The 263,898-nt window shown below is 45.6% G+C and overlaps 2 protein-coding genes, 1 non-coding gene and 5 pseudogenes across 4 annotated transcripts; 7 read left to right on the top strand and 1 right to left on the bottom strand.

The window, feature by feature from the left end:
- Positions 1 to 23,368: 23,368 nt before the first annotated feature.
- On the bottom strand, positions 23,369 to 25,608 carry LOC132830272 (protein arginine N-methyltransferase 6-like). The gene has a single exon (XM_060847815.1). It carries the CDS (start codon positions 25,606 to 25,608, stop codon positions 23,701 to 23,703), a length of 1,908 nt encoding a protein of 635 aa, XP_060703798.1. The 3' UTR covers positions 23,369 to 23,700.
- Positions 25,609 to 40,847: 15,239 nt separating this feature from the next.
- LOC132830323 (protein spinster homolog 3-like) lies at positions 40,848 to 183,263 on the top strand. 2 transcript variants are annotated; one of them, XM_060847931.1, is made up of 12 exons: positions 40,848 to 41,089; positions 67,148 to 67,213; positions 69,468 to 69,604; positions 76,161 to 76,312; positions 81,162 to 81,228; positions 83,666 to 83,808; positions 111,849 to 111,992; positions 119,400 to 119,589; positions 126,405 to 126,470; positions 132,205 to 132,303; positions 133,924 to 134,095; positions 179,452 to 183,263. In XM_060847931.1, exons 1-12 carry the CDS (start codon positions 40,900 to 40,902, stop codon positions 179,484 to 179,486), a joined length of 1,461 nt encoding a protein of 486 aa, XP_060703914.1. In that variant the 5' UTR covers positions 40,848 to 40,899; the 3' UTR covers positions 179,487 to 183,263. The 2 variants fall into 2 exon arrangements, with proteins under 2 accessions (XP_060703914.1, XP_060703915.1); XM_060847932.1 differs by lacking the exon at positions 40,848 to 41,089 and adding an exon at positions 63,246 to 63,329.
- Positions 86,959 to 87,067, top strand: LOC132830676 (5S ribosomal RNA; annotated as a pseudogene).
- Positions 94,968 to 95,076, top strand: LOC132830668 (5S ribosomal RNA; annotated as a pseudogene).
- On the top strand, positions 99,038 to 99,156 carry LOC132830610 (5S ribosomal RNA). The gene has a single exon (XR_009646393.1). It is a non-coding gene; the product is annotated as a 5S ribosomal RNA (ribosomal RNA).
- On the top strand, positions 104,562 to 104,670 carry LOC132830670 (5S ribosomal RNA; annotated as a pseudogene).
- LOC132830677 (5S ribosomal RNA) lies at positions 107,605 to 107,713 on the top strand (annotated as a pseudogene).
- On the top strand, positions 121,338 to 121,429 carry LOC132830620 (U6 spliceosomal RNA; annotated as a pseudogene).
- Positions 183,264 to 263,898: the final 80,635 nt, after the last annotated feature.

The following is a 263,898-nucleotide window of genomic DNA, read 5'->3' as shown; positions in this document are numbered from 1 at the left end:
TCAATGTTTCCCGGGGTCAACAGCTTTGTGTTCAGCTTCCATGTTCCCTTACCAGCCTGCTGCTCGTCCTGTAGGTGACAGTCGGCCAGCAGGAGGCAGTGGTCAGAGAAGAACACCGGCTTGACGTTGGTGGATGTGACTGAGAGCGTTCGGGACACAAACAGGTAATCTATCCTTGAGAAGCCCATGTACAACACGTCAAGTGCTGTACTCCGCAAAAACTCAATCATATTAGAGGAAATGATTTGTCCTTAATCCGTGGTGGCTGACCTCCAATAGACCATATTTGTCCAAGTGACCCCCAATTTTATCACAGTGTAATATCTCTCAAAGCTTTCCCACCACTGAGGTTAAATTCACTGCTGGTTAATCCTCACACTTTACCTTGAAAAACAACATAACAGCTGCTTTTCTCCAGTCATAGAGTCATACAGCATGGAAACAGACCCTTTCGTCCAACTAGTCTGTGCCGAACATAATCCCAAACTAAACTAGTCCCATCTGCCTGCTCCTGGCCCATATCCGTCCAAACCTTTCCTCTTCACGTACTTCCCTAAAAGTCTTTGAAACATTGTAACTGTACCCACATCCACCACTTTCTCTGAAAGTTCATTCCACACAAGAAACACACTATGTGTAAAAAAGTTGCCTCTCGTGTCTTTTTAAAATCTTTCTGTTCTCACCTTAAAAATATGCCCCCTTCTCTTGAAATCCCCTACCATAGGGAAAAGACACCTGCCATTCACCTTATCTAGACCCTTCATTATTTGCTAAACTCTTATAAGGTCATCTCTCAACCTCCCAGTTAAAAAAGTCCCAGCTTATCCAGCCTCTCCATGTAACTCAAACTGTCCATTTCCGGCAACATCCTGGTAAATCTCTTTTGAACCCTCTCCAGCTGAATAATATTCTTTCGATAGCAGGGCGACCAGAACTGGACACAATCCTCCAAAGGAGGCCTCACCAACAACCTCAATATGACATCTGGCACCACTCTTGTATCTAAAGTGGAATGGAGAAAGTGAGGACTGCAGATGCTGGAGATCAGAGCTGAAAATGTGTTGTTGGCAAGGCGCAGCAGGTCAGGCAGCATCCAAGGAACAGGAGAATCGACATTTCGGGCATGAGCCCTTCTTCAGGAAATTGCATGAAAATTGTATTTTTCTCCTTTATCCATACTACTATAATTAATGTACCGATGTGTACAGAGGAACTAGGGAGAAAGAACAGCTTTTTAAAACCTCTGGGACTGCCCACTACCACCCACTCAGCCCTGCTAGTGCTTGTAGCAGTGTCCAGGAAATGGTGTTTTCAATTTTGGGAAATCCATGCGAGTTGACAACTCAAAGTCATTATGATGAGAGATGGGTTAATGTTGGGGAGAGTGCTGTTGGAATCTTCTTCATTCCTGAAGGGCTCATGCCCGATATGTCGATTCTCCTGCTCCTTGGATGCTGCCTGACCTGCTGCTCCTTTCCAGCAACACATTTTCAGCTCTAAGGTGGAATGGACAGTTAGGGACTGTGGAAATCTCATTTTAGACAGAAAGCTGACAATGACAATGTCACATACTGAAACCTGCCTGGGACATCATGATTCAGTTACTGATTCATTAAATTACTTGAGCTGCTAGGAAACAGTAGAGTTTTGTTTAAGGCAGACATTAGAATTAGTTAATTAGTAAATCAAACATCAGCTACTTGTGCTTGAACCGGTAGGACATGTGAGAATGTTGCTCCTTTTTTGAGTCATGGTGTCACTTGCTTCTGATCCAGCAATTTTCAAACTTCTTCCTCACCATTACATTCCGTTCAACATTGGCAAGATTTCAACAGCACTCTTCCCAACATTAACCCATCTCTCATCATAATGGATTTGAGTTGTCAATTCGCCTGGATTTCCCAGAATTGAAAACGCCATTTCCTGGACACTGCTACAAGCACTAGCCAGGGCTGAGTGGGTGGTAGTGGGCAGTGCCAGAGGTTTTAAAAAAGCTGTTCTTTCTCCCTGGTTCCTCTGTACACATTGGTACATTATTTGTTGTAGTATGGATAAAGGAGAAGAATACAATTTTCATGCCTTTTAAAAAGTATTTTGCTCTTCTGTTTGACTCCGTGTGAATCCTTTGTTCTGGTCAGTGGCAGCAAGACCCTTGAATGGTAATATTATCTGTATTGTCCTCCTGCTAACTATATATTTAAGGTGTCAGTCATGATTTAGTTGATAATTCACTTGCCTCAGAGTCATTTGCCTGTGGTTTGAAGCTCCCCAATAGAGATACAAGAATAAATTCAGGTTAGGATGACATTTCAATGCTTCACTACTTGAAGGAAGACAGAATTATCTCAGGTATCCTGGTCATTATTCATCCCAAACACCACGACTAAGACAGATTAGCTGGTCACTAAGATGCTGTTTTTTGTGGGTGCTTACAGTGTGCAAAATGGACACCACATTGCTAATATTACAACAATGCTTATATTTCAAAAGTACTACAGTGACTGTGAAGTTCTTTGGAACATTGTGAAGTTGCAAAAGGGTGCTTAATAAATGCAAAATCTCTCACATTCTTTATGCGACATGTGTTACTATTGCAATGACACTAGAGAGCTTGACACTGCTGGAGGGACAAGTCACTGTGGTTTAAGTTCTCGCTCTATATCGATGTAAGATTATAATATAGAGAAGTGCCTACACAGAAATCTTATAATTATTTCTGTCAGCTTGCACTGCAGCCCAGCATTAGTTAAAGAAGAAAGTATAACTCTTCCAAAAACTGTTTAAAATCTGACAGCAACAGAATATCGAATTGCCCTAACTTCACGAAATTAGATTAGATTACTTACAGTGTGGAAACAGGCCCTTCGGCCCAACAAGTCCACACTGACTCGCGGAAGTGCAACCCACCCATACCCCTACACTTACCCCTTCACCTAACACTATGGGCAATTTAGCATGGCCAATTCACCTGACCCGCACATCTTTGTGACTGTGGGAGGAAACCGGAGCACCCGCAGGAAACCCACACAGACACGGGGAGAATGTACAAACTCCACACAGTCAGTCGCCTGAAGCAGGAATTGAACCCGGGTCTCTGGTGCTGTGAAGCAGCAATGCTAACCACTGTGCCACCGTGCCGCCCACTAATGTAGATTCTTACTTTGACAGAAGCAATTAATGCCGTTCTCACCCAGCATCTGTCTGCTGTAATAATGCCAGGTTACACAAACAGTTTCAGTCATGCCAACTTTTTTCAACTTTCTTTTCATTGTTCCCATTGCTATGCACTTAATGTCAGCTAAGATCATCGGCTTCTGGACATCTATTGATAATTTGTTTGTGGAAGCAATTTTTTTCACAGCTTTTCTGAAAACGTTGACTGTTGCTGGGTAATAGTTCCACCATGGATCCAGATCCCTCTGGTCCCCTGGCATGTAGTCATAAACCACAGATATAATGTGGGAAAATGCAGACTCGTCGGCCTTAGCAGGAGGAATAGAAAGGCAGCATACGCTTAAAAAAAAAGAGGTAGAGAGATATCAGGGAGTTGTGGACCATTAGCTCAACATCAGTAGTAAGAAAAATATTCAAGTCCATTATAAAAGATTTAATAACAGAGCACTTGGAAAACAGTGACAGGATTGGACAAAGTCGGTATGGATAAACACAAAGGAAATCATGCTTGACAGAACTATTGGAATCTTTCAAGGATGTAACAAGTAGAGTTAATAAAGGGGAACCAGTGGACGTGGTTTCTCTGGAATTTCAGAAGACTTTCGACAAGTTTCCACAGAAGAAATTAGCATGTAAAATGAAAGCTCATGAGATTGGAGGCAGTGTATTGAGGTGGATATAGAAATGGCTGGCAGACAGGAAACAAAGCATAGCAATAAACAGGACTTTTTCTGAGTATAGGCATTGACCAGTAGAGTATCGCAAGGAACAAGTACATGGACCCCAGCTCTACACAATATATATTCATGATTTAACAAGGAAAACAAATCTCCATGTTTGCAAAAAACAAAGTTTGGTGGGAGGGTGAGCTGTGAGGAGAATGCAGAGATGCTTCAGTGTGATTTGGACAATTTGAATGAGTGGACAAAGCCACAGTAGATGCAGTATAAAAGAGATAAAATGAGTTTATCTACTCTGTTAGCAAAAACAGGAAGACAGATTATTATCTGAATAGTAATAGGTTGGGGGAAGAGTGAGATGCAATGAGACCTAGGTGTCCTTGTACACCAGTTGTTCAAAGTAAGCATTGCAGGTTCAGCAGACAATGAAGAAGGCAAATATGTGTTGGCCTTCATAGCAAGAGGATTTGAATACAGGAGCAGGGATGTCTTGCTGCAAGTTTACAGGGCTTTGGAGAGACTGCACTGGAGTATTGTGTGCAGTTTTGGTCTCCTTATCTGGGGAGAGATGTCTGGCTATGGAGGGAGATAAACAAGGTTTACCCAACTGATGCCTAGGATGGGCAGGACTGACTTAAAGAAAAAAAGAGACTGGATCGATTAGGACTATATTCACTTGAGTTGAGATGAATGAGGGTGCAACTCATAGAAAAACACATAAAAATCAGGACTAGACAGTATAAATGCAGAAAGCATGTTCCCAATGACCAGGAATTTGAGAATGAGGGATCACAGTTGAAAGGCATAGGGTAAGTTTTTTTAGGACTAAAAGAGGTGATACTTCTTCACCCAGAGTATGGTCAGACTGTGGAATTCTCTGCCACAAAAAGTGATTGAGGCCAAAACACTAAATGTTTTCAAGAAGGGGATAGATATGGTTTAGAGTTAAAAGGATCAGAAATATGAGGAGAAAATGTGAACAGGGTACTGGATAGCATGATGAGCCACGATTATACTGAATGACAAGAGCAGGCATGAAGGGTTCGAACGGCCTACTCCTGCTCCTATTTTCTGTATTATTTAAATGGAAAAAAGACTGTGAAACTCTGAGGTATAAAAGAATCTGGGTGTCCTGGTACATGAAACACAGGAATTTAACCTGCTGGCACAACAAATAATTAGGAAGACAAACAGATTGTTATTTATTGCAAGAGGAATGGAATATAAATGAAGAGAAATATTTTCTCCAAAATTTCATGTCTTTAAAATATCCCCCCATCACTGGGTTTTTGCTGCTTAGCTTGAGGTTTTTTCTGTCTTGCTTTGGTGACTGAGCAATAACGTAACATGTGCAACAATCAGACAGTGTAGCAGCAGAAGTAGGCCATTCATCCTATCAAATTTACTCTACCATTCAATGAGAACATGGCTGCTCTGGTAATCCTGACCTCCATTTTCCTGCCATTTAACCATAATCGTTGTCTCCCTTCCTGATTATCTATCTCATCCTGGAATGTACTTAATGACCTAGCCACTGTAGCCCTTTGCAATAAAGAAGTCCACCGATTCACAATCTTCTAAGAAATTCCTCATCTTAGTTTTAAATGTGCAACTCCTTATTTTGAAACTATGCCCTCTGGTCCAGGACACTCCCACAAGGGGAAAACAACCACCAACTCTGTCAGGTCGTCTAAGAATCTTATATGTTTCAATAAGGTCGCCCCTCATTCTTTTATACTTCAATGAGTACACACTTAACCTACTCAATCTTTCCTCATAATACAGTCCCTCCATACCAAGGATCAAACTAATGAATTTTAGCTGGACTGCTTCCAATACTAATTTCTCTCTCCTTAGATAAAGGGGCTAAAACTGTTCACATATTTTAACTGTGATCTAACTAGCATCTTGTATAATGGGAGCAAAACCTCCCTATTTTTGTACTCCATTCCCATTGAAACAAAAGCCAACATTCTATTTGCCTTCTGTAGTACCTGCAGGACCTCGATGCCAACCTTTTGTGATTAATGCACAAAGACTCTTAAATCCTTCTGTGCTGTGACTTTCTGTAGTCTTTCTCTGTTTAAATATTTAAAGGTTTGTCTGTACCACTCCATGACTTTTTGTGTTGTCCTCGTGTTACAGCCCTCGCTGATTTCTCATTATTTTTATTTTATTCATTTGTCAAAGTGGTGTGTGTATCATTAGAGTCACAGGGTCATATGGCATGGAAACAGGCCCGTCAATTCAACTTGTCCATGCCAACGAGTTATCCTAAATAATCTAGTCCCATTTACCAGCACATGGTTCATATACCCACCCAAATGCCTTTTAAATGTTGTAATTGTACCAGCCTCCACCACATCCTCAGGCATCTCATACATGTTGCAGCCTTCACAACAGGGAAATCTGCAATCTCACTGAAGGTATATACTCACTCCCTGATGCGAGTAAAAATGAAATATTGTCAGCTCTCATTGAGGAGAGAGAGTCATTGATTTCATAAATTCCCTACAGTACAGATAGGGCCATTTGGCCTATTGTGTTGGCATCGATCTTCCGAAGAGCATCCCATGCAGACCCAAACTCCCCCCACATTTTCTATGTCTAATCCACCTAGCCTGCACATTCCTGGGCACTACTGGGCAATTTAGCATGGCGTGTCCATTGAACCAGCACGGAGGAAACTGGAGCACCTAAAGGAAACCCACATAGATACAGGGAGAATGTGCAATCTCCACACAGTCGCCCAAGGCTGCAATTGAACCCAGGTCCCTGGCGCTGAGAGGCAGCGGTGCTAACCACTGAGCCACCGTGCCAACCTATCAACCAACCAACCATAGAGCAACAGATAACAACTTGTGAGATGTTACAAACATCTTCAATACCAACTTGAAAGGAGCTAAATCATCAAAGTTAAGAATCACACAACACCAGGTTATAATCCAATAAGTTCATTTGGAAACACTAACTTTCAGAGCGATGTTCCTTCATCAGGTGATTGTGGAGTATAAGATTGTAGGACCCAGAACTTATAACAAAAGTTTACAATATGATGTAACTGAAATTATATCTTGAAAAAGACCTTGTTTGTTAAATCTCTCATCTTTTAGATTGACCATGTTGGTTTCAGTTCTTTCATATGTAAATTCTTGAAGTTACATTCTCAAATGAACTTTAACAATAGGTGCCATGTTGGACCAGATAGTGCATTGAAGGTGTGAGGTGCCCTGTGTGAGGCTGTCTGTGCCCCAATGTTCAGACTGATTCTAATCTAAAAAAGGGATTTACAGAATCTTACATGGATTCATACAGTTTTGGAGCAAAATAAAATGTAATTCTGCAAGTACAAATTCACCCCAAAAACTTGTGTGTGTGCCGGGAGGTATGAGTGTCTGTGAGAGTGTGTATGTGTATGAGTGAATGTAAAGGGCTATAAGTCTGTGAGAGGGTGTGTGTGTCAGTGTACATGTGAGTGGATGAGAGACAACTTGTGTATGAGAGAGGGTCTGCAGGAGTGTGTGTGTGTGTGTGTGTGTGTGTAAGTAGTACAGTGGGGACACCTGTAGTGTGACATGAACCCAAAGGGTGGCAGATTCCTCTGAAGATGTGCTTATTCAAGCACTGAAATCATACTTTGTCCCTCCCCGAGGTGCAGTAGGGAAAATTGCTACTTGAGGTCATAGGAAGACTCCAGCTCCAGCAGTAAGTCCTGCTTTGTGTGCTCTCTATTCCTTCTTTCAGTCATGCTGTATTCCAAGGGGAAATGCTTACAAGTGCAACTGTTGGCAACAGCTTTATGCAAAATCCCCGTGGTCAGCAAAACATCTTTGAGTACTTGCCAACCACTCCCTGCCCACTGGTGAGCGAATCCTTCTTCCTGTTGATCGCATGTTTAACTGTGCAGGGTTAAGGCAGGGTAATCGTGTGAGTATTAGAATGGCAACGTACCAGTCTTGCAGACTGCTCACGGTCCAGTGTGTGTGCTTACACATGATGCGATGTCTGGCCCAACTGTTCCCAAACTGTGCAACCACACTGCAAATTAGGGCTCTAATGGTGCCAAAAGCCTTGAAAAGATGTGCATAAACCATCACGATTTCTCACCGTGCATCTCTAGCTGTCCCTCAGGCTAGCCCAAAGAGGATGGGTCAATTGTAACACTCCCTGAACAATTCCGACTAAGATTCAATGTTCACCGTCAGCTGGATTCAGCTTCCCTCTGTTTATCCCCTCATCCACTGTATGTGTAACCAGTAGCCCCCAACCTGCGGTCCAGTACCACCCCACCACTCAAAAGCAAAGTGCTTGACTGAAACACCAGTCCATTTGAAAAATGGAAAAAGACATCTTTGTTCTGCATAAGGCAAAGTGGCTAATGCCAGGCATAACAAAGATGTGTTCTAGCAATCAGTGTTACTACAAGCAGGCATCAATCATATAACTCCAGTGTGCCTCACTGTGATGACAGCATACAATATATAATTATTTGAAGATGCAGATTCTGAAATAGAGGTAAATGTGTTTTGGCTCTTAATTCTGTGAAGATGACTTGTGTTTGTAAGAGCCAGAAGCTCATTTTATAAAAGCATTGGGGCAAAACAGCATTTACAAATTTAATTCTTTTGAGTATCCCTAACCTAAAAAACTCAGGAACCAAACAATTCCACTCCCATTATCATCAGCATTTCCCTACACCCTGGCAGTACACTCAAGTCTGGGGTCACAGCTAATTCCAAGCATCTAAATCGGAAAGTGCTTGGGAAGCAAGCATTAAAAAAAATCCTACCGCACTATTTGAAGGGCAAGGGAGTCCCTCCTAGTATCCTGGCCATGATTTATCCCCCAGTCATCATTAAGACAGGTTTAGTTATTACCTTGTTGTTATTTTTGAGAGAATGCTGTATATAAATTGACTACTGCATTTCCATATTACAACATTTTAAAAAGGCTTCATTAAAATGGTGAAGAACTTTGAAATGTTGTGGGATTGTGAAAGGTGCTACAGACTCAAGTTATTTTTTAAAACTCACTTCTAGTTATCTGTTATCTAGAAGTGCTAACCACTTGCTTTCCAGATTCTAATTTGGTATTGACATCGATGATTCAGCCACAAATAACCTCCAAGAGAGATCACAGGAAGTACAGCAAAATGATAATCTGTGTGAATGAAAAGTGCAAATTTTACACAAAAATGCCTGCTTGTCCCATGAAGTCCATTTTATCAATGTTTCACATGGACAGTTGTTTTAAAACCTATGTTCCCATATCCTTTTGTACCCCATTCCTGTGATCTCCCATCTAATGTATTCTTAAAGACTGGCACTATTAAAACCATGAAAATTTACAACACTGGATCCAGTTAATCCCACATTTTTGTGCTAGGGCATAGTACTTGAAGAGTAGATACTCAACTCATCAAGTAGATATCCAAGTATATTTTAAGGTAGTCAATATTTTTTGCCTACCACCCTTTCAGGCAGTGAGTTTTGGGTCCTTACCACACACTGGCTAACAAAATGTATCCTCATCCCTGACCAAATCTTTCTACTAATTAATTTGAATCTATGATCCCTGGTATTTGACGCCTCTATTTCCCTCAAATTTACATACTACCATAAGTCATCCTTCAATCTCCTGTGTTCAAAGGAAAACAACCCCAGCTTATCCAATTGTTTCTCATTGTTAACATCCTGGCAATGTTTTCTCTTCATTCAGGGGATGTGGGCGTTGCTGGCCTGGTCAGCATTTATTTCTCACTCCTTACTGCACTTGAGAAGGTGGTTGTCAGTTGCCTTCTTGAACTGCTGCAGTCTTTAGTGTAGGGACACATCCACAGTGCAATTAGGGATTTTGACTCGGAAACAGTATTATGTATTTCCAAGTCAGGATGGTGAGTGGCTTGAAGGGGAACTTGCAGGGGGGTCATTCCCATATGCAGGCTGCCCTTCCTCTAGATAAGAGTGATCATGGGTAAGTTCAAAGGAGCCTTATACAAAGATATGAATCAGGAGCAAGAGTAGGCCAATTAGCCCATCAAACCTGCTCTGTCATTCAATAAGATCACAGCTAACCAGTTTGTGTTTTGAATTCTACTTGATTCCCTTGCCTAATAATGTAGAAAATAGGAGCAGGAGTATGCCATTCATCTCTTCAAGCATGCTCTACCATTCAGTATGATCAGAGTCAAATAGTCTATCCGTATCCCCCTGAAGAATATTTAATGACTTTGCAGCCACTGCCTTCTGAGGCGGAAGGTTCCAAAATCACAAAATCCACAAGAGAAAAAAATTTCCCTTATCTCTCTCCTGAAACGGCAACCCATAATTTTAAAACAGATCCCCCTAGTTCTGGACTCACCCACATCCTTTCAACATCCTTCAATGTGAATCTTTTCCAGAATATACAGTCATACAGGTGTACAGCACGGAAACAGACTCCTCAGTCCAACCTGTCCATGCCGACCAGATATCCCAACCAAATCTAGTCCCACCTGCCAGCACCTGGCCCTTCCTGGTCACCCCTCAGCATCTGACGTTCCAGGGTAAACAGCCCCAGCCTGTTCAGACTCTCCCTGTAGCTCAAATCCTCCAACCCTGGCAACATCCTTGTAAATCTTTTCTGAACCCTTTCAAGTTTCACAACATCCTTCCGATAGGAAGGAGACCAGAATTGCATGCAATATTCCAAAAGTTGCCTGATCAATGTCCTGTACAACCGCAACATGACCTCCCAACTACTGTACTCAATACTCTGACCAATAAAGGAAACGCCTTCTTCACTATCCTATCCACCTGCGACTCCACTTTCAAGGAACAATGAACCTGCACTCCAAGGTCTCTTTGTTCAGCAACACTCTCGAGGACCTGACCATTAAGTGTATAAGTCCTGCTAAGATTTGCTTTCCCAAAATGCAGCACCTCGCATTTATCTGAATTAAACTCCATCTGGCACTTCTCAGCCCATTGTCCCATCTGGTCAAGATCCTATTTTAATCGGAGGTAACCTTCATTGCTGTCCACTACACCTTCAATTTTGGTGTCATCTGCAAACTTACTAACTGTACCTCTTATACTCACATCCAAATCATGTAAATTATGTAAATGACAAAAAGTAGAGGACCCAGTACCGATCCTTGTGGCACTCCACTGGTCACAGGCCTCCAGTCTGAAAAACAACCCTCCACCATCACCCTCTTTCTTCTACCTTTGAGCCAGATCTGTATCCAAATGGCGAGTTCTCCCTCTACCCCATGAGATCTAACCTTGCTCACCAGTCTCCCATGGGGAACGTTGTTGAACGCCTTACTGAAGTTCATATAGGTCACATCGACCGCTCTGCCTTCATCAATCCTCATTGTTATTTGTTCAAAAAACTTAATCAAGTTTGTGAGACATAATTTCCCCCTAATCAGTCCTTGCCTTTCCAAATATATGCACATCCTGTCCCTCAGGATTCCCTCCAACAACTTGCCCACCACTGATGTCAGGTTCCCTGGCTTGTCTTTACCACCCTTTTTAAACAGTGGAACCACATTAGCCAACCTCCAGTCTTCTGGCAACTCAGTTGTGACTATCGATGATACAAATATCTCAGCAAGAGGCCCAGCAATCACTTCTCCAGCTTCCCACAGAATTCTAGGGTCCTGGGATTTATCCATCTTTATATGTTTCAAGACATCCAGCATTTCCTCCTCTGTAATATGGACATTTTGCAAGGTGTCACCATCCATTTCCGTACATTCTATATCTTCCATATCCTTTTCCACAGTAAACACAGATGTCTCAGCATCTTAAACATTTCAATACTTTCGGAACTCTAGTCAGAGTTGTACAGCGCAGAAACAGACCCTTTGGTCTAACTTGTCTGCCCTGACCAGATATCCCAATCTAACCAAGCCCCACATCTTTCTAAACCCTTCCTATTCATATATCCATCCAGGCACCTTTTAAATTGTATCATTTTCCCCATCTCCACCAGCAGATCATTCCATACACACACACACACCCTCTGCGAGAAAATGTTGCCCCTCAGCTCCCTTTTAAATCTTCCCCTTATCATACTCTCTAGTTTTGGACTTCACTGTCCTGGGGAAATTTTCCTTGGCTACTTACCTTATTCATCCCCCTCAGGATTTTATAAACCTTGAAAATGTCAACCCTCAGTCTCTGACACTCCAGGGAAAAAAGCCCCAGCCTATTCAGCCTTCTTAACATTATCAGTAGTATTCAGAAAAATACATTTTGTACTTAGCGCCTCTAGCCTTTTTTAGAAGCTAAGCATTGTCTTGCCAAGTGGGGAGTAGTGCAACGAAAACAAACCCAGCCTGTCCAATCTTCCCTTACAAGAAAACCTGTTCATCCCTGTATCAGTTTACTAAACATCCTCTGAATCACCTCCAATGCATTTACATCATTCCTTAGATAAGGAGGCTAAACCTGCACACAGTTTGAGATGTGGTCTCACCAATGCCCTACTGAAGCCTAACATCCTGCTTTTTATTCAATTCCTCTCATAATAAAGAACCGAAATATTCTTGATTTCATACTGCACTTGCACACTAACGTTTTTGTGACTCACACACTCAAAATACCTAGCTCCCTCTGCACCTCAGAGTTCTCCAACTTCACTCTTTAAGTGATCATTTTTTTAATCTTCTTGCCAAAGTGAATAACTTCACATTTTCTCACATTATACTCCATCCGCCAGAGTTTTGCCCACTCATTCATCCTATGTATGTTGTTCAGCCTCCTTGTTATGCCATCTTCATCATGTACTTTCCCACCTATTTTGTTACATCTGAAAATGTATCCAGCATGCCTTCAATCCCCTCATCTATGCCATGCAAGGCCTCACATCCTGCCAACCTCAAAAAGACCTATTTGTACATGTTTTTATTTTTCCTGCCAACCATCTATCTTCTATCCACAGAAGCATAGAAAATACAAACAGGAGTAGGTCATTCAGCCTTCCAATCTGCTCCACAATTCAATATGCTGACAGCTGATCATCCAAGCCAGTACCCTGTTCCCATATTGTTCCCCATATCTTTTGATCCTTTTAGACCAAAGAATTAAATCTATTCCCTTCTTGAAAACATTCAACGTAGACCACTGTCTATACCAGAGAACTCCACAAGCTCACCCTGCTCATCCAGCCTTAGGAGTCATACAGCATGGAGACAGGCCCTTTGGATCAACTTGTCTGTGCTGACCAGGTTCCCTAAACTGAACAAGTCCCAGATGCCTGTGTTTGACCCATATCTCTCTAAACCGTTCCTATCCATGTACCTCTCCAAATATCTTTTAAAATGTTGTAATTTTAGCTGCCCCAACACTTCATTATACCAGCTCCAACCCTTCCTCTGGCAGCTCATTCCATACATGCACCACCCTTTGTGTGCAAAACTTGCCCCTCAGGTCCCCTCTCACCTTAAGCCTATGCCTTCCAGTTTTGGATTCTCCCATCCCGGGGAAAAGACCTTGGCTATACACTATATCTATGCCCCTCAGTATTTTACACACTTCTAAAAGGTCACCCCTCAGCCTCCTACAAGCCAGGGAAAGACATCCCAGCCTATCCATATAATTCAAACCTTCTAGTTTCTATAACTCCTTACAAATCTATTTTTGCACTCTTTCCAGTTTAATTTTAGATTACCTACAGTGTGGAGACAGGCCATTCGGCCCAACAAGTCCACACTGACCCTCCAAAGAGTAACCCACCCCCTTCTGGCTAATGCACCTAACACTATGGACAATTTAGCATGGCCAATTCACCTAACCTGCACATCTTTGGATTATGGGAGGAAACCGAAGCAAACCCACACAGACACAGGGAGAATGTGCAAACTCCACACAGACTGTTGCTCGAGCCTAGAATCGAATTGAGACTCCCGCGCTGTGAGGCAGCAGTGCTAACCACTGAGCTACCGTGCCACCCTTCCTATAGAACAGATAATGCATGCCTTGCTGGGAATCTTCTAAAAGTCTTTAGAAAGGTCCCAGCTAATGCTCTGTGTATATGGGTTCAAATCCCTGAGTAAAAGTTTCTCGCCTCATCTCAGTACTAAATGGCCTACCCTGATCCATAAACTGGGATTCCTCATGCTGGTTTCCTGGTCATCAGGAACATCCTTCCTGCATTTATCCTGTCTAGTCCTGCATTTTATAGGTTTCTATGAGATACTCCCACATTTGTCGAAACTTCAGTAAATATAGTAAACCTTTGTTACACTCCCTGCATAGCCACTACATCCTTCCACAGTTAAGGAGACACAATACTCCAAGGTGTGGTCTCTGTAAGGCTCTGTCCAATTGCAGCTGAAAATGTGTTGCTGGTTAAAGCACAGCAGGCTAGGCAGCATCCAAGGAACAGGAAATTCGACGTTTCGGGCCAGAGCCCTTCATCAGGAATGAGGAGAGGGTGCCAGGCAGGCAGCAAGACATCTCTGCTGCTGTACTCGAATCCTCTTGCCATGAAGGTCAACAAACCATTTGCCTTCTTCACTGTCTGCTGTACCTGTATGCTTAGTTTCGGCGACTGGTGTACGATGACACCCAGACCTCATTGCACCTCCTCCTTTTCCAATCTATCACCAGTCAGATAATAATCTCCCTTCCTACTTTTGCTACCAAATTCCATAATTCATATTTGTCCACATTATACTTTGTCTGCCATTCCTTAGTCCATTTGGTCTTTCTGGTACGTTATTCCCAAAACTATTTTGCTCAATAATTTTTATGTGGAACCTTGTCAAATTTATTGTAGCAATCTAAGTGCAGTAGATCAATGTACGCCCTGTTATTCACACTGCATGTCATTCCTTCAAAAAATTCCAATAAATTGGTTAAACATTATCACCCTTTCAAAAAAAAATGCCAAGTTTTCCTGGTTACTTTGTATTTTCCATGAGCCCAATTAAAACTTCCTAAATGATCAATTCTAACACCTTATTTACCTGGACATACAGCCAACTGGCTTTTAGTTTCCCGCTTTTGCCCCCTTCCTTTCTTGAATACATGGGATATATTTACTCCTTTCCAGTACTAATGGAAACTTTCCAGAACTTAATGAATTTTGGAAAGTTAAAAATCACACAACACCAGGTTATAGTCCAACAAGTTTAAATGGAAGCATATTAGCTTTCGGAGCGACGCTCCTTCATCTGGTGATAGTGGAGGGCTCGATCGTAACACAGAATTTATAGCAAAAAAATTACAGTGTGGTATAACTGAAATTATATATTGAAAAATTGATTGTCTGTTAAGCCTTTCATCTGTTAGAATACAGTGATCGTTTCACTTCTTTCATGTGTAAATCACAGGGGGCCAACTCCTTCAACATATTGTCTAGCTATCACCATTGTTAACAGCTAACCCGAGAATGCAACTTTTTAAAAAAAGGTTTTTTGATTTACACATGAAAGAAGTGAAACTATCACTGTATTCTAACAGATGAAAGGCTTAACAATCAATTTTTCAATGTATAATTTCAGTTACATCACACTGTAAATTTTTGCTATAAATTCTGTGTGTTACGATCGAGCCCTCCACTATCACGTGAAGGAGCGTCGCTCCGAAAGCTAGTGTGCTTCCAATTAAACCTGTTGGACTATAACCTGTTGTGTTACTTTTAACTTTGTACACCCCAGTCCAACACCGGCATCTCCAAATCATGAATTTTGGAAAACTGTGACTAAATGATCTACTACTTCATTATCTGACTATTTTAATACTCCAGGGTGAAGTCCTCTGGGCCTGAAGACTTAGCTACTCACAACTCCATCAGTTTATTCAGTTCCCTTCTCTGTCAATTATAATTTCACCAATTTCCTCTTTTCCTTTAATCTCCAGATTTTAAGGATTACTGGGATGCTTTTCGCATTGTCCATGGTCTGTTAGCTCCGTTGGCTGGACAGCTGGTTTGCAATGCCACTAGCGTGTGTTCAGTTCACTGGCTGAAGTAATCAAGAAGGACGGTCCCCTCATTTGGGGTGTAGTGATCTTTAGGTTAAACCATCACCAGTCTCTGATGAAAGAACAGCTTTATATCCAGTAGGACTACGCTGCCTTTACCCTCCACAGGACAACCTCGATTATCCGAAAGAGATAGGCTGGGAGTATTTTGATCTTATAACTGATTGTTTAGATAATGGATAACATTTTTACGGAACCTTGAGATCTTGTTCAGACAATCCGAAATTCGGATAGTTATATTTGAATAGCTGAGGTTGTTCTGTAGTGAAGAAAGATGCAAGAATTTTTATTCATTTCATTATATCTACAACTGGCTTCTCATTTTCACCCTCTGAAGGACCAACATTCACTTTACATGTTTTCTTTATAAGATGCCGACATCTGTCTGTTCTTATATTTCTTGCTAGCTTCCTCTCATGTTCTAATTTATTTGCCCTGATTAACCTTTTTGACGTTCTCTGCCATGCTTTGTATTCTGATCAATCGTATGATCTGCCATTCATCTTTGTACAATCATATAGTTTCCCATAGAGTCATAAAGTCACACAGCACGGAAATAGACCCTTTAGTCTAACCAGTCCAGGCCGAACATCAACTCAAACTAAACTCGGCCCACCTGCCTGCTCCTGGTCCATATCCCTCCAAACCTCTCCTACTCGTGAACTTATCCAAATGTCTTTTAGATGTGGTAAGTTCATGCCACACACAAACCACCTTTGGTGTTAAAAATTTGCTCATTTAAAAAAAATCTTTCTCCTCTCTCCTTAAAAATGTGCCCCCTAGACTTGATATTCTCCATTCTAGAGAAAAGATAACGACTATTAACTCTATTTATACTCCTTATTATTTTATAAACTTCTATAAGGTCACCTCTCAAACTCCTAAGCTCCAATTTAAAAAGTTCCAACCTCTTCAGCCTATCTTTATAACTCAAACTTTCTGCACCCGGCAACATCCCAGTAAATCTCTTCTGAACTCTCTCCAGTTTAGTATACTTCCTGTAACAGGGTGACCAAACATGGACATAGTATTCCAGAAGAGGCCTCACCAATGTCCTGTACAACCGCAGCATGACATCCCAACTCCTATACTGAGCAGCACGTAACACCTTTTTAACCACCCTGTCTGTATGTGACACAAACTTCAAAGAATTATGTACCTGGACACCTAGGTCCGTCTGTTCTACAGCATTACCCAAGGCCATACATTAGGTGTATAATCCCTACTCTTGTTTTTGTACCAAAATACAATATCTTATGTTTATCCAAATTGAACTCAATCTGCCATTTTTCAGCCATTGACCCATTTGATCAAGATCCCTTTGTAATCTTAGAAAATTATCTTCACTGCCTACAATGCCACCTACTTTGTTGTCATCCACAAACTTACTAACTGTGCCCTGTATATTCACATCCAGTGGTCAGCACTGCTGCCTCACAGCACCAGGGTCCCAGGTTCAATTCCAGCCTCAGGTGACTGTCTGTGTGGAGTTTGCACATTCTCCCTGCATCTGCGTGGGTTTCCTCTGGGTGCTCTGGTTTCCTCCCACAGTCCAAAGATGTGGTCAGGTGAGCTGGCCATGCTAAATTGCCCGTAGTGTTAGGTGTATCATTCAAAGGGAAATAGGTCTGGATGGGTTACTCATCGGAGGGTTGGTGTGGACTTGTTGGTCTGAAGGGCTTGTTTCCACACTTTTATAAATGACAGACAAAAGAGGACCAGTGGAGGCGGGTACAATTGCAACATTTAAGAGGCATTAAGAGGCAGATGACAAGCAACTTGAGTTCGACTGGGACAACATTACTATCATAGGACAAGCCAAACAGAGAACAGCCAGGGAATTCCTGGCATGGCAGGAATTCACAGATTCTATCAACAAACACATCGACCTGGACCCAATATACCAATATATACCGGCCACTTCAGCGGACAGCTGGAACTGACAACCAGAAGCGGCAGGTACAAATCACTATAAATGCCGGAGGAAATAACACAGAAGTGCTTCACAGAAGGTTCCCAAGCATCGAGGATGTCACCTAGACAGGGAATGAAACATCTGCAACACAAATTTCCAGCTCGGCAAACAGAACTACAACAGGCATTTGGATGGGTATATGAATAGGAAGGGTTTGGAGGGATATGGGCCAGGTGCTGGCAGGTGGGACTAGATTGGGTTGCGATATCTGGTCGGCTTGGACAGTTTGGACCGAAGAGTCTGTTTCCGTGCTGTACATCTCGATGACAATGACCCAGCACCGATCTCCTTTTCCTTCAGTTCAATGCTGCTCTTTAAGTGAACCACAGAGGTTGGGTCCTCAAGTTGGATTTTATCTTGACTGTAGGAATATATTTATTCCAGGTATTCCGAAACACCCCATTAATTGTCTGCCACTACTTTTCTAGCAATCTATTCCCTAACCTAATATACCCAGTCACTTCAGCTAACTCAGCTTTCATGCTCTCATAGTAGCTTTTTCTTTTGAGTTTACAACATTAGTCTTAGACACATGCTTCTTCCTTTCGAACTGGATGTCAAATTCAATCACGTTATAATTGCTGCTACCTACAGGTGTGTTTACTTTGACATTATTTGTCAATCTCGTCAGAAAACACAATGTCATGCCCCCTTGTTTGTTAAAGTATGTATCGCTCTAAGAAATTATTTTGAAAGCATTCTTTGAACTTCTCATCCAGGCTACAACTGTCAATCTGATTTTTCCGGCATATATGTACATTAAAGTCACACATTGCTGTCCCCTTATTGCAGGCTATCAATATTTCTTGCAGATTTTCTCCCACATTGCACCATAAGAGGGTCTGTAGACCACTCTCATATTTGTGTAGGCATCAAGCTACCTGGCCTGTCGTTTCCTGTTTCCTGCCTCTAACCCCAATGTGAAATGAGGTGACCTTATTTCCTTACCATTCCTCATCTTCTCCAAATTAACTACATCCTGATCTCCTGAACCAATGTCATCTCTATTACACCATCCTTGATTAACAATGTTATTCATCCACAGCCCTCAGCCTTTACCTAGGTTCCTATCCTTGTTGAAATCATATCTGTCAATATTGAGAGCCCAAGCCTAGTTATTTTCATAATGGCTATCAGATCATCCTTATTTAATTCAACGTGTGCAATCAATTCATTTACTTTGTTTTGAGTGCTATGTAAAGTAAGAGATTTTAAAAAAACGGCAGATACTGGAAATCAAGGTAGACAAGCAGCAGGCTGGAAGAACGCAGCAAGCCAGGCAGCATCAGGAGCTAGAGAAGGTGGTTCGGGTGAAGAAGGGTTATACCCGAAACATTGACTTTCCACCTACTAATGACGTGAGCATTTAGTTTTTTTTTTAATTTAATCTTGTCTACTGCTATATTCTTGTTGTTTTTCTCTCTTCTTCCTGTCATTCTCCAATTACCAAAGCTTGACCTGATTTAGTTTAAAGCCCTCCCTAGCTATGTGGCTTATGGAAATACAAGTCCCAGCATGGTACAGGCAGAGACCATAGCAATGGTACAAATCCCACTTTCCCCAGACTGTTGCATGCCCCATGAGTTGGAAGTTATTTCTGCCACACCAGCCTTGAGCCAAGCTCAGTTGGTAATCCAGAGATTACGACCTTTGAAGTTTTGTTCTTTAGTTTAGCACCTAAACCATCACATGCCCTCAGCAGTTTTACCTATGTTTTTGATACTGATATGGATCATGATCACTGGATCCTGGCTTTCCAATTGCACGTTCTTCAGCTTGTGCAGATATCCTGGATTCTGGTACGGAGCACACAACACAGCCACTTTGACACTTGTTCTTTGCTGCACAGAAGTATCAATCCCTCTCATCATACTGTCCCCTTCAACCATTCCATACTTTGCCTTGGCCAATTATCTCATCCACCCTGCAGTCCCCCAACTCAACCAAACAGGCTGAGAAAATCTCAAACCTGTTGGGACAATTGTAAAGGTTGAAGCTCCTGCTTTCCGGGTCCCATTTCTTTTTCACTTGCAGTCATTCCCTGAGGACTGTTCCAACCATAAGTCCCCATCCTATGAGATGTGACTGCCGCCAGGTAAATTTTCCTCTCCCTAACTTGCCATAGTGTCCACAGCTTAATAATTTAGAACCAAGTTATTGCAGCCTCCAGCACCTACTGCAAGTGTCTGTACCCTGGTATACACTAGCAGCCAGAAGTTCCCAAATTTTGCAATGGTAGTACATCAGCTGTATCCTTGTAAATCACCACTGCATTGTCTCCAGTGCAATCTACAGTACACTCCTTCCTGTAATGTGGTAAGCAGAATTGTACGCAATTCATAGCATTTTACAACCCTGAAACAAAGTCACTGCTGTAACATAGGAAACTGCAGCAACCAATGTATAGTAATGTCCCACAAACAGCTTTAAAAAAAAACAGATCAGCTGTATTCAGTAATAATGTTTAAAGAATAGTGGGCTGTACAGCATTTAAGTATCAGTCAACATCATTTGTCTGAAATAGGGCTAAACTGACAACTGTCTGACTGAGCAGCAAGAGTGCTACCACTGAGCTATGTGAACAATTACTTTAGAAGTGGAATCACTTACTTAGGAACCATATTCATGTGCAGTAATTCTCACAGAGTGAGGTGATTTTTTTTCTTAGTACTGTTTCAAGGATGAACACTGGACAGTTGTAGAAAATTGCTTGTTTTTGAATAATACACTGGATTTTTTCATATGATATACATGTATTTATAATCATGCACACTGCAATACAATGAACTGTATACCGTAATGTACACAGTAATACACACACACTGACAGCTATATACTCTAATACACAACCTGTATGCTGTAAGCCAACTATATACCGTAAATATACATGCATAGAGATGTACAGCATGGAAACAGAAGCTTCGATCCAACCCGTCCATGCCGACCAGCTATCCCAACCCAATCTAGTCCCACCTACCAGCATTTGGCCCATATCCCTCCAAATTCTTCCTATTCATATACCCATCCAAATGCCTCTTAAATGTTGCAATTGTACCAGCCTCCACCACTTCCTCTGGCAGCTCATTCCATACACGTACCACACTCTGTGTGAAAAAGTTGCCTCTTAGGTCTCTTTTACAACTTTCCTCTCTCACCCTAAAGCTATGCCCTGTAGTTCTGGACTCCCCAACCCCAGAGAAAAGACTTTGTCTATTTATCCTATCCACGTCCCCTCATAATTTTGTAAACCACTATAAGGTCACCCCTCAGCCTCTGACGCTCCAGGGAAAACAGCCCCAGCCTGTTCAGCCTCTCCCTGTAGCTCAGATCCTCCAACTCTGACAACATCCTTGTAAATCTTTTCTGAACCCTTTCAAGTTTCACTACATCTTTCCAATAGGAAGGATACCAGAAATGCATGCAATATTCCAACAATGGCCTAACCAATGCCCTTTACAGCCGCAACATGATCTCCCAATGCCTGACCAATAAAAGAAAACATTTTGTAATCTACATACAGATAGTCAACTATATAAAGTACAATGAACTATAAACTGTAATATGCACACAAACTAATATACACAGCCAACCGTATATAAGAACAGAAACAACTGTATACTATAATACATACAGCTACATGTATTCTGTAACCTACACAAGATAGCTAACTATACTGTAATGCACACATTTAACCAGCATATGCTGTAATCTGCACAGCCAACTATAATAAAGCCAACCATATACTATACTCACAGCCATGAGTATAGCATAATATACACACACACAGCCAAGTGTAAGCGTGATGCATATGGACAGGCAACTGTGTCACAAAGCTGGTCTCTTTTTTTCTAAAAACTGTTCCTTTTCTCAAGGATAGTGTCCTTGGTTTTTTCAGAGGCATTGTCAGCTCCCAGTTCCGGTTAGACTGGTTTGGTACAGAGGTGAAAAGGATTTTCAGAGGCCTTTTGTTTATATGTTAACAGATGGGACTTCAGGCCAAAGTGGTCATGTTTTAGAAGTGACCTGTATAATGAGGGGGGTGTGGTCAGCTCTCCAGCTGAGCAGTTCATTTCAGAACTAGTTAGGAGTTCAGCTGTGTGGTAACAGGCTCTCTCTCGCCTTCTGCCCTTCTAACCTCAACCTGTAAGCATTTGATCCATTTTTACTGTTTTTTAAGGGGGTTTGCTTATTGGGACTGCTGTGTATATTCGGAACAGCATAATTAAGTCTAGTTTAGCTTGATTAAGTTGTGTAGGAGTTCTTTATTCTGTTCTTAGTGTTTCATTGTGTAATTTTGTGAATACATATTTGTCTGTTTTAAAACCTGGTAGTCAACCGAGCTAACTTACTCCAGGTAATTTTCACTGTACACTTACCAAAACAGATTGCAAAGTTACGGTCTGGGCTGCCTGCTTAAGAATGTTTTGAGTGGTCTGCCCTAGTCCATAACAACTGTACACTGTAATGTACACTGTAAAACATAATTATATACAATACTGTACACAGCTAACTATACACTGCAATAGACAGCCGACTATACAGTAATACATACACAGCCTACTATATATTGTGATACATACACACACACACACATATATGTAATCAAATGGTGGAACAAACCTGATGGGTTGAATGGTTTAATTCTGCTCCTATATCTTATTGTCTTATGTACTGTAATATATTTATGTACAGCCAACTGTATACTGTGAAACAAACACAATCCACTGTATAATGCAACATCCACTCACATAGCCAAAGAATCGTGTATGCATGAAGAAAAATAAACAGCAATTTGTTATGTTTTATAATAAATAGTGTTCATTTAGAGAGTTTAACAAAATATCAAATTTGGTACAATAGAAAATACCAGCAGTGAGACATACTTCTTTGACCTGCTTGATATGACAGATATTACATGTCCATTTGGATATGGTAAATGTTCTGTAACAACACAGCTGTGGGGGTTTAAATCTCTCCCATCATAGCACTTTCACAGCATGTAAGAGAGAAGAGGTTTTCTATTATTTTTATCTCATTGTACATACAGTGTTCACAGCTCTATAAAACAATCTTAGAAATGAATTAGTTACAGAAAGCTTGAACTGTAGGTGACTGAAAATTGATTAATCTATTAATATTTTCAAGTACAATGTCGCAATGGTACTTTGGAAATGAACCAATAAAGAAGCTGCAAATGCACAAGTTAGTCAGTATTCGAAACAAAAGCTGATGCTTCAAGTAAAATCCCTGTGTCACAACTAACATGGGATCTTCTGAAACAGTCACATGTGTCTCTTTTTTTTTCCAAACAGAACATGGCCCTTTTCCCCTTCACAAGGATACTGAGGCTAACACTGACATCAATCAGCTAAAGCAACACTAAACAGGAGTCAGTTTAGTTCCTACTTGAGCTGTGTGAATCTGTTTCAAGTGAGAATCAATTTACTTCGCATGAACACTAAGTCAGAGCAGGCAGCCAGCAATTTACTGTGAAAAGCTCCAGTGCAATAATTCTCAGAGTTCAAACTACATGTTACATTGGAGTGACAAACCAAACTAAGTTTGTTCATTAAGTTATTAAAATGTTTAAAAAGGATACATGCATGAACAGCAACTCATTCAAAAGCAGCAATCATTTTGATTAATTTGTTTTTGTCCCACAATCATCAATCCAGCAAATCAACGTCTCTTTAGGATTGAATTTATTTTCCCTGGCTTGCCCATTCCTTCCTTTGGCTCTCCGCATGGGTTCATGGAGTTAAGGCAACTTTTTCACAATGAGTCATTCAACTGAATCAGTTCGGAAATCAACTGGAGAGCAAACAGCAAAAAATATCAAGTGTAACAGTCCAGGCACGGATGGGGCCATTTGGGCCCAAAAACCAATAAAGCGTCACTCAAACGAAGAGAAATCCTCCCCCATTTTGAATACTTTCGTTTTTTTTCCACTATCTCCAATCTCATAAACCAAAGATACCCGCAGATGTCGTGGGTTATCTACAGCTGGAGTTAAAGTTATTTGCCCCTTTATCACAGTGTCCTGGAACACTTGGACAGGTTCATCCAGATAAAGCAAGGTCTGTTTCCAATGTGTTTCCTCTGCGAAAGGCGAGGTTGACAGGACAACTGGCTCACATTCATCAGTGTTGGGATCAAATGTAACGGGGTTAGTATCATTATTGAAATTAAATTCACAGAGATTGTCACCATTGGCTGAGACTGCACATTGGCTCTCAACAGTGCCATTGCTGATGTGTGTACTGGTTACATGGGAAGCATGGGCTTTGGCACTGGACGCATCATTGCTGGCATTAGCTGTACACACACTATCGGCAGGGGGACTGGTAGCTTGATAGCCATCGTCATGGCCACTGGTCGCACGTTGACCATCATCAAGGCCACTGGTTGCACGCTGACCATTGTCATGGCTTCTGGTCACATGTTGACCACCGTAAGGGCCACTAGTTGCACGTTGACCATCGTCAGGGCCCCTGGTTGCATGTTGACCATCGTCAGGGCTACTAGTCATACAATGATCATTGTTATGGCTCCTGGTCACACGTTGACCACCATAAGTACTAGTCGCACTTTGACCATCGTGAGGGTCCCTGGTCGTATACTGACCATCGTCATGGCTCTTGATTGCACGTTGACCATCGTCATGGCTCCTGGTCGAACACTGACCATCGTCATGGCCACTGGTCACATGTTGACCATCGTCATGGCTCCTGGTCAAACGCTGACCTTCGTCATGGCTCCTGGTCGAACGTTGACCGTCGTCATGGCTCCTGGTCGAACGTTGACCGTCGTCATGGCCCCCATCGCCTGTGCGGTCTGTGGGGGCGGACGTCGGGAAGGTAACAGAAAACCAGATGGCGAAGGCGTGCATGGTGGCGATGCCAAAGGCTGAGACGGAGAAGGGGCCTCCCAGCTCCTCGAGCTGGCGCTCGGTGACCGTGTAGAGGTTGACGGCGGCGAACATGGCGGGCCGAGTGAGGACATCCTCGCCGTGCAGGGGGGTCACCACCATCTCGTCGTTCATGAGGCAGCGGCGGGCGAAGGCGGCCATGCAGGCCATGTCGACGCCGTGCTGCTCCTTGACTCCGGCCCAGAAGGAGAGGCGTTCGTGCAGGGCCGGGTCACTGACCGGGGCGATGTAGAGCTCGGCCCGGCACGGGAAGAGCAGGCCGCCCGGTTTGAGCCAGCGGTCCCGGGCGTGCAGCACGCTGCGGAGCATCGACTCGTACATCAGGCCGTAGCCCATCCACTCGCTGACGATGGCATCCACCCTCTCGGGCAGCTCGGCCTCCTCCACGCGGCCCCTCAGCACCAGCACGCGGCCGCTCAGCCCGTTCGCCTCGACTACCTCCCGGGCGCGCTCCGCCATCACCGCGCTCGCCTCCGCCGCGTACACGCGCGCCGCCCCCGCCTGCGCGCAGAAGACGCTCAGGATGCCCGTGCCCGCGCCCACATCCAGCACCGTGCGGCCCCGCAGCGGGCTCACTCGAGCCCGGGGCTCGGGCCCGGACGCAGGCCGCAGGCCTCCCAGCAGGGCCCGGCGGTAACAGCCGGTCCGGGCCGAGTCCGCGATCATCTCCTCGTGGATCGACACGTCCGAGTACGAGTGGAAATAGGCGCCGTCCTGCCGGGCCCGGGCCTCGGCGCCCGGCCCCCCGCTCCCCCGGGCCTCGGCGCCCGGCCCCCCGCTCCCCCGGGTCTCGGAGCCCGGCCCCCCGCTCCCCCGGGCCTCGAGCTCGGACTCCAGCCGCGGCCTCTTCACCTGACGCGGACCCGGCTCCATTTAGTTTCCGCTGGGCTGGGGCCTCATGGTGTCTCCAGGCCTGAGCCTGGGCCTGGGCGTGTCCTGTGCTGCCTGCTCCGGGGGTTAGAGTCTGTCTCCCCGAGCGGAAAGCCCGATCCCGGGGCCGCCCCCTCGGTAGCAGTCAGCCCCACCCCCTTCTCCTTCACAGGCAGCCGCTGCTCTGTCACCCTGACGACAGGGGATTGTCTGTCACACTGTGGGCTGGGGTCTGTCTGTCACACTGTGGGCTGGGGTCTGTCTGTCACCCTGACGACAGGGGTTTGTCTGTCACACTGTGGGCTGGGGTCTGTCTGTCACACTGTGGGCTGGGGTTTGTCTGTCACCCTGACGACAGGGGATTGTCTGTCACCCTGTGGGCTGGGGTTTGTCTGTCACCCTGACGACTGGGGTCTATCTGTCACCCTGAGGGCAGGGGTCTGTCTGTCACCCTGTGGGCTGGGGTTTATCTGTCACCCTGACGACTGGGTCTGTCTGTCACCCTGAGGGCAGGGGTCTGACTGTCACCCTGACGACAGGGTTCTGACTGTCACCCTGAGGGCAGGGGTCTGTCTTACACCCTGAGGGCAGCGGACTGTCTGTCACCCAGATGACAGGGGTCTGTCTGTCACCCTCTGGGCAGCGGTCTGTCTGTCACCCTGAGGGCAGGAGTCTGACTGTCACCATGTGGGCAGGTGTCTGACTATCACCAAGAAGACAGAGTCTAACTGTCGCCAAGAGAACAGGGGTCTGTGTCACTGGGAGGGCAGGGTTCTGATTTCACCGAGAGGGCAGGGGTACAGCTGTCACCAAATGTACAGTGATCTAATTGTCACCAACTGTACAGGTGTCCCTGCTGAATGGGCAGTGGTCCTGTTTTCACCCAGTTGGTGGGTGTGGCAGTAGTGAGGATGTCCAGCTTTCACTGAGTTGGCAGGGGGTCATATATTATGAATCTGACATGACATTAGAACTGCAATGCAAAAGGGAACTTGATCTATTTAATCGACCTATCATCCTGGTGTTAGAGAAACAATGGAACAATTGATTAATGATAAATCAGCATACAACATTCAAACATAACATAAAGAAAATCACAGTCTTAGAGTGTGGGGACCGTACATACACATCATAGAATAGAAAAACCATAGAATCCTTACTGTGTGGAAACTGGGTCTTCAGCCCAAACTGACCCTCCAAAGAGTAACTCACCCAGATCCATTCCCCTACATTTACCTCTGACTAATGCACCTAACCTACACATCCCTCAACACTATGGGACAATTTAGCGTGGCCAATTCACCTAACCTGCACATCTTTGGACTGTGGGAAGAAACTGGACCACCCAGAGGAAACCCACACAGACATGGGGAGAATGTGCAAGCTCCACATAGACAGTCACCCAAGGATGGAATCGAACCCGGGTCCCTGGTGCTGTGAGGCAGCAGTGTTTGCCTCCGTGCCGTCCCATATGTGCTCCTCTTGACACTAAACCTATCACATGTCTCAAATTACTTATACCTCGTTTTTTTGTCTAATCAGTCTGTTCAGAGACATGATGATGCACCTCTGGAGCAGATGGGACTTGAGTGTGGGCCTGCTGGTTCGGGGGTAGGGATATATTGCCCCCCCCCAACAAAACACATCTTCCTTTCCAACAGTTCACCTTTTCATTCAGATGTTGCAGCTGTACGCAATTACAGGCCCAATGACCAAAAGATGTCGATCAGAAGGAACACTCACTTCTGAGTTTGAATGTGTGTTTCAGAGACTTTAGTACAAAATCTAGGCTAATGCTAAGATAGTACTGAGGGTAGGTTGGCACTAACCAGGTAAGAATTTAAACTGAGGGCCCACTCTCTTATCAGCTGGATGCAAAAGATCCCTTTGTAATATTTGGGTGAAACTTAAGGGAGTGTTCTGCTATGCACTAGACAATATTTATCCCTCAGGAGAAAGTGAGGACTGCAGATGCTGGAGATCAGAGCTGAGAAATGTGTTGGTGGAAAGGCGCAGCAGGTCAGGCAGCATCCAAGGAGTGGGAGAATCAACGTTTCAGGCATTAGCCCTTCTTCAGGAATGAGGAAGGTGTGCCAAGCAGGCTAAGATAAAAGGTAAGGGGGAGGGGCGTTGGGAATGCGATAGGTGGAAGGAGGTTAAGGTGAGGAAGATAGGCCGGAGAAGGGGTGGGGGTGAAGAGGTCGGGAAGAAGATTGCAGGTCAAGAAGGCGGTGCTGAGTCCAAGGGTTGGAACTGAGATAAGGTGGGGGGAGGGGACTTGAAGAAGCTGGAGAAATCTGCATTCATCCCTTGTGGTTGGAGGGTTCCTAGGCGGAAGATGAGGTGCTCTTCCTCCAGGCGTCATGTTGCCATGGTCTGGCGATGGAGGAGGCCAAGGACCTGCATGTCCTTGGTGGAGTGGGAGGGGGAGTTCAAATTTTCAGCCACGGAGTGGTTGGGTTGGTTGGTGCCGGTGTCCCAGAGGTGTTTTCTGAAATGTTCCACAAGTAGATGGCCTGTCTCCCCAATGTAGAGGAGGCCACATCGGGTGCAGCAGATGCAGTGTTTGGAGGTGCAGGTGAATTTGTGACGGATATGGAAGGATCCCTTGGGGCCTTGGAGGGAAGTGAGGGAGGAGGTGCGGACGCAAGTTTTGCATTTCTTGCAGTTGCAGTGGAAGGTGCCAGGAGTGGAGGTTGAGTTGGTGGGGGGTGTGGACCTGACGAGGGAGTTGCGGAGGGAGTGGTCTTTCCGGAACGCTGATAGGGGAGGGGAGGGAAATATATCCCTGGTGGTGGGATCTGTTTGCAGATCTGCTCCCAGGAGGATCAATTCCAATAACGAACAACCCTCCTTCTTCAAAGACCGCAATTTCCCCTCAGACGTGGTTGACAATGCTCTCCGCCGCATGTCCTCCACTTCCTGCTCCTCCGCCCTTGAACTCCGCCTCTCCAATCACCACCAGGACAGAATCACACTGGTCCTCACCTACCACCCCACCAACCTCCAGATACATCATATCATCCTTTGTCATTTCCGCCACCTCCAAACGGACCCCACCACCAGGGATATATTTCCCTCCCCTTCCCTATCAGCATTCCGGAAAGACCACTCCCTCTGCGACTCCCTCGTAAAGTCCACACCCCCCCACCAACCCAACCCAACCTCCACTCCCGGCACCTTCCCCTGCAACAGCAAGAAATGCAAAACTTGCACCCACACCTCCCCCTCACTGCCCTCCAAGGCCCCAAGGGATCCTTCCATATCTGTCACAAATTCACCTGCACCTCCAAACACATCATTAACTGCGTCTGCTGCACCCGATGTGGCGTTGTCTACATTGGGGAGGCAGGCCATCTACTTGCGGAACATTTCAGAGAACACCTCTGGGACACCCGCACCAACCAACCCAACCGCCCCATGGCTGGACACTTTAACTCCCTCTCCCACTCCGCCAAGGACATGCAGGTGCTTGGCCTCCTCCATCGCCAGACAATGGCAATACGGCGCTGGAAGCTGGAGGAAGAGTGCCTCATCTTCCGCCTAGGAACCCTCCAACCACAAGAGATGAATGCAGATTTCTCCAGCTTCCTCATTTCCCCTCCCCCCACCTTATCTCAGTCCCAAGTCTTGGACTCAGCACCACCTTCTTGACCTGCAATCTTCTTCCCGACCTCTCAGCCCCCACCCCCGCTCCAGCCTATCACCCTCACCTTAACCTCCTTCTACCTATCGCATTCCGAACACCCCTCCCCCAAGTCCCTCCGCCCTAACTTTTATCTTAGCCTGCTGGACACACTTTCCTCATTCCTGAAGAAGGGGTCATGACCGAAACGTCGATTCTCCTGCTCCTTGGATGCTGCCTGACCTGCTGCGCTTTTCCAGCAACACATTTCTCAACATTTACCCCTCAATCAATGTTACTAAAACACAGGTTGCTAATGTTTCAAGCATTTGGTCAACCTGTGTATGCAAAAGGCAAGTAGGAAGACAAAAGGTATGTTGCCTTTATTGCAAGAGGATTTAGAGTCATCGAGATGTACAGCATGGAAACAGACCCTTAGGTCCAACTTGTCCATGCGGACCAGATATCCCAACCCAATCTAATCCCACCTGCCAGCACCCGGCCCATATCCCTCCAAATCCTTTGTATTCATATACCCATCCAGATGCCTTTTAAATGCTGTAATTGTACCAACCTCCACCACTTCATTCCATACACGTACCACCCTCTGAGTGAAAAAGTTGCCCCTCAGGTCTGTTTTATATCTATCCCCTTCCACCCTAAACCTATGACCTCTAATTCTAGACTCCCCCACCCCAGGGAAAAGACCTTGTCTATTTACCCTATCCATGCCCCTCATGAATTTATAAACCTCTATAAGGTCCCCCCTCTGCCTCTGATACTCCAGGGAAAATGACCCCAGCCCACTCAACCTCTCCCTATAGCTCAAATCCTTCAACTCTGGCAACATTGTTGTAAATCTTTTCTGAACCCTTTTAAGTTTCACAACATTCTTCCAATAGGATGGAGACCAGAATTGCACACAATATTCTAACAGTGGCCTAACCAATATCCTGTACAACCGCAACATGACCTCCCAACTCCTGTACTCAATACTTTGACCAATAAAGGAAAGCATACCAAACGCCTTCTTCACGATCCTATCTACCTGTAACTCCACTTTTAAGGAGCTATGAACCTGCACTCCAAGCTCTCTTTGTTCAGCAACACTCCCTTGGACCTTATCATTAAATGTATAAGTCCAGCTAAGATTTTTTTTCCCAAAATGCAGCTACTTGCATTTATCTGAATTAATCTCCATCTGCCACTCCCCAGCCCATTGGCCCATCTGATCAAGATCCCAATGTAATCTGAGATAACCTTCTTCACTGTCCACTACACTTCCAATTTTAGTGTCATCTGCAAACGTACTAACTATACATCTTATGCTCACATCCAAATCATTTATATAAATGATGAAAAGTAGTGGACCCAGCACCGATCCTTGTGGACTCCACTAGTCACAGGCCTCCAGTCTGAAAAATAACCCTCCACCACCACCCTCTGTCTTCTCCTATTGAGCCAGTTCTGTATCCAAATGGCTAGTTCTCCCTGTATTCAATGAGATCTAACCTTGCTAATCAGTCTTCCATGGGGAACCTTGTTGAATGCCTTACTGAAGTCCATATAGATCACATTTACTGCTCTGCCCTCATCAACCCTCTTAGTTACTTATTCAAAAAACTCAATCAAGTTTGTCAGACATGATTTCCCGTGCACAAAGCCATGTTGACTATCCCTAATCAGTCCTTGCCTTTCCAAATACATGTACATCCTGTCCCTCAGGATTCCCTCCAAAGACTTGCCCACCATCGAGGACAGGCTCACTGCTCATAGTTCCCTGGCTTGTCCTTACCACCCTTCTTAAGCAGTGGCACAACGTTAGCCAACCTCTAGTCTTCCAGCACCTCACCTGCGACTATTGATGCTACTAATGTCTCAGTCAATGGTTCAGTAATCACTTCCCTAACTTCCCACAGAGTTCTCGGGTACACCTGATCAGGTCCTGGAGATTTATCCACTTTTATGCATCTCAAGACATCCAGCACTTCCTCCTTTGTAATATGGACAATTTTCAAGCTGTCACCATCTATTTTCCTACATTCTATATCTTTCATGTCCTTTTCCACAGTAAACACTGATGCAGTATTAGAAGAAATACTCCTGTGGCTCCACGCAAAGGCCGCCTTGCTGTTCTTTGAGGGGCCTTATTCTCACACAGTTACCCTTTTGAGTACATGATTAAAAATGTTTTATTTCAATTGTACAGGACATAGGTGAGATTGCACCTGGAGTATTGTAATTCAGTTTTGGTTCGTTTATCTAAGAATGGACGTATTTGCCATAGAAGGACCCTAAGATGTTGCAGAATTGTGCCATTAGATCTGTCAAGTCTGGTCTGGTATTCGGTGAGATCCCATAATCGTCAAATTCATTTTCTGATCTTTTTCCCATGACCCTTGATTTCATTCTTTTTAACTTTGTTTCTTATTTTCTAATATATATATAAGGAATCACTAAGATAATGTAACTTTTTTTTCTTTATTTCTCTATTTTATGTCTAAATTTGTACCTAGGTACAGTACTTTATACCGGCGACATTGCAAGCCTTTCACTGTACTCCTGTACTTGAGGACATAAGACAATAAACCTAATTCTAATTTGTCTACCTCAGCCTCTATTTAATGACCCAGCCTCCACAGCCCTCTCGCTTAAAGAATTCCACAGAATCACTACCCTCTGAGGAAAGAAATTCGTCCTCTATCTCTCTCTTAAATAGGTGTTTGTTTTCTCGGAGATTATGCCATCTGGTCCTATTCTCTCCCACAAGGAAAAACAATCTCTCAGCATCTACCTTCTCAAGCACACTAAGACTCTTGTATGTTTCAACAAGGCAGCCTCTCATTCTTCTAAACGCGAATGAATACAAGCCCAATCTATCCATAAACTGTGTTTTCTAATTCCAGTCTGTCTCACAAGGGGAAACATCCTCTCAGCATCCACTGAGATGCGGCACGGTGGCACAGTGGTTAGCACTGCTGCCTCACAGCGCCAGGGACCTGGGTTCAATTCCCGCCTCAGGCGACTGACTGTGTGGAGTTTGCACGTTCTCCCCGTGTCTGCGTGGGTTTCCTCTGGGTGCTCCGGTTTCCTCCCACAGTCCAAAGATGTGCGGATCAGGTGAATTGGCCATGCTAAATTGCCCGTAGTGTTAGGTTAGGGGTATGGGTGGGTTGCGCTTCGGCGGGTCGGTGTGGACTTGTTGGGCCGAAGGGCCTGTTTCCACACTGTAAGTAAGTAATCACTCTGTCATTTCCCCTTAGGATAAGGTGGCTCAGCGGTTAACATTGCTGCCTCATAGTGCCAGAGATCAATTACACCCGCAGGTGACTGAATTTGAGAAGTTTGCATGATCTCCCTGTGTCTGCATGGGTTTCCTCCCACTGTCAAAAGATGTGCAGGCTGGGTAGATTAGCCATGGGAAATGCTAATCTACCCTATCTCTGTAGGGTTAGAGAGATAGGGTAGAGGGGTGGGTCTGCGTGGGATGCTGTTCATAGGGTTGGTAGAGCTGAATGGCCTGTAGAGATTCTAAGATCTTGGGTTGACACTTGGGCACTTATGTGCACGTCTTGGTGCATCAGATGGAATGAGGCAACCCTTTGGTTGCCATAGAGGGACCCTAAGCCAAAGGCTTACATCTCCCTTTCATCGCAGCCAGAGTTCTTGTGCACTGTAATCTTTGCACTCTGACCCCAAAAGTCAATATATGTTCAATACTGTTCCACTGTGATCACAATAAAGCTCCATCGCATAACCAAATACATAAAGTGCTCGTACACACTCAGTCCATCAGGCAGCACTGTAGAGAGAAAACAAACATAGGGTTGATGTTCATGGAGAAAGGTCACCAACCTGAAATGTTAACTGCACATTTCCCTCTCTCCACAAACCCACACAATGACCCGCTCTGTGCTTTTCACAATTTTCAATTGTGTTGGACAAAAAGTATGATTTATTCAATTTTTAATGCTTCATTACTAGTCGGGACTAATCCTTCAGCGTGAGTAGGCTTCATTAAAATTACAAGAAAGAGAGTGTAGTAGTTTGCAGTCACCAGGAAATTGTGCTGTAGATTGAAGTGCTAGCCACAGTTCAATGATAACACTCATATTTCTGAGTCATAATCCATTTCAGAGTATTGAGCATACAATCTGGACTGATATTGGTAAAGTTCTGAATGACTGCAACACCATTAGAGTGCTGTCTTTTAGCTGAGGCTCAATCTTCTCAGCTGGATATAACCGATTCCATGGCTCTTCCAAAAAATGGAGGGGAGACCTGACCAATATTTACTCCTCAACTGATATCACTTGATGTTGAGATGCCAGTATTGGATTGGGGTGGACAAGGTCAAAAATCAAACAAGATCAAGTTATAGTCCAACAGGTTTATTTGAAATTAGTCATAGAGTCATAGAGATGTACAGCATGGAAACAGACCCTTTGGTCCAATCCATCAATGCCGACCACATATCCCAACCCAATCTAGTCCCACCTGCCAGCACCCGGCCCATATCCCTCCAAACCCTTCCTATTCATATACCCATCCAAATGCCTGTTAAATGTTACAATTGTACCAGCCTCCACCACTTCCTCTGGCAGTTCATTCCATACCCGTACCACCCTCTTTGTGAAAAAGTTGCCCCGTAGGTCTCTTTCCCCTCTCACCCTAAATCTATGCCTTCTAGTTCTGGACTCCCCGACGCCAGGGAAAAGACTTTGCCTATTTACCCTATCCATGCCCCTCATAATTTTGTCAACCTCTATAAGGTCACCCCTCAGTCTCTGACGTTCCAGGGAAAACAGTCCCAGCCTGTTCAGCCTCTCCCTGTAGCTCAAATCCTCCAACCCCGGCAATATGCTTGTAAATCTTTTCTGAACCCTTTCAAGTTTCACAACATCTTTCCAATAGGAGGGATTCCAGAATTGCAAGATTTCAGTGCCCTGCTCCTTCCTCAGGTGTGGTATGATACTATAAGGTGTACATATAGTCTTATACTTCCCTAACATGCCTGAGCTCCAAAAACTTGAATTTCAAATAAACCTGTTGGACTATAGCCTGGTCTTGTTTGATTTTTATTACCTGATATCATTTGGACAGATTGCTCATTTTTCTTCATTACTACTTGTCATTTCGAACAAGTTGATTCCTGCATTTCCCAGCAGCACATGTAATTATGAAGTACTTTTGAACATCCTGAATAAGTTGCAATCATTTCACCTTTCTCTGAGGAGCTTCAGAAACTAGTTGCTACAACTGTACAGGGCTTTGGTGAGAGCGCGCCTACAGAACTAGGTACTGTTCCATCTCTCTTATTCAAAGAGGAACATATTTGCACTTCCAGAAATTCAAAGAAGTTTCACTTGACAGATTGCTTAGATGAAAGTGTTGTCTTATGATAAAAGATTTGGAAGATTCTCCAAAGAAAATTGGAGGTAATCTTATTGAAACATAAAGGATTCTGACAGGGGGCTGACAAGATATTTCCCTCAGAGTATCTAGAATTTGGGGGAACACTTTCAAAATACAGAACAACCTTGATTATCCAAACGAGACGGGTGGGAAGTATTTTCTTCGGATTACTAAGAGTTCGGATAATTAATTGTTCAGATAATGGATAGTGTTTTTACAGGACCTTGAGATCCTGTTTAGGTAAACCAAAATTTGGATAATTGATGTTCGGATACTCGACGTTGTTCTGTAAGAGTTTTCTCATTTGAGATTGCGATGAAAAGGAATTTCTTCTCGAGAGAGTTGTTAATCTTTGGAATTCCTTATTCCATTGCAGGACTGCAAAGCTGAAATCTGATTTGTTAGTTGTGGGATTGCTCAGTCCTGTCTATTGCATGCTGCTTCCACTGTTTGACACTCAAGTAATCCAATATAGTCGTATCATCAGGTGTCAAGAGCTGAAAATGTATTGCAGGTCAGGCAGCATCCAAAGAGCAGGAGAATCGACGTTTCGGGCATGAGCCCTTCTTCAGGAATCAGGTGTCAACACCTGTTTTAGATATGCCTAGTTCTTGATGCTGCTCCTGGCATCCTTTCCTGCACTTTTCATTGCAGGATTAGTGTGTTATCAGTGTTATCACTGTTTTTACAATGCATCACCTGCTGCATTCCTAACAACCTACCATCATTTGAAGTATGAACTTTGTAATATTACAGCCAAAAGCTTAACTTCTTGTCTATGCCTATGTGACACAGTCAAATATCTGAATTTTCTGATTAAAGATTAAATGTTAAATGCATATTAATGGCACGAGTGAGTGGTAGAGGTAGGTTCAGTTGAGGCATCCAAAATCTATTATCTGAAAAGGAAGAATGTGCAATGTTCCAGGGAGAAGGTGGGGAAATTACCTGAAGTGAATTGCTTATTCGGATAGCTGGTGCAGACATTTTGGGTTGGATGGCCTCTTTCTGAGCTGTGCGACCTTTGTGATTCAGCAAAGGGATGACATGAGAGGCGGTGACAGATCCGAGAGTATCTCCTACCTCCCTGAACAACGGTCTTGCTTTCAATTTCAGTTAAAGGTCCAGTCCATCAGCTCCTCTTGACTAATGCTCACAGTTTACATTCATAATTAGTAGCTCAACGGACCAAGATGGATAAACCACCACCTCAAAATAGAACTAAATTACCTTTTTCTTTATATATTAAATACTAAAATAAAAATATATATTTTATAAATATATGAGATTAGAAATTCTGTGGTTTAATTCGGAACTTAATATAAAATAGAACTTAAATAAGTGATTCTGTTGTATAAAATGTGGTTCTTAACTATTTCTCAATCTTAGTTTCAAACACTATCTGCACATTGGTTTGGTTACGTGGTTCTTTTTTCTTACACTGGAAAGGAAGTGGGAGCATTGCATTTGTACATTGAGGCTGCGACACTGACCTGCAGCTTACCCCGATCCTACTGAGCTTTGGCCTATTTCACCAGGCAGGAACTGACACAACTGTCCCTTTTGGGAACTGTAAGGCAACCTGATGTACCAATTAAACATCCACACAGTGTTACAGTGCAGTAGGAAGCCATTCAGCCCTTTGAATTAACACCAGATTTCACTTTAGATTAGGTTAGGTCAGATTCCCTACAGTTTGGAAACAGGCCCTTCGACCCAATAAGTCCACAACAACCCTCTGAAGAGTAACCCACCCAGACCCATTCCCCTACCCTATATTTACCCCTGACTAATGCACCTAACACAATGGGCACTTTAGCTTAGTCAATTCACCTGACCTTAAAACAGAAAAGGACAAATCGAGGAGCAAAAATCAGGAAGTGTCTATGTGGTTTTTATCTGTGAAATGATTTTCTCATACTAACATCTAACTGGCAAGACTCCACAGCAGGAGCTGAGAATCTGTTCCCAGAGAGGAACAGACCTTGAATCTGAACCTCTATTCAACTAGGTTACTACTGATCTGTGTCTTAACTGAATTCATTGGCTTAAAGAAGTCTTGACTAGCAAAGAAAATCTCAATTTTGATTTGAAATGTTCAGATGACTCAGCGTCATCAGCATTTTGGGGACGATTGCACATTCTGTGTTCAAACTCTGTGTGAAAACGTGACTTCTGAATCCTCTTTGATGAAGCACCCTCTTGTTTTAAGGTGGTGCCCTCTTCTCTGCATTTTCTAACCAGAGGAAACAATTTTCTTGTCCCTGCCCTTTAATGATGTTAATTAAAAATACCATATAATCTTCTATTTATATATATTCATAAAGTGGCTTTATAAAATCAAACATAAGCCAGTCTCATCTCCACTACTATAAAAGAAAATACTGTGAATGTTGTGGTCCTGCAACAAACGAAGAATCCCGGAGAAATTCCAGTCTGAAGGGTAATACCAGACTCGAAACCTTAACATTATTTTTCTGTCTCCGTGTATGCTGCCAGACCTGCTGAGTTACATTAGTATTTTTCATGTTTGTCCCATCTTTACTGCTGACCCATAACAAACAAATAGATTTACACTGTCTATTAGGCACTGCTAATGAAGGAGTCTTATCTAAATAAGGAATTGGATTCTAGACCCAGGGAGTCTTTGCAGAGTGGGTTTAAAGGTGAGTGGAACCCAGGTTTCACAGAAAGCATAGAAGAATGGGAGCTCTGATGAAGAGTAATCCAGGTTTGAAATGTTAGCTTGCTTTCTTTCCATAGATGTTGCCTGACCCAATGTGACCTCCAGTATTTTTTGTTTTCAGAGCATAGAAGAGTGTCACTTTACTGGTTAGTGCATGCATATACATAAAATATGACAAACTGAATTAAGTTATTGTTAAACCATCACCTACAACTGAACAGGAGTTTGTCAGCAGCAAGGGCATGTATGCAGCCTTTTAATAGCAAAAGAACATTTCCCAGAAGCAATGTGAAGTACTTCATGACATTATAGAGGTTTATAAAATCATGAGGACATGGATGGGGTGAAAGCCAGGGTCTCTTTTCCCAGGGTAGGGGAGTCCAAAACCACAGGGCATAGGTTGAAGGTGAGAGGGGAAAGATTTAAAACGGCCCAAGGGGCATCTTTTTCACACAGAGGGTGATGTGTGTATGGAATGAGCTGCCAGAGGAACTGGTGGAGGCTGGTAGAATTACACCATTTAAAAGGCATCTGGATGGGTATATGAATAAGAAAGGTTTAGAGAGAGGCATATGGGCCAAATGCTGGCAAATGGGACTAGATTAGGATATCTGGACGGCATGGACAAGTTGGACCAAAGGGTCTGTTTCCATGTTTTACATGTCTATGACTGTACATAAAACCTTTACCTTAAAAGTGAAAATTTTGCTGTAAAATATGCATCGCAAGATATAGCATGCAAAAACACGATCAGTGGCTGATGAATTAGGTTGTGTTATTATTTGTGCACAAGAGAGCTACAGATGAGAAAATTCATCAACTGATCTTAATTCACCCATCAATAAAGATCCCTAACGTTTCAGTGCAGCATCCTTCCCTTAAATAATTCCAAATGTTTCCTCTCCCAACTGAAAATTTACACAGTTCTGAAAAAGAATCATTCGACCTGAAATATTAACTCTGATTTCTCTCCACAGTTTTTCTCCAGTAATTTCTATCTTTGTTTCTGAAAATTGACACTATAGTTTGATCATTCTCTGTATGAAGATCTTTTTGCTCTTAGTATAAAATTGCCATTTCCGAGCGTGAACCTGTGCCCTTTTAACACATGATTAGCAATGCAACAGTTTAAGTCACATTTAATTATATCTTCAACAGCCTCATATGGCTGCATTTATTGCCAATGGCACTGTTAGTTGGCACAGCAATTGTACACGTGTGTAAGGTCAAGTTCTTGAGTATTGACTTACCGAGATCAAGGCGACATTACAGACTGACAGGATTGACTTTTTAGTGTGTGGTTATATATTAAACTTGCAGCACTGTATGGCTAAAACATCCATACAAGAAGTGCACCTGAAATGGATGGGCAAACTGCTGAGGCAGAGGAAGGTTGAGAAACAAAATAAATTATATCAGCCTTATCTCACAGAATCTGAGAACTGATATGGAACAGGAGGCCATTCGGCATACTGTGCCTGCATCGGCTCTTCAAGTGAGCAATCATTACTGTGTCGAGAGTGTGGTGCTGGAAAAGCACAGCATCCCAGGAGCAGGAGAATCTATGTTTTAGGCATAAGCCCTTCATCAGGAATCAGGCCCGAAACGTCGATTCTCCTGCTCCTCGGATGCTGCCTGACCTGCTGTGCTTTTCCAGCACCACTCTCGACTCTGACCTCCAGTATCTGCAGTCCTCACTTTCCCCCCATCACTCTCTGTGTGCCAATCTCCTGCTTTCCCCCCCCCCCCCCATTATCCCAGCACACCATTTGTTTTATTTTTATTGCACAAAAGGACAGGAGTACATACAAAAGTGTATGATGTTGCCACCACAGGTATAAGTATCCAGGTACAGAACCTGAGAAACAATGTAGAAAGAAGTAACAAAATTAAAAGTTAAACATTGCAGTAATTACAGTATAATGTAAAACATTATTGGGTTAAAGCTTACACATTACAGACCTTCTTAAGTGGAAAATAAAGAAATAAAGCTGAAGTTTCTTTCCAAATAAAAAGCCAGTGCCCTCATGAATACCTTCAGGCAGCCCATTCCCAGAGCCTAACAACTCCCTGTGTGAAACGTTTCCTTTCTCTACATCACCCTTGCTTCATTTGCAGGTCACCTGAAATCTTCCAAATAAACCTGTTGGACTATAACCTGGTGTTGTGTGATTTTTAACTTTGTCCACCCCAGTCCAACACCAGCATCTCCAAATTTAGATTAGACTTACAGTGTGGAAACAGGCCCTTCGGCCCAACAAGTCCACACCGACCCGCCGAAGCGAAACCCACCCATACCCTTACGTTTACCCCTTACCTAACACTACGGGCAATTTAGCATGGCCAATTCACCTGACCCGCACATCTTTGGACTGTGGGAGGAAACCGGAGCACCCGGAGGAAACCCACGCTGACACGGGGAGAACGTGCAAACTCCACACAGTCAGTCGCCCGAGGTGGGAATTGAACCCAGGTCTCAGGCGCTGTGAGGCAGCAGTGCTAACCACTGTGCCACCGGCCTGGGTGACCTCGCTCTTGCCCCTTTGATGTGCCACTGTCTGCAGTTGAGAGCTGGGTGGGGGTGCGGTTGAGAGCTGGGTGGGTGGGGGTGCGGTTGAGAGCTGGGTGGGGGGTGCGGTTGAGAGCTGGGTGGGGGGTGCAGTTGAGAGCTGGGTGGTGGGTGCGGTTGAGAGCTGGGTGGGGGGTGCGGTTGAGAGCTGGGTGGTGGGTGTGGTTGAGAGCTGGGTGGGGGTGCGGTTGAGAGCTGGGTGGGGGGTGCGGTTGAGAGCTGGGTGGGGGGTGCGGATGAGAGCTGGGTGGGGGGTGCAGTTGAGAGCTGAGTGGGCGGGGGTGCGGTTGAGAGCTGGGTGGGGGGTGCGGTTGAGAGCTGAGTGGGGGTGCGGTTGAGAGCTGGGTGGTGGGTGGGGGTGCGGTTGAGAGCTGGGTGGGCGGGGGTGCGGTTGAGAGCTGGGTGGGGGGTGCGGTTGAGAGCTGAGTGGGGGTGCGGTTGAGAGCTGGGTGGTGGGTGGGGGTGCGGTTGAGAGCTGGGTGGGTGGGGGGTGCAGTTGAGAGCTGGGTGGGTGGGGGTGCGGTTGAGAGCTGGGTGGGGGTGCGGTTGAGCAGGAGGTCACACAGCAAGCCAGCGCTGTTGACCCAAACCCTCCAGCAACCTGTGGAGTGGACGGCATCTTTTCCCCATCAAACTGCTCGGGGCAAACGCGAGGGGGTTGGCAGCGATTGCGTTAAAGTGGTCATTACTTTCCCAGAGTGAACACGGATGGCTGTTCTGGTTTCTCTGTCGATTATTTTTTGGCTGAGATTTGCAGAAGCTGCAAGGTCTCCCTCAGTTCTATAAAGGCGCTCTCCCTCTCTGGGGGATAGTATGTGCAAGTGGAGTAGTCCCCAGAACGGCCTGCGCTGGGGAAGACAGTACAACTCTCGAGTAAACTCGGAAGGGGGAGTGTTAGATTTGTCTCTGAGGGCGTTCCTTCCGTTAGTTTAGCAGAAGTAGAAGAACTTTCGCAGAGGGAGCTGACTTCATTCTCAGCAGCAGTCACTCCTCTCTCTCATGATGGACGGTGACAGCGGCTCTCTGGCCCGGGAGAACCCTCCCGGGGTCCGCTACAGCTCCATGAGCAGCCCGGGCTCCGAGACAGCCACTGCCAACTTTCACATCAGCCGTGGCAGGTCTTATCTGGTCGTGGCCATTCTGTTCCTCATTAACCTCTTGAACTACATGGATCGCTCCATCATTGCAGGTGAGAGTTTGCCCTTCGCTAACAGAACGCCATCTCCATCCTTCAATCCCACTCCCCCATCCTTCTTCTCAGCCCCTCTCCCCATCCCTCAACCCCTCTTCCTATCCCTCCATCCCACTCTCCATCCCTCAGCCCCTCTCCCCATCCCTCCGCCCCTCTCCCCATCCCTCAGCCCCTCTCCCCATCCCTCAACACCTCTCCCCATCCCTCAACAACTCTCCCCATCCCTCAAACCCTCTCCCCATCCCTCAACACCTCTCCCCATCCCTCAGCCCCTCTCCCCATCCCTCAAACTCTCTCCCCATCCCTCAAGCCCTATCTCCATCCCTCAAGCCCTCTCCCCATCCCTTTCTCTTCCCCTCATCCCTCAACCCCACCCCCTCAACCCTTAAACCCTCTTCCCATCCCTTCCCCTCTCCCCATCCCTCACCCTCCTCTCTCCCCAATCTCCCCCTCTCCCCCTCTCCCTTCCCCCTCTCTCCCATCCCTTCCCCCTCTCCCAACCCTCTCCAGAGGACTGCCCCTTATGTCTCCTGGAACCAAAGTCCATCTCTTTTTGTTGCTTCTTTCAGATTTTTGGTGCTTTTAGTTTTATTCTGGTACAGGATGTGGGCATCGCAAACCAGGCTAGCACTTCTAATAGTTCTGTTTCCACGCTGTATAACCCTGGCCAGAGTAGGCAGCGCTGTGCCAAAGCTCCAGTGCAGTGTTTGTGCTCTGCCCCAGTGATAATGAAGTACTGCTAGAGTGGAGTGTACCTACAGGGAGATGGTAGATTGTGCAGGCAATGCTCTTCCCATGTGGCTGCTGCAAGAGAGTGGGTTAAGTGTACTTTGAAATGTTCAATAGAGTTAACCAGAGGTGGTATTAAACAAGGTTTTACTAATAAGGATTTAATAATGCAGTCATATTGTTTCCGAATGATTCAGATTATCAGCTACCTGGATTTTGAAGGTAATATTATTTAAAAATGAACTGTCACTCCTTGATTACAGGGAAAGAGGTTTGACTGAAAGCATTTAGCAGATATTGTTTGGGGATAGAGAAAGTCAGTTGCCGTATTAATTCAATTTCACAAGGTAACAGTGAATTGTGGCGTTGTTTCTATCATTCCATTGTGTGTCTGAAAGATTGTTACAGACGACTGTTTTCATGAAGATTGTGGTTTTCCTGAGGTCCTAACCTGTGCCGCCTGTTAGTGCACTCATTAATCACAACAACAGCCTGGCAGTAACTGGGCTGGCAGACCAGCAGAGGCAAGGGGAGTGGCAGTGCCTGGCAGAGTGAGGGGACTGTGTGATTGGCAGTCTGTAATGTCCATCCCTTTGTTAGGTGCTGATGGAAACGTGTGAAACCACTGAACTACCAGAAAGGGCAGGGTGACACAGTGGCTCAGTGGTTAGCACTATTGCCTCACAGTGCTGGGACCTGGATTCGATTCCAGCCTTGGGTGACTGTCTGTGTGGAGCTAGCACATTCTCCCTGTGTCTGTGTGGGTTTCCTCCTACAGTCCAACAATGTGCAGGTCAGGTGAATTGGTCATTCTGGATTGACCATAGTGTCCAGAGATATGTGGGTTAGGTGAATTAGTCAGTGGCAAGTGTAGAGTGATAGGGGAATGGGTCTAGATGGGTTACTCTTTGATGGGTCGGTGTGGACTTGTTGGGCCAAATGGCCTGTTTCCACACCGTAGGGATTCTATGAAAGACTTCCATTTATGTGGCACCTTTTACAAGCTCAGGATGTGAAAGCACTATTGAAGTATAATCACAATTAGAGGATCACTGAATGGTTAAAGTTTAGATGGAAAGCTGTGGCAGCTCTCTGAAAAAGCAATTCATTAAGACCCACGACTTCGCTTTTTCTCCTAGCCCTGAAATTTCTTTGCTTTTCAGGTAATTGTCCAGTTCCCTTTTAAACTCCACAACTGACTGAACCTCCAGTACACTCTCAGGCTCTGTGTTTCAGATCACCCTAACCCCTCACTGCAGGGAAAAATGTTTCTCCACTTATATCTTTGCACCCTTTGCCAATCACTGTGAATTGGTGTTGTCAGCTTCTCAATATTCCTGCCAATGGGAACAATTACTGTTCCATCCACTAAGTCTCAAACAGTCAGGATATTGAATGTCCCTCTCAAATCTCTCAAGTTTCACCTCTCTAAGGAGGGACCCAGCCTCCTCAATCTATCTTAGTCACTGAACTTCCTCAGTCCTTGGACTCAGTGTTGTGAATCTTCTCTGCACTCCCTCCAATGGCTTCACGTCCCTTCTGAAGTGTGGTGCCTGATATGGGATGCAGTGCTGCACCTGAGGCCGAACCAGTATTTTTCATGGATTCATACAGCATAGAAACGACCCTTTGGCCCATCAAATCCGCACTGACGTAACTACCACTAAAGGTGACCTAATCCCAATTTCCTGCATTTGTCCCATATCCTGGAACTTGTGATAATCCAAATATTTTTTTAAATGTTGAAAGGTTTCCGGCCTCCACTTCCTTCCCAGGCAGCACATTCCAGATTCCCACCACCCGCTCACTAGAAGGTTTTTCTTTTCCCCAAATCCCCTCTGACGCTCCTGCCCCTTTCCCTAAAACTGTGCCCTCTCGTGATTGACCCCACAACCAAGGGAACAGTTGCTCTCTATTCACCCTGTCTGTACTCCTCATAATCTTATATACGTCAAACCGCCTCAGTTTCCTCTGCTGTAAACAAAATAATTCAAGTCTATCTGGTCTCTCAGTATAGCTCAATCGTAACTTCCTTGCTCTTATAACACTTTGCCCTTGTTTATAAACCCAGGATTCTGCAAACTTGATTAACAGCGCTTTCAGTCTGCCATTACTGTCAGTGATTTGTAAACATTCCCCCCGCCCCCCCCCACCAACCCACCCACCATGTCCTTCTGTTCCTGCATGTCAGAAGGAATGTGTATAATGTAGGAAACGTTGCAACCAATCAAGGCACAGCCGGATCTTGTGAACAGCAATAAGATCAATGTGCAGTGCTGTTGGTTGAGAGATACAAGTCAGCCAGGAGAAATTCCCTGACATTCTTTAGATAGTCCAGTGGGGCTCACCAGAAAGGTTTCAGTTTGATGTTTAATCTGAAAAAGAGCATTCAGCGCTGCACTGGCTGTGTCACAGCCTACATTCTGAGCTCATATTTCTGCAGTGGGGCTTTAACACATAAACTTCTGACTCATGCTCTCGCTGAACTGTGGTTTGATCTGCCCTCCCAAAATGGAAAGGGTATTTGGAAATGGGTATCTGGGGCACACCTCTGACTTCTTGGAATTGGCATCTTCCAATTGGCAAGGCTAAGACCAGACTCTGCTCCTGGCGAGACCCAATGCTGTTTTAGGATTAGGACAGAGCTCTGGTCACTGAGGAAGAGAAATAACAAACAAACTTCTCAAATAGCACCATCCAAATCCATGAGCACTTCATCTGGAAGGACAAGGGCTGCAGATACATGAGAGTACCACCCTTGCAAGTTCTCCAAGTCACTTACCATCCTGACTTGGAAAGATATCACCAATTCTTCAGTGTCACTGGGTCAGATTCCTGAAATTCCGTCCCTAAGGACATTGTGGGTCTACACAAGAAATGCAGCGATTCTAGGTGGCCTATTGTATGAATCGCAAAGGCTTTGAATGCAGGACCAGCAAGTATTTAGGAAAACTAACAGAATGTTATGATTTATCGCAAGAGGAATTGAATGTAAAAATAAGGCGAGGGCTGTTGTGGTGACACGAGTGGTAGTGTCTCTATCTCTGAGCCAGAATACCTTGGTTCAACGTGTACCTGTTTCAGAGATATTTCATAACATTGCCGGGGATGGAGGGCTTGAGTTATAAAGAGAGGTTGGATAGGCTGGGAATTTTCTCACTGGAGTATAGGAGGGTGAGAGGTGACCTTCAAGAGGTTTATAAATTCATGAGGAGTATGGCAGGCTATTTTTCCCTAGTGTGAGGGATTTCAAGACTAGGGGGCATATTTTTAAAGTGAGAGAAGAAAGATTGAGGTGTAGTGGACAGCGAAGGTTACCTCAGATTACGACAGGATCTTGATCAGATAGGCCAATGAAAAGTGGCAGATGGAGTTTAATTTAAATAAATGCGAGGTGCTGCATTTTGGGAAAGCAAATCTTAGCAGGACTTATACACTTAATTGTAAGGTCCTAGGGAGTTTTGCTGAACAAAGAGACCTTGGAGTGCAGGTTCATAGCTTCTTGAAAGTGGAGTCGCAGGTAGATAGGATAGTGAAGAAGGCATTTGATATGCTTTCCTTTATTGGTTAGAGTATTGGGTACAGGAGTTGGGAGGTCATGTTGCAGCTGTACAGGACATTGGTTAGGCCACTGTTGGAATATTGCATGCAATTCTGGTCTCCTTCCTATCGGAAAGGTGTTGTGAAACTTGAAAGGTTTCAGAAAAGATTTACAAGGATGTTGCCGGGGTTGGAGGATCTGAGCTGGAGGGAGAGGCTAAACAGGTTGGGGCTGTTTTCCCTGGAGTGTCGGAGGATGAGGGATGACCTTATAGAAGTTTTTAAAGTCATGAGGGTCATGGATAGGGTAAATAGACAAGGTCTTTTCCCTGAGGTGGGGGAGTCCAGAACTAGAGGGCATAGGTTTAGGGTGAGAAGGGAAAGATATAAAAGAGACCTAAGGGGCAACTTTTTCACGCAGAGGGTGGTACGTGTATGGAATGAGCTGCCAGAGGAAGTGGTGGAGGCTGGTACAATTTTAACATTTAAGAGGCATTTGGATGGGTATATGAATAGGAAGGGTTTGAAAGGATATGGGTCGGGTGCTGGCAGGTAGGACTAGATTAGGGTGGGATATCTGGTCGGCATGGACAAGTTGGACCGAAGTGTCTGTTTCCGTGCTGTACATCTCTATGAGTCTATGATTCTATTTAAAGAAGACACGAGAGGCAATTTTGTTTTACAGAGAGTGGAACAAAGTTGCAGAGGAAGTGGTGGATGCGGGTACATTGCAACATTTAAAAGGCATTTGGATAAGTACATGAGTAAGAAATGTTTGGAGGGATATGGGCAAAGTGCAGGCAGGTGGGACTAGTTTAGTTTGAGATTATGGTCATCATGGACTGGTTGAACCAAAGGGTCTGTTTCTGTGCTGTATGACTCTACAACGCTATAACTCATTGATTAAAATGTTTACAAAAGTGGGGAGTCTATGCTTCAATTATACAGTGGACACGAGTGTGACCACTGCTAGAGTGCTGTGTATGCATCGGAAGCAATTTGGGAAATGTTTACTTCAGAATGTGGATGTACCTACTAGAGAAGGTGCAAAACCTGACCTACACTTAGGAAATAAGGCAGGGCAAGTGACTGAGGTGTCATTGATGGAGCAGTTTGGGACCAGAGACCATAATTCTATTAGTTTTAAAACAGTGATGGAAAAGGATAGACCAGATCTAAAAGCTGAAGTTCTAAATTTGAGGAAGGCTAATTTTGACAGTACGAGTACCATATCCTTTATCCAAAATCCTTGGGGCCAGTTGTTTCTCAGAATTCAAAATTTTTCAGATTTTGGAATAAATGACATTTTCACAGAGAAATAAAAAGAGATTGCCTAACAGCAGACACACAGGTGAATAATACAAGCGCTGAGACACAATTAACGCCTGCTAGTGCTAGGCCACGCCGCCACATCAAGTTTAAGTGGGTTCAAGTGGGTGTGGAGTTGGGTCACCAGGTCGCGTGCCAAAATGATGCTCCACACTCCATGAAAAATTTTGGATTTTGGAGCTTTTCGGATTTTGGAATTTTGGATAAAGGATTGTGTACCCATATTAGGCAAGGACTTGCAAAAGTTGATTGGGGGCAGACGTTCGCAGGTGGAGGAACGGCCTTCACAAATGGGAGGTCTTCACAAATGAGATAACGAGAGTCCAGAGACTATTAGGGTGAAAGGAAAGGCTGGTAGGTATAGGGAATGTTGGATGACTAAAAAAATTGAGGGTTTGTTTAAGAAAAAGAAGGAAGCATATGTCACGTATAGGCAGGAGAGATCAAGAGAATTCTTAGAGTATAGAGGGAGTAGGAGTATACTTCAGAAGGAAATCAGGAGGGCAAGAAGGGGACATGAGATAGCTTTGGCAAATAGAGTTAAGGAGAATCCAAAGGGTTTTTACAAATACATTAAGTAAAAAACCGTAACCAGGGAGAGAATAGGGCCCCTCAAAGATCAGCAAGGCAGCCTATGTGTGGAGCTGCAGGGGATGGGGGAGATATCAGACAAGTATTTTGCATCAATGTTTACAATGGAGAAGGACATGGAAGATATGGAGTGTAGGGAAATAGATGGTGACATCTTGAAAAAAGTCCATGTTACAGAGGAGGAAGTGCTGGATGTCTTAAAACACATAAAAATGAATGAATCCCTGGGACCTGATCAGGTGTACCCTAGACCTCTGTGGGAAGTTAGGGAAGTGATTGCTGTGCCCCTTGCTGAGATATTTGTATCATTGATAGTCACAGGTGAGGTGCCGGAAGACTGGAGATTGGCAAACGTGGTGCCACTATTTAAGAAAGATGATAAGGACAAGCCAGGGAACTATAGACCAGTGAGCCTGATGTCAGTGGTGGGCAAGTTGTTGGAGGGAATCCTGAGGGACAGGTTGTATATGTATTTGGAAAGGCAAAGACTGATTAGGGATAGTCAACATGGCTTTGTGTGTGGGAAATCATGTCTCACTACCTTGATTGAGTGTTTTGAAGAAGTAACAAAGAGGATTGATGAGGGCAGAGCGGTAGACATGATTATATGGACTTCAGTAAGGCCTTCGACAGGGTTCCCCATGGTAGACTGGTTAGTTAGGTTAGACCTCACGGAATACAGGAAGAACTAGCCATTTGGATACAGAACTGGCTTGAAGGTAGAAGGCAGAAGGTGGTGGTGGAAGGTTGCTTTTCAGACTGGGGTCCTGTGACCAGTGGTGTGCCACAAGGATCGGTGCTAGGTCTTCTACTTTTCGTCATTTGGATGTAAACATGGAAGGTATTGTTAGGAAGTTTGCAGATGACACCAAAATTGGAGGTGTGAAGAGTTGGACAGCGAAGAAGGTTACCTCAGAGTGCATCGGGATCTTGGTCAGATGGGTCAATGGGCCAAGGAGTGGCAGATGGAGTTTAATTTAGATAAATGCGACGTGCTGCACTTTGGGAAAGCAAATCTTAGCAGGACTTATACACTTAATGGTCAGGTCCTAGGCATAATGCTGAACAAAGGGTTCAGAAAAGATTTACAAGAATGTTGCCAGGGATGGAGGATTTGAACTATAGGGAGAGACTGAATAGGCTGGGGTTGTTTTCCCTGGGGCATTGGTGTATAAGGGGTGACCTTATAGAGGTTTATAAAATCATGAGGGGCATGGATAGGATAAATAGACAAATTCGTTTCTCTGGGAGTCCAGAATTAAAGGGCATAGGTTTAAGGTGAGAGGGGAAAGATATAAAAGGGGCCTAAGGGGCAACTTTTTCACGCAGAGGGTGATATGTGTATGGGATGAGCTGCCAGAGGAAGTGTTGGAGGCTGGTACAATCACAACGTTTAAAAGACATTTGGATGGGTACATGAACAGGAAGGGTATAGAGGGATATAGCCCAAGTGCTGGCAAATGGGACTAGATTAGGTTGGGATATCTGGTCGGCATGGACAAGTTGGACCGAAAGGTCTGTTTCTGTGTTGTACGCCTCTATGACTCTGTGACTAATACTGGGAATGGATGGTTGTCTTATGGGGAGATGTTGCTCAGGCTGGGCTTGGAGTTCAGAACAGTAAGAGATGGCTTGATTGAAACAGATTAGATTCCAAGGGCTCTTCCCAGGGTCAATGTAGAGGGGACATTTCCTCTTGTCGGAGAGTCTAGAACATGGGGTTACTGTTTAAAAATAAAAGATTATCTATTTAAGACAGGGAGATATTTATTTTCTCACCAGGTCATGAGTCTTTGAAACTCTATTTCTCAACAGGCAGTGGAAGCAGAGCTGTTGAATATTTGAAAGATCGGGATAGATAGACTTTTGATAAGGTTATTAGGAATGATTGGCAATGCGGAGTAATGATCTGTAGAATCGGACAGCAAGCCGAGAGGCTAAATGGCATACTCTGGCTTCGAATTCATCAGCACTTTCTCTGAATGGCTTCTAACATTTATACACAGTACTACTTCTACAGCTGCAGTTTAAATGTCCCTAATTTTAAATTGCATTCTCCTTAGAATAAATGCTTGAGACGACCTGGACACAATGGGTCAAATAGCCTCAGTTTGGATTCAAGTTGCTTGTTCAGTTTGAGAAGCTCTCTGTACGCATGGCTGGAGTGAGCTGTTTTGGGTGAAGTTTACAGGGAAAAGCACATTTGAGACTTCTGACACCCGATGACAACGGAACAGAGATTAAATTACAGAAGTATCTCTTCCTGCTCTCTCACTCTCGATGTTGCAAACTCCTTCATGGAAAGTTTGTATTGGTTTACTTGGTCTGCAGCAAAAATGTCCAGCGGGCACTCTTCACCATTCAAAGTAAAATAAAATCATTTCATTATTTACCTCCAAATCTTACAAGATGATTAGGGGTTTAGATAGGGTTGACCATGAGAACCTTTTTCCACGTATGGAGTCAGCTGTTACGAGGGGGCATAGCTTTAAATTAAGGGGTGGTAGGTATAGGACAGATGTTAGGGGTAGATTCTTTACTCAGCGAGTCGTGAGTTCAAGGAATGCCCTGCCAGTAGCAGTGGTGGACTCTCCCTCTTTATGGGCATTTAAATGGGCATTGGATAGGCATATGGAGGATAGTGGGCTAGTGTAGGTTAGGTGGGCTTGGATCGGCGCAACATCGAGGGCCAAAGGGCCTGTACTGCGCTTATTTTTCTATGTTCTATGTTCTATCTCTCTGTTATCTGCTTAGTTCATCCTGTTATTCGTTAATTGATTTGTGTCTTCGTTGTTTTGAACTTTACAGAAGATTTTCAACAAATATAGAAGCGTAGAATGTCACAGCTCAGAGTCAGGGCCATTGCAATTCCTTTATCAACCCAGAAATCTCTGTTAAACTGATCAAACTGTGCACACCCTTAAAAGCCTGTTAACTTTAAAAAAAAACTCGACGAATTTTAACTGGCCAATCAGCTGCTTGGGGTAACTCATCGCTCCTTTTAACATAGTCGAGTGTGATGTTTTTCTCTTATTTTTGGTGACATCTAGGAGGATGGACTTTGCCACCTTCATTGTAGATCAGTCAGAATTTGAAGTTTTTTTCTGGGGTCTTAAATGCTTCAGTCCCTATCAAGTGAACCGTTTTGACACTGGCTTGGTAGAAGGATAGAGCTAGGAACACTCATTTTAAACTTTCACCCAGGAAGAGATCCCATGCCAGGCTAGGGTTGATGCTGGTCCCCTTCCTGAATGAGTCTCACTTGCAGGTTGTAAATGCTGTCTCTTAGGCAGGCACACACCCATTTTTGAAGTCAGGCGAGATTCAGCATAAATCTAGGCTGAGATTACCATGCAGTACCGAGTGAGTGCTATTTCATTGGGGATATTGTCTTTCAGGTGAGACATTAAACAGAGAACGTAAAGAATCCCATCGCCCTATTAGTTTAGGGTTGCAAAGTTCTCCTGGGTTGTTTCTGACCAAAATGTACTCTTCAACTCACTGCCTCAATAGGTTAAAAGCAAAATGTTGCAGATTCTGGAAATCTGAAATAAACACAGCAATTGCTGGAAAAACTCAGTGGATCTGGCATCACCTTAGGGGAAAGAAACTGTTTACGTTTTAAGTCCAATATGACTTCTTCAGAAGTGGTTCTGGTTCAAAGACAAGTCTGAAGAAGAGTCATGCTAGACTTCAAACATCAACTCTGTTTCTCTCTCCAGAGATGCTGCCTGACCCCACAGAGTCATTCCAATCTGACCTGGTCCCACCTACCAACATTTGGCCCATATCCCTCTAAACCCTTCCTATCCATGTAGCCATCCAGATGCCTTTTAAATGTTGTAATTGTACCAGCCTCCACCACTTCCTCTGGCAGCTTGTTTCACATGTGCAACAACCTTGTGAGAACAAGTTACCGCTCAGGTCCATTTTATATCTTCCTCCTCACCTTAAACGAACGCTCTCTGGTTTTGGACTTGCTGCTCCGGGATAAATAAACTTTGGCTATTCACGCTGTCCTTGCCTGTCATGATTTTATAAACCTTTAAAGTCACCCCTCAGCCTCCAACACTCCAGGGGAAAAAGCCCCAGCCTATTCAGCCTCTCCCTGTAGCTCAAACCCTGCAATCCCAGAAACATTCTTGTAAGTCTTTTCTGAACCTTTTCAAGTTTAATAACATCTTTCCTTCAGCAGGGACACTAGAGCTGAACACAGTATTCTAAAAGTGGCTTTACCAATGTTCTCTACATGACGTCCCAACTCCGATGCTCAATACACTGACCAATGAAGGCAAGTGTACGAAATGCCTTCTTCACCACCCTATCTCCCTGTGACTCTATGTTCAAGGAAACTGTGCACCTGCACCCTCAGGTCTCTTTGTTTCACAACACTCCCCAGGTCCCACCATTAGGTGTATAAGTCCTGCCCCCATTTGCCTTTCCAAAATGCAACACCTCACATTTATCCAAATTAAACTCTATTTACCACTCAAACCCTGCTAAGTTTCTCCATGGGTCATTGGGTCATTCATCTCTTGTTGCTTGTGAGAGTTTTCTTTCCAAATTTAGTGACATCAATCACTATACTTCAAAATGCTTCATTATTGTAATGTATGATAAGTATTTTATGAGAGATGGGTGACACTGCCATCCCTTAACTACTGATGAGACCAGTTAAGTGTGAACCACATTGATCTAGATCTGGAGTCAGATACGAGGCAGAGTGGGTAAGAACATTGACAGACCAGATGGATATTTATAATTGAAGCTGAGTTCCTTTCAGTTCCAGATTTATTAATTAAACATAAAAGATGCTGTTTTGAATGGAAATCTCTCATTCACCACTTCAGTATTGGTGAATCTCTGTGTGAGTAAAGTAAATAATTGCTCTTGATTGGGTCATTAATCTGGGGGCTAGCTGAATGTGAGTACTCTTCTGTACAGAGATGAGTATCCTACTGGATATCTACCTGGTGTTAACAGAGCCCAAAATTCTTTTATCTTTTCATCTGGGGTGGGACTCAAATCCATTAATCTTTCCAGTCAACGAGGTGGCAACTAGTGGTTAGCACTGCTGCCACAGCACCAGGGACCCAGATTCAATTCCAGTCTTGGGTGATTGTTTTGTCTGGAGTTTGCACATTCTCCCTGTGTCTGTGTGGGTTTCCTCTCACACTCCAAAGATGTGCAGGTTAGGTGAATCAACCATGGGAAATTGACCATGGTGTTCAGGGATGTGAAGGTTAGGTGCGTTAGTCAGGGGTAAATATTGGATAATAGGGTAGGGGAATAGGTCTGGGTGAGGTCTGGGTGGGTTACTCTTTGGAGGGTTGGTGTGGACTTAGAGTCATAGAGATGTACAGCTGCTTCGGTCCAACCCGTCCATGCCGACCAGATATCCTAACCCAATCTAGTCCCACCTGCCAGCACCCGGCCCATATCCCTCCAAACCCTTCTTATTCATATATCCACCCAAATGCCCCTTAAATGTTGCAGTTGTACCAGCCTCCACCACTTCCTCTGGCAGCTCATTCCATACACGTACCACCCTCTGTGTGAAAAAGTTGCCCCTTAGGTCTCTTTGATACCTTTCCCCGCTCACCCTAAAATTATGCCCTCCAGTTCTGGACTCCCCCACTTCAGGAAAAAGACTTTGTCTATTTATTCTATCCATGTCCCTCATAATTTTGTAAACCTCTGTAAGGTCATCCTCAGCCTCCGACGCTCCAGGGAAAACAGCCCCAGCCTGTTCAACCTCTCCCCATAGCTCAGATCCTCCAACCCTGGCAACATTGTTGTAAATCTTTTCTGAACCCTTTCAAGTTTCATAACATCTTTCCGATAGGAAGGAGACCAGAATTGCACTCAATATTCCAGCAGTGGTCTAACCAATGTCCTGTACAACCACAACATGACCTCCCAACTCCTGTACTCAATATTCTGACCAATAAAAGAAAGCAAACCAAACACTTTCTTCACTATCCTATCTACCTGAGACTCCATTTTCAAGGAGCGATGAACCTACACTCCAAGGTCTCTTTGGTCAGCAACACTCCCGAGGACCTTACCATTAAGTGTATAAGTCCTGCTAAGATTTGCAGCACCTCGCATTTATCTGAATTAAACTCCATCTGCCAGTTCTCGGTCCATTGGCCCATCTGATCAAGATCCTGTTGTAATCTGAGGTAACCTTCTTCGTTGTCCACTACACCTCCAATTTTGGTGTCATCTGCAAACTTACTAACTGTACCTCTTACGCTCGCATCCAAACCATTTATGTAAATGACAAAAAGTTAGGCCAAACGGCCTGTTTCCACTACCGCAAAGTGAAGGCTCACACCCCTCTCAGTGTACCTTAATGAAAAAAATCTTGTACTTTTTGAAAATATAAGCTATACTGCCAAACAAACAAACTCGGAATGATTGATTGCAATCAATTAGATACTCAAGTATGTCTTTATCTGTTTAGGCTTGTTGTGTCATTGATCAATCATTCAGGGATGTTACATGATTTAAAATAGGATATTTCATCAGACATTTCAAGAGACAAAAAGCTCCACTCTGTCTCTTCCTGTGGTGCTGATTAATCATGGTGCGTGTCACTGACAACACCAACATTTGTTTAATGTCTCCAAAATAAGTGTTTAATTTATAAAATTTATACACTTATAAAATGAAATTACAGAAGCATTTCAGCTTGAAACTTACAGAATTTGAAATAATATTCAACTCACAGCTATTCCACTCAATATGATCATGGAGAACAATTGCAACATTTGGATTCCCTACAGTGTGGAAACAGGCCCTTCAGCCCAACAAGTTCACACTGACCCTCCCAAGAGTAACCCACCCAGACCTATTTCCCTCTGACTAATGCACCTAACACAATGGGTAATTTAGCCTGGCCAATCCACCTAATCTGCACATTTTTGGATTGTGGGAGGAAACCGGAGCAAACCCATGCAGACACAGGGAGAACATGCAACCTCCACACTCAGAGTCACCTGAGGCTGGAATTGGACCCAGGTCCCTGGTGCTGTGAGGCAGCAGTGCTAACCACTGAGTCACCATGCCACCCAGTAATGATAGGTACACGGATAGGAAAACTTTCAAGAGATATGGGCCAAATGCAGGCAAACGGGACTTGTTCAGTTTGGGATACCTGGTGGGCACGGAAAAGGTGGGCACGGAAAAGGTGGACCAAAGGGTCTGTTTCCATGCTGTACATCTCTTTGATTCTAAGAATTGAAGTAGCTTGTGGTCAGATTAATTAAAATGCTCACAAGCAAAGAGAGTAGCCAGAGACTTGATCTGAGCTTGATGTTATGCAGTTTGCATTAACATCCTGGTTGTTTTAGCTGCAGAAGTGTTTCTCCAGTCCCCATCTCCCAGGCAGCACCCCCCAAGGTGACATCATCATTGACATCATCACATTCCAGCTCTCGTGTTGTCATCACTTGTTTGGTTCTGGTGAAAAGGTTGTTCTTGTTCTGTGTCCCAGTGCCACTGCATGTCCTTAACACTGACCTGGAGCACAGGTTCCCACACTCCGGTGACAAATTCAACAAGAATCTCAGTAAACTGCTCAGGAAATCAGCAAATTGTTTTCATGTCTGCATCCCTGCTACAGCTCTCACTCTGTCAGGATCCAAGTAAAGTCCCTTTCTTGGTCTACATGATCTACGTACTTTGGGCATTTTCAGTCTTTTCCTGCCCCAAATCAGGCTCATCAGGTGAGCTTTCTCTTACAAACATACCGGATTCTGAATGTAATCCGTAATAACTTTTTCCATTGTTTCTCTATTCCCAAAGAGAGACAGATTATCCATAAAAACTTCCATTCTGGGAAGATTATCCTGTGCTGTCCGTGTTGATTTTCTTCTGGGGCAAGTGGATATGCCAAACAGTCACGCGTACCTCCTGAATGACATACAGCATGTAGCTGGGATTCTGCTGCTTTTATCAAGTGTCCCGTGCCCTTAATCATCCTTTACATCCAGGATAGTAAAGACCTTGGCCGTGACAAGATGTGGCTAAGTGTCTTCAGTTGTTAGCAGGGAGTATCAAGATGTCTTCAAGGATTCTTTGAAATTTGCATCCCAGGTAGGCAGGGTGCTTAAGAAGGCATTTGGTATACTTGCCTTCATTGCTGACACCTTTTGAGTATAGGAGTTGGGACATCCCATTAAGGTTGTACAGGATGTTAGTGAGGCCTCTTCTGGAGTACTGTGTCCAGTTCTGGTCGCCCTGTTATTGGAAGGATATCATTAAACTGGAGAGGGTTCAGAAAAGAATTACCAGGATTTTGCCATGAATGGAGGGTTTGCATTATAAGGAGAGGCTGGATAGGCTGAGACGTCTTTCACTGGAGCATTGAAAGTTGATTCTGTAGAGATTTTTAAAGTCATGAGGGACATAGATAAGGTGAATGGCAAGTGTCTTTCCCCTCGAGTAGGGGATTCCAATCATGATTAGATTAGATTAGATTCCCTGCAGTGTGGAAACAGGCCCTTCGGCCCAACAAGTCCACACCTACCCTCCGAAGAATAACCCACCCAGACCCATTTCCCTCTGACTAATGCACCTAAAACTAGGGGCAATTTAGCATGGCCAATTCACCCTGACCTGCACATCTTTGGACACAAACTGGATTAGCAGCACGGTAGCAGTGAAAATCTCTGGAAAGCTGAGAAGGTACAGAGAAACAAAGGAAATAAAGGTGGCATATTTTTAAGGTGAGAGGAGGAGGATTTTATAAAAAGACATGAGGGGCAAGAATGGTTCATGTGTGGAATGAACTACCAGAGAAAATGGTTGGTGCAGGTACAGTTACAATGGTTAAAAGACATTTGGATAAGTACACGAATAAGAAATGTTTGGATGAATGTGAGCCAAGCTCAGGCAGGTAGAATTAGTTTGGTTTGGGATTATGGTCGGATTGGACTGGTTGGACCGAAAGGTCTGTTTTTCTGCAGTATGACTCTATTTACTGAGACCTTCAGCTACCTTTTCCCCCAGCCCCCCCCCCCCCCCCATTTCTCTCTCCATCCCCGAGACCCCAGCCTCATTCCTGATGAAGGCCTTTTGGCCGAAACGTTGATTTTCCTGCTTCTCAGATGCTGCCTGACTTGCTGTGCTTTTCCAGCACGCTCTAATCTTGACTCTATTTCCTTTGTTTCTCTGTACCTTCTCAGCTTTCCAGAGATTTTCACTGCTACCGTGCTGCTAATTCAGTTTGTGGTTTTGTCCGCGGAGCTGGGAATTTGTGTTGCAGATGTTTCATCCCCTGTCTAGGTGACATCCTCAGTACTTGGGAGCCTCCTGTGAAGCAATTCTGTGATGTTTCCTCCGGCATTTGTAGTGGTTTGTCTCTGCCACTTCCGGTTGTCAGTTCCAGCTGTCCGCTGCAGTGGCCGGTATATTGGGTCCAGGTCGATGTGCTTATTGAATCTGTGGTTGAGTGCCATGCCTCTAGGAATTCCCTGGCTGTTCTCTGTTAGGCTTGTCCTATAATAGTAGTGTTGTCCCAGTCGAACTCATGTTGCATGTCATCTGTGTGTGTGGCTACTAAGGATAGCTGGTCGTGTCGTTTCGTGGCTAGTTGGTGTTCATGGATGCGGATCGTTAGCTACCTTCAAGTTTGTCCTATGTAGTGTTTTGTGCAGTCCTTGCATGGGATTTTGTATACTCCATTGGTTTTGCTCATGCTGGGTATCGGGTCCTTCGTTCTGGTGAGTTGTTGTCTGAGAATGTTGTGTGCTGTTATGAGTCCTAGTGGGGTCGCAGTAGTCTGGCTGTCAGTTCATACCAGAACTGCAAAAAGAGGAAGGAGAACACTATGTATTCGCCAAAAAACGGATACCCGTGCAATTTCATCAACAGATGCCTAAGGGAAAGACAATGGAACGAGGACATGCCACAACCCAAAGGACTAGCCACACTACCATACATCAAGAACATTTCTGAACTGACAGCCAGACTACTACCACCACTAGGACTCATAACAGCACACAAACCAACAGCCACTCTCAGACAACAACTCACCAGGACGAAGGACCCGATACCCAGCATGAGCAAAACCAATGGAGTATACAAAATCCCATGCAAGGACTGCACAAAACACTACATAGGACAAACAGGAAGACAGTTAACGATATGTATCCATGAACACCAACTAGCCACGAAACGACATGACCAGCTATCCTTAGTAGCCACACATGCAGATGACATGCAACATGAGTTCGACTGGGACAACACTACTATTATAGGACAAGTCTAACAGAGAACAGCCAGGGAATTCCTAGAGGCATGGCACTCATCCACAGATTCTATCAACAAGCACATCGACCTGGACCCAATATACTGGCCACTGCAGCGGACAGCTGGAACTGACAACCGGAAGCGGCAGATTCAAACCACTATAAATGCCGGAGGAAAGATCACTGAAGCGCTTCACAGGAGGCTCCCAAGCACTGAGGATGTCACCTAGACAGGGGACGAAACGTCTGCAACACAAATTCATAGCTCGGCAAACAGAACCGCAACAATGAGCACCCGAGCTACAAATCTTCGCACAAACTTTGAATAAAAAAAACTGCAGATGTTGGAATCCAAGGTAGACAGACAGGAGGCTGGAGGAACAGGCAGGAGGCTGGAAGAACACAGCAAGCCAGGCAGCATCAGGAGGGACAGGCAGGGGGCTGGAGGAACACAGCAAGGCAGGCAGCATCAGGAGGAACAGGCAGGAGGCTGGAAGAACACCGCAAGCCAGGCAGCTTCAGGAGGGACAGGCAGGAGGCTGGAGGAACACAGCAAGCCAGGACTGAAGAAGAGTTAAACCCAAAACATTCACTTTTTCACCTCCTGATGCTGCCTGGCTTGCTGTGTTCCCCCAGCCTCCTGCCTGTCCCTTCCGAAGCTGCCTGGCTTGCTGTGTTCCTTCAGCCTCCTGCTTGACTACCGATAATCCAATTTGTAGCAGCTGTCCTGTCCCTTGATTACTCCCTTTATATCCAACTCCTTGCCTTTCAGCCTGGAGTTCGGAGCACTCCCTAGCAGTTGCTGAGATAGTCTCTTTTCTTTGGCTTTGTGACGATCTTCACAAGGAAGACACCCAAAACCTGTTAGAACATTTGGTAGTCATTTAGGATCCGTTCAGCAGTTAATGGCTTGTGAAACTCTGTAAAAACCTCATCTGGTATCTTCAGAATGTTTTTATTTTATGGGGAGGCAGTGGCCTAGTGGTATTATCTCTAGACTCTTAATTCATAGACCCAGGTTAATGTTTTTTTTAGATTAGATTAGATTAGATTACTTACAGTGTGGAAACAGGCCCTTCGGCCCAACAAGTCCACACCGACCCGCCGAAGCACAACCCACCCATACCCCTACATTTACCTCTTACCTAACACTACGGCAATTTAGCATGGCCAATTCACCTGACCCGCACATCTTTGGACTGTGGGAGGATTGTTCCAGGCACCTGGGTTAGAATCTCACCATGGCAGATGGTAGATTTGAATTCAGTAAATGTCTGGAATGAAGAGTCTACTGAGGACCATGAATCTATTGTCGATTGTTAGAAAAACCCATCTGGTTCACGAATGTCCTTTAGGGAAGGAAACTGCCAACATTAGTCTGGTCTTCATGTGACTTCAGACCCACAGCAATGTGGTTGACCCTCTGGACAATAAATGCTGGTGTAGTCAGTGACGCCGACCTCCTGAGAATGAATTAAAAAAATTTACTTCTTCAAAACTGAGACTAGCTTCAGCTGAGATGAGTGGGTTTTGCTGCAAATTCACAACTTCATACTTCCTGTTAAACTGAGCTCTCAGTTTCATTAGGTCTTGTGACATCATAGCCTCAACCTTCCTGACTAGGATTTAATATTTGGGTCACCATCTTTAGCTACTTCCCATCGGTGTGTGAAACACATGATTGGATGAAGCACTGGTTTCTGGCTGACTCTTCATGTTCAATTGCTGTTGTCCTTCTGCAGTCATTATTCTAAGAGTCCCAAACCATTTGTCCTCTTCAGACTTGACAGCACCAGCCTGCGTTGTATGGTAAAATGATTCATCAGAATCATCATCTGACATGGTGGCTCAGTGGTTAGCACTACTGCCTCCTAGTGCCAGGGACCTGGGTTCAATTCCACCTTGGGTGACTATCTGTGTTTGCGTATCCTTCCCCTTGTCTGTGTGGGTTTCTTCGGGTGCTCTGGTTTTCCCCACAGTCCAAAGATGGGCGGGTTAGGTGGATTGGTTAAGCTAAATTGCACATAGCATTCAGGGATGTGCAGGTTGCGTAGGTTAGCAGGGTTACTGGGATAGAGAAGGGGGTGATGGATCTGGGTGGGGAGCTGTTCAGAGGTTGGTGTGGACTCGATGGGCCAAATGACCTGCTCCCACACTGTCGGGATTCTATGACATCTCTCCAGCAGTCATCCTTCCAGGCTTGATTGATGCATGTTTGTGTCTAAAGTGAATCAGCTTCTTGTCTTTAGAGCAGTCCAACCCATCCCCCACCACCAATGCTGGGGAGGCTTATATCTCTACTAAATGATCTCGTTTGCAATATTTATATCCTTCTCCATAGCCTCGATCTTTCTGCTGCCTTTTCTGCAAATATTGCTTCCTTTCTTCCCCAATAGGTTGTTGGGATGTGGGTAACCTGGAACCAGGGTGAGGAACATTTTTGTAAGGATGGGAGAGCAAACCTGTGACAAACCCTCCATAGACAGAGCAGCAGCCGGAGAGGATAGTGAGGTGTGTGAGGCGAAGCTGCGGTGATATCATTGGTACATGTGCAGGCACTTCCTGTGGCCAACTGATGTCATGAGTCATGTCTGTCCAGCATTGGGGGCCTTTTTGGGAGTTGAGATAATTGCTTGATTTACTGTTTTTTGTTTTGATTATTTGAATTGTTCATCAGAAATCCACTTGTTCCTAATGTTGTCATCTTGCCTCGACTTTCTAATCTGGTCCCAATCTGACATCTCTCAATAATAACTAAGTCATAGTTATTAAAAGGTCATTATAACTGCTGTACCTTTAAATATTGTTCAAGTCAGAATACATACTGACTTTGTTTTAAAGCAGGAACTGACTGATTTCAGGAACTGTGTTGAGGAAGGGCTATTTTAAAAAAAATTGTCTTTACTTTAGGACTATCATTAGCAAAGCCAGAATTCACTGCCTATGTCTGGCTACTCTTGAGACCACTGCAGTCCTTATGATTGTAGGTACTCTAACACTGCTCTTAGGGAGGAAATTCTAGCACCATGCCCCAGAAACACTGAAGGAACAATGATGTTTGTTCTAAGTCAGGATGGTGGGTGGCTTTGGAGGGGAACTTGCAGGTGGTGATGTTCCTATGTATCTGCTGCTGAAAATGTGTTGCTGGAAAAGCGCAGCAGGTCTGGCAGCATCCAAGGAGCAGGAGAATCGACGTTTCGGGCATGAGCCCTTCTTCAGGAATCCTGAAGAAGGGCTCATGCCCGAAGCGTCGACTCTCCTGCTCCTTGGATGCTGCCAGACCTGCTGCGCTTTTCCAGCAACACATTTTCAGCTCTGATCTCCAGCATCTGCAGTCCTCACTTTCTCCTGGGTATCCACTGCCCTTGTCTTTCTGGATGGTAGATGTCATGGGTTTGGAAGGTGCTTTGGGAGGAGTCAATAGTGAGTTGATGCAGTGCAACCTTTTTACTATTCCTTCAAGCGATGTAGACATTACTGACAAAGCCTATGATTATTGTCCATTCATAACTGCTTGAATTGAGTAGCGTGCTGGACCATTTCAGAGGATGGTCAAGAGCCCACTACATTGTTATGGGTCTGGACTCACATATTGGCCAGGCCAGGTAAGGATGGCAATTTCTTTTCTGAAAGGAACATGAACAATGATAGATTTTAGGACAATTGATAGTCTCACAGTCACTTGGAGATGATACACATTGCTGTCACTGATTGTTGGTAATGGAGGGAGCGAATGGCCCTGAGAATCATAATTAGTGTAATTCCCCTCATCTTAAGCAATACTTTCACAGGAGGCTCACTGGTGATGTTACCTAGTATGATGACAAAATGTCTGAAAAACCTTCCAGCTCAGCGAGTAAACCTACATCCAGAACCTCAACTTGAGCTGCAAATCTTCTCAAAACTTGCTAAAACCTAATATCTGTTCAGTAGCTAATTTCCAATGTTCGAAACAATTGCTTGGATTTTACACACTCACACACTCTCTTACACACTGAAATGCAATTCTTTCCTTCTTAAATAAGGGGACCTTATTAAATACCTGAATCCAAGGCTTCAAACAAAATCTGTGAAACTAGGCCGGAGAGAGAGCTTGGGTGGGAGGGAGAGTGCATTTTTTCATTTGAACCACGAACATATGAAGGTAATCGTCGACTCCTGCTTTTGTCTCTGAGTCCCCGGGAACAGACGGCAGCTGTGACGAGCTCAGGTCAAAAATCGTCGTGACGTTAAAATCAGCTTTTGATTAGATTAGATTCCCTACAGTGTGGAAACAGGCCCAACCAGTCCACACCGACCTTCCGAAGAGTAACCCACCCAAAGCCTATATTTATCCTGACTAATACACCTAACATTATGGGCAGTTTAGCATGGCCAATTCACCCGACCTGCACATCTTTGGACTGTGGGAGGAAACTGGAGCAAACCCATGCAGACACAGGGAGAATGTGTAAACTCCACACAGACAGTCACCTGAGGCTGGAATCGAACCTGGAACCCTGGTGCTGTGATGCATCAGCACTAACCACTGAGCCACTGTGCCGCCAAAAGCTTGCGTCTTTTCTAATTTTCTTCAAACCCTCTTTTATATTATTTTATTTTATTGATTAAAAAATGTACTGGGGAGGGGAGAAAGGGTTATTTGGAAGTTGAGATGATCTTGAGATGAAAATCTGAAGAGTGCACTTGTCTGTGCTTGTTTGGCTAGAGGCCTGAAAGGCCTGTCTTCTGAGGGGATCTCGAGCAATTAAGCTCTACATTGTCTGGAGTTTAGAAGACTGCGAGGTGTTCTAGTTGAGCTATATAAAATACTAAAGGGTATTGACAGAGTAGGAGGAGAGAGGATGTTCCCCTTTCTGGGGCAATTTAGAATGAAAAGTTCTAGTCTTAGGATAAAGGAGAGCAGTTTTAAACCCGAGATGGGAGAAATTTCTTCTCTCAAAGGATTGTGAATCTGTGGATCACACTGTTCCAGAGTGTGGTGGACACCGGGATACAGTAAGTTTAAGGAGGAAATGGTCAGATTTTTAATGAGTAATGGGTTGAAGAGTTATGAAGAGTGGGTAGGGAAGTGGGGTTGAGGCCAAGTTGAGATCAGCCATGTTGAAGTTTAATGTCAGAGCTAGTTCGAGGGGCTGACTAGCCCTGCTCCTGCTCACCGTTCTTGTGTTCTTAGAGTCTAGATCATTTTTGAGGTTTTTGACAGAGTTTGACAATAACTGGTAATCTGTGAAAAAGCTGTGGTTTTCTGGATCTCTGAAACATAGCCTGTTGTGAAAAACTAGCATGACGAGAAAAAGATAGCCTTGCAAAAGTGATGTGAGGCTATCATGCTTGAGCACTCTGTGTACTGTGGCCTGGCAGCCAGTGTTGGAGGGTGGTGGTGTTTAGCAGCAATCTGTGCTTATGGTGATAGATCTGATCTCAAGTTAAAGCCTGTTGTCTTGCTGAAGTAACCTGAAACAAACCAAACACGTCCTTCTGGTTTCACAGGGAAAACTACAGGAATGTGAGAAACATTCTGAGGGCAGCAGGAATGTTGCCATTTGCAAACAATTTTCTGAGGTTGCCTACGGCAAATTGATTTCAGAAAAGTGAAACTTTGGGAAAAATTGCAGTTCCAGCGTCTGATATCATTGCCTTCACGCTATGAGTCACTAACAAAACATTTGCTCGTTGGTGTGCCATCTATTGCAATAACAGGGGGAAAGGTCTTCAACCTAGAGCTTGCTCAGAGACATTATAACGTACCTCTGGAGCAGATGAAACTGGCACCTTTTGGATCAGAGGTAGGGACATTACCACTGCACAACAAGTGCACAGACTGAGTGTGAAGGGGGAATGTCGTGGAGGTGATAGTGGCTATTGTTTGGATTATGATGGTGTGGTGCAGTTCGCTCAGGAACTTCCGGTCACATTTACATACATATCATACTCAGGAGCTGTGCATGGTGTTGTGTTCCTGTCGATTCCAGATAATTTCATGAGATAAGACCTTCTGATGTAAAGATACTGTTACGACAGTGGGTAAAACCCTCTGCTAAGTTAAACCAGCAACACAGAAAAACTTCACCCCCTGCTGTAATCTGTTAAAATCCGAGAGGCAAAGAACTATCCCACAGGTGACTATTTAAAGTAAAAATTAACAACTTTGTTCTTTAATCCAACAGAGAATATTAAAACCAACAACTGTTTACAACTCCTTTCTCTTAAACCTATCTTTTACCTCCCACTCTATAATACTAGTCCGATTTTAAAAATCCAAATTAAGACTTATAAACAAAATTCAACTTTCAAAACCAGTCAGCTGTTGAGTCTTCTCTTTGTATCTCCCTCTGCAGATTTTCCTCTGTTGTCTTTTCAATGTTCTGGTGCGCAGACTTCTTTTAGACAGGTCCCTTTCAGAGAGCTGTTCTGCTGGCAGTCTGTACTTGTTGGCAGCTTGGCAGTTCTTTCCCTAACTGTTCAAAATGTCTGGTTTTATACCCCAAAACATCAGATTGTTTCATTGGTTTTATTATGATCAAAATACTAAATTCAAATTTGATTGCATTTTGGTATCTTGGGGCATAATTTAAACTGATTGGCTGAATTTGAATTTGGTTTTGTATCATGGCAACTCTCACTGCTGCTAGCTGTTTCAACTAAGTGTTATATTGTTCCGGACTTTAACCTTTGTCCTTGCTAGCTTTTCAACTCTCTTAAAGGTACAGTACCTCTCCACCTTCATAACCATATTCACCTCAGCTATAGGAGCCACTATTATTACTGTAACGTTATTGTTATAGCAGCAGCAATAATCAAAGTAACCGTCAGTAACCCCAGAAACCAGCTTATGTAAATCTGAGATCTCATAATGTTGTTAATAAACTTTGAGTTAGCTGTCTCAATCAGAGACCAGTCTTTGTGGTTTAGGTTACAAGGGGCTAAGATATAGAAACACTCAGATCATGTTATACTGGCAGTGGTGTGTGAACCAAGAAACCATTTCAGGTGGCACTCCTGTGCTGGGTAGGGAGTTTGCCAGGTTGGAAGCACAGGCATACCCTAGCTCCCTAGGATTCATTCAAATGCTCTCAATGTCCTATTAAGTAACCCAGCATTGGGTCGTTGGGTGGGGTTGAGTTAAGACTGGAAGAGATCCATGCAGACTGACAGCAGCCTGGTTGGATAAAGGGATGCGAGTGCATTTGTGTCAACTGGCCCCATGGCAGTGCATTGACTCAACAAAGGGAGGATTGCAGGTGAAACATTGAAATGTAGGAAATAGGAGCAGGGGTAGGCCATTCGGCCCTTTGGGCCTGCTTTGCCATTTAACATGACCATGGCTAATCATCCAACTCTGTACCCTGTTCCCACTTCCTTCCCATACCCTTTGGTCCCTTTAGCCATAAGAACTATATCTAACTTTATCTTGAAAATATTCTTTGTTTTGGCCTCAACCGCTTTATACTGCAGAGAATTCCAGACTCACCACTCTCTGGGTGAAGACATTTCTCCTTATCTCAGTTCAAAATGGCCTACGCTGTACCTTTTAGACTGTGATCCCTGGTTCTGGACTCTTTGGTTATCAGAAAACACCCTTCCTGTGTTTATTATGCCTTGTCCTACAGAAACATTTTAAGATTTCTATGAGATTCCTCCCCTCATTCTTCTAACCTCTGGTGAATATGGTCGTAACCAATCCAGTTTCCCTTCATATGTCAGTCCTGCCATCCTAGGAATCTTCCCTCCATAGCATGAACATCCTTCCTCAGATAAACAGATCAATCCTACACATAGTATTCCAGTTATGGTCTCACCAAGCCTTTGTACAATTGCAGCAAGATATCTGTTATGGACTAGGTCAGACCCCTTAAAACATTCTTAAGCAAGCTTCCCAGACCATGACTTTGCAATTTGTTTCAGTAAGTGTACAGGGAAAATTACCCGGAGTAAGCTAGCTAGGTTGACTACCAGGTTTTAAAACAGATAAAAACTTATTCACAAAATTTATACAATGAAACACAAAGAACAGAATAAGGAACCTCTACAGGACTCAGTCTATCCAAACTAGACTTAATTATGCTGTTTCGAATATACACAACAATCCCAATAAGCAAACGCCCTTTAAAACCTAGTACAAAGGGAACAAATGATTACAGGTTGAAGTTAGAAGGGCAAAAGGAGAGAGAGAGAGAGAGAGAGAGCTTGTTTCCACACAGCTTACTGTTGAACTCCCAACTAGTTCTGGACTGAACTGCTCAGCTGGAGAGCTGACCACTCCCCTTTAATTATACAGGTCACTTCTAAAACATGACCACTTTGGCCTGAAGTCTCATTTGTTTACATATGAACAAAAGGCTTCTCAATACCCTTTAATCTCTGTACTAAACTAGTCTAATCAGAGCCTGGCCCGTTTACCACCATTATAAAAAAAGTCAAGGTCACAGTGTCCTGGAGAAAAGGAACAGCTTTTAGAAAGAAGGGACCAGCTTTGTGACACATCCCTGCTCCTGTACTCGAATCCTCTCGCTATAAAGGCCCTGCAGAAGTGAACTTGTGTGTGTTTGGTGATGATACAATGGCTTTAAGAGGCCCAGTTTGTCATTATTTTGAAAGAAATGTTTTAAAGACAGAGGCACTGAGCTGTCTGTTGAAAACTCATAAACAGCTTGTGAGGCCTTGGGGTTTTAAAGAAAAGTTGAAAGAATAGAAACAGCCTTAATGGTTGTTGTCCGACAGCCACATGAGGAGGAGTTTTAGTTTTTTTGGTTTTCAGAAGCAGCAGTTGTTGCTGGCATCTTAGCAGGGTTGGAAGCTACAGTACATCTCTCCTGGCTGCTACACTCAGTCTCCGAGTTTTCTCTGGATGTTTTTCCTCTGGGGCTGCTGGATTTGCATGCAGGGCAATTCTGTTTCCCTGAATTTGCCTTTTGCCAAGGGTGTGTTTATGGCACGTTACTATATTGGAACAGTTAACTGTGCAGTAGTTAAACACATTGTTATTCTGTTAAGTTTTCCAGCAAGCCAATTCTTTTTGTTATTCTTCCTTTTCTTGTATTTGAACTAGTACAGGTGTATAAAGTGTGTTTTGCTTCAAATCTGGTAGTTTGACCAATCATGTTGCATCTGGAATGCTGTACCTTACACTTGTAAAATAAGAAAAAGTTAGAGTCTAGACAACCATCTTAATATATTTTGAGAGGGTCAGGTCTGGTCCGGTCCATAACAGTGTGCATGTAGACAGTGCATATATGTGGATAGAGCTGGGTATATACAGTGGGGGGAATCTGTTAAGGTAACGGTGTGGGTGTGGCTGAGACTTGAACTAAACACAAGTCTCCATGACCTTGCTCCTGACCAATAGTGTGGTTCTGTAGGATGTTATGATGTGGAGGTGCCAGTGTTGGCCTGGGGTGGACAAAGTTTAAAAATCACACACCAGTTTATAGTCAAGTAGGTTTATTTGGGAGTACTAGCTTTCAGAGGGCTGCTCCTTCATCAGCTAGCTGTGGAGCAGGACCATAAGACACAGAATTTATAGCAAAAGATCTGTGTCATGCAACTGAAACAATACATTGAACAAACCTAGATCACTCACTGAATTAGTGTTTGTCTCTCACAGGTGTCTTGGATGGCATTCAGGACTACTTTAAAATAAGCGACTCCTCTGCTGGTCTATTACAGACAGGTAAGTCTGAGGAACACAATTTTCCGGTATTCCTTCTAAGCTATACAGTTTCCCTTTCTTCTAGTCCCGTGTTTTATAACCATTTCTAGAACTTCCTGAGACCAATAAGACTGGAAGGTCAGAAATTCCATGACAATTGCAGACAGTGTTGAGCTGTTCCCGACTAACCCTTGAAACGACAGGGCAATCCCATGTTAAAATAATTAAACAACATCCTCTTCAGACTAGGAGGCTTGGGACCAAGCCGTTTTTGGAATTTTGACATTTTCTGGATTTTAGAATATCATTCGAATGCAAATGAATACTGTATATTCACCTAGGCTTAGGGCTCTTGTGAGCAGTGTTAGTTCCCCTATCTCTGCACCAACAGGCCCAGGGTCAGACCCTCTACTCCAGAGACATTTACTAAACATTTCTGAACTAGTTGATTAGAAAATATCTCAGATATTTACCTTGAATATAAAATATTCGTTCTTAGTCCTTGGCCCAGGTCCAAGAAAGAAACAGGTTTGGAATAACTGTAGTTAGAGCAGGGATCTTATCACCAACCATGCTCAACATCCGATCAGTCACACCCAAGGAGGTCTTTCCGTTGCTATGAAACACGCTTACACTCGAGTGAAGGATAGCAACAGGACAGGGCCCAATTTGCCATCACAAGACTGACCAGGAATCTCACCGACTGTGATGGCCTGCTGTTGGTGTGTGGGCAGGATTTACAGGTCAATACTGGACCTCTTTGGTCATGTGACAAACACCACTCTCTTGGCTCTCGAGTGGACTCAGACTCGGAGTACTGGCTTTAAGACGGACCCTTTGCCCCCCAATAGCTTGATAAATAGAAGGGCTATGGAGATAGGGCTGGAGAATAGGTAGCTCTTTCAAGAGTCAGTACTGACACAACGGGTCAAATGGCCTCCTTCTGTATTGTAAAATTCTATGATTCAGTATCTTTGTGTTTTCTAGGAAAAAGTTGGATAAGTGGAGGAAAATATGCAGCTAAGAGAAGAATGTGGGACAATGATAAGTGGGATTAGTTCTGAAATGGTCTCCTTCTGTTGGTCAACTGTTATCTATTGAATAAAAGGAAACAAAACTTTCATTTATAAAGCGCCTGAGAGAGCCTCAGGTTTTCGTATAGTCAGCTTTACAATGAAGGCAGTTAATTTCCATTCTGTAATCTCTCTCACACACACACACCACACACACACACACACACACACACACACATATACACACAGGCACACACACAGACACACACACACACACACACATACACACAGGCACACACACACACACACACACATATACACACAGGCACACACACAGACACACACACACACACACACAGGCACACACACACACACACACACACACACATACACACAGGCACACACACAGACACACACACACAGACACATACACACCACACACACACCATACATATACACACAGGCACACATACACACACACACAGACACAGACACAGACACACACACACACACAGACACACACAGACACACACAGACACACACACACACATACACCACACATACACACACATATACACACAGGCACACACACAGACACACACACACACACACACACACACATACACACCACACACACACCATACATATACACACAGGCACACATACACACACACACAGACACAGACACAGACACACACACACACACAGACACACACAGACACACACACACATACACCACACATACACACACACACACACCGGACATCACTGCTTCACTCATGTTTGAGAGAGGATTCCCTGCTTTTCCCCAAAGTAGAGGCCAGGGAATGTTTTGATATCAGGCAGGACCTCAATCCATTGTTTTAAAAAAACAGCTGGAGAAACTCAGCAGGTCTGGTCATATCTGTGTCCAGGGAAACATCTCAATTTCAGTACAACTCTTCAGTGCTCTAACACCCGCAGTATTCTGTTTCAATGAAGCACTGAATCTGAAAGGTAGTACTCCCTCAGTTCTCCATCAGTGCAACACCCTCTTAGTTCTGCACAGCTTAGATAACATGCTTGACTCCCTAGAGTGGAAGTTGAACCCAGATCCTTTTTGTTCAGGGGTCAGAGTTCTATATCTGAGCCACAGCCTTATCCCTGAAGGTGGCAAGATATCTGGACATGTTGTGTACAGATGCTGTGCCGTCGCTGATCTGGAATTTGTTGGCGAGATGTTGAGATGACTGTTTTATCATTGACTTGCTTGTTATGTTCAGTCTTCATCTGCAGCTACATGATATTGGCTCCTTTGTTTGGTTACCTGGGTGATCGGTACAACAGGAAGGTCCTCATGTTTGTTGGAATACTCATTTGGTGCGGCGTGACACTGGCAGGATCCTTCGTCACTAAGTCTGTATGCCAACTTACTTTTATTTTAATGAATTACTCGTTAAGGTTTGAGACAGTGAATTAAATCCTTTGTATTAATGTTTTCAATATTCCTATGTGCACTTGCCTACCATTACTGTCAACCAGTTTTTGCTTTAAAAAACTGGCTGCTATAAATTTGATTTGCTTTATTATTGCCACATGTACCAAAATACAGTGAAAAATATTGTTTTGGGCCTGTTCAGGCAAATCATAAGTACATCAGGCTAACAGAACTGAATGCAGAATATAACGTTACAGGCAAAGAGAAGGTGCAGAGAACGATCAACTGTAACATATGAGAGGTCTGTTCATATGTCTGATAACTTACGGGGAAGAAGCTGTTCTTGAATCTGTTAGTACGTGTTTTCAAACTTCTGTATTTCCTGCCTGATGGAAGAGAATATAACCAGGGTGGGAGGGGTTTGATTATATTGGTTGCTTTACCAAGGCAGTAGGAAGTATAAACTGAGTCAGTGAAAGGACGGCTAGTTTGTATGATAGACTGGACTGCTTTCACTACTCTGTAATTTCTTCTGGCCTTGGGCAGAGTAGTTGGAAATAAAAAAAAATGTATAGACTGATAAAGAGTGACCAAAAGGGAAAATGTAGAATAGGAGGGTGTAATCTGGCCAAACAAATCACAAATGATAGGAAGAATTTTAATTGGTAAATAAGAAGGAGGAGAGTAGCTGAAGTAAATATTGGACCTTTGGAAGTGAAAACAGGAAAAAGTATCCTGGCGAAGGAGGAAATGATAGAGATGGCGGACGAATATTTTGTCTGTCTTCATAATGGAAGAGACAAATTAAACAAGGTGTTTCAATGTGATTTTTATAGCTAGGGACTTAGTTAATATCTAAAATAATTAATATCAGCAAACAATCAGGAAATCTAAGAGACCAAAACCATTCCGAAACCTCAGGATTTGATAAATTCCCTTAATTGATGGATTTTTAACCTTTCTGGGGAACACAAGAAATATGGGAATGGGAGAGAAAGGTGGAACTAAGTCAATAATCAGATTGGCACAGGAGATGAGAGGGTCCACACAACCTACTACGATTCCTGTGCCATAGAACATAGAACATTACAGCACAGTACAGGCCCTTTGGTCCATGATGCTGTGCCGAGCATTTATCTTACTCTAAGATCAACCCAGCCTACACACCCCTCAACTTACTGCCGTCCATGTGTTTGTCCAGCAGTCGCTTAAATGTCTCTAATGTCTCTGACTCTACTACCACCGCTGGCAGTGCATTCCACGCACCCACTCTTTGCTTTAGGTCCTTAAGCGAGATTTTTAAAAAACTGTCTCCGATTTAAGTATGTTCACTAATGGAGTATCCACAACACTCTAGGGTAAAGAGTTGTAAAGAATCACAACTTCAGAAATTTCTCTCCATCTCAGATCTATATGATCTCCTCCTTAGCTGTGCCTTGTGTTCAAGATTCCCCTGCAGAGAAGATTGTGTCTCAGGATCTACCTTGTCAGCCTGAACAGAATCTTACATGGTACCACCCCTGCTTTTCTGAACTGCAGAAATTGTTGGCCCAACTTACTCAGCCTCCATCATTGGAACAACCAGGATAAACCCTGGTTAACCTAGTTCTACCATCTCTAAACCAAGTATATTGCTTTGAAATGTTGCTGGGAATGGAGAGTTTGAGATATAAAAATAGACTGGAAAGGCCAGGACTTCTTTCACTAGAGCATAGAATGTTGAGGGGTGATCTCATTGAGGTTTATAAAATCATGAAAGGCATTAATAAGGTTGAATGAAATGGGTCTTCTCCCTAGGGTGAGGGAGTTCAGAACTAGGGCACATACTTTTAAGGTGAGAGGAGAAAGATTTAAAAAGAACATGCGGGGCAACTTTTTTTTAAAACAGGGTGGTTCGTGTGTGGAATGAACTGCCAGAGAAAGTGATAGATATAGGTACAGTAACAACATTTAAAAGACCTTTGGATAAATACATGAATAGGAAAGGTTTGGAGGGATTTGGGCCAGGGCAGGCAGGTGGGACTAGTTTAGTTTGGGAATGTGGTCGCCATGGACTGGTTGCACCGAAGGTTCAGTTTCCATGCTGTATAACTTTTATGACGAGCAAAACTATGCAACGTACTCCAGCTGTGGTCTCACTGAATTCCTGCACAACTTTAGCAAGACTTCCTTCCTCTTGTACTGTACGTCCTTGATATGAAACACAACTTGCCATTTGACTTCCTAACTCCTTGTGCTACGTGCTGATTTTCCGTGACCGGTACAGAAGAATTGCTTTGGTCCCCAGTGTTTAAAAAGTTTCCACTGTTTAAAAATGTTAGATTTACTGTACTTCAAAGTGATTAAGCTCACCTTCCCTACATTTTATATTCCATCTCCTACCATTTTGCCCACTTCCTTAACCCACCTTTGTGGACTGTTATGTACTCTTCACTGTTCACTATCCTATCTAACTTTTTATCATTGGCAAATGTGGCTACATTAAGTCATTAATGCAGATTGGAAGTAGCTGGTGCTCAGCATTTGCTAATCGGCAACCATCTGTTAACTATTTGTTGGTTGTGACTCGTAAGAACATAAGAATTAAAGCAATAGTAGACCATTCAGCCCCTCAAGCCTTACCTACTGCTTAGCAAAATCCTGGCTGATCTATCCCAGTCCTCAACTCCTCTTGTGTATCAGCTCACCATAGCCCTCAACGGCCCAAGATTTCAAAAATACATCTAGCTCCTCTTTAAACACTGATTTAAACTTCACAACTCTTTGCGGTAGAGAATTCCAGAAAATAACTTCCTTTGCATCTCAATTTTGAGTGTTCGCTTATTCTGTAATTACATTGGTAGTTCGAAATTCCCTCACTAGTGGAAACATCTTCTCACCATCTAACCACTCAGAATCTTGTTTTTTACAATAAGATTAACGCTTATTCTTCTAAGTTCTAATGAATAAAAGCCTAACCCTTTGAGCCATTCTTGATAAGTCAGTTGCTTCATCCCAGGAATTATTATATTGAATCACTTTGGAACAGCCTCCAGTACGAGCTTCTTAAACGTGGGATCAAAACTGTGCACGGTGACCTCTTCCTGTCTGGAACAAGACTTCCCTATTTTTAATCTCCAAGCTCCTTGCAATACAGGCTGAAAGTCCATTTGATTTCTCAATTATTTGCTGCACTTGCGTGCTAACTGTTAGCATTTCATGCACCAGAACGCTCAGGTCCCACTGCGCTGCACTTTTTTGGTATCTCACGCCATTTATTAGATTAGATTACTTACAGTGTGGAAACAGGCCCTTCGGCCCAACAAGTCCACACCGACCCGCCGAAGCGCAACCCACCCATACCCCTATATTTACCCCTTACCTAATACTACGGGCAATTTAGCATGGCCAATTCACCTGACCCGCACATCTTTGGACTGTGGGAGGAAACTGGAGCACCCAGAGGAAACCCACGCAGACACGGGGAGAACGTGCAAACTCCACACAGTCAGTCGCCTGAGTTGGGAATTGAACCCGGGTCTCAGGCGCTGTAAGACAGCAGTGCTAACCACTGTGCCACCGTGCCGCCCACACTTTCCTACACTAAACTCCATCAGCACTGTTTTTGCCCAATCGATCTATATCCCCTTGTGGATTCCTGATGCTGTCACAACATTTGTTCCTGCCTGTATTTATATCAGCAGCAAATTTGGGTACACTACACTCTGTTCCCTCCTTCTAGTCTTTCATGTAAACAGTAAATAATTGAGTCAAGATTAGAGTGGTGCTGGAAAAGCGCAGCAGGTCAGGCAGCATCCGAGGAGCAGGAAAATTGATGTTTCAGGCAAAAGCCCTTCATCAGGAATAGGGCTGGCAACCTCAGGGGTGGAGAGATAAATGGGGGGGATGGAGTGTGGCTGGGAGGTAGCTGAGAGTGCAATAGGTGGATGGAGGTGGGGGTAAAGGTGATAGGTCAGAGAGGAGGGTGGAGCAGATAGGTGGGAAGGAAGATAGACAACTGAGACAGGTCCTGAGGACGGTGCTGAGCTGGAAGATCGGAACTGGGATAAGATGGGGAGAGGGGAAATGAGGAAACTGGTGAAGTCCACATTGATGCCCTGGGGTTGAAGGGTTCTGAGGCAGAAGATGAGGCGTTCTTCTTCTTCCAGTTGTCGGTGGTGAAGGAGCGGCGATGGAGGAGACGCATGACCTGCATATCCTCGGAAGAGTGGGAGGAGGAATTGATATGTTCGGCCATGGGGCAGTGGGGTTGATTGGTGCGGGTGTCCCGGAGATGTTCTCTGAAGCGCTCTGTGAGTAGGCGGCCGGTCTCCCCAATAATTGAGGCCTTAGGACTGATCCTTGTACCAGTCCACTAGTTAAGTCTCTCAAACCTGAAAAAGACATATTAATCTCAACTCCCTTCCTTCCGTATGTTAACTAATCCTCAATCGATGCTGATACGTTCCCCTCAACACTACGAGCTCCCACCTTGTGCAACAAAGATTGACCAAAAGATCAAAATGACCTTTTGTTTGGCACCTTATTGAATGTCTTTTGAAAATCCAAATAAACTACATCTATTGATTCCCCCTGAATAACTCTGCTTCTTAAAAGGTCAAAGATCTCTTAGCAAATTTCCATCTCACAAAATCTTGATGCTGTTTGATTGTGTTAAGCTTTTTGAAATGTCCTGCTATTTCTTTCTTATTAATGGGCCCAGTGTTTTCCCCAATGATCATACAGTGTGGAAGCAGGCCATTCAGCCCATTGAGTCCACACCGATCCTCCGAAGAGCATCCCTAATAACCTTGCATTTCCCATGGCTAGTCCACCTAGCCTGCACGTCCCCGGACACGATGGGGCAATGTAGCATGACCAATTCACCTGACCTGCACATCTTTGGACTGTGGGAGGAAGATGATGCACCCAGAGGGAACCCACACAGACACGAGGAGAATGTGTAAACTTCACACAGACCTGGGTCCCTGAAGCTGTGAGGCAGCAGTGTTAACCACTGAGCTGCATCATAGATGTTAGGCACAGAGGCTGATAGTTTGCTATAAACGGGGCTGTCACATTGGTAGTTTGCCTATCAGCTGGAACATACCCAGAATGCAGTGCGTTCTGGAACATTTTCCCCAATCTCTGCAGCCATTTCCTTTAAAACACTTGGATACAGGGCATCAGGTCTGAGGGACGTTTTGTCTCATTAGTTTATCAAATACTTTGTCTCTCATAGCAGAAACTATTAAAAGATCTTTCCTCCCGTTTACATGTTACTTATCTCTTATCTTGAGATAGAGTGAGATATATATTTATAGTGTTGCTAGATCAAAAATAATCCATGCAGGTTTTGCAATATACAGTTTTGAGAAACCCGTTTCTGATGCGCCGTACAAATTTATCTTCCATGTCACCCTCACCCATCTGATTTGTCCAGTCAATATTTGCATTATTATCACCCACAGCAATTGTAATGCCCTTTGGTCACCCCTCCATTAATTAATAGTAATTAATTCCCTTTCTTACAGCAAGATATCTATTTGGGGTCTATAGAACTACTTCTTTCCCTTGCTATTCCTTACTTCACCCAAATTGATTCCACATCAAGCTCTATTGCATCTACATTATTATTCACACTCTTTAATTAAAAAGCTACCTCACCTTCTTTACTTTTTTTTTAGCCTACCATTGAATGTACCATTGAATGCTGTTGAATACTGAGTTCCCAGTCTCAGACACCTTGCTCCAATGTCTTTGCAACAACTGTCAAGTTGTATTCATTGATGTCTATTTGTGCCTTTAATTGGTTTGTCTTGTAACAAATGGTGAGGTCATTGCAGGAGAGAGAGAGAACCTGCACAGTTATGGGTATATGAACAGGAAGGGTTTGGAGGGATATGGGCCGGGTGCTGGCAGGTGGGACTAGATTGCGTTGGGATATCTGAAGGGCATGGACAGGTTGGACCGAAGGGTCTGTTTCCGTGCTGTACATCTCTATGACTCTAAATGCTGTATGCTTTCAGATAAAAAGCCTTAAGCTTTGACTTTTTAAACCACTTATTACTTACTTGGGGTCAGTTCACTCTTTTCTGATACCAACAGTTTAGTTTCGATCCCCACACCAACTGAGGTTACTGTGAAAGACTCTCCTTCTCAACCTCTCCCTTTGCCTGAGGTGTGGTGACCCTCAGGTTAAACCACCACCAGTCATCTCTCTCCAAAAAGACAGCAGTCCTATGGTCTGGTAAGACTATAGTGACTTTATTACTTGTAGTTTCAGCTGCACTATTCTTCTTCCATTCTCTTCCTCCATCCTGTCACACATTTTGCCCACCCAGATTAATATCAGTTTGCATGTAGTTTGATTGTGCGTTGCTGCCTGTTGGGACTGCCGGATTCATTTCCCGTCAGTGTGTGGATTGAGCTGTGGGAGTTCAGAGGAGGAAGAGGCATTCTGTTCACTCACCACAACTGACCATGCTGAGCAAAGTCTGCTAATATGTCTTTAACTTCCACCTACCCACCATCACCTCTCAATGATTTTTCTCTTTAGTATTTCTGGGTGCTGGTCTTGTGCCGAGCGCTGGTTGGTGTTGGAGAAGCCAGTTACTCCACCATTGCCCCCACCATCATTGCTGACCTCTTTGTGGATGATGCAAGGACCTTGATGATCTCCATCTTCTACATTGCCATCCCAGTGGGAAGGTATGTGTGTTCATGATGCATTGTCCCATCTCTGTAATACTGAGTGTATGACAACAATCATTTTCATGATTTCAAGGCATGTCGGTCAAAACCTATAAAACTCTAACAGGACTAGATAGAAGGATGTTCCCAGGAATCCAGAACCAGGGATCACCAGACCTCAGTTTTCACTCTGAGGATGGTGAGCGTGTGGAATTCACTTCTACAGAAAACAGTTCAGGCTAAAACAGTGAATACTCTTAAGAAGGAGTTAGATATAAATCATAGGGCTAGTAGGTATGGGGGAGAAAGCAGTGACAGGGTACTGAGATGGCTGATCGGCCATGATCTTAATGGAGAAGGCCTGAGGGGCTGAGTGGCCTTCTCTTATTTTCTGTGTTTCTAACATCTCTTTGGGATTAAAGATGACAAATTGGCTTGGACTCCAACAGCTGGAGCCACCGAACCTTCCAGAAGATTCTCACAGCATAGCTGCATTCCTCAATTCAGCAGAATAACCAGAGGTGGTGGGGAATTCTTTTAACCAATGTGACTTTTGCTGATGGGTGCCCACCAGGACAGATGGGAAAGGGTAACCTGGCACCAGCCTGGCTCACCACTCAAACACTTGGAGGCAACCACCCACTGCTTCACAGGACAATGGTAACACCATGATTTTAAATGGGAGGTGTGTCTAGACCTGCACCCAGACTGAGCTCACCCCCTTCCCACAGACTCACTCATACTCCACTACAGAGCTACAAATTCAAAATGGTGGACGATTGCTGGCTGCTTCTGATACACCTTCTAAAGTGACGAGAGAAAGCATCAGAAGGGTGGCACACTGGCTCAGTGATTAATGCTGCTGCCTCACAGTACCAGGCCCTGGCTTTGATTCCACCCTCAGGTGACTGTCTGTGTGCAGTTTGCACATTCTCCCTGAGTCTGCATGAGTTTCCTCCGGGTGCTCTGGTTTCCTCCCACATTCCAAAGCTGTGCAGGTTAGAGTATTGGCCATGTCAAATTGCCCATAATTCTGGATTAGTGGTGCTGGAAGAGCACAGCAGTTCAGGCAGCATCCAACGAGCAGTGAAATCGACGTTTCGGGCAAAAGCCCTTCATCATTGCCCATTATGTCCAGGAATGTGCAGGTTAGGTGGACTGGCCATGAGAAATGCAGGGTTACATGAATTGGGTAGGGGAGTGGTTCTAGGTAGGTTGCTCCTTGGAAAGTCGGTGTGGACTCGATGGGCTGAATGGCCTGCTTCCACACTGTAGGGATTCTACATTTGTAAGGTTATTACCAAGGAGGGCCAAAAATTGGTCAGAACGTTGAACTCTCTACCTCAGTGAGTGGTTGAAATTAACAGCACAGATCTATTTAAGACTAAAGTAGAGCAGCACATGAGGGAGAAAAGAGTCATAATGGCAAACTTAAAAGATGGAATGAGACTTGATTGGAGCATTCAGTATGAGCTAGTGGGCTGAATGGCCTGTTTCTGTGCTGCCTGTCCAATGTAATCACCTTCAATCCTTCAAAGTTCCATGATCAAGTGAGAATGAATTTTGATGGGACGCAACCTGTATTTACTTTGTAGTGCTTCTCCATGATCTTAGAGAGGTCAACTCTAGAACAATAACGTATTGTGTTTTCTATGGTATAACACTCAACTCCTTAGAAAAACAATTTATAATCAACAATGCCTGTGGAAGTGGCAGAATCAGCATCATTGGTGACCTTTAAGCGGCAATTGGATAGGTACATGGACAGGTGCCTAAGCTAGGACAAATGTTCGGCACAACATCGTGGGCTGAAGGGCCTGTTCTGGGCTGTATTGTTCTATGTTCTATGTTGTATAACAACATGGAAACGTACTGCTCTGTCAGTCAGTGCTGACTGTGTCCTGTGCTCTGTGTCCTGCTTGAGGGCAGGTCCTAACTCAAATCCCAAATCAGTGGGCAAGAGAGCTGAGTTAGTTTCTTGTTATATTCTTCATAGTTTTTAATCTTTTGGTGAAGAGTTTCTCATGGAGCTGTCTCCAAGGTGACAATCTCTTTGACAATGGGGACATTCCCAACCAGTGAGTATCCCCGATAGATATCAGCTCAGTATTGAGACACAGCCAAATAGAAAATCGCCTCGTAATTCAAGCACTTGTCTTCATTTCAAACGTATTACAGACTTAAACAAAATAAGCAGATGGAAGATTTACATACAAATGTAAAATAAAGAACTGCAGACTCTGGAGATCTGAAACAATTTCTGGTTTTATCATAGTTTTCGTAGAGTTTAATTTTCAACAAAACTATGATTCATTCCATAAAATTATGTCAATGAAAAATAGTCATACAGGATAGAACCAGGTCCTTCAGCCCAACCCGCCCATGCTGCCTGCGTTTCTTGAACTGAATTAGTCCCATTTCCCTGCGTTTGGCCCATATGTCTATAAAGAGAGAGTGAGGATTGCAGATGCAGTCCTGGAAAAGCACAGCAGGTCAGGCAGCATCTGAGGAGCAGGAGAATTGATGTTTCGGCCAAGAGCTCTTCAGGAATGCTTTGGGGGTAGGGGGATGAGAGATAAATTGGATGGTGGGGCTAATGGTGGGGGAAAGTAGCTGGGAAGGCAATAAGTAGATGCAGGTGGGGGGGTGATAGTGATAGGTTGGAAGGGAGGGCAGAGTGGGTAGGTGCGAAGGAAAATGGACAGGTAGGACAGGTCAGGAGGGCAGTGCTGAGTTGGAGGGTTGGATCTGGGATAAGGTGGGAGGGAGGGAAGATTTGGAAATTAGTGAAGTCAATGTTGATACTGTACGGTTGAAGGGTCCCAATGCGGGAGCTGAGGCATTCTTCCTCTAGTCGTCTTCCATTCCGTCAAGAACTTGCAAGTCTTGGGATTCCTCCACTGCCAAATCCAAGCCACCTGATGACTGGAGGAAGAACCCCACATTCCTGACGGAGGGCTTATGCCCAATACGTTGACTCTCCTACTCCTCAGATGCTGCCTGACCTGCTGTGCTTTTCCAGACCCCCACGTTTTGACTCATATCCCTCTTAACCTTGCCTATGCGTGCACCTGTCCAAACACCTTTTAAATGTTGCAATGTACTCGTCTCTATTACTTCCTCAGGCAACTCGTCCCTTATATGCACCACCCTGGGTGAAAAGGTTGCCCCTGGGGCTCCTATTAAATTTTCCCCCTTTGACCTTAAACCTATACTCTCTCGTTTTGGACTCCCCAATCCTGGGGAAAAGACCTTGGCTATTCACCTTATCTTTGCCCCTTATGATTTTATAAACCTCTGTAAGACCACTCCATAGATAAAATGTAGGCATCACTGGTCTACTGTTGAAGTCCTGGGATCTTGGTGGATATGTAGGACTGTGAATCTATTTCCAACAAGCAGTGAGATATGTTTAAGTCCTTTAATTAGAATTAGCTGCATTGGTTGATGAAGTTTAATTAGAATCCCTACAGTCAGGAAACAGGCCCTACTGCCCAACAAGTCCACACCGACCCTCTGAAGAGTAACCCACCCAGACCCATTCCCCCTGACTAATGCACCTAACCTAGACATCCATGAGCCCTATAGGCAATTTAGCATGACCAATTTCCCCTAACCTGCACATTTTTTGGACTGTGGGAGGAAACTGGAGCAAACCCGCACAGACACAGGGAGAATGTGCAAACTCCATACAGACGTTCACCCATGGCTGGAATCGAACCTGGGACCCTGATACTGTGAGGCACCAGTGATAGCCACTGAGCCACTGTGCCGCCCTAATCAATGCTGTCCCCAATCAGTGACTTTAAGAGACTGAGGGTAACGGTGATGGTTATCATGGCTGGCCTCATTGACCAAGAGGCTATATTTGTGAGCTTCATAAACATTCAAAGAAAAAAAAACATATTTGTTAATGAGCTCAGATTCAGCTGGAGTCCAGCGCTTTGCCATTGAAACAACTGATGTAAGCTGGGAGGGGTCATGTGGCAGAATTAGATTAGATTAGGTTACTTACAGTGTGGAAACAGGCCCTTCAGCCCAACAAGTCCACACCGACCCGCTGAAGTGCAACCCACCCATACCCCTACATTTGCCCCTTTTACCTAACACTACGGGCAATTTAGCATGGCCAATTCACCTGACCCGCACATCTTTGGACTGTGGGAGGAAACTGGAGCACCCCCACGCAGACACGGGGAGAACGTGCAAACTCCACACAGTAAGTAGCCTGAGGCAGGAATTGAACCCGGGTCTCTGGCGCTGTGAGGCAGCAGTGCTAACCACAAAGGTCTGAAATCACTTTACGAAGTCCTGTCACCAAGACACCCTTTACCTACATGTGCAAAATACATGCCGCTGACCCCGCCCGCTTGGAGAGTGAACAAAACCCCCGACACACCATTTGGTTTCTCCTTTTCTTTTTCCTTAGAGCCAGCCCCGGGAGTGAGGACCCTCTCTGACACTCCTGTGTGTTTTTAAAAAATATTTTCCCCAAATCACCAGTGGCTGTGTGTGTATGTGTAGTCACACAGTAAAAAGAGCCACCGTTGTGCGAATACTTTCTCTGCAACCAGGAAACCACCCATGGGGCTAGCGAGACATTAAGAGACAAAGCCTCAAAGGCATTGCTTATGTGAAAAAGTGAAGGTGGGCTGGTGGGAGGGGAGAGTGGGTGTTGGGTGGGGAATACTCCTGTTTCTCTCTGTCAGCCAGGGCTCCCTGATTGGACCAGGGAACACATTCTATGAGACTGACCTAGCTGACCTTGTTACAATCACTACATGTCAGTAGTACTGAATGAACTTTGCTGAGTTGAAATATTGAGATAATACAGAGTGAAACTGTGCTTTATTTGTTCTGTTTGCAGTGGTCTGGGTTATATACTTGGATCTGGTGTCATGAAACTCTCCGGGGACTGGCACTGGTCAATGAGGGTAAGACCAAATTTGTAATCAATGGTTACTGACATGGTATAATCCTTACAGGACTTCCGTCTTTACTCACAGTAAAATCAACAAATTGCCTCCAAGAGAGTGGAATCCTGAATCCGATCCATCGCCCAGGTGCAGAGACCCTTCAGGGAGCACAGGAATATTGAAGTGGAAACTCAATGGGATTAAAGTTGATTTTGTCCATACGGCTAAAATGGGAATGTAGGAGCGGGAGGAGACCATTCAGACCATCCGCCTGCTCCACCATTCTCGCTATCGAGGGCCTTGGCAAGACCACATCTGGAGTATCGTGGTCTCCGTACCCAAAGAAGGATATACTGGCCGTAGAGGGAGTGCAATGGAGATTCACTAGGTTGATGCCGGGGATGGCAGGACTGGCAGGAGAGATTGGTTGGACTAGGCCTGCATTCATTGGAGATTAGAAGGAGGAGTGTCTGAATGAAACACGTAAAATTCTAACAGGGCTAGGTAGACTTAAGTGCAGGGAGGGTATTTTCCCTGGTTGAGGTGTTGAGAACCAGGGTCACAGTCTCAGGTTATGGGGTAGACCAGGGATAGCCCGGTGGCTCGGTGGCTAGCACTGTTGCCTTGCAGCGCCAGGAACTTGGGTTTGATTCCAGTCTCAGGTAAATGTTTGTGTGGAGTTTGTACATTCTCCCTCGGTCTGTGTGGGTTTCCTCCCACAGTTCAACGATGTGTAGGTTAGGTGGATTAGCCATGATAAATTGCTCATAGTGTCTAGAGATAAGCAGGCTATGGGACTGGCTATGGGAAATGCAGGGAAGAGGATGGGGAGGTGTGTCTGGGTGGGATGCTCTTCACAGCATCAGTGTGGAATTGATGGGCCAAATGGCCTGCTCCAACATTGAAGGGATTCTATGATTCGGGGCTGAGATGAGAAAACATTTCTTCACAGAGAGGATAGTGGAGGCCAAGCCACTGAGTATATTCAAAAAGGAGATTAACGTTTAGATTTTAAAAGGCATCAAGGACTGAGGGGAGGAAGCTGGAATATGGCATTGCAGCAGGTGATTGTCCACGATAGTAAGGAATAGCAGAGCAGGCTTGAAGGGCTGAATGGTCTGTTCCCAGTTTCTGTTTCTATCAGCTACCTCAATGTTTCCCCCTTACCTTAAACCTATGCTCTCTAGTTTTGGACTTCTCTGCCCTGGGGAAAAGACTTTGTCTATTCACCCTATTCATATCCCTCATGATTTTATAAACCTCTATAATGCCACCTCTCAGCCTATTCAGCCTCTCCTCATAACTCAAACCTTCCAGTCTCAGTGACATCCTTGTAAACCTTTTTGCTCCCTTTCCAGTTTAATAACACTGTATAGCAGGAGGACCAGAATTGTACACATTATTCCAAACGTGGCCTTACCTTGTTCAGCTGAAACATGGCATCCCCAATCCCTGTACTTGCCGATGTGAATTGGCAGGCTTTATCCTCTCTCCCCTCAATTATCAATTCCACTAATATCAAATGTAGAAATTGAGAGAGATATAACATCTTGTATAAAGTTATAATTCAGTCTGTGATATGCTAATAAAGTCATGTACAGGAAATGATGCAATGTCACATGATCTTGCCCTCTCTCTCCCATAGTCTGGTGGTCAGATTAAGCCACAATGAAAAGTTTCACAGATAACATTAGTGCTTCCCTTCTCTCTGTAAATATTCTCTGCAGCAGAATTACACCAAGAATATAAGCTGCTGGTTTGCTGTTGGCCATTTTGTTTTATTGTCAGCACAATCTTGAGGAAGTGGACCCTTTATTCCCTCTAATTGGGAGTGCCCAACTGTGTGATGAAGGTTGTACTAAATAACAAAACCATTCCTTATGTGAATTATTGGCTGCAAGGACACCCCAACATTGAGGGAGAGGGTAGACATTGTGTCAGACTTCGACAATATACAGTGCTTCCAAGTCTCACAACAAGCTGATTAACATGGAGCTGGGGCCTGACTTGGTGCAGACACAGTCGGCATATGTCAAAGGGAACAGGTACCTATGAATATGTTCATGTGAAAGCATTCTATATGTTGTCTGTATGTAGCCTCGTACACTGTCTTCTCCTCAGTGAGACTAGCAAAACAGGAATGAGGAACACCGAATGATTCAGGTGTTTGATTCTGTTTTAGATTTGTAGGAGCAACAGCATGTTACCCAAACAACAATGCTGATCCTGCTCCATCTCTAGTCTGGGCCGAGCTGAGCCAGAAATGTGAGACAAAATTCTTGGGCATACATTCTGGGATAGTTGTCCACTAAGCATCACTCTAGGTTCAAATCATCCTCACAGAAATTGTAGATATGAAAAAAACAACCATTGTAGATATGAAAACAAACACTGATTTCTGAAATGGTTTGAAATATTTAAATGGGCAATACATTCTATTGGCTCCCTTCCCCAGGTGACCCCGTGTGTAGGAGTGGTGGTTCTCATCTTACTCATTCTCTTTGTTCCGAACCCTCCGCGAGGAGCCTCCGAACAGCGCACAGACTCACCCGAATCCAGGACCTCCTGGCTGCAAGATGTCAAATACCTGTTCACAAAGTAGGTTCTTCGTGTATTCTGTGAAACAGTGGTGTGGTGGGGGGAGGGGGGGGCAGCATTTTATTTTTAAACATTGCAAGAGGCACTACACCAATGCAGATTGCTGGTGTGGCTGGGAATCTGCCTGTGCCAAGCATGAAATCATAGAATGTTCCAGCACATTCTGGCCATTCCACACCTTCCAGCTTTAGCTTGTATTTCTTTCCGCATCAATCACTTAACCCAATGCCCAGTCCTGCTCGCCACTGACTTCTCAAAACTCCTCTACTTTTAACCTCCTCTCCTTTAATGTTCTTTTGAATCCCACTCACCATCTCTCTCCCAGACCCTTTCATTCTTAAGCATCTAATATTCTTTGAACAAATGCACATTCACTCTGTGTCATCAGCTTTCAGCAAAGAATTCAACAGCTTGGCCAATTTCTATGGAAAAAAAACCCTTTGTAGCCAGCGAGGTGTTGGGAGAATCGGTGCTGGGTCCACTGCTTTTTCTCGTTTGTAGAAATGATTTGGATGTGAACATACGAGGAACGGTTAGTAAGTTTGCAGATGATATCAGAATTGGAGGTGCAGTGGACGGTGAAGAGTATAACTGAACCTTGATCAGACAGGCCGCGGGGCTGAGGAATGGCAGATGAAGTTTAATTTAGATAAATGTGAGGTGCTGCATTTTGGAAAGGCAAATCAGGGCAGGGCTAATACACTTAACAGTAAAGTTCAAAGTTTGTGAGAAGATTTGTAGCTCAGGTGCGTGTTGTTGTGGTTCTGTTCGCCGAGCTGGGAATTTGTGTTGCAGACGTTTCGTCCCCTGTCTAGGTGACATCCTCAGTGCTTGGGAGCCTCCTGTGAAGTGCTTCTGTGATGTTTCCACCGGCATTTGTAGTGGTTTGTCTCTGTCGCTTCCGGTTGTCAGTTCCAGCTGTCCGCTACAGTGGCCGGTATATTGGGTCCAGGTCGATGTGCTTATTGATAGAATCTGTGATCAATCAATAAGCACATCGACCTGGACCCAATATACCGACCACTGCAACAGACAGCTGGAACCGATAACCGGAAGCGGCAGATTCAAACCACTATAAATGCTGGAGGAAAGATCACAGAAGCGCTTCACAGGAGGCACCCAAGCACTGAGGATGTCACCTAGACAGGGGACAAAACGTCTGCAACACAAATTCCCAGCTCGGCGAACAGAAACACAACAATTAACAGTGAAGTCATAGGGAGTGTTGCTGAACAAAGAGACCTTCGAGTGCAGGTTCATAGTTCCTTGAAAGTAGAGGTGCAGGTAGATAGAATAGTGAAGAAGGCGTTTGGTATGCTTTTCTTTATTGGTCAGAGTATTGAGTACAGGAGTTGGGAGGTCATGTTGCAGCTGTACAGGACATTGGTTAGGCCACTGTTGGAATATTGCATGCAATTCTGGTCTCCTTCCTATCGGAAAGATGTTGTGAAACTTGAAAGGGTTCAGAAATGATTTACAAGGATGTCGCCAGGGTTGGAGGATCTGAGCTACAGGGAGAGACTGAACAGGCTGGGGCTGTTTTCCCTGGACCGTTGGAGGCTGAGGGGAGACCTTAGAGAGGTTTACAAAATTATGAGGGGGCATCGATAGGATAAATAGACAAAGTCTTTTTCCTGGAGTCGGGGAGTCCAGAACTAGAAGGCATAGATTTAGGGTGAGAGGGGAAAGATATAAAAGAGACCAAAGGGGCAACTTTTTCACGCAGAGGGTGGTATGTGTATGGAATGAGCTGCCAGAGGATGTGATGGAGGGCGGTACAATTGCAACATTTAAGAGGCATTTGGATGGGTTTATGAATAGGAAGGGTTTGGAGGGATATGGGCTGGGTGCTGGCAGGTGGGAATAGATTGGGTTGAGATAGCTGGTCAGCATGGACGGGTTGGACCGAAGGGTCTGTTTCCATCCTGTACATCTCTTAGACTGTATGACTCCTGTTAAAATTGTTAACTGATAGATACTGCCGGACAAGCAATTGCTTTGTATTAACTGTAATCAAAACTGCATTGTCTTCTAATTAACATTACGCTGCTGTACCCGTATAAAACTGACTGGACATACTGCTCGGGCAGGAGAATCCTTGACTTAACTGGGCAAAGTGTCTGTTTTGTATCAGTCCAGTCAATTTCTCCTCCCCACCATATCGTGAGAAATAAACCAGTGTTCGTCAATTTCACAAGATTAGTGTGTGGCCTTCATTCGTAATTGGATAATTCTCCAACAGCAAGAGTTTTCAATTTTATGTCTGTATCAGTGGGTCAGCTTCCCGCTGCCTCAGCTCATCTGCTGCTCAGCCTTTATTAATAAACCCTTTTATTAATAATTACCGAGACAGGATTCAGGGTGACCTGACAGAGGTGATCAGGATTATGAAGCATTCTAACAAAGTGGATTGTGCAAGGTTGTTTCCATTAAGCCAATATTGTACGTGCTCAGATTTAAGACAATTGTAAAAACTAGACAGGAGAATAATGTCATACAGCACAGAAACAAACCCTTCAGCCCAATTTGTCCATGCCAGCCAGATATCCTAAATTAATTTTGTCCCATTGCCAGCAATTGACCTATATTACTCTAAATCCTTCCTATTCATGTATCCATCTAGATCCCTTTTAAATATTGTTATTGTACCAGCCTCCAACACTTCCTCTGCCAACTCATTCCATACATGCACCACCCTCTGCACGAAAACGCTGCCCAATACATACCTTTTAAATCTTTTCCCCCTCACCTTAACCCTATGCCTTTAGGTTTTGAACTTCCGCCACTCTCAGGGTAAAGACATTGTCTATTCATCCTATCCATGCCACTCATGATTTTATAAACCTCTATAAGGTCACCCTTCAGCTCCTGATGGTACAGGGAAACCAACGCAGCCGATTCAGCCTCTCCCTATAGCCCAAACCCTCTAAACCTGGCAACATCTTTGTCTGTTTCTTGAAAGATTTTGTAAACTGCATCAAGAGTGAACATTAATGTCAGTGGGTCCTGATCAGGTTCAAGTGGGGAGTAATTTCAAACTCTGTTAAAGCTCAGCACTTGACTGTTCATCAAAGTGAAAGAAAGTGAATGTAATATAAATGGGTAGCTATACTGTGTGCCTTTAAGGAACCATAAATGCAGGGTGTAAGTGCCTACGGCCATACTAGTCTGAAAACGTCTGATCTCGGAAGCTAAGCAGACTCAGGCCTGGTTAGTACTTGGATGGGAGACTGCCTGGAAATACCAGGTGCAGTAGGCTTTTGCAGCCACTAGAGGCTGCTCACAGCTTTGCACTCTCACCCTCCCATTCATCAAGCAACGTCCTTTTAACTCCTCACTCCCTCTCTCTATCTCACTTTTGCACTCAGTCGGCAATTTCTTTCTGCGTTCTCCTGCTGTACAGAATGAAACTGACAGGGTGAAAGAAGAGAAATTAAGAATAGGTTCGACTAGATGTAGACTTTCTCCAGCTGAGCTGAGTGTGTTTGTGAGCTGCCATTGGTCTGGAACCCTAGCTCCATGTTTGCTCTTGTCTGATTCTGCTCTCTCAGAATGGGTCTGGTGCCCATCAATACAGCCTTAACCTTCCTCTCACCGACTTCATCTTTGGGTCACCATGTTGTGCCAATTCACACCGGTCTGTGAAGGTCATTATGTTGAATGACACACCCATGTCTCTCTGATGTTCTCCATCTGCTGTCATCATTCGAACAGATGCCACCTATCGACCTGACCGAAGTAATCTGCTGTATGGAGTAGGTTAATTCATCAGAATCTTTAGCTCAATTCTCTCCGTTGGTTATCGGTGTTTCCTTGAAGCCATGTCCGTGTGTAAAATGCAGTGAGAGCTCTGCTGTCCCTGCACTGGAGGGACCTTGTGCTCCTTTGCATGATGTCCTTCATTGTATTGCATTCTGTCCTCCTCTTCACGATTGTTATGGCCTTTGGTCGAGAACTATCTCTCATGATTCCTCACATACTGAAGCAATGCATACTCAAATACATGAGGATCTGGGCGGTATCCAGACTTGGGCTGACAAGTGGCAAATAACATTGGCACCACATGAATGCCAGGAAGTGATCATCTCCAATAAGAGACAACCTAACCACCCAATCCCTGACATTCAGTGGTGTTACCAGCAGTAACTGGTAGGTATTCATGTCAGAACGGACCGGGCCTTACACTGTGATGTAATCTCTGGTGGGACATCACTGGCTGGACCAGCATGTATTGCCTGTCCCGAGTTGCCCTTAAGAAGGTGGTGTTGGTGAACTGCCTTCTTGAACTGCTGCAGTCCACCTGCTGTAGGTAGTCCCACAATGCCATTAGGGAAAACAAAATCCCAGGATTTTGAACCAATGACATTGAGGAAATGGTGATATATTTCCAAGCTTGGAGGGGAGGTTGCAGGCAGTGGCGGTCTCATGTATCTGTAGCCCTTGTCCTTCTCGATGGAAGTGGTCGTGGGTTTGGAAGGCACTGTTTGAGAATCTTTTGTGAATTTCTGCAATGCATCTTATAGATAGTACACACTGCTGCTACTGAGTGTTGGTGGTGCAGGGTGTGGTTGATTGTGGATGTGGTGCTAATCAAGTGGGGACTGCTTTGTCCTGGATGGTGTCAAGCTTCTTGAGTGTTGTTGGAGCTGTACTCATCCAGGCAAGTGGGGAGTATTCCATCACACATCTGACTTGTGCATTCTAGATGGTGGACAGGCTCTGGGGAGTCATGAGATAAGCTCCTCACTGTGGTATTCCTCGTCTCTGACCTGCTTTCGTCAACACAATATTAATATGGCTAGTCCAGTTCTGTTTCCGGTCAATGGCAACACCCCAGGATGTTGATAGGAGGGAACTACGCGTCCTACGTCTTTAATAAAAACATCTTTTAATTCCACAAATTGATAGGATTGTGCAGTCTTAGTTGTGGTGGTCATATAATGGTCAGTAGACTCTTTCCCACCCTATATTGAACTTGAATCTGTTGCTGTATTCCTCAAAGTCCCTTTTAACTTGCTCCTGACTCAAATGGAACCAGCCCCTTCTCCAGTGCTGAGCCACCCTCTCACTTTGCTCACCATCGTCTTTTCAGTTTCCATAAGGTGGTGCCCATCTTCACCTGCCCATAAACAGCATCTCGAAGGAGCAGCAAGGTACAGCTGCCCATTGTATGTAAGTTGGTGAGTGTGTACATGGGTGTGTGTTAGTGTGAGCTGTGCTAAGAGAGGGCGGATGGGTTACAGGTGCAAGTTGCTGGGTAACGTTATGATCTTGAGGCTGAAATGGTGACCTGGCTGGAAGGTGGGGAGGAATGGCAGCACATGGAAACAAGGTTGTGGTGTTTGTAAAAGTTGTTTGTAAACAGACAGGGAATCACATGTTCAGAAACCATGTGTTCCCGAGAGTGGGCAATGTTAGTGATCAGATATTGGTGTGAGGGAGGGAGGGATGGAGTTAACATCTGGTACAACAAAGGTAGTTTGGAAGTTGTATGTGAGACAGTGACAAATGCTGAAACCCGTGGCCCCTTCTTTGTGATTTATCCCCTGACCTATTTGGAGAAATTGTTCATTGACAGGGGTGAAGGATCTTTGGGAATGTGGGGCTGGCAGGAAAATGGAGTTAAGACCAGATTGGGATGAACATTGATTGTGTTGAGAGGCCTCCTCCTGTCTGACTTGTGATGTTGTGTGATCTTGTGGGGAAGGTAAGAGTTGCAGGGTGTGTCTGTCAGAGCAGAAGGAAGGAGAAAAAGTTGGTGGGCAAGAGGAAAGAAATACTGCGATATCAATGTGCACCTTCAGTTAAATGCTATACAGCACAGAGGAGAATGAGGACCAGAACCATGTGTCTGTATGGAGCCAGCACTGTAGGTTATAAGTACCTATGGCCATACTAGTCTGAAAATGCCTGATCTTATCTGATCTTAGAAGCTAAACAGACTCAGGCCTGGTTAGTACTTGGATGGGATTCTGCCTCCTCACAGCTTTGCACTGTCACATGCCCATTCATCAAGCAACGTCCTTTTAACTCCTCACTCCGTCTCTCTGTCTCACTTTTTCTTGCCCTATTTCATTGTTCACCTTCTTCCCCCAATACACAAACACACCATTACTGCTTGAGATTGGAGCAAACGCACCAGGAACACCAGAGCAGCAGGTGTTTTATTGAAGAGCACAAACGGTGGTTTTTGTCAATTGATGCCTCACTTTCGATGATCCCACTTCCCTGATCGATGTCAGTGTTACCCTGTTTTCTAACAATCGTCTAACTAGTGGTGTGGATAGGGCCTAAAAGCAACAAAGGTGTGGTGAGGGCTTGTCAGGTGAAGGGAGTTTGACAGTATCTGCACTCACCAGTCGAGTTCATACCACGGTGTATCGATATGGTTAAGGCAGGAAGAATGGGTCAGCAAACACAGCAAGTTCAATCCTTGTAATGATGATTATTACACATCAGCGACAAATAATAAGATAAGTGCAAAGAGAATTTGCCAGGTACAAATATCAAGGCTTATTATCTGAACAGGCGAAGTCTTCACAAAAAGATGGGCGTAATAATGGCACAAATGGTTCGATCTAATTGACATCACCGTGCCTTGGTTACAAGTTGTCCAAGGCAGAGAAATAAAATTTCTAGAGTGCAGACTATGAACAATAGTAAGGTGGAATTTGGAGAGGGGAGTAGCCCCTGACATTTAAGGATGACAGGAGGACATTAGTGAGTAAGGATATTATTTTTGGAAATCTTATCTGTGTTGCTGTAGACAGGCGGGTCTTACTGCCCGTCCTTCAGAGGTAAGTAGCATCAGAGAGTGAGCTAGGCTTGAGGATCTCTGAATTCAGGAGGTCTCACTCCACTTGGACCCACAAGCAGACTGGCAAACCCAGTCAGTGTGCATGCTGGGACACGTGCTGAGTAGGACACAGATTGGCCTGGGGTATATGGGTGACCTTGAGGGACATAGAGTCATAGAGGTGTAGAGCATGGAAACAGATCTTTTGGTCCAACCTGTCCATGCCGACCAGTTATCTTGACCCAATCTAGTCCCACCTGCCAGCACCCGGCCCATATTCCTCCAAACCCTTCCTATTCATATCCCATCCAAATGCCTCTTAAATGTTGTAATCGTACCACCCTCCACCAGCTCATTGCATACAACTACCACCCTCTGTGTGAAAAAGTTGCCCCTTAGGTCTCTTTTATATCTTTCCTATCTCACTCTAAACCTATGTCCTCTAGTTCTGGACTCCCCGACCCCAGGGAAAAGACTTTGTCTATTTATCCTATCCACGCTCCTCATAATTTTGTAAACCTCCATAAGGTCACCCCTCAGCCTCCGACGCTCCAGGGAAAACAGCCCCAGCCTGTTCAGTCTCTCCCTGTAGCTCAGATCCTCCAACCCTGGCAACATCCTTGTAAATCTTTTCTGAACCCTTTCAAGTTTCACAACATCTTTCCGATAGGAAGGAGACCAGAATTGCACGCAATATTCCAAAAGTGGCCTAACCAATGTCCTGTACAGCCGTAACATGACCTCCCAAGTCCTGTACTCAATACTCTGACCAATAAAGGAAAGCATACCAAACACCATCTTCACTATCCTATCGACCTGCGACTCCACTTTCAAGGAACTATGAACCTGCACTCGAAGGTCTCTTTATTCAGCAACACTCCCTAGGACCTTACCATTAAGTGTGTTAGCTCTGCTAAGATTTGCTTTCCCAAAATGCAGCACCTCAGGAATGATTGATCTAAGTTGGGCCATTTATAGTAGCTCATTTTTCTGCCATTCTTTTATGATTGCACTGTTCATCAACACAAACTGGACAATTGAACTATTCCCTTACTTCCTGTTTATTACAGGAAATAAGTTGTCCTTTGGCGTGCAATAGTGAATTGGCTTTATTTTTCAATTAATTTGAATACTAATTGGTGTAAGGGCCCACATTTCCTGGAGTGTAAACTGGAAAATGGAAGTTGCTACATTACTGTATGTACTAGAAAGTTTGATTCCAACTTGAAGGTCAAGTGAAGTTGTGTGGCAGACAGGTTAGCTATCTACGTTCGTTACCGTTCAGAGGAGTGAAGTGGATACTTTGAATATGGCAGCAGAACTCTGAATAAAAACACCCTCTTACTACAGCCTTTTGGATTTGCTTTTAAAGTGCAGTTTCACAGACTTGCGAGGCAGTGCACTCAGATCCCTCTGCACTCTGTCTGTCACCCTCCCCTCTCTTCCGAGTGAAATCCAGGCTAAGAAAGCTAGAGATTTGATAGAAAAGATTCCAATACAACACCGAGGTACACCCAAACAGCTGCTGGATCATAGATCAAATCATTACTGCATGGACAATATTGGGACATCATTGCTAAACTGTGAGAAACACATCCCCTACCCCCATGCGGTCTGAAATTTGATTTACAGAATTGGTTTCTCCTTGACTATATTTTCCCCAAACAACTAATCTGCAGAAACGAGTGCTAATGGCTGGCACGTTGGCTTCAGTAGTTGCCGAGGGTAGTGTTCATTCTTGTCAGGGAGCTTGGTGCCACCTAGTCTGTGTGGGCTTTGTGGGGATTGAGTACCTGGGGAGACAGGGAATGTCCTCAGAGCTTCAGGAGCGATGATAGTATTGTGAGGTGTTCTCCAGTTTCCTCATTTCCCCTCCCCCCACCTTGTCTCAGTCGATTCCCTCAAACTCAGCACCGCCCTTCTAACCTGCAATCTTCTACCTGACCTCTCCGCCCCCACCCCACTCCAGCCTATCACCCTCACCTTGACCTCCTTCCACCTATCACATCTCCATCGCCCCTCCCCCAAGTCCCGCCTCCCTACCTTTTATCTTAGCCTGCCTGGCACACTCTCCTCATTCCTGATGAAGGGCTCTGGCCCGAAACGTCGAATTTCCTGTTCCTTGGATGCTGCCTGACCTGCTGTGCTTTAACCAGCAACACGTTTTCAGCTCTGATCTCCAGCATCTGCAGACCTCACTTTTACTCTTGTGAGGTAGAAAACCAGTTAGCAGATCATCTAGGTAGTGTATTCCTTCAGTTGGGAAACTGCTACGGTAATGTCTCATTTTACTGTTAGTTCCTGAGCTGAGTGTGGTCAAGTTGAGGTGCAGTGGCATTATGGGTAGGCTGTCTTTGACTAAAAACAGACATGGTTTCTGTGAGCAAGTAGTGGGTAGGCAAAGTGGTTTGCTTTTCTCCCACACTTACTAATGGGTCAAATCTGAGGTCATACTCTCAATTTAGGGTCAAATTTCAAACGAAGCCTCAAAGCAACTTGGCCTAATCTGAAGCCATTGCTAGGGAGAGGGATAGAGTTGGCAGTTAGGCCGCGCTGTTTAAGATGGTGAATGCAAATTTAAGTCTTCACAGTGATTATTAAGAAGTAATTTCTGCCCATATAGTTATTGGACATCAGACAAACCACCTACTGGTTTTGTGACAGTAGAAGTAAGGGAGATGCTGGTGAGTTGTCCAGGAAAAAGATGAATTGAAATGGAAAAAAGGAGTGTACAGAGTTGCTGCAGGATTCTGTGTTCCCTCGCTCCACCTCAGGTGAAAAACTGGCCCATTTCAAAAACTGTCTGCCCTGCCATTGTACTCTTCCAGATGTTGGGGTGGGAGAAGGGAATGGGATGGTGGGAGTACAGTATGACTGGCTCAGGATGAGACTTTTGCCTCCATCTGGGGAGGATGCCCCATCTCTGAGAGCTGCAGGCCAATCTGATTGGTCAGAGGCTCTGTCGTCACAGCAGCGCCGGCGATGAGCAGTGGCCACTCCTGGGACTGCAGCTAGTGCCCGAGGAAGAGGGCATCTTGGTGGTTGGACTAAAGCTGTGTCCAAGGTGTTTGGGCATGGGCCACTGTGGGCAAGGAGGGTGGCAGGCTAGGGTTAGCGGCAGATGAATACAGCAGGGCACCTCGAAAGGAGATGTAGCCCCGGATCCCTTTTCCCTGTGCCTGAAACCAATCCACCTCGTAAATGCTGCCAGGCTTGACCTGCTGTGTGCCAGTAGCGGTAGGGCATGGGATGGGATAGATCTGCGGCCATTTTTTTGCCAACAATAGGTCCAAAAGTGAGAGAGACTTTGAATGCAACATGTTTCCTTCCTATCGGAAAGATGTTGTGAAACTTGAAAGGGTTCAGAAAAGATTTCCAAGAATGTTGCCAGAGTTGGAGGGTTTGAGCTACAGGGAGAGGCTGAGTAGACTGGGGCTATTTTCCCTGGAGTGTCAGAGGCTGAGGGGGTGACCTTATAGAGGTTTACAAAATCATGAGGGACATAGATAGGGTAAGTAGACAAAGTCTTTTCTCTGGGGTGGGCGTTGGTTTAGGGTGAGAGGGAAAAGGTATAAAAGAGACCTGAGGGGCAATGTTTTCATGCAGAGAGTGGTACGTGTATAGAATGAGCTGCCAGAGGAAGTGGTGGAGGCTGGTACAATTGCAACATTTAAAAGGCATGTGGATGGGTATTTGAATAGGAAGGGTTTGGAGGAATATGGGCCGGGTGCTGGCAGGTAGGACTAGATTGGGTTGGGATATCTGGTCGGCTTGGACGAGTTGGACTGAAGGGTCTGTTTTTGTGCTGTACATCTCTATGACTCGATGTTGCTTTCATCCCAGCTCCTTAACATGGCAGACAGGTCAGAGGGTCTGCAATGGGTGAGGCATAGACTTCATTTTACCATGTTACCCCAAAACGACAGTGGAGAGTGGGAGGGGGAGGATGGAGGGAAAGCAGGAGGGGTATCATGGAATCTTGAGTGTCATCGTACAGCAAATCCTGCTGATGTCAGGGCAGCCATCTTTTATTGGTGTGCCTTTCACTCCATCCACGTGACCATGTATGACCTTTGGCATGTGACCTGTGGGGCACCTTTCCAAATGATTGTTGACATTGTTCCAAACTGCATTCATGACATTTCCATTGCTCAATTTTGTCTGTTTCTTGAAAGATTTTGTAAACTGCATCAAGAGTGAACATTAATGTCAGTGGGCCCTGATCAGGTTCAAGTGTGGAGTAATTTCAAGCTCTGTTAAAGCTGAGCACTTGACTGTTTATCAAAGTGAAAGAAAATGAGTGTAATATAAATGGGTATCTGTACTGTGTGCCTTTAAGGAATCATAAATGCAGGGTGTAAGTGCCTACGGCCATACTAGTCTGAAAACGCCTGATCTCGGGAGCTAAGCAGACTCAGGCCTGGTTAGTACTTGGATGGGAGACCGCCTGGGAATACCAGGTGCAGTAGGCTTTTTGCAGCCACCAGAGGCTGCTCACAGCTACGCACTCTCACCCTCCCATTCATCAAGCAACGTCCTTTTAACTCCTCACTCCCTCTGTCCGTCTCTCTGTCTCACTTTTTCTTGCCCAATTTCATTGTTCAACTTCTTCCCCCAATACACAAACACACCATTACTGCTTGAGATTGGAGCAAACGCACCAGGAACACCAGAGCAGCAAGTTTTTTATTGAAGAGCACAAACGGTGGTTTTTGTTAAGTGATGCCTCACTTTCGATGATCACATTTCCCTGATCGATGTCAGCGTTCCCCTGTTTTCTAACAACCGTCTAACTAGTGGTGTGGATAGGGCCTGAAAGCAACAACGTTGTGGTGAGGGCTTGTCAGGTGAAGGGAGTTTGACAATATCTGCACTCACCAGTCGAGTTCATACAACGGTGTATCGATATGGTTAAGGCAGGAAGAATGGGTCAGCAAACACAGCAAGTTCAATCCTTGTAATGATGATTATTACACATCAGCGACAAATAATAAGATAAGTGCAAAGAGAATTTGCCAGGTACAAAAATCAAGGCTTATTATCTGAACAGGCGAAGCCTTCACAAAAAGATGGGCGTAATAATGGCACAAATGGTTCGATCTAATTGACATCACCGTGCCTTGGTTACAAGTTGTCCAAGGCAGAGAAATAAAATTTCTAGAGTGCAGACTATTAACAATAGTAAGGTGGAATTTGGAGAGGGGAGTAGCCCCTGACATTTAAGGATGACAGGGGGACATTAGTGAGTAAGGATATTATTTTTGGAAGTCTTATCTGTGTTGCTGTAGACAGGCGGGTCTTACTGCCCGTCCTTCAGAGGTAAGTGGCATCAGAGAGTGAGCTAGTCTTGAGGATCTCTGAATTCAGGAGGTCTCACTCCACTTGGACCCTCTTACTACAGCCTTTTGGATTTGCTTTTAAAGTGCAGTTTCACAGACTAGCAAGGCAGTGCACTCAGATCCCTCTGCACTCTGTCTGTCACCCTCCCCTCTCTTCCAAGTGAAATCCAGGCTCAGAAAGCTAGAGATTTGATCGAAAGGATTCCAATACAACACCGAGGTACACTGAAACAGCTGCTGGATCATAGATCAAATCATTACTGCATGGACAATATTGGGACATCATTGCTAAACTGTGAGAAACACATCCCCTACCCCCATGCGGTCTGAAATTTGATTTACAGAATTGGTTTCTCCTTGACTATATTTTCCCCAAACAACTAATCTGCAGAAACGAGTGCTAATGGCTGGCACGTTGGCTTCAGTAGTTGCCGAGGGTAGTGTTCATTCTTGTCAGGGAGCTTGTTGCCACCTAGTCTGTGTGGGCTTTGTGGGGATTGAGTACCTGGGGAGACAGGGAATGTCCTCAGAGCTTCAGGAGCGATGATAGTATTGTGAGGTGTTCTCCAGTTTCCTCATTTCCCCTCCCCCCACCTTGTCTCAGTCGTTTCCCTCAAACTCAGCACCGCCCTTCTAACCTGCAATCTTCTACCTGACCTCTCCGCCCCCACCCCACTCCAGCCTATCACCCTCACCTTGACCTCCTTCCACCTATCACATCTCCATCGCCCCTCCCCCAAGTCCCGCCTCCCTACCTTTTATCTTAGCCTGCCTGGCACACTCTCCTCATTCCTGATGAAGGGCTCTGGCCCGAAACGTCGAATTTCCTGTTCCTTGGATGCTGCCTGACCTGCTGTGCTTTAACCAGCAACACGTTTTCAGCTCTGATCTCCAGCATCTGCAGACCTCACTTTTACTCTTGTGAGGTAGAAAACCAGTTAGCAGATCATCTAGGTAGTGTATTCCTTCAGTTGGGAAACTGCTACGGTAATGTCTCATTTTACTGTTAGTTCCTGAGCTGAGTGTGGTCAAGTTGAGGTGCAGTGGCATTATGGGTAGGCTGTCTTTGACTAAAAACAGACATGGTTTCTGTGAGCAAGTAGTGGGTAGGCAAAGTGGTTTGCTTTTCTCCCACACTTACTAATGGGTCAAATCTGAGGTCATACTCTCAATTTAGGGTCAAATTTCAAACGAAGCCTCAAAGCAGCTTGGCCTAATCTGAAGCCATTGCTAGGGAGAGGGATAGAGTTGGCAGTTAGGCCGCGCTGTTTAAGATGGTGAATGCAAATTTAAGTCTTCACAGTGATTATTAAGAAGTAATTTCTGCCCATATAGTTATTGGACATCAGACAAACCACCTACTGGTTTTGTGACAGTAGAAGTAAGGGAGGTGCTGGTGAGTTGTCCAGGAAAAAGATGAATTGAAATGGAAAAAAGGAGTGTACAGAGTTGCTGCAGGATTCTGTGTTCCCTCGCTCCACCTCAGGTGAAAAACTGGCCCATTTCAAAAACTGTCTGCCCTGCCATTGTACTCTTCCAGATGTTGGGGTGGGAGAAGGGAATGGGATGGTGGGAGTACAGTATGACTGGCTCAGGATGAGACTTTTGCCTCCATCTGGGGAGGATGCCCCATCTCTGAGAGCTGCAGGCCAATCTGATTGGTCAGAGGCTCTGTCGTCACAGCAGCGCCGGCGATGAGCAGTGGCCACTCCTGGGACTGCAGCTAGTGCCCGAGGAAGAGGGCATCTTGGTGGTTGGACTAAAGCTCTGTCCAAGGTGTTTGGGCATGGGCCACTGTGGGCAAGGAGGGTGGCAGGCTAGGGTTAGCGGCAGATGAATACAGCAGGGCACCTCGAAAGGAGATGTAGCCCCGGATCCCTTTTCCCTGTGCCTGAAACCAATCCACCTCGTAAATGCTGCCAGGCTTGACCTGCTGTGTGCCAGTAGCGGTAGGGCATGGGATGGGATAGATCTGCGGCCATTTTTTTGCCAACAATAGGTCCAAAAGTGAGAGAGACTTTGAATGCAACATGTTTCCTTCCTATCGGAAAGATGTTGTGAAACTTGAAAGGGTTCAGAAAAGATTTCCAAGAATGTTGCCAGAGTTGGAGGGTTTGAGCTACAGGGAGAGGCTGAGTAGACTGGGGCTATTTTCCCTGGAGTGTCAGAGGCTGAGGGGGTGACCTTATAGAGGTTTACAAAATCATGAGGGACATAGATAGGGTAAATAGACAAAGTCTTTTCTCTGGGGTGGGGGAGTCCAGAGCTAGAGGGCATTGGTTTAGGGTGAGAGGGAAAAGATATAAAAGAGACCTGAGGGGCAATGTTTTCATGCAGAGAGTGGTACGTGTATAGAATGAGCAGCCTGAGGAAGTGGTGGAGGCTGGTACAATTGCAACATTTAAAAGGCATTAGGATGGGTATTTGAATAGGAAGAGTTTGGAGGGATATGGGCCGTGTGCTGGCAGGTAGGACTAGATTGGGTTGGGATATCTGGTCGGCTTGGACGAGTTGGACTGAAGGGTCTGTTTTTGTGCTGTACATCTCTATGACTCGATGTTGCTTTCATCCCAGCTCCTTAACATGGCAGACAGGTCAGAGGGTCTGCAATGGGTGAGGCATAGACTTCATTTTACCATGTTACCCCAAAACGACAGTGGAGAGTGGGAGGGGGAGGATGGAGGGAAAGCAGGAGGGGTATCATGGAATCTTGAGTGTCATCGTACGGCAAATCCTGCTGATGTCAGGGCAGCCATCTTTTATTGGTGTGCCTTTCACTCCATCCACGTGACCATGTATGACCTTTGGCATGTGACCTGTGGGGCACCTTTCCAAATGATTGTTGACATTGTTCCAAACTGCATTCATGACATTTCCATTGCTCAATTTTGTCTGTTTCGTGAAAGATTTTGTAAACTGCATCAAGAGTGAACATTAATGTCAGTGGGCCCTGATCAGGTTCAAGTGGGGAGTAATTTCAAGCTCTGTTAAAGCTGAGCACTTGACTGCTCATCAAAGTGAAAGAAAATGAGTGTAATATAAATGGGTATCTGTACTGTGTGCCTTTAAGGAATCATAACTGCAGGGCATATGTGCCTACGGCCATACTAGTCTGAAAACGCCCGATCTCGTCTGATCTCGGAAGCTAAGCAGACTCAGGCCTGGTTAGTACTTGGATGGGAGACCGCCTGGGAATACCAGGTGCAGTAGGCTTTTGCAGCCACCAGGGGCTGCTCACAGCTTCGCACTCTCACACTCCCATTCATCAAGCAACGTCCTTTTAACTCCTCACTCCCTCTCTCTGTCTCTCTGTCTCACTTTTTCTTGCCCTATTTCATTGTTCACCTTCTTCCCCCAATACACAAACACACCATTACTGCTTGAGATTGGAGCAAACGCACCAGGAACACCAAAGCAGCAAGTTTTTTATTGAAGAGCACAAACGGTGGTTTTTGTCAATTGATGCCTCACTTTCGATGATTACACTTCCTTGATCGATGTCAGTGTTACCCTGTTTTCTAACAACCGTCTAACTAGTGGTGTGGATAGGCCCTGAAAGCAACAACGTTGTGGTGAGGGCTTGTCAGGTGAAGGGAGTTTGACAATATCTGCACTCACCAGTCGAGTTCATACCACGGTGTATCGATATGGTTAAGGCAGGAAGAATGGGTCAGCAAACACAGCAAGTTCAATCCTTGTAATGATGATTATTACACATCAGCGGCAAATAATACGGTAAGTGCAAAGAGAATTTGCCAGGTACAAAAACCAAGGCTTATTATCTGAACAGGCGAAATCTTCACAAAAAGATGGGCGTAATAATGGCACAAATGGTTCGATCTAATTGACATCACCGTGCCTTGGTTACAAGATGACCAAGGCAGAGAAATAACATTTCTAGAGTGCAGACTATTAACAATAGTAAGGTGGAATTTGGAGAGGGGAGTAGCCCCTGACATGTAAGGATGACAGAAGGACATTAGTGAGTAAGGATATTATTTTTGGAAGTCTTATCTGTGTTGCTGTAGACAGGCGGGTCTTACTGCCCGTCCTTCAGAGGTAAGTGGCATCAGAGAGTGAGCTAGGCTTGAGGATCTCTGAATTCAGGAGGTCTCACTCCACTTGGACCCACAAGCAGACTGGCAAACCCAGTCAGTGTGAATGCTGGGACACGTGCTGAGTAAGTATACAGATTGGCCTGGGGTATATGGGTGACCTCGAGGGACATAGAATCATATAGAGATGTACAGCATGGAAACAGACCTTTCGGTCCAACCCGTCCATGCCGACCAGATATCTCAACCCAATCTATTCCCACCTACCAGCACCCGGCCCATATCCCTCCAAACCCTTCCTATTCATATACCCATCCAAATGCCTCTTAAATGTTGCAATTGTACCAGCCTCCAGTTCCTCTGGCTGCTCATTCCATACACGTACCACCCTCTGCGTGAAAACGTTGCCCCTTAGGGCTCTTTTCTATCTTTCCCCTCTCACCCTAAACCTATGTCCTCTAGTTCTGGACTCCCCGACCCCAGGGAAAAGACTTTGTCAATTTATCCTATCCATGTCCCTCATAATTTTGTAAACCTCCCCACAGCCTTTAACACTCCAGGGAAAACAGCCCCAGCCTGTTCAGTCTCTCCCTGTAGCTCAGATCCTCCAGCCCTGGCACCATCCTTGTAAATCTTTTCTGAACTCTTTCAAGTTTCACAACATCTTTCCGATAGGAAGGAGACCAGAATTGCATGCAATATTCCAAAAGTGGCCTAACCAAAGTCCTGTACAGCCGCAACATGACCTCCCAACTCCTCTACTCAATACTCTGACCAATAAAGGAAAGCATACCAAATGCCTTCTTCACTATCCTATCTACCTGCGACTCTGCATTCAAGGAGCTATGAACCTGCACTCCAAGGTCTCTTTATTCAGCAACACTCCCTAGGACCTTACCATTAAGTGTGTAAGTCCTGCTAAGATTTGCTTTCCCAAAATGCAGCACCTCAGGAATGATTGATATAAGTTGGGCCATTTATAGTAGCTCATTTTTCTGCCATTCTTTTATGATTGCACTGTTCATCAACACAAACTGGACAATTGAACTATTCCCTTACTTCCTGTTTATTACAGTAAATCAGTTGTCCTTTGGCGTGCAATAGTGAATTGGCTTTACTTTTTCAATTGGTTTGAATGCTAATTGGTGTAAGGGCCCACATTTCCTGGAGTGTAAATTGGAAAATGGAAGTTGCTACATTACTGTATGTACTAGAAAGTTTGAATCCAACTTGAAGGTCAAGTGAAGTTGTGTGGCAGACAGGTTAGCTATCTACGTTCGTTACCGTTCAGAGGAGTGAAGTGGATACTTTGAATATGACAGCAGAACTCTGAATCAAAAAAAAACGCTTACTACAGCCTTTTGGGTTTGCTTTTAAAGTGCAGTTTCACAGACTTGCGAGGCAGTGCACTCTGATACCTCTGCACTCTGTCTGTCACCCTCCCCTCTCTTCCGAGTGAAAACCAGGCTAAGAAAGCTAGAGATTTGATCGAAAGGATTCCAATACAACACCAAGGTACACCCAAACAGCTGCTGGATCATAGATCAAATCATTACTGCATGGACAATATTGGGACATCATTGCTAAACTGTGAGAGACACATCCCCTACCCCCATGCGGTCTGAAATTTGATTTACAGAATTGGTTTCTCCTTGGCTATATTTTCCCCAAACAACTAATCTGCAGAAATGAGTGCTAATGGCTGGCACGTTGGCTTCAGTAGCTGTCTAGGGTAGTGTTCATTCTTGTCAGGTGTCTTGGTGCCACCTAGTCTGTGTGGGCTTTGTGGGGATTGAGTACCTGGGGAGACAGGGTTAACAATCACACAGCACCAGGTTATAGTCCAACAAGTTTAATTAGAAGCACTAGCTATCGGAGCGCAACTCCTTCATCAACAACCCGTTGCTTCCATTAAACCTGTTGGACTATAACCTGGTGTTGTGTGATTTTTTTACCTTTGTCCACCCCAGTCCAACACCGGCATCTCCCAGTCATGGGGAGACAGGGAATGTCCTCAGGGCTTCAGGAGCGATGATAGTATTGTGAGGTGTTCTCCAGTTTCCTCATTTCTCCTCCCCCCACCTTGTCTCAGTCGTTTCCCTCAAACTCAGCACCGCCCTTCTAACCTGCAATCTTCTACCTGACCTCTCCGTCCCCACCCCACTCCAGCCTATCACCCTCACCTTGACCTCCTTCCACCTATCACATCTCCATCGCCCCTCCCCCAAGTCCCACCTCCCTACCTTTTATCTTAGCCTGCCTGGCACACTCTCCTCATTCCTGATGAAGGGCTCTAGCCCGAAACGTCGAATTTCCTGTTCCTTGGATGCTGCCTGACCTGCTGTGCTTTAACCAGCAACACGTTTTCAGCTCTGATCTCCAGCATCTGCAGACCTCACTTTTACTCTTGTGAGGTAGAAAACCAGTTAGCAGATCATCTAGGTAGTGTATTCCTTCAGTTGGGAAACTGCTACGGTAATGTCTCATTTTACTGTTAGTTCCTGAGCTGAGTGTGGTCAAGTTGAGGTGCAGTGGCATTATGGGTAGGCTGTCTTTGACTAAAAACAGACATGGTTTCTGTGAGCAAGTAGTGGGTAGGCAAAGTGGTTTGCTTTTCTCCCACACTTACTAATGGGTCAAATCTGAGGTCATACTCTCAATTTAGGGTCAAATTTCAAACAAAGCCTCAAAGCAACTTGGCCTAATCTGAAGCCATTGCTAGGGAGAGGGATAGAGTTGGCAGTTAGGCCGCGCTGTTTAAGATGGTGAATGCAAATTTAAGTCTTCACAGTGATTATTAAGAAGTAATTTCTGCCCATATAGTTATTGGACATCAGACAAACCACCTACTGGTTTTGTGACAGTAGAAGTAAGGGAGGTGCTGGTGAGTTGTCCAGGAAAAAGATGAATTGAAATGGAAAAAAGGAGTGTACAGAGTTGCTGCAGGATTCTGTGTTCCCTCGCTCCACCTCAGGTGAAAAACTGGCCCATTTCAAAAACTGTCTGCCCTGCCATTGTACTCTTCCAGATGTTGGGGTGGGAGAAGGGAATGGGATGGTGGGAGTACAGTATGACTGGCTCAGGATGAGACTTTTGCCTCCATCTGGGGAGGATGCCCCATCCCTGAGAGCTGCAGGCCAATCTGATTGGTCAGAGGCTCTGTCGTCACAGCAGCGCCGGCGATGAGCAGTGGCCACTCCTGGGACTGCAGCTAGTGCCCGAGGAAGAGGGCATCTTGGTGGTTGGACTAAAGCTGTGTCCAAGGTGTTTGGGCATGGGCCACTGTGGGCAAGGAGGGTGGCAGGCTAGGGTTAGCGGCAGATGAATACAGCAGGGCACCTCGAAAGGAGATGTAGCCCCGGATCCCTTTTCCCTGTGCCTGAAACCAGTCCACCTCGTAAATGCTGCCAGGCTTGACCTGCTGTGTGCCAGTAGCGGTAGGACATGGGATGGGATAGATCTGCGGCCATTTTTTTGCCAACAATAGGTCCAAAAGTGAGAGAGACTTTGAATGCAACATGTTTCCTTCCTATCGGAAAGATGTTGTGGAACTTGAAAGGGTTCAGAAAAGATTTACAAGAATGTTGCCAGAGTTGGAGGGTTTGAGCTACAGGGAGAGGCTGAATAGACTGGGGCTATTTTCCCTGGAGTGTCAGAGGCAGAGGGGGTGACCTTATAGAGGTTTATAAAATCATGAGGGACATAGATAGGGTAAGTAGACAAAGTCTTTTCTCTGGGGTGGGCGTTGGTTTAGGGTGAGAGGGAAAAGGTATAAAAGAGACCTGAGGGGCAATGTTTTCATGCAGAGAGTGGTACGTGTATAGAATGAGCAGCCAGAGGAAGTGGTGGAGGCTGGTACAATTGCAACATTTATAAGGCATTAGGATGGGTATTTGAATAGGAAGGGTTTGGAGGAATATGGTCCGGGTGCTGGCAGGTAGGACTAGATTGGGTTGGGATATCTGGTCGGCTTGGACGAGTTGGACTGAAGGGTCTGTTTTTGTGCTGTACATCTCTATGACTCGATGTTGCTTTCATCCCAGCTCCTTAACATGGCAGACAGGTCAGAGGGTCTGCAATGGGTGAGGCATATACTTCATTTTACCATGTTACCCCAAAACGACAGTGGAGAGTGGGAGGGGGAGGATGGAGGGAAAGCAGGAGGGGTATCATGGAATCTTGAGTGTCATCGTACGGCAAATCCTGCTGATATCGGGGCAGCCATCTTTTATTGGTGTGCCTTTCACTGCATCCACGTGACCATGTATGACCTTTGGCATGTGACCTGTGGGGCACTTTTCCAACTGATTGTTGACATTGTTCCAAACTGCATTCATGACATTTCCATTGCTCAATTTTGTTTGTTTCTTGAAAGATTTTGTAAACTGCATCTAGAGTGAACATTAATGTCAGTGGGTCCTGATCAGGTTCAAGTGGGGAGTAATTTCAAGCTCTGTTTAAGCTGAGCACTTGACTGCTCCTCAAAGTGAAAGAAAGTGAGTGTAATATAAATGGGTATCTGTACTGTGTGCCTTTAAGGAACCATAAATGCAGGGTGTAAGTGCCTACGGCCATACTAGTCTGAAAACGTCTGATCTCGGAAGCTAAGCAGACTCAGGCCTGGTTAGTACTTGGATGGGAGACCGCCTGGGAATACCAGGTGCAGTAGGCTTTTGCAGCCACCAGGGGCTGCTCACAGCTGCGCACTCTCACACTCCCATTCATCAAGCAACGTCCTTTTAACTCCTCACTCCCTCTCTCCCTCTCTCTGTCTCACTTTTGCACTCAGTTGGCAATTTCTTTCTGCATTCTCCTGCTGTACAGGATGAGATTGAGATGGAGAGAGCAGGAGAGAAATTAAGGAAGTGTTCAACTGACACAAAGAGATGGGCACAGCAGCACAGTCATAGAAATTTACAGCACGGAAACAGACCCTTCGGTCCAACCCGTCCATGCCGACCAGATATCCCAACCCAATCTAGTCCCACCTGGCAGCACCCTGCCCATAAATCTCCAAACCCTTCCTATTCATATCCCCATCCAAATGCCGTTTAATTGTTACAATTGTACCAGCCTCCATCATTTCCTCTGGCAGCTCATTCCATACACGTACCACCCTCTGCATGAAAACGTTGCCCCTTAGATCACTTTTATATCTTTCCCCTCTCACCCTAAACCTATGCCCTCTAGTTCTGGACTCCTCCACCCCAGGGAAAAATGTCCCCTTTTTGCCCTCCTGAATTCCCTCTTAAGTATACTTCTACTGCCTTTATACTCTCTCAGGATTCACTCGATCTATCCTGTCTATACCTGACATATGCTTCCTTCTTTTCCTTAACCAAACCCTCAATTTCTTTAGTCATCCAGCATTCCCTATCCTGCCAGCCTTCCCTTTCACTCTGACAGGAATACACTTTCTCTGGACTCTCATTATCTCATTTCTGAAGGCTTCCTATTTTCCAGCCGTCCCTTTACCTGTGAACATTTGCCCTCAGTCAGCTTTTGCAAGTTCTTGCCTAATACTGACAACATTGGCCTTTCTCCAATTCCGAACTTCAACTTTTAGATCTGGTCTATCCTTTTTCATTGCTCTTTTAAAACTAATAGAATTATGGTCGCTGGCCCCAAAGTGCTCCCCCACTGACACTTCAGTCACCTGCCCTGCCTTATTTCCCAAGAGTAGGTCAAGCTTTGCACCTTCTCTCATAGGTACATCCACATACTGAATCAGAAAATTGTCTTGTACACACTTAACAAATTCCTCTCTACTAAAACCCTTAACACTATGGCTGTCCCAGTCAATGTTTGGAAAGTTAAAATCCCCTACCATAACCACCCGATTATTCATACAGATAACTGAGATCTCCTTGCAAATTTGTTTCTCAATTTCCCTTTGACTATTAGGGGGTCTATCCCAATAAGGCGATCATCCCTTTCTTATTTCTCAGTTCCACCCAAATAATTTCCCTAGATGTATATCCTCCCTCAGTACAGCTGTATTGCTATCCCTTATCAAAAACACCACTCCCCCTCCTCTCTTGCCTTCCTTTCGATCCTTCCTGTAGCATTTGTATCCTGGAATATTAAGCTGCCAGTCCTGCCCATCCCTGAGCCACGTCTCTGTAATTGGTATGATATCTCAGTCCCATATTCCTAACCATGCCTTGAGTTCATCTGCTTTCCCTGTTAGGCCCCTTGCATTAAAATAAATGCCGTTTAATTTCTCAGGCCTACCTTGTTCCCTGCTTTATCTCTGCCTGCCCTGACTGTTTGACTTGCTTCTGTTCTCTACTGTACCAATCTCAGACTGAGAGGAGGCACAAGTGGGTAAAACCAGGAAAGACCAGCAATTGACTAAAGAATACTCCCAGGATCCTTACAGGACAGACTGAGGCCATTCAGCCCACCAACTCTGTTAGCGAGTTTTGAGAAGATTTGTAGCTCAGGTTGATGTTTTGGATGTGGGTTTGCTCGCTGAGCTGGAAGGTTCATTTCCAGATGTTTCATCACCATACTAGGCAACATCTTCAGTGGGCCTCAGGCAAAGCACTGCTGATAATTCCTGCTTTCTGTTTATATGTTTGGGTTTCTTTGGGTTGCTGATGTCACTTCCTGTGCTGAAGTCACTTTCTGTTCTTTTTCTCAGGGGGTGGTAGATGGAGTCTAACTCAATGTGTTTGTTGATAGTGTTCCGGTTGGAATGTCATGCTTCTAGGAATTCTCGTGCGTGTCTTTGTTTGGCTTGTCCTAGGATGGATGTGTTGTCCCAATCGAAGTGGTGTCCTTCCTTATCTATCTGTAAGGATACTCATGAGAGAGGGTCATGTCTTTCTTGTGGCTAGTTGATGTTCATGTATCCTGGTGGCTAGTGTTCTGCCTGTTTGTCCAATGTTGTGTTTGCTACAGTCCAGCACCAACTCTGTGCTGACTCACGCCCCCCCGCAATATTCCAGCCAGTGTCTGGCAACTTCGTTTCCTCCACATTTGTGTCCAATTTCCTTTTGAAATCATTGCAGCAGCCTCCAGTCCATGCCCACTCACTGAGAAAAACTTTATTCCAGACATTCCCCGTGTCTCTGGTCCCAAACCTTAAACCTGTGTCCCTCAGTCCTTGCACCATCAGTGAATGGGAAAAAAATATTTTCTTTATTGACTTGATCTAAACCTTAGACCCATTTAACAAATCTGCCCTCAATCCTTTTTTGCTCAAAGAATAACACCAACTTCTCCAAACTATGCTTCCCGTTAGGATATCCAATCCCTGGAACCGTTCTGGGTAAATCTCCTATTTTACCTCTCAAAAGACACTCACACACCCTCCCGAGAGACTGTGGTGACCAGATCTGGACTCTAACCAAAGCTTCAGCGTACAAGGTCACATTGCAAATCGCCTTTGGCACATTGAGGGCTCCCAATCCAAGACGTAGGCTTGCTGCATCCACCCGTTGTGTCTGTCAGAGCTGAAAGAAGGAGGATAAGGTGATGAGCAAGAGGAAATAATTACTGCAATATAAATGTGCACCTTCAGTTATATACTGGAAACTACAGAAAATAATGAGGACCAGGACCATGTGTACATGAGGAGCCATCAATGCAAACAACAAGTGCCTACAGCCATACTAGTCTGAGAATGTTTGATTTTAGAAACTAAGCAGACTCAGGCCTGGTTAGTACTTGGATGGGAGACCGCCTGGGAATACCAGGTGCAGTAGGCTTTTGCAGCCACCAGGGGCTGCTCACAGCTTCACACTCTCACACTCCCATTCATCAAGCAAAGTCCTTTTAACTCCTCACTCCCTGTCTCCGTCTCTCTGTCTCACTTTTTCTTGCCCAATTTCATTGTTCAACTTCTTCCTCAATACACAAACACACCATTACTGCTTGAGATTGGAGCAAACGCACCAGGAACACCAGAGCAGCAAGTGTTTTATTGAAGAGCACAAACAGTGGTTTTTGTTAAGTGATGCCTCACTTACGAGGATCACACTTCCCTGATCGATGTCAGTGTTCCCCTGTTTTCTAACAACCGTCTAACTAGTGGTGTGGATAGGGCCTGAAAGCAACAACGTTGTGGTGAGGGCTTGTCAGGTGAAGGGAGTTTGACAGTATCTGCACTCACCAGTCGAGTTCATACAACGGTGTATCGATATGGTTAAGGCAGGAAGAATGGGTCAGCAAACACAGCAAGTTCAATCCTTGTAATGATGATTATTACACATCAGCGACAAATAAAAAGATAAGTGCAAAGAGAATTTGCCAGGTACAAAAACCAAGGCTTATTATCTGAACAGGCGAAGTCTTCACAAAAAGATGGGCGTAATAATGGCACAAATGGTTCGATCTAATTGACATCACCGTGCCTTGGTTACAAGTTGTCCAAGGCAGAGAAATAAAATTTCCAGAGTGCAGACTATTAACAATAGTAAGGTGGAATTTGGAGAGGGGAGTAGCCCCTGACATTTAAGGATGACAGGAGGACATTAGTGAGTAAGGATATTATTTTTGGAAGTCTTATCTGTGTTGCTGTAGACAGGCGGCTCTTACTGCCCGTCCTTCAGAGGTAAGTGGCATTAGAGAGTGAGCTAGGCTTGAGGATCTCTGAAGTCAGGAGGTCTCACTCCACTTGGACCCACAAGCAGACTGGCAAACCCAGTCAGTGTGCATGCTGGGACACGTGCTGAGTAGGACACAGATTGGCCTGGGGTATATGGGTGACCTTGAGGGACATAGAGTCATAGAGATGTAGAGCATGGAAACAAACTTTTCGGTCCAACCCGTCCATGCCGACCAGCTATCTCAACCCAATCTAGTCCCACCTGCCAGCACCCGGCCCATATTCCTCCAAACCCTTCCTATTCATATACCCATCCAAATGCCTCTTAACTGTTGCAATTGTGCCAGCCTCCACCACTTCCTCTGGCAGCTCATTCCATACATGTACCACACTCTGCATGAAAACGTTGCCCCTTAGGTCTCTTTTATATCTTTCCCCTCTCACCCTAAACCTATGCCCTCTAGTTCTGGACTCCCCCACCCCAGGGAAAAGACTTTGTCTATTTATCCTATCCATGTCCCTCATAATTTTGTAAACCTCTATATGGTCTCCCCTCAGCCTCTGATGCTCCAGGGAAAACAGCCCCAGCCTGTTCAGCCTCTCCCTGTAGCTCAGATCCTCCAACCCTGGCAACATCCTTGTAAATCTTTTCTGAACCCTTTCAAGTTTCACAACATCTTTCCGATAGGAAGGAGACTAGAATTACACGCAATATTCCAAAAGTGGCCTAACCAATGTCCTGTACAGCCGCAACATGACCTCCCAACTCCTGTACTCAATACTCTGACAAATAAAGGAAAGCATACCAAACGCCTTCTTCACTATCCTATCTACCTGCGACTCCACTTTCAAGGAGCTATGAACCTGCACTCCAAGGTCTCTTTGTTCAGCAACACTCCCTAGGACCTTACCATTAAGTGTATAAGTCCTGCTAAGATTTGCTTTCCCAAAATGCAGTACCTCGCATTTATCTGAATTAATCTCCATCTGCCACTTCTCAGCCCATTGGCCCATCTGGTCAAGATCCTGTTGTCATCTGAGGTAACCTTCTTTGCTGTCCAGTACACCTCCAATTTTGGTGTCATGTGCAAACTTACTAACTGTACCTCTTATGCTTGCATCCAAATCTTTTATGTAAATGACAAAAAGTAGAGGGCCCAGCACCGATCCTTGTGGCACTCCACTGGTCACAGGCCTCCAGTCTGAAAAACAACCCTCCACCACCACCCTCTGTCTTCTAATTCTGAGCCAGTTCTGTATCCAAATGGCTAGTCCTTTCTGTATTCCATGAGATCTAACCTTGCTCACCAGTCTCCCATGGGGAACCTTGTCGCACGCCTTACTGAAGTCCGTATAAATCACATCTACTGCTCTGCGCTCATCAATCCTCTTTGTTACTTGTTCAAAAACCTCAATCAAGTTTGTGAGACATGATATCCCACGCACAAAGCCATCAAACTCCATGTTGTTGAAATTAGATCCTTTAGACAATGGGAGGTAGGTAGTGGTGCCCAGAGGGATCTGGTGAGGAGACTATTGATTCTGAACGATTCCCAGATGGGAAAATCTTTGATTTTCAGAAATTTTGAATATAGGAGCAGAAGTAGGCCATTCTGCCCTTTGAGCCTGTCTGCTATCCAATATGATCATGGCTGATCATCCAATTCCGTCCCATTTTCACTTTCTCCTTTGATCCCTTTTGCTCTAAGACCTTCTTTTTGGAAACATTCAATGATTTGCTTGTAAATTGATTCCACCAGTAACTAATAGGAACTCACTGACATTGCACTACTAATTTACAATAAGTGGTAACTTTCCCTTTATCACCAACAGTGACTCACTGATAGTCTGAATATTAGTGATAATATTTGGTGGAACACTCTAACACCCTCCATGGGAACTACTAATGATTCTATTAGATTAGATTCCCTACTGTGTGGAAACAGGCCCTTCAGCCCACCAAGTCCACACCGACCCTTCGAAGAGTAACCCACCCAGACTCATTTCCCTCTGACCAACACAGTTAACCTACGGGCAATTTAGCATGGCCAATTCACCTGACCTGCACATCTTTGGACTCTGGGAGGAAACCGGAGCACCCGGAGGAAACCCACACTGAGAATGTGCAAACTCCACACAGACAGTCAGGAATCAAACCAGGGTCCCTGGCACTGTGAGGCAGCAGTGCTAACCAATACCATGCCCCCCCCCCCCCGCCCTCCCACTTTACTTATTGACATTTTCCCAGATTGAGAAATGTCCCCTCCGCTCCCAACCCCACACTTGAAAAAGTGAGGTCAGACCCTTTCTCAATGATTCCTTGAACAGGCCCACTCTCCAGACCTCCTCAGATTCTCCTGTGACCTCTGACTCCATGTGAAGGTGACAAAGGCTCTGTGCTGGGAGCCTCAATGTGATCTGATTTCAAACTTTTCATGTCAACAAGGCTGCAAGGTTACCTGAGTTAAAAATCCTCTCCTCAAGTGAATGGGGAATGTTAGAATTTTGGGCTAAATAGGACAAAAGGCCCAGTTCAACTTGAGCAGGAGAGGTGCCCTTTGGTTAGGCCACACTTAGAGTATTGCATTCAGTTGTGGTCACTGCAATACAGGAAGGATGTGGGAGCTTTGGAGAGGGTGCCGAAGAGATATACCAGGATGCTGCCTGGATTAGAGAGTGTGAGCTATCAGGAGAGACTAGAAAACATCAGGTTGTTTTCTCTGGAGCAGCAGTGGCTGAGCGGAGACTTGATGGAAGTCTCTAAAAGTATGAGATGCATAGATAGGATTGATGGTCAGAATCTTTTTAACAGAGCTGAAATGTCTAATACTAGGGGGCACGCATTTAAGGTGAGAGGGGGAACATTCAAATGAGATGTGAGGGGCAAGTTTTTTTTACATAGAGAGTGGTACGAGTCTGGAACACACTGCCAAGGCTGATGGTGAAGGCAGGTATGACAGGGGTGTTTAAGGGACTTTTAGATCAACACATAAATATGCAAGGAATGGAAAGATATGGACCAAGGGCAGGCAGAAGGCATTAGTTTAATTTGGCGTAATGTTTGGCACAACATTGTGGGCCGAAGGGCCTGTTCCTGTGCTGTACAGATCTTTGTTCTCTGCTGTAAGACCAGAGGAAGACTGGATGGTGGACTGTGGAGGTTCTGTACTGATCGTGCCTCCCTTCGGCCAAGGAGATGTTGAGGTGTCTGCTGTTTGCAACAAAGCTCAGTGAGTGGGAGGAGACCCTGTCCCTCTCAGAAAAGCCCAATAAATCCTCTCCTTCTCTGTTTCCAGCTGGAGTTTTGTACTGTCGTCCTTTGGCACTGCCGCAGTCACGTTCACAACGGGTGCGCTGGGATTCTGGGCACCCATCTTCCTGCTGCGAGCACAGGGCACCAATGCCAACCCTCAGAACACGGCCAGCAAGTCACAGGACAGGTAAGTGTGGCCAGAACTTGTCTCTCATTGAACCATAATCATTCAGGGGCTGTTGGTATGCAGAGGAGTTCTGAGGCCTGGACGAGAAAACTAATTTATACTGAATGCCTGTAAGGAACCAAGGCACAATATGTTTTTTTTAATTTTCAAGAGCTACTTTTAGATTTTCCTGGGCTAATTTTGTTTTTCAGAGTCTCCTTTTTCATTCATTTATTGGGTGATGTCAGTCATGTCATAATAATACCTCAGTGCTTGTGGTGTCGTGTGAGCAATTTGGCTGCGTGTGAAAGCAGAATTAGAATAATTCATCAATATCCTCAACAATTACCAATTTTCCAATTCATTTAAAGTCACAGTACATAAGAAAATCATTACTTTCTTATAATGAATTAGTTACTAATTCATTTCTTATAAACCACTGTAATTTAATGGGTATAAAACAGGCATATATTATTCTCTCTCATTCAGTCACGCACACATTCACTCACTTAATTAATCACTCACACACACTCTTTGTCTCTCACTCACTCACTCACTCTCACACACACCCCCCCCCCACCCACTGACTCACCCACTCATTTTCCATCTAACTTCCCTCCACCTATCACACACTGTTTCTTCCCATGTTCATTGCTGATAGGTTCTTTCTGAGCCTCTCAGCAACTAATATGAGAGAGAAGTGGCCTGTGATTGGAGGAACACAGCTCCTCCCCATTTCCGCCCACTCTAGTTCATGATGGGAGTGACCTTTCCCTGATTAGTGATTCTCCCCCAATTGAATTTTTATGGCCATTTTGGTGGCTTTTGTGGGGTTTGGGGTTGGGTTGGCTTGGGGGGGGGTGAAGTGGGGTAAATGTTCCTGCCACCCTCCTGTGTTTACGTCCCGTAAGGAAGGAAAACCAAGTGGCCTCCTTTGCCTAGTCTGGCCTATACATGACTGCATTCCTAAGCCAATATGCTTGAGTCTTAGTGGCCTGTAAAATGGATGTCAACCCTGCTGGATGTCAAACTTGCGAATCAGCCTTGCTTCAAGAAGTGCTGAGTAAGAATTCAAGAAATGGCAGGTCTAGATCATTCCAGAACAATGAGTCGATTCCTCCATTCCAAACGATCATGGCTGAAACTGGGCTTCACGTTTATTTTCCCATCTGCTTCCTGTAGGGTGGAATTTCCGAAGCTCTGTCTATTCCCAGTCTCAAACATACTTAAGGATAGAACACCCATAAGCCTGAAGGATAGATATTTCCATCACCATCTCTTAGAGTCAAGTAAGTTCTCTACATCTCAGTCCTAAACAATCTGACCCTTACCCTGGAAGTGTACCCCACCCTGTGTTTTCTATTCCCCACCTGGAAGACGAAACAATCCCTCAGCATTGATTCTGTGCAAACAGCTTCCGAGTCCTCTCTCTCTCTCTCTCTCTCTCTCTCTCTCTCTCTCTCTCTCAATGCAATCACCTTTCATTCTTTACATCACCAGACAATATTGACCCAACTTACACAGTCTCTCATTATAGGACAGACCCCACATCCCAGAACTCGGTCTAGCGAGCTGTCACGGTGCAAGCACATTTTTCTTTAATTGCGGATGAAAATCAACACAGAAAATGGGCAATAAATGCCAGCCTTTCCATGGTGCCTCTCCCTAAGTGGAAGTCTTTTGAAAACTCAATTCCTTGTCCCGCTCCTTCAAACAACACTTACAATTAGGACCATTAAATGGCAGCACATTGGGAGGCTGATAGGGACAGAGGGAGACTTCTCTGCTTGCTCCTCTTTTCACTTTAATCTCAGCCTGTGGTTACCTTGACTCTGCATGGATCTGACAGATTTTTCTAGGCTGGAGGACAGAGAGGAGTCATAGAGTCAATACAGCACAGATACAAACCCTTCGATCCAACTTGTCATTATAGATTAGATTAGATTCTCCACAGTGTGGAAACAGGCCCTTCGGCCCAACAAGTCCACACCGCCCCTCCATAGAGAAACCCACCCAAACCCATTCCCCAACTCTATATTTACCCCTGGGAGAAAGTGAGGACTGCAGATACTGGAGACCAGAATTGAAAAATGTGGTGCTGGAAAAACGCAGCAGGCCAGGCAGTATCCGAGGAGCAACAGAATCGACGTTTCGGGCATAAGCCCTTCTTCAGCAATGAGGCTGGTGTGCCAAACAGACTGAGATTAAGGGTAGGGGGGAGGGAATTTGGGGGAGGATCGTTGGGGATGCGATAGGTGGAAGGAGGTGAGGGTGAGGGTGATAGACGGAGAGAGGGTGGAGGCAGAGAGGTCAGGAAGAAGATTGCAGGTCAAGAGGGCGGTGCTGAATCCGGGGGTTGGGACTGAGATAAGGTGGGGGGAGGGGAAATGAGGAAGCTGGAGAAATCTACATTCATCCCGTGTGGTTGGAGGGTTCCTGAGGCACTCTTCCTCCAGGCGTCGTGTTGCCATGGTCTGGCGATGGAGGAGGCCAAGGACCTGCATGTCCTTGGCAGAATGGGAGGGGGAGTTAAAGTGTTCAGCCACAGGGCGGTTGGGTTGGTTGGTGCGGGTGTCCCAGAGGTGTTCCCTGAAACATTCCGCAAGTAGGCGGCCTGTCTCCCCAATGTAAAGGAGACCACATCGGGTGCAGCGGATACAGTAAATGATGTGTGTGGAGGTGCAGGTGAATTTGTGGTGGATATGGAAGGATCCATTGGGGCCTTGGAGGGAGGTGAAGGGGCAGGTGTGGGGGCAAGTTTTGCACTTCTTGCGATTGCAGGGGAAGGTGTTGGGAGTGAAGGTTGGGTTGGTGAGGGGTGTGGACCTGACGAGGGAGTCGCGGAGGGAGTGGTCTCTCCTGAATTCAGATAGGGGTGGGAAGGGAAATATATCCCTGGTGGTGGGGTCTGTTTGGAGGTGGCGGAAATGACGACAGATGATACGATGTATCCGGAGGTTGGTGGGGTGGAAGGTGAGGACCAGTGGGGTTCTGTCCTGGTGGCGATTGGAAGGGTGGTGTTCAAGGGCGGAGGTGATGCGGTGGAGAGCATCGTCAACCACGTCTGAGGGGAAATTGCTGTCTTTGAAGAAGGAGACCATTTGAATTGTTTGGTAGTGGAATTGGTCCTCCTGGGAGCAGATGCGGTGGAGGCGAAGGAATTGGGAATATGGGATGGCGCTTTTACAGGGGGCAGGGTGGGAGGAGATGTAGTCTAGGTAGCTGTGGGAGTCGGTCAGTTTGTAGTGTAGTCCTTGGCCTCCTCCATCGCCAGACCCTGGCCACATGATGCCTCATCCTCAGCCTAGGAACCCTCCAACCACACGAGATGAATGTAGATTTCTCCAGCTTCCTCATTTCCCCTCCTCCCACCTTATCTCAGTCCCAACCCTCAGACTCAGCACCACCTTCTTGACCCACAATCTTCTTCCCGATCTCTCCGCCCCCACCCCCTCTCTGGCCTATCACCCTCACCTCCTATCGTATTCCCAGCGCCCCAACCCCAAATTCCCTTGCCCCTGCCTTTTATCTCAGCCCTCTTGGCACACCAGCTTCATTCCTGATGACGGGCTTATGCCCGAAATGTCGATTCTCCTGCTCCTCGGATGCTGCCTGGCCTGCTGTGTTTTTGCAGCACCACATTTTTCAACTCTATATTTACCCCTGACTAACACTGTGGCCAATGGATTGTGGGAGGAAACCGGAGAAAATCCACGCAGACAGGGGAGAATGTGCAAACTCCACATGGGCAGGCAGGAATTGAACTCAGGACCCTGGTGCTATGAGGCAGCAATGCTAACTGCTGTGCTGCTGTGCTACCGTGCCACCCCACTGTAGGGATTATAGAATTCCTACAATGTGGAAACAGGCCATTTGGCTCAACAAGTCCACACCGGCCCTGTGAAGAGTAACCCACCCAGACCCACTCTACATTTCCCATCATTAATGCACCTAACCTATTCTTCCCTGAACACTATGGGCAATTTAGTCCAGCCGATTCACGGAATCAATGCTGACTGCGTTGTCAAACTAAACTAGTCCTACTTGCCTGCATTTGGTCCATATCCAAACCTTTCCTATCCATGTACCTATCCAAATGCCTTTCAAATTTTGTAACTGTACCCACATCCACAACTGCCTCTGGAAGTTCATTCCACACACAAACCACTCTGTGTCAAAAAATTGCCCCCATGTCCTTTTCAAATTTTTTCCTCTCACCTTAAAAATATGTGCCCTAGTTTTGAAGTTCCCCACCCTAGGGAAAAAACCTTGGCTATTCACCCTATCCCTCCCCCTCATGATTTTATAAACCTCTATAAGGTCACCCCTCAGCTTCCAACACTTCAGGGAAAATAGCCCCAGCCTCTTTAGCCTCTCCCTGTAGCTCAAACCCTCCAACCCTGGCAACATCCTTGTAAGTCTTTTCTGAACCCTTTCACATTTCACAACATCCTTCAAATAACAGGGAGATTGCATGCAATATTTCAAACCTGGCCTAACCAATGTCCTACGCAGCTGCAACATGACCTCCCAATTCCTATCCTCAATGCTCTGACCAATAAAGGCAAGCATACTAAACAATCCTATCGACCTGTGACTCCACTTTCAGGAACTATGAAGGAGACTCAAAGGTCTCTTTGTTCAGCAACACTCCCTAGGACCTTACCATTAAGTGTATAAGTCCTGATTTGCAGCACCTCACATTTATCTAAATTAAAGTCCATCTGCCACTCCTTGGCCCATTGGCCAATCTGATCAAGATCCTGTTGTAGTCTGATCTAACCTTGCTAACCAGTCTACCATGAAGAACTTTGTCAGATGCCTTACTGAAGTCCATGTAGATCATGTCAACTGTTCTGCCCTCATCAATCTTCTTTGTTACTTCAAAAAACTCAATCAAGTTTGTGAGATCTGATTTCCCATAAAAAAGCTATGTTGACTATTCCTAATCAGTCCTTGTCTCTCCAAATACATGTAAATCCTGTTCCTCAGGATTCCCTCCAACAACCTGCCCACCACCGATGTCAGACTCACCGGTCTATAGTTCCCTGGCTTGTCTTTACCGCCCTTCTTAAACAGTGGCACCACGTTAGCCAACCTCCAGTCTTCCAGCACCTCACCTGTGGCTATCGCTCATACAAACATCTCAGCAAAGGTCTGAGCAATCACAGAGTTCTAGGGTACACCTGATGAGGTCCCAAGGATTTGTCCATCTTTATGCATTTTAAGATGTCCAGCATCTCCTCCTCTGTAATATGGACATTTTTCAAGGTGTCACTATTTATTTCCCCACTATCTTCCATGTCCTGGAAGATGATGCGAAACACTGATGCGAAATATCACCCCCATCTCCTACAGTTCCACAAATGGGCTGCCTTGCTGATCTTTGAGGGGCCCTGTTCTCTCTCATTGCTCTTTTTTGCTTAACGTATTTGTAGAATCCCTTTGGATTCTCCTTAACCCTATTTTCCAGAGCTATCTCATGTCCCCTTTTTGTTCTCCTGATTTCCTGCTTAAATTTTACTCCTACTGCCTTTATACTCTTCTAAGGATTCACTCGATCCCTGCTATCTGTGCCTGACATCTGCTTCCTTCTTTATCTTAATCAAAATCTCAATTAAATCAGAGAAAACTATTTTGCAGGTACAGCAGGTAATAAGGAGGCAAATGGAATTTTGGCATTCATTGCTAAAAGAATAGAGTATCAAAATAGAGAACTGTTGCTGAAATTCTACAAGGCATTAGTGAGACAGCACCTGGAGGACTGTGTGCAGTTTTGTGTCCTCTTACTTGAGCGATGTAGTTGCATTGGAGGCAATTCACAGGAGGCTCACTGGATTGATTCCAGAGATAATTGTCTCTAAGAAGAGAGACAGTTTGGCAGTTTAGGCCAATACTCTCTCTGGAGTTTAGAAGAATGAGAGGCGATATAATTGAGGTATGAAAGTTGTCAAAGAGGACCGACAGCATCGACATATCTTGTAAGGCAATCTAGAATGGGAGGTCATAGTTTGAGGATAAGACATGGCAGATTTCAAACAGAGCTGAGGAGAAATTCCTTCTTTCTAAAGGTCATGAGTCTGTGGAATTCACTATCAGTGTGTGGTGGATGCCGGGACATTGAGTGAGTTTAAGGAGGAGATGAACCGATTTTTAGTTCATAATGGGTTAACAGGTCATGGAGAGCGGACAGGGAAGGGGAGATGAGCCATGATTGTATTGAATGGCCGACCAGGCTTGAGGAGCTGAATGGCCTACACTTGCTCCTATTTCTTATATTTGTATGTTCTTATATGTATGTTAGGATCATCACAGGGAAACCCAGAACCAAGCAAACCAACTATATCAGATGATCCTGAAATGAAGAAATTACCAATAGGACTGCACATTATGTAACTTCTATTTTAACATGAACCAGAATCCTCATAAAGTAAATATGATTTAACAGGTAAATCAGTATGAACTATAGATGACACATGGAGTAGCAGATACAAAGACTATGCAATGAGATTACAAGTACTCGTATTACTCCTTGCACAACTGCCCCATTCAACCTCCAGGATGTGAGGTCTCTCACTTCTCTCATGCATTTGATTTTTAAGTCACTTTCAATGCCAGGTCCACTTTACCTGAGGCTCCAGGACAGTTAAAAACCAAATGGTGCACTGCTGCAGAACCCCCTCATCAGTCTTAATCTCACTGATTCCCCAAAGACCTGATGCCTTTAATGAACCTTCTTAAACTATCTAGCCATCTTTGGTAAAACATTGGAATTATAACAGAACTGTCAAATTCACAACCTGTAAATGTGTCTTTTCTGTTGCAAACATTTTTGTTTTGACCATTTGCATCGCACCTTCTGATTATAGTGCATCCAGGGCAAGTGCTGATAGGTCACATGGGCCAGTATTTCATATTAGTTATTCATATACCAAAAATTACATTTGATTCCTTTACAATTGATATGAACTCTTAAACATTCTTTTAGAATGTTCTTCAAACCAATTACAGATACTTGGTCATTTTAAAACAATTACAGTTTTCCTAATGGTATTGTTTCTTGGTCAGTGAGAACCTGGTTTTACGAGGCTAACAGCAGAAAAACAAATTATCCAAAAAATTGTGGTGACTTGAACCTCAATGTATAACTTCCTTGCTACAATACTTTTTACACACACTTAATTGGAAAGGTCCTTTAATTCACTCTGATTTGCCTTAGGTGTTGGGCGAGCTTATCGTTTGGGAGTGTAGGGGGTTGAAAACTTGCATTTCTTAAACAGAGGAATGTAACAGATCACAGCACAGCCTGAGCATTACCAGGGAGGCTCGATGTATTGATGCTGTATCAGCTGATGCTGCTGATACTGCTGTGTGCCCATTGCTCACTGCAGTGACTCTATATTTCACCCTCACTTCTGCTTTGTATAGTTTAATATTTGGAGCCATAACCTGCGTGACCGGAATCCTCGGGATCGGAATTGGAGCTGCACTTTCAAAGCACTTTAAAAAGAAGAGTTCCAGAGCTGACCCTCTCATCTGTGCAGCGGGCATGTTGAGCTCTAGTCCTTGCCTCTACCTTGCCATTGTACTGGCTAAACATAGCACTGCAGCAACATATGTAAGTATTGATATTACTCTACACCACTCTTAATGAAACCCAAAATTACTCCTGAAATAGCTCTATACTACTCTAAACCTGATATTAATCCTGATATCACTGATATTATATCCTGATATCACTGTTTATAGTGCATCACTCTTACTATCACTCTATAATACTCTGAATTAATCCTGACATTACTCTTTCTATTACTGCTTTCTATTACTCTGGTTTAACTACAGTACTGCCTTTGTAAATAAGCCTCTAGGAGCTGCTCCGATCTACCTTAATGGCTGGTTAAGAACAACTTCATCAGGAGATCACAAGATGTGACCAAACTATTCATAAGAATTGCTTCTAATAATTTACATTTTTCATAAGAAGAAATTGACATTTCTATAGCACCTTCCACAACGTCAAAACTTCCCAAAGATTCACAACTGGTTTTTGAAATGTAGTTACTATTTTGATGCATAAAATGTGGCAATTTATACCCAGCAAGCTCCAGAAATTCCAGTGTGATAATAATTATATGATCAGTTTTAATAATATTGGTTGAAGCATAAGATTGGCCAAGACCCTGGGGAAATCTCACATTGTGCATGAGATTGTTTCTATTCCTCTGAAAGGAGAGGTAGACATGTGACCTCCAGTTACCACAGCTGTCATCTTTTTGAGATAAGTGTAACAAGGGAGATTTCCATTTTGTCCCCACTGACTTTCATCTTGATGGGGGCTACTTGATGCCAGGCTCATGACCTTGATTTTCTATTCTTCTGTGTGTAGCTCATTTGAAATTTTAAATAAAGGGAACTGTTCAGGAGCTGTGAGTTGGTAATTTGAAGGTGTGATCATTTACTGACTTCCTGAGACAGTGCTCATGTCCAATCTCTATTGATAGCTGAAACCTTCCTCCCCCCACCACCCCACATCACCCCTCCCCTCCTCCACATACACACACACGTACAGACAAACAGAAATGCACACACAGATAAACATGCACACACAGACAGAATCACACATACACAGGCAGAGAGTGACACATACACATTAATATAGAGACACAGACTGAGACGCAACTCAGACACACATTCACCCCGAGAGACATACACACATATAGAGACGCAGATTCAGACACATACACACAAACAGAGAGACACACAAAGACACATATCCAGAGAGAGAAACACACATTCAGAGTCACACACAAACACAAACGCTGGCGGACAGGGAGAGACACACACAGGCGGACATATTCAGAGTTGCACACACAAACAGATGCAGAGTCAGAAACACGCATGGATACAGGAAAGGAGACAGACACATAGACAACACAAACACATACAATAGAGGAAGACAACTGGAAGCTGAGTATTTTCGCAGTGACAATGTTATTCGTAATAAAATAATTTGGGGCCTTGCCCTGCCCACAGTTACAGCCAAAATCCCAGTATATCATTATACAAAGCTGCTGCATGGATACTGCGGAAAGGACTGCAACACACTGAGTGGGCAAGTGTTTACTAACACTGCTGTATTACCGGGTCTGAATGGCTGCTGAAGGCAGTAATATATCTTCCAGCCAGTAGATGGTGACACTGTATGTAATTAAAAAGTGAAGCAAGTTTAAAACCTGGAGAAAACTGAGTTACAGGTTCACATGAATACAGGATTTCATGATCTTTTATAGGCCCTGTCAGCACTAAGCCTAACTAACTTCCCCACAGGTGCCATCTAACCCAATTCCTGCAGGAAAAATGCATTATATGCTCGCTTCGGCAGCACATATACTAAAATTGGAACGATACAGAGAAGATTAGCATGGCCCCTGCGCAAGGATGACACGCAAATTCTTTTTGTGGGCGGCACGGTGGCACAGTGGTTAGCACTGCTGCCTCACAGCGCCTGAGACCCGGGTTCAATTCCCGCCTCAGGTGACTGACTGTGTGGAGTTTGCACATTCTCCTCATGTCTGCGTGGGTTTTCTCCGGGTGCTCCGGTTTCCTCCCACAGTCCAAAGATGTGCGGGTCAGGTGAATTGGCCATGCTAAATTGCCCGTAGTGTTAGGTAAGGGATAAATGTAGGGGTATGGGTGGGTTGCGCTTCGGCGGGTCGGTGTGGACTTGTTGGGCCGAAGGGCCTGTTTCCACACTGTAAGTAATCTAATCTAAAAAGGCAAACTTTTTCAGAAGAAAGCATTTCCTGCAATTTATCCCTAAAATTCCCTTCCTTTTAAATAATTTATCTCAGACTTTTCTTAAGTTAATTATCCAAATCGTATACTCACCAGTTCCTACATTGTTTTGTTGAAGTAAACATCACAGCCAGTATATACAAACACTAAGGATCTATAAGATGGGTCAAACAGCCAGTTTTACTTCTGTGGCATTCCCTGATTCAGTTTAGGTTATATTACTTACAGTGTGGAAACAGGCCCTTTGGCCCAACAAGTCCACACCGACACTCCGAAGAGCAACCCATCCAGACCCATTCCCCTACATTTATCCCTTCACCTAACACTACAGGCAATTTATCATGACCAATTCACCTAACCTGCACATCTTTGGTGCTGTGGGAGGAAACCCATGCAGACAGGGGGGAAGAACGTACAAACTCCACACCAACAGTTGCCTAAGGTGGGAATTGAACCCAGGTCTACAGGCATTGTAAGGCAGCAGTGCTAACCACTGTGCCACCGTGCCACATACAAGGAAACACAATTGTATCTGTACATTACACAGGCTTCTAGAACACGCCACTCTCCACAATATGCATAACCCACTGAGCAGAAACTTACAGAGCCCTGAATGATGAAGACGATGATGGGAAATCTAGCAGAATCCTGTGAGGAGTTAAACAAGACCTTTCCCAATGTCGGGACCAATTTGCTGCATGTTCCATCAGAATTCTAAGCACTGGGATCAGATACTCACTGGGGAGTGGGGAAATATCGCTTATTGGGAATTATTGCTCACAATCACCCCCAGTGGCTGCACAGTGGCTGATTGAAGTCACTGACAGGACTATGTTAATGCCATGTGCACGGATTTTAATGGAGAGTCCCTCATGCACAGGCATTGCTTCACACATGTATACGTCTTTCTATATGTCTGCTCCCAAGGTAAAGCACTCACATTGATCAGAAATGATTTCGACACTCTGCTTTTTCTCACAGACAGATCCACGAAAAAAGTCAAGTTCACTTACAAGCACTGTGCAAATGAGTGGTCTAATCGCACGACTAATGGCAGAAACTGCTGTTGGTCCAAAATGGATTTCTCGATTTCAGGATTTCTTCAGCAACATAGTTAACAGATTGCACACACTGAACTACTGAGCAACTGTGTGGAATAGACCCTCATAATACACAGACTGGTGTATTACAGCCTTCTACATTATAAGAGTCATACCTAATATAGAGTCTGAGAATTTATGAGCTTGTATAATTCAGCACCTACCATATATAACTCATTGCTTTACTACAGTTACAAAACTGTTATAATATGAGAGAAGGTGTAAGCTGTAGTGAGTTCATGGTTCAGGTTCATCAGGATGTTAAGGAATTGTGCAAATCCATAAACAAAACACCCGGGCAGTGTATCATTCTGCATGGACCTGACCCGGGCAGTGTATCATTCTGTACGTGCCTGACCCGGGCAGTGTATCATTCTGTGTGATCCTGGCCCGGGCAGTGTATCATTCTGTGTGATCCTGGCCCGGGCAGTGTATCATTCTGTGTGATCCTGACCCGGGCAGTGTATCATTCTGTATGGGCCTGACCCGGACAGTGTATCATTCTGTATGTGCCTGGCCCGGGCAGTGTATCATTCTGTGTGATCCTGGCCCGGGCAGTGTATCATTCTGTGTGATCCTGACCCGGGCAGTGTATCATTCTGTATGGGCCTGACCCGGGCAGTGTATCATTCTGTATGTGCCTGGCCCGGGCAGTGTATCATTCTGTGTGATCCTGGCCCGGGCAGTGTATCATTCTGTATGCGCCTGGCCCGAGCAGTGTATCATTGTGTATGTGCCTGACCTGGGCAGTGTATCATTGTGTGTGTGTCTGGCCCGGGCAGTGTATCATTCTCTATGTGTCTAGCCCGGGCAGTGTATCATTCTGTATGTGCCTGGCCCGGGCAGTGTATCATTCTGTGTGTGCCAGGCCCGGGCAGTGTATCATTGTGTGTGTGCCAGGCCCGGGCAGTGTATCATTCTGTATGTGCGTGGCCCATGCAGTGTATCATTCTCTATGTGCCTGGCCTGGGCAGTGTATCATTCTGTATGTGCCTGTCCCGGGCAGTGTATCATTCTGTATGTGCCTGACCCGGGCAGTGTATCATTCTGTATGTGCGTGGCCCGTGCAGTGTATCATTCTCTATGTGCCTGGCCCGGACAGTGTATCATTCTGTATGTGCGTGGCCCGTGCAGTGTATCATTCTGTATGTGCCTGGCCCGGGCAGTGTATCATTCTGTATGTGCCTGTCCCGGGCAGTGTATCATTCTGTATGTGCCTGGCCTGGGCAGTGTATCATTCTGTGTGTGCCTGTCCCGGGCAGTGTATCATTCTTTATGTGCCTGGCCCGTGCAGTGTATCATTCTCTATGTGTCTGGCCCTGGCAGTGTATCATTCTGTATGTGCCTGGCCCGGGCAGTGTATCATTCTGTATGTGTCTGGCCAGGGCAGTGTATCATTCTGTATGTGTCTGGCCCGGGCAGTGTATCATTCTGTATGTGCCTGGCCCGGGCAGTGTATCATTCTGTGTGTGCCTGTCCCGGGCAGTGTATCATTCTGTATGTGCCAGGCCTGGGCAGTGTATCATTCTGTGTGTGCCTGACCCGGGCAGTGTATCATTCTGTGTGTGCCTGACCCGGGCAGTGTATCATTCTCTATGTGTCTAGCCCGGGCAGTGTATCATTCTGTATGTGCGTGGCCCGGGCAGTGTATCATTCTGTATGTGCCTGACCTGGGCAGTGTATCATTGTGTGTGTGCCTGGCCTGGGCAGTGTATCATTCTGTATGTGCGTGGCCCGTGCAGTGTATCATTCTCTATGTGTCTGGCCCGGACAGTGTATCATTCTGTATGTGCGTGGCCCGTGCAGTGTATCATTCTCTATGTGCCTGGCCTGTGCAGTGTATCATTCTGTGTGTGCCTGGCCCGGGCAGTGTATCATTCTGTATGTGCCTGGCCTGGGCAGTGTATCATTCTGTGTGTGCCTGTCCCGGGCAGTGTATCATTCTGTATGTGCCAGGCCTGGGCAGTGTATCATTCTGTGTGTGCCTGACCCGGGCAGTGTATCATTCTGTGTGTGCCTGGCCCGGGCAGTGTATCATTCTGTATGTGCCCGGCCCGGGCAGTGTATCATTCTGTATGTGTCTGGCCAGGGCAGTGTATCATTCTGTATGTGTCTGGCCCGGGCAGTGTATCATTCTGTATGTGCCTGGCCCGGGCAGTGTATCATTCTGTATGTGCTTGTCCCGGGCGGTGTATCATTCTGTGTGTGCCTGGCCCCTGCAGTGTATCATTCTCTATGTGTCTGGCCCGGGCAGTGTATCATTCTGTGTGTGCCTGACCCGGGCAGTGTATCATTCTGTGTGTGCCTGACCCGGGCAGTGTATCATTCTGTGTGTGCCTGACCCGGGCAGTGTATCATTCTCTATGTGTCTGGCCCGTGCAGTGTATCATTCTCTATGTGTCTGGCCCGGTCAGTGTATCATTCTATGTGTGCCTGGCCTGGGCAGTGTATCATTGTGTGTGTGTCTGGCCCGGGCAGTGTATCATTCTGTGTGTGCCTGACCCGGGCAGTGTATCATTCTGTGTGTGCCTGACCCGGGCAGTGTATCATTCTCTATGTGTCTGGCCCGTGCAGTGTATCATTCTCTATGTGTCTGGCCCGGTCAGTGTATCATTCTATGTGTGCCTGGCCTGGGCTGTGTATCATTGTGTGTGTGACTGGCCCGGGCAGTGTATCATTCTGTGTGATCCTGGCCCGGGCAGTGTATCAATCTGTGTGTGCGTGGCCCGGGCAGTGTATCATTCTGTATGTGTCTGGCCCGGGCAGTGTATCATTCAGTTTATTACTGGCCCGGGCAGTGTGATGTCTTGTATGGAAAGTAAACCCTTTGCCTCGAGCATGATGACTCTTTAACCTGTCTTACAGCCGTTGGTATTTTGCTCTGTGCGGGATGCAAATGACGTTGTGCTGTCCCTTCCACTGACCAGCCTTCCTGTTTGACCGGCTTGTCAACCATCCCCCACCCCCACAATTCCTTTTGAATCTTTTTATCTTGAAGCATTAATATGACTGAGCTGTAATCACCTCATGAGCAGCAACCACTTGGTCTGTTTCCCCATCATCTATTGGTTACACTCAAATTCCAGTGACCGTGCTAAAGGTAGGGTATATCAAAAGCAATGATTGTCATCTCCCAACCAGGCGGCACGGTGGCACAGTGGTTAGCACTGCTGCCTCACAGCACCAGGGACCTGGGCTCAATTCCCGCCTCAGGCGACTGACTGTGTGGAGTTTGCACGTCCTCCCCATGTCTGCGTGGGTTTCCTCCGGGTGCTCCGGTTTCCTCCCACAGTCCAAAGATGTGCGGGCCAGGTGAATTGGCCATGCTAAATTGCCCGTAGTGTTAGGTAAGGGGTATATGTTGGTGTATGGGTGGGTTGCGCTTCGGCGGGTCGGTGTGGACTTGTTGGGCCGAAGGGCCTGTTTCCACATTGTAAGTAATCTTAAAAAAAACCAACTCCGTTGTCACTGCATACTGCCTAGTGTTGGATTGTCCTGCAGGATGACACTCTGACTGAAAATGCTTCTTTTTCCAAAGGTTTTCATCGCTCTGGGAGAGACCTTCCTCGCTTTGAATTGGGCAATTGTTGCAGACATTCTCTTGGTAAGTCCCACTCCCTGGTTCACTGCTGCGCCATTCACTGATTTGAGACATGTAATATTTTCTCAGGTCGTTCGGAGGTGAGAATAACTTTGAAATGTGCAATCTCTAATGTCTCATCAGATGATAATGATAAATTCAGTTTCATGTCCTTGTCCTGTAATCCTCGTTAAAGATCATCTGATTCTGAAGGAACTCTGATTGCCTCATGGCTTTCCTTTACCGTTACATCTTGGCTGAGTGAAGGAACAGGGTACTCAACTTCTGAATTGTCCACATTTTCCATTCCACGTGTCTGATCTGAACCCCCACTCCATCCAAGTTGTCCTGATTCCATAGGTAAAAGCAATGACTGCAGATGCTGGAAACCAGATTCTGGATCAGTGGTGCTGGAAGAGCACAGCAGTTCAGGCAGCATCCAATGAGCAGCGAAATCGACGTTTCGGGCAAAAGCCCTTCATCCATATCCATTGATACTTTGGTTTAGTATGTTTATTCTTATGTGTGTAGCCCTCATTTGTTTTTTTATTCATACATGGTATTTGGGCACACTGGCTGGGCCAGCATTTATTGCCCATCTCTAGTTGCCCCTTGAGGAGAAGATGGTGAGCTGCCTTCTTGGATTGCTGCAGCCCATGTGCTGTAGATAGACCCACAGTACTGACAGGAATTCCCAGTGACAGTGAAGGAACGGTGATGCAGTTACCAAGTCAAGAAGGTCACTGGCTTGGAGGGGAACCTTCAGGTGGTGGTATTCCCGTGTATCTGCTACCCTTGTCCTTCTAGATGGTAGAGGTGGCAAGTTTGGAAGGTGCTCTTAATGCAGCCTCGGTGGATTGCTGCAGTGCATTGTGTAGATAGTACGTGCTGCTGCTCCTGAACATCGGTGTTGTGAACTTTGAAGGTGGGGGATAGAGTGCTAGTCAAGTGGATTACTGAGTTCTGAATAGTTTCTGCATTTTCCACCATTGGAAGTAGTGTCTTTCTATCTAATCTATAGAAAGTCATGTGGGGTAGTGGGTAATGTCCCTGACTGTGAGTCAGAAGCTCCCGGTTTGAGTCCCATTCTAGGACTTCATAAGACAGCCAAACAGGCTGCATTTCAGATGTACAAGTCTTTCCAACACATACCAAAGGCAGAAGCTAAGAACAGGCAGGAGAGATTCTTGGTCAGCCTCCAGTTGGAAAGAAATTGGAGCCTCTCCCATCACTATCCATAGCTCCAGCCTAGGGGTCTTGCAGTGGTAATATCTCCACCTCTGGACCAGGACACCTGGGTTTTAGTCCCACTTGCTCCAGAGGTGTGTAACAACATCTCTACAGATCCAGACTGCAATGTGCAGGTATATGTGTACGATGCCAGACTTGAGTGAACTGTTACACCCCCACACACACCCTGTAAACCTATTAAATCAGCTTAACCACCACAATTAGCTCGTGTTTCCCAATCTCCTGTACTTGATGGGATGGCCATTTTCAAAAATTGACATCAAACCATGTTTAAATGGAGGATTGCAAATCAGTGTCTGGATTCCTCTTGTCAGTCCCACACACCCAAAAACATGAATGTCATGTCTTCAGATAATCCTATTGCCTTGTGCCCTGTTATAATGTCAAAGCCATTTACTTTGCTGCCCAATCCAGCTGGGTCATTCTTTTCGCAGGATGAGACAGGGGATATTCAATTGCAGTCAGGTTGCTGCACTCTTTCTTCTGTCCAAACACCACTTCAAAACTCTTGCATGTACCACTTGTTACTTCATCTTTAGTTAGCTGGCTATGAAAGAGGCTGCAAATCATCTGGTTTAGCCACTGGTAACTAAGCAATGGCCAATAGAGTTGCTGGTGGCGATCACTTATTGAAAAGATTTGACCTCCATGAACCAGTTTGAATTATCTGAAGGAATCAGAGAGAAATTTTCCAAGCCCTTTTGTATTTGAAGTTGGCCCAAGTTTTTAATCTGCTATTTATTGGGTCTCCCAACAAGTCAAGTGGCTTTGGGTAGAGTGAGGAGTGTATGCAGAAGCTAACCCTGTCTGTGGGAAAGTCTGGATGGCCAAACGTTTCCTGTCAGTTGTATGTTTGAGAGTTCATAGGGAGCAGCCCAGACATGGCAGCCATGTTCTTTCACAACAATCAAACAGCTCAAGGCCTTGTATCTCACGGGCAAAATAATTCCATTCACTATTCAATGCCTCACCAAGACAGATGGACACCAGATCTAAAGGCAACACCCAGAACTCAAGGAGGAGATTATTTTAAAAAGAGAGTGAGTTGCTCTTAAGTAAACAAAGGTCCGTGTTGTAATGTACTGTGAGATAATGCAATCCAAGAAGGTTGAACCATTCTGATGGAAATACAATATAGTCATCACAATAAAGGTACACCATGGCTTTCTGTTTATCTTTCAAAATACTTACCGATTTATCCCACCACGAGATTTGTAAAGACTACATCGGACTTGCATTCCATTCTAAGCCACCGCATTCCTGGGTTATTGTAATTAGTTTCTGACGTTGTACAATGTGGAGCTTTTTGATGAGCTGGAGAATTCCAGGTCTGAGGAGCGATTAGAAGTTGTTTTCTTTGGAACTCAGGAAACAGGGAGAAGAAATAATTGAGGTTTATAAAATTCCAAGGGCCTTAGAGTGGGTGGGATGGACCTATTTTGATTTACAGAAAGATCAATATGGAGCCACATATTTAAAATAATTGATGGGAGGATCACAGGGGAGGTGAGGAGCAATTTGTTCACCCAGAGATTGGAGGAGACCTGAAGCTTACTGCTTGAGAGGATGAGAATTGATGAATCTCAGAAATTATTTCCAAACCCTTTGTTTTCCAAATCAGTCTGAGCTTTTAATCTGCTATTTTTTTGACTCTCCCAAAAGATCAAATGGTTTTGCGAAAGGATTAAATTATTGGGATTAGAACAGTTCGGTGTTTGCTTTTGACCAGTGCAGAGTTAATGGGCTGACTGAAGGGCTTTTTTCTATGCTGTAGATGTCAATGACTCTAAGATACTGGGATAGGAAGTTGATGCCTGACAGAGCTACACCATGGGTTTCCACCGGGTGCTCCGGTTTCCTCCCACAGTCCAAACATGTGCAGATTGGGTGGATTGGCCATGCTAAATTGCCTATAGTGTCAAGGGCTGTGCAGGCTAGGTGGATAAGCCATGGGAAATTGTGGAGAGGGGGAGGGGGTTTACAGGGATAGGATAGGGGTTCGCTCTCGGTGGGATGGTGTTCAGAAGTTAGTGTGGACCCAGTGGGTCGAATGGCCTGTTTCCATAATGTCAGAATTCTATCTATCAGACCAAGAATTGGAAAGCTCGATAGGATGTAGGCTTTTTGCTGACAACAAAGGTAGGCTAAATGGCCTTTTTCTGGAGCACAAATATTCGTGTTTCTATCAACAACCCAATTATTCTCTCCTCGTCTCTTCAGTTTTGGGGTTTGGCATTTAGTTGGAGATTCAGCTTCGTGGAATGATATTTATTAGCCGGGCGGGGGTGCGAATGGAGGGTTTGAAGGTGCATGGTTTCAATGTATTCCATCGTCTACGTGAATCTTTCATCCTCTACTCTGGATCTATCCCTATGGAACACCCTGTCTGCCAACAGTGTTCCCTATGGTTTGCACTTTCCAGTAGACAAAGTGGTAGATTTCAGCGTCAGAATGTTGAAATGCTCAAGGGTAGATCAAGTCTGAGCTTTGTTGGACAAGATGGTGGAGGTGGTTTACTGGATTGATACCTGGTTTGTTATATGAGCATGAGGCTGGTTTCTACTGGAGGTTAGAAGCGTGATAGGTTACTTGATTGAAGTTTATAAAATACTAAATGATCTTGACAAGACAGACAGAGGAACGGTGTTTTGTGAGTGGGGTCCCCAAAAATCAGGAGTTGTCCTTTCAGGACAGGCCTCTTCTGGAGTCCTGTGTCCAGTTCTGGTTGCCCTATGATAGGGAGGAGATTATTAACCTGGAGAGGATTCAGAAGAGATTTACCAGGATGTTGCTGAATATGGAAGGTTAGATTTATAAAAATAGGCTGGGACTTCTTTCAGTGGCGTGTCGGAGGTGACCTGATAGAAATTCATGAGGGGTATGGATAGAATTACTGGTCTTTTCCATAGGATGGGGGATTTCAAGAACGGGGGCATATTTTTAAGGGGAGAGGAGTAAGATTTTAAAAGCAGCATGAGAGCCAAATGTTTTATGTAGAAAGTGGTTTGCATGTGGAATGCATGAAGACGTGACGGATGTGCGTACAGTTATAATGTTTAACCGACATTTGGATAATTACATAAATAGGAAAGGTTTGGAGGGATATGGGCCAGGAGCAGGCAGGTGGGACTAGTTTAGTTTGGGATTAGCACGGACTGATTGGACCGAAGGATCTGTTTCCGTGCTGTGACTTTATGATAGAGACGAAGAGAATTCTTTCTCAGGGCGTTATGAGATTTTGCCTCTTAAAGTGATGGAGGTGGGGGTTCATTGAATATTTTAAAAACAGAGAGGTGAGTAGACTCTTGTTTGGCGGGGATATTGAAGATTAACAGGGATAGTGTGGGAATGAAGTATTTAAAACACAGCTATATTGAACGGTAAAACAGGCTTGAGGGGTTGAATGGCCTGCACACACTCCTATTCAAATGTTCATTGTGTGGACTGGACAAGCCTGGACTGTTCTCTGTGAGGAAGATGTTAGCTGGAGAATTAATAAAGGTGTGCAGAATTCTGGCGAGTTTGGATGGAGCACATAAGGAGCAACCGTTTGCACTGGCTGCAAACCAGAGGATGGCGAATTAAGATGATTGATAAAGTCCTACGGTGCAGGAGCAGAAGCAGGCCATTCAGCCCATCAATTCTGCTTTGCCATTCAATGAGATCACGGCTGATCTGTTAATCCTCAAGGGCCCGACGGAATGATGAAGAATGTTCCTTTAACGCTGTAATCAGGAATCCACATTCTGAAAAGGCGGTGGAAGTAGGTTCAATAATAACTTGTGAAAAAGGAATTAGGTTAAGAAAAAACTCCCAAGTCCCGGCCCATGGGGCAGGAGCTGAGGCTGAGTTAAATTGGACAGCTCATTAACAGAATTGTTAGAGGCACAATGGGTCAACTTGATTTGATGATTGTCAGAGCCTTGAGTAACCATGAATCTTTATTTTCCCCTCCAATTCTACTTTGATTTAATCCCTGCCCTCCCCTTCACTGTTTGATCACACAGCATTGCCCTTTGATGTGAAGGGCACTGCTTGTCACTGGCCACTCGGGTGTTTCCTTTCTTCCTGGTGGTGGAAACTGGATAAAGATTTGTACACTTTGTGTGTTTCACCGTGTCTTACACCTGCACACACAAAACGTGGGTGCTGGGGAAAATGTAAGCACTACTGCAGTTAGGCGGTAGTGTGGGGGTTATTAAAAAGAAGAATATATATATATATAATATATATATATATTATATATATATATTTTGATTTTGAGTCTCCTCAGGAAAAAAAATAACCATGAACCCTCCCCACCGTGTCAACCTCCTTTGAGGGGGAATTTCATTCCATGGACAGAAATTCAGGGCAGTGTTCCTCCAGATTTCTGACATGTGGAGTTGGGTCAGACAATTTCACAGAGTCCAGCTTGGAGTCAGAGACCTGAAGGAATGTGTAAGTGTATCTGTGTGGGACATGTGTGAAACGAGAGTTGTAACTGCCAGTTTCTTTTGATTCCTAGTACATTATTATTCCAAGTCGTCGTTCGTTGGCAGAGGCAGTGCAGATCACCATCTGCCATGTCCTGGGAGATGCCAGCAGCTCCTACATCATTGGCGCTGTAAGTACCAACCACCTTTTCACTTACACCCTGGCCTCTGTTCCAGCGTGGACTATACAGGGAGCTCAGTGGCATAGCCTGACTGGCAATGAGGAGGAAAGGAAGACGTATTTATGTCTCACCTTTCACAGGTTTAGGCAGCTTTGTAGCTCTGGGCATTGTCAGACATACCTCTCTCAGATGACACTTTAAACTATTATCCAACTATTATTAAACTATATGAGGTGCTATCCTCACTCTCAGCGGGAGGTAGAGTCATGACACAGATCCAAGAGGGAGTTTCCCAGCCAATATGTACTCCCCTCCCCCTCCACCCTGCCATCTTAACATCCATGACATCTCTGTGCACTATTTCATTGCGGTTTTTAGATTAGATTAGATTACTTGCAGTGTGGAAAAAGGACCTTCGGCCCAACAAGTCTACACCGACCCTCCGAAGAGCAACCCACTCATACTCATTCCCCTGCATCTACCCCTTCACCTAATACTACGGGCAATTTAGCATGGCCAATTCACCTAACCTGCACATTTTTGGATTGTGGGAGGATTGTGGGATCTTGCTGTGCAGAAGTTGGCTGCTGCCACCACATCTGGCGCACTTTGAGAAGTCCTCAGACTTTATGACTCGAGCCAAGGTATCTTTTGGTACTGACACAAGCCACATTCTGCTGATGGCCAGGGGAGAGGCACACGGAACTCCGAGTTTAACCCTCCCTGAGGCAGAGCAGCTGTTGAAATACTGTCCATCAGAAAGAGTTGCATTAGCATAGCACCTTCCACAACCGCAGGACCACCCCTGAACAAATGACAGCTTTGAACTGAGAAACAAATGGTCACTGTTGTGACAAAGGAAACCCAGCAGGCAATTTGTGCACAGCACGCTCCCACAAACACTACCATGGCAACAACCAGGCAAGCTGTTTTGGTGAGGAGGGTTTCATAAATGTTGGCTAGCGCACAGAGAGTCCAGCTGTGCTCCACTTCAAAGCATTGCCCAGAGATGTGCAACTGTACCTGAAAGTGAACGCAGCACTGCCATTTAACGTTAGCTGCACTGTGAAGCATTCCTTCGCTACAGCGTCTCAGTGGCAGCACTTACTGTTGTGCTAGCCTGACTTTTACCCACTGAGCCCCAGCTAACACTGTTACCCACTGAGCCCCAGCTAACGCTGTTACACACTGAGCACCAGCTAATGTTGTTACCTGCTGAGCCCCAGCTAACGCTGTTACCCATTGAGACCCATCTGAAACTATCTGTCTGCTTTAACAACAAGAGGAGACCTTTTAGCTCCTTGCGCGATACCCTCCCACTGCCCCCGCGCCCACCTTTACTCTCTCTTCATGATTAGCATTGGATGAGCACCAGAGAAGTATTAGTTCTCACATTGTTCCCAGAGGGGGAGCACACCTAAGTAAAATGATTGGGCCCCATTATTTAAACAGGAGAAAGGTTCTCCACTAACCCATAAAGCTCAAATGTCTTTTGTAGGGGATGAGGTGTGTCACAGATGAGTTGCAGCCAATTGAGGGCAGCCGTGAGTGTTTCCAGGTCTCAGTAGGAAGAGCTGGACAGGCCTTTGTGTAGGGAAATGGTTGATTGTGTGGTTGACCTGCCTGCAGATCTCCGATGGTATCCGGAAAACCCGTCCAGCCTCGAGTTTTTGGAGGTTTGTGAGCTTGGAACATGCCTTCCTGCTGTGCCCTTTTATTGCTGTTGTTGGAGGAGCCTTATTCCTGTGGACGGCAAACCATCTGGAGGAGGATCGGCTGAAAGCATCACAGATTGCTCAAGGTAATAGGGTGGGAGTTCCATCGTGGGGACACCATGAAGGTGGTTGTGGGGACACCATGAAGGTGGTTGAATCATCTCAGTCTCAGGAATTCCTCATTGTAGATCATTTCTAATCAACCTGTTCATAGACTTTGTTGCATATTTCTGGTGAGACTTGAACCTGGACCCCTTCGGTAAAAGGTATGGACACTACAACTACAAGAGCCCAATTCCTCAGTGTGGTGCCCTAGTTTGAACCATCTTCATCAACAACCTTCCCTTCATCAGAAGTGGGGATGTTTGTCAATGATTGCACAATGTTCAGCATCATTCACAACTCCTCAGACACTGAAGCTGTCTGTGTTCAAATACAATAAGATCTGGGCAACATTCTGGATTGAGCTGGTGTATTCATGTTACATAAATGCCAGGTAATGTCCATCTCCAACAAGAGAGAATCTAACCATCCACACTTGACATCTAATGGTATTATCATCACTGAATCCCCCACATCCTAGATTCACCATTGACTAGAAACTGAATGGGACTTGCCATGGTAATTATCAAGCTACAAGAGTGGGTCAGAGACTGGGATTTCATGGCAACTAACTCACCCCCAACCCGTCCCCAAACCTGCCCGCTATCCTTTTCTAATACTTATTCTTCCGTTGGATATTGTTGTCATTTATTGCCCATCACTAATTTCTCTGAAGTGGTCAACCACATTGCTGTGGGTCTGGAGTCGCATGTGGGTCAGGGTGGCAGATTTCATTGCCTGCAGGGAATGAACCAACCGGGTTTTGATTAGAGTGGTGCTGGAAAAGCATAGCGGGTCAGGCAGCATTCGAGGAGCATCCTGATGAAGGGCCTTTGCCCAAAACGTCGATTTTCCTCCTCCTCGGATGCTGCCCGACCTGCTGTGCTTTTCCAGCACCACTCTAACCTTGACTCTAATCTTCAGCATCTGCAGTACCCACTTCTGCCCAGCTGGGTTTTGATGTCAATTGACAATGGGTTCATGATCACCATTACTGAGATTAGCTTTCCATTGCCAGATTTCTTAATAACTTGCACCAAAACGTACCAGTGAGCAGCGTGACAGAGTATTTGATTTGATTTATAATTGTCGCATGTACCGAGGTACAGTGAAGTACAAGCAGGTCATACTGTACGAAGTGCTTAAGAGTAATAGAACAGAGCGAGGAGACGAATGTAATGGTTACAGAGAAGGTAATAAAGAGCAAGATCAACACTACATTTAAAATTTGAAAGGTGCATTCAGAAATCTAATAAAAGTGGCGAAGAAGCTGTTCTTGAATCTGTTGGTATATGTGTCTCAGTTTTTGTATCTCTGCCTGACAGAAGAGGTTGGAAGAGATTATAACCAAGATGGGAGGGGTCTTTGATTTTGGTGGCTACCTTCCTGAGGCAGCGGGAAGTATAGGTGGAGTCAGTGAAGATTGGCTTGCGTGATGGTCCTGGCTGTGTTCACAACTTCCTGTAGTTTCTTATTGGTCCAGGGCAGAGCAGTTGCCATACCATGATGCATGCAGATAGAATGCTTTCTACTGTGCGTCAACAAAACTTGGTGAGAGTTTTTATGGACGTGCTGAATTTCCTCAGCCTCCTGAGAAGTAGCGACGTTAGTATACCTTATTGACCATGGCCTGGATGAGCGCAGCACCAAAGACACTTGAAAAACTGAACGCTGTCCAGGACAAAGGGGCCCACTTAATAGCCTCATTCTCAACCATCTACATCCATGTGTGGGATGGTGTCATGGTACTATCACTGGGCTAGTAATCCTGAGGTAAAGAAAATGACTGCAGATGCTGGAAACCAGAGTCTAGATTAGAATGGTGCTGGAAAAGCATAGCAGTTCAGGCAGCATCCGAGGAGCAGGAAAATCGACATTTCGGACAAAAGCTAATCCTGACCCTTAGATGAATGCTCTGGGTGCATGGTTTCAAATTTAACCATGGCAGATGGTGAAATATGAATTCAGTGAAATTCTGGAACAAAGTTTTAGCCTAATTGTAACCATTATTGATTGTCATGAAAACTCAACTGGGTGGCTAATGTCCTTCAGGGAAGGAAATCTACCATTGTCACCTGGTCTGGCCTGCATGTGATTCCAGACCCACAGCAATGTGGTTGACTTCTTACTGCCCCCTGGGCAGTTAGGGATAGGTGATAAATGCCAGCCTAGCCAGTGATGCCTATATCTGAGGAACATACTTTAAAAAGACCCTTGACCACCAATGATCAAAGCAGCAATGTGTACTATCTACACGATGCACCAAAGATCCTCAGATACCCATCATCTAAACCCATGAACACTTCCATTTAGAAGGATAAGGGCAGCTGATACATGGGAACACCAACACTTGCAGATTCTCCTCCAAGCCACTCACTATCCTGACTTGATGTGGAGGTGCTGGTGTTGGACTGGGATGGACAAGGTGACTAGTTACAGGACACCAAGTTATAGTCCAACCTCATCCAAAGAAGGGGCAGCGCTATGGAAACTTGTGATTTCAAATAAACATGTTGGACTGTAATCTGGTGTGGTGTGAATTCTGACCTAACCCTGACATGGAAGTATATCGCTGTTACTTCAGATGGTGGGAAGCATTTCTACACACAATGGGATGGGGTTAAAATCTAAAATATTCTCGAAGCTGGGGATCAGTACAAACTTTCATAACTGTGATTGATAGATGTTTATTCTACAGGATATTAAGGGTTCTAAACCAATGTAAGTAGATGCACTTAAAGTTAAGGTGAGCCAAGACCTAATTGAATAGTGTCCTCTTGTTCTGATATTCCATGGTGTCTTTATACTGGCTTCAACCTGAATGAGACTCAGGTGTTGCTGTACTCTTTCATGACATGCCAACAAAAAAGTAAATCTGCCTCTAGATAACAAGAAGATGAAGTCGGGCTCAGTATCTCAGTCTGTTCCAGTTCTCTGGCAGCCAAGAGGGGGTCTGGCAATGGTGTACACCCAGTTCGAGCAGAGACTGTATTGATCATTCCTCTGAAGAAACCCAGTGCACTGTAATCAAACTCACTGACAGTGGACGGCACGATGGCACAGTGGTTAGCACTGCTGCCTCACAGCGCCAGAGACCCAGGTTCAATTCCCGTCTCAGATGACTGACTGTGTGGCGTTGCACATTGTCTGCGTGGGTTTCCTCCGGATGCTTCGGTTTCCTCCCACAGTCACAAAGATGTGCAGGTCAGGTGAATTGGCCATGCTAAATTGCCCATAGTGTTAGGTGAAGGGTAAACGTAGGGATATGGGTGGGTTGCGCTTCGGTGAGTTGGTGTGGACTTGTTGGGCCGAAGGGTCTGTTTCCACACTGTAAGTAATCTAATCTAATCTATAAAGAACGGAAGTTATGAGATGGGGCAGAAAGAGCCTACAAGGGACTGTAGACAGATTAGGGTTAAGTAAGTGGGCAATAATTGAGAGGTGAAAATCTGGTCAAATGGCCATCCCTGTCAATCGTTGTACAAACCCATCTGGTTCCTCAATGCCCTTTTCAGTAAGGAATATCTGCTGTCATTACCTTGTCTGGCTTAAATGTGACTCTAGACCCACAGCAATGCGTGTTGGCTCTTAACTGTCCCCTGGGCATATCGAGATCCTCATGCTCCAGGGGGTTGGCACATGGGCTGCCCTCTTTCACCGCAGCCCACGGGTGACTCACCACACAGAGCTCTCCTCTAAAATACACACCGTGTCCGAGCGGTGGCTCAGACAGTGTCTGCCTCAGTCAGTAGAGTGTAGGTCTTGGGTATCTGAATGCACAAAGACTTTAAAGGGAGTGGGTTGGGGTGACCACAAGGGGTTTGCTGGGGTAAAGCTGTGTGATCATACTACCCTGTAACTTGTCAGAGTGGAAACACACTGGCACTCTGGATAGTTACAGCAGTGCTGGTTGCAAAGTGACTCAGTGATAATTCACAGAACACATCATCCTTTTCAGTTCACTGCTGCTCCCTCTCTTATCGTGCAGGTATTTTGGATGTGGGTGTGAGTATATCAGGGAGTACTCAAATACAAAGTGTGATTGCTGATAGCCAGAGACTGAGTGTTGAGAGTGTGCTGCATTGAATGGTGTTTGAGGTTGGTGCTATGCACTGGCTACGCGCTGGCATTTGGAGATGCAGGTACTTGACTGTTTTGTGAGTTCATCCCACTCTCTGTGGTGATGCAGCCAGCTCCTCAGGAGCCAAAGTCATTGCATTGACTTTGTGGCTACTTGGTAAAAACAATGCTGTTAACCAGATGCTGTAAACCATTTTCTGGATTAGTGGTGCTGGAAGAGCACAGCAGTTCAGGCAGCATCCGAGGAGCAGTAAAAGCCCTTCTTTTGCCCGAAATGTCGATTTTCCTGCTCCTCAGATGCTGCCTGAACTGCTGTGCTCTTCCAGCATCACGAATCCAGAATCTGTGGCTACTTTCACCCATTCCCTTCTCTGGATGGGCTCTTCGGGAAACCCCGTCCTCCCTTCCGAATTGTCACATCAGAGAACCTGGGAAGTCCCCCTCTAGCTTGCTGTTCCATTGGCTTGGTCTCAGACACATCGTTGACACCATTCCAGAGCCGGCTAGTGCCAGAGTACATTCATTGGCACCTGCCTCTCTCATACCAGAGCCTCCTGCTGAACATACAGCAGGTTGGCAGCATGTTAGTCACTGGGTGGCTCACTACAGTTATTGGCATGAGAGAACAGTGTAGCGTTTGATAAAACCTGCATCACGTGCAGGGTAATCACACCTTGTGTTCCCCACGCCCGAGAAACAACCATATCAATTTCTAACCTTTTAAATCTCAGCATTTACCACATCCAGGAGGCTATTTGGGACATTTCTTTGCCGGTCTTCAATTGACATAATTCATTCTACTTCCATTTCTTGACCTTTCCTTTAATCTTTGTATATATTTCCTCCTCAAATTCTCCCCGTGGATGGTAATGTGTTCTCCACTGAAATAGCCTGCCATGTAAATAAAATTCTTTTCATTTTCCCCCCTTTATGTGATTGGCAGTTGTCAGTCCATGCCCCCTTGTTATTGATTTTATAACCAACAGCAAATGTTGTTCATAATTCAAATAATCTCTAACATTGCTTTAACTCTCTCTTTGTCAGTAACCTTTAATAACCCTGTCAGTTCAGGTTTGGAGGTAACTATTTCTAGCGTACAGCAATGCCCCTCCTGCTGTTGTATCCTGCTGGGTTTTGGACTGTCTCTCAGTATTCAGTTGCTCAGCTTTGCTTCTCTGTGCACTGGGGCCTGGCCAAAACACCACTTTCTACTGGCGAAAGTCCATTGCTGCACTGTTCTGTGAATCTGTAATGGCCTCGAATTATCTCGGTGTTTCATGAAGTCTGTTTGCTGGAGAGCATGCTAATTAGTTTTGGAAGAGGTGACTGAATTGTAAAGTTCTCCATCCCTGAGGGTGCACCTTATGTTGGGGCTGCGTCTGTTGTACTAACGAGACGGTGTAAATTCTTTTACACAAGAGGGTAGTACTTGCCTACAATGAGATGCCAGTGGAGGTGGCAGAAGCAGATATGATAGCAAACTTTAAGTGGCATTTAGACAGTCACATGAACAGATATGGAATAGAGGGACAGGAACTGTGTGAAGGAAAATGGTATCATGGTTGGCACAGACATGATGGGCTGAAGGGCCTGCTCTTGTGCTGTACTGTTCTGTGTAACTGCCCAAGACTGATTATAAAGATTAGTCAATAATGCCACTGTAGTTGCATCATGTGATTACTGCATTGGAGGAAAACCATGTACTGAGGGCTCTTGTGGTACCAGTTGTAGTGTTCCCACTTCTGGGCCTGGAGGTCTGGGTTCAAGCCCCGTTTGCACTCAAGGTGTGTAACCGTCACTGACTGAACAAGTTGGTCAGGAAAATATCGAGGTAGAGCCTGGCCTTTATTTGTCTAGCAAGTCTTACACTCTAGTATCTGGCCTGCTGTTCATTGGCAGAGGTGAAACCAGACAGTGAATTATGAAGCTAGTCACGAATCCTTTCCTGAAGAATAGGTTTATTTACTGAATGCAGCCATATCTCTTCTGCCTACTCACTGAGGAGGATTTTTTGCATTCAGAGGATGGTGATTCATTGCAATTCTCTATCCCCCATCACCATGACGGCTCAGTCAGTGAGTATATTCAAGGCTGGGTTTGATAGATTTCTGACAAGGCCAATATTTGTGGCCCATCATTTATTCCCCCTGAACTGAGTGACAATATCACAGAGCAATTACGTGTAAACCACTGAAATAACTCCACAAAGGCCAGTATCCCTTCACCAAGTCACCCTTTATTTCAAAGTGCATAGTAAAAAGTGAGGTCTGCAGATGCTGGAGATCAGAGCTGAAAATGTGTTGCTGGTTAAAGCGCAGCAGGTCAGGCAGCATCCAAGGAACAGGAAATTCGACATTTCGGGCAAAAGCCCTCAAAGTGCACAGTCCATGACGCTAACCCAGCTAACACAGAGCTATGGTGAACAAACACTCCTGTTTATCTTTGTCAGCCAGTGCTCCCTGATTTGGCCCGGTCACAGCCCCAATTTTCTATGAGGTCTGACCTTGTTGCAATCACTACATCCATACGACAGTGGGTGTGGAGTCACCACTGCAGATTTCCTTCCCTAAAAGATATTAGTCTCCCAGATGTGATTTTGCGACAATGATTTTATGAAGGCAATTAGACTAGCTTTTAATTCCAGATTTATTAGGAGTGTGGCCTTTGTTATAGTCCAATGACATTACCACTTTGACACTGTCTTTCCCATTGTAATGTAATTGTGATGCTCTCCTGTCTGATCATTTCAGTATTATTCTCCTCACCCCATCACAGCCATTCCTCTGTTTGTCTGTTAATTGGGATGCACCACGCTCATCAAACTGTCTCAGTTTCTGTTTGTTTCTGTTTCTGTTTATGGATTGGCGTTGAGGTGCCACCTCTGGCACAGTTGCGGCACATTGATATCAGCCAGAGTCAACTCCCATTCCAAATACTTCCAGCAGCAAACTCAGTCTGACACCGACAGTGCACTGTCCTTGGTGCCATCCTTTGCTGAGGCAGTCACTTCCAGGTCCTGTCTGCCCTCGGGTTGGGCATGGGCTATCCCATTGTTATATTTCAGATCCGAGCTGCCTGAGATCCAGCTCCTTCAGGTACTACGTGTGGGGGGCAAGTAGAAATATTCAAGAGGCTTCAACAAATCACTGAAAAAAGGAGGTACATTAATGGCATCGTATATATTAGTAAGGACTGAAGTAATATTATAGTTGTACATGATACTGAAACTGGGGAATGAGGAGTTGTCCTAGGCAGTTCATTACAAGAAGGAAATCTGACAAAGAGAGGGAGAAGGAAGCGTTTGCATTTAGATAGCACCTTTTGAGGTCATAGGTCACCCCCAAGAGCTTTACGGCCACTGAGTTACTTGTAATTTGTACCCAGCAAGCTCCCACAGATGGCAAGAAGGTAAAAAGCCAGATTGTCTGCTTTCACTGATGCTGGTTGAGGGTTAAATATTGTCTGGGTCACTGGGGAGAATCTATTTATTTTTCTTAAAACTGGAATTAGAATCTTTTATTGGGAGGTGAGACAGAGCCTCAGTTTGATAGCTTGTGGACAGGTGGTGCCATATACAGTGCAGCACTCCCTCAGCCATAGATTATGTGCTCAAGGCTGTGGTGTGTGACTTGAACCTTCTGACTCACTAAGAACAACAATCTGGTTTTGATATAGTAAGGCGAGAGAGAGAACTGCTACTGAGCCACAGCAGACACCTCCATCCCAGAATTAGCTTTTGAATAAACAGAAGAGAAACACTGGTGAGAAAAGTTGGCTTCAGTTTTTATTGTCTTGGCCTCAGTTCAACTGCATTAAAACAATTTCTGCTGCAGGACTGCAGTTTCAGAGCCTCTCTAGAAACATAGAATGCCCAATGTGTAGAAGCAGGCCATTCAGCCCATCGATGCACACCGATCCTCCGAAGAGAATGCCACTCACACCCCTATCCTGTCCCTACATTTCTCATGGCTAATCCACCCACAATGCACATCTTTGGACTGTGGGAGGAAACCAGAGCACCTGGAGGAAACTGACACAGGCAATGTTCAAACTCCACACGACAGCGTGGAATCAAACCCAGGTCCCTGGCTCTGTAAGGCGGCAATGTTAACCACTGAGCCACTGTACTGCACTGGTCGTTTCAGGAACACTGACACTGTGAAGAATAGGAGGGCCCAAGTCCATTACTGATTGACTGGGAGAGATTGTGTCATGAAGTCTGAAGACCCTTCAGCACATATGCCCAGCTCTGCTGCTTCAAAGGTCTGTCTAGTTAGTTTCACCCCCTGGCCTTTTCCCCATACAGTCATAGCACATACAGCATTGAAACAGATCCGTTGGTTGAACTCATCCATGTCAACCAGATATCCTCAATTAATCTAGTCCCATTTGCCAGCACTTGGCCCATAACCCTCTAAACCCTTCATATTCATGTACCCATCCAGATGTATTTTAAACTCCACCACTTCCTCTGGCAACTCATTCCATCCTCTGTGTGAAAAGCTGCCCCTCAGGTCCCTTTCAAATCTTTCCCCTCTCACCTTACACCTATGCCCTCTAGTTTTGGACTCCCTCCACCCTGGGGAAAAGACCTTGGCTGTTCACCTTTGCTCATCATGAGTTTATAAACTTCTATAAGGTCACCCCTCAGCCTCCAACACTCTAGGAAAAATAGCCCAGGCCTACTCAGCCTCTCCCTATTGCTCAAACCCTCTAAACAGTTCTTTTTTTATTTAAACATTTTGAGTATTTATCTGATTTCATTTGTCCACCACTCTTTCAGACAATGCATTCCATATCACAAGTTTAGAATTATTTTTAGAATCCCTACAGTATGGAAACAGGCCCTTTGGCCCAATAAGTTCATACTGACTCTCCAAAGTGTTAAGCCACCTAGTCGCACATCCCTGTCACTCTACATTTACCCCTGACTAATGCACCTAGCCCATACATCCCGAAACACTATGGCAATTTAGCACAGTCAATCCACCTAATCTGCACATCCTCTCCCCTCTGATTTTTTCTTGCCAATTATCTTAAATCTGTCTTTTGGTTACTGACCCGCTGCCAATGGAAAAGAAAGAGGTTGGCTCTAATTTACTAACAGGTGAAATGTGCTTAGAATATCCTAATTTTGGTGTACATGTATTATACTTTGCTGTATAATGAAAAAGCTTGTTACAATCCACTGGGATAGTGCACTGGAAATTAAGCTCCACTGTTCCCAGATTCATGACAAATGTGAAGTTTTTTTTAGATTAGATGACTTACAGTGTGGAAACAGGCCCTTCGGCCCAACACGTCCACACCGACCCGCCGAAGCGCAACCCACCCATACCCCTACATTTGCCCCTTACCTAACACTACGGGCAAATTAGCATGGCCAATTCACCTGATCTGCACATCTTTGGACTGTGGAAGGAAACCGGAGCACCCGGAGGAAACCCACACAGACACGGGGAGAATGTGCAAACTCCACATAGACAGTCACCTGAGGCGGGAATTGAACCCGGGTCTCTGGCACTGTAAGGCAGCAGTGTTTAATGAAACTGCCAAAATTTCCAATCTGCCTCTGACTGATTACTGTCCAGGATAAAAGCAAAACACGTTGAGTTCTTTCAGTAACGATCAAACCTAACTATTTATTTGCAACACTGTTAACAAGAAGAGGATTTTCAATTCGAGTATCTTAAACTCTACCAGCTTTGAAATGCCTCCCCCTGATGTGCGCGCACAGCCACATTAAGAAAAATAGACAAATATTATGAGTGTAGGTGAAAAAAATATAGATAGAGGGACACAGGTCTGTATCAACAGTTCAAAATCACAAAACTTGGCTTCACAATTCTCTGTCGTTTGTCGATGATGCCTTAATGTTATCTGTACAATGATGGCACATCTTTAGTTTCCTGATTGCTTGGTTGGATCATTTCCTTTTGGCTTTTGGAATTTTTTTCTTTCAGCATTTTCCAATGTCATTTTTCCTGGTCTTTCAACAGAGAATTGGGAAAGTAATTTATTTCAGAGCAAGAGAGAGAGAAAGAAAGCTGTTGATCATGCAAATTGCTGGGTCTGAAAGAGCCAATTAAAAACTGCTTCTAGGCAGAGTTGTGCTGAACATAGATTAGATTCCTTACAGTGTGGAAACAGGCCCTTCAGCCCAACCAATCCATACCGACCCTCCGAAGAGTAACCCACCCAGACCCATTTCTCTCTGGCTAATTGACCTAACGCTATGGGGCAATTTAGCATAGACACTTCACCTGACCTGCACATCTTTGGACTGTGGAAGAAAACCCACACAGACATTTACTCGAGGCTGGAATCAAACCTGGTACCCTGGTGCTGGGAGGCAGCAGTTCTAACCACTGAGCCACCATGCTGCATAAGTGGCATTGCTTTGCCTGGGAACAATAACATGCATGCATTGGTTAGCTTCATTTCTTCTTCCCAAGCTGTAAATAAATCCTTGTACATTCTCCCCGTTTTTAAAGCAATGTTCGCTTTTTCTCAATTTTCTGTCCTTAGTCCAAAAAGTAAAAATATGTGATCTTTTACCAGCTCTATAATATGTAATCAATGCAATATCTATGGAGTTACATTCACCGTACACAAAATAATGTACCTTAGTGTTCCTCTCTCTCCAGAAAAGCTTAAATGACTATTTCTAGAAAGGTCACTCAATGTTTGTTTTACATTTATTCAAGGAGTCTGGGCGTCACTGGCTAGGCCAATATTTAGTGCACATCCCTAATTGGCCAGAGAGCAGTTATGAGTCAGTCACATTGCTGTTGGTCTAAAGTCACATGTAGATCAGAGCGGGTAAGGATGGCAGTTTCCTTCCCTAAAGGATATTAGTGAACCAGACGGTGCGGGTGGTAGGGGTGGGGGTCGGGGGTGACCCTAAGGATGCACATGGTGTGATGATATTGCTGTGGTCCAGGTTTCATTGCATGGCGTGGAAGTAGGCCATTTGGCCCACTGAGTCCACTTTGACCTCCCAAAGAGCATCCGAGCCAGACCCAAACCCATCCCCCCACAACCCCACATTTCACAATGCTAACCCAACTAGCCTGTACATCCCTGAACAACACAGACAATTTAGCATGGCCAATCCACCTAACCTGCGCATCTTTAGACTGTGGGTGGAAACTGGAGGAAACCCACGTAGACACAGGGAGAATGTGCACACTCTACACAGTCACGCAAGGTGAGAATTGAACCTAGGCAATCATCAGTACATAGAAGATCATTGAAGTAGCTGATGATGGTTGGACCCAGGTCACTACCCTGAAGAACTCTTTGCGGGATGTCCTGGACTGACCTCCCAACAACCACAACCACCTTCCTATGTGCCATATATAAGCCCAACCAGCAGAGAGCTTCCCCCCACCTCATTCTCATTACGATTCTCTCTATCGTTCTCATTAATCTGTGTGTTGCTTCAGTTCCTGCTGCTGCCTTGATGTCAAAACCTCTCAAACAAAACAATGGACCCGTATGTCTCCTTGAGTAGTTTTAATGCTGATATTAATTAATTTAAAGGAGCTTCTATTTAAGTAAATCCAACCAGAGAATTGAGACTGTGGCCTTTGCTTCAGGAGATATTTGCCACATTGTAATCCTGCTCCGTAAGCACATTTTTCTGAAGCACCTCTTTAATTCTTTGTGATTCTATCAAATGTTTACTCTTTCATTTTTATCTCACTGGGAAAAAAACTGCCCCCTCATTTATCTTGTCATAGCCAGGTCTCCTTTCTCAGCTCCAGCTAAAAAACTTGAACTTCTGGAGTCTGTCTTTCTAATTCTACCTCCTCATTCCTGGCTACATTCCTGTGAATTTATGATGCTTGCTTTTATCTCCTTTCCCTAATGAGATCCCCTCATAAAACAGCCCATAATACTCGAACTGCAGTTTAGCCAAGGTCCTGAAGTCCATCATTATCACCTTTTATTTGTATTTCACATCTCTAGAGACGAAAATAATTTTGTTTTCCCCGACAATATCTAGCCACAATGTCATTTATGTATTTAGACAAAGCAGGAGATATTCTGGGTAAAGGGTAGTGCCCCTGACTCTGAGCCAGCGGCTCTGAGTTAGAGTCTCACTTCAGGACCTGATGGTTATAGAAAGTGAATTCATAACATGGTCGCACAGCGTTCATTCTCAACCTGAGAGTCCTTCCAACACTTGTATGGTAAGGCCGGGAGAGTGTCCTGGTCAGCCATGTTTGATGGAGAGAGAGAGTAACTTGAGCTCCATTTTAGGCTTTACACATTTCTCCTGCTTTATATTCTCTACGTTGAACTGGATCAGACAACTGCCTGTCCTTCCCTCTAATTGGCCTCTCTTCATTGTCAAGGTCAATAGAATGAGATAGCAGTCCAAAAATTTTAATCTGTCTGGATGGTCCATCTCATGCCACCTGTCCAGTCTTGTTGGCGCATGTTCTTCTATGATGCACCGAAGGCCGAGATCATCAACATGAGAAATACTTCTGGACCGTTTATTCCATTTATCCCCATGCCCCATGAGATGACATTTTGGATGACAAGCTGACAGTGTGAAAGACCCATTCGGTGATGCAGGTATTAATGTACTGACCTTTCACCTTCTGGGATTTGGTCCTGTTCAAAACTAATTGTCTGGGAGGTCCCGTGTCTTTCTTTTAATTAGTTCATGAGAGGAGGACACTGCTTCTCGGATGCTGCCTGAACTGCTGTGCTCTTCCAGCACCACTAATCCAGAATCTGGTTTCCAACATTTACTGTCCATCCCTAATTGCCCCGAGGGCAGATAAGAAATTAGAGTTAACTTTTCAGATCGAGTGACCCTTCCTCAGTTCTGTCAGACGTTAACTCTGATTTCTCTCCACAGATGCTGCCAGATCTACTAAACCTTTCCAGCAATTTCTGTTTTTGATTTACAACATCCGCAGGTCTTTCTGTTTTTATTTAAGAGAGAACTACATGGGTGTGGGTCTGGAGTCACATGTAGGCCGGGTAGTTTCCTTCCCTGAAGGGGTGAACCCTTAGTGAACCATATGGGTTTTTCCCAACAGTGGTCATCTTTACACTATGAATTCGAAATTTTTTTTAAATTGGGTCATCTGTTGTGGCATGATTCAGATCCCCAGAATATTACCTGGGTCTTTGGATTAACAGTCATGTAATAATACCAGTAGGTCATCACCTTCCCTTTGTGCCTGCTATTGCATGGAAGTTGATACCACTATCCCTCTGTGCGCATCTCACTGCAGCTGGATTCGAACCTGGATCTAACCCGTGGAATCCCTGTGCTGGGAACATCCAGACCAATACCGTAGAGTGACCTCCTCATGCACAAGCATCCCTCGCTTCTGTAAGGGCCAAAGGCAGTTTGATCAGCTTTCCAATTCTTTCAAAACTAATCCGACAGAGCGTTGAGATGAACCTGCATTGGCTACAGCAATTTATTATGCATGTTCATTCTTTATTGGTACCTTTGCCAGTATCTTCTGTGATCTGAACTCCTCATTAGCAATTGAGCTCATCTTTATTAATTGCTACAAGCTTAGTACCTGTTAATCTGGTGTTGTGCACTGATTTAACAGCTTTAAAAATCCCTGGTTAATAATTGCTTAGCACATGATCAGCCCTTGGCTGCATCTTCCTCTGTCATGTTTCAGACAAGCATCCGAAGGCTTTGCAGATTGGACAGAGAATCCTTGTTTTTACCTAGAGAGAAATCAGTTTAATTACATTGATCTACCGGGCACAGAAAGTACAGATGGCAATGCATCATGTTCCCACATTCAATTATGTGGAATACTGGCATCAATTAAACACTCACACTTGCTGCAGAATGTGAATACTTGACAGTAAAGAACATTTTGTCTCCAATCGGTGAATTGGCCCATTACTGTCTCCTTGACATTGTTAAATCACTTCCAATGGCAGGAAAATTATGTAGTTGTGAGACTGAAATGGAAGAGATTCACACATTCAGAGGGTATGGAGGGACTGTCTCACAAGGAGAGATTGAGTAGATTGGTCTATAAACATTGACGTTTAGAAGAGTGAAAGGTGACCTTATTGAAATGTACAAGATTTACCAGGGAAGATGCAGAGAGGTTGTTTTCCCTTATGCAAGAGTTTGGGACCCAGAGCACACATCTCAGAGTAGGGAGTCACACACTAAGGTCAGAGGTGAGCAGGAAGTTCTTACCTGGGGGGATTATATCAATGGCATTCTTTAGCATGGAGGGATGTTGAGGCTGGGCTGTTCAACATATTGAAGGCCGCGATTGATTAAAAATTCTGTTTATGAGGGTATCAAGGGTTATGGGAGACAGAGGCAGGAAGGTGGCGTTGAGGATTATTAGGTCAGCCATGTTCTCATCGAATGGCAGAGCAGACTCAATGGGCTGAATGGCAAAAGTGAGGACTGCAGCTGCTGGAGATCAGAATCTAGGTTAGAGTGGTGCTGGAAAAGCACAGCAGGTCAGGCAGCATCCGAGGAGCAGGAAAAATCAACATTTCAGGCAAAAGCCCTTCATCAGGCATGGGCTGAATGGCCTGGTTTTGCTTCTATGTCTTATAGTCTGACCTCCAACCGATGGTGACTGTGTTGCGGGTTCGGTGGATTGTAAGTAGAGTTCAACTTTGCTAGTCTGCCAGGTAACATACGCACCAGGGATGCTCAACCCATGTTGGCAGAGGGTGACCTGAATGTTGCTTGCCTACTTTGACGATCCAATTGGTCACCTCTTGCTGGCAGGACCTGTGGGCTTTGCAGTAACTGGCACTGTCTTTGGAAAGTAAAGGGTGATGGATTCCCTTTACCTGTGTGAATGTCAGCCAGGAACACTCACCAGGTTCTGCCAATCCTGAGACATCATCCCAAAACGCAGTAGTACATTTCAGAGCTACACTGGTGAATTGGCCATGCTAAATTGCCTGTAGTGTTAGATAAGGGGTAAATGTAGGGGTATGGGTGGGTTGCGCTTCGGCGGGTCGGTGTGGACTTATTGGGCTGTTTCCACACTGTAAGTAATCTAAACGAGCCATCTTTAGGCTGAGGTTTTGAACAGAGGCCCTAACTCCTTTCTCACGCCCATACTACTGAGTTTTTCCCAGCATTCTCTGTTTTGATATCTGGAAATCCAAAGCTGAAATTGGGTGAAAGTGAACATGAAGCTATTGTACAGACCCAGTTGGTTTCCTGATGCCCTTTAAAAGTTGGGAAATCTCCCATTCTAACCTGGTCTGGCCTGTACATGACTTCAGTCAAACTGTGATGAGCTCAGTACCTAACTGCCATTTGAAATGGCCTAAAACAGCTAGGCCACTCAAGGGAAATATTTTATACCCATCCCAAGCCAGAAACATGAAATTGACACTAATACTTTTCTTGACAATAGGCTTGGTGGCAGACTGCAGCACTACCCAGGTGTTCACCCACCAAGACAGTCTCTCCTTGTAACTGCACTAAGTACTGACTTAAATAACATTTCTGCCATTAATCTTAACAATATAATCACCATATCATAAACAAACTGGGTGAAGAGATAAGTGGCAACATTACCAGTGGGGCTCACATCCTGGGATTGAGCAGAAATTTCCTCAGGGCTGATCTGATGGGGAGACGCAATGGCTGAGCCCAGGATATGTGCTGACAAACACCTCATCTTCTGCTTTGGAAGCCGACAATCACACGGCCTCAACATCGATTTCACCAGTTTCCAAATCTCCCCTCCCCCCCACCTCTTCCCAGATCCAACCCTCTGACTTGGCACTACCCTCTTGGCCTGTCACATTTTCGCATCATTAGAATCTCTTTTGGGGTACAAGTGACTTATACAAGAAGGACGGATTGCATCTAAATTGGAAGGGGACTAATATACTGGCAGGAAGATTTGCTACAGCTGCTTGGGAGGATTTAAACTAGTAAGGTGGTGGTGGGGGGGGGGGGGGGTGGTTGGGACCCAGGGAGATAGTGAGGAAAGAGATCGATCTGAGACTGGTACAGTTGAGAAAAGGAGAAAGTCAAACAGTCAGGGCAGGCAGGGACAAAGCAGAGAACAAGGTAGGACTGATAAATTAAACTGCATTTATTTCAATGCAAGGGGCCTAACAGGAAAGCCAGATGAACTCAGGGCATGGTTAGGAACATGGGACTGGGATATCATAGCAATTACAGAAACATGGCTCAGGGATGGGCAGGACTGGCAGCTTAATGTTCCAGAATACAAATGCTCCAGGAAGGATAGAAAGGGAGACAAGAGAGGAGGGGGAAGTGCCATTTTTGATAAGGAATAGCATTGCAGCTGTGCTGAGGGAGGGTATTCCTGGAAATACATCCAGGGAAGTTATTTGAGTGGAACTGAGAAATAAGAAAGGGATGTTCACCTTATTGAGATTGTATTATACATCCCCTAATAGTCAGAGGGAAATTGAGAAATAAGTTTGGAAGGAGATCTCAGTTATCTATAAGAATAATAGGGTGGTTATCGTAGGGGATTTTAACTTTCCAATCATAGACTGGGACTGCCGTAGTGTTAAGTGTTTAGATAAAGGAATCTGCTAAGTGTGTACAAGGAAATTTTATGATTCAATATGTGGATGTACCTACTAGATAAGTTACAAAATTTGACCTACTCTTGGGAAATAAGGCAGGGCAGGTGACTGAGGTGTCAGTGGGGGAGCACTTTGGCGCTAGCGAACATAATTCTATTAGTTTTAAAATAGTGATGAAAAAGGATAGACCAGATCTAAAAGTTGAAGTTCTAAATTGGAGAAAGGCCGATTTTGACGGCATTAGGCAAGAACTTTCAAAAGTTGATTGGGCGTGGATATTTGCAGGTAAAGGGACGACTGGAAAATGGGAAGCCTTCGTGCGATAACGAGAGTCCAGCGACAGTATATGCCTGTTAGGGTGAAAGAAAAGGCTGGTAGGTGTAAGGAATGCTGGATGACTAAAGAAATTGAGGGTTTGGTTAAGATAAAGAAGGAAGCATATGTCAGGTATAGACAGGATAGATCAAGTGAATCCTTAGAAGAATATAAAAGAACCGGGAGTATACTTAAGAGGGAAATCAGGAGGGCAAAATGAGGACATGAGATAGCTTTGGAAATAGGGTTAAAGAGAATCCAAAGGGTTTTTACAAATACGTTAATGTCAAAAGGGTAACTAGGGAGAGAACAGGGCCCGTCAGAGATCAGCAAGGCAGCCTATGTATGGAACTGCAGGAGATGGGGGAGATACTAAACAAGTATTTTGCATCAGTATTTACTGTGGAGAAGGACATGGAAGATATAGAATGTAGGGAAGTAATGGTGACATCTTGAAAAATGTCCATATTACAGAGGAAGAGGTGCTGGATGTCTTAAAATGCATAAAGGTGGATAAATCCCCAGGACCTGATCATGTGTACCTTCAAATTCTGTGAGAAGCTAGAGAAGTGATTGCTGGGCCTCTTGCTGAGATATTTGTATCATCTATAGTCACAGGTGAGGTGCCGGAAGACTGGAGTTTGGCTAACGTGGTGCCACGGTTTAAGAAGGATGGTAAGGACAAGCCAGAGAACTATAGACCGGTGAGCCTGATGCCGGTGGTGGGCAAGCTGTTGGGAGGAATCTTGAGGGACAGGATGTACATGTTTTTGGAAAGGCAAGGACTGATTAGGGATAGTCTACATGGCTTTGTGCGTGGGAAATCATGTCTCACAAACTTGATTGAGTTTTTTGATGAGGGCAGAGCGGTAGATGTGATCTATTTGGACTTTAGTAATGCTTTCAACAAGATTCCTCATGGTATACTAGTTAGCAAGGTTAGATCTCATGGAATACAGGGAGAACTAACCATTTGGATACAGAACTGGCTGAAAGGTAGAAGACAGAAGATGGTGGTGGAGGGTTGCTTTTCAGACTGGAGGCCTGTGGCCAGTGGTGTGTCACAAGGATCGGTGCTGGATCCACTACTTTTCATTATTTATATAAATGATTTGGTTGTGAACATAAGAGGTAAATTTGCAGATGAACCCCAAATTGGAGGTGTCACGCACAGCAGAGTAGATTACCTCAGAGTACAAAGGGATCTTTATCAGATGGGCCAATGGGCTGAAAAGTGGCAGATGGAGTTTAGATTAATGCGAGGTGCAGCATTTTGGAAAAGCAAATCAGAGCAGGACTTATACACTTAATGGTCAGGTCCGAGGGAGTGTTGCTGAACAAAGAGACCTTGGATTGCAGGTTCTTGAAAGTGGAGTCACAGGTAGATAGGATAATGAAGAAGGCGTTTGGTATGCTTTCCTTTATTGGTCAGTGCATTGAGTACAGGAATTGGGAGGTTATGTTGCAGCCACTTTTGGAATATTGTGTGCAATTCCGGTCTCACTCCTATTGGAAGGATGTTGTGAAATTTGAAAAGGTTCAGAAAAATATTTACAAGAATGTTGCCAGGGTTGGAGGGTTTGAGCTTTGGGAGAGACTGAAGAGGCTGGTGCTGTTTTCCCTGGAGCATCGGAGGCTGAGGGGTGACCTTATAGAGGTTTATAAAACCATGAGGGACATAAATAGGGTAAATAGACAATGATTTTTCTCTGGGTTGGGGTAGCCTAGAAATAGAGGGCACAGGTTTAGGGTGAGAGGGGAAAGATATAAAAGGAACCCCAGGGGCAACTTTTTCACATGAGCTATGGAATGAGTTGCCAGAGAAAGTGGTGGAGAATGGTACAATTACAACATTTAAAAGGCTTGGATGGGTATATGAACGAGAAGGGTTTAGAGGGATATGGGCCAATTGCTGATCGGCATGGATGAGTTGGACCGAAGGGTCTTTTTCTGTGCTGTACATCTCTATGAGATGAAGACATTTTGTTTTAGGTTGCAAGTGGTTCAGATCTGGAAAACATGGAACGGACATATGGTGGAGACAGATGTGACTGCCTTTCAAGACAGATTTGACTGATTGTCTGAAGAGAAATGCATTGCAGGTATTGAGGAGCAGGCAAAGATTGGGGCTAGCTGACCTGCTCTCACAACGTTGGCACAGACACAATGGACCGAACAGCCTTATTCAGTATAGTAACCGTTCCATGAGTTGAGAAACAGCCAGCCTTGTCATGTCACACAGTGTTAACCATCTCCGATGCTGTCCGCTTCTATTGGACAGGAGGACCAGTCTCACTTGTTCCTTTGCTTTGCTCCCTCATTCCCGTGGAACTTGGGACTTGTGACCGTTCTGGCTTCTTGATTTTCTAAATTTGAGCCCAAGTGGCCATTCAGCTGTGGGGCATTAGAACAAATCCAGCCTTACCCCTGAGGCCTAGCTGCCAAGTGGGATGACAGGATAGCACCTAACAACAGAATTCCTGAAACACTCTGTACCTCAGCTCTATCTCTCCAACCCTGGAAGGGGAAATTTCTTGGTAGGTTAGAACACTGAGGGAGATGGCGGTAATCAATGAGTAATCTCGAAGCCCCAGGTTAATACTGTGGCAATGCAAGTTCAAATCCTATAGTGGCAGCTGGCAGAATTTAAATTTATTTAATAAAACCTGGAATTGTGAACTAGGCTTAGTAACGATAACCAGAAATCTGTCGTGACTTGTCCTTCAGAGAAGGAGACCTATTGTCCTCACCTGGTCTAGCCTACGCATGATTCCAGACCCCCAGCAATGTGGATGACTTTTAACCACCTGCTGAAAAGATTCAAGAACCAATTCAGTTCGGGGGTAATTAGGGTGGGCAAATAAAAGCTGGTCCTGGTAATGGTAAGGTCCTCGGGAGTGTTGCTGAACAAAGAGACCTTGGAGTGCAGGCTCATAGCTCCTTGAAAGTGGAGTCGCAGGTAGATAGTGAAGAAGGCGTTTGGTATGCTTTCCTTTATTTGTCAGAGTATTGAGTACAGGTGTTGGGAGGTCATGTTGCGGCTGTACAGGACATTGGTTAGGCCACTTTTGGAATATTGTATGCCATTCTGGTCACCTTCCTATCGGAAAGATGTGAAACTTGAAAGGGTTCAGAAAAGATTTACAAGGATGTTGCCAGGGTTGGAGGATTTGAACTATAGGGAGAGGTTGAACAGGCTGGGGCTATATTCCCTGGAGTGTCAGAAGCTGAGGGGTGTCCTTATAGAGGTTTATAAAATCATGAGGGGCATGGATAGGGTAAATAGACAAAGTTTTTTTCCCTGAGATTGGGGAGTCAAGAACTAGAGGGCATAGGTTTAGGGTGAGAGGGGAAAGATATAAAAGAGACCTAAGGGGCAACTTTTTCACACAGAGGGTGATACGTGTATGGAATGAGCTGCCAGAGGAAGTGGTGGAGGCTGGTACAATTTTAACATTTAAGAGGCATTTGGATGGATATATGAATATGAAGGGTTTGGAGGGATGTGGGCTGAGTGCTGGCAGGTGGGACTAGATTGGGTTGGGATATCTGGTCAGCATGGACAGGTTGGACCGAAGGGTCTGTTTCCATGCTGTACATCTCCATGACTATGGTAGCGATGTCCACATGTGACGGTAAGATAGGAGTAAGGCTAAAGGCAGTGCAGCACCCTTCCTGGAAGAGCTTCGAGTCTAATGACCTGTCCACGGAAGAATGTCTTTCATTATGGAAATATGCCCGAGGCAAAGCAGTTTCTCACAGGCTGGCAAATGTAAACATCAAGGAGAAACATAAACATCTGTGTCAGCTGTGGTTCTGTGGGTAACAGCGCCACGTCTGAGTCAGAGAATTGTGGGTTCCCATAGACTCCGGCACTAAACTCTCAGTAGTACAATCGTGACAGACTTGTCAGTGATGCTATCTTTAAACCGACACCCTGTCTAACCTCTCAGGGTGGATGTGCAAGGTGAAGAGCTGTGAACCCAGCCCTTGTCTTGCTCAGTGTTCATCTCCCAAACAACATCTGAAACAAGTTCCGGTCATTATTATACTGTGAGAGCTTCCTGGGAGCGAATTGGCTGCCACCCTCTCATTGTGACTGTGTTTGGTTGTTAAGCACTTTGTTGCGATCCTACGGTCATGAAAGAGGCTATATAAATGCAATACCTTTAACAGTGAGGAAGAATGACCTGATTGAACCAATAGGCAGGATAGCACTCTGAGCAGAGACCGATCCTTCTGGACGGACACCCCAGATGCTCTGGGTTTCTGCCAGCACCACAGCTGCACTAACTAATCTACCAGCCCCTACTACTGCCATTCCCTATTACAGTCATGAATAGCTAACTCAGTGCAGGTTGGGAATCGAACCTGTGACAAAAACACCAGAAATAGGAGCAGGTGTCAACTGTTTAGCCTATTCCATCATTCAATCTGACCACCGTTGATTTTGGGCTTGAACTACACCTGTCCAACTGCTCCCAGAAGGCATTTGGTGAGATGCCAGTATCATAGATTATTGTGGAAACCATAAGCTCAAAGGGGAGGGCCTGGAGAGAAGATTGTCTAGCAGCAGAGGATAGGTTGGCAAGATTGGTACTGGCACCTCAACTGTTTAAAGCCTGTATAAATTACTTAGATAAGGGTTAGAAGGTATAGTTGCCAGATTTATTGGTCGCACAAAGATAGGTAGTGAAATAAGTTGTGAACAGGACATAAAGACACCACAAGGAGATATCAATAGGTTCAGTGAGTGTAAAAGTATATAAAGGCACCATAGTCCTGCTCGCTCGTTACAGAGAGACGACTGGTGGTGTTTTAACCTGAGGGTCACCATACCTAAGGTGAGAGGAGAGGTTGAAGAGGGTCCTTCGTAATAACTACAGCCAGTGCCCAGCTGTCCAGCTAACTGACTCCCCTGGCACCCCAAATCATCTTCGCTCATCTGTGAGTGCACAAAGGATGGTGTATAATGTGCGAAAAGAGAAATAGTCCATTTTGACAGGAAGAAGATGACCTAAACTCCTTGATGTCGCGAGGAATTAAGGGCTATGGGGAGAACGCTGGTAAGTGGAGTTGAAATGCCCATCAGCCATGATTGAATGGCAGAGTGGACTCGATGGGCCGAATGGCCTTACTTCCACTCCTATGTCTTATGGTCTTAAATGGAGGGAGAACATAGAACAGCACAGCACACTACAGGCCCCTTGGCCTTCATTGTTGTGCTGATCTTTTATCTTTATCTAAGATCAAACGAACCTACGTACCCTTCATTTTACTATTTTCCGTGTGCTTATCCAAGAGTCGCTTTAATGTCCTAAATGTATCTGACTTTACTACTACTGCTGGCAGTGCATTCCACACACTCACCACTCTCGATGTAAAGAACTGACCTCTGACATCTCCCCTAAACCTTCCTCCAACCACCTTAAAATTATGCCCCTCTGTGATAGCCATTTCCACCCTGGGGAAATGTCTCTGGCTATCCACTCTATCTATGCCTCTCAACATCTTGTACACCTCTATCAAGTTACCTCTCATCCTTCTTCACTCCAATGGGAAAAGCCCTACTTCCCTCAACCTTTCTTCATAAGACATGCCCTCCAATCCAAACAGCATCCTGGTAAATCTCCTCTGCACCCTCTCTAAAGTTTCCACATCCTTCCTAGAATGTGGTGACTAGAACTGGAAACAGTATTCCAAGTGTGGTCTAACCAGGCATCATAGAGCTGCAGCATAACCTTGCAGCTCTTAAACTCAACACTGCCAAGAATCCTGCATTCAATTTCAACCTTCCAAAATGAATCACTTCATACTTTTCCATCTGCCACTTATCAGCCCAGCTCTGCATCCTGTCAATGTCCCGTTGCAACCTGCAATAGTCCTCCACACTATCCACAACTCCATCAACCTTCGTGTCATCAGCAAACTTAATAACCCACCCTTCCACTTCCTCATCCAAGTCTTCAATGGGCCAGTCAATTCTGTATCCAGACAGCCAGGTTTCCCTGTATCCCATGACTCCTTACTTTCTGAATGAGCCTGCCATGGGGAACTTTATCAAATGTTTTGCTAAAGTCCATGTATGCCACATCCACTGCTCTACCTTCATCTACATGTTTTGTTACATCCTCAAAGAATTCAAAAGCACAGCAATCTCTTCCTTTGCTTCCTGTCGTAACCTTGGGTATATCATTCCTGAAGAAGGGCTTATGCCCGAAACATCGAATCTCCTGTTCCTTGGATGCTGCCTGACCTGCTGCGCTTTTCCAGCAACACATTTTCAGCTCTATATCCCATCTGGCCCAAGGAACTTATCTATTCTCATGTTTTTCAAAATTTCCAGCATATCCTCTTTTTTAACGTCAACCTGTTAGAGCCTGTTTTATGCTGTCCTCACAGAGAACAAGGTCCCTCTCAGTAGTGAATACTGAAGCAAAGTGTTCATTGAGGACCTCCTGCAACTCCAGGCACAAGTTCCCTCCATTCTCCCTGATCAGCCCTACCCTCATCTGGCCATCTTCTTGTTTCTCACATCAGTGTAGAACATCTTGGAGTTTTCCTTACTTATACCCACCAAGGCTTTTTCATGCCCCCTTCTAGCTCTCCTAGGTCCATTCTTCAGTTCCTTCCTTGCTACCTTGTACCCTCTAGAGCCCTGTCTGATCCTCGCTTCCTCAACCTTAAGTAAACTTCCTTCTTCCTCTTGACTAGATGTTTCATATCCCTTGTCACCCAAGGTTCCTTCACCCTACCACCACTCAGTGGGACAAACCTATCCAGCACACACAGCAAGTACTCCCTAAGCAACCTCCAGTTTTCTGTTGTGTATTTCTGAGAATATGTGCTCCACAGTTCCTGCCTAATAGCATTGTAATTCCCCCTCTGCCAATTAAATACTTTCCCATACCGTCTGCTCTGATCCCTCTCCAAGATTACAGTAAAGGTCAGGGAGTTGTGACACTATCACTGAAATGCTCTCCCACCAAGAGATCTGACACCTGACCTAGTTTGGAGCCAAGCACCAAATCCAATACGGCTTCCCCTCTAGTTGGCCTACCTACATATTGAGGAGAAAGTGAGGACTGCAGAAGTTGGAGATCAGAGTCAAAAAGTGTGGCACTGGAAAAGCACAGCTGGTCAGGCAGCATCCGAGGAGCAGGAGAATCGATGTTTCTGGCATATGCTCTTCATCAGGAATATGAGGTGGCCAAGAGGGCTGAGAGACAAATGGGAGAGGGGTGGGGCTGGGGGGAAGGTAGCTGGGAATGCGATAGGTAGATCCCAGCATCTTCCCATTGCCACCATAAGAGCTGTAAAACCTGCACCCACACCTCCCCCTCACCTCCATCCAAGGCCTCAAAGGAACTTTCCAGGTCTGGCGGAGATTTTCCTGCCCATCTAAACACCTCATCTACTGTGTTTAGATGCCCCGGATGTAGTCTCCTCTACATTGGAGAGACAGGATACCAACTTGTGGAATGTTTCAGAAACATCTCTGGGACACACACACCCAACAAACTCACCGCTGTGCCACCGATCACTTCAATTTCCCTTCCCATTCCGCCAAAGACACGCAAGTCATGGGCCGCCTCCGCTGCCAAATCCAAGCCACCTGATGCCTGGAGGAGGAACGCATCATCTTCCGCCTTGGGACCCTCCAACCATGCGGCATCAACATCGACTTCAATAGTTTCCTCACCTCCCCTCCCCCTACCTTATCCCAGATCCAACCTTCCAACTTGGCACCGCCCTCTTGAACTGTCCAACCTGTCGATCTTCCTTCCCACCTATCCGTTCCACCCTCCGGTCTGATCTATCACCACCACCTCCCACCTTCTAGCTATTGCCTTCCAAGCCACCTGCTCTCGGCCTACCCTTCCACCACTTTCCTGATGAAGAGCTTATGCCCGAAACATCGATTCTCCTGCTCCTCAGATGCTGCCTGACTGGCTGTGCTTTTCCAGCACCACACGTTTTGACAATCTACATATTGTGTGAGGAATCCTTTCTGGACACATCTGACAAAGTCTGCTCCATCCAAACTATTTGCACTAAGGAGGTTCCAATCAATATTAGAGAAGTTGAAGTCACCCGTAACAACAACCCTGTTCCTTCTGCACCTTTCCAAAATCTGTCTCCCAATCTGCTCCTCTGTGTCTCTGTTGTTATTGGGTGGGTGGGGGGGGGGTTTGTAGAAAACTCCCAATAAAGTGACTGTTCCTTTGCTGTTCCTGACTTCCACCCATACTGATTCTGTGGACAAACCCTCCTCAATGCCCTCCCTTTCTACAGGTGTGATACTATCACTGAGTAACAATGCCATTCACCCACCTCTCTCCTCCCATTCCTTTTGAAACATCTAAACCCCAGAACATCTAACAACCAATCCTACCCCTGTGATATCCAAGTCTCCATAATGACGACAACATCGTAGCTCCAAGTACTGATCCATGCTCGTAGTTCATCACCCTTATTCCTGACACTTCTTGTGTTACAATAGACATACTTCAACTCATCACACTGACTGCAACTTTGCCCTATAACTATCTATCCTTCCTCACAGACACTGTATCTGCCTGTTCTTCAGCTACTCCATCCTCTGATCTGTAGCTCCGATTGCCATCTCCCTGTCAAACTCTCCCAAAGAGCTCTATCAAACCTCCAACCCAGGATATTGGTGCCCCTCCTGTTCAGGTACAACCCATCCTCCTTGTGCAGGTCCTCCTTTCCCCAGAAGATATCCCAGTAATCCACATATCTGAAGCCCTCCCTCCTAGCCCAGCTCTGCAGCCACATGTTCAGCTGCTCTCGCTCTCTGCTTCTAGCCTCACTAGCCCGTGGTACTGGTAGCAATCCTGAAATTACTCCTCTGCTCGTGCTGCCCTATATTCACTTTTCAGGTCCTCATCCCTTTTCCTAGCTATGTCATTAAGGTTGCAGAGTTTTGAGAGGCAGAGAGATCTGGGTGTCCGAATGCATGAATTACAGAAGGTTAGTATGGAGGTACAACAAGTAATCAGGAAAGCTAACAGAATGTCTAGTCTGTTGTGAGGGGAACTGAGTTTAAGAGTAGGGAGGTTATGCTTCAGTTTAACAGGACATTGGTGAGACCACATCTGGAGTACTGTATACAACTTTGATTACCTGACATAAGGAACGCTGTAAGTGCATTGAAAGCAGTTTAGAGAAAGCTTACTAGATTAATACCTGGAATGAACAGGTTGTCTGATGAGGAAAGATTGGACAAACTAGGCTTGTGAGGGGACGCCAACTTGCGGAGTGTTTCAGATGTCTCTGGGACATATGCACTAAACAATCCCACCACCTGGTGGCCCAACACTTTAACTCCCCCTCCTGCTCCCCCAAGAACATGCAAGTCCTGGGCCTCCTCCACTGCCAAACTCTAACCACCTGATGCCTGGAGGAAGAATGCCTCATCTTCCGCCTTGGGACCTTCCAACCACAGAGGATCAATATGGATTTCACCAGTTTCCTCATTTCCTCTTGAATTGTCCTACCTGTCCATCTTCCTTCCCATCTGTCCGGTCCATCCTCCTCTCCAACCTATCACCTTCACCCCCACCTTCATTTACCTATCGCATTCCCACCTCCCTTCCCCCCCAAGCCCCACCCCCACCCATTTATCTCTCAGCTCCTCCCTTGGGCCACAAACCTCATTCCTGATGAAGGGCTTATGCTCGAAACGTTCCCCTGCTTCTCGGATGCCGCCTGATTGGCTGCACTTTCCCAGCACCACACTCTGACTTGTGTCCTCTGTAGTCAAGAAAAGTAGGAAGTGAGACAGATAAGGTCATGAGGGGACATGACCGGGTGGATGTGGAGAGGATGTTTCCTCTTGTGGGAGAGTCTAGAGCGAGGGATCACTGTTTAAAAATTGGGCGTCGCTCATTTATGACAGAAAAGGTGAAATTGTTGCTCCGAAGATTGAGAATCTTTGTAACTCTCTTTCTAAAAATGTGGAAGCAAAGCCTTTTGAATATTTTTAAGGTGGAGGTAAATTAGATTCTTGGTAAACAAGGGGGTGAAAGATCTTTGGGAGGATGCGGGAATGTGGATCGGAGGTTGCAGTTAGATCAGTCACGATCCTGTGGAATGGTGAAGAAGGCTGAAGGGTCAAATGGCCTACTCTTAGTCTTGACTCATCCTTTCTTATGTTCCACAAGAGACCAAAGCTGTGTCTGTCGGAGCCTGACATGTACTTAGCGATGGGACATCCAAAACTCTCTGGGATAGAGAATTCCACAGATCCTTTGTCCTAGATTCCCCGACCGACAGAAACCCTCAGCACCTGCTGTATCACGCTCCCTCAGAACCTTGCCTTGACCCCTGTCAGTGAGGTGCCTCAGTAAAACCAGACTGTACAATTAGCTCATGGATTGAGTCTGCCAACGACAGACTCAGAGTGACAGTGATTTGGAAAGAGTTAGGCCGTTGAGTGGAATGGTGGTGTGATTCACTGCACTTGAGGGCAAAGAAATTGTTATTTTTAACCAGTCCTTGTTGCAAAGATGAGAGGGAAGAATTACACTAATAAGCCCCTAGGAATGGCTGACTTGGATGTGAAATTGCATTCAAAACAACCTCTCTGCGTGGTACCACTGCTGTACACTGTAGGGCTGTTTAATCCAGCTTGTCTAAACCAGTGCATCATCAGAAGGTGACAATTAACTTAATGCCAACAGTCAGGTTTCCACGCGCTTAGCACTTTGTAATGCTTCCAGTATTTTTATACACGGTGATGAGATTTTTTTTTTGAAATGAAACACAGACCAACCGAAGGAATAGTGAATGTAAACTCTGTGAAACCTAACATAACATAACCTGGAAATGGATCTGAGATGGGGAAGGGTGGGGGGGTAGTGGGGGGGACTAACAATGAGATTGTTAAAGCAAACACAGTCCTGTTGGATAGGTGGTAAAAACAATGACTGCAGATGCTGGAAACTAGATTCTGGATCAGTGGTGCTGGAAGAGCACAGCAGTTCAGGCAGCATCCAAGGAGCAGCGAAATCGATGTTTCGGGCAAAATTCTCCCCACCCCCACCCTCCTCTAGCTTATCTCTCCACACTTCAGGCTCGCTGCCTTTATTCCTGATGAAGGGCTTTTGCCCGAAACGTCGATTTCGCCGCTCCTTGGATGCTGCCTGAACTGCTGTGCTCTTCCAGCACCACTAATCCATACAATTGGAGCTAAAACCCCATTCGCCCCACTACTCTAGATCGAGCAAGAGCATGCAAAAACGTTGCAGAAATAATGGTTACTGGGATCTGCGGTCACCCCAGCTCGACTTTCTTCCCTCCCAGCTCCGTCCCTCTCTGCTCCCTACACCCCCCCATTGAGTCTTTCATGACTGCTGCTGGCTGCCTCTATCCTGTGCACTGTAAGCAAGTGGCTGATTGCAAAGCCTGACACAGAATGAGGCCATTTGGTCCATCAAGGCTGTGCAGGATCTTTTGAAAGCCTCAGTTTCCCACACTTCTGACTGCACTTTAACCAATTCTGTTAGAAAGTTACTATTGGATCGATATTTATTAGACAGTACATTCCAAATCCCAACCACTGCTGCATCAAAGGGGTTTTCCTCAATTCACTGCCGATTTGTTTGCTAATCACCTTCATTCTAGGTCCCCACTTATCAGCCCTTTAGGCATAGAGTGCATTTTCTCTCAATCCAAACACTTCCTGGTTTTAAACGCCTCTATCAAATCTCCTCTTCGCCATCTCTGCTGTGACAAAACAATCTCACTTCTCCACTCTGTTCAAACGTCTCCAATCGCCTCATCACTGTCTTCATCCTTCCAAAACCTCTGAGAAAATCTACATTTATATAGCTCCTTTCACATCCCCTAACTTTACAATCAACAAGCCACTGGGGAACATGCAGAGGAGATTCACTAGGTTTATTCCAGAATTGGGAGGGTTGACTTGTGAGAAGAATTTGAATAGACTGGGACTATGTTCATTGGAATTTAGAAGAAGGAGTGGGGATCCTATCGAAACATAAAACATTATGATGGGAAAAAATACAATTGAAGTAGATGAAACTACAATTAGGGGAACATCACCTCAAAATAAGGATGACCAGATTATGGACTGAGCTGAGGAGGAACTAACTACCTTTTCCAAAGGGTTATGAATCTGTGGAGTTCCCTGAAACAGTTGAGGCTACCTCGTTCAATGTTTCCAAGGCAAAGATCGATAGATTTTTGAACAGTAAAGGAAATATGGGTTATGGTGAGAGGGCGGATAAGTGGATCTGAGTCCACGAAAACATCAGCCATGATCATATTGAATGATGGATTAGAGTCGATGGGGCAAATGGCCTACTCCTGCTCCTAGTGCTTATGTTCTAAGTACTTCTGTAATGTAGTCACTGTTGTGATGTGACCAATTTGTACACAGCAAGCTCCCACTAAAAGCAACGTGAAGTTGACTGTGTAATCTGCTTGTGCTGCTGGTCAAAGGGTTGATATTCGCCAACATGCCTTGTATGACCCTCCTGCAGAATAATGCTTTGGGATCTTTTATATCCACCAGAGCACATCTAAAGAGAAGCCTTCAACAGTACAACATTCCCTCAGTCCTGCAGGCGAGTGTTAGCCTAGATTTTGTCTTGAGTGTGACTCAGAGGCGAAAGTGTACTAAGTGATCCACAGGTGGCCCCAAATCTGCAATAAAAGGACAAATCCAATCCCTTCCCAGCCCCTTCCAATCTGACAATGTTCATTCATCAGTAAAGAGCTGGTAGCACTGTCAACAACAGCACAACAGGTGGAACTTACTCATGACCTACTCACTGGCCCTCAGTCTGACATTCCAGGACAACCAGTCTCCAAATCGCAATACAGCCTTGGGCCAAACATGGACTAAAGAGCCAAATTCCAGATATGACATGAGAGCAACAGCCTTTGGCATCTCGACAGCGTTTCTCTGAACGTGGTATTAAAAAAGTCCTACCAAAACTGGTGTCAGTGAGAATTAGGAGGAAAATCTCTCCTCCAGTTGGAGTCATACCTGGTCCATAGGAAGATGTGATTGTTGGAGGTCAGTCATCTCAGCTCCATGACATCCTTGCAGGAGTTCCTTAGGGTGATGTCCATAGCCCAACCATCTTGAGCTGCTTCAACAGTAACCTTCCCTTCATCATAAAGTCAAAAGTAGAGTTGTTCCCTATTGTTCCCAATTCCCTGAAGACCATCCACCATCTACAGGTCAGGAGTGTGATAGAATATGCCCCACGTATCTGAATAAAGGCAGCTCCAGCTGCACTCAAAAAGCTCAAAACTATTTAGAACAAAGCAGCCCGATTGTTTTGCATCCTAACTAGAGCCTCCACCATTCACTACCTCCACTGCTGTAGCGGGGGCCAAGTGGCCAGGGCTAGGGCTAGGGTTTGATGTGGGGAGATTGATTTAGCAGTGAACTGTGACACACACACACACACACACACACACACACACACACACACACACACACACACACACACACACACCCCGGAGGGTGCCTTTTTTAACTGACCACCTTTCAGCCATTGTGTGAACTAAGCAGGGAGAGGTCTTAATGGGGAGGTGATTAAATTAGATTACTTACAATATGGAAACAGGCCCTTTGACCCAACAAGTTCACACTGACCCTCCGAAGAGCAATCCACCCAGACCCATTCCTCTACATTTACCCCTTCACCTGACACTACCGGCAAATTAGCATGGCCAATTCACCTAAGCTGCACATTTTTGGAGTATGGGAGGAAACCGGAGCACCCGGAGGAAACCCACGCAGACACGGGGAGAATGTGCAAACTCCACACAGGCAGTTGCCGAGGCAGGAATTGAACCCGGGTCTCTGGCGCTGTGAGGCATTGTGCCACCGTGCCACCCATGCCACTGTGATGGTATAATCACTGGGCATACAATTCAGAACCCCAGACTAATGGTCTGCAGGAATGGCTTCAAGTCCTACTATGGCAGATGGTGACATTTGAATTCAATAGAAATCCGAAATTTAAAAGTTAGTCTAATGGTGAGTGAATTGTCAATTTTTTAGAATTGTTGATCATCTGGTTCGCTCATGTGACTTAGGGAAGGGAATCTGCCATCTTTACCTGGTTTGGCCTGATGTAACTCCAGACCCATAACAACATTGTTGACACTTAACTGCCTTCTCAGCAATTCGCAGTGAGTAATAAGTGCTGGCCTAACCAGCTATGCCCATATCTTACAAGCAAGTAAAAAACTAGGCTCCTTAATTGTCTCAATTGGCAGCTGTTCTGCCGCATCCCTCCAAGTGGCCTTCCTGAGACTGACTCACAGGTGGCATGCAGTTGGTAGACCACCCACCAATGGGCAGTGTGCAAAATGCCATGCCAGCTCAGTTCCCATGTCATCACACTCCCGGAAAGGTGAGTTTGGGTTTCTGTTGGTGTCTATCTCCAACGCAGGTTCATGGAGGTGGTAGTGGAGGCACGCATGATGCCCAGCGGCGTGTGCAGCGGCTGCATCAGTGAGGTGGGCCCAAAGTGGACTCAGGGTGGTGATGGAGTCAAGTTTGAGCCAGTACGGGTACCTGACATCTGCATTGATCAGGACCAGTGAGGACCCATAGTGGCGAGGGCATCAGTGGTGGTGAGATCAGAGAATCATCATAGAATTCCTGCAGTGTGGAAACAGGCCATTCAGCACAACAGGTCCACAGTCACCCTTCAAAGATTAAACCACCCAGACCATTCCTCTACCTTATTACTCTATATTTACCCCTGACTAATGCACCTAACCCACACATCCCTGAACACTATGGGGAAATTTAGCATGGCCAGTTCACCCCAACCTGCACATCCCTGAACACTATAGGACAATTTAGCATGGCCAGTTCACCCTAACCCACACATCCCTGAACACTATGGGACAATTTAGCATGGCCAGTTCACCCTAACCCACACATCCCTCAACACTATGGGGCAATTTAGCATGGCCAGTTCACCCCAACCTGCACATCCCTGAACACTATGGGACAATTTAGCATGGCCAGTTCACCCTAACCCACACATCCCTCAACACTATGGGGCAATTTAGCATGGCCAGTTCACCCCAACCTGCACATCCCTGAACACTATGGGACAATTTAGCATGGCTAGTTCACCCTAACCAACACATCCCTGAACACTATGGGGCAATTTAGCATGGCCAGTTCACCCCAACCTGCACATCCCTGAACACTATGGGACAATTTAGCATGGCCAGTTCACCCTAACCAACACATCCCTGAACACTATGGGACAATTTAGCATGGCTAGTTCACCCTAACCAACACATCCCTGAACACTATGGGGCAATTTAGCATGGCCAGTTCACCCCAACCTGCACATCCCTGAACACTATGGGGCAATTTAGCATGGCCAGTTCACCCCAACCTGCACATCCCTGAACGCTATGGGGCAATTTAGCATGGCTAGTTCACCTGAACCTACATATCTTTGGATGGCACCAAATGGTGGCGACTTCCATTCTAGTGGTGACACTAGTGGGACTTACCAACCCATCAGACCTATGGTCTATGGTGGCGCACTAAACACAAAAACCTGTCAAGTTCAACACGTTTCCTTCTTTATTCTTCTGCCTTTATATTCTATGTTTTAGTTTATTTTTCCTGAGTTTTAAGATGGCGCCAGAAAGTGGCGATGCTATGCTGCACTCCTCACCGCATCTTGTAAGAAAATACACATGACAATAAATAAATCAAATCAACGTGCAGCCCCCTCTTTCCCTCCGTGTGCAGGTTGGCGTTTTGTAGAGATGACCTTCTCTTGGGGTGAAGGGGCGTATGGGAACAGGCTGCTCCCCCACATTCTGGGCTGGGTGCTGCAGAGCGACAGAAAAACATGAGCAAATGGAGCAAAGTGACATAGAGCTGGAAATCGAACAAAGAAGCATTCGGAAAGACATTGTTCAAACTGCTCAAACCAAACTGTGGCCCAGCACACAGCACCTTAACCAAAGCCAATAATATTCATTCCTTTTGTCCGTGAATTTGGAGCTTGTCAACAAAAATTGGACCGAAGCTATTCCGACCTCATTCATGTGGAGCTAAGGGTTATTTGACTCAGCTGGAGGTCCGTGGTTTCTGCCACAAGGTGATGATTGATGTTGAAGTAATGAAAGGTGCTCAGGAGCCCTGTCGTCAGCTCTGTACCACAAATATAATCCGGTGATCTTAGTTTCCGTGGGTTGTCAGCACAGTGCAAGCAACAGCTTGCAGTTTCTCTGCCGGCCTTGAGTAGAGCTGGGTTGCTGTTTGCTGGTCATCCTGTGAAGTGCAGGTTTTCTCAACCTTCAGCCCTCCCGCTGGCCCCCTTAACTATACTGTGCTTTTCCAGGACTCTCAGAGATAGGACAAAGGGCCTGGTCAGGGAGTACAGTGTCTCTCGTCTTTTAAACAACCCACTGAACCTTTCCTCTTCATACCAGGATCAATCCAGTGAACCTTCCCTGGCCTGTCTTCAATGCCAGTACATCTTTCCTTAGGTATGGAACCGAAACTGTTCACTGTATTGCCACTGTGGTCTGACAAGTGTCTTGTATGGTTTTAGCAAAGTCACTCTACGTCTATACAGTCAGTTCTTCTATAACGCGGTAGTTCCATTCTTGTGCAATCCTGTGTTAAATGAGTTTCATGTATTGGCTGCACCATTTAAACAAATGGGGCCGGAATCACGCTATAACCAATACACACTTTAAAACTTTGCGCTTTCAAAACAGTGTCCCCAATTTTTTAATCGTGCTATCGCAAATTTGTGTTTTTAGATTAGATTAGACTTACAGTGTGGAAACAGGCCCTTCGGCCCAACAAGTCCACACCGACCCGCCGAAGCGCAACCCACCCATACCCCTACATTTACCCCTTACCTAACACTACGGACAATTTAACATGGCCAATTCACCTGACCCGCACATCTTTTGGTCTGTGGGAGGAAACCGGAGCACCCGGAGAAAACCCACGCAGACACGGGGAGAACGTGCAAACTCCACACAGTCAGTCGCCTGAGGCGGGAATTGAACCCAGGTCCCTGGCGCTGTGAGGCAGCAGTGCTAACCACTGTGCCACCGTGCTGCCCCAACGAAACGTGGGTTATAGCAGAACAACGTGTGCTCCATTCCCTTTGAATTAACTTCCATTTGCCTTCCCTATTACCAATAGCACCCTCAAATTCCTCTGTACTATAGCTTTCTGCAGTCTTTCATTTAAATAAAACTCCTATATTCTAAATATACAATCCCACATTTTCCCACTTCATGTTCCATCTACAGAGTTCTTGCCCACTTCACTTAACCTATCAACACTACACTGTAGACTCTTTGTGTCATTCTCACCACCCACAAACTCAGTGTCAGTAAATTCACTTTCCTCATCCAAGTCATTAATATAGGTTGCCCCAGCACTGATCCCTGTGGCACCCCACCAGTTACATGTTGCCATCTTGAAAATGCCCTCCTTATCCAAATGGTGAATTGCCCCACCCCCATGGCTTCTCATCTTACTAAATTGCCCTTTGTGTGATATCTTCCCAACAATAAAAACAAGTAAACAGCCACACAATCGTATAACCAGATTCAAGCTGCACTCGTTTTCTCACTGCTGTTACCCTGGCAACAAAGGTGAACTGAGCCCAACATCTAGCTTCCAGAATGTTCTGATGATAGGATCTACAGACTTTAACCTGACCCAAACTGTGGGACATGGTCACGAATCACCAGCTCCTGCTATCTATAGCTCCATCTACCGAAAGGAAAACCTAGAGTCATAGAGATGTACAGCACAGAAACAGACCCATCAGTCCAACTTGTCCATGCCAACCAGATATCCTGAATAAATCTAGTCCCATTTGCCAGCACCCAGCCCTTATCTCTCCAAACTCTTCCTATTCAATACCCATCCAGATGCCTTTTAAATGTTGTAACTGTACCAGCCTCCACCACTTCCTCTGGCAGCTCATTCTATACACGCACCACCCTCTGCATGAAAAATTTGCCCCTTAGATCCCTTTTAAATCTTTCACCTCTCGTCCTAAACCTGTGCCCTCTAGTTTTGGACTTCCCCACCCCAGGGAAAAGACATTGTCCATTTATCCTATCCATGCCCCACATAAGCCTCTATAAGGTCACCCCTCAGCCTCCGACGCTCCAGGAAAACAGCCCTGGCCTATTCAGCCTCTCCCTATAGCTCAAATCCTCCAACCCTGGCAATATCCTTGTAAGTCTTTTCTGAACCCTTTCAAGTTTCGCAATATCCTTCCTGGAATAGGGAGACCAGAATTGCGTGCAGTATTCCAATAGTCCCTGAATCAATGTCTTGTATAGTCTCAACATGACCTCCCAACTCCAATTCTCAAACTCTGACCAATAAAGGAAAGCCTAACGAAACACCTTCTTCACTCTCCTATCTTCCTGTGACTCCACTTTCAAGAAGCTATGAACCTGCACTCCAAAGTCTCTCTGTTCAGCAACACTCCCCAGGACCTTACCATTAAGTGTATAAGTCCTGTTCTGATTTTCCTTTCTAAAATGCAGCACCTCACATTTATCTAAATTAAACTCCATCTGCCACTCCTCGATCCATTGGCCCATCTGATCAAGATCCGTTGTACTCTGCCACACCTCCAATTTTGGTGTCATCTGCAAACCTACTAAGCAGGCCTCCTATATTCACATCTAAATCATTTATATAAATGACGAAAGACAGTGGGCCCAACATTGATCTATGTGTTAACCATTGGTCATTTACTTCTCAGTTCTATCAATGGCTATCAAAGTTCAAAAGAAAATGTTGCAAAGAAAAGTTAAGAAACGCTGTCAAAGATTTTTATCTTACACTCAACAGGACAGATTCAAGAATGTCAAATTTTAAAAGCAGTGACAAATTATCCCACAACAGGTAAGAGTGCTGATTGGTTGGCAAGTCAATGGCCAAGGCATTGCTTTGAAGAATCAAGTCAACTTACTAACCAATCAGGACCCTTCTATCACACAGTATCAATGATTGCTCTTGTCACTGGCCACCCGGGTGTTTTCCTATCTTCCTGGTGGTGGAAATTGAAAAAAGGTTTGTGCACTTTGTGTCTCTTACTGTGTCTCACACCTGCACACACACACCATGGGTGCTGGGGGAAAAAAAAGAAAAAGAAAAAAAAAACAATGATTGCTCCCTTTTGTAATCTGGCATTCTTGCAACTGTCCTGATAGTTGCAAAATGTAAAGTGTTGAAAGCCAGTCTCTTTATTTAGCAAACTCAAACTGCATTTTTGCAGCTTCTTTCATGATGTCCTAAAGTGATGCACAGCCAATGAAATATTTCTGAAGTATAGTGACTGTTAGCTTGCAGGAAATTCAACACCAAAGTTGAACACAGCAATATCCCACAAACAGCAATAAGCTGAACACATGGACATCTCTTTTGAAAGTGATGCTGGTTCTGGAGTGGGATACCAGGGAAAACTCTGCAACAATGTGCTGTGGGATCATGTATATCTATAAGGCAGGACTCCCAGAGAGGGTTTTAACATGTCCTTTGAAAGCCAGCACCTCTGACAGTACAGCATTTCAGGTACTGCACCAGAGTGTAAGCCTAGATTTTATATTAAGGGTCATTTCCCACCACCCTTCAGTTTGTAGATTCATATTTGTCAGACAAAATCAAACAAAAATGTAACTGTAAAAATGTGTTGTGACTTTTATTACATCTTAATAAGAATGAATCGTAAGTGGAAAATAATAATGGAGAGGAAAGGTCAGCCATTAAGAAATGCCGTTTACTGTTTCACGCTCCATTGGTGAAGTCTCCATTATTGCTGTTTCTCTGTGAAGGTACGAGTGAACCTTCTCTTTGAAACCTTCTCTTTGTACCTGTCTGTCTGAGCATTGTCATTCTCGGGTTCAGTGGATTCCTGTCTGTCGGCACTAATTGATGGAATAAACTTAGTTGTGTGATTTACGAACTGGAGCCAGTGGGTTGAAGGAAGGTTAAAGGTGGGTTTTTTTGTTATTATTCAATCATGGAATGAAGATGTCGCTGGCTAGACCAGCATTTCCTGCCCAGCCATAATTGCCCAGAGGGCAGTTAAGAGTCAACCGCATTGCTGTGGGTCTGGAGTCACAGGTAGACCAGAACAGGTAAGGATGGCAGTTTCCTTCCCTAAAGAACAGTAATGAACCAGGTGGGCTTCTCCACCAATTGACAATGGATTCAAGGCATCATTAGACTCTTAATTCCAGATTTTTCCTTTTATTGCTTTGACAGGATTTGAACCCAGGTCCCCAGGACATTACCTGGGTCTCTGGATCAGTAGAACAGTTATAGGCCGTCACCTCCCTAGACAGTTTTTTCAAGACCTGAGACATCAGCAAAAATGCCGTACCAATAAAGTAATGATTAGTATATGATTATTGAAATTTATAGATTCATAGAGCCATAAGGGCAGAAATGACCCTTGGGCCCATCAAGTCCACACTGACGTAACTACCACAAAAGATGCACTAATCCCAATTTCCTGCACTTGTCCCATATCCTCGAATGCTGTCATATTTGAAGTACTCATCTAAATATTTTTAAAGGTTGTAAGGTTTCAAGCCTCCATTACCTTCCCAGACAGTGCATTCCAGATTCCCACCACCTGCTGAGTGAATACGTTTTTCCCCAAATTCCCTCTGAATCTCCTGTCCCTTACCCTAAAGCTGTGGTCTCTCATGATTGACCCCTCAACCAAGGGGTACAGCTGCTCTCTATTCACCCTGTCTGGACCCCTCGTAATCTTGTACACCACAAACATGTACCCCTCAGTCTCCTCTGCTCGAGAGAAAACAGGTTAACAGATGTCAGATAAATATGAACATCTATGCTTTTCAAACATTTTGTAAAAATGTTATTATTTTATGAAGTTCTGTGGGTTTTCCAGGTCTTTCATATTCTCTGGTGACAGAAGGCTTAGTAAATCCCTCTTCCTGCTGACAACCCCAACATACCCATTTATATGAGCCCCTCTGCCCCAACACACATACACATGCAGAAACATACAGATGCCTCTTTTCCATCATCCCTCCCCCGACATACCCACACATCTCTCTTCCTAAACACTGTTCCACCGCTCACTCACGCAACTGCCCCTCTTCCCAAACTCCCTCTACTTACTTCCCTGGATGGGTATAGCTCCAACAACACTGAAGAAGCTTGATACTATCCAGGACAAAGCAGCCCGCTTGATTGGCACTGCATTCACAAGCGCCCACTCCCCCCACCACTGATGCTCAGTAGCAATAGTGTGTACTATCTACAAGGTGCGCTGCAGAAATTCACTGAAGATCCTTAGATAACACCTTGCAACCTCTTCCATCTAGAAGGACAATGGCAGTACGTGGAAACACTACCCCAGCAAGTTTCCCTTTAAGCCAGTCACCATTCTGACTTTGAAATATATCACCGTTCCTTCAGTGTCGCTGGGTCAAAGTGACCTAGAATTCCCTCCCTCAGGGCATTGTGAGCCTACCTACAGCACATGGACTGCAATAATTCAAGGAGACAGCTCACCAGTATCTTCTCGAGGACAACTAGGGATAAGCAATACAAGCTGGCCCAGGGATGTCCATGTCCCATGAGTAAAACGCACCTCTTCTCAAACTCCCTCTACTTACTCATTCAACTGTCCCTTTTCCCAGTCATTATTCCCTCACTCACTCACTCCCTTAACTCCACCTGTTCCCAAACTCCACTCACTCAACTGATCTTGCCCCATTCACTCCTGGTCCCATTCCCCTTGCCTGTTTGGTCCAGTTGACCCTGGGTCTTTGGTCTAGGCTGAGGAGCCTGTAGCACAGGCAGACAAGAGCAGCAACACAGTCAAACTGTTACTCACCTTGGCAGCTCAGTGCATGACCTCTCGCATTATCCCCCACTCGGTAAGCGATTGATTGACTCAGTAAGTGATTGATTGACTGCACTGAGTCTGTGCACAATGGCCTACTTCAGCTCGATGTTAGAAGTGTTTTCTGAAGAGAATGAGCGCTTGAGGCTCTTTTCTGTCCCCCTGATGTTTAGCAGCAGCTTGGTCAGTAATTGGACTGCTCCATCTCCTCTCCACAGTCACCATTATTGCTGGGAACAGGGCCATCTCACAATCCCAAATGGAGTGTTTGTGACCCCAGGAGGGGCAAAGCTCCTGATAATAGTCTCATAGTGAGTAAAACATTGCTTCCGATGGTGGAACCTTTTGATGGTTGTGCCATACATTTAGAGACTAGTGGATAAAGGTTCTTGACCATCTACAGTGGGGGAGAATTGCTGATGAAATGCTGGAATAATATTCACTCATCGCCCACTACCACCCTGTAACAGAAAGGAAAACACGGGCCTTCGGAAGATTAATCATCTCATTTAATTTGACAATTTGTGCTTGGTGATGTTTATTGCCTTCAGTTGTCAGGCCTAATAATTAACAGTAAATAAATCGATGGAGTTTTCTGGCATGGCTCTGGACTGCAACGCAGGGAGCCGGAGTAATTTGTGGAAAAGCATAGATGCATCTCTGGGATTTTATTGTCTCTTTTGGGTTCATTGCACGGGGATTGAGGTTAGATTAGATTACTTACAGCGTGGAAACAGGCCCTTCAGCCCAACACGTCCACACCGACCCGCTGAAGCGCAACCCACCCATACCCTACATTTACCCCTTTACCTAACACTACGGGCAATTTAGCATGGCCAATTCACCTGACCCGCACATCTTTGTGACTGTGGGAGGAAACCGAAGCACCCGGAGGAAACCCACGCAGACACGGGGAGAACGTGCAAACTCCACACAGTCAGTCGTCTGAGTCGGGAATTGAACCCGGGTCTCAGGCGCTGTGAGGCAGCAGTGCTAACCACTGTGCCACCGTGCCGCCCACAAAGGTTGCTATTCTCTCTGGATAAAACCATTTGTTTCGGAAAGGAAAAGAAAATTAAACTGAACTCCTTAAAAACTGTTAAAGGTGGTTGCACAATTGTTCCACATCGCCTGGTTATCTGGTTACAGCCCCTGTAGTTACCGGCTGAGCCTAGAGAGGAGGGGAATCACTCAGCAGCCCCATTAGTGATTGGGTCATCACCATTATTAACAGCCCCTCGATCCAGCAAGGGAATCATCCAGTTGGGATGGTGAGTTTGTTACTGTCAGCCTTCATGTGAATAATCACACAGATTCTCACCCCCACCCCCTCCATCCTAAGATCTCTGGCCAGAAGGGAATCACTCCAGAAACTGGGCAGGGCTGGTAAATGCATTCGGACAGCTCGATCTTAACGAGTTTTGAGAAGATTTGTAGCTCAGGTTGAGGTTTCGGATGTAGGTTTGCTCGCTGAAAGGTTCATTTCCAGGTGTTTCGTTACCTCACTAGGTTACATCTTCAGTGGACCTCTTGCGAAACAATGCTGAAAATTCCTGCTTTCTATATATGGAAAACTAGCCATCAGGATACGTGAACACCAACTAGCCACAAAAAGACATGACCCTTCTCTCACTTGTATCCTCACATACAGATGAGGAAGGACACCACTTCGATTGGGACAACACATCCATCCTCGGTCAAGCCAAACAAAGACACTCACGAGAATTCCTAGAAGCATGGCATTCCAGCTGGAACTCCATCAACAAACACCATCTACCATCCCCTGAGAAAAGGAACAGGAAATAACATCACCACAGGAAATGGCATCACCAACCCAAAGAAACCCAAACATATAAATACAAAGCAGGAATTTTCAGCATTGTTTCACATGAGATCCACTGAAGATGTTACTCGTCTGGAAATGACCCTTTCAGCTCAGTGTGCAAACCTACATCCAAAATCTCGATCTTAAGCTAGTGACTGCAGCCTGATGGATTCCAATACTTCTGTCACAATCGGTCCCGCTGGGGTCATCCCAAATGGTTAAACTCCAGGCTGAGGATGTGAACTGGCTTCCCATCTTAACTCAACCCCTCCCTTGATTAACTGTGATGTGGTTCATCTAAGAAAGATCCCTTCCCTCATGGATACCTTTTGCCAAACCAAATATATTGATGCTTAGAAAGGAGCCAGATTAATTTTCTTGAGTTGAAGAAAGGATCAATACATTAGATACTAAATATATGGAAGTATAATAAAATGCAACATACATGAGAAATGTGCATTTAGTTAAAAAGAAGCTGTTAAAAAGACATATAAGTCAGAGTCTGGGTCCGATGCTTGAACATGGCAGCTGTTGAGTTGTATGGTCGTAGTGAAGGAGATGATTTTGAGATTCATGACTGCGCAGTTAGCTGGCAGGTGTTTTGTCTTATTATCTTCTTGGCAGTGACTTCACTAGCTTGCCTTGGCTTCCAGCATTCAACGCAAGAGCAAGTCTTCCTTTTACCTGAAATGCAGGAGTGTACAATGGCTGTCTTTGTGCTGTGACTAGTACATATTACTACATCAGCCCATTCTGAGACACAGACCAGGGGTTGTGGGTGTTTTTTTTTATCTCCTTTCCTGGAAGCATATAACACAAAAGTGTCTGCAGCTTGGGACATAATGACATAATGATAGACTCCGATTTATGTCTTTTTAACAGCTCCTTCTCAGCCTTGCCATGATGCCTCCCATGCTTTGCTGCACCTTCTTTGCCAGTCCATCTTTTGTCTGGTACACATTGCTGCCACTGTGCGTCATCAACAGCATGGGAGGTGAATAGTAGGTGGTGAAAGTAGTGCCAATTTAGCAGGCTAATTTGTCCTGGATGGTGTTAGAGTATTGTTAGAGCTGCACCCATGCATGCAAGTGGGGAGTGCTGTATCACACACCTGACAAATGCCTTGTTGATGGTGGCAAGGATTTGGGGAGTCAGGTGGTGAGTTACTGGCCACAGAAATCTCAACCTTTAACCTGCTCTTTTGCCATTCTATTTAAAAATACTTTCTCATCAACTTGTTGAGAGAGGTTATTACACACTTCTGGAGAAGGTGGGACTTGATCCTGAGCTTCTTGGCTCAGATGTAGGGTCATTACCACTGCATTACATGGGTCCCCACTGTATTTATAAAGCGAGTCTGGTAATGTTTCTAGTCAATGGATGTTATTAGTGGGGGGATCAATAATGGTCATACCAATGGATAATGGTTAGATTGTCTTTTATTGGAGATGGTCATCGCCTGGCATTTGTGTGGCACGACTTTTACTTGCTACTTGTCAGCCCAAGCCTGAATATTGTCCAGGTCTTGTTGCATTTGAACATGGACTGCTTCACTGTCTGAGGAGTTGTGAATAGTATAGAACATTGAGCAATCATCGTGAACATCCCTACTTCGGACCTTGTGATGGAGGGAAGGTCATTGATGAAGAAGCTGAAGATGAAGCTAGTTTGCCATGTTGTTCTGCTCACAGATCCTCTCTGCATGTGGTTCAGAGTTAGAATCCCTCTGTCTGACCATATCAAAATGTCCACCCTCTGCCTCTTATTTTTACAATGTTGAGAAGGCAGTACCCACTCAAAATGACAACATACTTGAGGGACAGGCTCTGTTTCCAAGTCTTTTCTGTTTTGCCACCTGCAGTTACCAGTTCACGACATTGCAGGAATGTTGTTCCTTGCAGCACCGAGAGTGGTCAGTCACACTATTTCCCTGAACCCAGCCTGTTCCCAAATGGATTTTGTGTTTGCATGATGGGGTTAATGGTTTGCAAGCCTGAAGTGCTTCCCAGCAAGTCTCCTTGCACAGAGCTAAACGCCTCAGCTCTGTCTCGCTGAACTGGCCAGGTCGGTGACTGTCGACAGCTGAATGAATGCGTTTCTGCTCAAAGGCACGACTGTTAACCGTGGGTCAGTGACACAAAAGGAAAAGGAAGTTTTGACACTTTAGGCTACACTTTCCCAGATGGTGCAGGTTGTACACAAAAGTTCTAGAGAAAAAAAATAGCACCTGCAATTTCCACAGGCAGTTGAAACAAAATCCCAGGGTGTCTCCAAATTCTTCAAATTTATATACTCACTCAAGGCTGCGCCTCATTCTGGAAGTGACCTCTCCTTCCTGATTAGCCTTTTCCTCCAGTGATTTTGATAATGTCCTGTCAAGAAAATGCACAGGCATCGGGCAAATACCAAGGAGTTCAGCTCATGAGATTACCTCAGCACCAAGTGTTAATTTTTTTTCGTTCACAGATTTGTCAAGTTTGTCCAATGTATCAGTTGCCCATTCCTGAAGCAAAGCCAAATGGCAAGAGAGCTAATCTGTTTTCTTACTCAATGCTCCTTCATAATGTCTTTCTCGCCTCCAGACTGTTCTGCTGCAGGCTGCTCCCCCTTAACTATTTAAACTTTCAATCACTTGCTAGTACACAGTTTGAGTATTGCTGAACAAAGGACTATACTGCGATATTCTATTTTCCACTCATCAGGACAGAATCACAAGATTCACAGATTTTTTTTCACACATCTGAAACATTGACGGTTCATTATTTAAGCCAAGTTTTGGGAATTGGAATGCAAGATGTTCAAATCCCACCTCAATCTATTAATGGATTAACTTTAAATTCATTTTATACGAGTGAGTGGGCAAGTGCATGGAGAATAAAGTATATTGTGGATAAATGTGAGATATCCAATTTAGTGGCAAGAAAGACAGGCAGATTATTATCTGAATGGCGATAGATTTGGAAAAGGGGAGGTGCAGTGAGACCTGGGTATCTGTGTTTACCGGTCGCTGAAAGGAAGCATACAGGCACAGCAAGCAGTGAAGAAGGCAAATGGTGTGTTGACTTTCATAGTGAGAGGATTCGAGTGCAGAGGCAAGAATGTCTCACTGCAATTGTCCAGGACCTTGGTGAGACCACACCTACAGTATTGTGGACAGTTTTGGTTTCCTTATCTGAGGAAAGATGGTCTGGCGCTGGAGGGATTGCAACACAGGTTTATCAGACTGATTCTTGGAATAGCAGGATTGGTTAGGACTGTATTCACTGGGGTTTAGAAGAGTGAAGCGGGAATCTTATAGAAACCCAAAAGATAATTCTAACAGGACTAGACCGGGTAAATGCAGGAAGGTTGTTTCCAATGCTGTCTCACAGCACCAGGGATCCAGGTTCGATTCCAGCCTCGGACGACTGTCTGTGTAGAGATGGAACATTCTCTCCGTGTCTGTGTAGGTTTCCTCTGGGTGCCCCCATTTCCTCCGGGTGCTCCCGTTCCTTCCACAGTCCAAAGATGTGCAGGATCGGGTGAATTGGCCATGCTAAGTTGCTCATAGTTCTGGATTAGAGTGGTTCTGGAAACGCACAGCAATCTCTCCACCCTTCAGGCACTCTGCCTGTATTCCTGATGAAGGGTTTTTGCCTGAAATGTCAATTTTCCTGCTCCTTGGATGCTGTCTGAACTGCTGTGCTTTTCCAGTACCACTCTAATCCAGAATCTGGTTTGCAGCATCTGCAGTTGTTTTTACCTATATGCTTATAGTGTCAAGGGACGTGCAGGCTGGGTAGGTTAACCTGGGAAATGCTGGTGAGATGCTCTTCAGAGGGTTAGTGTAAACTTGATGGGCTGAATTGCCTGCTTCAACACTGTAGGGATTGTATGATTCTACAAATGCCTGGACGGTCCAAACCTAGGAGTCACTGTCTAAGGATACAAGTAGGACTGAGATGAGGAGAAATTTCCTCACTCAGAGGTTTGTGGAGGTGGGGGGTGGTCGGGGGTGTGTGTGTGTGGGGGGGGGAGCCTGTGGAATTCTCTGCCACAGAAAGCGGTTGATGCCACAACATTGAATGTTTTCAAGAAGGAGCTAAATTTAGTTCTTACATGTAAAAGGATCGAAAGATTCGGGAAGAAAGTGAAAACAGAGTACTAATTGGATGACCAGCCATGGTCATATTGAATGGCAGAGAAGGTTTAATAGGCCAAGTTAGAGACAAAAAAATCCTGCAGATGCTGGAATCCAAGATAGAGAGATAGGAGGCTGGGAGAACACAGCAAGCCAGGCAGCATCAGGAGGGACAGGCAGGAGGCTGGAGGAACACGACAGGCCAGGCAGCATCAGGAGGTGGAGAAGTCAATGCTGAAAAAGGGTTACACCCAGAACGTTGACTTCTCCACCTCCTGATGATACCTGGCTTGCTGTGTTCTTTCAGCCTCCTGCTTGTCTTAATGGGCTGAATGGCCTAATCATGTTTCTATTTTCTGTGTTTCTATGTAATGAAAGTCCCACTTTTATCATCAGATTTCCTGACCCTTGGAAAGACACACAATGTACAAAGTAAGTGTTTTGGAGCAGTCAGGCAGCTTGTTGTAAATGCTGTTGCTGTTAACTCACTGATTTTTGTCTTTCTCTTTGCAGATTCGGAGGAAGTGACCCCCAACCCAAGAAGCTAAGACACTACCATCATGCCTGCGGTGAGGTGTGGAGTTGAATGGAGCCATTCACTGGATAAAGCTGGACCGAAGGAGACAATTCTAAGACTGGTTGGAATATCAAGCAATAAGGTTCTGAATCGATAAAAACAATGGTAGCAATTGTATTTTACACAAAAGAAAAGCAGCACTTTCCATAGGGGTTTTTAGAAATCCTTTCTCACATTGTTCCTCACTCTCATCATCCTTGCACATAGAGCAAATCAAGTATGTAGCCAATTTCTTCTGCTTCTGAAAGTTGTTTCCAATGGTAACAAGGTCTTTGGTGGTATTTCAGAAAAAAAAGCACTTTGATCAGAGTACAGTACTAAAGGTTCAGCTGTGGGCAGCACTAACGCACTGTTTACTGCCCCCTTGCCTAGCAAGAGCCCTTTACAAAACCATTACCTTGACTGAACATAAGGAAGGAAAGAGAGTCCCACGCAGTCTTCCTCAGGGCACCCCAAAATCACTTTACAGTTAGTGATTACTCAGTCGCCATGTCGTCATTGTTACTCTAAAGGATACACAGTGGCCAATTTGCAGATGCCAAGATCCCCAGAAGTGACCAGAAGTCGTTTGTGTTATTGATGTTGGTTGAAAGTTAAAAGCTGACCAAGACGCTAGGAATGACACTTGCCTCTCTGCTCTTGTTCAAACTGGTACCAAGAAACCTTTTACACCCACCTGAGAGGGCAAACGCAGCTTTAAAGCCTCATCCAGAATAGATAGTTCTCTTTGACACGTCACCAGCCATCCTTAGCTGAGTCCCTGCCAGACCAAATACCTCAAACCACATCACCCTGTGCCTCTACCCTCTCTGAGGGTGTGCTCCTGACCCACAGGCACCATCCACATTTTCATAGCTTCCCCAAGTGCCTACTGTTCTTCATGTCCAGGGACACTTGATAAAGCAGCCTCGACATTACCTTTCATGTCATATACAGACACTTTTCAATAGTGTTCCATAATCACAGGAGGCATGCCCACTTAGGCCCTTATCCCATTTGAATCCAGTTTGCTGTCACTTTATTATTCTGATAATTATTTAAATCGCCATCTAATGGCATTACCACCATCTTAAGGAACAATTTTGAGAATTATATCCAGACAAAGGAAGGGGAAAGCCAGGATTGTACTAATCAGGAATGCAGTTTAGAAGCATTTGTAAAGATAGGAACATGAGTAGCACAATAAGTTCAAACATGAGTTTGAAGCCAGCTTTCAATACCAGATGTGTTGGGAAGTGAGGTTTGTTGATTCGGGAATAATCTTTGTTGAGCAGACAGCAAAAACTTTCAATTCATTGTCACTCAACAACATTTCCTTATCTGAAGTCAGTCCAGGACAAGGGGCACTGTTTTAAAATTAGAAGTCATCCTTTTTGGACAAAGATTAGAAGATTAATTTCTCACTGAGTGTTGTGCAACTTTAGACCTCTGCTTCTAAAGGAACTCATTAAAGATTTTTAAGATAGATAGCTTTGTGTTAAGCAAGGAAATCAAAGGTGAGATGCATATCAGAGAATTCCTACAGTGTGGAAACAGGCCATTCAGCCCATTGAGTCCAATGGACCCTCTGGAAGTGTCCCATCCAAACCTATCCCCTCTGCACTATCCCTAAAACCTTGTATTTCCCATGGCTAATCCACCTAGCCTGTGCACTATGGGGCAATTTAGCAAGGCTAATCCATACATCTTTGGACTGTGGGAGAAAACTGGAGTAACCTTGAAAGAAACCCACACGGAAACTGGGAAAACTCCAAACAGATGGTGGTCCAAACCTAGAACTGAGCCCAGGTCCTTGGAGCTATGTGGTAGTAGTGCTCACCACTGTACCACCAAGGCAGGATGGGAAATTCAAAACACAAATGACCTTACTGAATTGAATGGTCTACTTCTGCTACTACAAGCCCACCGACTCCCATAGCTACCCAGACTACACCTCCTCCCACCCTACCTTCTGTAAAAATGCCGCCCCTTATTCCCAATTCCTCCGCCTCCGCCACATCTGTTCCCAAGATGACCAATTCCACCTCAGAAAGTCCCAGATGGCCCCCTTATTCCATGATCACAACTTCCCTTCCTACGTGGTTGACGATGCCTTCCAGCACATTTCCTCCACTTCAAGCCCCACCCTTCCCAACACAACAAGGACAGAACCCCCCCGATCCTCACCTTCCACCCCACCAACCTTCACATACATCTCATCATCCTCCGCCACTTCCACCATCTCCAAACGGACCCCACGATCAGAGATATATTTCCCTCCCCACCCCTATCAGTGTTCCAAAAAGACCATTTTCTCTGCAACTCCCTTATCAGGTCCACACCCCCCACCAGCCTTCACCCAGCCACCGCAGGAAGTGAAAAACCTGCGCCCACATCACTCCCTTCACCTCTGTCTGAGGCCCCAAAGGATCCTTCTACATCCACCAGAAATTCACCTGCACCTTTCCCAATGTCATCTACTGTATCCATTGCATCCGATGTGGTCTCTTCTACATTGGGGAGACATGACGTCTTATGCGGATTATTTCAGAGAACATCTCTGGGACACCACACCCACCAACCCCACCGACCCGTGGCTGAACACTTCAACTTTCCCTGCCTCTCCGTCAAGGACATGGAGGTTCTGGGCCTCCTCCATCACCACACCCTAACCACCCGACACCTGGAGGAGGAACACCTCATGTTCCGCCTGCAACCACACGGGATAAATGTGGATTTCAACAGCTTGCTCATTTCCCCTCCTCCAAAATTATCCCAATCCTAACCTCCAATGCGGCACCGTCCTCCTGACCTGTCCATCACTCCCCCGCTCTGACCTATCACCTTCTCCCTCACCTTCATCCACCAATCGCTTTCCCAGCTACCTTTCCCCAACCCCACCCCCTCCTTCCATTTTCTCCCAGCCCCCCAGCCCACAAGCCTCATTCCTGATGAAGGGCTAATGCCCAAAATATCGATTCTCCTGCTCCTCGGATGCTGCCTGACCTGCTGTGCTTTTCCAGCACCACACTTTCAACTCTGATCTCCAGCATCTGCAGTCCTCACTTTCTCCTATGTCTCCTACCTCACATGTTTCCAACTAAATTGGCAACTTCACTGAGTATCACGGAATATCATAAAAGTTAAAATGTATTTGCCATCTCTAGTTGTGATATCACTCGTAGACAAGCACCAGAAAAGAGAATTATTGAAACAAAATAAACACAAAATTCTTTATTGTTTCAATGAGCATAGAAAGCACCAAAACAAAAATCCCAAATAAACTAATGCTGGATCATTGCAAATGCTTGCAATTGCCAGATGAAATTGTTGCAGGATTTTGCAGCCCAGAGACAGGCTGTTCTGTCTAACTAGCCTATACCAGTGATTCTGTGCCACATCAGCATCCTCTCAATCTGCTCCATCTCACTCTTTCAACAAATCAAATATGATAAATGCTTTGCAGCACTCTAAATGTTTTGTGATCTGCTGCAATGTGTTACGTAATTCGGAGGATGCAGGAAATCACCTCGGAACACCCTGGTGTTTGAAAATTTTCACTTGTAGTTCAGGAGCAGCGAAGCAAAGTCCTGTGCAGTCACAGGGTACAATGGCTGTATAATATTTGTATCAGAATGTGCACCTTTATGGGGTGTGTATATGAGTTTATACTTGAGTACTCAAAGAATTATTAAGATAGATGTTTGAATTAATTGTATCTGTATGAAATGTTGGTGTAAATGTACATTTTAATGTACTTACGTTATATATGAGTTATTTTTGTATATCTATATGTGTATATGGAAGTATACTTATGAATATAATGGATGCATCAAAAATATTAAAGTGGAACTAAATCCTTTTTTTAACAATTTGTATGTTTTTTTTCTAATTTATTTTGGTTCTTAATTTAAAGTGAATCGAAACACACACCTCACAACACTGTTTTAATGTGGGTGTGAGCTACTGTTTTGCCATTGCCTGATCATCTCCTGTCACATGGCCTCCCCCCATCTCCTCCACAGCCTCCATCAATGGGAATTATGCCAAGCAACCTCAAAGCCCTGGCATCTCACTGTTTATGTGATTTTAAAACTTCTATTTCTTTTATTAATTCATTCATAAGGTGAGGACACCATTGGCTGACCCAACTGCTATTGACCATTGCTAATTGCCCCTTGAGAAGGTATATTCAAACTTCTCCATGACCTTATCACCGGAAACTTGCCCTGCCCAGCAACTCCTCCAGGTCCAACATTCGGAGTGCCAGCAGTAATGCACTTTTCCCCTTTGAAAGGGCAGGCCAGTGGGAAATCAGCCCCCCTCCTTGGGCACTTAACTAGACAGCTGCAAGCATTCCCTCACAAGAAGCCTGATGGCAGAAGGCCCACCCACCAAGCCAACTTCAGTACCTCATCTTGCCACTGCTGATATTGAGAGTGGAGAGCGCATTGCTGGAAAAGCACAGCAGGTCAGATGGCATCGGAGAAGCAGGAGAATTGACATTTTGGGCGTAAGCCCTTCGTCAGGAATGAGGCCATATTCTTCCAACAGTGGGTGATGGGTTCACTATTTTTAAAAGATTATTTTTGGGTATCACTGGCAAGCCTGGCTAGTGTTGCCATTCTGAGTTGTGTTTGAACTAATTGGTTCTCCAAGCCATTTCAGAGTCAACCATATTGCTTTGGGTCTGGAGTCCTGTGTAGACCAGACTGTGTAAGGATGGCAGATTTCCTTCCCTAAAGAATACTAGTGACCCCAATGAGCCTTTACAACAAGTGACAATGATCACATGGTCACCATTAGGCTAGCTTCAGATTGTTATTGAATTCACATTTCACCATCTCCCATGGTGGGATTTGAACTCATGTTTTCAGAACCTGGGATTTTTGGGTTACTTACTCCAATTGTATTACCACTGCCTTCCCTCCTTGATGGTACTGCTGTTGTTCAATAGATCTGTTTGGTCAGCTACTTATAGAGTCATAGAGATGCACTGCATGGAAACAGACCCTTCGGCCCAACCCGTCCATGCCAACCGGATATCCCAACCCAATCTAGTCCTGGGTGCTGGCCGGTGGGACTAGATTGGGTTGGGATATCTGGTCGGCATGGACAGGTTGGACCGAAGGGTCTGTTTCCATGCTGTACACCTCTATAACTCTATAAGTAGCTGACCAATCAGATCTATTGAACAACGGCAGCACCATCAAGGAGGTGGTCCCTCCTTCCAGTACATACTCACTTGAGGGTTAGCTCTCAGACACCAGAGTGATGACAGGAATGGGTGGGGAATAAGGGTCACAGACAAAGACAGAGGGGTGACCTGAGCAGGAATACAGTCCTCCAGTCTGGGACCCTCGATCAGTCATTTTGAACCTGGATACCACCCCACAGGGTTTGCACACTCCAGTGAAAAGACATCCAACCTGTCCAGCCTCTCCCTATAGCTCAAAAGATGACACAAGGCAGAGTGGGATGGTTGAAGGCAGACATCAAACACCAGCAGGATCCTGTTTCAGACAATGGGTAAACTTAGCCCTGAGATTACAGAATGCAGGATGCAGATTTAAACACTGACTCTTAGGAAGATTACTGGAAAGGGTGCATTCACCCAGAAAGAGTTAAACAATGACATTGGGTTATATAAACCTGTCCTCTATTTCCTCTGGCAGATTGAGGGATAATCCAATTCTTGCTTAAAGGATTTGATGGGATCGATACAGAGTAGCTGGCATGCTCCTGTGGGCAAGTTCAGAATTAGAGAAAACAATCTTACATTCCGAGCTGGGTCGAGTGCAGACCAAACAAAGATCTCTGACTACACTTGAAGGAACGGAGATGTTTTGTTTTGATGTTGGAATTAAACAAGAAGGAAACACATTTTTGCACAAAGGATTTCTCGCTCCCACAGTGCTGCAGTTGCTAGAGGTTAATTAAAATGTTCAAGGCTGGGGGAGTGATTGTAGTTTGGAATGGACAATACAGTCCAAATGGATGGGAGAAGTGAGCATCAGATCAGGCCTTGACAAACTGAATGGCCAACTCCCATTCCAATAAAATTATAATATTTTTATATTGTTAATATAAAATATGCACCAGCATAATGTCAGTATTATTTTATTAGTTACATGCTCTAAGCAACTACTTCTGGCCTTTGTTAAATATGACACATCACAGAAAGAGAGATCTCCCTTTCAGGGCTCTAGACAGTCAACTGGAGCTGGATAAGCTGGGAGGCGACTTAAAACTGAAAGCTATTTACAAAACAATATAACAGGTCGGCTTCAGGATTGGGATGAAGATCTAGTCAAGATCTACATCCACTTTACTGACAGGCACATAGATTTCCCATTGAAGCCTTTCCCTCATTCTGTTTATGTGATGGTCTTAGAGATTTGTAAATCTACATTATTCCAAAACTCAGAATCATTCGATAACATCATAGAATCCCTAGAGTGGAGAAAGAGGCAATCCAGCCCATCATGTCTGCACAACCCCTCCAAAAAGCTTTCCACCCAGATCCAGGCCCCCATCCTATCACTTTGAACCCACATTTCCCATGGTTCATCCAATCAGACTGTACATCTCTGAGCACTACAGGGCAATTTAGCACGGCCAATCCACCTGACCTGCACATCTTTGGACTGTGGGAGGAAACCAGAGCACCTGAAGGAAACCCACGCAGATACGGGGAGAATATGCAAACTCCAAACAGACTGTCAGCTGAGGGTGGAATCGAACTGTAGTGCTAACCACTGAGCCACTATGTCACCCCATAAGGTGTGAGTGGAATGGGACCTGAGAGGTAACTTTTTCACACAGAGGGTGGTACTCTTATAGAACAAGCTGCCAGAGGAAGTGAGGGAGGTAGGTATATTTACAATATTTAAAAGACATTTGGACAGGTAAGAAAGGCTTAGAGGTATATGGACCAATCGTAGGCAAATGGAGCTAGTTCAGTTTGGGATACCTGGTCAGCATGGACGGGTTGGATCGAAGGGTCTGTTTCCATGCTGTATGACTCTATGACTCTACGTAGTTTGCTAAGAGACCATCTCACCCATCCACTATCCAATGAAGGATGAAGGTGGGAAAAATGAAGGAAGTCCACAATTGTCAGGATCACTGGAGACTTTGCAGGATTGGGGTTGGAGTCTGTGGTTGGGGTCCCTTCCTTCCTCGGGCTTTTTTGTTGGGTCAGTGACTGGGACCCCAATCATTTCCTGTCTGTCACTGTCTCTTTGAATGAGTAGCTTCCATTTCCTTGACCTTTTCTTGCAGCTTTTACAATTTCTTCCTTGCTAGGATTTTTCAAAGATTCGATTTAATCAGCTTCCAGTATTAAAGCATAATGTCATATAAGGGAAAGGCTCTTTTTAAAATCAGTCAGACTGGGGTCCATCTCTAACCACTAGTAAAATTGACACAATTTACTGCCTGCATTAATCAAGTCTATTCTTGGATATTCCCTACGTCCAGTCCTTTAATATAATTAGTGAAAAACTGAGGTATATTGCACTAGGGAACACCATTAATCACATCCAGCCCCATTAGAGTACATCCCAATATCTCAAGCATTCTTTATCTCTGATCTTCCAACCCAACACCAACTCATGTTGCAAAGTTATCTCCAAGTCCATGGTGCTTTTATCACTGGCAATCATCTCTTCTTCAAATTGTTATTGACTTCCTTCTGAAATCCATAAATATAATATCCCCGTACCCTTTCCTATCCATCGAGTGATCTTGTCTTTCTTGTGGTTTTTAGAAGTTCAAAGTAATGACATTTAGACACAAAAATCCCTGTCTTCCCCCCTCCCCCACCCAGTCTCTGTGGTGGAATGATACGTTTTGCTTTGGCACGTTGGCAGAGCTGAGTGATGTGGCACTCAGGATATATATGTACGCACCTACTGTTGGGATTCATTATTAAGGTTAGGTAGTGTAAGAAACTTTATTGTTAGGTAGTGCTCACGTAAGGTAGTATTAGCAAGTCTGGAACTTGTTAGCTTCACTAGACAACAGTAAGCCATTATGTTACACTAAGAACAGACTGAAAAGCTGATGGCATAGCCTGAAGAGGCCCCAGGGAGGGTGAGAGATAACAAGACACTGGAGCCGTGTCAAAATGCTTGTAGCTCAAACTGAGGTAATAGAATGTTATCAGGTGAGAACCAATGACATACCAAAATTCTGCATTTTACCAAATAAGGATGTAACTCTGGAATGTGAGAGAACAAAAGGATAGACAAATTAAAATATAGGCAGAACGCGCCTTCTCCAGTGAGCTAGACACCTCACTGTACTGTGTACGATTCTCTCTCATTAAACCTGTTTATACTTTTAATCAGACCCGGTGTCTCTCTCCTCCAAACGAACACGGGGACAGAAGATCTGTCCCAACACTACGCAGGACAATGTAGCTCCAAAACCATTTTGAAATTCTATCCTATATCTTGTCCCCTCCAAAATGTGAAAGATGGATCAGATATGACCTATCCAGCTAGGACAATAAAGCATGGATTTCCCCAGAGCTAGATTGTTGTCTCTGAACCATAGATGGGGAGTTGCTCATAGGAGCTGTGCAGAATGCCAGGGATGGCAGATTCTTAAGGAGTTGACGATCTCACAGACAAATTCCCTTACACCTGAAACTATACATTTAACTCAGAGAATCTGGAGGGTTCTGCTGCAGTTAAGTAAATAGTTACTTCATTAGAAGTAAATTAAAATTACTTTTAAACTGAATTTAAAACCCTTATCTATCTCCTGGATAATTATGCCCATTGAGCTTACCTCATGCACTCTCAACTGCACTCCCCCAGGCCCCGACACCTCCCAGACCCTGACCTGACACCTTCCCATCCCCCATCTCTGTCTGACATCTTCTGCCTCCCAAGAACCAACACCTTACCTCTGGGTGCTGAAACCTCCTCCCCACCCCTTGCCATGGGAGGCAACAACCCACACTCCATCCTCGCTGTAACCCAAAAACAATCCTCTCCTCTTCCCTCTCTTACTCCATGCGTTACATCCTCCAGCACCCAACAATCCTCTCTACTGGACCTGATAACCCCCAGCAACCCCAACCCACAAGAAACACACCATTCCTTACCAGGCTCCCTTGACACGTTACCCAACTGGCATGCTACTTACTGGGTACTATATCCACCTGGCATCCTACTTCCTAATCAGCTGGCACCCTAGCCTGAGAAGTTTCTATGGTTTGTAAAATAACAAGGTTATTCCTAAAAAGGTGTGACACTTCATCCAATAGTGTTAACTTGCCTTTTTAAAAAAAAAGTATCAAAAAAAATTTGAAAGTTTGTGGGTGCGTAATATAATCGCCATGGAATTAACTCAATCATCCAGAATCCAGTTGCCAAATTCGCCCCCTTTTCTCATGCACTATAAATTGTTGTTCCCTTTGAAATTTGCATTCCTGCATCTGTCCTGCTGAGAACAAGATGAAAACAGCATGAGTTTTTTGTTTAGCAGTATTCAAATTCTGTACTACCAGGTGATAATTTGCATAAAATATTACATTTTGATCAAGATATTATCCACAATCAAGTGCTTACTATCTGAGTCTTCTCATTCACAGCATGTGCTTATACATAGTTTAAGAGTTATACACACGGAATTATACACAGTATTCTAAGTGTATTCTCAAAGGTTGATTAAATAGCAGCGTGGCCTCACAATTCCAGCTCAGCATTGAGATTTTAATCCCATCCAGCTTTGCTCATGGTCACCGAGCACTCTTACAATGGCTTTGATGGTTTATCAACCAGGAACCAGGCCGACTTTGGTCTTCTGTGAATGACATTTCCTTCATCAAATTATGGATCCCTTTCCTGGGTCTTTTGGCCCTATCTGCAGCAATTTGTATTGCTCTATGTTGAATTGTCTACACAATTCCCTAAGTACCACAAGCCATTTCTGACTGCCTGTTCTTTGACAGTATTAGATCAAAATTTATTGGATCAAGAAATAAAAACAGTTTGCTTCAAATCAAATCTCCTTTCAGCGCGTATCTGAAATACTGTGTCTGATGTTCACAATAGCCTCTATCTGTCTTGACAAGGGGGTGGCATGGTGGCTCAATGGTTGGCACTACTGTCTCACAGTGCCAGGGACGTGGGTTCGATTCCCACCTCGAATGACTGTCTGTGTGGAGTTTGCACGTTCTCTCTGTGTCTGCGTGGGTTTCCTCCGGGTGCTCCGGTTTCCCGCTACAATCCAAAAGATGTTCAGGTCAGGTGAATTGCTCATCATGTTAGGTGCATTAGTCAGCGGTAAATGTAGGGAAATGAGTCTGGATGGAGTTACACTTCTGAGGGTCAGTGTGGACATTTTGGTCTGAAGGGCCTGTTTCCCATAATGTAGGGACTCTAATTTTAAAAAGCCAATTTGTGCTTGTAAACAGCAATATGATAATGACCAATTAAATGGCCCCGGGAATGATCATTTTGGAAGAAATATTTGATAAGACAGCAAACACAGATCCTCTTCTGTCCTTCCAATAGTGCCTTTTACGCCACACTGTCAGATAGCAGATCGGGCCTTAACAACTCAGTGAAGAGCCAGTGCCTCTGACAGTCCCGTACTCACACTGGAGTGTGTCAGCACATGTTATGTGAGGGCTTGTTGCTCGGAGGTCAGAGTGCCACCATGGAACATGTAGCTGGTAAGGCATAGATATATACCCACTGTGTGTGACAGTCAGAAAACAACAAGACATGATGTTGGCCTTCAGAGAGAATGTGATCTGAACTTCACATCTTAGTGGTTGATTTCAAAAGATGAATAAGGTTCCAATGACCCTCTTGGCAGGCTTGGCAAAGGAGCTAAGCTCATGAACAAATGGACCACAAGTAGTGACTTTGTTTCGAATGCACCAAATCCATTCCAATATGTTTCTCCTTTGGTTCTGTACCTACATACGATCACTGTAGAGATAGGATTGGTAACCTCGGCAGTTTTGTGCTGAATGAATGCTGGCTTAATGCAAGGTTAAAAACACGTTTTGAGAAAAAAAAAGACATCAATTTCTTTTTCTTTGCTTTTGAGTGCCATAATCTTTTGTCTTTGGTCCAAAATACATTCACAACTCTTAACAAACTGGTCAATAACTGACCATCTTGGGACCAAATTGCAAATTATAGTTGCATCAAATCAGGGATCGCTCTTGGATCTGACTTCTCCTGTGTTACCAAGAACTGAGGTCAGAACATTGATGGAAACAGCCAGCTACATGCGAGGGTACTGACAGAGAGAGGGATCAGAACATGTCCAGCACAATGCATGCTGATCTGTCGTCGTGCCATCATGTACAGCATTGAGAACACACAGCATGCCAGGCAGCATCCGAGGAGCAGGAGAATCGACGTTTCGGGCATAAGCCCTTCTTCAGGACTTATGCCCGAAACATTGATTCTCCTGCTCATCGGATGCTGCCTGGCATGCTGTGTTTTTCCAGCACCACATTTTTCAACTCTGGTCTCCAGCATCTGCAGTCCTCACTTTCTCCGTCACATACAGCATGTCAATAAATATCATTTGTGAGTTACACAGATGTCTGGACTGCGCCTGGATAGAGATGGAAAGAAAACAGAATACAGCTATCACTGGACTTCACACTCCAATTAGTTCCAGTGGTGGTCAGACAATAGAGGGAGTAGGGTATACAGTTTTCTACCAATCACGGTTGACACTGTCACATGACAATAGGAAATGAGTCAAAAGGTGTGGCATGAAAAATCACAGCTGGTCAGGTAGCATTCGAGGAGTAGGAAATTCGACGTTTCGGGCATTAGCCCTTCATCAGGAATGAGGCTTGTGTCCGAAACGTTGATTCTCCTGCTCCTCGGATGCTGCCTGACCAGCTGTGCTTTCCCAGTGCCACACTCTCAACTCTGATCTCCAGCATCTGCAATCCTCCCTTCTCCTAACAGGAAATGAGGAACAACAGAGGCAGGATGAAGAAAATCATCCTCACCTGAAATGCCAAATATTTGCCACACTCTCCCCTTGGAATGTGCCTCTGGGCCGATATGCAATTGAGTGGCTTCTAGGCCTAGAGCTAGTTGCCTGGTAACGAGACAGTGATTGCCTTCAGAGTACACACTGGGTGCTGCAGCCTTTGAGTATGCTCACACAATGAAGTATCCTGCAGGCTCAAAATGGAGACAGTCTTTGATCAATAAAGAGCTTCCTTTTATAATTCTATACATGATTGGCATTAACCAGATTGTTGCGCTGTTGCTGATCTCCATGTAGCTTGTGTAGGTCAGGCTGGTGTCTAATGATTCTGTACCTCTGTAATAATTTATTGATTCACCCATTAATATTTCATTATCTTTAACAACCTGTTCTGTCTGCATTGCTTAACCACATCTCTCTCAAAGAGCGATCAATTGTTTGAGGCATAGACATTGTAAGGCGGTTAATCAGCCTTGCTTGTTGTTATGAGAGGTTATGTAACAACAAGACTCCAGCTTTTACATGTGGAAACATCACCGATCAATGGGCCATCCAAGAAAAAGCATCTACTCACTCCAGTACGTCCCTCTGTTGCTGCTGCACTCTAGTCTCACGGAGGATTCAAAGAGATCAATTAGTTATAAACCAGAGATGTTTGAAGATAAGGGAAGAATTAAACCACAAGGTCTAGGATTAGGCCATTTGGCCCATTCGATCATTGCTGATATGTTTCTCAACCCCATTCTCCTGCCTGCTCCCCATAACACTTGACTCATCAAGAACCTATCTAGCTCATGTCTTAAATAGACTCAGTGACTTGGCCTCCACAGCCTTCTGCAGCAGGAAGTTCCATAGTGTCACCACCCGCTGGCTGAAGAAATTCCTCCTCCCCTCAGTTCTAAAGGATCATCCTTTTATTCTGAGGCTGTGGAAACATCTTCTCCACATCCACTCTATCCAGGTCTCTCCGTATTCTGCAAGTTTCAATCAGATCATCCCTCGTTCTTCATCGAGTACACACCCAGAGCCCTCAACTGCTCCTCATATGAGAAGCCCTTCATCCCTGAGATCATTCTTATAAACGTTCTCCAGACCCCTTCCAAAGCCAGTATCACTTTCCTTAGAAATGGGGTCCAAAACCGCTCACAGTATTCCAAACACAGTCTGACCAGAACCTGATACAGCCTCAGCAGTACAACCCTGCTCTTGTTACCTGCTGCATTTATCTAGCTCCTTCCACAGCCCCCAGATATCTCAAAGCGCTTCACAGCTGCTAAACCATTTTGGAAGTGTAACCATTGTTGTCATACAGAAAATGTGGCAGCCATTTTGTGTACAAGAAGATCCCATAGACAGCAGAGTGATGATGACCAGATAATTCGCTTTTGGAGTTTTGGATGAGCGGTAAGACACTGGGCAGATCTCTCCCTTCTCTTCCTTGAAGTGGTGTTGTAGTAACCACTCCACAAAACTGCTAGGGATTCAGTTTTAATGTCTCACCTAAAATGATAAAGCAAGATGAACAGTCTGTAGATTTGGATTTAGAACTTAGATTTTCCACTGAGCATGCCCATCAGATCAGAAAGGGCAAGGCATTCTGTATGGTACACCCACCATAGGCCCCAGCTTATGCAGGTAAGATCAGTGTGATACATGTGGGAAGGTGGATGTGGGCCATTCATGAACTCAAAAAGAATAACATTTGCAGGCCTGTATTATTTGCTCACTTTGTTGTTGAACAATGCGTATTTGCCCCTTTAAGACGAGGTGACTTAATGCCACGAAAAGTGGGCAAAACATTGGCATCACACATTTCATTCTTCGAATGCTCCCCAACTGAATAAATGCCATTGTACCCTCCCAACCCCGTCTCTCCAGGGCTAATGAAGAGTAGCTCAGTTCCAGCAGGCAGCTGAGCTATGTATTTTGTCCTGGGCTTTTTCATGAAGAAAAGTTGGGAGAGAGGTGCATAGCCATCCACTCAGAGCCACTAGAGCAAACAGTTTGTGAGGCCTTGGGTTTTTTTCCAAGGTTGGAGTAATAGAAGCAGCCTGAATGGATGGGATCAAGCTCCCACAGAACCAGGATTTTTAGTTTTAACTTCTCAGGAGCAGCTGCTGAGTCTTGAAGCCGGATGCTGAAGCTGTTTTTCCCTCTCTGTGTTACAGCTAAAAGCTGTGGTTCTCTTCCTGCTGCTAGAATTGCTTGTGAGACAATCTGTTTTTCTGTCTTTGCCTTTGTCAAGGGTGTGTTTATGAAAAGTTACCACATTGGGACAGTTACTGTCTAGTAGGTAAATAATCTATGTTTCTGTTAAGTTTTCCAATAGAGTTAATTTTTCCAATTTCTTCTTTCTTTTGTTGTATTTTAACTATAGTGTGTGAATAAAGTGTGCTTTGCTTCAGATCTGGTAGTTGACCAGTCAAACTGCATCTGGAACTGAATGCCTGGCACTTGCCTTTAAAATAAGAAAAAAACTAAGGTCTGGGTTACCTTCTCGACTTATTTTGAGGGAGTTTGGTCTGGTCCGTAACAGCAGCCCATATGAAGACCCCAGTAAAGCTGGAAGAGACCCAGATATTGGCTGTGAGTGGATGGTATGTATTCTGTTGCCACTTTCACATCAGCCCTGCCCATCCCTCACAAAGACGCTGGAATGTGAGCATTCAAAATGTGGCCAGAGCTGTTCATGCAGTCTCCTCACGCGCAAAGAATGTACAGTACAATGAGATTCCAGTTCCAATGTCCGTGACCTTGATCTGCAGGAAGCATCAACATTTTAGGGGAATTCTGCTGTGATATAAATAAGATTTCTAACAATACCTAACGACAATATGTTTCAACTTTGGACTGAGATAAAAAGTTAAGTGCAGATCTAGAACAGACGATAGGAAGTATTTCCTTACACAAAGGATGATCAGCACTCAAACAGGGCGAAAAAGAAGGACGCTGGTGACTGAAACTTGGGAATTACAAAAGCTAATTTCTATATCACAAAGGGCTGAAGCTAATTCTAATGCACAGGACTGATGGGCTGAACAGGAACTGGAGGACTGATCTGCTGGAGGTAACATTGGGACATCATGATGCTGCACGATTAAAATTTATTTGTGGATGTGAGGATCTCTGTCAAGGCCAGAGATTGTTGCCTATCCCTGATTGGCCTTGAGAAGGTGGGGGTGAGCTTCAGCCTTGAATCCACGTGGTTCACACACAGCCACAATGTGATTAGGAAGAGAATTTTAGGATGCCAGCCTCATGACAGCAGGGGAAGAATGGAAAGCTACTTGAAGAGGAACTTGCAAGCATCGCTCTTCTTCTGGACTGCGCGGTGGCTCAGTAGTTAGCACTGCTGCCTCACAGCGCCAGGGACCCGAGTTCGATTCCAGCTTTGGGCGACTGTCTGTGTGGAGTTTGCACAATCCCCCCCGTGTCTGCGTGGGTTTCCTCCGGGTGCTCTGGTTTCCTCCCACAGGCCAAAGATGTGCAGGTCAGGTGAACTGGCCATGCTAAATTGCCCATCGTGTTAGGCGCATTAGTCAGGGGGAAATGGGTCTGGGTGGGTTATTGTTTAGAAGGTCAGTGTGGACTTGTTGGGCCGAAGGGCCTGTTTCCACACTGTAGGGAATCTAATCCTCGGTCTTCTGGTCCTGACATGGTGAAGGAGTTTCAAGAAGAGCCTTGGCAAGTCACACAGAAACATAGAAGATAGGAGTGGGAGCAGGCTGCTCAGCCTTTCTAGCCTGCCCCACCATTCTACATCATCACGGTTGATCATTCAACTCAGTTCCCTGTTCTCACTTTCTCCCCCATACCTTTTGATCCCTTCAGCCCTAAGAATTATATCTAACACCTTCTTGAAAACATTCAATGCTTTGGCCTCAACCACTTTGTGTTGGAAAATTCTTCAGGCTCACCATTCTCTGGGTGAAGACATTTCTCCTCATCTCAGTCCTGAATGACCTACCCCGTGTCATTAGACTGATTCCGGACTCCCCGGTCATCGGGAATATCCTTCCTGGTTTGCCCTGTCTGGACCTGTTAGCATTTTATAGGTTTCTATGAGGTTCCCCCTTCCTTCTTCTAACCTCTAGTGAATATAGTCCTATCTCTCTTCGTACATCAGTTAGACCTGCCATCCCAGAAATCAGCCTGGTAAACCTTTGCTGCACTCCCCTCGAAGCCAGAACATCCTTCCTCAGATAAGGAGACTGACACTGCACACAATATTCCAGGTGTGGTCTCACCAGGACCTTGTACAATTGCAGCAAGACATCCCTGCTCTGGTATTTGAATCCTCTTGTTCTGAAGACCAGCATGCTGTTTGTGTTCTTCACTGCAGGCTGCAACTGCATGTAAAAGCTGAAGGAACTGCACTGATGCTGGAAATCAGAAACAAAAACAGAAATTGCTGGAAAAGCTCAGCTGCTCTGGCAGCACCTTTGGAGAGAAATCAGAGTTAATGTTTCGGTTCCGGTGACCCTTCCACAGAACCCTTCCTGAGGATGTGGAGGAGCTGGGATGGACAAAGTTAAAAATCACACAACACCAGGTTATAATCCAGTATAGTTACCTGATGAAGGAGCAGCGCTATGAAAGCTAGTGCTTCCCAATAAACCTGTTGGACTATAACCTTGTGTTGTGTGATTGTTAATTATGTGCTGAGGAAGTGTCACTGATCCCAAAACATTAACTGATTTCTCTCCACAGATGCTCCCAGACCCGCTGAGCTTTTCCAGCAATTTCTGCTTTTGCTGCTTACTTTTAGCACCTGGTCTCCAAGGCCAGCCAAGTCTCATTGCACCACCCCCTCGTCCAATCTATCACCATTCAAATAATAATCTGCCTTCCTGTTTTCACTTATAAAGTGAAAACATTGTCTACCCCTCAGAAAATGACCTGTTTATTCCAACTCTTTGTTTCTTGCCTATCAACTATCTTCAGCTGCTTCATCAATGACCTTCCTTCCATCATAAGGTCCGAAGTGGGGATGTTCACCGATGATTGCAGAATGTTCAGCACCATTCTCTCAGATACTGAAGAGGTCTGTGTTTGAATCCAGCAAGATCTAGACAATATCCAGGCTGAGGCTGACAAGTGGCAAGTAACCTTTGCACCACACAAATGTGAGGCACTGACCAATGACTTATCTCCAATAAGAGATAACCTAATCGCTACCACTTTGCTTTCAATGGTGTTATCACTGAATCCCCCACTATCAACAACCTGGGGATTACCATTGACCAGAAACTCAACTGGACTAGCCACATAAACACATTGACTACAACAGCAGGCCAGAGGCTAGCCATACTCAGATGAGTAACTCACCTCCTGACTCCCCAAAGCCTGTCCACCATCTGCAAGGCACAACTCTGGAATGTGGTCGAATACTCCCTACTTGTCTTATTGGGTCAGCTCCAACAACACTCAAGAAACTTGAAACCATCCAGCCCACTTGATTGGTGGCACATCCACTGTATCCAACTCCCTCCACCACCGACACTCAGTAGCAGCAGTATGTCTTAGCTACAAGATGCACTATAGAAATTCACCAAAGATCCTCAAGCAGTACCTTCCAAACCCTCGGCCACTTCCATCTAGAAGGACAACGGCAGCAAGTACATGGGAGCAGCATCACCTTCAAGTTCCCCTCCGAGCCACTCACCATCCTAATTTGGAAATATATCACCGTTCCTTCACTGTCATTGGGTCAAAATCCTGGAAATCTCTCTCTAAGGTTATTGTGAGTCAGCCTACGACAGATGGGCTACAGCGGGTCAAGAAGGCAGCACAGCACCATCTTCTTGAGAGCAATTAGGGACAGGCAATAACTCTGGTCCACCAGTGATGCCACATTCTATGAGAGAATAAATAAAAGTTCTCTACCTATGTCTGTGCACTACCCCCAATTCTATGCATTTTAACTTTTCAGATTCAAATCTTTTGTGGGTCCTTATTGAAAGCTTCCGAAAGTCCAAGTAAGCCACATCTATTGGCTCCCCTTTATTTACTCAATTAGTTACATCCTTGAAAAATTCCAGCAGATTTGTCAAGTGCAATTTCCCTTTAGTAAATCCATGTTGACTCTGTCCAATCCTGTCACTGTTTTCCAAATGCTCTGCTATTAAACCTTATAGTGTCAAAAAACACAGCAGGTCAGGCAGCATCCAAGAAGCCCTTCATCAGGAATATGGAGGGTGAAAGGGCTGAGAGGTAAATAGAGGGTGTGGGTGGGGCTGGAGGGTAGGTAGCTGGGAAGGTGATATGTGGATGCAGGTGGCGGGTAATTGTGATAGGTCAGTGGGGAGGGTGGACCGGATAGGTGGGAAGGAAGATTGACAGGTTGGACAGGTCAAGAGGGCAGTGCTATGTTGCAGAGATGGATCTGTGATGAGGTAGGGGGAGGGAAGATTCAGAAATTGGTAAAGTTGATGTTGATGCCGCGTGGTTTTAGGGTTCTAAGGCGGAAGATGAGGCGTTTTTCCTCCAACCGGCAGGTGGCTTTGATTTGGCGGTGGAGGAGGCCCAGGATTTGCATGTCCTTGGGGGTGTGTGAGGGGGTGTGTGAGGGGGTGTGTGAGGGGGTGTATGAGGGGGAGTTGAGGTGGTTGGCCACAGGGCAGTGGGGTTGCTTGGTCCATGTGGACCAGAGGCGTTAAACCTTATAGAATGTGAGGCTAACTGATCAATCATTTCCTGTTCTGTCTTTATCACCCTTTTCAAATAGTGGGGTTACATTAAGTACCCTGCAATCTTGTAGTAATGATTAAAGAGTCTGTAGCATCTTGGAAGATGACCACTAATGACGTGCTCATGTTTCTTCTTCCAGAAGGTGCACAAAGAGAGCTCTGTGCTCAGTAGCCTGAAGGAAGAAGATGGCTCGATAATGTCATCTCAGGCTGACGTCATGAGGATCAGTAAATCCTTCTGTGCCAGTCTGTATGACGCGAAGCCAACCGACAGTGCGACCTCCCAGTTGTTCCTGTCCTCTATCACGGAGGTCTTAGACGACAGAAGACAGGAGAGGCTGGACCAGCCGCTATCTCTGGACGAGCTGACCAAAGCCCTCGAGTCCATCGAAAAGAATAAAACTCCCGGAAGTGATGGCTTACCAGTCGAGCTCAATTCTGCTCTGTGGGACTTGATTGGCCAGGACCGGCTGGATGTATATGTCAGTATGCTTCGGGCGGGAACCATGAGTGAATCCATGAGGAAAGGCATTATCACGCTCAACTACAAATGGAAGGGCGGAGGGAGGAACTCAGAAATTGGAGACCAATCTCACTGTTGAATGTGGATTACAAAATTCTGTCAAAGGTAATTGCCAACCGGGTCAGGTCTGCTCTGGGGTCGGTGATTCACCCTGACCAAACCTGTGCTGTACTGGGCAGGAAGATCGCTGAGAGTCTCGCACTCCTCAGGGATACGATCGCCTACGTGCAGGACAGAGGGTTGGACACCTGCCTGATCAGCCTGGACCAGGAGAAAGCCTTTGACAGGATATCACACAGGTATATGAGAGATGTTCTCTCCAAAATGAGCTTTGGGGAGGGAATCTTTCCAATGGATCAGACTGCTCTACACCAACATTGTCAGTGCAGTCTCAATCAATGGGTGGGAATCAGATAGCTTCCCAGTCAGATCTGGAGTCAGGCAGGGCTGCCCTCTCTCTCCTGCCTTGTTTGTGTGCTGCATAGAGCCATTTGCCGAGTCCATCAGGAAGGATGCGATCATGAGAGGGGTGACTATTCCTGGCAGCAGAGGCCTGCAGGTTAAGGCCTCCCTGTACATGGATGATGTCGCCGTTTTCTGCTTGGATCAGCTGTCTGTGCGCAGACTCATGTGCACATGTGACCAGTTCGAACGGGCCTCGGGGGTCAAGGTAAACTGAGGCAAGAGCGAGGCCATGCTCTTCGGGAACTGGGCCAACCAATCCTCGATCCCCTTCACCGTCAGGACCGACCATCTGAAGGTGTTGGGTATTTGGTTTGGGGGGGCTGGGGAGTGCGCCAAGTCTTGGGAGGAGCATATCAGAAAAGTGAGGCAGAAACTGGGCAGATGGAAGCTACGGTTGCTTTCCATCACGGGAAAAAACCTGGTCATCAGGTGTGAGGCACTGTCATTGCTATTATACGTGGCACAGGTCTGGCCTATTCCCAGAACCTGTGCCGCTGCAGTCACCCGGGCCATCTTCCAGTTTATATGGAGATCAAAGATGGACCGGATCTGAAGGGACTCGCTGTACAAAGATCTGGGAAACGGGGGAAAAAATGCACCCAATGTCACCCTCACCCTGATGGCCACCTTTGTGTGTGACTGCATCAAGCTGTGCGTAGATCCCCGGTACGCAAACACCAAGTGTCACTACGTACTGAGGTTCTACCTGTCCCTGGTGTTGCGAAGGATGGGCCTGGCTTCGCTGCCGCGGAACGCTCCGAGTAGTTGGACCATTCCGTATCACCTGTCCTTCGTGGAGAGGTTTATGAAGAAAAACACCATCAGGAAGTGGTCAGCACGTAAAGTCCTTGAGACCCTTCGGGGAAAGGAGAGGACGGATCCTATCGAGCGGTTCCCTGAGCAGACTGTCAAAGCCATTTGACAGAATGCCTCATCGCCAGAACTTTCCAACAAGCACCAAGACATGGCTTGGCTGGTGGTGAGAAGGGCTCTGCCTGTGAGATCCTTTGTGCATGCCCGGACTCTCTCCCGCACCGCATGCTGCCCCCGACGCAGCTGCGGGAGGGATGAGACTGTCACACACCTCCTCCTGGAATGTGCCTATGCAGAGGAAGTCTGGAGAGGAAGCAGTGGTGTTTGTCGAGGTTTGTCCCAAGCAGCGCCGTGATACGGGACTCCATGCTCCACGGCCTGTTCCCTGAGATGGACACTGAGACGAACATCAACTGCACCTGGAGAATCATCAACTCGGTGAAGGACGCTCTCTGGGTGGTCTGAAACCTGTTGATCTTCCAGCTGAAGGAGTTGACCCCGATTGAGTGTTGCAGACTGGCACATTCCAAGGTCCAGGACTACGTGTTGAGGGAGGCGCTGAAGCTTGGGGCAGCTGCCGTCAAGGCGCGGTGGGGAAAGGCCACTGTGTAACAGCTGCCTACCTAAAGAAGAACAGGGGGCCCACGTAGTCATTTAGGTTCCGCTGACACCTCAGCAGAAGAGCTGGATAGTAAATGTACAGACTTGTATATAGGAAAAATACATTTCGATGTCTGTATGTAAAGAAATGTAATGTATGCACAAGAATGGCATGACCAATTGTAAAGAGACCCAAATAATTTTATGAATAAAGTATATCTTTGAAATTAAAAAACCCCACTATTTATATTCCTTAAATACTCTTGAATAAAGACTATCGAGACCTCGGGATGTATTGGCCTTCAATCCCATCAATTTTCCAACACCATTTCCTTACCATTGCTGATTTTTTTTTTCAGTTCGTCTACCTCACCAGATCCGTGGTCCTCCAACATTCTTGGGACATTATTTGTGACTTCCTTGATGATGAGGAGAAACCAAAACATGTACTTATTTGGTCTGCAATCTCTCAATTACACTGGAGGGGGAGCAGAGGAGATTGACCAGGATGTGTCTGGGCTGGAGAATTCCAGTGATGCAGAGCAGTGGGGTTTGGTTTGGAGCAGAGAAGGTTGAGAGGAGACCTGATAGCAGCATATAAGATTATGAGGGACATGGACAGGGTATATAGAAAGCAGCTGTTCCCTATAGTTGAAGGGTCACAACAATGGGGGCATTTTTTTAATACAAAAGGCCAGGGTTTTAGACGGGATTTGAGGAAAGATTTCCTCAAATCGAGGAAAGGTGGTGCCTGGGTGCTCTGCCTGGGAGTACAGTTGAAGCAGGAAACCTCATAACCTTGCAAAAAGTTCTCGGATGAGCACTTGAAGCCCGCTATGGGCCAAGTGTGGGAAAGGGGGACAAGTGTAGAATTGGTCTATTTTGGCAGCACAGACTTAGAGTCGTAGAGTCATACAGCACAGGAACAGACCCTTCGGTCCACCCAGTCCATGCCAACCATGTTCCCGAACTAAACCATTCTCACCTGCTTGTGTTTGGCCCATATCCCTCCAAATCTTTCCTATTTATGTACTTACTCAAATATCTTTTAAAAGTTTAATTGTAATCACATCCACCAGTTCCTCCGGAAGTAAAAAAAAATTGACCCTCATGTCCCTCTCACCCGAAAAACATGCCCCTTTGTTTTGAACTTCCCACAAAAGGGATAAGACCTTTGCAATTAACTTACCTATGCCCCTCATGATTTTATAAACCTTAATAAGGCCACCCCTCAACCTCCAGTGAAAAATGATCCAGCATATCCAGCCTCTCCTTATAACTCAAACCCTCCATTCGCAGCAACATCCTGGTAAATCACTTCTGAACCCACTCCAGCTTAATAATATCCCTCCTACAACAGGGCGACCAGAACTGCAAGCTGTACTCCAGAAAAGGCCTCATTATGACATCCCAACTGCTGTAGTCAAACCTCTGAGCAACAAAGACAAGCATGTTAAACACCAGGTGAAAGGCAGAAGTCCCTTTTCTGCACTGTTTGATTTGATGATTCTCTAACACATGGTTACTAGCTGTCACAGGTACATTACAGCCAATGTCAGAGCGTCCCCTGCACATTCCTGAAATCCAAGCTCTCCAAAGGGGAATCGCATCACAACCTTGGATCACTTTGCAATGCCCAGGAGAAATAGAAGGAAGAGTTCAGATCTACTGGACCATGCACACAAAGAACCGGTGTGCCTTTCTGCTAATGTATCTATGATTCCACGATGAGCATAGCCTTTCTTTTAGAGGACGTCAAACCACAGCGAGCAGAAATGCTTCAGAAGTGCACATTTTAAAAGTATTTTCCATCCCGTGAATCAAATCCTAATTGGCAATATAACTGGAGTAGGGGAACCGATATTTGCCAAATGGGCAACGATGCTGCAGCATAAATTGGGATACACTTGTGGACGGTTTGGGGTTAATCTCAGAATTTTCTGTTATGTAAAAGCTGGCAACAATATTCACATCACAGCCTGCCAGATAAATAAAACCTCACAGATAGTCACTTGAGTATGCAGTTGAGTATGCTGAGAAAAAAAAGAGACATGCAGTCAAATCTTTTTGTTTTGCCCTCATTAGGACACATTCACAAGAATATCAAATCTCAAACAACAATTTACACTGCATGAGAAAAGGATACTGATTGGTTAGCAAGTGAATCCTTGTATCCTAACAAGACAGCAGCAATGGAGTAGGCAGAATATGGGCTCCTGTATCCGGGCTTGCCTCTTTGCCTGTTTTTTACTTTTTTTTTGTCATTTTTCTTCTTCTTCCTTTCTCAGTTTTATTTAGTTTTCACTAAAACTTACCTGATGAAGAGGGCTCATCGGTAGGAAGCTGGCTTTGATGGGCTCTGGAGCAGCATATTCAGAGGGAGTGCGGCCTACTCAGTCTGCCAGCCTGTGAAGCCTGGAGTGGCACTCTTGCTTCCTCTGGGAGAGGACGCATGGCAGCGGCACGGTGTGGACTGGTGTAGCCCAGAGTGGGCCCAGTGCGGCACAGTGTGGGCTGGTGTAGCCGGGAGTGGGCCCAGTTCAGCACAGTGTGGGCTGGTATAGCCGGGAGTGGGCCCAGTGCGGTGTAGTGTGGGCTGGTATAGCCGGGAGTGGGCCCAGTGTGGCGTAGTGTGGGCTGGTATAGCCGGGAATGGGCCCAGTGCGGCGCAGTGTGGTCTGGTATAGCCGGGGATGGGCCCAGTGCGGCACAGTGTGGGCTGGTATAGCCGGGAGTGGGCCCAGTGCGGTGTAGTGTGGGCTGGTATAGCCGGGAGTGGGCCCAGTGTGGCGTAGTGTGGGCTGGTATAGCCGGGAGTGGGCCCAGTGCGGCACAGTGTGGGCTGGTATAGCCGGGAGTGGGCCCAGTGCGGCGCAGTGTGGGCTGGTGTAGCCGGGAGTGGGCCCAGTGCGGTACAGTGTGGTCTGGTATAACCGGGACTGGGCCCAGTGCGGCGCAGTGTGGGCTGGTACAGCCGGGAGTGGGCCCAGTGCGGCGCAGTGTGGGCTGGTATAGCCGGGGATGGGCCCAGTGTAGCGCAGTGTGGGCTGGTATAGCCGGGACTGGGCCCAGTGCGGCGCAGTGTGGGCTGGTACAGCCGGGAGTGGGCCCAGTGTGGCGCAGTGTGGGCTGGTATAGCCGGGACTGGGCCTAGTGTGGCGCAGTGTGGGCTGGTATAGCCGGGAGTGGGCCCAGTGCGGCGCAGTGTGGGCTGGTACAGCCGGGAGTGGGCCCAGTGCGGCGCAGTGTGGGCTGGTGTAGCCGGGAGTGGGCCCAGTGTGGCGCAGTGTGTGCTGATATGGCCGGGAGTGGGCCCAGTGCGGCGCAGTGTGGGCTGGTACAGCCGGGAGTGGGCCCAGTGCGGCGCAGTTTGGGCTGAAATAGCCGGGAGTGGGCCCAGTGCGGCGCAGTGTGGGCTGGTACAGCCGGGAGTGGGCCCAGTGCGGCGCAGTTTGGGCTGAAATAGCCGGGAGTGTGCCCAGTGCGGCGCAGTGTGGGCTGAAATAGCTGGGAGTGGGACGCTGGCACCTGAGAAGGAAAAGTTGGACTCTCTTTGAGATTTTTAACATGTTTTACTTTATTTTAAATTAATGAGAATGGTGCACAGCAACAGTGCACACTTTTCACTGTATTTTATATTGAATACACGTGGCAATACATAACTCAATTCTTGGGGTTTGTTGTCCAATGCTTGCAAATGGTTCCTCTGTCGTCAGTGTTGGAGACAAATGCCCTTTATATAAGGACTGGATCCCATTCAATAAAGAATCGAGGATGCTGGAAATCTGAAATAAAAACAGAAATTGCTGGAGAAACTCAGCAGATCTGGGAGAAAGCAGGGTGAGGAGATGCCGGTGTTGGACTGGGGTGGACAAAGTTGAAAATCACACAACACCAGGTTATAGTCCAACAGGTTTATTTGGAAGCATTAGCTTTCGGAGCAACGCTCCTTCAGCAGGTAGCTAGCAGAAGGGTAGAAAGCAGTTCACATTTCCAGTGACCCTTCTTCAGAACTGGATTCGAAAATATAACTCTGCTTTCTCTCTACACAAGCGCTGGAAGATCTGCTGAGCTTCTCTAGCAATTTCTGTTTTTGTTACACATCATCAGCATCCACAGTTCTTGTCTTTATTTCAGACCGCCCTCATAATCCCGATGAATAAACTAAAACCCTGACTATGATCCTCTCATCACAACAGGTCACACCCAATCTGCCAGGACCTTTGAGAGATTGAGAATGTCAAGAAGCCTTCAGTAATTCTGAAAAGTGCCAACTGTGATTATTATCACTCCCTCAGCACTGACCCTCTGGCAGTGCTGCACTCCCTCAGTATTGACCCTCTGACAGTGCGGCGCTCCCTCAGCACTGACCCTCTGACAGTGCGGCACTCCCTCAGCACTGACCCTCTGACAGTGCAGCACTCCTTCGGCACTGACCATCTGACAGTACAGCACTCCCTCAGCACTGACCCTCTGACCGATCAACACTCCTTCAGCACTGACCCTACGACAGTGTGGCACTCTCTCAGCACTGACCCTCCGTCAATATGGTACTCCCTCAGCACTGAGCCTCTTACAGTGCGGCACTCCATCAGTGCTGAGCCTCTGATAGTGTGGCACTTCCTCAGTACTGACCCTCTGACTGTGCTGCACTCCATCAGTATTGACCCTCCAACAGTGCGACACTCCTTCAGCACTGATACTGCAACTGTGCAGCACCCTGACAGTGCAGCATTCCCTCAGTATTGACCCTTTACTCCCTCAGCATTGACCCTCCGACAGTGCGGCACTCCCTCAACACTGACCCTCTGACAGTGCAGCACTCCCTCAGCTCTGGCCCTCCAACAGTGCAGCATTCCCTCAGTATTGACCCTTTACTCCCTCAGCATTGACCCTCCGACAGTGCAGTATTCCCTCAGTATTGACTTTCTGACAGTGCAGCACTTCCTCAGTATTGACCCTCTGACAGTGCGGCACTCCCTCGGTATTGATCCTCTGACAGTGCGACGCTCCCTCAGTATTGACCCTCTGAGAGTGCAGCACTCCCTCAGCACTGACCCTCTGACAGTGCAGCATTCCCTCAGTATTGACCCTCTGACAGTGTGGCACTCTCTCAGTACTGACCCTCCAATAGTGCAGCACTCCCTCAGTATTGACCCTCTGACAGTGCAGCACTCCCTCAGTACTGACCCTCTGACAGTGCGGCACTCCCTCAGTGTTGACCCTCTGACAGTGCGGCACTCCTTCGGTATTGACCCTCTGACAGTGCGGCATTCTCTCAGTACTGACCCTCCAATAGTGCAGCACTCCCTCATCACTCACCCTCTGACAGTGCGGCACTCCCTCAGTACTGACCCTCTGACAGTGCGGCACTCCCTCAGTACTGACCCTCTGACACTGCGGCACTCCCTCGGTATTGACCCTCTGACAGTGCAGCATGACCTGGGCATGCAGACTTTATTACACATGTCATGAGCATGCAGTAACACATGACATGGTGCAAAGCACTCCTAGACACAAACAAATCAATCACCCATTCAGGCAGGTGGAGAGTATTCTATCACACTCCTGACTTGTGCCTTGCAGATGGTGGGCAGGCTTTGGGGAGTCAGAATGCAAGTTAATCACCAGGTTGTTCCTAGCCTGTACCCTCTCTTGTCGCTGCAGTGTTTATATCATCGGTACGTTTAAGTTTCTGCTTAGTAGTAGCCCCCAGGATGTTGATTGTGTCAGACTCAGTGATGACCATCCCATTGAATGTCAAAATATGCTCAGCTCCTCTATTTCTTTGGGAATGGCCACTGCCTGGTATTGTGTGCTGTGAATGTTCCTTGCCACTTGTCAGCCCAAACTTGGATATTGTCCAGATCCTGTTGCTTTTGAACATGGACTGCTTCAGTACCTGGGGACTCGCCAATGGTACTGAACATTGTATAATCATTGGTGAAAATCCCCACTCCTGACCTTATGATGGAGGAAAGGTCATTGATGAAGCAGCTACAGATGGTTGGGCCTAAGACACTACCCTGAGGAATTCCTGCACAGATGTCCTGGAACTGAGATGACTGACCTCCAGCAACCACAACCATCTTCCCATGTTCACATAAGACTCCAAACAGCAGAGAGTTTGCCCCCTGATGTCCATTGACTCCAGTTCTGCTAAGGCACATTGCTGTTGTCAGAATGTTGTCTTTACAACCTTTACAATATCCTATGGCACCAACTGTTTCCTGATGTCACATGGAGTGAATCAATGGGCTGCAGACTGGTACCGGTGATGCTGGAGACCACTGGAGGAGGCTGAGATGAATCATCCACTCAGTGCTTCTGGCTGAAGATTGCTGCAAAAGCTCAGCCTTATCTTTTGCACTGATGTGCTGGGCTCTTCCATCATTGACGATGGGGATAATTGTGGAGCCTCCTCCTCCACAATTAGGGGGCGGCACGGTGGCACAGTGGTTAGCACTGCTGCCTCACAGCGCCTGTAGACCCGGGTTCAATTCCCGACTCAGGCGACTGACTGTGTGGAGTTTGCACGTTCTCCCCGTGTCTGCGTGGGTTTCCTCCGGGTGCTCCGGTTTCCTCCCACAGTCCAAAAGATGTGCGGGTCAGGTGAATTGGCCATGCTAAATTGCCCGTAGTGTTAGGTTAGGGGTATGGGTGGGTTGCGCTTCGGCGGGTCGGTGTGGACTTGTTGGGCCGAAGGGCCTGTTTCCACACTGTAAATCTAATCTAATCTAATCTAATCCAGTGTCTTGTTTACTGTCTCTGTTTACTGACCCTCCGACAGTGCGGCACTCCCTCAGTACTGACCCTCCGACAGTGCGGCACTCCCCCAGTGCTGACCCTCTGATAGTGTGGCACTCCCTCAGTACTGACCTCCGACAGTGCGGCACTCCCCCAGCGCTGACCCTCTGACAGTGTGGCACTCCCTCAGCACTGACCCTCTGACAGTGCGGCACTCCCTCAGTACTGACCCTCTGACAGTGCAACACTCCCTCAGCACTGACCCTCCGACAGTTTGGCACTCCCTCAGCACTGACCCTCTGACAGTGTGGCACTCCCTTAGCACTGACCATCTGACAGTGCGACACTCCCTCAGCACTGACCATCTGACAGTGTGGCACTCCCTCAGCACTGACTCTCCGACAGTGTAGCACTCCCTCAGTACTGATCCTCTGACAGTGCAACACTCCCTCAGCACTGACCCTCTGACACTGTGGCACTCCCTCAGCACTGCCCCTCTGAAAGTGCAGCACTCCCTCAGCACTGACCCTCCGATATTGTGGCACTCCCACAGCACTGACCCTCTGACAGTGCAGCACTCCGTCAGCACTGACCCTCCGACAGTGCAGCACTTCCTCAGCACTGACCCTCCGACAGTGCAGCACTCCATCAGTACTGATCCTCTGACAGTGCGGCACTCCCTCAGCACTGACCCTCTGACAGTGCGGCACTCCATCAGCACTGACCCTCTGACAGTGTGGCACTCCCTCAGCACTGACCCTCTGACAGTGCAGCACTCCGTCAGTACTGACCCTCTGACAGTGCGGCACTCCCTCAGTACTGATCCTCTGACAGTGCTGCACTCTCTCAGCACTGACCCTCTGACAGTGCGGCACTCCCTCAGCACTGATCCTCTGACAGTGCAACACTCCCTCAGCACTGACCCTCCGACAGTGCAGCACTCCCTCAGCACTGACCCTCCGACATTGTGGTACTCCCTCAGCACTGACCCTCCGACATTGTGGCACTCCCTCAGCACTGACCCTTTGACAGTGCAGCACTCCCTCAGCACTGACCCTCCGACAGTGCAGGACTCCCTCAGCACTGACCCTCCGACAGTGCAGCACTCCGTCAGTACTGACCCTCTGACAGTGCGGCACTCCCTCAGTACTGACCCTTTGACAGTGCGGCACTCCCTCAGCGCTGACCCTCTGACAGTGTGGCACTCCCTCAGCACTGACCCTCCGACAGTGCAGCACTCCGTCAGTACTGACCCTCTGACAGTGCAGCACTCCGTCAGTACTGACCCTCTGACAGTGCGGCACTCCCTCAGTACTGATCCTCTGACAGTGCGGCACTCTCTCAGCCCTGACCCTCTGACAGTGTGGCACTCCCTCAGCACTGACCCTCCGACAGTGCAGCACTCCTTCAGTACTGACCCTCTGACAGTGCGGCACTCCCTCAGTACTGATTCTCTGACAGTGCGGCACTCTCTCAGCACTGACCCTCTGACAGTGCGGCACTCCCTCAGCACTGACCGCCTGATGGTGCAGCACTCCCTCAGTACTGACCCTCTGACAGTGTGGCATTCCCTCAGCACTGACTCTCCAACAATGCAGCACTCCCTCAGTACTGACCCTCTGATAGTGTGGCACTCCCTCAGCACTGACCATCTGACAGTGTGGCACTCCCTCAGCACTGACCATCTGACAGTGTGGCACTCCCTCAGTACTGTCCCTCTGACAGTATGGCATTCCCTCAGCACTGACTCTCCAACAATGCAGCACTCCCTCAGTACTGACCCTCTGACAGTGCGTCGCTCCCTCAGCACTGACCCTCTGACAGTGCGGCACTTCCTCAGCACTGACCCTCTGATAGTGTGGCACTCCCTCAGCACTGACCATCTGACAGTGCAGCACTCCCTCAGTAGATCCTCTGACAGTGTGGCACTCCCTCAGTACTGATCCTCCGACAGTGCAACACTCCCTCAGCGCTGATCCTCCGACAGTGTGGCACGCCCTCAGTACTGATCCTCTGACAGTGCAACACTCCCTCAGCACTGACCCTCTGATAGTGTGGCACTCCCTCAGCACTGACCCTCCAACAGTGCAACACCAACTCTGCACTGACCCTCTGACAATGCAGCGCTCCGTCAGCACTGACCTTCTGACAGTACAGCACTCCTTCAGCACTGACCCCAACAGTACAGCACTGCCTCAGCACTGTCCATCTGACAATGCAGCACTCCCTCAGTACTGACCCTCCGACTGTGGCACACTCTCAGTACTGACCCTCTGATATTGCAGGGCTCCTTCAGCACTGACCCTCCAACAGTGCAACACTCCATCCATACTGACTCTTTGACAGTGCAGCACTCTATCTGTACTGTCCCTCTGAAAGTGCAGTACTCCCTCAGTATTGACCCTTTGACAATGCAATGCTACCTCAGCACTGACCCTCCGACAGTGCAACACTCCCTCAGCATGATCCTCTGACTGCAGAGCTCCCTCAGCACTGACCCTCCAACAGTGTAGCATTCCCTCAGCACAGACCCTCTGACAATGCAACACTCCCTCAGTACTGACCCTCGACAATGCGGCACTCCCTCTGTACAGATCCTCTGACAGCGCAGCTCATTGTCTATACTGACCTTCTGACAGTGCAGCACTCCCTCAGTATTGACCCTCTGACAGTGCAGCAGCCCCTTAATAGTGACCCTCTGACAGTGCGGCACTCCCCTCAGTGCTACACTCAACAGTGCGGCACTCCCCTCAGTACTACACTCGACAGTGCGGTACTCCCTCAGTACTACATTTGAAGTACTGTACTCCCTCAGTACTACACTCAACAGTGCAGTACTCCCTCAGTACTACACTCAACAGTGCGGTATTCCCTCAGTACTACACTCAACAGTGCGGTACTCCCTCAGTACTACACTCAACAGTGCAGTATTCCCTCAGTACTACACTCGACAGTACGGTACTCCCTCAGTACTACACTCGACAGCGCGGTACTCCCTCAGTACTACACTCGACAGTGCGGTACTCCCTCAGTACTTCACTTGACAGTACGGCACTCCCTCAGTGCGGTATTCCCTCAGTACTACACTCGACAGTGCGGTACTCCCTCAGTACTACACTCAACAGTGCGGTACTCCCTCAGTACTTCACTCGACAGTACGGTACTCCCTCAGTACTACACTCGACAGTACTGTACTCCCTCAGTACTACACTCAACAGTGCAGTACTCCCTCAGTACTACACTCAACAGTGCGGTACTCCCTCAGTACTACACTCAACAGTGCGGCACTCCCCTCAGTACTACACTCGACAGTACGGTACTCCCTCAGTACTACTTTTGACAGTACTGTATTCCCTCAGTACTACACTCAACAGTGCAGTACTCCCTCAGTACTACACTCGACAGTGCAGTACTCCCTCAGTACTACACTCAACAGTACGGTACTCCCTCAGTACTACTTTTGACAGTACTGTATTCCCTCAGTACTACACTCAACAGTGCGGTATTCCCTCAGTACTACACTCGACAGTGCAGTACTCCCTCAGTACTACACTCAACAGTGCGGTATTCCCTCAGTACTACACTTGACAGTACGGTACTCCCTCAGTACTACACTCGACAGTGCGGTACTCCCTCAGTACTACACTCAACAGTGCGGTACTCCCTCAGTACTACACTCGACAGTATGGTACTCCCTCAGTACTACACTCAACAGTGCGGTACTCCCTCAGTACTACACTCAACAGTGCGGTACTCCCCTCAGTACTACACACAACAGTGCGGTACTCCCTCAGTACTACACTCGACAGTGTGGTACTCCCTCAGTACTACACTCAACAGTGCAGTACTCCCTCAGTACTACACTCGAGTGCGGTACTCCCTCAGTACTACACTCGACAGTGTGGTACTCCCTCAGTACTACACTCAACAGTGCAGTACTCCCTCAGTACTACACTCTACAGTGCGGTACTCCCTCAGTACTACTCTCGACAGTGTGGTACTCCCTCAGTACTACACTTGACAGTGCGGCACTCCCTAAGTACAGATTCTCTGACAGTGCAGCAGTCTCTCAGTACCAGTCCCCGGACAGTGTGGCACTGTCAACACTGACCCTCTGACAGTGCAGCGTTCCTTCAGTACTGACCCTCAGACAGAACAGCATTCTCTCAGCACCTACCACCCAAGAGTGTGGTGCTCCCTCAGTACTGACTCTCCGACAATGCAGCACACCCTCAGCACTGAGTCTCCGACAATGCAGCACACCCTTAGCACTGACCCTCCAACAATGCAGCACACCGTCAGCACTGACCCTCCGACAATGCAGCACACCCTCAGTACTGACCCTCTGACAATGCAGCACACCCTCAGCACTGAGTCCCCGACAATGCAGCACACCCTCAGCACTGACCCTCCGACAATGCAGCACTCCCTCAGCACTGACCCTTCGACAATGCAGCACACCCTCAGCACTGACCCTCCGACAATGCAGCACACCCTCAGCACTGACCCTTCGACAATGCAGCACACCCTCAGCACTGACCCTCCGACAATGCAGTGTTCTGCCTAGATTTCACATTCAAGTGTTTGGGTTGAAGCTGTAAAATCCAACTTTCTGATTCAAAATATCACAAAACATTCCTGCTTAGCCACGGCTGATTGATCACATTAGAGATGGTTTTTACAAAGGCCTGGTTCCAAGTGCTGCTCGGAGCACTTTTATTTAATTAAATGATCATCTTTGAGATTATAAAGAGACCAATGAATGTGGGAAACTATCCAGAATGTTTGTGAGAGCACTAGGAAATCAAGGTAATATTTCTGAAATGGGAGTCAGACTTGGACAGAAATCATACAAAATACCATCATAAAAGCTCTGCATCTTCATATCTTTGTAAGAACTTTGTAGAGAAATATCCCAAGATGCTTCACAAAGATTGTGGCCAAAACCAGGTCAACAGAACAAAGTTTGCTCAAGGTTGTGGATTGTAAGGAGGCTTATTAATCCAGAAAGCGTGGTGGAGAACTGAAAAGGTTTTGGGGGAGTATTTCAAAGTTTGGCCAAGGTGGCTGTTGTTAGCTGCTGTTTGTCAGGAGCTGAGCTGGTGGCTCTCTGACAGGGAAATTCAAGATGGCACCAAGGATCAACAGTACCTATTCTGACCATGAGATATACTCATGGGATTCTGGCCTGTTCCATGTGTGAACTAATAATCTTGGCTTTTTGCTTAACTGGGCTGGGCTGGCGGTGGGGCCAAAGGTCACAGTCATTCCAGTCAAAGGGATCACTCATTTGAGTCAAAGGTCACACTTACTGCAGTCAAAGGTCACACATTCAGGTAAAGGGGTCGCTCAATCAAGGTCACACTTACTGCAGTCAAAGGTCACACATTCAGGTAAACGGGTCGCTCAATCAAGTCAACAGTCTTGATCGTGGTCATCCAGCTATACAGGAGGGCAGGGCGAATGAAAGAACGATAGTTATAAAGGATTCCATATAGTCAGAGGGGTCAGGCAGGCGTTTCCGTGGCTCCAGGTAAATGTGACTCCAGGTGAGTGAGTTGCCTTCTTGGTGCTAGGATCAAGAATGCCATGGAGTAGCTGCAAGACATCCTTCTGGGGTGAGGGGTCAGGATCAGCCAGAGGTTGTGGCTCGCACTGGGGCCAGTAACATAGGTAGGAAGAGGGAGGAGGTCCTGAGGGCAAAGTTCAGGGAGTTAGGAAGGAAATGAAAAAACAGGGCCTTGAGCAGTGATCTCAAGACCATTCCCAGAGCCGTGTGACAGTGAACATAGAACAGGAGGATCGGTCATTTGAATGTGTGGCTGGACAACTGGTGGAGAATGGGAGATCTTTACTGCTTGGAATTGTATTCCCAGAGACCACTGGAGACTGGATTATTGAATATTTCAAAGTTAGGGCCTGTATTCTGTCAGGTTTTGAAGACTGAGAGGTGATCTCATTGAAACTTACCGAATACTTCAAGAAGTAAATGCAAGTAAGGTATTTTCCCTGATTGGGGAATCGAGAAGACAGTTTAAAAATAGAGCAGATTACATCTTAATTTGAAGTGAGAGCCATTTGTTTACTCAGGTGGCTATGAACCTTTGGAATTCGCTACCATAGAGGGTTGTGGAAGCTCAGTCTTTGAGTATGATTAAGGTAGAAGATGGTAGATTTCTGATCAATAGTGGTGTATAAGATTTTGGAGATGGGATACGTAAAGGATTGAGGGTTATTAGCCATGGCGAGGCAGGCTTGATGGGCTGAAGGCCTACCCCTGTTTCTATGTTTCTATCTTCCTCACCCAAATGATAGTCTTACTCATTTACATCGAAGGCCCTCTCTCTCAGGTCAAAGGGTCGCGCAGGTCAAAGGGTCGGTCAGGTCAAAGGGTCGGTCAGGTCAAAGGGCTCACTCACTCAGATCAAACATCTGCTCATGTTCTCAGTTCACCTTGTTCCTGTTGGGAATGGGAACCCTCCCAAATTGACCAATTCCCCTGCCCATTCGGAGTGTGTGCTAACATGACATTTTTCCAAGGGAAGAGGGAAATTCAGTATTCAGCTCAACATTTCTGCCTGAGTTAACATCACCTCATTCAAAACCAGATCAAGCCAACTTTGACTTTGTGATAGACTCCCCCCCCTGCAGAGGCAGAATTGTGGAGTTTAAACACACCTTCAAATAGCACGTGGGAACCAGAAATCCAGCTCTCACGTCTGGAGTCTGTAAGATGCCCATCAGAACTTGCTTCTTAGCTTTTCATCATCAGTCCCAATATCTCCTCATGTGCGTCAGTGTGACATTTGGATTGCTGTAACTTCTATGAATCTCACTGGGATATTTCACTGTGTGAAAGCTGATATATAAATGCACATTGTTGGCTTTCACATCCATTGAGGTACACAGTCTGTGTGGGCGGTCCCTACAATCACTTTCAATGGATGGTTTTGGGGGGGGTTTATAAAGCTCTCTAGTCAAACAGGTAACCTCACTCCCTCTGGATTAGCAGCCTTACTTCCTGCCTCACTTACCCCCCGTAGCCTTTCTTATTGCTGCACACACCTCAACCCCCCCAGCTAACTCGCTCACAAGCTGCTCCACTTGCTGTTGATGGGCTCACAGTTATCGTGGGAGAGAAACAGCCTGTATTGGGAGGAACAGCTCCTCAGGGATTCAGTCTCTCCTGTGCAGGACACCCCTGCCTGTTATGTTCTTGTATACTCCACTACTGTGTCAGGGCAGACTGGTGGCTCAGCGGTTAGCAGTGCTTCCTCACAGAGCCAGGGAACTGGGTTCAATTCGAACATCGGGCAACAGTCCGCCTGGTTTCCTCCCACGTCCAAAGATGTGCAGGTTAGCTGGATTAGCCATACTAAATTGCCTGTAGTGTCCAGGGATGTGTAGACTAGGTGGATTATCTGTGGAAATGCAGGGTTACAGTGAAAGGATAGAGATGGGTGTGGGCAAGATGTTCTTCTGAGGGTTGGTTTGGATTCAGTGGGCCGAATGCATACTGGAGAGATCCCATGAATATTCAGATTGAGACCAAGATGCTGGTCATTACATCCTGGTGAATGTCAGCTGCCACACTGACTATTGTCAACCAAGCCAGAGGCAGGATATGTCGAAACTGTATTCCTGTGGGAAATAGAGGAAAAGCGATGAATGGGAATTCTAATTTCCTACTTCACTCAAAGAAGGGACTCGGCTTGAAAAGGATTCTGATGAGGATATGGTTACTGTGAGGGATAAGACTAAACAGAGAGTCAGTAAAACAGTACAAGACTAGACAGAGATTGGATTACAGAGAAACACAACAAAACCAGACACAAAGAGATGGAGCAAGCAAACTTACAGAGGAAATGGTGTAACAGAGGAAACTGCTTTCATGTATAAAATAACTTAAAGCGAATGATGCAGCAGCTTGTTTATGTCACTTTTTCTAGTTTATTTTACTTTTCCTTCCAAATTTCTCTCCTGCCCGCAGGAGTCATTCTCACTGGGATGGAATTGCACACATGTTCATTATTTTCACCTCTCAGTGTGAAAATTCTATTCAGCTCAGGTCACCAATGACCTTCCCTCCATCATAAGGTCAGAAGTGGAGATGTTCACCGATGATGGCACATTGTTCAGCACCATTTGTGACTCTCAAATACTGATACAGTCCAGCTCAATGGATGCCTAGTCTTGAGCTGTTAGATCTGTTCAAAGTCTGTCTCATTTAGTGCGGTGAAAGTGCCATGCAACATGATGCAAGGTATTATCAATGTGAAGGTGGGACTTTTTCTCCACAAGGACTGTGCCTTTTCAACTCCTCTCTGATCTGGGGTGGGGTGGTGCTAATTACAATACCAAGTGCCCTGGTGAGTTGAGCTAAATTGATTGAAAGCAATAGTCAAATGTGATCTATTTGAAAGCTATGGGAGTCCCTGAGGAATCCTCTGGAGGCCAGCTACTTGTACAGTTGAAATAGTCCCAGACACAGTGTTGCACCATTAAAATATTAAACAGCAGGGCAATGAATAAAAGGGGCAACGTTTGAGGAATGTCGATACCACATGGGAAAAAAGTTCTCTCAGACCAAATTGTGTTGTGTTTTAAAGGAGCCAATTTAACAGGCTTTCTTGAGAGAGGGGGGTTTATTAGTGTCTAAGCATAAGAAGAAGTAATGACAGCACACATACACAGATTAGAAATGCAAAATTGCGATAAAGTTAAAAGATATAGGGATCAGTCTCTGGGTCATTTGTGAAGAGTAAATAATATAACATTGATAGTTGAGGATGGATTTTGAGATTCTCTGGCTTTGCAGGTTAGCTGAAATTCTTTTGATCTGTTTCCTTTTGAACTGTTTTGTTGACTGGTTTCCAGCACTCTGAGTGACAGAATCCCTTACCTGTAACACAAGGGTGACTAGTGAATGGATCTTTGACTGTGACCTTCACAGCATACCAACACTCAATTCCAGGCTACAATGACCCAGTAACACACAAAGACTAAGATTGAAACTTGCTTTGGCCCAGACTGATTTTAGATTAGATTAGATTACATTACAGTGTGGAAACAGGCCCTTCGGCCCAACAAGTCCACACCGACCCTCCGAAGCGTAACCCACCCAAACCCCTACATTTTCCCCTTACCTAACACTACGGGCAATTTAGCACGGCCAATTCACCTGACCTGCACATCTTTGGACTGTGGGAGGAAACTAGAGCACCCGGAGGAAACCCACGCAGACACGGGGAGAACGTGCAAACTGCTGCCTGATTTCCCACCACATTCATAACCTAGATACACACAAGTGATCATAGTTCACTTTGTAGTGCATTTCTTCCTTTGAAACTTCCTTGACACTTACATGTGTTCCTCTCCAAACACTGAATTTCAATCTACAGTAATCTTTCAGGTGTCTCTCCTTTTAAGAAGCAAATGTTGCAGTTAAAGTTTGATATGTCCACAGACCACCTGGATTAGAGTAGAATAGGGTAGTATTTATTTGTCATTTCTACCATATACAACTGATGCAGTAAAAACGAGACAGCGTTCCTCCAGGACTGAGGGTGCTATTTGAAAAGCACAAACTACACACATAAGAAGTGCAAAACACACAAGTTACAGAAGTATGATGAATAATAGACATTTTTCTAGCAGCAGTTCAAAGTCATGCAAAGTATTTTGGATATGAAAGAGTCCAAATATACTGTATTAAGGAGCCTGATAGCTTGGGATTAGATTAGATTCCCTGCGGTATGGAAACAGACCCTTCGGCCTAACAAGTCCATACTTGAACAACCCACCCAGGCCCACCTTCCTCTGACTAATGGACCTAACACAATGGGGAATTTAGCATGGCCAATTCACCTGACCTGCACTTCTTTGGACTGTGGGAGGAAACCAGAGCACCTGAAGGAAACCCACACAGACACGGGGAGAATGTGCAAACTCTACACAGTCGCCCGAGGTTGGAATCTAACCCAGGTCCCTGGCGCTGTAAGGCAACAGTGCCAACACTGTGCCACCGTGCTACCGTAGGGGAAAGAAACTGTTGCACAGATTGGCTGTGAGTGACTGAATGCTCCAGTTTCTTCTGCCAGATGGCTATTATGGTCCATGGTCATGACATTCGTGCAATCCACAATCTTTATTGGTTTCAGGATGCAAATCAAGTGCCCATTGTCTGCTTCATTTCATTTCCTTCCCATAACTCCATCTTTGTGCCTTTTGTAGTGTTTAATTGCTCTGTGTCAGTCTGTTCAGAATGGATTCTCTCCACCTAGAGCTCAGATGTAAGATGTTCACTAATGATTGCACAATGTTCAACACCATTCATGACACCTCAGATAGCGAGGCAGTTCATGTCCAAATACAGCAAGATCTGGACAATTTCTGGAATATTCTTTACTTGCCCAGATGAATGCAGCTCCAACAACACTCAAGAAGCTCAACACCATCCAGGACAAAGCAGCTTGCTTCATTAGCACCCTGATCTACCATCTTCAATATTCAAGGTAGAGCTAAGTCACGGGGCTGTTGTTGGCGAGGGAATTGTGGGTAGATTCGTCGGTGCTGGAATTGGATGAAATGACCTCAGACAAACTGGACAGAAAGCTATTGTATTTTGTCTCTCTCCTGCCTGCTTCTCCTCCTCACCTTCCTCAGCCACTCACTGTCTAGATGGTGGCCTCGGGCCTGTCACCTCAGAGTTGCCAGGGTGTAGAGCAGGGAACTGGATAGGGCCTGCCCAGACTGGCTCAGCCACTGGAAGCACATTGCTTCAGCACCCTCAGTGTTCACCATTTCACACAGCAAGTTCACTCTTAGTGAGATACAAGCTGCCCACGTGAATGGGAATGAGACATAACCGGCTCAACAGATAGCCCCTCTCACTGAGTAGACATCTTCTGGCTGTCTTTGGTGTCTCAGGTTCCCCACTGGGCTGATATCAGGATAATGGGCATTGAACAGTATTTTTTCCCTCTGATGGACACATGCCAACTGGACATTGAAGGAATGAAATCCCTTGTATGCTGCATCCAGAGGTTGGCATGGGTTATCATCTAGCTGGCAGTATTAGCACTCGATGCACAATAGGGATAGCTCAATCTCAGCTAGACCATGTGTTTACTCCCCCAACCATGTGCAGGGACGAGAGAGTGGAATACGTTCAGCACTCTTGGTACACCGAGCCTCAGTCACTTCACAGTGGTTGATAAATGGGGAGATGTTTGTTTATTCATCCATGGGATGAGGGCATTGCTGGCGAGGTCAGCTTTAATTGCCCATCCCTAATTGCTCAGAGGGCAGTTAAGAGTCAACCGCATTACTGTGGATCTGGAGTCACATGTAGGCCAGACTAAGTTTCCTTCCCCAAAGAACATTAGTGAGCTGATGGGTTATTCCAACAATTGGTTCCTGGTCATTCTCACTTGAGTTCAAACTCCATCATCTGCTGGGATGGGATTCGAACCCAAGTGCTCAGAACTTTACCTAGGGTCTCTGGATTAATAGTCGGGCAATAATCCCAATAGGTCTTTGCCTACTCCGCTCCAGTCAGACAAAAGACAACGGCTTTTGTCCCCTTCATGACCACGGGGATTGCTTGCCTTGCCCGACTCTGAGGTTACAAAAGGGGGCAGATTCTGGTGAGGGTATCTTTAACAAAGCTGAGACATTCAATACTTTTTTCCTTGGGCATGGATGAATACTAGTTCTGGTGGGAGAGTTGCACTATGAAAATGCTAGGCAAATAAAGCCTCCTTGTCTTCCTCCGTCTTCCGGCACTTACCACTCTCAGTGTGTCCTCTCGGGAATTGCACTGCACCTCCAGGAGCTCCTGTTCTGTGCAAACCCCTTGAGGTCAAGACAACCACCTTCAGCGTGGATCACACCAGAAATAGAGAAACTACCAATCGCAACAGGAACCTGGTGAAATCGATCAGCATCAAAAATGAAAGTTGTTGATCTCTTTAAAAAGCGCTTCCTTCTCCTGAAAGTCATGTGGAACTCTGTGAGGCTACCAGAGGGTAATTTCTGGTAAGCATTGTAATGTCAGTGCCTACTCTCACACCCTTCACTGGGATAGTCCCATTGCATTAGAGGGGCATGTGTCCACTTTGGAGGTAAAATGGTGTGTTTTGTATCACACATTCACACATTAAGGAGTCAGATTTAACAGCCTGTGTGTTCAACTCTTACCACAGCAGTTTCAGAATGTCAATTCAGTGTTTTTGTTAGCAAATACCCTGCATCAGTAAAAGTGACTTCTGGATTGTCATCATCCTTCAGAAAAGGAAGCCAGCTGTTTCTACCCATTCTGGCATGTAAGTGACTCCAGTCTGACACACAATTGGGTCTTTATTGCTCTCTAGCAAGTTGTGTGTGAAGCTGTTGTAAATAATGAACAATCAATGGTCATGAAGGAGGCACAGTACAAATTGGAAATGCCAACCTTACCAGTGATGGCAGCATCCGAGGAGCAGGAGAATCAACGTTTCGGGCATAAGCCCTTGATCAGGAATGAGGCTTTGTGGGTCGGGGCTGAGAAATAATTGGGAGGGGGGATTATGAGGAAAGGTAACTGAGAAAGCCATAGGTGGATGGAGATGAGGGAGATGGTGATAGGTCAGGGGGGAAGTGATGGACAGGTCTGGAGGGCAGTGCCGAGTTGGAGGCTTGGGACTGGGATAATGTGGGGGGAAGGGAAATGAGGAAGCTGTTAAATCCACATTGATCCTGTGTGGTTGCAGGGTCCCAAGGCGGAATATAAGGCAGTACTCCTCCAGGCATCAGGTGGTAACGGTTTGGCGATGGGAAGAGGCCCAGGACCTGCATGTCCTTGATGGACATGCAGGTCCTGGGCCTCCTCCACCACTAAATCCTAACCACCCAAAACCTGGAGGAGGAATGCCTCATATTCCACCTTGGGACCCTGCAATCACAAAGGATAAATGTGGATTTCCTCAGCTTCCTCATTTCCCTTCCCCCCAACATTATCCCAGTCCCAAGCCTCCAACTCAGCACCGCCCTCCAGACCTGTCCACCACTTCCCCCTCTGACCTATCACCATCTCCCTCACCTTCATCCACTTATCGCTTTTTCAGCTTCCTTTCCCCATTACCCCCACCCTCTCCCCCATTTATCTCTCAGCCACAGCCCACAAGCCTCATTCCTGATGAAGGGCTTATGCTTGAAATGGCTTGCTCCTCGGATGCTGCCTGACCTGCTGCGTTTTTCCAGCATCACACTCTCGACTCTGATCTCCAGCATCTTCAGTTCTCATTTTCTCCAACCTTACTAGTAATGACAAAAGTTGAATTTTTGAAACATGAAAAATCAGGAAGCTAAAATAAAAGCCGGGAAAGAGATTGGAGAGTTGATCGACACTAACAGAACTGTACTTGCAAAAAAAGAAGTCATGAATTTCCTCTCTGAGCTGCTGAGTAAAGAGGAAGTCAAAGTTAATTCTTAGATGGGGTGCAACAGAATACATTGAACTTTGATGAACTGTTCCAGTCAGATCTGGCCAACCTGATACATGTGAAACTCGGTCAGATTATGGTCAGTGCAGGGGGCAACTTGGATAAGATTCTGCACAAACATTATCACAACATTTTTTGGTTGTTACTGCGAAATACAAGTTCAGAGTTTGAACGAAGGCTGTGCAGTTCCTGGAGCGCATATATAGATTGACACATTAAAAGCAAAAATAAACATTCCCTTATCAATCCCTCCAGCTGCCTTGTGTGGTTTAAAGGAGGCCTACCCCAAACTGCAAATAGGAAGAAATGAGAAACATATTCAGGACAGCAGTCTGGGTAAAACAGTGGAAAGACATGAAAGGGACAGGTGCCAACAATTTAGGACATGAGTGTGGAAGAGAAAGGGAGAATTTGCATTTTACGAATGCCTTTAACAGCCTTAGGACGCCCCAAAAACCATTAGAGTAATGTTGTGTCTGAGTAATTTCGCCAATCTTTTGTGTTGGCATTAGTACTGGATACTGGTTCCACGTGAGGCAAGATCAAAGTCTTTTGCAGAATCCAGGCTCCGTCTTGATGGACAGTAAATAACATAAATAGCGGTTAGTGACTTTATATCTTCTGTACCTGACAGTCTCTTGTCAGACATCAGGCTCAACCTAAGAGGAAATGTTTGAGAGTTCTTGAGAAGATTTGTAGCTCGGGTTGTGGGTGAAGTTGTAGATTCATTCGCCGAGACAATGTGTTTTTCTGCAAATGTTTTGTTGCCTTGCTAGGTGACATCCTCAGTGCGACTTTGATAAGGTGTTGGTGCTCTGTCCTGCCTGGAGTTTATATTCCTCTGTTTGTTGGCACTTCCAGTTCAGTATCTGAGTGTCTCTTGATTGAGTTCTGGTTGGAGTGCTAGGCTTCAAGGAATTCTCTGGCATGTCTCTGGTTACATCTTCCCAGTTGAATTTGGGTCCTTCATTATCTGTGTGGTTGGAAGTGAGACAATGCTGGTTATGTCTGACAGTGTTGAGCTGATGTTCATACACTCATACAGTCAGTTTTCTTCCTGTTTGTCCTATGTAGTGTTTTGCAGGGTAACTTGTAGATAATGTTCCCTGTTGGATGTGGGTGTCAGGCCTTTAACCTTTGTGAGGAGCTGGTGAAAGGTGTTTACTGTTTTGTGAAGTATATTCTTATTTCTCTATTGCAACACAACTCAGAGACACTCGTCAAAAAGTGTGGTGCTGGAAAAGGTACAGCCAGTCAGGAAGCATCCAAACAGCAGGAGATTTGACGTTTCAGACATAAGCTCTTCATCAGGAATTCCTGATGAAGGGCTTATGCTTGAAACGTCGATTCTCCTGCTCCTCGGATGCTGTCTGACTGGCTGTGCTTTTCCAGCACTACGTTTTTTGACTCTGATCTCCAGCATCTGCAGTCCTCACTTTCTCTCAACTTGGAGACACACCAAGAGTAACACACTGGTTAGCTTGCCCCAGGAACAGTCTTACTATTCTTACAGTTCGTAACTGCTTTTTGCAACAAAGTATAGTTACTGTTGTAACAAAATAAAGCAGTCAACTTGCACATTGCGGGCTCCCATAAGCAATAATTAGATTCAAGCCAGAGAGCTGATGTGTTTTCATCAGGCTGAGTGAGGGATAAATATTGGTCAGGGGTCATTCCATGCCCAAAGATGTGCATGTTAGGCAGATTGGCCATGCTAAATTACCCACAGCTTCCAGGGATGTGTAGGTTAGGTGTGTTAGCCACAGGAAATGCTGTGCTACGGGGATGGGGTAGGAGGATGTCTTTGAGTGGGATGCTCTTCGAAGGATTGGTGTGGACTCGGACTGAATGGCCTGTTTTCACACTGTGGGGATTCTATGAAAGTTGACACACAGTACTCTGAAACAAATTCTTGATGAACCTTTTGAACTCAAAATTATGTTCATCAGTTTCAGGTCATAATCTGTGCTCCCATTTTGTTCAGTTCCAGTTGTAGTTGATGCTTTTGTTGCTCCTATCCCTCATCTTGGCGAATCATTGTGCTGTCTCGTTTCTCCTTAAACAAGTCGGCTAACTCCAACCAGAACATTATGAATGAAGTTTCCCAAGTGTCCCACAATATTGAAGCGGTCAAACCAATACGAATACAGGCTGGTACTAATGTCAAACAATCCCAATTTTATTAGTAACAAAATCACAATAACTTTTAATACTAAACCCTTAATCCTATTTGGCCCCTTGCCGAGTCTCTTGTTGATGTACACAGTCTCTCTCTCTCTCTGTTTCTGACTCTGTCTCCAGGTTCCTCTCCCTTTCCCTCTCTCTCTCTGTCTCTCTCTCTCTCTGTCTCTGTTTCTGACTCTGTCTCCAGGTTCCTCTTTCTCCCTCTCTCTCTCTGTCTCTGTCTCTCTCTCTCTCTGGATGGTCAGTTGGGGTCTGCCCCTTGCCAACCTGCTCTCCTCAGAAGGCCTCAGACAATTCCAAGACAGTTCAAGAGAGAGATCTTGCAGGTGAACCCTGTTTTTATACCTTTTTAGATGGCTCTCTGGAATTTTCTATCGTTCTGGCCAATCAGGAAGATGCATTTAATAGTTTGACACAGAGGCAATCATTTGAATGGCTTGTCACCGTCTGTTTCTTTGTGTAGCTGGACTTAGTGCCTTTCTGTCTGTGGTGTCCTGTGTTTAGTGGATATGGTGTTGGGGTTATGTTTGTCCAGAATAACTGTTGTCTTCTACATAGAACATTGAACATAGAAAAGTACAACACAGTACAGGCCCTTTGGCCCACAATGTTGTGCCGAGGATTAATCCTAATCTGAAATAAAATAACTTAACCTGTCCAGCAGTCGCTTTAAATGTCTCTCATGACTCTGCTTCCACCACTACCACTGACAATGCATTCCATGTGTTCACAACTCTCTGTCTAAGACCTCTGACGTCTCCTCTATATGTTCCTCCTAACACCTTAAAACTATGATCCCTCATGCCAGTCAATCCTACCCTGGGGAAATGCTTCTGGCTATCGATTCCATCCATGTCTCTCATTATCTTGTATACCTCGATCAGGTCACCTCTCTTCCTCCTTCTGTCCAGAGAGAAAGTCCGAGCTCAGTCAACCTCTCCTCGTAAGACCAGTCCTCCAGTCCAGGCAACAGCCTGGTAAACCTCCTTTGCACCCTCTCCAAAGCCTCCACATCTTTCCTATAGCCGGGCGACCAGAACTGGACTCAATATTTCAAGTGTGGTCTCACCAGGGTTTTGTAGAGCTACAGCAAAACCTCTCGGCTGTTCAACTCAATCCCCCTGTTAATGAAAGCCAAATCACCATATGCTTTCTGAACCACCCTATCCACTTGGGTGTCAACATTGAGGGATCCATGTATTTGAACACCAAGATCCCTCTGCTCCTCCACACTTCCAAGCATCCTGTCTTTAATCCAATATTCAGCATTCAAGTTCGACCTTCCAAAATGCATCACATCACATTTATCCAGGTTGAACTCCATCTGCCATTTCTCAGCCCAGCTCTGCATCCTGTCTATGTCACGCTGCAGCCTGCAGTAGCCCTCGATACTATCGACGGCACCTCCAACCTTTGTATCATTGGCAAATTTACTAACCCACCCCTCAATCTCCTCATCCAAGTCACTTATAAAAACTACAAAGAGCAGTGACCCAAGGACAGACCCTAGGATAAAGTTACATTATGCTAATGTCATTAGCATCTGGGTGGAGCGTTTGCAGTGTGTCTGGTATGCCAGTTTTATGGTTTCCTGATGAAGGGCTTTTACCCAAAGCGTCGATTTATCGCAAAACTTTTGATATAACTTCTGTGTCTTATGATCTTATACTCCAACAACCACCTGATGAAGGAGCAGCGCTCTGAAAGTCCAATTAAACCTTTTGGACTATAACCTGGTGTTGTGTGATTTTTAACTTTGTACACCCCAGTCCAACACTGGCATCTTCAAATCAGAAAAAAAGGAAAGTTGCTGAAGTGTGGTATTCCTGGAGGACGTGAATTGATAATGGAAATAGCTCATAATTTAAATCTATGTTTTACACCAGTTTACATGACACCCTGAAGATAATGGATAAGCAAAGTGGTCATGGGAAGGAAGATCTCGGAACAGTCTCTATCATGAGGGAGAGAGAACTTGACAAATTAATGGGACTGAACATTACAAGTCGCCAGGGCCTGAGGTCTGCCTTGGGATGAACTGGTGAGGGGTATCCCAGCCTTTGAATAAATACCCAAGTCTAGCAGCTCCATAGAGGCAAGTCTGTAGGTGGCAGGCCTGGGGATAGGAATGCTGGGAACAAGGCTCATGAAGGGACTAACTAAGAGCAGGGGAGGCAATGGCCTAGTGGTATTATTGCTGGTCTGTTAATCCAGAGACCCAGGTAACATTCTGGGGACCTGGGTTCAAATCCCACCACCGCAGATGCGGAATTTGAATCCAATAAAAGTTGAGAATTAAGAATCAATTGTTGGAAAAACCTATCTGGTTTGCTAATACCCTTCAGAGAATGATATCTGCCAACTTTACCTGGTCTGGCCTACATGTGACCGCAGACCCACGGCAATGTGGTTGACTCTTAACTGCCCTCTGGGCAATAAACGCTGATCTACCCAGTGACACCCTCATCCTGTGAATGTCTTAACAGAAAGAAGTGAAGAATCAAGGGGTGTGGAGGAGATTGAGGGGTCCTGGGAGAGTGAAATGTTGAGGTGGGGATGCGGAGGGATGAGATGGGAGGGGACAGGGATGAGAGGAAGAGGGAGGGCTCTACCAGAGCTGATGGCCCCAAGCACCAATGACACTGTGCAAACCAACCCATTCTGACAATTTCCCAGATTATTCTTCATAAATCTTGAGTTTTAACTGACGTTGTTTGAGGCCTCCAATTGAGGTGCCTTGGGGTTCCTGACTGGGCCTGAACCTCATGAATCTGTCCGACAAATCTGTATTTTTTTAAATTTATAAATTTAAATTAAATGTCTGGGCCAGCATTATTTGTCTATCCCTACTTGCCCAGAGGTCAGTTAAGAGCCAGCCACATTCTGGGTCTGGAGTCACATATAGGCCAGACTAGGTAAGGATGGCCGATTCTCTTCTGCTATGAGAGCCTGGGTCCCAGGGATCACTTCTTAACACGTTTCTGGGAGGAGACTGTGGGTGACCTGGGACTCCAGACCATCAGCAAGGGAGTCTTGCTTGTCCTGAATGAATCAATATTTTCAAACGCCTTAAAAATATACTCTGCCCAAATGATGGGCCTCAGTTATGCACTCTCACTGAGTTTGATGCCCTCCATCAGGTGAGAGATTCAAATAATTTCAAATGTAAGCAGAAAATCATGCAGATAAGAATTGTCCTTTTCATTGATAAGGACAGTCCTGTAGATCCAATGAGGTATACATTAAAGAGTCTCCTTTCCAAAGGAAGTACAGCCATGATACTGCGATGTTCCTCCCAGAGAGAGCTGCTGTTATACACCTTTTATCCTGACCTTCAACCCCAGTTCATCTCCAGGAGATTGTTCAAAGACTCAACCCATCCTTTGTATCATGGGTCAAAAATGGTGACCTGATCATTGATTGGACATTTTGGTCTAATATGTGGAAAAAAGAATTAATATTTGATCAGACATGTTCCAACCTGGGTCAGGTAACACTTTAACCTGGACTCTCTGATGGTATTAGTGGGCAGCTAGGGTCCAGTTTGTAATCCTGGAGCCAATCAGGCAAGTCCAATACTAACAAACCCCACGTCTAAAGGGTTAAAGGGTGACACCAGACAAATAAAGTTCATATTAGTGTGGGAAATACTTCTAATTCTTTTCAGTTTTGGCTTTCAGTTCCCATTCACGAACAATGTTCTTCCCATTGTATTTAATGACTTGATTAAGCAGTTCATTTTGACAACCACACCCAGCTCTAATAGTTCATTCAGTACATGATATAAATAGAGCTTCATGCACAGCAGACAGATAGAAATGATAGCCCTACCTCAACCACAATGCCATGGAAGCAGACCCTTCGGTCCAATCAGTTCACGCCAATCATAATCCCAAACTACACTAGACCCACCTGCCTGTGCATGAGCCCATGTTCCTCCAGACATTTCTTAGTCATGTGCTTACTTAAATGTCTTGTAAACATTGTAACTGTACCCACGCCCACTACTTCCTCTGGAAGATCATTCCACACACAGACTAATCTCTGTGTAAAGAAGTTGCCCCTCATTAATAAAGATTGGGGTAAGAAGAAGGAGCAGTCAGAGCAAAGTCAATGAATACCTTTGGCATGTTCTTAAAGACCTTTTATGGATGCTGGTCCATAGAAAGCAGTCTATCCGGATGCATCACAGCGTCATATGCTCTGCCCAGGACTGTAAGGAACTACGGACAGCCTAGTCCACCACGCGTGCCAACCTTTCATCCGTTGACTCCATCTTTACTTCTCTCTGACTCGGGAAGGCAGCCAACATCATCAAAGACCCCTCCCACCTGGTTAGAACCTCTTCCAACATCTTCCATCAATCAGAAGATACAAACACTTAAACACAGGTTCAAGGTCAGCTTCCTTCCCGTGTTATTAGATTTCTGAATGGACCTCTCAAATTTTACAATTAATGTTAATCTTGCTGTTTGTGCACCTTCTCTGCAGTGTAACATTGTATTCCTTGCTCTGTTCTATTATCCTCATGGATGCCACACAAAATAAAACTTTTCATGGTACGGAGGTACTCATAAGAAAAATCAAATGGCCGAGAAACCACTAATCGCAGAATCTCTACAGTTAAAACAAGCCCTTCAGCCCAACACCAACCCTCTAAAGAGCAACCCACCCAAACCCTATTACTCTACATTTACCCCTGACTAATGCACCTAACCTACACACCCCTGAACACTACAGGTAATTTAGCATGGCCAATTCACCTAACCTGCACATCTTTGGATTGTGGGAGGAAACCCACACAGATGCAGGGAGAATGTGCTCATTCTCTGAAGGGTATTAGCAACTCCCTCAGAATGCAGTTAGATTCTTGACTGATGAGGGAGTGAGAGGTTATTAGGGAGAAGCAGGAAGTGAAACTGTATTCAGGCCAATGGCTTAGACCTGCTCCTAATTCATTTGTTTGCATGATCCCATCAAATGGACCATGAGTTATTTGATACCTCTCACTCAAAGGGTGCAACCGGAAGTTAACCCTCCATTAGCGTAACGAGTATTAGTGCTTCCATGGTAACAAGCCCATTCCAAACAGTGTTTGGGATTGTTTGCAAGTTTCCCTGGGGCTATGCTGTACTTTCTGGTCCCCAGTTAAGTAGTTGAATTCTCCCAGTGCTGCTCCATAACTCACCCGGGGAGTTTCTCACCCTTTTGATGCTAGTTTCCATCTGGTGATTCGCAGTTGAATCTATCCCCCGTTGGACATAGCAACAGTGTCAGTCACTCCTTGAAATAGCCCAGCAAGCTATCAAAGTAAATGCCAAGTGTACAGCTCTCAGCCCTGCCCTGTGAAACCCTGACTGGTGTGATGACACGCTCACTGAGGAATGGCACCACCGCATTGCAATATTTACAAACCAGATTTTCTTGCCTGTGAACAAAACACCAAATGACAATAGACTGGTCGAATCTGGTCTACGATTAAAAGAAGTCTAATGTCTAATGACAGTCAAAGTACATCTTATTAAAATCACATTAGCAGCCTCAGTCTATTGCTTCCCAGTGAGAAGTATATCATTAAGTTGGAAGCTTGAAGATGATCGTGAGAAAGATTTAACCAATTGGTTAATGGTTTTTCTAACCTACTCAAAATCCTGGAACGCCTCACCTGCTCAGTATTGTGGGGACACATTAATCACACACAACACAGTGGGTGAAAAAGGGCATCTGAATGGCACCTGGGAACGGGCAATAAATACTGACTGTTCTTGACACTGATATACTCATTCTAGAAGGACCCATTAACATACCCATTCCGGAAGGATCCATTGACATTCCCATAACCAGAATGATTGTTTTCCCCAGAACAGAGCAGCCATATCTATTACATTACAATGAGTGCAATTTCTGAGGCAAATAGTAGAGATTATTCTGCAATAAATTGTATACTGTCTAAAAGTCATAACTAAGAGGGTGCAAGAATATAAATCAACATAAAAACACCTTTTCCTGGCTACCATTAGTTCTGAAGAAGGATTATACCGGAGTCGAGATGTTCACTCGATTTCTCTCTCCATGATGCTGCCAGACCTGCTGAGTCTCTCCAGCACTTTCTGTTTTCATGTCAAAGTGCTTTACAGCCAATGAAATATTCTTGAAGTTGAGACAATTGGTGTTGTGAAGTAGGAAAAGTAGCCATTGCAAGGTCCCACTTAACATCTATGCATTAATGACCAGATGCGCTGTTTTGGATCAAGGGATAAGTGTTGGCCAAGAATTCTCCTGCTTCTCCCTTGAAAAGGACACCATGGATCATCGATAGCCATCTGAATAAGCAGTTGGAGGGCATTGTTAGAATGTGTCCTCCAGGGGGCAGTACCTTAGCCTCACTGCACTGCACTGTAGTATAACATTGATTTGCTCTAAACTTAAATGAGACGTTGTCACCCAAAGGTATGTACACTACCATCTGCATTACCAGGCAAATTCGGGCTGGGTGACATGTGGTGCCCTGAGTTGCTCACCGTACCCAAGACTAAGGCTCCATACAGTCGAAATATGGTTTTTACCCATTTGTGTTCTAGTTCCAGCTTTAGTCTTTTTGATTGTTTTCTGTACTTGTTAATGATATTTTCATCATCTGTGTACCTGGGCCACCAAGTCTCTGGTTCTGATCTGCCTCTGTCTTGTCACCACTTACAAAGTCCCTCGTTCTATGCCTTATGTTGTTCAAAGTGAATGACCTCACATCTGCCTACATTGAAATTCATCTGCCAACACTTTGCCCATTCAGTTCTTCTATCTTTTTCATCATTTATATAAATGATTTGGATGTGAATATAGGAGGTGTGGTAAGAAAGCTTGCAAATGACAAAAAAATTGGAGATGTAGCAGACAGCGAAGATGGTTACCTCCGAGACCAATGGGATCAATTTGACCAATTTGGCCAATGGGCCGAGAAGTGGCAAATGAAGTTTAATTTAGATAAATGTGAGATGTTTTGGAAAGGCAAATCAGGGCAGGATTTATAAACTTGATGTTAGGGCCCTGGGGAGCATGGCCGAACAGAGACACCTTGAAATGCAGGTTCACAGTTTCTAGAAAGTGGAGTCGCAGGAAGACAGGAAAGTGAAGAGGTCACACTTGCTTTCATTGGTCAATGCATTAAGCATAAGAGTTGGACATCACGTTGCGGCTGTACAGGACATTGGTGTAGCCATTTTTAGAATATTGCATTCAATTCTGGTTCCCCTTCTATTAGAAAGATATTGTTAAACTTGAAAAGGTTCAGAAAAGATTTACAAGGATGTTGCCAGGGTTGGAGGGCTTGAATTACAGGGAGAGGCTGAATAGGCTGGGACTTTGTTCCTTGGAGTATTAGAAGCTGAGCTGAAAATGTGTTGCTGGTTAAAGCACAGCAGGTCAGGCAGCATCCAAGGAACAGGAAATTCGACGTTTCGGGTGACTTGATCAATTCATGAGGGGCATGGGTAGGGTGAACAGCCAAGGTCTTTTCCCAGGATAGGGGAGACAAAAGCTAGAGGGTGCCATGGTGCCTCAGTGGTTAGCACTGCTGCCTCACAGCACCAGAGACCCAAGTTCAATTCCAGCCTTAGGCAACTGCCTGTGTGGAGTTTGCACACTCTCCCCGTGTCTGCGTGGGTTTCCTCCCTGTGGTCCAGTTCCCTCTCACAATCCAAAGGTGTGCATGTTAGGTGAATCAGCCATGGTAAATTGCCCATAGTGTTCAGGGATGCGTAGGTTGGGTGCATTAGTTGGGGGTAAATGTAGAATAATAGAGTAGGGGAATGGGTCTGGGTGGGGTTAGTCTTTGGAGGGTCAGTGTGGACTTGCTGGGCCAAATGGCCTGTTTCCACATTGTAGGGATTCTACAAGGAATAGGTTTAAGTTGAGAGGGGAAAGATTTAAATGGGACCTAAGGGGCAGCCTTTACACATAGAGGGTGGTGCGTGTCTGGAATGAGCTGCCAGATGAAGTGGTGGAGGCTGGTCCAATTATGACACATAAAAGGCACCCTGATGGGCATGTGAATAGGAAGGGTTTAGAGGGATTTGGGCCAAATGCTGGCAAATGGGACTAGGTCAGATTGGGATTTTTGGTTGGCACGGATGAGTTGAACTGAAGAATCTGTTTCTGTGCTGTATGACTCTATGTCTCTACTAGCCTTTTCTCATTTTATGTTGCTATGTTTCAAACTTCATTCATGGGTGAGAATGTTGCTGGCCAGGCCAGCATTTATTGCCCATCTGGGATTGCCCAGAGGGCAGTTAAGAGTCGGCCACAAGACTGTGGGTCTGGAGTCACATGTTGGATAGCAAACTTCCTTCCCTAAAGGACATTAGTGAGCCAGATGGGTTTTTATAACAACCATTAGACTAGCCTTTTATTCTAGATTTTTATTGAATTCAAATTTTAACATTCACCGTGGTGGGATTCAAACCCACATCCGCAGGGCATTAACGTGGGGTTCTGGATTGCCTATATCACCTACAATACCAGATAACATTGTGTTCTGGCATATTTAAGCATGTGCCTTTCAATCTCATTAAAGCCTTATTAAATACAATGAAAAGATGCAGTCCCAGTGCAGACACATTCTGCCATCTAACCCCCCATCTCGGCTGTTCATTTGGCATCCTAATCACATCAATAACCTGCTTTAAGTTCCATGAGCTCCAATTTTAACTAAAAGTCTCTTTTGAGGGACTTTACGATGTGCTTTCTGGAGGCCTATCTGAATAACATCGACAGACTCTCTGAGTCACCTTTTAAATTAGTTCATCCAGCATGATGTTACCTCAACAAAACTGGCTGCCTCTCAGATGAAAGTGTTCAGGATATTCAGTCATTTTAAACTGAATTATTAATCCTAGTATGCTCTGTCCAAAGACAAGGGTTTGGATCATTACTCGTTAATGTTTCAGCCTGGCTTGCTCCTATGATAGCCTTTATCAACAGTGGGGTGCTATTGGCTTCCACTGTCAAGGGTAAAAAATGAGGTCTGCAGATGCTGGAGATCACAGCTGAAAATGTGTTGCTGGTTAAAGCACAGCAGGTTAGGCAGCATCTCAGGAATAGGGAATTCGACGTTTCGAGCATAAGCCCTATTATGCTCGAATTCCCTATTCCTGAGATGCTGCCTAACCTGCTGTGCTTTAACCAGCAACACATTTTCCACTGTCAAGGGGAAGGTAAAGGGACAGAACCCATACTATACACATAGCAGGGTAGGAATCCAAGCCACATTGTCGTTCCTGTGTACGACATACGTACAGGACTGTAAGAAACAACAACAGCTGTGAACACAACCTAGTCCATCACGCAAGCCAACCTTTCATCCATTGACTCCATCTTTACTTCTTGGGAAGGCAGCCAACATCACCCTATCCTGGTTATAATCTCTTCCAACCTCTTCCATCAGTCAGAAGATACAAAAACCTAAACATAGATTCAAGATCTGCTTCTTCCCCGCTGTTATTAGATTTCTGAATGGACCGCTCAAATTTTACATTTACTGTTAATCTTGCTGTTTGTGCACCTTCTCTGTAGCTGTAACATTGTATTCCTCACTCTGTTCTATTGTCCTAATGTATGCCACGCCGTATTTCACCGTACCTAGGTACTCGTGAGAATGACTGAGAAACTAGTCATGTCTGCAGTTTTGGGCACCCCTTATAGAAGAGACATTATTAAACTGGAGAGGGTTCAGAAGAGATTTACTCAGATGTTGCCAAAATGGAAAGTTCCAGTGAAAACAATAGGCTGACCAGGCTTGGATTTTTTTCGCTGGAGCATAGGAAGTTGAGGGCTGACCTTATTGAGGTTTATAAAATCACAAGGGGCATAGTTTTCCCTAAAACGAGGGGGTATATTTTTTAAGGTGAGAGGAGAAAGATGAACCTTCAACCCCAGGGCATCAATATGGACTTCACCACTTTCCTCATTTCCCCTTCCCCCATCTCACCCCAGTTCCAAACTCCCAGCTCAGCACCGTCCCCATGACCTGTCCTACCTGCCTATCTTCCTTTCCACCTATCCACTCCACCCTCCTCTCTGACCTATCACCTCCATCCCCACCCCCACTCACCTATTGTACTCTATGCTACTTTCTCCCCACCCCCACCCTCCTCTCATTTATCTCTCCACCCTTCAGGCACTCTGCCTGTATTCCTGATGAAGGGCTTTTGCCCGAAACGTTGATTTTCCTGCTCCTCGGCTGCTTCCTGAACTGCTGTGCTTTACCAGCACCATTCTAATCTAGAATCTGGTTTCCAGCATCTGCAGTCATTGTTCTTACCCAGAAAACATGAGGGGCAACCTTTTCACACAGAGAGTGTTTTGTATGTGGAATGAATGTCTAGAGGACGTGGTGGATGCAGGTACAGATAGAACATTTAAAAGGCATTTGGACAGGTATATGAATAGGAAAGGTTTGCAGGGATATAAGTGCAGGCTGGTGGGATTAGTTTGGTTTGGGAACATGGTCAGCATAGACAAGTTGGACCAGAGGATCAGTTTTTCTGCTGATTCTATGGTGTAGGTCTGACATTGATGTAGTGCAATGCCATGCAGCAACATGTCCGTCCCCTAGACAGATCCCAGTTATCAACTATGTCAAGTGACCTGACTTTGTGTCTGCGTTAATTAGACAAGGCAAGACAGACATACTGTGAGCTGTAAGCTCTGCACAAGGTGGCAAAAAGATAAAGTGCAGCAGAAATAGTTTGAGTATCCAAATGAGTGACAGAGCAAGCTACGAGCCCTGCACTTCACCCTAGTCAGGTCTACTGGATGGGTTTTTGTCCCTGAGTGCAAAGTGTCATGGCAGCAGCTTAACAATGAACGTGTGGAGGTAGGTTCCAAGCATAATGATAACTGCGTAGTAAGTGGGATGAGCTGTGCCTGTCAGGCTGCTGCTTCCCAATGCCAAACTCTGGGGATGGGGACTGTTAGGTGGTCACTGTCCAAGGAGTATACTCTGAGATGCTGGGAATTATCTCAAACGTGAAGATCCAGGCGAGGAAGCAGGAAGTTGGATCCAACAGCTACTGACTGAGACTCTTTCATTCAGAATTGTCTCATCTCGGGCCAGTTTCTGACTGGTGAATGTGAGATCAGAGTCGAGAGTGTGGTGCTGGAAAAGCACAGCAGGTCAGGCAGCATCCGAGGAGCAGGAAAATCAATGTTTTGGGCATAAGCCCTCACTTTCTCTCCACATGGGAGAGCAGGAACATACATATCAATGTAGTGAGATCAGGTACTAAACACCATGTGTGAATGTGATTCTCATCTTGATGTTCAAAACCTGGTTGCTGAATCAGACTTTTCTCTCTCAACGTGAAGTATCTCACCTTTCTAAGCAGGTCATTTTTATTTGTCCAAGATGGCGGCAGAGTTGGTCACTCCAGCCGGACCTCCTCTGCTCCACTCATTTGTTTTCTTTTTCTCTTTTCTTTTCAACCTTCTAACTTTAAACTTACTTGGAGGAGAATGGAGGAGGTGATCCCGAGACCAGAGCCCGCTGCAGGCGAGTCCCAGACCAGGCCAGCATGGGAGGCAATTCCCAGAGACAAGTCTGGACTGGAGGCCAGTGAAGCCCAGTGAGTCCCGGACTGGAGGCCAGTGCAGGAAGGTGAGTCCCAGATTGGAGACTGGTGCGGGGAAGTGAGTCCCGAACTAGAGGCCGGTGTGAGGAGGTGAGTCCCAGATTGAAGACTGGTGCAGGGAAGTGAGTCCCAGATTGAAGACTGGTGCAGGGAAGTGAGTCCCGAACTAGAGGCCGGTGTGAGGAGGTGAGTCCCAGATTGGAGACTGGTGCAGGGAAGTGAGTCCCAGATTGAAGACTGGTGCAGGGAAGTGAGTCCCGAACTAGAGGCCGGTGTGAGGAGGTGAGTCCCAGATTGGAGACTGGTGCAGGGAAGTGAGTCCCGAACTAGAGGCTGGTGCGGGGAAGTGAGTCCTGGAATGGAGACCGGTTTGGGGAGGTGAGTCCCAGTCTGGAGGCAAGGCTTTGAAGTCTGGTACAGTCAGGCCCGGTGTGGTCTGGACGTTCCGTGCTGGCATGGATTGGTGAAAACAACTGTCTTTTGAGTACCATCTTTTCCTTTTTATTGTTATGCTGGATTTTTATTTATTTTTCTTTCAATTTTGTACCAAACACTTAAGTATCCTGTACTTAAGAGTGGCGACATTGCAAACTTTTCATTGCATTCATTTGAGTGCACGTGACAATAAAGCCAATTTTAATTCTAAACCATGTTTTCCCATCTCTCCATTTCTCACACCTTTTAGAGGCTGGGACAAATCTGTTCAGGGTTACAGGTTTCAAGAAGCAAGCATTTCACCCAACCATTTCCTCCAACAATTGTGAAACTTTACAGGTTAATTTACAAAGTTCTTTTCATATTTCTACTTTGTGGCTCCTACCGTCATCCTTTACTGTTCTTTACATCTCTCCTATTTGACAGGAACTGTGCCATTTCATGTCATTTTATTTCTCATATTACGTTGTGTCTTACCTATTGAGGGAAATTGTGAAAAAGACCAGAGTTCGTTATTTTTGGATCAAGTTTTGTTGAGTGCAGGAAGGCAGGAGAGTGGAATTGAGGATTTATCAGTTCAGGATTTCATTGAGTGGTGGAACGGATTCGATGAGCTGATTGGCCTACTGTTGCTCCTGTGCCTAGTTGTCTAATGGTAAATGTATTAATTAATAAGCAGTACTTGGCCTATTAAGTGTCCTGGCTCCAACTGCCCTGTTTGTGGTCTGGAACAGAGAGCTGTGTTGTAAGGTGGGAATGGCTGAAATTGGGAATAGCTAAAGAACACAGTCAGGTTACTGAACAGAAAGTGGCTATTTGTTCTTTTGAAAGCTCTCTGCAAGAGTAATGCAGCTAGTGCTACCTCTTGACCACCTATCCTCAGCAACCCTACAAATCTTTCCCCTTCCAGAGTATGTCCAACTCCCTTTTGAAAACCATGATTGAATCTGCCTCCACCACACTCTCCGTAAAAGCACCATTCCTCATACTGTCCTTTGTTCTTTTGTCAATCACTCGAAATAGGTGACCTCTCATTTTAGCATCAATGAGAACGGTGTCTCCACGGTGGCACGGTGGTTAGCACTGCTGCCTCACAGCACCTGAGACCTGGGTTCAATTCCCGACTCGGGTGACTGACTGTGTGGAGTTTGCACGTTCTCCCCGTGTCTGCGTGGGTTTGCTCCGGTTTCCTCCCACAGTCCAAAGATGTGCGGGTCAGGTGAATTGGCCATGCTAAATTGCCTGTAGTGTTAGGTAAGGGGTAAATGTAGGGGTATGGGTGGTTGCACTTCGGTGGGTTGGTGTGGACTTGTTGGGCCGAAGGGCCTGTTTCCACACTGTAAGTAATCTAAATATTTACTCAGTCCAGACCCTTTGTGAATTTGAACTCCTGTCAAATCCCCTCTCAACCTTCTCCAATCCAGGGAGGTCAGTTCCAGCTTTGTACATCATTCCATATGACTGGAGTTGCTCATCTCTGGAAACCTTCCCAAAAGCTTTCCAGCTCTCTCTTCAATGTCTTCACATCCTTTTGTAAAGTGCATTCACCATAACTGGACTTTTGACAGATTTGTCATTACTTTATATTTTTCTGTTCTATGGAGTTCAATGCAGCTAAATGTGAAGTGATGCACTTTGGGAAGAATAACAGGAAGGCAGAATACTGGGTCAATGAAAAGATTCTTGGTAATGTGGATGTGCAGAGGGATCTTGGAGTCCATGTACATAGATCCCTGAAAGTTGCCATCCAGGTGAATAGTGCTATTAAGAAGGCATACGGTGTGTTAGGTTTCATTGGTAGAGGGATCGAGTTCTGGAAACGCAATATCATGCTGCAACTAATGCGGCCGCACTTGGAATATTGTGTACAGTTCTGGTTGCCCCATCATGGGCAGGATGTGGAAGCATTGGAAAAGGTGCAGAGGAGATTTACCAGGTTGTTGCCTGGTCTGGAGGGAAGGTCTTATGAGGAAAGGCTGAGAGACTTGGGTCTGTTCTCATTGGAAAGAAGAAGGGTAAGGAGGGATTTGATAGAGACATACAAGATGATCAGAGAATTAGATAGGGTAGACAGAGAAAGACTTTTCCCTAGGATGATGACGTCAGCTTGTACCAGAAGGCATAGCTACAAATTGAGGGGTGATAGATTTAAGACAGATGTCAGAGGCAGGTTCTTTACACAGAGAGTGGTAAGGGTGTGGAATGCCCTACCTGCTAAGGTAATCAACTCAGCCACATTAGGGAGAAATAAACAATCCTTAGATAAGCACATGATGATTTTGGGATAGTGTAGGGGGACAAGCTGAGAAAAGTCCACAGGTCGGCGCAACATTGAGGGCCAAAGGACCTGTTCTGTGCTGTATTGTTCCATGTTCTATGTTCTATCCTTACTGAGAAAGCCCTGGATGTCCTTTGTCTTCTTCATCACTTTGGTAAGCTCCCAACTGAAGATTCACATTGGAGGAGCAGTGGAAGAGAATCATTACCAAAGATGTAAATTGAAGAGGACAACTCGTGCTGCGATCCTCAATAATTTAGATGTCCCCAGGTACCGCTGCTCTTAAACTTGTCTTACAACTGGATGTTTTATTTTATTTGCTTCTCCTCACTCTCTTTGACAAAATCTATCACTAATTTGAATAAATGCAAGGTTATTCACTTTGGAAGCAAAAACAAGAAGGCAGATATCTACCTGGATGGCTGTACATTGGGAGTGGGGAGTGTGCAGTGGGACTTGGGTGTCCTTGTGCACCAGTCACTGAAGGTAAGCGTGCAGGTGCAGCAGGCAATAACGAAGGCAAATGGTATGTTGGCTTTCACTGTGAGGGGCTTCGAGGATGGGAGCAGGGATGTGTTGTTGCAGTTATACAGGGCCTTGGTGAGGCCACACTTAGAACATTGTGTGCAGTTTTAGTCTACTTTTCTGAGGAAGGATGCTCATGCTCTCGAGGGAGTGCAGCAAGGGTTTAGCAGGCTGATCCTGGGGATAGTAGGACTGACGTAGGAGGAGAGATTGACTGGGTTAGGATTGTTTATACTCGAGTTCTGATGAGTGAGGGTGGAATCTCATCGAGATTAAACTTTGGCCAGTTAAGGGTCTTAATTGACCAACACATGGTCAATGAAGGTTGACAACTTGTAAACTACAGATGTCATCACAACTTCTGAAAACATGACGATTGTCAAATTTGTCCTGACACATCTAACAAAGGAGAAGAAATCAAAACTTCTGCTCAGTCAATAGTCTGAAGACTAGGATCATTGGATAATAGTGAGGAGTGAGAAAAAACAGAACCTGCTCTATTAGATATTGCTACGGGCCTAACAGTTGAATAAATAATCATTGCACTTGGGCAGCACGGTGGATCAGTGGTTAGCACTGCTGTCTCATAGTGCTAGGGACTTGGGTCTGATTCTACCCTCAGGTGACTGTCTGTGCAGAGTATATATGTTCTCCTTGTGTCTGTGTGGGTTTCCTCTGGGTGCTCTGGTTTCCTTCCACAGTCCAAAGGTGTGCAGTTTAGATGGATTGGCCATGTTAAATTGCCCATCGTGTGCAGGGATGTGCAGGCTAGGTAGGTTAACCATGGGATAGACAGGGTTACAGGGATTGGGTTGGATCTGGGTGGGATGCTTTTGGCAGGGTCGGTGTGGATTTGATGGGTCATATGTCCTGTTTCCACATTGTAAGGATTCTATGTAATTTGTGGAGCTGCACTTTGGTGTTTAATTGGCTAGGACAAAAAGACAAACCTTCTCAAAAGTCTGGAGGAGTTGATTGATGCAGTTTACAGTAATTAAGTATTACATTAGAGGCCCAGACAGCATTTCACCTGCTGACAAAGAGATATCACAAATTGGTCCTAGTGCGTTTTTTAATTGCAGCTCTCAACTGAAGATGTTACATGAACCAATTACAGCATATCAATATGTCTTCGTGTACCAACAATACAGGGAAAACTTGCTGACAGTAGGGGAATGAAAGCTGGAGTTTGTATAACCTTTATAAATGGGTCTGCTTCATAAGCCAGACTGCCATAATAGCAGCATGCAGAAGCAATGTGATTTGCCTTAACATTACCACACCTCAAAGCAATGTCCTGGAAATGTGCAGATTTCATTTGAACCAATTCTGCTTTAAATTCCACGGTCAATGTCATGGAAACAAAAAGGCACGAAGAAAACATCAAATTCTAAAACTTTAAAATGGTTCTTTTGTCTGCTACAGGTAAGTAATCACAAGGTCACTGTATAAAACATTGCCACAAGCTGGTGGATACACTGGGATTATGTTTTCCATGACTTGAACTGCACTGATTTGCAGATTGAACATGTAATTCAGGCAGAGATCACTGCAGGAGACTAAAGGTATCACAGCAATAAATCCATGGTGTGCAGCAGAATTGTTACAATGTCGATGGTGGCCATTTGGCCCATCATATCTGTACCGGCTGTTTGTTAACAATGCTAAACTCCTGCCTTTTTGCCATTCCCTTGTTTCTAATTAAATAATCATGCTCTGCTCTTTTGGATGCTTTAGTTGGACCTGCCTCTACCAAATTCCCAGGTAACGCATTCTGGATCCTAACTCCTAATTTCACCTGGCATTTGTTTCTTTTGCAAGGCATTTTAAGATCGCCCTCATTGATTCTTGATCTTCTTCCTCCCCTTCTCCTCTGACCAGAACTCTCTCCATTAAATCTCCTCTTAGCCTTCTCCCCTCCAATCCCAACTTCTGCCAGCTTTCCTCACCTGTGAAGTGTTACATTCCAAACGCATCCCATGACATCTGAGAAAGCTTCACTAATCCCCAGCAACATGGAGAGGGGAAAGCTAGACGATCCCTCAAACCTGTTCTGTTTCACAGTTAGATTAAGGCTTAATTTCAACGAGTATCACTTTCACCATTTTGGTAAAACAAACAAAGGACAGGACTTATAATTAAAAGTAAGGCCTTGGATAGTGCTTTGGCACAGAGAGACCTCGGGGTTCAGGTACATCACTCCGTGAAGTTTGCCTCATGTAGATAGGCTGGTTAAGAAGGCCTTTAGCACACTTGTCTTCATTACTCATTGGGAATAGGAGTTGGGGGTGCCATGTTGAGGGTGTACAGGACGTTGGTGTGTCCAGTTCTGGTTGCCCTGTTAAAGGAAGGATAGTATTAAGTTGGAGAGGGTACAGAAAAGATTTAACAGGATGGAGGGTTTGAGTTATAAGGAGAGGATGGGACTTTTTTCACTGGAACGTAGGAGGTTGAGGGGTGACCTTATAGAATTAGAATCCCTACAGTGTGGAAACAGGCCCTTTGGCCCATCAAGTTCACATCAACCCCTCCAAGGAGTAACCCACCCAAACCTATTACCACCCCTGACTAATGCACCTAACCTACAAATCCCTGAACACTACAGGCAATTTAGCATGGCCAATTCACCTAACCTGCATATTTTTGGATTGTGGGAGGAAACTGGAGCACCCAGAGGAAACCCACACAGACACAGGGAGAATGTGCAAACTCCACACAGACAGTCACCCGAGGCTGGAATCAAACCTAGCTCCATGGTGCTGTGAGGCAGTAGTGCCAACCACTGAGCCACTATGCTGACCCAAGTTTATAAGGTCATGAGGGCTTTAGATAAGGTGACTAGCAAGTCATTTCTCTAAAGTGGAGGATTTCAAAACTAGCGGGCATATGTTTAAGGTAAGAGGAGAAAAAATTTAAAAAGGACACAAGAGGTGATTTCTTTTACACAGAGAGTGATTTGTGTGTGGAATGAACCTCCAGGGGGAGTGGTGGATGCAGATGCAGTTACAATGTTTAAAAGATATTTGGGTGAGGACATGAATAAGAAATGTTTGGGGGGATATGGACCAAACACAGGCAGGTGGGGCTGGTGTAGTTTGGGAACATGGTTGGCATGGACTGGTTGGACCGAAGGGGTCTGTTCCCGTGCTGTAAGACTCTATGATTCCACAACACTGAAAACTCCTGCCTAATACAACTACTCTTTTTTAGAATTTCCGTTTTATCCTCCTCCCCGTCCTCAACAGCTTACTTTTGGGTTGTAGGAGATTTTCACAAAAAAATTGCCACCTTCCTCTGGCCTCCATGATCTTTTAAGACTCAAAACAAAACAAAATGCTGCAGATGCTGAAAGCTGAGATCTAACATTGCGAGACACAAAAAGATTCTTTTTCTGTCTCTCCACCGTTGCTGCCAGACCTGCTAATTCTCTTCAGCATTCTCTGCAGTTAACTCGATATTTAAGGTCATGTCCTCTTGCCCTCTTAAATTCCCCTCATTTCTGTCCCAAATGTGTGACTCCTTATTCTCAAACAATGCCCTAGATTCTCCTCCAAGCAGAATCAGAATTGTTTTATTAGGCAGGAGTATTCAGCGTTGTGGAATCATAGAGCCTTACAGCATGGGAACAGACCCCTTCGGTTCAACCAGTCCATGCCGACCATATTCCCAAACTACACCAGCCCCACCTGCCTGTGTTTGGTCCATATCCCTCTAAACATTTCTTATTCATGTCCTCACCCAAATGTCTTTTAAATATTGTAACTGCATCTGCATCCACCACTCCCTCAGGAGGTTCATTCCACACACAAATCACTCTCTGTTTAAAAGAAATCACCTCTTTAAATTTTCTTTCCTTTTACCTTAAAAACATGCCCGCTAGTTTTGAAATCCCTCACTTTGGGGAAAAGACTCTTGCCATTCACCTTATCTATACCCCTCCTGACCTTATAAACCTGAGTCAGCACAGTGGCTCAGTGGTGAGCACTGCTGCCTCACAGCACCAGGGAGCTAGGTCAAGCCTCCTAAGAATCATGCGTGCTTCAGTAAGGTCGCCTTTCATTCTGCTCGATTCCAACAAGTACAGGCCCAACCCATACAACCTCTCTTCATGATAGTCCCTCCATACCTGGTATCAGCATGGTAAACCTTCTGTCTCCAAAGCCAGTTTATCTGTTTTAGATAAGGGAACCAACTTGTTCCCAGTAATCCAGCTGTGGTCTGGCTAGAACCTTGTAGAGTTTTGGCAAAACATCTCTACTTTTATACTCCATTCCCTGAGAAATAAAGGCCAACGTCCCATTTGTTCTCCCTATTACCCACTGAATTTGGATGTTAGCTTTTATGTGATTAGAGTTATTGAGTCATAGAGAAGTATAGCACAGAAACAGATCCTTTGGTCCAACTCATCCATGCTGACCAGATATCCTAACCCAATCAAGTCCCACCTGCCAGCACCCAGCCCATCTCCCTCCAAACCCTTCCTATTCATGTACCCATCCAGTTGCCTTTTAAATGCTGTAATTGTACCAGCCTCCACCACTTCCTCTGGCAGCTCGTTCAATACATGCACCACCCTCTGTGTGAAAAAGTTGCCCCTTAGGTCCCCTTTATATCTTTCCCCTCTCACCCTAAACCTATGCCCTCTAGCTCTGAACTCCCCCACCCCAGGGAAAGACCTTGTCTATTTACCTTATCTATGCCCCTCATGATTTTATAAACCTCTATAAGGTCACCCCTCAGCCTTCGATGCTATAAGGAGGGCTCCTAAATCCCTGTTTTATAGGTGCCTGCAGTTTTTCTCCATTTAAATGATATTCAGCTCCTCTATTCTTCCTGCCAAGCTGCATAGCCTCATATTTTCCCACATTACATTCCATCTACCAAGTTCTTTTGCCCACTAGCTTAAATCTCTGAGTCATCCTCACCACTTGCCTATAGTACTTGGCCAAAGTACATTCACTTTCCTCATCCAAGTCATCAATATATATTATAAATAATTATGGCCCCAGCACTGACCCCTGTAATACTCCACTAGTTACATGTCATCCTGAAAATGTCCTGCTTATCCCAAATCTCTGTCTTCTATTGGTTAGCCAATCCTCTGTTCATGCTTATGTGCAACCCCACAACATAATTGGCTCTTACCATATGAAGTAGCCCAGCGTCTAGTACCTTACCAAACACCTCCCTGAAAGTCCAAATATGTTGCATTGCTCACATCCCCTTTATCTATCCTGCTGGTTACCTCCTCAAAGAATTCTAATAAATTTGTCAGACATAATTCGTGACACCACTGTTTGATCATAATATGCCTTTCTAAATAGAATCATAGAATCATATAGCACAGAGACAGACCCTTCAGACTAAATCATCCATGTGACCAGATATCCTGAACTGATGAAGTCCCATTTACCAGCATTTGGCCCATATCCCTCCCTATTCATATACCCATCCAGATGCCTTTTAAATGTTTTAATTGTACCAGCCTCCACCACTTCCTCTGGCAGCTCATTCCATAAACAAAACACTGTCTGCATGAAAAAAGTCTCTTTTAAATCTTTCCCCTCTCGCTTTAAAACAATGCCATCTAGTTTTGGACTCCCCGACCCTGGAGAAAAGATCTTGGTTGTTCACCCTATCTGTACCCCCCATGATGTTATAAACCTCTGCAAGGTCACCCTTCAGCCTCTGACACTCCAGAGAAAATAGAGTCAGCCTATTCAGCCTCTCACGATAGCTCAAACGTTCCAGTCCTGGCAACATCTTTGTAAATATTTTCTGAACCCTTTCAAGTTTAACATCTTTTTTTATAGCAGGGTGACCAGAATTGTACGTAGCATTCTAAAAATGTCTGGTACAGCTACAACATGACCTTCCAACTCCTATATTGACCAGTAAAGGTAAGCATGCCAAACTCCTTCTTCACCACCATGTCTACATGTGACTTCATTTTCAAAGAGATGTTAAATATTTCGAAATGGATTTTCTCATCTGGCTCGATTGCAAATTTTGAAAGATAATACTCCTGCAAATTTCACTGTCACACGCTATGATTGTCAGCTCACTTTATAGATGTTTACATAACATCTCACAATGGAAACAATTTGCAAGAATTATTTAGGATGAGAAAACAAACATAATCTTTGCAAGTAGGCCACTCTGTCCCTCAAACCAACTCCACCACAGTTAATCTAAATGGCACTTCTGTCTTCCAATAGACCTAGACCCCCTTGTCAGTTACGAATCTATATATGTAAGTAGAGGTAGTGTAACATCTGATTAACATGGTATCAATTCACTAACCCAGTCTCACCATAGTTGTATTTGGAATGAGTTTGCCCTTTAGATATCAATTAGAAGATTATAAGTTTTCATTGAAGCCAATTATGAGCCCACCCAATGATATTTGGCTCAAATAAATGCAGAAGATAAATTCACTCAGCTAAAATATACAAAAAGAGGGGTTATGATCATTAATTGTTGTCCACAAGTGATAAAACTGTCTTTGAGCCCTTCTCCTTCTCTTTTTGTTTTGCTGGAAAATTGATAGACCTCACAATAGTAAGGACTAAGTTAGAGCAACGGTTCCACTCAGTCATACATTGCTGTTCAAATTGACTCCTGCGATGGTGTCAGGTTAGGAAGGAAAGAAAGACTTACAGACTGCTCCCTCAATCTCAGGTACAACTTGAAATGGCTCCCATTGGCCATTGTCCACTATTGGATTCAACTGGAAGGAATCTGTTCGAATTCCATGCCCAAACTCAGTTGGAATGTTATTTTCAGAAGTGTGGACAATGTAATGGAACCTCCCAACCCGTGGATTTCACTGAGCTTGGTGATGGGACACCACAGAACATAGTCTGGGCTAGAAAGGGCCCTGTAAAATATCTCAGGGCCCATCACATATGAGTTCTCAGACAGAATGTGACATTGAGACATATTAGAGTTGGGGACCACAAGTTTAATCAATGTGGTAGGTAGGTTTTGAAAGACAAATAGAGAAATGGGAAGGTTTTAGGAAGGGAATTTGAGAGTTTAACTGAAGGGAAGGCAGTCTGTAATGGAGTGTAGAAGCTGGTATTTGTGCATAAGGCCAGAATTGTTGGAGTGCAGAGATCTGGGTGGGAGTGATGGGGGGGAGTTGGGATTCGGATTGAGGGAGGAAATGATTCAGGGCTGGAGGGAGTTACGTAGATGGAAGGAACTAATCTGAACCAAGCAACAATTCTTCAAACTGGCTCACAATATTCTCAAGTTTGGGAGTGGGAAGGAGTGGTACAGTTATATAAAATGTTCCTTGTTGAATCAGCACCAAGACAAGAAATGATGCAAATAACAAAGACATTTGCTGTCCCAGTATTAGACTGAACTGAAACTGTCGGAGCTCTCACCTTTCGTCATGATATAAATGAGACATGTAACCTAAACCTAATAGGTTATTTGTCATTCCCTCACTGGCTTATATTTAGGCGATGCGCGGGAACATAAGAAGATTTATTATATTAGGTGCAATGCTGTAATTTTCTGAAATTTTTAGTTTAGAATGCAACTCCACCCACATAGCCTCCAGGGAATATCTGCATATTGAAAATATTACAACACACCTGTATGCATCATCCATACTTATCCCTTAATCTCATCGAGTGAAATCTAATAACGTGGACGAGAAACAGCACAGAACTATTGTCTGCAGTTAATAACAGACTGGAACGTTGTTCACATTTGCGGAGCATTTGTATTTGGTATTTGTCATGGTATTTATCCATCAACCTGTGTCTTTACTAATGGTTCCTCCAGACAGTGACAGTGTTGACATGGCAGTGGGGCAGGGGCTGGGCACTTTGCAACAATGGGCAGTTCGATTGTCAGTCCTGCCCGGCTGCAGCTGAACACCCCTCCAAGAGCTGGTTGCCCAGTAGCATTGGCACAGTGCCAGGAACAGCAGACTACCAAGAATCAGAATCAGAATCCCTACAGTGTGGAAACAGGCCTTTTGGCCCAGCAAGTCCTACTGACCCACCCAGGCCCTTTTTCTTAACCTATATTTCCATAAGACCATAAGACATAGGAGTGGAAGTAAGACCATTCGGCCCATCGAGTCCACTCCGCCATTCAATCATGGCTGATGGGCATTTCAACTCCACTTACCCACATTCTCCCCGTAGCCCTTAATTCCTCGTGACATCAAGAATCTATCAATCTCCACCTTGAAGACATTTAGTGTCCCAGCCTCCACTGCACTCTGCAGCAATGAATTCCACAGGCCCACCACTCTCCGGCTGAAGAAATGTCTCTGCATTTCTGTTCTGAATTGACCCCCTCTAATTTTAAGGCTTTGCCCGTGGGTCCTAGTCTCCTCGCCTAACGGAAAAAATTTCCTAGTGTCCACCCTTTCCAAGCCATGTATTATCTTGTAAGTTTCTATTAAGTCTCCCCTTAATCTTCTAAACTCCAATGAATACAATCCCAGGATCCTCAGCCGTTCCTCGTATGTTAGACCAACCATTCCAGGGATCATCCGTGTGAATCTCCGCTGGACACGTTCCAGTGCCAGTATGTCCTTCCTGAGGTGTGGGGACCAAAACTGGACACAATACTCCAAATGGGGCCTAACCAGAGTTTTCCCCTGACTAATACACCTAAACCACACATCCCTTCATACTATGGGCAATTTGGCACAGCCAATTCATTTAACCTGCACATCTTTGGACTGTGGGAGGAAATCAGAGCAAATCCACGCAGACACAGGGAGAATGTACAAACTCCACACACACAGTCGGCTGAGGATGGAATCAAACATGGGACCCTGGTGCTGTGAGGCAGCAGTGCTAACCACTGAGCCACCGTGTCGCCCAGTCTCTTTTCATTTCCTGGACAGGACTAGGAGATGCAGGGATATAGGCTGCAGCAGTTCAAGAAGGCACCCCCTCATCAACATTCCCACGGCAATTAGGAACGGGCAGAGCCAACCAGTGATGCCCAAACCCCGTGAAATAAATGAAGAAAAAGAGAGAAAGAGTAAAAGGAAGGGGGAACATAAAACTGTTGCCATGTAAGCAGTAATTTCAAAGTGCATCAACTTAGATGGAGTATCATCTTTCTCTAGTGGCTATGCTTATTAAATAAGCAGATGCATACACACCATGGGTTTTATCATACAAGGTTCAATGAGAGGGCATGGAGGTTTATGCTAACTTTGCAGAACCACATTTAAAGCCAAACATTGAAAGATACTTTCCTGATTCAGGTGGATGTGTTTATCTCAGTGTTACAGCTGAGGTGCCGAATTGTGAGAATATGTAGAGGGTAACAATTAACTTGCTGTCAGCGTCATTGCATTTCCATCCCATCAGCCTCAGCGTTCCTTAACGATAATAGATAACAGGGAATAAAAGGTCAAACTGGCAGATGACGTAAAGATCCAGAGTTAATAAAATAGTCAAAGAAAATCTCAGAGAGATGAGGAATTATATTTTTAACGCGGCAGCAACTTTGTTAATGTTATAAACAGGACTGCATTGGGTTAAAGGATGGTGGAACCAGAAAGCAGTGACTAATGAAAAACAGAAATTGTTGGAAAAGCTCAGCGGGTCTGACAGGATCTGTGGAGAGAAATCAGGGTTAATGTTTCAGGCCCAGTGACCCTACCACAGAACTCCTGATGTCTCTCCACAGACGCTGACAGACCTGCTTTCTCAGTGAGTTTTGTTTTGTTTTGATTTGGAGGTGCTGATGTTGCACGGTGGTGGACAAAGTTAACCATCCCACAACACCAGGTTATAGTCCAACAGGTTCATTTGGAAGCACTAGCTTTTGGAGCGACGCTCCTTCAACAGGTGGTTGTGGTGAAGGAGCAGCACTCTGAAAGCTAGTGCTTCCAAATAAACCTGTTGGATTATAACCTGGTGTTGTGGGATGGTTAACTCTCTGTTTTTTGTTAGTCACTGCTTCCTGGTTCTGATTTTAATCGGACCAGTATAGTAGAGTGGGAGGTAAAAGATAGGTTTAAGAGAAAGGAGTTGTCTAATGTTCTTTTTTGGACCTAAAGAATAAAATTGTTAATTTTTACTTTAATTAGTGACCTGTGGGGGAGTTCTTTGTCTCTCAAAATTTACCAGACTACGGTGTGAGGTGAGCTTCTCTGTGTGTGGGAGTGGGCATGGGTTGTAGGTGTGGGGTGTGGGCTGTGGGAGTGGGTGTGGGGTGTGGGAGTGGGCGTGGGGTGTGGGAGTGGGTTGTGGGAGTGGGCGTGGGCTGTGGGAGTGGGTGTGGGGTGTGGGAGTGGGCGTGGGGTGTGGGAGTGGGCATGGGGTGTGGGAGTGGGCATGTGGTGTGGGAGTGGGCGTGAGATGTGGGAGTGGGTGTGGGGTGTGGGAGTGGGTGTGGGGTGCGGGAGTGGGCGTAGGGTGTGGGAATGGGGTGTGGGAGTGGGGAGTGGGGAGTGGGAGTGGGGAGTGGGTGTGGGAGTGGGGTGTGGGAGTGGGATGTGGGAGTGGGGAGTGAGGAATGGGAGTGGGGAGTGGGGTGTGGGAGTGGGGAGTGGGAAGTGGGAATGGGAAGTGCGGAGTGGGGTGTGGGGAGTGGGGAGGGGGTAGTGGGGAGTGAGGGTGGGGAGTGGGGAGTGGGGTTGGAGTGGGGGAGTGGGGAGTGGGGTGTGGGAGAGGGGTGTGGGAGTGGGGAGTGGGGAGTGGGGAGCGGGGTGTGGGCTGTGGGAGTGGATGTGGGGTGTGGGAGTGGGAGTGGGTGTGGGGTGTGGGAGTGGGCTGTGGGAGTGGGTGTGGCAGTGGGTGTGGGGTGTGGGAGTGGGCTGTGGGAGTGGGTGTGGGAGTGGGTGTGGGGTGTGGGTGTGGGCTGTGGGGCGTGAAGGTGGGGTGTGGTGTGGGGTGTGGGAGTGGGTGTGAGATGTGGGAGAGGGTGTGGGGTGTGGGAGTGGGTGTGGGGTGGGGGAGTGGGTGTGGGGTGTGGGAGTGGGGCGTGGGGTGTGGGAGTGGGCGTGGGGTGTGGGAGTGGGTGTGGGATGTGGGAGTGGGCGTGGAGTGTGGGAGTGGGGTGCGGGAGAGGGTGTGGGATGTGGGAGTGGGTGTGGAGTGTGGGAGTGGGGTGTGGGGTGTGGGATGTGGGCGTGGGGTGTGGGAGTGGGCGTGGGGTGTGGGAGTGGGTGTGGAGAGTGGGAGTGGGCGTGGAGTGTGGGAGTGGGGTGTGGGAGAGGGTTTGGGATGTGGGAGAGGGTGTGGAGTGTGGGAGTGGAGTGTGGGGTGTGGGATGTGGGTGTGGGGTGTGGGAGTGGGCGTGGGGTGTGGGAGTGGGTGTGGAGAGTGGGAGTGGGTTGTGGAAGTGGGCGTGAGGTGTGGGAGTGCGTGTAGGGTGTGGGAGTGGGCATGGGGTGTGGGAGTGGGTGTGGGGTGTGGGAGTGGGTGTGGGGTGTGGGAGTGGGCATGGGCTGTGGGAGTGGGTGTGGGGTGTGGGAGTGGGTGTGGGGTGTGGGAGTGGGCGTGGTGTGTGGAAGTGGGGTGTGGGAGTGGGCGTGGATGTGGGAGTGGGCATGGGCTGTGGGAGTGGGTGTGGGGTGTGGGAGTGGGTGTGGGGTGTGGGAGTGGGCGTGGGGTGTGGGAGTGGGTGTGGAGAGTGGGAGTGGGGTGTGGGGTGTGGGAGTGGGTGTGGGGTGTGGGAGTGGGCGTGGGGTGTGGGAGTGGGTGTGGGTGTGGGAGTGGGTGTGGGGTGTGGGAGTGGGCGTGGGGTGTGGGAGTGGGTGTGGGGTGTGGATGTGGGGTGTGGGCGTGGCTGTGGTGTGTGGAAGTGGGGTGTGGGAGTGGGTGTGGATGTGGGAGTGGGTGTGGGCTGTGGGAGTGGGCGTGGATGTGGGAGTGGGTGTGGGGTGTGGGAGTGGGCGTGGGGTGTGGGAGTGGGTGTGGAGACTGGGAGTGGGTTGTGGGAGTGGGCGTGAGGTGTGGGAGTGCGTGTAGGGTGTGGGAGTGGGCATGGGGTGTGGGAGTGGGTGTGGGGTGTGGGAGTGGATGTGGGAGTGGGTGTGGGGTGTGGGAGTGGGTGTGGGGTGTGGGAGTGCGTGTAGGGTGTGGGAGTGGGCATGGGGTGTGGGAGTGGGCGTGGGGTTTGGGAGTGGGCGTGGGGTGTGGGAGTGGCTGTGGTGTGTGGAAGTGGGGTGTGGGAGTGGGTGTGGGGTGTGGGAGTGGGTGTGGGGTGTGGGAGTGGGTGTGGAGTGTAGGAGTGGGTTGTGGGAGTGGGTGTGGGAGTGGGTGTGGGGTGTGGGAGTGGGTGTGGGGTGTGGGAGTGGGTGTGGGGTGTGGGAGTGGGTGTGGGGTGTGAGAGTGGGCGTGGATGTGGGAGTGGGTGTTGGGTGTGGGAGTGGGGCGTGGGGTGTGGGAGTGGGTGTGGGATGTGGGAGTGGGCGTGGGGTGTGGGAGTGGGTGTGGGATGTGGGAGTGGGTGTTGGGTGTGGGAGTGGGGCGTGGGGTGTGGGAGTGGGCGTGGGGTGTGGGAGTGGGAGTGGGGTGTGGGAGTGGGGTGTGGGAGTGGGGAGTGGGGAGTGAGGAATGGGAAGTGGGGGGTGGGTATTGGGGAGTGGGGAGTGGGAGTGGGGAGTGGGAGTGGGGAATGGTGAGTGGGGAGTGGGGAGTGGGGAGTGGGGAGTGGGAGTGGAGTGTGGGAGTGGGAGTGGGAGTGGGAGTGGGGTGTGGAGAGTGGGAGTGGGTTGTGGAAGTGGGCATGGGGTGTGGGAGTGCGTGTGGGGTGTGGGAGTGGGCGTGGGGTGTGGGAGTGGGTGTGGGGCGTGGATGTGGGAGTGGGCATGGGCTGTGGGTGGGGTTGTGGGTTGTGGGAGTGGGTGTGGAGTGTAGGAGTGGGTTGAGAGAGTGGGTGTGGGATGTGGGAGTGGGTGTGGGGTGTGGGAGTGGGTGTGGGGTGTGGGAGTGGGCGTGGGGTGTGGGAGTGGGTGTGGGGTGTGGGAGTGGGTGTGGGGTGTGGGAGTGGGCGTGGGGTGTGGGAGTGGGTGTGGGGTGTGGGAGTGGGTGTGGGGTGTGGGAGTGGGCGTGGTGTGTGGAAGTGGGGTGTGGGAGTGGGTGTGGGCATGGGCTGTGGGTGGGGTTGTGGGTTGTGGGAGTGGGTGTGGAGTGTAGGAGTGGGGTGTGGGGTGTGGGAGTGGGCGTGGGGTGTGGGAGTGGGTGTGGGATGTGGGAGTGGGCGTGGGGTGTGGGAGTGGGTGTGGGAGTGGGGTGTGGGAGTGGGGTGTGGGAGTGGGTGTGGAGAGTGGGAGTGGGCGTGGAGTGTAGGAGTGGGTTGAGAGAGTGGGTGTGGGATGTGGGAGTGGGTGTGGGGTGTGGGAGTGGGTGTGGGGTGTGGGAGTGGGCGTGGGGTGTGGGAGTGGGCGTGGGGTGTGGGAGTGGGTGTGGGATGTGGGAGTGGGCGTGGGGTGTGGGAGTGGGTGTGGGAGTGGGGTGTGGGAGTGGGGTGTGGGAGTGGGGTGTGGGAGTGGGGAGTGGGGAGTGGGGAGTGGGCAGTGGGATGTGGGAGTGGGTGTGGGGTGTGGGAGTGGGTGTGGGATGTGGGAGTGGGCGTGGGGTGTGGGAGTGGGGTGTGGGAGTGGGGTGTGGGAGTGGGGTGTGGGAGTGGGGAGTGGGGAGTGAGGAGTAGGGAGTGGGGAGTGGGAGTGGGGAGTGGGGAGTGGGGAGTGGGGAGTGGGGAGTGGGAGTGGGGAGTGGGGAGTAGGGAGTGGGGAGTGGGAGTGGGGAGTAGGGAGTGGGGAGTGGGAGTGGGGAGTGGGGAGTGGGGAGTGGGGAGTGGGGAGTGGGGAGTGGGGAATGGGGAGTGGGGAGTGGGAGTGGGGAGTAGGGAGTGGGGAGTGGGGAATGGGGAGTGGGGAGTGGGAGTGGGGAGTAGGGAGTGGGGAGTGGGGAGTGGGGAGTGGGGTGCGGGGTGTGGGGAGTGGGGAGTGGGGTGGGCTGTGGGAGTGGGGAGTGGGGAGTGGGGAGTGGGGAGTGGGCTGTGGGAGTGGGGAGTGGGGAGTGGGGAGTGGGGTGCGGGGAGTGGGGAGTGGGAGTGGGGTGGGCTGTGGGAGTGGGGAGTGGGGAGTGGGGAGTGGGGAGTGGGCTGTGGGAGTGGGGAGTGGAGAGTGGGGAGTGGGAGTAGGGAGTGGGGAGTGGGAGTGGGAGTGGGGATTGGGCTGTGGGAGTGGGGAGTGGGAAGTGGGCTGTGGGAGTGGGGAGTGGGGAGTGGGGAGTGGGCTGTGGGAGTGGGGAGTAGAGAGTGGGGAGTGGGAGTAGGGAGTGGGGAGTGGGAGTGGGAGTGGAGAGTGGGCTGTGGGTGTGGGGAGTGGGGATTGGGCTGTGGGAGTGGGGAGTGGGGAGTGGGAAGTGGGCTGTGGGAGTGGGGAGTGGGCTGTGAAGGTGGGGAATGGGGAGTGGGGAGTGGGGTCTGGGGAATGGGAGTGGGAGTGTGGAGTGGGGAGTGGGCTGTGGGAGTGGGGAGTAGGCTGTGGGAGTGGGGAGTAGGGAGTGCGGAGTGGGGTGTGGGGAGTGGGGAGTGGGGAGTGGGCTGTGGGGAGTGGGCTGTGGGAGTGGGGAGTGGGGAGTGGGCTGTGGGGAGTGGGCTGTGGGAGTGGGGAGTGGGGAGTGGGGAGTGGGGAGTGGGCTGTGGGAGTGGGGAGTGGGGTGTGGGGAGTGGGGAGTGGGCTGTGGGGAGTGGGGAGTGGGGAGTGGGCAGTGGGAGTGGGGATTGGGGTGTGGGGAGTGGGCTGTGTGGAGTGTGGAGTGGGGAGTGGGCAGTGGGAGTGGGAAGTGGGTAGTGGGGAGTGGGCTGTGGGAGTGGGGAGTGTGGAGTGGGGAGTGGGGAGTGGGGAGTGGGAGTGGGGAGTGGGGAGTGGGCTGTGGGAGTGGAGAGTGGGGAGTGGGAGTGTGAAAGTGGGGTGTGGGGGCGGGTATAGGCTGGGAAACTGTGGGAGTGGAATGTATTTTGGACCAGACCAAATTGCCCAAAATATATGAAAAAGATAGTCCAGACACTATTTTTTCTTATTTAAAGGTAAATGTAAGGTGTTGTATTTCAGGTGCAATTCAATTGGTCAAACAGCTCAACTTTCACCAAACCACATGTTATTTTCACACTACGATTAAAATACGGGCAAAATAAAAATACAAATATTCGCTTAACTGTAACTTTATTGAACTGCTTAACAATATAACATGTATATACTAACTGCTGTTAATTAATTGTTCCAATATAGTATATCCGATAAACACTCAAAGGCAAATTTTCTCACATGTATTTCTAGCAGCAGGGAGAGAACTTGAGCATTTCGCTGTAACAGAGAGAGGAATAAGAGCTTCCACATCCAGCTTCGAGACTCGAGCAATTGCTGAAAACTACAACGTAAAACCCTGGTTCTGTGGAAGCTTGACCCCACCCATTCAGGCTGCTCTTTTTGTTCCACCTTTGAAAAAAATACCCAAGGCTTCACAAACTGCTTACCTAATTGGCCTTGAGCAGACTGCTCTATCCCTCTGTATCAACCTTTTTTCATTAAAAACAAGACAAAATACACCTCTTAAAGCCAGAGTATCATCACACCTCACCCCTTATAAGAAAATGAGCCATCAATATAAAAAGGTGGCTTAATCTTTGAAAACCTTTGCTCTTACATGGTTTGCATAGTACATTACATTCACTGTAAGCGAGCAAACATTCACTACTATAGTCTATTTCAGTCCTTTTATTCCCACCACCAAACGCCTCTGTCTTCCTTCATCAAATTCACGATAACCCATCGGTAATTATGTTCTCTCATCCTGCCCTGCGCGTGATTTTCAAATTGAGTGGCTGCAATAATAAGCTCCATCTAAACAGTTTGGTATTTTTATTCTTAAATTTCTCCAAAACCTTTAAGGGGGTATGATCAGTATATACAATTGTCTCAGACACATTACTGGCAATGTAAATGTTAGAATGTTGCACAACTAGTGCCACACTCAAGGTCTCCTTCTCAATTGTTGAATATTTCTGTTGATGATTATTAAATTTTCTGGAATAGGTCTTTTTACTTTCTCATCCCTGCTGGCAAGAGTGCAGCACCAACACCTATATCACTCGCATCGATAGCCACTTTGAATGGTTTGCCTAATTAGGTGTGGCTAGTATTAGTATTTCCTATATATACATCATGCATCATTAGATTTTTACTTCCCAACTTATTCCCACGTTCCTCCCCATGCAATAATAACCACTTTTTCAGGTAGTTTCGATTCTCCTCTGGAAGGTAACTCAATAATTTAACCCAATTTTTGAGAACTTCCTCATTGTTCAATTTAATCTGAGGAATATCCAATTTTGAATTAAATGAACTCAGTTCTTCACTCTGTGTTGTAACAGGTAACACATTCTCTTTTCACTTTCCTTCCCTATCAAAATAACTTTGAGCACATTCACATGACACACTCTGTGAGATTTTCTTTCTGTCTGGCATTCCTATCAAATAATTTACCTCACTCACTTTCCTTTTGATTCGATAAGGCTCACTAAACCTCTCAAAGCCATAATATCATCACAGGTGTAATTGTGAGGTGTAGGAGTGCAAGCTTCAATAGTGTGCAACAGCTTGGTGAAAAACCAGGAGCAGCACGGTGGCTCAGTGATTAGCACTGTCGCCTCACAGCACCAGGGTCCCAGGTTCGATTCCAGCCTCAGATGACTGTCTGTGTGGAGTTTGCACATTCTCCCTGTGTCTGCATGGGTTTCCTCTGGGTGCTCTGGTTTCCTCCCATAGTCACAAAGATGTGCAGGTTAGGTGGATTGGCCACAGTAAATTGCCCATAGTGTTAAGTGCATTTTTCAGAGGGAAATGGGTCTGGGTGGGTTACTCTTCGGAGGATCAGTGTAGACTGCTTGGGCTGAAGGGGCACATTTCCGTACTGTAAGGAATTCAATCTAATCATTGGTATTTAGATATGATGCTCATTTCAGACCTGTGTCACAAACAGCAACATGAGAGTACCTCACACCCAATGACTCGGACTTTATCTGAAAGCCCAATTTCTGCCTTACTTTGGTGATACGCTCCTCCCAGGTCATGAGTCTGTGCCCTCCTATTTGAATCTGGAAGGACTTTTCATTCAGCATGTCCAACAGCTAATACAATCATGTTGAGGCAGTATCCCTGTGGAGTGATCCTCCAGACAATTTACAGGGGTCCACTTCCACTATTACATGGAGTCCTCCATTTTGATACCTCCTCTCTGTGCCTGACCATCACTCACTTTTCCCAAGGGACTGCCTGTCAACCCTTCATGTGAGTACTCTGACTTGCCCTCCTCTGTCTGTGTGCCTCCTAATTCCAGGCTGACATCGCATTATGAGGCTTTATTCCTGATGAAGGGTTTTTGCCCGAAACATCGATTTTACTGCTCCTCGGATGCTGCCTGAACTGCTATGCTCTTCCAGCAGCACCAATCCAGAATCTGGTTTCCAGCATCTGCAGTCATTGTTTTTACTTATTATGAGAAGTGCCACCTTTTACAGTCATAGAGTCATAGAGATGTATAGCATGGAAACAGACCCTTCAGTCCAACCCGTCCAGGCCAACCAGGTATCCCAACCCAATCTAGTCCCACCCTGGTCCATATCGAACTAAGTCTCCAATGGGTCCCAAGACCACTATTCTGAAGGATTATCAAGAAGTTTCATTTGGTATTCTGGCTGATATTTATCCCTCAACCAGAATTAAAAAACAAAATCATCTGGTCATCATTCCATTGTTATTTGTGTGAGCCTTTTGCGCAAAAACCAAATTTGCTACATTAACATATTTTGATAACATTTGATCTGAAAGCATTCTCGTTAATTTCCTTAATATACCCATTGAAAATGTAATTATTTATAAAAACATTCAGGAAGAGCTTTTAAGACCCTGCATCATTTATAAAGAAATCAACTGGAGAATGAAAAATACCTGTCTTCTGTGACCTGGTGACCCTTGACCTGGTAGCAGTACCAACAGGGTCAATGATGACACCTTAAAATGTGTAGCTGTAGACACAAAAAGAGAATTACATGTGGAAGGTGAAATCAATCAACACATAGATGCAAACAAAGAGACACAACAGATAGATACAGGAAGAAGAACACAGGATTCATACAAAAAAATCTCTCTGGTAATAAGAAAGAAAATAACAATCACAGAAGCTCCTGTAGAAGTGGTGTAAGGGTTGTAAAGGAGCTAAATCTTAAAGGACAGCATGGATAGCTAGTTATGCAAAAGAGCGGAGAATTTGTAACATGTGTTATTGCTGTTATTGGTGAGTTAGTTGAGGAAGAATTCTGGAGGAAGAGAGGAATTGTCTGAGTGTGCCTTATGTTGATGATAACTATAGCTATGAAACTTGAAGGTGAAAACTTTTGTCAGATAAGACTGCGACATATCCTCCATGAATAAAAATCCACATTTTGTGAAATTGTGGCAATGTATTATCAAGCTGGTGAGAGTTCAGAAGAGATTTACCAGGATGTTACCGGGTATGGAAGGTTTGAGTTATATGGAGAGACGGGATAGGCTGGGACCTTTGTCACTGGAACATGAGAGGTTGAGAGGCGACCTGATAGAAGCTTATAAAATAATGATGGGTATAGGTAGAGTTAACGGCAGTTGGCGTTTCCCTAGGGTGGGGGTTCGAGAGTAGGGGACACGCTTTTAAGTAAAAAAGAAATGAGAGGCAAGTTTTCTTCACACAGAGGTTGGTTCACATGTGGAAGGAACTTCCTGAGGAAGTGGTGGGTACAGTTATAATGTTTAAAAAGTGTTTGAATAAGTACATGTACAGGAAAGGTTTAGAGGGGTACGGGTCTGGAGCAGGCAGGTGGGACTAGTTTAATTTGGGAACATGGTTGGTAAGGACTGGTTGCACCGAAGGGTCTTTTTCTGTGCTGTAAGACTCTACAACTCCAGTAACCCATTCTGCAGGAAGCGAGGCTGGCATTTGTGCATGTATGAGATGTATTTATTTAGCATTCATTACTAAAAGTAAAATTTGCTTTTTTATTTGAAGTGACACTTATTTCTTCATTCTAGTGCAATTTGGGTTGGCTCTGGTTCATAAAATCTTGGTGGTTTCTTCATTTGTGGTTCTTTCAATGAATTTGGTCGTTTTAGCTTAGGGTTTCCCAGGGAGCATTGTAACAACACTTCCATAAACCACTTCGATATGCACTGAGATCATGAAGGATGCTGTAGAAATGAGCATTCTTTCTTTAGTAACAGATTCTAGAACCTCGTGCTAACTCAAATAGAAAGCAGATTGAGTTGGGGAAGGTTTAGAAGGGAAGATGGGAGCTGGCAGAACGGAAATATTGTTGTCTAATTATGTCTTATAAAGTCCCATGAAGGAAGTGTTCCTATTCATTGATTAGAGACCATTTGATTTGAGTCTTTCCAAACCCCTTCACCAAACTGTTCTAAGCTGTTATTAGTGCAGTTAATTTAGCAACCATACCCTTTTTTCCCCTAACTAACATGTTGCATATGTTCCTGCACAGACTGAGGATTAACTGACGGTTCACTGGGAGTGTTTGCCTCTTGTGACAGCTCCTGCACATGTCTACTATTACAGCTGAGCTGGCTGTACAACACAGGACCGGACAGCAAGGCAAATATACACTGGGTGATAGAGGGGGAAGAATTAAAGGGACAGTGTTTCTATGAATGAATGCTTGGCAAAGCCAAGAAGGTAAAATTGGTAACTTTGCTGAGCCATTGGAGAGTGCAATGTTGGGATATATTTGAGAGAGTTCCACTCTGCGTCCCAAATCCTGTTCTTGAAGCTCCTTGCAGACAACAGAAACCTTTGATCTGCTCAGATTTCCCACTCACTTCAATTTGTCATATCGAAATTTGCTGTTGACGCAGAGATTTGGAAAGCAGCATTCTGAGCATTCCCATTGGTTGGCAAATCCTGACTCGGAGCAGTTCAATTTCGCAACGTGGGATTTTCTTTGGGGATCCAACCTTGTTAGGCTGAGATCTGGGTGAGGACCTGGGATAGTCCTCTGACTGAGGCTTGTTCAAGCTGCACCCCTGAATAGCCATCACCAGACACATGGCAGGGGCTGCTGGAGCGGGCACTTAGCATGATCTTTACCTTCATTCGTGAAATCCCAGGGATGGTGAGGGGGTGGGAGGGCTTGCTTTGGCCCATAGATGAGCAAGCTACCAGGTATCTTCCCATCCACAGATAAAACTGCTGTTGGCCTTTGCCCTGAGGATCTAGCATGCATTACATTTGTTGTATTGGTTCCAATGATTGTAGAATCCCTTTGGTGTAGAATGTGGCAGTTTGGCCCATCGAGTCTGCATCAACCCACCCAACAGCATCTCACCCTGAGATAAACCCCCAACCCAGTCCCCATAATCCCACATTTCCTGCCCAACCTGAACATCCCTGGACACTTCTAGACCCTTTGTGGGCACTGCTGCCTCACAGTGCCAGAGACCCGGGTTCAATTCCTGTCTCAGACAACTGACTGTGTGGAGTTTGCATGTTCTCCCCGTGTCTGCATGGGATTCCTCTGGGTGCTCCGGTTTCCTCCCACAGTCCAAAGATGTGTGGGTCAGGTGAATTGGCCATGCTAAATTGCCCGTATTATTAGGTAAGGGGTAAATGTAGGGGTATGGGTGGGTTGCGCTTCGGCGGGTCGGTGTGGACTTGTTGGGCCGAAGAGCCTGTTTCCACACTGTAAGTAATCTAATCTAATCTAATACTGCATTCAATTCAGGCCTCCCTGCTATAGGAAGGATGTGGTGAAACTTGAAAGGGTTCAGGAAAGATTTACAGGGATGTTGCCAGGATTGGAGGATTTGAGCTATAGCGAGAGGCTGAATAGGCTGGGTCTGTTTTCCCCGGAGCGTCAGAGGCAGAGGGGTGACCTGATAGAGGTTTATAAAATTATGAAGGACATGGACAGGGTGAACATCCAAGGTCCTTTCCCCAGGGTAGGGAATCCAAAACTAGAGAGCATAGGTTTAAGGTTGAGAGGGGAAAGATTTAAAAGGGACCTAAGGGGCAACTTTTTCCACACAGAGGGTGGTCTGTGTATGGAATGAGCTGCCAGAGGAAGTGGTGGAGGCTGGTACAATTACAACATTTAAAAGGCACCATTATGGGTGTATGAATAGGAAGAGTTTAGAGGGGTATGAGACAAAAGCTGGCAAATGGGACTAAATTCATTTAGGATATGTGGTCGGCAGGAACGAGTTGGGCTGAAGGGTCTGTTTCTGGTTGTACGTCTGAGTGACTCTGAGGTCCTAATTGAACATGGCCAATCTACCTAACCTGCACATCTTTGAAGTTAAGAACTCCAGTGTGGGCAGGTGATGTGTTGTCCTCAGCAAGCTCTCACTTTGAAGAAGAGCTGAGGAATTGCCTCTGATATCCTGGACAACACATATGCCTCAACATCTCCAAATATCCACTTCTTATTGGATTTCTAATTGTAGAAGCTTGCTGTTTACAAATTGGCTGCAGCTTTCCTTACATTAGAATGGTGTTAAAGATCACACAACACCAGTTTATAGTCCAACAGGTTTATTTGGAAATACTAGCTTTCAGAGCGCTACCTGACTAGCTACATGATGAAGGAGCAGCGCTCCGAAAGCTAGTACTTCCAATAAACCTGTTGGATTATAACCTGGTGTTGTGTGATTTTTAACTTGGTCCACTCCAGTCCAATGCCAGCTCCTCCACATCATGGCTACCATTCCAATAGCGATCACTGAAGGTCAAAAGAATGAGGTGGGGCAGTGATCTTATGGAAAGCTATAACATTTAAACAGGATTAGTCAGGATAAGTGCAGGAATGATGCTCCCAATGACAGAGAAATCCAGAACCAGCAGGGGGTGGTTGGGGGTGGGGGGAGAGGGTGGGTGGGAGTCGGGGGCGGCGGGGGGTGATGTGGTCAGTCTATTGGTACAGGGTAGGTCATTTGGAACTGAGATGAGGAAAAATGTCTTCACCCAGGGAGGGGTGAGTGGTTGGAGATCTCTGCCATAGAAAGCAGTCAAAATATGGAAAATTTTCAAGGAATTAGATATATTTCTTAGGGCTAAAGAGATCAAAGAGATCCAGGAGAAAGCCAGAAAAAGGTACTGAATTGGATGATCAGCCTTGGATGTTATTGAATGGTGAAGAAGGCGCGAAAGTCCGTATGGCCTACTGCTGCTTCTAATCTCTATGTTTCTAGGCTGTTTACTGACTGTACAGTGTCCTCCTAGCCTCATGATGCTATTTCAGTGCAAGCTCTTTATTCATTTTTTCAGTAACATGACAAGAGCTTAATGGGTTGGTTATAACAGGGTACCAGAAACCCTGTAACATGAGTGAAAAAAAATCTGCCCCCTCTCTAGCATGTTGTCCTATGCTTGGGAGGGGATGGAGGGAGTGAATTGGTTAGGGATGGGATGCCTGGCCCCGGAATAAAATGAGGTCAGTCCTTCACAAATGGCTGACCAATCAAATGGCTGTCAGCTTTCTGGCCCCCCGTAGCGCCAACCAGAAGTGGTGACTGCTGCTGGGACGGCACCTGGTTCCCAACCTCAAGGTCGGAGCCAGAGTGAATGGGTGAGTCGAGGGAACAGGCTCTATAGATTTGGAGAGTTGGAGTTGAGGAGCACGATGAGTAAAAATAAGTTGCCCACAATGGAGTTCAAAGTTAAAAATCACACAACACCAGGCTATAGTCCAACAGGTTTAATTGGAAGCACACTAGCTTTCGAAGTGACGCTCCTTCATCAGGTGATTGTGGAGGGCTCAATCGTAACAGAATTTATAGCAAAAATTTACAGTGTGATGTAACTGAAATTATACATTGAAAAATTGATTGTCTGTTAAGCCTTTCATCTGTTAGAATACAGTGATAGGTTCACTTCTTTCATGTGTAAATCACAAAACCCTCTTTTTTAGTTCCATTCTCGGGTTAGCTGTTAACAATGATGATAGCTAGACAATGTGTTGAAGGTGTTGGCCCCCTGTGTTCTCTGTTGATGCCGTGATGTTTAGATTGATTCTAATCTAAAAAGTGAGATAACAGAGTCTTACATAAATTCATGCAGTTTTTGAGCTCAGAGTTCTACATGAATGTATGCAGTTTTTGAGTAAAGTGCAATGTAACTCTGCAAGTACAAATTCACCCCACAAAATATATGTGTGCATGTGGGTCTTTGTCTGTGTGTGTGTGTTCAGTGATCCAGAACATTCAGCCTCGGAACTTCGGGTGACCATCTTCCAAGGTGGACTTCGGGACAGGCAGCAGAGGAACGTGGCTGAGCAGAGGCTGATAGCTAAGGTCGGCACCCATAGGGAGGGCCTCAACCGGGACCTTGGGTTCATGTCACATTACAGGTGACCACCATTGCACTATACACACACACAGATATTCCTACACACACACACTCTCACATACACACGGACACAGGTACACACAGATGCGCACACAGACATCCACACACACCCTTATAGACACACACACTCTCACACTCACACATGCACCCCCTCACAGACTTAAGACACTCTGCACTCACTACACACACACACACACTTTCTCACACTCACAACCCCCAACCCAAACAGACACACACACACACACACACACACACACACACACACACACACATATATTTTGTGGGGTGAATTTGTATTGCAGAGTTACATTGCACTTTACTCAAAAACTGCATACATTCATGTAGAACTCTGAGCTCAAAAACTGCATGAATTTATGTAAAACTCTGTTATCTCACTTTTTAGATTAGAATCAATCTAAACATCAGATCATAGACAGAGAACACAGGGGGCTATCACCTTCAACATATTGTCTAGCTATCACCATTGTTAACAGCTAACCCGAGAATGCAACTAAAAAAAGGGTTTTGTGATTTACACATGAAAGAAGTGAAACTATCACTGTATTCTAACAGATGAAAGGCTTAACAGACAATCAATTTTTCAATGTATAATTTCAGTTACATCACACTGTAAATTTTTGCTATAAACTCTGTGTTACGATCGAGCCCTCCACAATCACCTGATGAAGGAGCATCGCTCCGAAAGCTAGTGTGCTTCCAATTAAACCTGTTGGACTATAATCTGGTGTTGTGTGATTTTTAACTTTATACACCCCAGTCCAACATCGGCATCTCCAAATCATAATGGAGTTCGTTTGGCTGGATGAGCCAGGAGCCACCTCATCTTTCCCAGTTAACATGGCAGTGGGAGTGAGCCTGGTAGGCAGATGCCAATCACTGCCCCCCGTCCCCACCCCCACCACACCCACACCAGAACGTGGGGTGTGAAAAGGGTGGCTGTAATATCCAACTCAACAAATGCACCAGCATTCTGGTGATGGCTAAGAATGAAACAGATTGCATAGAACACAGCAAACAGTATGGTTACTCTCCTGCGGGCACACACTGTGGTTTTAGTGCATGTGCAGATGTTGTGAGATTAAAACTTGAAAAGTCCTCGCTTTTTCAGTTCATTATTGCACTAAAGATGCAGGATTTCTTTACCTTGAGTTTCAAGCTTGGTCTCAGTGTGATTTCTTTTTAATGTGTAGTTGTTGCGAAGGTCTGCAAGTTGAAGGCAATTCTAACTTTACTGCCTGTTTGCAAAACATAAGAGGTTCTGAACATGAGCTGAATACACATTTTACTCAGTATTTTACACCATTACCTACCAATTAGATACACCTCCTTTGTGTGCACACTTAAACTAAATTCCTTTAAGTTATGCACATTTTAAACACATTTAATTTTCTATGTTAATTAAGCTGGCTCAGTCGCCATAATATTTTGATTGTGATTATCCTGCTATTTGTCCACTGCTGATGTTGCTGGCTCACCATAACAAATGCATGTGTAACGTGGGATTGAACTACACGTCCTGCCCAAACATCATGAAGCAGGGATTCTTTATTTTCAGGTCACTACAAACATGAAGGATATCTAAGATAATAAGATATCTAAGATTACAAAGAGATCTTGGGTCAATCGACTGAAGAGTCGCGATGGACTTTAATTTGGATAAACGCAAGACATTACGTTTTGGAAAAACAAATGAGGGCAGGACTAATATGACTAAAAATAGGGCCTTGGGTACTTTTGCAGAATTAGAGACCTAGGGGTTCAGGTACATAATTCTTTGAAATTTGCATGCTAAATTGCCCCTAGTGTTAGGTGCATTAGTCAGAGGGAAATGGGTCTGGGTGGGTTAATCTTCGGAGGGTCGGTGTGGACTTGTTGGGCCAAAGGGCCTGTTTCCACACTGTAGGGAATCTAATCTAATCAGATATAGATAGGGTGGTTAAGAAGATATTTAGCACACTTGCCTTAATTGCTCAGACCTTTGAGTACAGGAATCGGGACGTTATGTTGAGGTTGTACAGGATGTTGGTGAGGCCTCTTCTGGAGTACAGTGTGCAGATCTGGTTGCTCTGTGTCAGGAAAGATATTATTAAACTGGAGAGGTCCAGGGTCCTTCTTCAGAAGAGGACTCGAAACATTAACTCTGCTGCTTCTCTCCAATGATGCTGCCAGACCTGCTGAGTTTCTTCAGCAATTTTTGTTCTTGTTTCAAGTTTCCATCATCTAGTGTTCTTTGTGTTAGTTTAGATCTACCTCCATGTCCCAGTGAGGCACTCTCTCCTTCAGTCTTCATTCCAGTTTCTACCCATGTCTACCTTCTGGCTGCTCTTCTTGTTACCATTTTGTGATTCATTTTCAATCCATAATCAAAAACTTCCCGATTTCACTGATTTCTGATATTTTACAAGACCCTTCCTTCTTCTGCTAGCAGGCCTGTGTCATTTTGCCTCCAATCTGTACCTGCTGGCATTAAAACTAACTAGGTGGATTTTTTTCTGTATTATTTGATTACTTTGCACAGCCTTGTCATTCACTTGCAACATCCTGATTAGCAAGTGTAGACTGGGTGACCACTTTGTGGAACACCTACGTTTTGTCTGCAGAAAAGATCCTGGGCTTCCAGTTGCCTGGCACTTCA

Source organism: Hemiscyllium ocellatum, chromosome 31 (genome assembly GCF_020745735.1).
Source record: "Hemiscyllium ocellatum isolate sHemOce1 chromosome 31, sHemOce1.pat.X.cur, whole genome shotgun sequence".
Classification (NCBI taxonomy): Eukaryota; Metazoa; Chordata; class Chondrichthyes; order Orectolobiformes; family Hemiscylliidae; genus Hemiscyllium; species Hemiscyllium ocellatum.
Note: the sequence above shows the minus strand (reverse complement) of the source record. Positions and strands in the feature narration are given on the sequence as shown.

What these genes read in the sequence shown, in the direction of transcription:
- LOC132830323 (XM_060847931.1), top strand. Translation starts at nt 40,900, where the DNA reads ATGATGGACGGTGACAGCGGCTCTCTGGCCCGGGAGAACCCTCCCGGG. An exon ending in GTCAAATACCTGTTCACAAA is followed by an intron (nt 83,809 to 111,848) that starts GTAGGTTCTTCG and finishes CTCTGTTTCCAG; the next exon opens with CTGGAGTTTTGTACTGTCGT. An exon ending in GCCAGCAAGTCACAGGACAG is followed by an intron (nt 111,993 to 119,399) that starts GTAAGTGTGGCC and finishes TGCTTTGTATAG; the next exon opens with TTTAATATTTGGAGCCATAA.
- LOC132830272 (XM_060847815.1), bottom strand. Translation starts at nt 25,608, where the DNA reads ATGGAGCCGGGTCCGCGTCAGGTGAAGAGGCCGCGGCTGGAGTCCGAG.